This window comes from Anopheles stephensi, chromosome 2 (genome assembly GCF_013141755.1).
Source record: "Anopheles stephensi strain Indian chromosome 2, UCI_ANSTEP_V1.0, whole genome shotgun sequence".
Lineage (NCBI taxonomy): Eukaryota > Metazoa > Arthropoda > Insecta > Diptera > Culicidae > Anopheles > Anopheles stephensi.
Window position 1 is genome coordinate 79,005,635 of NC_050202.1, and position 253,481 is coordinate 79,259,115.

Here is a 253,481-nt window from a genome sequence, read left to right on the forward strand (position 1 = left end):
TTTGGAACAGATAGTTATTTTTAAGCAAACAAGATGACTTTTTGGCATCCCATTTCTTACGTGAAGTCAACGCGCGAGGTATTCTCTAGAGGGAGCAAGGAGTTTAGGGAGTTGTACATCGGGGTAGTGTGCTGTGTCCTAGTAAGATCTCAATCATTTGGTCACCCACCAGGCTAGAAGCGGTATGATGTGGCAACCAAAGGGGAATATTTAAAGTAAGTCAGAAAATGGGTTTTGAAACCACAACAAACTAGACTAGGTCTCGCAAATTATTAACAGAAAGTTCTGTTGTGTATATCATATTCTTTTAAGTTCATCCAGTCCATAAAATGGTCAAAGTATATTAAAATTCCCTACCAAGCACGCTGCCCGACCGAACTGGATAAGCCATTATTCAGTTGATTATTATAGGTTTATTTTCCAACGCGCTGTAATTTACTCCCTGTACAACCAGAAAGTACATCGAACAGAAGAGGTTTGGTCAACTTCACTCATCACCTTCTGGCCAATAATTTCTCTATTGCTCACTCCCACCATCGTATTCCAACGCGCCCAACGCAAACTCCGTGGTCAGTGTACCGACCATCGGCTACATCGTTTCCTGCCGTCTTCGCCGTCCCACATCCCGCCCGATGTTGGCGGACTCGCACGCGTGCTGTGTGAGGTCGTGTTTTGATTCATTGTTGTTAATATGTTTTATGTACTACATCGGGGAGGGTGTGCTACCCTTTGGCTGGTCTCGCGCGTATGGGCGTTTACGTACGATTCGCTTTAAATCGAATTGAAAATTAATCTCAACGGATTCTGTTTATATTGGAGCAACTGTTCATTACATCGATTATTCTGTCATTACACCATTAAGCGTTGGGGTCGTTTGCTTTTGCGCAGTACGCTTTGTTGGGATCTGTATAGCATCAGTATAATATTTCAACTGATCTTAACATACCGATAAGTACTTTTGAATACGACCGACTCCATGGTAGCCAATGTAAAACTTCGCTTCCTAATTTATTTACTTTTTATCTGATCTTTAATTAATCTTCAATGGTACAAGAACAGTTCTAAATAACGCCTATAATTCCCTTTTTCAATCTTCTGATTAGATTTCCACCACAGGGAGACCATACATCTCTGACAGTGAATTGCTAAATGTAGACGATCGATACCCGGTTTAGGCTTATCGAACTCACTATTCTTACTTATCACCAGGTCAGGATTCGTGCTATCTGCGCACCAGGTATGGTCGTAGTTCTCAAACATCTTACTTCTTTTCGTCGATCATGTTCACTTGTGATTAACGTTATGATTATTACCTTTCAAAGGAAGATCGTACGAGTATGGATTTATTTATTGTTCTGCTTCGCTTTCGTAACCGGCCACGTGCGGTTCTGGAAATCTGGGTGCGTGCCCAGATACGTGCGTGGGAGCCGAACACACCAGATGGGGGAAGTGCGTGGCATCGTATCAGGCCACTGATTCATTGCTAAGCGAAATAGGGGCGGACGGAGGCTGTGGCGCTTGTACAGCACAACCGTACGCACGGATGCTCGAGATACGAGTCCCCATTCTTCGCTGGCAGGGATTACCGGGGGCTGGGCTCAAAGCGGGTGGAATACGGATACGATCGTGAGCAGAGACCGTGTACGTGTAGCAATTCGTTGCAAGCGTTCCTCGTACGGGTTGTTGGCGATTAATGTTGCTCGATGCACTCTTGTTGACATGGTGCACATAAGGAGTCATAGGGCTGTGGTTAGCAATCATAAATGTAATTGCATAGCATAGCGGATTAACAACCGGCATGATATGTGCTGCCATCATTAATAATTGCAATAATAGGAACATTAGCTGGAGTCTAGTGGAGGATAAGCGGATGGAGTCCTCCTCGTTTTGGCTTTTTTAATTCTTCTTATTGTAAGATTTTCTGAAATTTTTCCTCACAACACCCACTTAATTATTTTTAATAAATATTTTTTTATGAAGTATTTCCCTCTGCAAGGAATAAAATAAATCTTTCAACCATTCTAATCACATTACACGATAATCTAATTTCCACCGCCCGATCAGGCACAAGTGCGTTGACAGTTTTTCTTCCATTTTTCCTTTCCCCTGTTTAAAATTTAATTTCCATGCGCCCAACGCACAGCAGAGCATCCTTCACACCAGCTGCCATCGTCAGATGCCTTCTTGGCCCTCTTTATGGCTTCCTCGCCGCACCACATCCTTCGCGCAGCGGAAAATCTGGCACTAGATTCAATTGAAAGATGCTCCTTTCGGCTGCTCTCGTGCCAACTGCATCAACAAACCCGGTGCAACGTTACACAGAGCATGGTGCATGGTGTACACAGTGCTGCTTCCCCCCCTAGCTTCGTACGCTCGCACACAAACCTGTAGCAACGGAACGGAACATCTGGAACCTCTGCGTAGACATTATACATCGCTACCATCTTGCCAACTCGCGTGATCGTTTCCATCAACTGTTCTTCCGAGCTCTTTCCGATTGCCCTTAGTTACTCGTTTCATGCACCCGCGTACACCACACCACAAACTAATCAATCTCGGCCACGGGTGGCGAGACAAGGTTTAGAATTCGGGGATATTTGGCTTGTCCTCAGGACAACTTCCCAGAATTGTCAACATAAATTTTGCACTTAACCACCGATTGAACGCGCGAACGACTGCATTCAAACTGGAAGGGGAAACCTTCCGCGTTACTTCCCCCCCTCCCGGGCAGCAATTAGCGATCGGGGAAAATCCTTTCCAGATGTTTTCGTTGTCGAACGTGCGCCTATCCGCGACCTCGATCCCAGCCAAATTAGTGTCGTTTTTCAGTGCGATCTAGGCAAAGCATTCAATACAACGACGGTGTGCTTCGAACACCGTTTGCTCTGGTGCATGTTATTAAAACATCCTTGCCCGTTTAAACAATCCATTTATTTTACGGGTTTACATCGCACGGTAGCTATAAATTAGCCACGGGGGAAACCAAAAACAAGCGGGGAACTATTGGGGTCGATCCGAATTATGTTATTTATGGAGAATTGAAGGGCGGGGTTTGATTAATGGGTTTAGTGGTTTTATGCAATATCATAACACAAGGTGCGTTGTTTGAGTTAATTTTGGAAGAACGTTGGATAGATATGTTGAAGCGCTATTATTACTCGAATTTCGAGAGTAAATAAGTCGTTGGTGATAAGTTTGGATATTTGGTTCTTCATTAAAATTATTATCTTAAAGAAGGAAAGTTCCAAGCAGAAAAAGTTTCTTTTCCAAAGCGAATCCAATACTCAGCGTTATCGCCACCTTCTCGTATTGGCAACGGCATTACCAAAACGAGATCTTAAGGTGTACTTAAAACCCATCTGCCGCTGTCACCAACGGTCAATGCATCACCTGCTAAGTCCACCGTCCAATATAGCAACCAGCCTTTAATGTGTCCCGTCAATCGTTTCGCACCAAACCGTACTAGCGGCACCGAATCAAACCCATATCGGCACCAACTAGACACACGCCGCCCACAGCGCCCGGGACACTGCTACGAATAGCGATTTGTCCCACCGTTGTCGATATTGTTTGTCGTTGGAGGCTTTTCTGTTTCCTACACCCCTTTCTTCGGGCAGAAGATATGCAGTCACACCTTCCCTAAAGCTGTGGCATTTACTTTTCTCACCTCATTTCCTCACCCAACTGCCTTTCGGGTGGATGTTTTTGGGCCATTGGTTTTGCTGCACCGAGCCTGTCCAATGCTTCCGCTGGTGACAAACGACGCAGCCTAATCAAACTTGACAGGGTCGACGGAAATGATGGAATTTAGATATTCTATTTCTATTTTGCCGCCCGACCGACGAGTTCCGTGGCACGCCGGATATGTTGGCATGGGCAAAACGTGCGTAGGAAGCGTCGGAGTGCATCGCTCAAATAGTGGCAGTTGAAAATGGGGCCATCCGTTAACTGCAGCGCCAAGGCACCTGTGCAGTCCGGTTTAATGCTTTTGTTTACATTTTCTCCATTTATGTTGTGGATGCGGAGGCACGGAATTATCCATCACGGATTAGTTGGCGAACTGTTTGAAGTTTTCTTTTTTTTCTGATTTTTTTTTGGTTGAGATGATCAACAAGATAGAGTTCCGGAAATTACCATTTGAAACTCTTTCAGTTACTAATTCTTTAAATCTATATCAATATGCATCCAATTCAATGAAGAAGAAATTTTCATCGAAAAGCAAATTTGAACTACAGTTACACACACCATAAGATTCGTATATAAGTATACATTAATTAAAACATGACACTTGCCTCTAGCTTAACTGAGTTTCCTTCTCACAGCGTTCACTTCGTTAATTCGTTGTCGTACTTCAGTAAAGTATACATCCGCCTTGCCTTTTTTCTGCCTGTTCTGAACCAAGAGACGGAAACAATAAGTGTGGGTGAAAATTCATAATTATACCTCGCTCAAACACAACACGCTAAGCCACAGGAACAGTATGTACACAGAGAACCAACAAAAAAAAAACCTTCAAACACCCTCCGAAAACTGATGCCTAGAGAAGATTTCAATTTGTGAAACGATTATCTTTCCGGTCGCTGTCGTAAGCTGATGGGGAAGGCATGTGGACGCAGCGAACGATACTCCCGCATGCGCTTAGCGACGGGCTCCGACAGGCTCGGTGGTGGTTTACCCTTGGCTAAAGTACCGTCTGTGGCTGGCAACCCCTGCGGTAGAATAGCAGTGATTTAAACCCATCGCCAACAGATGACAGGTGAAGTGGTTGTGCAGGAACGAGCTGCAGCTCGTATGATAGATGCTACGAGGGTAAGCTTCTGGGAGGTATATACCGTCAAAAACGGCTCCCATAATCGTTAACGGATCATTACGAATGCGACACAATGGAGCGGTCGTGTGGGAGTGGTGTTTGGGTAATATTTTATCTCTTGACTATAGCAAAACACACACTCATGGGGAACTTGTGCGCAGACAGAAGGGTTTGTTCTAATTTCAAAACGATCGTTTAAATGATCGTTCAGGTGTCGCTAGTATTTTTCTAAATATTGTTAATAAGTAAACTAACCTTAAAAATGTCTCATGTTTTGCCACCACGAATTACAACGAACCCGACCCAAGGCAATTACTTTTGAAATAAAAACGTTTATAACAATCAGGGTTTTTAGATTATGATTGTTGGTTTCGATGAGGAAACATTCTCTCAAGACACGATTCCATACAGCCCAATGGAGTCCGGAGAAAGAAGTAAACATTTCAATGATTTGATAACCTTACAACAAATAGTTTGATTATTTATTCAAGGTCAAGAACTTCTCTTGGCGTAGAAGAGTTTGCTTTAGTTTATTACGGGCGATCACCTCGAGACCAGGAAATTGCATCCGTAACATGATTTTTTGATAATCCAAACCACACTTTGGTAGCTTTTCAAGGTAGATTATGTAGGAGTTAGCGTAAAAAAAAAAATTACCCGAAAGTTACCACTATTCCTTTTGGAATGTTCTGAGAATTCGTGAAAAAATACCGCCCTTAAGATTTACCGCACCCGGTAAAGAACGCGAAACAGCTGTAAAAGACCAGGCCCCCAAAGACGGTTTCCGATGAAAGTAGATACGGCCGCCTGTGTCGGCCCCATCCCGCGTGCCGGCAGAGGCTAGCTTTGATCCATCCACAGTTCCGCGTTAGTGCCGTATTGAAATTCCTAGTAAAAATCTACTCCCAGTGCGCCTGAAATATGATCACTTAAATAATTTTATTTCCTTTCCGGAGCACCGAGTTCCCATCCATCAAACTTCCGATTTGTGGCGCACCGTAAATGGTTGTCGCCTGGTTCCAGCACCAGTAAAGAGCCCGGGTAGCGGCACCAATCTGTTTACAGTGATGCGTGTGTGCTGGAGTGCCGAATTCGTCGAAATAAACAGTAGTCCCGCTGTGTTGCTGTGACGCATCATCATCCTCAACCAACGAGATCGTTGTAAACATTGCGGTCCGGCATCGACTCTCTCGGTAGGTTTCGCTGCCAAACGGAGCAGAATACCTTTGAAGTCACCAAGAGCCTTAGGTGGTTCAGTCTTTCCTGGGATGTCTTTTGGCTCTCGTCAACCGCCAACCCACGACAACATTCAGCTCGGAGCTTGTACACCGGGTTGAATGTTGGAAAATAATTTACCTTCCATAATGTCAAACATTTTAGGAAGTTTTGGTTGGAAATTTGCTGCGCGCTAGATTCTTGCTATCTGCACCCACTCGTGGTTCGCGTGTGTCCAGAGCGGTAAATTCACTCGGTAACCGGGAGTGATCTCATAGGATGGGAGGGAAGGCCTTTGGGCAAAACACCAGTATAATGACGCTTTAACCTATTTTATGAGCACCACATTTTGACAAGCACACTCCATTGCGGACAATGAAGACCGCATCGGGGACGGCATGGATGGCTAAACGGATCGTGCACCCACCTGGACGTTATTGCTATCTCACCAGCAGTCAACGCTCTATTGCGCCATCTTACACAAACTAGGGTACCTCTCCGGAGCAAATTGGTGTCATGCATACCACACCTCCACACACCGAGAGAAACTTGCAAACCCGAGCCGGGGAATTAATGTGTGCAGTACTACCCCCCGTTTGAGGGTCAACAAATTATATCCGCATCTTACACTTGCTCAGGAAACAACCTGCAGGAACAGCTTGACAAATGATTCGTGCGTTGTACGCTAACGACGTCTCTGGACGTAACTTTGCCCGCAGTTTGACTAATAGCGGTCAGGTTCTGCAACCATCTGGAAGCATGCCTAAATGGTGTCTCTTTAAAATAAGTTTTATTACATCGTTTATAGTTTTGGTTTGCTTTTGGGTGGCGTCAAAAAACTGTCCAAGGTTGTACAGGATACACGGCTGCCACGTTCGAACGTGGACACTCTTCCGAAAAGGAATCACGTACCACGAACCACACCATGGTCCCCCCCCAAACAAGCATTAACATTTCACGGATGTACTTCCTTTCCATTTCGTTGGTAGCTTAGAGATTGTTTAATAATTCATGTTTAAGATGATTATTCGTACTTCGAAAAAACCAACTATGCACTCCGGCTGCTTGCGGCCTGTCTTCACCTGACACACACGAGCTGCGTTCTTCTTTTTCGTGTTTGTTACGAAATCTTTTCCGAAAAGAATTTTATATTTTTCGATAGGTCCTGCCTTGCTTTGCATACTAATGTGCAGCGACAAAAGTTTTGGTTATCCCTTTTAAAGCAAGATTCCGGTGTGGTTTGGTTGCTCCTCCAAGGCAAAGGAAATGCACTTGTATGCCGCCGTTCTACCAAATCAACCGCAGATTAGATGTACCTTCACGTATTTCGGAGAATAAAAACGTTCCACCGGCTGGACAAACCCTTGTCTCACAAAACTCACATAGAATGTAAAACGTTCGTCTGCGTGAAGCTATCTGCTATCACATAAATGGACATGAAGTTCTTTGGAAATTAGCACAGAATATCATACGCAGAAATCGTTACCGAAGTCATACCAACGGGGCGATTCGCGATGTCCAGTCTGGACTGAAAATGGGCCGCGCACACGCTCGCCGACTACTTGTCCGCAACATGAAAGGATGCGTATTGTTGACGGACTCGCGCACGCTCGAGTTCGTATATTTATTAAAAACTTATGCTGATGCCTCGCTCTCCGGTGTGTGTGTGTTTTCTTCTTCAGTGTCGCGGGAGGCCCGGTTCCGGGTCGGCTCAATCGGCACGCGTACACGAGATGAAGATGAAACGAATGGTTGTTGTTTTCTTATGCATGCATATACACAACCATCAACGGTCGTCAGCGTTGATCGCGATGGCGGCTGTTTGGGCGGAGCGTGATTGTGGGCACGGCAGAATGATGAGCCCACCAAGGTATTAAGAGATCAAAGGCTGGCGAGTTTTGCAGCGAACGTTACGCATCAACCTGCCCGCTAATGTTTCGATTCAAAGTTACTCTCTCGCGAGCTCAACTGATCGCCCTAGAGGAAAGGCTTTTTTATTTTTAATTTCCCCATGTACCGGAAGCTGCTTTTGCGAATGAAGTTTTGGACGAGAACAGACACAGCTTTAAATATTTCATGGTAAATAAACATTTTTTTCTGAACATTGGCAATAATTATCTTTCTGAAGGACAAATAAGAGCCGTCATCGAGAAGACGTCTTTAAGGATCACTTTGAATATACTATTCACTGAATGCTTTGCTTCATTCGTTGTTGATTCGTTAACTAGAGTAGAGTAATCTAGACTTCCAAATGATGAGACCCAAAAACTTCAGTCCTCAGGTTCTTCCTCAAATCATCAAGGTTTATCAAGGTCTTTAGGCAGGATCTCGCACTACTCCAACGTTCTAAAACGTTGTCCTTTTTTGCTCTAGTACATCATTAAACAGGCTAAAAAGTAGCCAAACAATTCATCAACAAACTGTACATATTGCAGTAGCCTTGAACGAGGCCAGACAAACATCATCGCGCTCAGACCACATTTCCGGGCTAGTTTGGCTGGCAACTATATCCAATACTTCCAACACATCCTCTCTGCGTACGCTGTGCGCATGTTTGTTTGCATAAGTGCATCTTGACGCAGGGCGCAAGCTTCGCTTACACCGCCTCACCGCTCCAGCCACATAGCTGAATGTATCGTAGGGTCGTGCTCCGGCTCTGCTTCGGCTTAAAATTGAGCTGTTTTCCCTCGTGACAAGGGCACGTGGGGAGCAAACTGTTGTTGTTGTTTTTTGTTCCTTCTCCCCAGGCTCCGGAAACCGACGCACCACTCCGGAACCACTCCAGATTGTGGCGGCACGGTACCACACAAGAGCAAGACAACCCCTCACGGCACGCGTGCTCCCAGAAACGGAGGCGAATCATTAAATTTGTCCGCACAGAATCCAGAACGAATAAATCCACCCGCCATCGGGATGATCGAATATCAATGTACCGATCACGTAACGTTATCCGTGTGCCTATCGCGCAACCATAAATCCTTAAATGTGACGGATTTTACGAGCTTCATGCGTGCGGGTTAGATTGTTCGTTTCTTTGCCTACGAATGAGCAGCACATCACGCGGTGGCATCGCGCGGCAGGCTGTGGTGCAACATGGTCAGCGAGGATAGCGTAGCAGATCAAGACGCTTCTTCACGGTGGAATATTTCGAGCTCGCGTGAGAGATCCTTCTTAAGTTACGCTATAAATAAATCGTTTATTGCATTGTCAGAATGTTTTGATTATGGACTGTTTTACGATCGATTCCGATGTTTGACAGTAAAATATACATCTTTATAGTGGCTACCGGTCGGCCGGGTACCAGCGCTGAACCTTACAGGCCGTAACGTACATTGTTTGACAATCGGATTACACAACCACAACACATTGCTCCTTCCCTAACCCAGATGGTGGATGGAAGATCTGGGGGCTTCTTGGGCCCAAACAATGCGCCTAGTGTTGTTTCTGGGAAAAGCAGGCTTTCTTTATCACACACGCAGCTGCCCTTTGGCCCGCTGCACTGGTAAGCAGGTTGTTGCAGCATAAATAAACGCACACCGATCTTACGACATGGTCGATACTGTTATGCTCGCCCAACAGCATCTTACACTGACCATTTGCCACCCGCCACCCGCCAGCGATCTGTCGCGTCCGAGTGGGGCAATTTTCCAGTTGAATCGAATTTCTTTTGAAAACCTTCCTGGCCATTCAAATCAATTGGCTTCAATTGTCTCCCGGCCGCATGGAATCGGTGTAGATTTATTTTAATGCTATTACATTAGAAGATGTTCCTCTACACTACATAAAACTAATACGCGCGGCAAAATCCGTGTTCTCGTGAGCACGGTGCCGTGTCTCGGGTGGCGGAACCGTTCGCATTGCTGATGTTATGCTGTTTGCAATTGACTTTGATTGAGCTGACCCGATGGTGTCTAGAAAGCGGCTTGAACAGCTACGAAGGCGACGTACGCGCTCACTTAGAAGTGCACCAGTTTGTAGAAACTGTCGAAATATTGCTGTTGAGATAAAGCGACCGCTGTTCTTTCGAATCAATCCTTCAGACAAAATACCAGCGCTTGATGCACAAACAACTTGTCGATAAAGCCCCTTTAAGGTATGCAACAAACAAACGTTTGAAGGACCATTCGTTTAAATGTGCACTCTTCCCAATGTCGGGCTTCCAGTGCAATTGAGTATAGTCAAGAGCACTTTGGGCAGCTCGTGCCACGGTACAAAGATCATCAGATCTCTGCAGCTGCTTCCATCGTGTAAGGTAGCACGGAAGGCCCTCACCCAAAACAACCGGTGATAAAATCTCGATAAAAGGTACCCTTCAGACCGTTCGTTCCTTAGGAGGATTAAGCTTTCTTCCTTTCTTCTTTTTACACCCTTCAATCGTGGGTCGAGAAATTCTCCTCCACGAGAGGTTGATCTCTCAGGTAAGGTAAGGTTGCTTAATTTATTTCCAGCAATAAATTAACGCTCGCCGGTAATCGGAAGCCTTTCGTTCTGACGACACCCGGGGTAAGCAAGTTGCTGCCGGAATGGTTTACGTTCCTTCTAATCATGCAGGTCTGATGGTGGCTACCGGCACAACGCTTCTTCTTGGGAGGTGAATGAGCAGCATCAACTAACTACGGGTGCTGCGGACAGGATCAGATTAGTGAGGACCTTAAGCTGGTTCCGTGTTAATGAGCAGCTATTTTTCAGTTAACAATAGGAGAAAGTTTTTCGGTTTTAAGATACTTTGTAAATAAATTTCTCTTTTAATCCACATGTTATTGATCATTTGATATTAAGTTGCATTAGAAAAAAAACACTGGTTTTGCTTTGTTGCTAGTTAGAGTTCTGTTTATGAGACTTGAGGATTTAGCAGATTGCCTAAATTACTCAAAAAAAATCTATCATACGGATACGGATATTCGGTATCCAATCAAAACATCCGGAAGGAAGCGTATGTTTTGTGACACTATTTTTTTTCTTATAATCTTCTCTATTACATCCGGATGACTGATTGCACCCGTTGCACGCGGAAGCTCGAAGTTGCTGGAAGCCGACAAACAACACCCATGTCTCAACAATTCAATCTCATTTTTAACACCCTGTTTAAAGAGAAGAAAGGCGTTTTTTCTGCTACAAATTTTCTCGAGGTTTTCTCCTTACACTTAAAAAACGATGTAATGATACCAACCAGGTGTCACACATCAACCGGGCAACTTGAGCACTTCGGCGTCATCATCGTCACACCCACGATCATTACGAAAAGAGATCGACCGCCAACGATGAGCGCGTGTGCTCACAACAAGAAAACGAAAAAACAAAACTCCTCAAGCTCATGTTTTTCCCTTGTGCGACAAATGCATCGATTCATAAATGGATGCATTTCCGGAGGTTAACCTTCACGCCCCTTACACCCGTGACATTCGATGTAAGCAGGCGGTATTGGTGCCGATTGGAATGCCGTTGTGCGAAACGTTCACCTACTGATCGACAACTGAAATGCGATCACGTTCCCGAACGCACTGTAACACGACGAGTGCAACAGATGCGAATGCCAGAACTGGAAACACAGCCTCCGCCGGGAATGGAGTAACAAGGTTTTGTTTAGCTATGATAGCAACAGAGGCACGTGTTTTGTGGCAGTTGGAGAAAAGAATCAGGAACGCGGTAACTTCCGATGTAAAAACGCTGGAGAAATGTTTACCTCACAATCTCACGTTTAGTTTCAGCAACATGAATCACGGTACTGTTTGCTGCATCAGCTCGATTACCTTGAGCTACCACAACCATCTAAAACTGTATTTGATTGTTTCTTGTTGGGGATTTGCTTAGTGCGAGAGACGAGACATCGTAACAAGAATAAAGAAGAATGTTTAGTAGTTTGGTAGCATATAAGACTTCTTTGTATTATTTTCTCCAAGTTCTGTTCTTATAAAAATACCTACAAAAGCACGTCTAGCAACAACATAAATTATCAACCGATCGATCCCACATGATCGAATCAAGCAGTCAGCACACGAATAAACTTAATCTTCCACTCTTCTGCAAAGGATTCTACCACCGCCAGCACTCGATCCTTCCCGCATCAATCCAGCGTCAGTTGGAAAACAAAATAACGCTTTATTATTTATTCCACCCCGTTGCGTTCATCCTATCGCCTACACCCAGCGCTGGGAATCGAATAATAAATAATCGGTTAAACCTGTCACCACTTATGTTTCTTATACCTTCACGGCGGCACAGGACATCCCTATTCCCGGTGGGGTTTTTTTTATCACGTTTTGCAATCCTCATACATTCATTTGCTTTCCTACCAACCGGTGTGTCTTCTCGCATCTGATCGGTGTGCACTTTTTATCGGGTTCTCTGAGCCTCTTCACAAACTACACCTTCACACACCTCATATCTTTACGATCCCTTTTCTCACTATCGTATTTATTTATTCATACGGGGTATGTTTTCACGCCGCAACGTTTGCGCTACTCGTGTGCTTATCGGAATTGTTTGGTTTCTCTCTATGGCTCTACCGTTGCTTGCAGCTATCGATCCTTGGCATAAAGGACTGGTGGGAGATACACGATAAGCATAATGCGAACAGAGTCACAAGCGGGAGGTAGTTTGTAGCAGTGTGAAACAAAATCATGATTGCATGTCGGCGATAAACCTTGGTCGCATCTCACTGATGGACGATCAAGCGACTGAGTCGATAAGCAACCAGGACCAAATGATCAAATTAATGAAACGAAATCTAATTAAGAAAAATGATTTTAAATTGTTAACTTAGTCACTTACTTATCAGGCGCTACACATCCTCGATACCGCTCACGGTTTAGCGCCGTCGTCTGCCAATCCGTTATCCCGGCCTTGCTGGCGGACGCATCAACGCCATCACTCCATCTCAATTTGAGCGTACCACGCCTCCTCTGTCCGTGTGGCCTCGGCCTAAAAGGACTTTACGGGCTAGGTCATCCGGTGTCATTCTCATGACATGACCAGCCCACCGGAGTCTGGCGAGTCTAATGCGCTGCACTCCTTCATTGTCCTTCCACACATACGGGGCCAAAACACCTTCTGAGCATCTTCTTCTCGAACGCGGCTAAGAGGGCTTCCTCAGTTTTGCACAGAGTCCATGTCTCAGAGGCCTCGTTAATCTCCAACCCGAGGTTCTATGCCGCACGCTGGATCCTTTGATAAGCTAGATAGGAGAGCCTCAAACCAATGATGTCTATGTCATCAGCGTATGCCAGGATCTTGATTGACTTATAGAAGATGGTCCCCGAAGTTTCTACCTCCGAGTCGCGGATGGCTCTCTCTAGCGCCAGATTGAAAAGGAGACAGGCAAGCCCATCTCCCTGGCGCAAGTCCTTGATGGTAGGCAAAGGGCCCAGAGAGTTTTCCATCCACCTTCATCTGGCATGTGATGTTGGCCATTGTCATTCTTACAAGCCTGGTAAGCTTGGCCGGGATTCCAAACGAGCTCATTGCGTCGTACAGTTTTACCCTGGCAATGCTGTCATATGCGGCTTTAAAATCAATGAAGAGATGGAAGGAGTGGACCTGCTGCTCCGTGTAGTTTAAGCGTAGTAAGGATTTGCTGTCTGGTTTTGTAGTGCATCAATTGAGGGGTTTTGATCCATATCACTCAGGGGAATCTAGCAAACTAATAAGAAAATGATAAAGAATCTGCTCAGGAATTTGGGAAAATCATATTGTATAATCTTAGCAAAAACTAGGGGAGATTTGAAATGCGACAATAGAGCTTTGAAATTATCTACGAGTTATCTGCGCCATGTTTGGTCTAACCATGTCAAACTATAAAAAAACACTTTTAGCTCGTATAACTCTGTATAAAATGAAACTATTACAAAATATAAGAATATTGAAAAGACAAATACGAGTCCACACTAAACTATCGAGTTAGTTATTTAGTTAACGATTATTTATTGCCTACACTCTCCAGCTTTACAAAATATCGTAAAACTTGGTCGCTGCTCCTTTGCCTAATGATTGTGCCGTCCCTGAGAACAGGGAACTGCTCTGGCGGCGAAGATGTGGCGAGAAGGTCAAGAAATCTCTTCGCCTCATTTGCGGAAGATAATACGCAACAATTCATGCTCATTTCATACTGAATTGGGTAATTGTGATTGCGCGTCGAGATGCTGTCGATCGACGTGCGAAGATGGCGGTCGCTGTCGGCCACAGGGGTGGCTTTCTGTTGTTGTGTTTTCATCAGAATAGTAACTACTGATGCTGTTTACCAACCAGTTGATATTTTTTGTAGCGTTTAAATTATTTTTACAACACTAAATAAATAAGCATTTGTCCATGCCATAACCTCTACGCCCGATCAACTAAGACAACCAACACGAAGCTAATTTCAATATCCGCATTCCGTGCAAGTGAAACTATAAATCTGAAATTGGTTGCACATTAAACATGACGATTCAAAAAGGAAACAAATAAGACGAGTCTCGTTGTCTCTCACTCTCTAAGGGTGATCCGGTGATCGTGTATTTCTTCCTGTTTGCTCGTTAAAGTGTCAACCGGTAGACGCGTGTTTTGCCTGCAGCAGTCAGCGTTTGGCTGGGGCAAATTTATTACCACCATTGTGGAATCTGTTTCACCACCAACAGAATATTCCGAGCAGCAGAAGCAATTGGCATTGTTTCAGCGTACCAAACGTGCAGATAATTCACAAAATAGCGAAGCACTTGCTCCCTCCACAAATCGTGGGGCGCACGCCGCTCGGTAAGGATGTACTATTAATAGATGGCGAAACTATTGTTTCTGCTTTACGTAATCACCGTGCGCGACCACTGCAAGGTGCGTACTGCATTACGAAAGGACGTATGGGGGGGGGGGGGGGGGGGGGGAGAGGTTTGTCTATTGCAGGTATAATTGCATCCGAACACGCTCGTCGCATGTTAATTTAAACTTCCATTCACAAAGATCGTACGTTTTTCTTGAGGACAGTGAAATAAAGATGATATTAAAAATTAGAAGTTAAAATGCATAAAGGTATAACAAGCTAGATATAATATATTATATTATAAAATATACTAGATTTCATGCTAAACTGTCGCTTTATTTGCTCCTTAACCTTCTTCTTAATCTTCTTAGAGATTAACTAAATAAATTGCGCTTACAAAAGGTAAACAAAAAATTGCAAAAGACTTGGCAAAAATACCCCAATCCCGGAAACGAACCAGAGTCCCGTAGCCATCCGAAGGGTGCTCAGATGACCTACCACTGGACCATATACTATACTGCCGTCTTTACATACGAATGTTCGATTCACAGTATTCGGTTCACACACATTGTCCCATCTCTCTGTGTGTGATGCATCAGATGATTTCCTTATCCACATATTTTATGCCTTCATTGCACTTGGTACTGGCCTGTAAACAGGGAAGGGACTTGTAAATAAATCATTATTTAAAAATAATCATCCCCCAACTAAATCGGGGCTACCGATAACTGACATAAAATTCAATAATTCCACTAACCATCATGGTGAGTTCCCGTTCCACCAGCCGAACCTGTTACAGGTTTTGTGAATCGGCACACATGATGACACCGCACGCCACGCGTCTTCTGATGACGCGTTATCATTTTTACTTCAGTACACCGCCCAGCAAGGAAAGCGCTGCTCAGCCAAACGGGCGTCATTTGGCGAATGTTGCTTTTGAAATTGATTTAAATTAGTCTCAATCAAACAACAACGCGCAGCGCAAAACGGGCAACGGAGATATGTGGCACTCAGAAACGGGCCACCATACACGTTTAGGAACCAGTGGCCCCGTTCCTGTGCTGGTGTTAGTGCTGAAAAAACGACAGAGGATTTCGAATCAAGAACAGAACGTTCTCAGAGCGGCGACAGTGACTCTGTGCTTTTAATGGTTGCCACGGCTCGCGAAAAGGCGGACTCGCGTTACAACATACTGCTCCTAAACAGTCACCTAAACAGAAACAAATACGTCGCCGTTACGCATCGATCGCTGCAATCCTAAAAGTGTATAGGAGAAAATGTATGGTTTTGACGTGATTCAAACTGATCATTAAAATCGTATCATCACACATCCCCCCTGTGTGTCATGTCCCGCAGCATCACTTTCCCTTCCCTAGCGACGGTCGGATGGGCGAAGTGTGTTTGTTATTGTTGAATTGTTGATATTATTTCTCCCATCGCTGGCGGATCGCCCTCAGCTGTGGTCCTATCCCGGACCACACCAACACAAACCACAGCATCTCCAAGCCAGCATCTCTCCAGCGAAACCGGCTGCAGTGCCAGCAACAAAACAGTCATCTCCCTGTCAGAGAGGATCACGAGCACTCACAATTATTCCGGAGCGTATTATGATTCTGGAGAACCACTATCACATGTGTGACCGTATCGCACAGGCAAAACAGGTGCCCGTGGCCGTTAATCGGCGTCAATTGCAACGCGATAGCGAGTGAGTGCTGACACATTCGTTTTTCACGCTTGCCAGAAGTTCCCCGCATGTGTTCGGATGCTGGAGATATTATACTACCAGCTGAGTAGTGTAGCAGTACCATCAAATAGTCAGTAAAACTCACTTCGCGGAATACGTGGTGGTGCGTGTTTTCGATCTGTGCAAGGAGAATTAGCTAACGGAAGCAACGCGGAGGGAGGAAGACCGTGTGCCGTGGCCACATCGGACTCGTGTGTTCCAGTGGAGCATTTCACTGTCCAGACTTCAAATGTGCAAATGAGCAGTGTGCGATGAGGTGTCACGCTAGCAGCGGCATCAAAAGTGCAACGGAAGTAGGGCCCGATACATCACCGCTAGCCAAGCACGATAAGGGACTGTTGTCGTCGATGAGGTCGTGCATGCCGGACAGCAGTGAGGACAGCGGTGGCTGTACACTTGGCATCGACCAGCGCACGGGCCGCCTGCACTGGTGCCCAGGGTACAGGTTCGTGAAGATCCTGTTCGTAATACCGGCAGCGATGCTTCCGATCGGTTTGCTGTTTCTGCTGTTATCTCGGTTTCAGGTGGTTGGATCGGTTAGACTCAGCAGCCAGCTGGCTGACCCGATGAGCATTCTCGGTGGAAGCGGCGAGATTGGCTACTTTACCGAGGAGCAGCTGGCGGCCAACCACCTACCGGAGGAGATCGACTGGGCGGAGGAGCAGTCCGGTGACGTTGAGCGTCGCTGTCAACCCATACCCGAAAAGGGACCCGGTGAAAGCATCGATACGGAGGATCGGGGACTGTTGCGGGGTATCGTGAGGACTTCCTTCATTCCTTCCGAGCGACGTATCCTGCCCGCTGATTGCTTGGGCGAGCCGCCTTTAAATCTTAACCAACGGCAGTCCCCACCTGCCACTGGTGCCGAGCCCGAGCGACGACGCGTCCGAAAGTCTTTGGCTTGGATCAACGATGATCGAAGCAGTCCGGCGAGTGTTCGGGCCGCCCAGGTGCAGATCATGAAGCAGTACATGGATCCGCACGCTGATCCGTGTGATGATTTCTACCAGTACGCGTGCGGTAACTGGGATCGAGTGAATCCGATACCCAAAGACAAAGCCGCCCTAGACACATTCGAGCTGTTGCGCGAGAGTCTCGATTTGGTGCTGAAAAACCTGCTGCTCGAGGGTGAACCGGCGGGGCTGCACGATGTGGAAAATGCGCTGTCGACCGTACGATCGCCACAGCTTGGCAAAAGGGCTACAACCACAACAGCCTCGGTTACGGTGGCTGGAACGACCGATCTGTTGCAAGACACGATCACAGCCGCAGAAAAACTGCATCGCGTACGAAAGCGTGGCCGCGCCGATCAGAACCGTTCCCGGCGTGCTGTGCAAAATAAGCTTATCATACGCTCAGCGCAAGTAAAGCGCGTCCGCAAGCGTGAGCTACTTATCAACGATGATGCCGAAATGAAGGCGCGTCATCTGTTCGTGTCGTGTATGAACTACGCTCTAATTGAGCAACGCGGATTGGAACCGTTGCGCACACTGCTGCACAGTCTCGGTGGCTGGCCCGTGCTCGAACCGGACACCTGGGACGAGGCGAACTTCGATTGGCTCAATCTTACGGCAGCGCTGCGGCGCTACAACAATGACGTGCTGATCGTCGAATGGGTTGGCCCGGATATTAAGAACTCGGACGAGAACATCGTGCAGTTCGATCAAACTTCGCTGGGCCTGCCGACGCGTGACTACTACCTGCAGCCAGGCAATCGGAAATATCTGGAAGCGTACCGCCAGTTTATGGTGGAGGTGATCGGATTGCTCGGTGTGCCGGCCGACACAGCGCGGGCGGCAACGGATGAGATGATCGACTTTGAAACGCAGCTGGCCAACATCACCAGTACGCCGGAGGAGCGTAACAACGTGTCCACGCTGTACCGCAAGCTGATCCTGGAACAGCTGCACGAAGAGGTGCCTGAAATAGACTGGACGCGCTACCTGACGATCGTAACGGAGCGGCCAGTCAATGGGTCGGCCTTTGTCGTGATGTTTGCGATGGGCTACATGCGCGAGCTGGTGGAGCTGCTCAACCAGACGGAGCCACGCATCGTGGCCAACTATCTGCTGTGGCGCTTTGTGCGGCACCGTATCAACAATCTGGACGATCGCTTTCTCGGCGCAAAGCAGCGCTTCTCGAACGCACTGTTCGGGCGTGAACGGAACCCGCCCCGCTGGAAGAACTGTGTTACGCAGGTGAACGCCAACATGGGCATGGCGGTGGGCGCTATGTTCGTGCGGCGCTACTTTGACGAGAACAGCAAGCGAGACACGCTCACGATGACGCATGAGCTGCAGGACGCGTTCCGCGAAATTCTCGACCGCACTAGCTGGATTGATGCGCCAACACGGCGGCTAGCCGAGCAGAAGGTGAACGCCATGTCCTTACGCATCGGCTATCCGGACTTTATTCTCGATACGAGCCAGCTCAATGCGCGCTACGCCACGCTCCAGATCCACCCGGACCGATACTTCGAGAACACGCTGAACGTGCTCAGCCACATACGGCGCACCGATCAGGAGAAGCTCGGCCAGCCGGTGAATAAGACGGCCTGGCATACGGCACCGGCGGTGGTCAATGCGTACTACAGCAGAAACAAGAACCAGATCATGTTCCCGGCCGGCATTTTGCAGCCACCGTTCTACCACCGCCATCTACCGAAGGCCATCAACTACGGTGGCATAGGGGTCGTGATTGGGCACGAGCTGACGCACGGGTTCGACGACAAGGGGCGACTGTTCGATCGCGACGGCAATCTGTACCGCTGGTGGAGCGATCAGGCGATCGAGGCGTTCCACGAGCGGGCTGCCTGTCTGGTGCAGCAGTACAGTCGGTACACGATCGACGAGGTCGGTGTGCAGCTGGACGGGGAAAATACGCAGGGCGAAAACATTGCCGACAACGGCGGTATCAAGCAAGCCTTCCTTGCCTACAACAAATGGCTCGCGGCCCAAACGGACCGCCGTGTGCTGGAGGCGGAAACACTGCCCGGGCTGAACGTCACCCGGACGCAACTATTTTTTCTTAATTTCGCCCAAATTTGGTGCGGTGCGATGCGCCCGGAAGCGACCCGGAACAAGCTCAAAACAGCGGTCCACAGCCCGGGAAGGTTCCGGGTCATAGGGACACTGTCCAATTCGGAGGACTTTGCGCGCGAATATAACTGCCCGGTGGGAAGCTTCATGAATCCGGCCGACAAGTGTAGCGTTTGGTAGCGACCGGGTGGGTCACGGGTGAATGAATGCGCGCTGTAAATAAGCCCTATTTAAGAGGTGGCAATTCGAGTGAGGTTCATCAACAGTCAGGCGAGTAGCGTGCGGACGGGGTCCAACATCACTGAAATGCGAGCGCGATCCGTTTACAATATTGCGTGATTCGTTACGATCGAACGATCGAACGCGCACCGAACGCACTTGCACGTGAAGACTTGCCGCCGTGTGGAATAAAGCCTCGCGAAGCTACGCTCACTGCTTGCCATCGTCACCATAAGTCACTATTTAATTGAAATCAATTCCAAACCCGCCGGAGGATCCACTCGAACGATTGCCCGGGCGACATCTTGCTCCCCTGCTAGCCGCGACTGTTATCCAATTTATCTGCCGTAGATCAATTTCGCCCAGGGTCGAATCGTTTCGTTCCGACAGTGGTACACACGATCCGCACTTCAGAGGAAGAATGGTTCAGCAAGATCAGCGAGGTAGTTAAACGATTAGATTAAGCACACCTTACCGACCGACGCGGGGACAGAGGGTGTGAAGGGATTCGTTCATGCTATCATCATTCATCGGGTCCACATGCTCAACGGCGATCCCTTAAAGCATTTCTTCCACTCCCGAAACTAAACTGTGCATTCTAATATTTACAGTTCGTCTTAAGTACCTGAACCCCGCTAGAACCACCAGAAGAAGTGCTTTCCACATCTCAATGCATGCAATAAAACAAATGTTAAACGGACACAATCGATGCTTCAAATTTACTTCTTACATGGACACCATATTAGGCTGATTAAGATATCACTATTCCGTTCCATTGATTTGCAAGCATTGCGGTATCTTGTTCAGGAAGAAGTTTTCTTAGTCCGCTGTTCGTACCACGATGTGCTACACATTCAACCGAACCGTTTCGAGCTTGGCTCAATGCACAGTCACAGAACATGGGCGAGGGAGGAATTTATTCCACTCCATTGCAACTTGCTCCACGCGAAGTCACTTACCGATGTCCAGAAATAACCTCCAAAACCTGTGCGTACGCGTGGTGAACTGCCTTAGTGTCAACCTTAGTCATGCGTGTGTGTGTGTGTGTGTACTGAAACGCACTTGGACCGGATGCACACGACGGAATTAGCGTCCAACCAAGTGTTTCCCGTGCGTGGCTTGGATGGTTGGTGTTAGCAAATAGTTTATAACCACCACCGTCGGTCGGTTGGTTGGTCCACACACCCAACCGATGGCAACAAACCGATTACGGAAGCAACGAACCGGCAACCCGAATGCGAGCATTCCGCCAGCAGTTGCATGTTGTATGTACCGTGGTGGTGGTTGCTTGCCTAACTTTCGATCGAAATGTTGTTCTAATTTTAGACAACGGTCATCTTTTTCAGACACTAAAATAACGGAAGTGTTCTTAGCGAGCGACGTCCACCTCTAGCCCATCATGTCTAGGCCCGGTTGGAGTAAGGCGCGATCAGTCAAGCAGTCTTCACTTCCCGCGATCAGTTCCGACGACCGGTGTGTGGTAATTTGGGATAGAAATCTTCGAACCATGTGACTGTTTGGGTGATTAAATTCTTGCAGACGAAGTGATAAATGGCCGACGATGAAAAGCAACAAGTCGTTCCCGCCGTTCATGTCCAGATTGTAGCAGGATGAAAGCAGGCAATTATTTGCACACATCTCAATTTGTCTCAATCTTGCTCATTTAAATGTCGGATGCTGACGGAAATGGCGAGGGTTATTGAATTTGGAATAACAATTCTGTAATGCCAATGCATATGAGAAAAAAAAACTTATAAAACTGGATAAAGGAAGCACGATTTTTCCTCAATTATTTTCTATATTAACGAATCTCGATAACAGCTGCTAAATCGAGTTTAAATTCGCGATCTTTGAGTACTCGCTCAACTTGATGAAATTGCACCCGTATGCACAATATGAAAGGATATACGTTGCAAACACCAGGGAAGAGTTTTGAATAAGTAAAGACAAGCACTAATTATGCATCCTCTACAAGCAATTCGGATACAACAACGTCTCCACACAATACCACCAGCTACTGTACATCAAACGATGAGATAAGGGCCCCAGCATTGGCTTTACTGCAGCGGATAGTACGGGAGGAAGTACAAACAGGAAACAAACCTCGATGGTTTTGGAATTAGAATATTAAACAGTGTGCGCGGCATAAGGTGGATAGAAATTAAATAAACCCGTTCGCAAAGAACAATTCTTCGCTGAGGAAGACCTGCACGGCACCTGCCTCGAGCCCTGTGCAGTGCCGTTCGGAAATGGATACCGTCGTAATGGCGGAAGGAACCAGTAGCAGCGTGGATGTGTTTGTGTGCAGCTTCACAACAATGGATGTAACGAGCGAAACGTGTCGAGCGGTGTGTGAGGTTACGGAGGGTGAAGTCCATGTCTCCCACTTTCCTGGGGGACACCCTTTGCTCGCAGTTTCCTTATACGTTCAACCAACCCTAGATGGCATGGGTTTTCAGAGGTTGTGGCGACAGCAGCGCCTTTTGGGAGACCGCCAGTGTTCCCGTAATACGGGTAGCGAAGATACATTTACGGAACCACCTGTACACAGTTGTCGGTGACAAAACCCAGGCGGTAGTCTTAGGAGTGTTTGGGGATGTTTTATACCCCTGACATAAACGGTTTAGCGGAATGCCAAGTACATTTCCGCCCGCCCCATCAACGATACTGGTGGGCCCAGGTGATAATTTATACATTACCGAGGCACAATCACGTCCCGTTAGTTGGCAAATGTTTCGTTCTCTTGAGCTGCTTTTAATTCTTGCCTTATTTCGTCCCGGGCAGTCTTCGAACGCTTAGCCAACTCGAACAAAAGTACGCTTCGACAGGCTGGTACTCACGGTAAACTTGTGTACTCCAGAACTGCCCAAAGGACATGGAAACACAATCCCAGTAAAATGGGCATCGCGGCATTTTGGCGCGTTCTCACGATCGTTGGTTAGACCGGATTTTGCCCAACTCATAGTGCATCATAAATCTTCTTCAGCACTGCTTTGCCACCGTTTGATTGGTGTTTGTTTCGAAATGGGCTTAGATCAACGGTCCTTGGCAGGAGGAAGCGGATCTTTATTTCAGCCTGTAGTAAAACGTAAAGCTAACACCAGTGGGCATTTGCAATGATTTCAGCCATAATGTCGAACGATGGCACGGGATGTGTGCGAACAATAGAAAGATTGATGGATGTGTTTGAATTGTAAGCGTTAAAGGATAATTTGAACAATTTCAACATACTTTATGTGATTCCTCCAAAATTATGTATTAGCAATTGTTATGTGTAACAAGCGACTGACTTACGTTCGACAGGGTTTACACAGGGTTTAGATAGGGGTAAGACAGTGTTTTAGGGAAGTGAAAGTTCCGAAAAAGGAACGGAACTGAACGGAGCGGAACTGGCAGGTTGATTGAAAAGGAACATATTTATATCGTTTATTTATAAAGGCTTTGGACCTCTGTATAATGAGACTTCATTCGCCTCTTTTGGAATTCTGGAAATTGGAATGGAATCGTGAAATGAAATTAGACAGGACACCTTTTCGTTGAAACGATTTGGGTGGAAAGCGCTTTAAAAAACTGGTACTGAATAGGGATGTGCTCAACCTGATCAAAATTTCGAATCTACCTCCGATTTAGATGTATTAAGCAAATGCCTGATTCCGGAACGGGCATCCATAGTAAGATTGCAGTGGCAAACAAAAATACGGACTAGCACAACAAAAAGGAATCACGATAGCAGAACGTAGTTTCGATCTACGGACCTCTGGGTTATGGGCCCAGCACGCTTCCACTGCGCCACTCTGCTCTTGATGCCGAGAGGAATCTTAAAGCCTAATATAAAGGTCATCCGTTTGTTATCGCTGATTTACCTACTGTAGCAAACCGTTCCAAAATATACGACATAAAAATGCTTTTCCATATGAACAAATTTAAATGTGTTTAAACTGCATTACATTTTGTCCTTCGTAACAACAAGTGCCGTGAATACGACATTGCTTTAGTAATCGTCATCATCCGAACATGCCCCTCACCGCACCTTTGAATTGTTTACGAACCACCGTCCTTCTTACTGTAAAGTGTTTTAGCTATATTGAGTGTTTAATATTGGCTTTAACGAGACCCCGAGACTAATTATTCCCCCACTTGTAATTATTCATACTCGGTGTTTTCCACGCTCGGAGTAATACTGTTTTCCACACTGTACAGGCGATGATACTGTGAATAATGTTTTACAATAACGCCTTGCTATCTGAGGTGACATTCCGGAACTATTTTCTGCTACCCTGTTCTTTAAGGAAATCGAGTACAACAATGAGATGACATATTTGTTGTTACACTAGTTTTATGGCAAACTGGTGCACTAGATAGTTACGAACAATGAAGAACATGTACTTCTGACATAATAATTAATCCACATTTAATAAATCGTCTTGGTACTGTTGGCATAAATTATTAAGACAAACCTGCTCCCCTTTCAACAAGCATCGGTGGTTCAGTGGTAGAATGCTCGCCTGCCACGCGGGCGGCCCGGGTTCGATTCCCGGCCGATGCATCGAAGTTGTTTTTTGATGAATTCTTCATTGTAAAAGTTAAAACAGGGGGCAATTAATACTAATACTCCTCAATATATGGTGAATAATTATACTTTACTTATGTGTTACAAATTTCAGATTGGGGTTTATTAGTATATTTGACACAGAGTGTTGAGCTTTATAAAGCCTGCGATACAATACTTTTATATTTTATATCATCTGGATCTATGATGACGTAACCTAGAAAAATACAGGAGTTTCCTGCTTAACCTTATTGATTGGCACTGCATGTATAATCCTGTATCATATACGCGCATTGTTTTTTTTAATAAAAACGATTAGGCCAAACTCTTAGACACGATTGTGTTAATTATGGTTAAGCTACATAATCCATACAAATAATTGTAGTGATATAATTACTAGAGACACATATAGTAGAAAACATATACTTACTATTCACAAAAAAAAGATCCCTGCGCCCAACGTGGGGCTCGAACCCACGACCCTGAGATTAAGAGTCTCATGCTCTACCGACTGAGCTAGCCGGGCTGTGTGTCATGAGGGTTCCAAATATACAATATAAACATATTGTGCAGCTCAATGTGTTACATGCGATTTTCATTCTGTTTGAGCTTACTAAAAATAACAAATTAAAATTTGGCCATAAAAGATGAATGAAGATTTTATTATTGCTGATCTAATTGTGCTATGACTTCACCAACATTTTCATACATTTTTCCCCTATTAATCAATGCCGAAAATTAAGTGATCTGTCTTATATAACATAGGTTATAGTTGTTTCGTAGAATTTCTTTGTCTCATTGCCTATTGTTTTAGTTTTTTAGAAGATGAAATTTTTTGTTAAATCTATCCAGTTTAAATATTATTACGTTACAGGTTCGCTCCGTTCCTCATTAGGATCATTCGCGACTAGGTTCGAAACTTTGAACTTTCCAGGTTCATGGAAAACCAACGAATCTGTCGAAGAAAACGAGCCTGCATAAAAGGAATGAACCTGACAAAAGGAACGAACTTGTTGAAAGGAACTTTTTTTTTTCGTTTATTTATAGAGGCTTTGGGTCTTTAAGACTTCATTCGCCTCTAAATTGAAAGGAACGAACCTGACAAAAGGAACAAACCTGGAGAAAGAATTATCCTCATCCTTTATTTTCTGTACCATTCCAGGTAACCCTCCGTTACACACCTTTTTCCTTTCTTTTTTTTATCTTTTCGATCTTTTCCAGAGTATTGATTGTTGAACTCATGAATTGTATGTGAAAGCTAAACAGCTTGTATGTTGCCTATACTTGTATAGTTATTTTAGCTGCATTTTTCGACATGGCTCCATAGCTCAGCTGGTTAGAGCGTCGTGCTAATAACGCGAAGGTCGTGAGTTCGATCCTCTCTGGAGCCAACGAAGTGTTTTTTGCAAAATGGAACAAACATGTTAACTTCCGTTTTTAAGATAAACTGCTTCTTACTATGCTTTCACATAGAAATATCACTCCTATTTCCAATTTCATCGTTCATTGCCATTAGAGATATAACTTTTTCCTTTACATGACTGCATAGATTTTATTCTAAAAGTAAACGCACCAGATTGTTTAAGTTGCATTTCTTCTTCTTTTTAAAATGGCAAACACATTCGCATGCTGCCGATCCGCAACAGTCCGCGAGCTCCCCATTCCTTTTTGTGCATTTTCCGACTTTTCTCTGCCGCTGCAGCTCGGTCCCGCCCTGTTTAGATAATTCTTGGCACGCTCCACACTATCGAACGCGAAGGGCCGGAAACACTTCGTCAAAACGTTCTGGCACCAGAGCCTCATACGGAGAACGAAACAAAGTCAAGACTGTATTTCCGGTAAGCATAAAGTTTTCATCATCTTCACGTTCTTCTCCCTTGGTCGTGTTGACAAAATGTTTAATTGATTTCTTTCACGTTTGCTTTCTACCATGAGGGTGGTGCACAAACCATCCACCCCCCCCCCCTCCCCCTTATACGCTTCCTACGTATTGTATCAACCTGCGAGAGTAAGATTTCCACTGGTTAATAGACTTTCTCTCTGTCAATATGTTGTCCATTTCACGGCGCTTCATTAAAATTCTTATCACACATCCTCTCGGCCATCATGTAAACCTCTGCCTACGATCACCTTTTGTGCATAGGTTAAACGATGTAAACAACCATTCCGTTAATGTTTAAATCCTACGCTACATTTGAAGGCACAAACCCTCTAGTCGCACACCCTTTCCGTCCTTCTCTTTCGGGTCCCGCAGTCAGGAATCGAAGAAATGAACATAAAAATCATTAATTTGTTTGGGAACCAACTATAAATTTTCCTCCCGTTAGAGCTATTGCTGACAAAACAATATTGAAGGAACTCTGCAAGAGGCCCGTGTGCTCTCCGTGTACCGGAAGAGGTATTAATAAATTCTGGCTGTATAAATTACTCAACAAAGATTTGAAGAAGGGGTCAGCAACATGAATTGGAAAGGTAGAATAATTATGAACGTGTTGACAAGCTTTGATGAATTAATTTATTTCTCCACTAGGGGCAGTTATGAAGGAAGATTATGTTTAAAGCAGGAGAACAAGTGTTTGGATTTTTTTTCTAGGATCAGCAGTCGAAAGTAAATGGAACAAAACGTCTTTCAACATCGAAGTCAAAAAGGTGCCTTTTGTACATTCGGATATAATATATTCAAATGTAATCTGACAGAAAAAAATATTTTAATATACATTTCGATTTCCGACTCCGGTGTTTCATGTGCCAAAATACATAGGAAACTGACTTCAAATCTCATAATTCAAATCCAAACCCCTCTACTGTATTATCCAATAATATTTTTAAATATTTGTGTTAGTAAAATTGAAATACTTAATATGCAAACTAAAACCAACGTCACAGAAAGGAAAGTATGATTTGGCGAGCAAAGAACAGACGATGTTGTCAACAATGAACCTATTCATGCTCGATATGTTTCAGGCACACCGAGTATGCTGGAACATGCGCTCCTGGTATTTGCCAGTTTAGCAAAGAAATAGTTAACATGGCCGTTGTAAAGTGTGTATGAATTGGCATGAAGTTGGAGCAAGTGTACTGGCTCCATAGCTCAGCTGGTTAGAGCGTCGTGCTAATAACGCGAAGGTCGTGAGTTCGATCCTCTCTGGAGCCATCCATCTCTTTTTGCTGCTGTTACTACATACTATCACCTGCTAGATTATGTGGCAAGCACTATTTTTATGTATTCTCATTTGACTTGCACTATTGTACATGAAATTTGACCAGACAGGTTAATTATTTACGACTACAATTTAATGAACAATTTCTCTTACCACACATCACCATGCCTGGCTATTTCCGCGCAAGTCGGAAAGATTCACTACAGCTAGAATGCATCACTTATGCGCTTATGCGTCGAACAAATGTCAATCTTTAATAACCCTTCGCTAATTACTTAACGCATCGCCGACAGCTGGCGTGCGGTTTTGGGAGAGGGAAATTCCCCCACCGGGGATGGTTTGTCAACCAATCTTTGGAGTTTTCCGTCATGTAGCTGTGTGTACCTCGCTGTATGAATGCATTTGACTACATTGGCTTGCCATTTCCTGGCCAAACGGTGTTCAACAAACCGCAAATTATATCCAACTACTACCTGGTCTTTGCACGTGTTGCGTCTTCTTTAGACCAAAAACGATGCAACTTTATGTTTGCCGTTCTTTAACGGACCATTATTCATCTCGATAGATCGTTTAATGTGGCCCATGTTGTCCCTGTGGTTACTTATCCATGAAATTAAAGTGTCATCAGTAGTGTGCGTGTGCGTAACATCAGGTTGCTTCTTTGGTAGATAAGACCATGAGTAACTTAAATGTTCACAACACGGTGTAACATATTAGTCTAAACAAAACTTTATATGAAAAATAGAGATTGATAAAAAATAAACTTCAAATAAAATCTTGTGTCTTTGACCAACAAGAATCCTGAAAATAGTTTTGAACTTTTTAAAATGATAGTTGAGTCTCATAATCATGTTCAGAATCTACTGACGGGAATTGCAAAGAAATCGAAAACGAAATGTGCGTCTCCCCTAGGGAGGCAGCTTTCTTAAATGTAAAACCCGATAGTAGCATACCCCCTTAGCGATGGAGCTGCATGGTGAAGCTATTTTTGAATGGAATGAACTGCATCTCCCACTCCCCCATTTTGCAAGATGTTCATTCCGCTCGTTTAGATAAATTGAAGCGTGATACAAATGAATCGCAAATGCTTACGTGAACATGATTGGGGCTGTCATTCAGGCAGAACTTTGAATAAATTTAGTTAACAACAAATTTTTTTTAAAGATTTCATTTAAGTGATCTTTTGACATTAAAAAAATGCCAACTTCAATGCCATAATTTATCCAAAAGCGTATTATATTCGATAAAAAAGCGATACACTTCAGACAGGCATAAAACGCTTGCCATCCAACCCCCAGGTCAAGTGTTCATGCATACGTCAAACACAGCTGACCATTCGCAGCATTATCCCCACAGCTGGCCACCCACAGCAGCAACGTAGTTTTGTTTCTCTGCGGTTTTGTGACCAAGTTTTTTGTTTGCCTCATAAACCAACCGGGGGTTAATTAATTTCATGAACTGTTGAGCATTTGATTGACAGGAAGCCAAACAAAGTGGTGGTTTTCGGGTGCCGCTCTGCCATATCATCCACTGATAAGAGTGACGAAGTGTGGCGATCTCCTGTGTGAACTTTTCGTGCCAAAAAACTGACCACCCAAAACGACGTGCGCACGATGACAGGGGTGGCGCTAAGATTTTGTGCGAATTTGAATTTCATGTTCCTGGAGGCTGGCTCATTTCTCGACCGGTACCGTGCCGCAAAATCGGCCGGTTTCGATGGGGTTGAAGGACCGTTTCCACCGTCGGAAGTTGCGCTAGAATCGTTGGTGGCGGTACAAAAAGAAACTGGATTGAAACAAATTCTTATGAACATTGCGTTGGGTAGGTGTTTGTTTGTGATTGATATTCGAAGCGAGATGTAGACGAGCATAGACGCGCGTTTGCTAAATGTTCCACGGTTCTTTAGGCGATGTACCAGGCGGTCAGTTTGGATGTGCCGCGCTGCCTGGCTGGGAGTCGGAGTTTCTTGTAAATCTCGAACGTACCGTTGAATACGCCAAGGCTGTCGGTTGTGGGAAGTAAGTGCTCGAGCGATAGTACTGTTTGTATTTGCATTCCCGTTTGGCATTGCATCGCGAGGGTTGATAACAAGGGTGACTTTGAGATGCATTGTAACTTGGAACAGGGGTTGGTTTTAGGGGTTACGGAGCAGTAAAGTGTAGAGTGCCCTCCTCTCACGAAGCATCGGTGGTTCAGTGGTAGAATGCTCGCCTGCCACGCGGGCGGCCCGGGTTCGATTCCCGGCCGATGCAATGAAGACTTTTTTACTGCTATCGTTCCCCACTAATTCTTTTGTAACACCGTTCACGACAGAATACACATAATGGCGGGTAAGTTGGACGGCCCGGCAACGGAAGTACACGACCGGACCTACCTTGCTAATCTGCGAGTCGCAGCACCGATCCTTGAACGGAACAACATTGTCGGTGTAATCGAACCCATCAACAAATATGCCGTGCCTGGATATTACCTCGCCTGTTACGATAAGGGTAAGACACTTACTAGCTTCCTACTTCCCTTAAAAATCTATTAATTTTACCCCTTTTTCAATTACTTTTCAGCTGTACAGATGATCACCGCCGTCGGCAGTTCGAACGTGAAGCTAATGCTAGACCTCTACCACGCGCAGCACATTCGAGGCGACATCTCGAACAGCATCCGTGCGCTGGCGTCCTACATCGGTCACGTACAGCTGGCCCAGGTGCCGGGCCGAAACGAACCGGACAGTGCGGGTGAACTAAACTTCCGATACGTCCTGGAAGTATTGGCGACCGAAGGCCGGTACGCTGATGGGTGGGTTGGGTGCGAGTATCGCCCGATGGCCGGTACAGTCGAAGGACTTCGCTGGTTGCGTGACTTTGGCTACTGGCAGTGACTTTGAATGCCCCCAGGGTGGTGGGTCAAGCGATGTCAACATTATGCATAAGAAATGTGATCAAATAGACGGGACCGGGTGTACTTTGGGTAAAAGTGTTTCATTATTAAGCGATTAGCGTCCATATAAAAACCGAGCACGGATGAAGAGCAGCGAAACGATAGTCTCTATCGGGCATTTGAACAAAATCCAGAGAACGGTTTAAGAGATGGTTATCAAGGAAAGTGAGTTCGATGATTCGCTTGGGTACGCGCTGCTCCGTCGTGAAATGGGCGCCGTCTGGGACACGTCCAAGGACGAGCGCATGATCAACGGTACGATGGATCCGGAGCTGATTCAGCGGGCCAAGGAGCGAGCGATCCGCGCCCAGCTTAACTCGGCCGACGGCGATACGTGCGAAACGCACGACCAATTTTACCGCGACCACAAGCTGCTGTTGGTGCTGTTCCGTGGGCTGGCAGTCATGCCGATCACACGCTCGGTGCCGGGCCGCATCACGTTCAGCTGGCGGTCGGCTGCATCCATCTACGCGTTCTGCTTCTACATAGTGTCCACCGTGATCGTGCTGGTGGTGGGGTACGAACGCATCAAGGTGTTCCAGACGACGACCAAGTTCGACGAGTACATCTACGGCATACTGTTCGTCATCTTTCTCGTACCACACTTCTGGATACCGTTCGTCGGCTGGGGTGTGGCGGGCCAGGTCGCCATCTACAAGACGATGTGGGGTGCGTTCCAGGTGCGCTACTACCGCGTCACCGGCACATCGCTCCAGTTTCCCCACCTCAAGATGCTGATCGTGTTCTTCTCGATCGGGTGTCTCGTGTGTGCGATCGTGTTTCTGCTCTCGCTCAGCTTTCTGCTGGAGGGCTTTGCCCTGTGGCACACCTCCGCCTACTATCACATCATCACGATGCTCAACATGAACAGTGCGCTGTGGTACATCAACAGTCGCGGCATCCGTGTCGCCTCCAGCAGTCTGTCACGCTGCTTCCGGCAGGATGTGGCGATCGAGTGTACGGCCGCGATGATCTCGCGGTATCGATTCCTGTGGCTCAACCTGAGCGAACTGTTGCAGGCCCTTGGGAACGCTTACGCCCGCACCTACTCGACGTACTGTTTGTTTATGTTCGTCAACATCACGGTCGCAATCTACGGCGCACTGTCGGAGATTATTGACCATGGGTTTGGATTTTCGTTCAAGGAAATCGGTCTCATCGTGGACACGGTGTACTGCTCCACGCTGCTGTTCATCTTCTGCGACTGTTCGCACAATGCAACGCTGCAGGTGGCGCAAGGCGTGCAGGACACGCTGCTCAGCATCAACCTGCTGAAGGTGGACCAACCGACGCAGAAGGAGATCGATCTGTTCATACAGGCGATCGAGATGAATCCGGCCATCGTAAGCCTCAAAGGGTACGCGGAAGTCAATCGGGAACTGCTCACCTCGGTAAGGATGTGAAGATACGTTCTTGGTTGTTATGAAAATATTATTTACAGGATGTGTCTTTGCAGAGCATTGCTACGATCGCCATCTACTTGATCGTACTGTTGCAATTTAAGCTGTCACTCATCTCACAACAAATTCCGGCGGAGATTATCGAAAATGTAAAGCTCTTGCAAAAGCAGTAAGACAGATTAGTCGTCCAAAATCCTTATGGTGTATTGCTATGCTATATTATTCTCTCTTTTATTTTGTAATTTATCCCTTCACATGCCTTCTTTCTTCTACATAAAACCAAATAAAAGTCATTAGAAACACTTGAACACTTTCTAAACCACATTATCACACTTTGTACCACGGATCGCCACCGCTGGATCCTGTCGCCATAACCGGAAGTTGTACTCACTTTCATTGAGTCGCGAATAGATCCATACCGGCAAGCTGTTTGTCAACACCCACAGCATACCGTCGGAGTCACTCGTCAAATCGGTCGGATAGATGAGCTCCCGGTTATCCAGATGCACGACCGCGTGATTGTCCGCATCGAAGATTTGATTCGTGTTCCAGCATCCGATCGAGTTCCGGTTTACCTCGGCATAGAACAGTACCCCGGTGCGTGGATCGTAATGGTGCATGGTGGACTGCGTATTCGGTCCCCGCTCACCCAACGCCTCGAACAATCCGTCGTAGTAGCCGGACTGTGCGATCCGTTTGCTCTGCAGCACATTCGTAAACGTCCCGAACTCGGTCGTGCTGACCATTGGATGGTAGTAGACCAGCTTCGACCGGGCGACGGTGTCATTCTGTCCGATCGCTATCGAAAACACACCATCGTCCCACTCGAACCTCTGGCCGGCCACATTAAACGTGGTCCGAGTTCGATCGTACGCGAACGATGAATGGTTAAACGACCACATATCGTTGTCCCGCAGACTGTACACGTGGATAGCATTTGCCACCAGATCCGGAATGTAGGCGAACGCTCCCGCACAATCGGTTGGCTCTACGTCCACGGTGATGCTGGCCATACCGACCCCTTCCCGAACGATCGATTCCGGAACGGTGTACCGTTGCACGAGCTGATCACGCTTCAGATCGATGATCCACACCTGAGGACGTTGCAGCTGCCGTCGATTGTTCGGATACTCTAGCATGCCCGTATCGACAAACCATAACCGTTCGCAGGCATCCACCTTGGTGCGATACACCGAAACTAGCCGCCTCAAGTCCGGTGCATATTGTGGCTGAAAGAACGGAAGAAGTTGAAATCTATCGTCCACACCTAACTGGAATGTTGTGGGACACAACCTGCAGCTCATTGATCGGATAGGTAGGATAGGCTTGCAAGGGTGGGCTACGATCACCGCGCGACACTTTTGTCAGATCGATCACGTTCAGTGTGGCCGGAACGCCCGGTCTTCGACGCGGTATGGTGATGAACAAACGGTTTTTGTGATGCGTTGCACCCATCGGGATGTTACCGTACGCCTGGAACGTTTCATTCTCCGTATCTCCTTGCGCTCGAGGAAATAAAATTGGAGTGTTGGCTGGACGGGGAAAAGAATCACAACGCTGTACTAAGAACAGTCTTTCTCCCACACACACACACATTGTGTAACACCTGCCTTTACTTAGATCTGGAAGGTCACGGTAAGACATCTGCTTCCATTCGAATACTTTCTCAAACTCGGTCCCATTTCCACCAAACACGAGTAACGCACACAAGAGCGCGATCCCAAGGAACCGTACCTCATCCATTTAAGATCACTACAGTGAATGTTAGTTTTTCAAATAAAATTTATTCAACCACACACGATGAGAGCTCCGGTTAAGGAACAGTGCTGCCCGTTACCATCAATCCCAACGGTTCGATCGACACTGGGAAGTCACTATCACAACCGATCGCAAGATCGTTAATCACTGATCCGAACACCGACCGATCCAGCCCCTAACCAATACAGTGAATGATGAAGTGTTTATAGAGTGTTTTGCAAGGGCCCCATTATGCACCGGGTGCACAGATTGTTCCTGCGATTGCCTTGGCCGGTTTTTGCCGCCACACGCGGAAATTATAGTCATCAGCGTCGAGCGTTGCGTACAGCCACCTTGGCAGTCCGTTCGTCATGACCCACAGGTCACCATCGCTGTCGAGCTGTCAGGAGTACGGGAGTAGTGTTGGTTAGTTAGCTAGTTAGTTGGTAAGTACCGATGCTTAAAGCCGTTGTGCCTTACGGTCATATCGGATGGGTAGATAAAGTTCTTATTGTCCAGCTGAACGATGCCATGGTTTTCGGGCTCAAAGCTTTGGGCAGAGTTCCAGCACCCGATCGCGTTACGGTTGACCTCCGCGTAGAACAGCACACCCGTCTGCGGATCGTACTGGTGAATGGTGCATTGCGTTCTAATTCCCCGCTCACCAACGTGCTAAAAGACGTAGAAAGACGGCTTGTTGTGAGAATATGGAGGAACGATAATGGTTTAAACTGAGTGCCCTACCGTAAACAGATGATCGTACCCTCCGACGCTCGCAAGCGTTTCATTCTGCAGCACGCGCGAACTGGTCCGATACTCGGACGTGCTGGCCATCGCATGGAAGTACACCGTTCGGCCCTCCTGTTCGGATATTTGCGCGCCCATCGCTAGCGAGAAGATACCGTCGTTCCACCGAAACCGTACCCCAGCCACACTGAACCCGGTCATGCGCGGATCGAACGAGAGGAACTCGTGCTGAAACTTCCACATCCGGTTTTCCCGGAATCCGTACACGTACAGCCGATAGTGGGCCAGGTCGGGTATGTACGCGTACGCACCCTCGCAGTCGTCGCTAGAGGAGTCGATAGTTACGCTGGCCATACCGTGCCCTTCCGCCACGATCGATTCCGGTATTTCGAACTGACGTACCTTTCGATCCTGCAGCAAATCGATGATCCACAGTGCGGGGCGCTGCACCTGCTTCCTGTGGCCGGGATATTCGAGATATCCCGTATCGACGAACCACATACGATCGCAACGGTCCACACGGGTGCGATACACCGAAATGAGCTTCTTAGCGTCCGGCAGGTAAGGGCTCTACATTGAAACGAGGGTGGGAAAATAGCGAGAGACGTTTTGAAGTAGTTTGCACCGCAGGAGAGTCAATTTGGGGGCTCAGGAAAAAAAACAACAGTATTACGTTCTAAAAAAAACTTTTTCAAAAGGCGGAAACGATCATGGAACCAGTTTGTTGCGAAGTCATTAAATCATGAGCCGTGCTGCCGTGCGTAACAGCAACAACACCACAAAAAAATCCTTCTTCACTTGAGCAAGTTCCACCACACAAATGCATCCTTTTGCCACCCCTTTGGTTGTTGTCTTACCCTTAGCTGATTCGTCAGCGCCGTTGGATACGCAACCAATTTGGGCGATTTTTCACCTTCCGGCACCTGATCCAGCACGATAACGTTCAGCGTGGACGGAATGCCGGTACGACGCCTTGGCACGGTGATAAACACTCGCCCCTTATGATGCGTCACGCCCATCGGCAGGTTGTGGTAGGGTGCGAAGCTTTCATTCAGTGCCACCATCGCATCCGGTACATCATCCAGCACTTCCGGGAAGAAAACTCCATCTGCAGTTAACGTGGGTTAACGGAAAATCGAATAAAGCACCTTGTTCGGAAGGACACTGTCCCCGACGCTACTACCTTCGTGTGTGTCGGTATTGTTAAAGTCAAGCAGCTTCCAGCGAAACACTTCCTCGAACTCGTCCGCCTGAACCAACTGACCCAAAGCCACCGTTACGACCAATATGACGCACGACAGCGCGGACGTTCCTTTCTCGCACATCTTGTCTCGGATGCAGCACGGTACGTTCTGGCTCGCAGCACACTAGCCGTGGGCACGGTTTCGTTTGCACTGAACCGGTTTTCGCGGCCCCATCATTATTGATTTAACATTCTTTTCCTTCTTCTGTGGTGGTGGTTTTGTGGGGTGGATTGCAAATAGTGCAATGTATTTATGGCCACCACCACAACCGTTCCACATTAAGAGCGGTACAGGGATTTTGTAAGCGATAGTTGCGGAAAAAAACAAACCAGACGTCGTTTATTTGATGCTCTCTGATTCTGGGGACAGAGGGACCCGTGGGGCCTTAGCTAGTGGTAGTGAGACCGGCTCGAACCCGTTTCACGGTCGTCGACCGGGGCGACTCGGACCGTGCCCCCAGCCACCGTACGGACCACCGCCCGGTCCGTGCTTGTCCTTGAACTCGTAGAACGTTACGCGATCATTGTTGTACTCGTCTCCAAACCGCTGGCCGGACTGCACGTTCGGCGGGTTGGCCGGGTCGCATACGGTACCCTTGATGATCTGCTTAATGTTGGCCCGCCACACGAAGAAGTTGAACTCGTCCAGATTCAGCTGGGCGTACAGCAGCTTGATGATGGAGTTCGTCATGAACCACACGTAACCGTTTTGATCGATCTACAGGGAGAAAAAAAAAACATCAGGATTAGGAAACCCACCGGTCAGACCCCGCCAAGCCACCACCACTTACCGACAGATCGTTGGGATAAACGATGTCGCGATCGTTCTTGTACACGATCGCCATGTTTTGCGGTGCGAACGGTTTGTTCGAGTCCCAGCAGAGGATGGCGTTCTGCTGGATCAGGGCGAAGAAGATGACACCCGTTTCCCGGTCGAACGCGTGTATGCTCGACTGTGACTTGCTGCCACGGTATCCCAGCAGCTTGAAGTCGGTACCGTGCCAGGAACGCTGGGATGCCGTCTCGTTGCGCAGCACTTCCGTCGACACGGTAAACTCGGAGTTGCTCGACAGGGCGTGGAAGTAGGCGGTGCGGAACTTGGTGACCGGGTCCGGATTGCCGAGCGCGATCGAGAAGATGCCATCGTCCCAGGCAAAGTTGATGCCCTGGATGTTGTAGTCACCCTCGACCGGGTTCAGGAAGAAGTAGTTGTGCAGGAAGCGCCAGGCCCGTCGGTTCGCATAATCGTACACTACCATGCGGTACGTTTGCAGGTCGGAAATGTACACGAACACCTTCTCGCAGTCCGTCGGATCGACATCGAGCGTGATGGACGTTAGGCCGTACCCGGTTTCGACCGCTTCCTTCGGGATTTCGAAGCGATGGATCGGCTGATTGGTTGTAAGATCGATCGACCACACCGAGGGCCTTTGTACGATGGTGAAATTGCCTGCAATCGAAACGGGACAATGTGACAAGCTACTAATTTATGCACGGCAGTGAGACATCTAAGCCTGATTAATGTTCACCTGTTGCTGAAGCTTCTTTTGTAAGAATGGGCATTTACATACGATTCTGAATTGAAATAGAAATGCATTGAAAGCGTGTCGAAACGGACAGCTAGAGTAGTGATATGGCAATATCCTTGAGATTCAATTATACCATCCGGATTACTCATGCCACTGAGACAACCTCAAGGTAAGGAATTGTCACTGCCAAAATGGTAATCCTACAAGGACATCCCAAACTTTCCAGCCCGGTGACACACAGGCAGGCGCTCTAACCTTGACCAGACTTTGTTTGTTTTCCAAACCGCAGAGACCCGCCAAGACGCGAGGAATCACTCATCGTTCACACGTCTCGAACCTGTTCGATTCGAAAACCGGTCGCCCGACGTGATAAAGCGGGTAACCGGTTTCCGCACCAAACACTGCCACCTATGATCATGTTTTGCGGGAAATAACGTACGATTCGGTGGAAAAGAACGTCCAGAAAGCCAATCTTAGTGCAGCATCATCAAAACAGATGGTGGTGGCAAAAAAAAAAAGCAACCCCACTGTCTTTTTACGCCCATTTTAGGTTGGAGCGTTGTTGTCTACGGGGTGTGCGTTGATTATTGTGACCTTTCGGGAGAGCCCAGTTCAACGTTTTGAACCTAAACAACTTGATAACGAATGCCGGCGTAGTAAATTGGGGCAAATTTTCCCACCTATTGCTCCATCCATGGGTGCATGTACGCTTCCGTGCCTAGCATTTTGAAACTTACCGGGGATTTCCATCATGCCCGTGTCGACAAACCACAGCCGGTCGCAGCGATCGACACGTGGACGGTAAACCGTAACGATACGGTTCTCGTCGGGTTGCAGATCCGCCTGGAAGCAGCGAAAGAAAGAAAGTGATTTACAGGACCTTCGCACACAACAAATGCACCATCAACACCACACTTACCCGAAGCTCGTTCAGAGCAAAGTTAGGGTACGGCTTCAGGACGACGTTCGTGTTGGGGAAGGGTGGCGAAATGTCGACCACGTTTAGCGTGGACGGGATTCCCCAGCGACGGCGCGCCACGGCCACAAACACTCGGTTCTTGTGATGTACGGCACCCATCGGAATGTTTCCGATCGGTATGTAGCCATTCTCGCGTTGCAACACTTCCGCCGGCACATCGTACTCGACCTTCTGCCATTTTAGTACCTCGTCTACCTGGCCGTTGGTCAGGGCCACAATGGTGGCCAGAAGGAGTGCAAGAAACACACGAGCCATTCTTAGGTCCTTGTTGTCTGTGGATGAACAGACGACTAACACTGGTCACCACAAATCTTTCCACTTGATCCGGCAGCTACTGCTGCTGCTACTACCACCCGTGTCACTACTGGAAGCACCCAGCCGACTTTCACGCTGTGACCGATCGGTGACGATCACACTTCACAAATGATGCTGTGCGTCTTGGTAGTCGAATAAATAGAGTTCGTGTTGGAAGATTTTTTTTTTTCGCTGTGTCTTTAATCTCATGAATCTTCGCTTAAGCTGGACCGGTTCCCGGCTATTTGTTCTCCCTCTTTCATTTTTATTATCTCGAGTGCTCCTTCACTCTTTCTGCATTTCTGCCTATCTACAGTTTTGTTCAAGTGACATGGGTCGAATCTGTTGTGAGCAGTCTTTCTTCGTTTGTTTAATTTCTAAACGTTTCTTTCTTAGAGTTCTACCTGCGCCAGGTAGGGTGGATTTGGCGAGGAAGGAATAAATTGCTGGTCAACAACCTGTTGTTAAGAAGATGCTCCACGCCTCAACTGATTCTTACCAAAACTGAAGAACTCTGGAGTGCTTGATCTTTCACCTTTTACACCAGAGCATTAGCATACTGTGCTGTATTCTAACAACGAATCACCATTATTCGAATATTTCGGGCACCAGAATAAGGGATGGACATTCAGAAAATGGTACGTTGATAAGAACCCGCTTGGTACTGAAGATGCTGAGGACATGTAATGTTTAGCTTGCACGATTCAATTTTATTCTTAGAAAAAAACTAGACATGCTTGGTTGGGATTTCAACAGAGCTCATTACATCTTGTAACGGCTATGTAGTCATTTAAAAGACCTGTTTGATTTATGCAATTTGAATTGAGAGGTTTCGATTGTGGATGCTTCAATGTTCTTCAAAGATACCTAATATTGTTACTTTTTCTTATCTAGGTTATTAGAATTCAAATTTAAAAATTTGCTAAATTCAAATGCGGTATTTACTTGCTCTCGCTTTCTTTCTCTCTTTCACTCATAATTCCTTTAGCAAAGATTCGTTGAAACTTTTCATTCGTGTTGTTCGAAACGTTTCACCCTCTGCGGATGACACATTGGCTTACCTTTCATATATTGATCTTGTCATGTGCTGCCATGTTTGACAGCTCAAATCTTGTTTGTTGATACTTTATTTGCATTCTGCGGATTGTTTAGCTCTACAATGGATGTAAGTGAACGCATTGCAAGCGATTTTACGTGTTTTTATTGCTGAATCAATCACATTTTGCACTTCATTCTCTACTTATGCTCTTCAGCTTCAAAGCACCGATCGAGAGAAAGGTGAAAAGGTGAAGATAGTGAATCAGGTAAAGCATATACCGAAAGATGCTCAGGTTGTGATGTCGATCCTGAAGGAGCTTGGTGCTACTGACTACGAGCCACGGGTCATTAACCAGCTGCTGGAATTTACCTACCGTATGTACAACCGACTCGCTGTAGATTGCCTCTCTGTGTAAATAGACCAAATCATACCATGGTTCTACTTCTAGGATACGTAACGTGCATACTGGACGATGCCAAAATATACGCCAATCACGCTCGCAAAAAGGTGATTGAGCTGGATGATGTGAAACTGGCCACACAAATGATTCTGGATAAAGCATTCACAAGACCACCGCCGCGGGACGTACTGCTGGAAATAGCGCGTGTACGCAACGCTACACCGCTGCCACTGATTAAGACCCATTGTGGGTTGCGCCTTCCGCCGGATCGTTACTGCCTTTCGGCGTGTAACTACAAGCTGCGTGCTGCACAGCAACCAAAGCGCATGAATAAATCCGCTCTCGAAGGCCGATCATCGCTCAAGTCCGCTAAGGCGGCGGCCGGTGGTGCAGGTGGCGGTGACGGAGGAGGCGTTAAACGACCATCTGTTCAGTCAACGCCGAAGACACAGGTGGTTAGCATACCGAAGCCGGTGTTTAAATTTAGTACGGCACCGAAAACGACACCGACAACCGCAACGAAATCAGTCAAAACGACGGTCACATCGGTTGGGTTGGGTGGAAGCAACGGATCGGCCGCTGGAGGCACTGGTGTTGGCGGCGGTGTGGAAATAAAAATGGAAACGGACGACCAGTTCGGTGAGGCAAACAACGGCAACAAGCGCAAGCGAGAGGAGGATGACTTTGAAATAGTGGAATAGTTTAATAGACTTTAACAATAAACATTCGTGTGTGACTGAAACTATAATAACAGAACCATTCAGTGGGGGAAATAGCGAAGTGGAGCTTAATCGACTATTTTATTGGCGAACGTTCATTGGTCCTTGAGGGTTTGAATTGTGACGCATCCCAAATCCATTATCTGAATATATTCCGAGCCTCCGCCGTGCAGCCGGAAGCAACATTCCTACAATTGTAAAGCATAGAATGTAAGAATCTACTTGCGAAATATAGCACACACATACTTACGCCAAGTTTTTCGCAGATAACAGCCTTCTGCTTTTCCGTGAGCCCATCGTTGTACACTATGTACTCGGTCAGCTGTTCAAACAGCTGCCCAACGCTGTACGCATCGTAAGCAAGGTTTTGAACAAATTCTTCCAGCTTGCTGTAGTTGGAGCTTTTGCAAACCGATATAAATTCCTCCAGGTAGCGCTCCGGCACCACACCGGACATTTCCAGTATGTCCTGCCGTTCGATACGCGCCTGAGTGCCTTTCAACCGATGGCACGATTGCAGTGTGGTAATGGCTCGTCTCAAATCGCCACCGGAAATGTTGACGATGTCCTTATACACGTCTTCATCCACTCTGACGCCTTCCTGGTCGCAAATGTACCTCAAACGCTCAATAATTTTCTCTTCACCCAGTGGTTTGAAACGAAATTTGGTACAGCGGGAAGTGATCGGCTCAATTATCCGTGACACGTAGTTACAAACCAAACAGAACCGAGTGGTTTTCGTTTCCTTCTCCATAGTTCGACGCAGGGCAGCCTGGGCCGCGTGTGTCATCGCATCTGCCTCGTCCAAAATAACGATCTTGAACGGTGGACAGGGCTTGCCGTCCGTCCTGGTACCGCTGGCCGTCAGTTGTGCGAACGTTTTCACTTTGTTCCGAATCACCGCTATTCCACGATCGTCGGATGCATTCAGCTCGAGTATGCGTTCTTTGAACATATCACCAAACAGCTGTCTCGCCGCGGCAAGGATTGTACTCGTTTTGCCGGTACCGGGCGGCCCATACAACAGCAAATTCGGTAGATCCGTGGTGGAGAGACTTTCGCGAAGGACGGCAACCACCTCCGCTTGTTCCACCACATCATCAACACTCTTGGGGCGGCTGAAAGAAGGGAGAGTACGTATTTTAAACCGCAATCCATCGCCCAACTAGCCGTACTTACTATTTTTCTACCCATGGTACGCTATGTTTGGCTCGCTTGGTTGATGTTGTGCTGCTTTCACTACCTGTACCGGCGGAAACGCTTTCTCCAGTTGTGCGGCCGGTTTTCAAAAACGCCTGCATGATTTTACCGGATCTTGAGGACTGATAGAAACACTTAGTTTTACTCAAACACACATAAAAATCACGAAAATATCAAATCGGGAGTGTTGAAAGTGCCGCTTCGCCTACAATTTGCGCGGTTATTTGTTGACATGCAACGTCAGTGTGAACATTTGCAAGGTTCTTTTCCAACTGTTGTAAGGTTTTGACAGAAAAATGAGCGCACAGTGGTAATCGATTTGAAATAACAGTTGAAAACCGTTGAAAGCAAAACAAAAACCAATTTTTATAAACCAAATAAAAACTTTATTCTTCTGCGGTCACGAGTTTAAAGTATGATCGCTCCACAACAAATATGTACAATCGAATAACAATTAACTGATTTATTTGTTTCATTCAGCTTAAAATGACTAGTTTATTTAACAAATATGTAAAACGAGCATACAGTACAAGTGCAAGCCTTAATTGGTAGTGTCGGCCGTACCGTTTATCTATCGTTCCCACCACGCTGCTTCTCGCTAATCTTAACACTTCTTATCGCTTCTTTCTCCCCCTTTTCGATATCACCATAAACATTCTTTAACAATCGCGCTTTCCTCTGCTAACTATACGCTTTTAAAATGATCTGTACGCTTTATCGATTCAGTAGTTAATCACTCTGCTAGTGAAGAAGCACTATCGCTGAGTAACGTTTGGCAACAGCTATTAGCCAGATCGGTAATAAACAGGAAAAACGCAGAAAAAGGCGTTTGCTTTTGCTGTAGAAAAAAAGCACGCTTTTCACTCTACTATAATGCTGTGTATGAATACTTCCGAAAAATACAACAGTGCTTTTTTGTTATGGCAAACGCCCGATAAAAAAACGGCGGGTGAGCTTCTAGTGAAACAATCCCAGCAATGTGGCGCAACTTTTTGCACAATTTCAGCACAATCATTACTGCTACACTATTATAACCAATACTGCAACAAAAAAAAATCAACGTTTCACGTGTGCTCTCCCGGTTGGTATGGGTCAAGTGCACTTATAATTTCCCTTTACTATCAAACAACAGTCGCTCAAAGAGCCACTCGCCTTTTTTATGCGTAGGTGCTCACGTGAGTACAAATTTTACCTATCATCAAACCTCAATACCTGTAAAACGTCGTCACCCCTGATTGTGTACCATCTCGCAGCCCCATACTAAGATCAATCTACCAGATTTAGCTAACCATCCTAACGCCTAAACTATAGTATCGTGCAGATCCGTGGTCCCGCGTGCGGTTTCTTCTCGACCGCCCGTACCGCCTCGTCGAACACTTCCGCGAGGTTAAGCTTCCGTTTCGCGGAACACTCCACCATGGCGTAGGCTTTGATTTTGTGCTTCAACTTTTTGCCCTCGGCCGTGGTGACGAACTTTTCCGACCCGGGAACTCGCAGATCGCTCTTGGTGCCTACCACAACATCAACGACAACACCAGCCCGAACAGGTGCGAGAAGGTTTAGCGTGGACGCCAGCAGCAGCAGCGACGGTCACCATCGTTATCGCGGTCCAGTTTGGTCCAATTTGTATGGGCGGGAAAGGGGGGGAAACAAGAACGCAGCATGAGTATAGGGCGACCTACACACCGGTGCACCAACACGCTAAGGTGGTCACACTTACCGACAAGCACGATTGGAACGGAGGGTGCAAAATGTCTTATCTCTGGGTACCATTTGGACAGCACGTTATCGAAAGATGTGCGGTTCGATATAGAGTAGCAGATGAGAAAACAATCGGTCTGGAAATAGTTTACCAAAGGAAAGAAAGAAAAAAAGGGATGACATGACACAGGCTGGACACAGGCGAGCAGTGGGCAGGGCCCGTAACCCATCCATACTTACATTCGGATAGCTGAGCGGTCGCAATCGCTCGTAATCTTCCTGGCCCGCCGTATCCCACAGGGTAAGCGCGTAATCGGCACCGTCCACAACGATGTTGCACGCGTGGTTATCGAACACGGTCGGGACGTACTCGCTGGGGAATTCGTTCTGCGTGTAGGTGATGAGCATACAGGTCTTTCCGACCATACCGTCCCCGACGGTCGTCACTTTTAGCGGTCTCATACCGCCGCCACCACCGCCCCCATTACTGCTTCCCGTGATCGTCATCGTCGCTTTCAAACCCTAAATACACCTGGCTCGTGTCGCCACCGGGCGGCTGGAGTTCTGTCGGGGAAAGAAATGAAATAACACATTAAGCTTTTAAGCACACCTTCCAGTTTTCGACACGTGTTCGGCAGGGGCCGTTCCTAACCGGCAACGGTTCCCTTGGCGCAACTTGGCGAAGTTTATCGAGCGAGTGAGAAAGTTTTCATTTTCCTGCCAAATGCAGCACGACCGTAGGTGGCGACTGGAAACGATTGCCAGCGCTCCAGCGCTCTGCCGCTCGCCTTCAAAGTGTGATCTTGAACATCGTTTAGCGTTCAGCGTGCTAGCAACGGCGCGTAACGTGAGAGAAAATGGTATCAGAAAGCAGCGCAGCGAATTTGTTTACACAAGATGATACAAAGGTGCGAAACAATCTTCCAAGCAGAGTAGCAGAGCGGCGACGGTTTTCTACGATGGATGATGACGGTAGCGGACCAATTAATATGAAAACGGCCGGGACGGCAAACAACCCCAACCTTCACCGAGTCCACCACCAAATGAGCAAAGAGCGAAATCCGAAAGGGAAATGAGACGTATCGGTGCATCTTTTATCACAACCGCGAATTGCTTTATCTGGCCGTGGGTATGGCGTGGACGGAGAATCGGCGTTACAAATTAATAGCAACTCGCCCGAAGAAAGCGACAAATGATGGAAAAGTGCTGCTGGCTTCAATTGATTTTATCGGACGAACAGACTTTTGGGGTGTAATTTCTTATTCGTTCATTCCCATCCTGCTACAACATGACTAAAACCCCGATGAAAATAAAAAGCTTTTTGCATCAACAATTAAGGTTCAGCAAATTTCAGTAGAGCTCTGTTAATGGGTTAGGATCCGAGACTCCTTTCGGGGTTATACAGGCTCTTCTACCCAACTCCTATTCCGTCACGTCCTTGTCGTACAGAGTGGTAACTTGCCCCCCCACATATCCAACCCATCCAACCCTGTCCCAACCCCTTGGACGGATGGTGGAGCAGGGCCAGTCACCCTGCCTCAAGTAACCTATCGACTACAGACAGCAGTTACAATTATGCGATACCCGTATTTTACGATTGACGCAATGAGCTCTTTTGGAATCCCGGTCTGGTTTGGATTGTAAGAATGACAATGGCCAACATCACATGCCAGGTGAAGGTGGATGCAAAACTCTCAGGGCCCTTTGCTACCACCAAGGACCTGGGAGATGAGCCAGGGAGATGAGCTTGCCTGTCTCCTTTTCAACCTGGCGCTAGAGAGAGCCATCCGCGACTCGGAGGTGGAAACACCGGGGACCATCTTCTACAAGTCAATCCAGTCCCTGGCATACGCTGATGGCATAGACATCATTGATTTGAGGCTCTTCTATGTAACAGAAGCTTATCAAAGGATCGAGCGTTCGGCACAGAACCTCGGGTTGGAGATTGGCGAGGCGAAAACCAAAATGATGGTGGCACCACCAGCGGTCCTGCTAACAAACACTGATTTACGCAGGGATGTTGTACAGATAGGTGACCGCACCTTCGAAGTCGTCCAAAACTTCACCTATATCTGGTCTGGTAAAGAGTCAGCATCGACAACAACATTGATGTTGAGTTACGCGCAAGGGTGCCGGCTGCCAACCGGTCATACTACTGCCTGAGGAAACTTCTTCACTCTGACTGAGTGGACTCCTAAACTGACGAAGCCCTCTTAGCCGCGTTCGAGAGGAAGATGCTCTGAAGGATTTTAGGCCCCGTATGTGTGGAAGGACAATGGAGGAGCCGCTACAATGACGAGCTCTACGAGCTGTACGATGATCTCACCATCGTATTAGACTCGCCAGGCTCCGGTGGGCTGGTCACGTTATGAGAGTGACACCGGACGACCCAGCCCGTAAAGTCCTTTTAGGCCATCCACATGGACAGAGGAGGAGAGTCCGCCAGAAAGGCCGGGATAACGGATTGGCAGACGACGGCGCTAAACCGTGAGCGATATCGAGGATTGGCGCAGCAGGCCAAGACCGCAAAGCGATTGTTGCGCCTGATAAGAGTAAGAGAGAGAGAGCAAATTTCAAACTATTTAAAGACAAAATTAAATTATGCATAACTGATTCGACCTGTTGAATTCCCTCCAGTGACACATCTTTTGCAAGTCGCACAGCAAAAAACAAAGGCTAGTGCCACTGCCGCTACGATTAATCCCACAAGGATTCAACCCGGGCATTAGCTTCATTCGAGCTGCTTACTACCAGCTAGCATGAGCTATGGGAGGTTGTCAGTGGTTTTAGCTTAATTGAATTGTGTTTTGCATAGTTTGCTCCAACGCTGGCATGTGATCGGAGAAATATTTGTTTGAATATTTTGCCCCAAACACACCTCTTTGTGTCTATTTCGCTATACTGCCCGAACGCCCTCCGAACCACCTTCCGTTACTATTTTCGTTCTCCAAACCACTTGAAAAATGAACCACTCGTAGAACGAAACACTTGAAACGGTGTAAAGATAAATCTGGCATGCTGCATACCATTCTGCCGGGTTGAAAATTGCTTGGCATTTCGATCGATCCAAGTGCAAACCCTGAAGATCAGGATGCATCAGGTGGTTCGGAAAGATTAAACCTTACATCGAACAAACACTTTTAGTTTAATTGAAGGCGGTGATGAATTGAAATTGAAATGCATATCCGGCCGAGCGCCACACTCTCGTTGTCATATTACACTTTTCCGACAACATGCAGCAACTAACCGGTAAAAGCAAGGAGACGATGTCACCGCTGTGAATCGGCATGTGTTGTGCAGCAGCAGCAGCAGCCATCGTAACACCATTTCCACGAGGGTACGGCGCAAGAATTTTCATATGCATACTGGCGAGACATGTGTTTTATGTTCCACTATCTAACGCTGACAAGAATTCGCACTTGCTGCCGCTTACCCACCAACCTTGGTTCCTGGAGGAGTGTCCCAGGCATCATACGCCATGTGGCGGATGAAGTGTCATATAGGATGTCGTATAGGAGTGTTGTACTAAATTTAATAATAACCTCTCTAATCTATCGTTCTTTCCTAACAAGAAACATCCCATCAAGTGAGTTTCTTCCAGTCAGACGTCAGAGAGTATTCGATCTCAGCTTACCAGCCACCTTACACCTTACACCTTACGCCTTATTACTCAGCAGCTCAGGTGCGTGAAGTGAAGAAAAATAATGATGCCCATTACGTCCATCCCCATGTTACCTTCGCTTTATGGAGGTTTTACCGTCAGTTTTTTTTTATTATTCAACGAATACAGGGAAACCATTTTTGTCACAACAATTATTAGACACAAAACGTCCCACAAAGCCTAAGAATATCCCTGACAGGAACGTAGATTCCCCAGCTGGGGCTGCGTCATGTGTACTTGAGACTGCGCTTGATTGGGAGACACATTAAATTTGTAAGTTTAAATAGATGGAGGCCTCAGTGTTTGGATGTCGAAAGGTAGGAGCATTTATGTGCTAGCAAAGCCGTGCCAAGCAGAGCAATTACTACACCACAAATAATGCCATGAAAATACAGAATTTTCACAGCGAGTGCGAAGAAATTCGCTTGCCAAGGTTGAGTGTGTGCTTGAGCACGACTTCACACCAACCACGCGAAAGTGTCGGTGTCTTATCAGCGTATCGTCGTCACATACTGCGCACATATGATGGCCGGTATGATGGGGCTGGTGCAACGCACACACACACGATAGCCAATCTTCCAACCCATCGGGGCACATGATATTTGCACACTTCCATTCCCCCGAGTCCTCCCTATCCACGTTTAAGCAGATTGTCTCTTCAGCTTGCTTGCCGTCGCGATTCCTTTCTAAGCTTGGTTTGTTTGCGACGTTGGCTTTTGGCCTGTTTAGCGTCAGAGCAAAACAGCTTCTTCGTGTAAAGACCACCAACCATCCGTTCGCACGATGTGTCTTGCAAGAAGGTCTCTGTTTATCGTAAAGACGTTTATTTGCATCCCGTACCGACTGCCTCACTAACACGAAACAGCAAGCTTCTTCCAACCGTCGGCACACTCTACTCTCCTGCACGCGCTGGCCGTGTTGTTAATTGAGGTAAATTAATTTTATCAAACCTCACACTAACGCTCCGGCTGACTGACTGGCTTGCTGCGGAAGACAAATGCACCCGAAACGATGCTGGAACTGCCGGCTTGTAGTTCACGGGTACCGAAAATGCTGCCACCCCTCAGATAGCCACCGCATGGCATGTCTGACGGATGAGGGCAAAGATTAATGGATGTAAATTGAGACGAACTCCGGACGCGAATGACCTCGCATACTACACATATCGGACACCATCCACCAGTAGCTTCCCTTAGAGGCTTTCCTACTGAAGTGAGCGAAAGAAGCTCAATTGGGCGAACAGAATTCGCGTCGGCACGGATGAGTTTGCATGAAGGTGCGTAACGTTTAATCGGGTCAGTGTTACTTCCGATCCGGACCGGGCAAGAATATAGAATGTGAAAGCGTTTTCACAGCGATGGTGCCGTAAAACGTCGGGTGGTTTATTAAATTTGTACATACACCACACCTGGGCCAGCTTCCGTCAAGCCACGATCACATAAGAGCGCAACCGAAATTGAATCCAAAATCTCCAACGTACATAAAGGGGGCCGGGAGTTTCACGGGGTGGTGGTTCTGGCGCTTTGGGATGAATATTTTACCAGCAGGCACACAAAAACACACATCCTGGAATTGGGAAAGGTGGCAACGTAATTGAACTACACGGTGCCCGTCCGGAGGTTGTGTTGTGTGTGCCCGGTTCGTATGGTGCTGCCTGCCACGTTGCTTGCGATCCAACTAAAGGCACCAACGAAACCGTCGAGTACGCCGGGCAATAAAACTTTTTCCTTAAGGACGATGAGAACCGTTCTCAAACTGATTCTCGAATGCCGGCGTTTAGCCAATGGAAGTTTTCAAATGTTTCTAGGGCAATGGTGCGGGTTTGTTTTATTTACATATAACAGTGATTTTTGCCAAACAGTCAAAATGGTGGTGCGCTCCAACAGGTTTCAGGGTGCTCGTTGGCCAAAATCAATAATCTTTAAAATGGAATTTTAAGCCATTGATTAACAGTAACTGTCTGGTAAAACAAACAAAATGCCTTCCATTCTCTGAAACATACTTTAGCACTACTCTCGTCGAGGATTTGCTTACAGCCAGCGGTGCAGAATTGGCATCGCGGCAATACTGTGGCGTCGTACATTATCGCACAAGCTATTACTCAGCCAACCGAAACCGGGGAACCTTTCGCGATGCGTCAGAAATCAAACACATAGACGGCATCGCGGGCGATATGGAAGAGTGCAGCAAGGTGTTTGAAGGCAACGCGCTTAAGATCGGTGCGTGATGAGTCATCGGGTCGAACAAACACTGGCAGCGCAGGGGTGAAATACCAAAAGCGCAATTAGACGATCGGATGCGATACTCCTCCAGAAGCACAGAAGACAGTGCAGAGCTAGAGCGGCAGTACCGCTGGAAATCTGGAACCCCCATTCCGACAGGTCGGAATGCTCGGCAGTAACGTGGCTATAGGGTTGTGCGGTGAGTGATTTCACTTCCGCTCGTTCCGAAAGCGTCAACGGAAATGCCCGATTATCCAAACCGGATCGTGACCCTTGGAAAGTCTGCTGTGACTGTCAGCTACTTGTTTCCAGTGACAAACGAAAGCACGGTTGAGTGCTGTCAAGAACTTTAAATACCCGTTTTTGGACGGGCCTCCAAATGAGAGCACAATGACGGATCGGTTTTCTGTTGGGTGTGGAAACGGAAATCACTTTTTCTGGCGTTTCCATAAATGGGAGGGACGTATATTTATTGACACGTTTCATCTAATGTTTCTCGTGCCTGTTCCGTGTTTTAGATACACGCGAAGAAAAGCTGCTATATGCCACCGGCTTTATGTTTATTCCTACATTCTTTACACTCGCGGGATGGATTTCACGGTCGTTACTTCTTCGTTCGTTACATCGTTTAAATTCATTGTCAATTGTTCCTCGTTTCTTGAGGTGCGGGTGCACGAGGTGTGAGCAAATTATCGTTTGTATTACGCTATTTGCCTTCGTCGCATACATTTCGGTACGCTTGAATGAAAAAGAGCTCATCCTACCGTGTTTTGGGCAGAGCGTTTTGGCTTATTGGCAACATTGGCATTTTCACCTGAAACTCCCGTGTGTGTGTCGGTGCTGGTTTACGCCCGGATACGCCATTCAATAAACACTGAGAATGAATATCGTCCTAACATGAGCGTGCCATTCTTCATAAATCCTAGTACGAAAACGTAGGGAACGCAAGAAGCTAGGAGCACTGAAAGGACCTATCATTTGTTGGTGATGTGGTGGATAGCGAAACCATTCGAAAAAAAAAACTGCTCTTCGACCATCTGCTTTAACGACCCACTAAATCATCGTTATTGCTAAAACGGTAGGTCCAAAACAATTTCGAATTTCTTTGGTGAGACCGTCCCGGGGGTTTTTTTTTTATTTTCGGCAGTCCAACCACTCTCTTTTGATGACGAACAACGGCTTTCAAACGTCAATCCAGGAAAATCTATTTGGTGGAATAAATGAGTTATCCACTGTGAGCAGCGTAATTGAAAACTGGATGGAAAACGTGAGAGCTAGCTCGACAAGCTGTTTTACACCACTAATTAAAAGGTGGGATTTTTAATAGTTGATTAAATTTAAGTCATCATAATTTAGATAGAAAACATATTTTTCGAGAGTATTAGAGGATGGTAGTGGTACACCCAGAATGTCCAGGATCAGGATGATACAAAGAAGAAATCCTTTCCATACAATAGAATTCGAGGAATAATATTGGACGTATTCAATTGATTTCCACGAAAATTCGCACCCGACTCCATTAGCCAGCGTTACGTTTCACCGCACGACATCAAACACACTGATGCAGTGGAGGCTCCGTTCTTCCATGCGCCCTTTTCCAACAGGTGCGCAAAGCAACTACACGCTGACCAATCTGTTGACACCCGCAGCCGGAAACCAACCACATTCGGGCGGACATTGTGGTGTATGGGTTCGTTGTACGGGTTCGCTGTTTCCGCTTTACATCGGGATGTCCGGTAAGATAAATACAGAACCGACAGAGCCGTTAAAAGGGCGCGCCTGCTGGCTGCTGGTGACCTAGTCGGGGAAGGAAGGGAAGTCGGAGTCGTCCTTATCAATTAGGACGTCATAATGGTGTGAAGCGTGTCCTCGTTAGAGTTTAACCCTTCATGCGTGTCATCGCGTGATGTGATTAGAGTGTGTGGTTTTGGCCGGAATCGTTACTTTCATTCAGTAATTTGATATTTTTCTTTACTCACCTTACGCCCTTTGGTGGTGCTTTCTGATGTTTTTTTTTAACTCTCCCTCGTTTGTTTCGTAATGTAAAAGTATGCACCAAAGCTTGATTTTCTCCACTACACTGATCTAACGCTGCCTAAGAGAGTACGCGTTCGCAAAGCTACAGCCACTACACTGATTATAGACAAGAAAACCGAAACCACCACCCCGCTCGTATTCGCGTATCTTATCGGGCTCTCGGGCTGATGCTGGGGGGGGGAGCCACCGTGATAGCAAGGGGTTTTTTTTAATCACGCTGAAAAATGTCAATCGCCACAGGAAATGTCATCGACAAGTGTGGCTCGCTCATTACCATTGCACTGGGATCGTGTTTGGGCGATACGATGCCCACATGTCACACATACGTGTGGAACAGCGCACTGAGCCGGATACCGTAGAACTGCACTTGCACACTGAAAGTAAAAGAAGAACCCACAAATGATTCAGCACGATGCTACAGCATCCACAACACCGCACAAACAAACTGCTTCCTCACAATCGTGCCACACTGCACGATGAGTTTGAGCTCGTTTCGTGCCGAAAATGGCCTTCTTAACTCCCGCAGGAGCTTTCACTTTTCATCACGGCGGTACCACTTTCGATATTCCAACGTTTGCGGCATTCGGGGGGTGCGTTTTGGGACAAGAACCTGCAGCGATATCTTAAGGACGCCTCAGCCGAGCAGCACCGAAACACAAGACACACAGTTCAATGTGATCACCCGAAACGGGGTATCTGGTTTCCGTAGGGCAGCACAACAAACGGTGCAACACGCAACGCAAACAACTGGAGCTGGAAGTTGCGCGCTGGTGTTGCCGATAGGCACTGATAAGCACGAACCACAGTGTCCGTGTCCCGTCCGTCACGTCGATTCCGGGTTGCCGGTTTTGCCCGTTACATTATCGCACACACACAAACACACATATTCCCTACCGATCCAGCAAAAACCCTTTGCGCTACGACGTCTCCCGGGACTTACTGGCTGATTGACGGATGTTGCTTCTTTCTCGGTTCTTGGCTTGGCTTCCGCGGCCCCGTTTGCACTTGTGTACATTTAATTTACACTTGAGTCGTGAATACACCAATTCACCCCGACGACCGCACGCAACCGTGATCGGTGCGTTCACGAACGACAATACACAGGCTCGCGCGCTTCGCGGATGACGGATCCAATGATAACATGATTTTGCTGGTGAGCAGGAGAGCAGACGCGCGCGAGAGAGAGAGTGAGCAATTCCGCTTACGCTCATGTTACATCGCATTTCCGTTGCCGCTCACAAACACTCGCGGCAAGGCACACTTGCTTGCAATGTGTTGTTTGTTGTAATGTCGCCATAGTTGCCATGCCGTCGTACACACACGTTTTAAAGCTCACAAAAACCACTGCCAACCACCAGTTGAGTTGAGGCCGAGCTCAAACCAGAACGGGGATGGGTTTGAAGCGCTCAATTGCACTCGACCCACCACATAAGTCGGACCGTAAATAGAAGAATACTCACGCCTCTCGAAACGTGGCCCGCATGCACGAGAATGCACGTCACGTATCCTCAACACCACCAAACACCGTCGGAAACCGGACTCTCTCTACGATTATAAAAAGAAACCAAAGGAAATAACAGCAGCAAAATCACACCCAACTCGACCGCCAACTAACTGTTGCCGAATTGGATGGAATTCGCCATTTACCACTCCCCCCGGCCGCAGATCCGGCATTCCGCAGGCCACATTAGAACCGGTGCCGGTTGAAGTGTTATTTTAAGATTCCCTTTTTCTCGGCCAAACCATCGTCTGCGGTCGCAGGCAGCAAGCATTTACGGTCGACGGTAAAGCGCGGTCCGCGTTCGTGTGTGCATATTAGTGCCACACGAGAGATATCTCCAGATATGGTATGATACGCGAGTTCACATTCAATTTTTGCTGCCGGATGTAGATGCGCGTTGTTGTGATGAATTATCAACCTATGCCGGCCAGAGCACACGTACATTATCACGTTTGTTAATAATTTTTCGCTATTTTTGAACCAACCAGTTTTTTTTTCTCTCAATCGCTATCGACACACAACACTACGAAACTAAATGCCTCCAACACATTGTGAAGCTACAATAGAAGCGTTTGTTGATATGAGCGCATGCTTGTGTGTTTGTGTGTAGATCCCGATCATGATCACGCAACGCACAAATATCGAGCTCCACGACGAAGATACGAAGATGACAACAAACAAAACCACCACCAACAGGTTGTCGTGCACGAACACCCTCTGCCTGGCCAACCCCCTCCCGCGTTTTCTACCCCTATCCGAGGGGTGTGCTTTTTTTCCTTAAGCTGTTGCAGCTGTTGTTACTGTTGTTTTTTTGTGAACTCGTTATAAACGAAAACTGTGACACGCGTCACATAATGCGTCGTTTCACGCGACTCGAACGACATTAGCTTGCACCGGATTCGATCGATCTCTGCTGCACGGCCACAGAAAGGCATGCTTCAAATCAAGCTCATCCTGTGTCGGTGTTTTTGCTTTCACTTTGTTTTTTGTTACAAAATAACCACAAACGAAATTTTCACTTTTCTCTTATACGTTGAACTTACTGAACACCGCGAAATGGTTAAAATCGGTCAAACTATCACGACGCTTTATAGTTCTAGAGTGAATTCTTCGGTCGAGGAAATCACGAAGTGCACGATAGCGCTATCCGCATTCAACTGAAATTGTGGGCATGGGATGAAGACACGATTCGTCTGTACGTAAACATTTTTTGCACCAAGGTGTGTGTCTTAGGAACAGAAATACGATAGATGGCGCTAGTGTAATTATGTTTCGTGTACAGCTGATCGAACAATACATCGTACACCCGTAAATAGTACATTTATGTTAGATTGTTGTTATGGAAAAGAGAAGATGGCAAAAAATTAGCAGTTTAACAAAATAAAATAAAACACTATTTTACCCTATGATATTCGTGTTGGTTACCCTTTTACGTCAAGCCAATGTTTTTCGAACCAGCTGATGGGCACGCATCTTCTCTTCGTTGGAACCATCTTCTATAAATCAATCCCGATCCTGGCGTATGCTGATGACGTAGACATTAGAGGTTTGAGGCTACTCTATAGGCCTGTTACACATGGTAGTTTTGGTAAGAATAATTCCAGAATATTGCTGCTAACGCGATTCGACAGAAGTTACCGTGGATGAGAAAAATGAGTCCGGTTCGACCTATTTACTATCTGTCACTGTGGAAAAGTACAATTAAGCCAGTGCGTACAGCATGGGTTTTTCTGTCAAACAGGAACGGGAGAGGAAATTTTGATAGCGATAATATAGCCCTACTATGTAAAAGAAGCTTACCAAACGATTGTCTATCACATGCAATAAAGACGGCCCTGCAAGCACTGTCAGATAAGTTTCAGCCAGCAAAATACAGCACCGAGAGTAACATAGTAGTTGAGATACTGTCAAACAATAGCCAGAGGAAACTTCTCCTCTCAAAACACTTGTCGCAAGGAGAGCAACATTTCGCAGAAGTGACTTTGGGCCCCTATGTCTGGAACGACCAATCCATTGATACATCCACCCCGACCAGGAGGCAGACGACAGCGCTGTATCGTGAGTGATAATGAGAATTCTAGCAGCAATCATAGTTTGACATCACTTATGTATTCTAACATTTGGAGTATTTTCTGTTAGCTATTACGAGAAAAAAAAAACATAAAAATTGGAAAAGTTGTGACATTTATTACCACAACTGTAGATCTGGAGAAGCATTAGCGCCATCTAGCGATCAGTAGCAGAGTTGCTCCTTTTGGTTCTGCCATTGGTTTGAAAGTATTTTTGTATAAGTAAATAACGATATCAATAATGCTAAACTCTAATTGACTTTTCTACAAAAGTCTTCTTCATATACGAGTGTCTGGAACTGTAGCCCAAAGAGGAGCTTCATGTGGAACGACCTTGTGTTAATACGTTATCCTACCCAATCTGTCGCCCTTCGCTATGCTTTAAATTAGCATAGAAAGTGATAGCTTATCTTAATGCAATCTGCAAAACTATTCACCATCAATCTTTATCAACCGCCAATAGTCAACCGATTAACGATAACGATCGGATACTTGAGGCGGATCATAAGTTCTCTCATTGCGTAAGCTCATGAGTAGGCAGCTTTCACGAAAATAGCTTGCAAATAGCAGTAAATAACACTTACTGCATAATCAATCAATCGATGGTGATAACGTACTTACCAAATAAGCATACGATAGGTACAATCGAAGATCGATATCATAATTAAACTAATCTCGCTCCGTAATTTACCACGCGTGATAGATTTATGGCTTAACAGCCTATAACGCCTTTTTCGATAGCCTTCATGGCGTTTTGCTGCTCATGTAGTGGTGCCAGAATAGAATATTCAAGAAGAATTGAAATGTCCCTAATGTTGGAATTTACCAAAATAGTCTCAAGACATTCTGGATAGTTGCAGCCATGGAAGTATAAAAACAAAGCGTTTCGAAGTTTTATTACTCATCGGTTGATATCTACGCTGCAGGTGTCTCAGACAGCTTCCAGGGTGCTTTATTTTATTGGGAATGAGCTAAGCGTTGGTCAAAGTACGAATCCGACCCCCAAGCCGTATGGGGAAGCCTGTATGGGTTGTGTGTTGCTTAATAAACGAGGATCCAAAAAGCTGGACCCAATGTGCAGAGATACGATTATCTGCCAACCCCCGTAAGCTTAACCCCTAGTGCTTAGTGCAGCCCCGTTGATAAACCTCTCCTGATACCGATTGAACCTGTATCTGAGTTTTTCTTCCCGTATCAGCGGCTAGCGTCGCTGCATAAGCCGACAAATGTTGGGACTTGATTTCGATTATGATTGTGTGAAGTACGTTGCTACGATGCAGTTACCATTAAAGCATGATAAGTAAATGCAACCAACAGTGAGACTAGAAGTTTGTCAAATCAGTAGAAACACGATTGCAAAGATAATTAATTTCAACCTGCCGGCCGAACGGACTGATTGCAGTTACTTGTTTGTTTAGGAGTAATGTTTTGTCTTCTTATGTTTCTGAACTTATCTTATCGTGAAGGTTTAAAATAAACCCAGTTGCTTAGGATCGACGCTTCCAGGCATGCTTTTTCCCTTCGCACGAAACAGTAATTGATCTTCATTTTCACGCAAGCTTAAGGTCGCTCTAAAATGGAAAAAAAGTTAAATATAGCTAAACATTAAATGAAAACCGTAAAACATTCAATATTACACCGAAATTACACCTCACCGCAAAGTGATTTAGTCAACATAAAATTCACAAAACTGTTTTTAAAAAAAAGCCTAGTGTCTCCATGTCACCTGCCGGCTTTGCTCGGAACAACACTTTCAGTGCACCGTTTGTTATCAAGATTCGGCAGACTTTTGATTTTGATTTATGGTTCCACACCTTAGCCTGAATCAGCGATACTGGCGATGGCGGTTGATTTTATTTTTATTGTTTGCAAATAATGTTTTTTGTTCCTAGTTTCTTAGCCTTAGCAGTATTGGTAAGCTAATCGTTGTGGAAATTAAAAATTAAATAAAATATTACTCTTCTTCTTCTTTCTTGGCCCTACAACCTCGAGAGGTATCGGCCTGCCAATTTCTGGCTTTCTGTGACTTGATTTTATCCGTAGTAAAGTAGTCAGCCTTACGTATGGGGAGACGGTCTGGATGGGATCTGAACCCCGGTCCTGCCGTGTGAACCCGGCCTGCCAAACGTGGTCCTGCCGCCCCTACTACTGTTAGAAATATATATAGAAAATATGTAAAAATTTATTTCTATACATAAAATACTACTAGAATTCACCCGGGATAAGGTGCCCTTTCACGGTTTGGAGAAGGAAATGTCTCCAAACCATCGTGAACTGTATTAGTTTTTGTAATTTAGTTTTAAGCAATACGACCAGGCCGTTCTTTATGTATAAAAAAAATAATACTAGAATATATAATATAGCGTAGTTATACTAGTGTATTGTATTGTATTGTTTTGTATTGGGGACTAAGGGCCATGTGTAATAATTTTAGAAAGGGAATTTCAGCCCCAATTTTTTTCAGGGTCTGGCTTCAGCAACTTGGTCTAGACTTACAAGATTTATTTATTCCTAGAAGCAGGATAGTCAGTCCTTGCTACAGTGGGCGGGCTGGATAGGAATCGAAACACAGCGTCTGTCGTCGAAACCCGGCACCGTTGCCTTTTCGGCCACCAAACCACCCTATACAGTATGAAATACTAAACTATATAAAAGGGGCGACCCGGTGGTATAGGCGATAACGGCGCCGGTCTTCACACGGCAGGACCGGTTCAGATCCCATCCAGACCGTCTCCCCATACGTAAGGCTGACTACTTTACTACGGATAAAATCAAGTCACATAAAGCAAGAAATGGCAGGCCGAGACCTCTCGAGGTTGTAGTGCCTGGGAAGAAGAAGAAGAGAAACTATATAAAATGATATACACTTAAATTAATAATAAAACTTGATAAAAAAATAGTAGCTTAGTAGCAATTGAACTAACCGACAATTTGGAGAACACTTGTATTATAGGTGATAAATTAACCAATGTCTTAAAGTTAAGTTTTGTTTCTTGCGGGTGATGGCCTGGTTGTTTTACTAATTTAGAATTTTAATTTAATAGAAAACTAATTTCTATTTTAACTTAGAATTTTCTAATTTTTGCTCAAGTGTAAATAGAAAGCAGCAATTAGGCGTCAGACCCATTCCACCTTCTATCCGCCTTGGTCTCAGTAGACGAATCACAGACCCCGGTTACTAAATAGCCGGTCGGACACACACACACACCAAATACTTTCAAATGCACTTCCCGCAAAAGGTCGAAGATCAGCGGAGAATGTATCGTCATATTTCGCACACTGACGCACATTGACACAGCTACCCGTAGTCCCGTGTACTTCACCCACACATTGCTTGCCATGCAACACATCGCCCCGCACACCGACGATATCGACCATTGTGTAGTCTAATCTATCGAATTAAGACTTCGCTCCCCGTTTGGCTCGGATCGGTGCAGATCCTCCTCGTGGTTCCCTGGTGATAACGCACTGCCCTTCGCATACTACCACCAAACCCCTCGTCCTGTTGCACCGGGGTCGGTCTTCATATCGCAGCGTTCGTGCTTACTATCTCGGCCCTACCTACACACATCGTTCGTCCACGTTGCAACGGGTTGTGTTTAAATAGGAACGTCGTTGCACGACATGTTCATCAGTTTGGTACTGTCCACCGCTCAGTTTCAGTCAGTCGTCGGTAAGTAGAGCGTGTTCTGTGGTGGCCATTCTTTTTGTGTTTTGCCCACCCTGCAGCCGAAGTGCCAAAGTGAATAACGTCCAGATTCATTTGTGCTTTTCGTGCGCGGCACCACTCTTGTGAGCATGTGGTGATCGAAGTGTGCAGCATACCGGGTAGCTACGATCGGCTACTGATGTGTTTGGTGATGTGTGTTTCTTTACAGCTTACCGCTGCCAATAAAACCCCACCATCTTCAAAATGGCCCTGAAGTCCGATGCTGTTTTCGAGCGTATTGCCAAGCGCCTGGAGACCATTGATCCGAACAACCGCCAGGTGCAGCAGATCTACAAGTTCCGCATCCAGCAGAACGGCAAGGTGGTCAAGACCTGGGTGCTGGACCTGAAGGCCGTGAAGCTGACTGAGTCGGACGGTGCGGCGGAGGCCACCCTTACCATGGAGGATGACATCATGTTCGCCCTCGGCACCGGTGCCATGCCGGCGAAGGAGGCCCTCGCCCAGGACAAGCTCGATGTGGAGGGACAGGTTGAGCTGATCTTCCTGCTGGAGCCGTTCATTGCTTCGCTCAAGAAGTAAAGCGCCGCTACTAGCTCCTGCACACACATACACACCCCGCCCCGCCATGTATCAACTCCATGCCAAAGGACTTGGTTAATTTATTGCAACATCCACACACACACGCACTACCCCTGATAATATCTGACGCATCTTTTTCGGACGAGATGCGTGTTATCGGGTACATTTGTTTCTGTTTCGCACCTGCCCGCGTACACCATCCATCGCGCCGGGCCTAGTTATTGTAAGTTCCTATTCTACATCACTGCTGCAACATTTGCAGACATATGTTGTTTGTACAAACACACCACCCAACATGTACTACAGGATCATTAAATGATGCTTGAAAACAGAACTCACGTTGCTTTCTTGCACGTCCGAAACACTTCCGGTTAGTTAGCTTCTTCTCGGCGCCTGCTTCCTGTCGTGCCTAACGATCCGAGCGCACGCTCTTGAGTTTCATTGTCAGCAGACCTCGTAGTTGAATTAATTCAATTGTTCACGGTCTGAAAAGAGTATGCGCAAATGTAAAGAAGGGGGCGAATATGAACGGATGATACCATGAGCGGTCGATTGAGCGAAGGTTCGCCTATGGGCATTCACACGTTAAATGATGATCGCTTTAGCTTAACAGTTTGTATAAGACGATAGTATAAAAAAATAGTTTAAAAATGATTTCATCAAAAGTTTACGCTGCTTAAACAAAATGATAAATGTGATATGATGATATCACCACTGATAACACCGCACATGTGCACTTTTCCATGCTTTTTTTATTATTATGCGTTTTTGTTTTTGCGAGAATTCCGACAAACGCGGTACCATCTTTTAACACTAAGTCGTCACGTTTAGATTTGCTGCTTTTCTTACAAACACCCTACTTCTCTTCAAGCTCTCATATGCTCATTCCATACCAGAAAAACAAAATCCTAGTGTATCGGCAAATAAAAAAGCCTTTTTATGTATAGATTGTGGGAAAATTAAGCAATAAGTATATGAAATCATAAATATCGGGGAAAGCAAAAAACAGAACCACCTGTAAACAGGATTGATTTTTGAAATTATATACATACGTCCGGCAACCTCTGCATGGGGCCGCATATCGTAGCAGCGGTTTAATGATAAGGTCCACACGCATTACAACGGATAAGCCGCGCTGATATTGATAATTAAAAAAAAATCTTTTGGGGTGTGACTTTCCTTTTCACAAAAAAAAAATAAAACAAAGCTTCGTTCTTCCTACACCTTCCAGACCCCTCAGGACGCTTCATGATACACACAGTCTTTTCTTTAAAGATTTTTGCTACACACTCTTTCGACCAATTTACTTTGGCAAAGCGATCAAGCCAACTGGCTTCAGACCAGTAAACCGTGCTTCCTCTCGAGGAGCGTAGCAGCTGGCATTCATCTTCCAAAAACCGCCAAACTATACTTCAAAGATGCGCTTCTATATCAACATTACACACTTCGTACCGGCCATACCGCCAATCGTTTCAGTTTCAAATCGCATGCTGTAAACTACGTATACCGCCGTTCAACAACTCCCAAAGGCGCTAGGCTAGGCTTCACGGCTAGTCCGTTAAAAGGGCTCGGATTGTGGTTTTAAAAGACTTTTCACTGTAGCATGTTTCAAACGGTTGCTGTGCGTTCATACTGTACGTGCTTGCTTGCTGCCTCAAAGGAGTAGTGTTTGCGCTTGTTTTGCTGGAAGAAGTTAGCTGGGATGGGAATGGTTCCAACATTATTACAGAGGGGTGGGGGTTAGCGGATCAAAAGGAACATCATGAACAGGTGGCAACAGTGCGATTCATATAGGGTTCTCCCCCTCCCCAATGCAGATGCCTGGTTTTGGTGAAGTGATAGACTCTAAACTTTAGGATTGTTTTATATAAGATTAAAATAAATTATCATCCCTCTTGTGCTGATGTAACTTAATTTGTTTTTGTCTTCCTACAACAGTTCTTTTAAGGGGGTAAGTGTTGGTAAGCATATAGTATTAACAATTCTACCATTCATCTGCGAGTTGTGCATTGCAACATGTTTTTCTCCTCTCTCTCTCTTCTTCTAAGATCTAACTTATTGTTCTTTGCTAATATAGTAATGCTAAGTTTAGGAGCATTTGGTTTTGATTTCGTTTCCATTTTGGTGACTTTTTCCGCTCTCTCACTAGGACTTAAATTCAGCTTCATTACGAACGAATGCGCAATGGAACGAACTTCTCGCCCCCCTGTGTGAGCCATTGCGTGTAGTGAATATTAGTATTTGTAATTGATTTAATTATAGGCACAGCATTTTATGAGATTTTCCGTTCATTCTTTAAGCCATCCATTAGCCGCAACAGTGCTGCATCTGCAAAACGGAAGGTCTATTTCGTAGCAGCCTATCTGTGGCTCGCTCACTTGCAATGGGAATGTTTCGCTTAGCTTGCGTTTGCTCAATTTTCTTCCAAAGCGCTGGAACAAAAAGAATCATTTTCGCTTGAGACACTCCACTCGCAGCAAGCGTCAGCGGATCAGCTGCATTAGAATGTTTAACATAGTAGATACAAAATAAATTTCTTTTCAAATGGTCAGATATGATCGCATGGTGAAAGCAACAAATAACGAATGAAAAGGACATTTGTGTCTTATTCAAAACACACACGCACACGGAACAACTTTAACGATTAACCTATTGGAATGAGATGGGTGATATGGTTAAAATTATATATTGTATAACGAGCAGAGATTCTTCAGACGATCACAGACTGCACAAAATAGTGATCTGAGATGAGCAAACGTGCGCTGCTCCATAAGAATATAAAAATATTTGCGAATATGCTAATCTATACAAAAATCCGTTGACTTTAGCCCGAGGAAAGCACAACAAAGTATCAACAGAACAAACACCGGTGTAAAATCGTGCCTTCCCTTACAAAGCTAGGCTGTCACATGATTTAAAACTGCTTTAATGATAGTGCCGCGTGCGACCACTCTTTTATGCGACGTTGTAACTAGTAAAGCTATCTTCTCCGCTTGGTGCCCATGTTCCGTTTTGCCGGCGAAACAATCAAATATCTTATGCTGCGTTCGCCGTATGGACTAGAGGCACTGCAACAACACAACCCTTCCGAGGAATATTGGCGCAACGCAACGACGCACACTACTTCTTACCGATTCCGGCCGTTATTTACCATCCGTGGCCACTGGTACCGGCGATAAAGGGGACAGTTGCTGCAACTGCTTTTGAAACGATTCCAGCAGCCCTGTCAGCGTGAGACAGAAACCACGGCTAGCTGGAATGAGTGGAAATTCTGGCCGAGGAATCATACAACCGTTGGTCGCTGACAGTGCCTCATCGGTGATGACGGGAGATTGAGAAGCGCCAGAAGCGTTGGTTGCGATTGACTCTTTTTCTAAAACGAAAACAATGAACATGGTTAATGGAAGGGGCTAGTTTTCTGCAAACAGTGCCAAACAGTTACCATTTTGCTCCGTGACACTCGCCTGACGGTTGTAATCGTTCGACAGCTCCATCCATTTTCTAAGCCGATCGTGCATGCGCTGACCACAGGCATGGAAGTGGGTTAGAATTTGTTCTCGGAACACTTCCGGTGGATTGGACACCAGCTTGGTCATGGATTGAACCAGCTTCAGTAGCACCATTTCGTTGTACATGCGCGAATTCTCCTTGCCCTGCTGCGAACCTGGCGGTGTTTAACAGAAAAACAAATCCCATATATTCCAGACTGCTTTTTCTTCTTCCGGCTGGCACCTTTGCCTTCACTCACCTCGCAGCTTTTCATAGCCGGCCTCATTGAAGTATGGTTCCGCAACCAAAATTAATCCCTGTATGGAAACGATCACCTGCAGGAGCGTGCTGGACGGTCCCCAAACCTCCGTACCCTTGCCCGACCAGGTTCCGAGCAGCGAAACGCACACCTTGCCATCTTCGTACAAGTTTGGATTCAGCCGATCGGAGCAGTAGCTTATGTAGTGACACAACGGTGGTGCCCTCGGATAATCGAGCCCGAGCTGAATGTCGAACAAAAACAAACCATCCTCGTACGGTGTATTCTTCGGACCCTCGATCATCACGCTCAGCAGGTCCAGCCTATCTTCGAACGTTCTAACCCACACGCCCGGTGGCAGCGACGTGCGCAGCAGCCAGTGTTCTCGCTGCACCGCCTTGTAGAAGCTTTGTGCGTTGCTGGTTTGAAAAATCGTTAGATGATACTTGTGTGACGTCGGTGCCGATTCGATTATCTGGAAGCTTTCGGACGGAATGCCGGTGGGCGAAGCTGGCACCATGCTGTCCGTGCTTACCGCGGCTGGTGAGCTCGTCGCAATCGGGTCGGCAATGCTGGCGCCGATTTCCGGCGTTCCGGCCGGCGACGGTGTCCAGGACGGTGGCATGGAGGCAAGCGTCGGTGTCTTAAGCTCGACTACGGAAATAATCTCCTTGAATGGATCCTCCAACCCGTACCGTTCGTTTATCTCTTCCAGCACCTTGATGAGTTGACGCTTCAGCAGCGAGCAAAGCCGGGCCGAAACACACTCCTGGGCCAGTTGCTCTCCCGTTTCTTTATCCTCCTGGTCCGGTTTATCCGATTCACCTCCACCTTCGGCTAGATCGAACACCGAGCTCGTATTGTTTAGATCCGCATTCTCGCTCATCTTCATGCACAGGCTGTTCACGTAGTCTAGCTCCATGTTGGCGATACCGACAGTGTAGTTGGCGTTTTCGTTTTCCTCCAGCTTCCCGACGGGGCTGCTCACGGACGGACTGTTCGGTGCGCTTGGACTGAACAGGGCGCGCTGCGGTAATGCGGCCTTCACCGCCTCCGGTGTTTCGGCCGTTGGCGTGGACGTTTTCGAACCGGACGCACTCTGATTGAAAAGCCGATTCTTCTGATCCTGCATGCGTTCGGTCGTGGTTTGATTGTTTGACTTCCGCACCCGCTCTACCAGTCCCATGAAATGGCGCTCGTGGAAGAAGCTCGTGTTTAACAGCCGATCCAGGAATCGACACTTTTTGTACACCAGCATAAGCTTTTTCATGATTTCCTGATTCTGTAGATGCGGGTTAATGTTGAACAGTTCCTCCAGTTGCGCAATGGCAACGCGAGCACGCTCCAGGTTGACCGTTACCTGTGGTTTCACCCTTACCGAGGGAGAGCCGGCCTCAGCATCGCCAAAGTGACACGATTCCGCCTCCGTTTCCCACGAATCCGCATCCGAATCGGCGACGCTGCCCCAAAAATTGTTCTCCGAATCGTACTGTCCCACCTCGAAAATGTCTTGCGGCCAGCACATGCTGACGAATCCGTCCACCCACCACACCTTCACCATGCCGTTGGGATAGTTATCCAGTACCTGACCGGCGGTCGAGATGCCTTCTTCGCCGGTAAAGTTAGCCACCCGTATAACGATGGTTCCGGGCCGATATTGAAAGTCGGGATGATCCTTCAGATCGTACACGCTGACCTCCGACTCGCCGTTGAACGTTGGCTGCGGTTCAGACGTGCACGTGTAAGTGCTGAACCACTTGACGCGCGCCGTTCGCCCATGATGATCCACATCCTGTATGACACCGTAATCGCGGAAGGAGGGATTTTTGGCCGGATCCGTATTGCCGGCCAGCACGAAATCGCCCGGGAAAAACTCGTGGTCGTCTAGGTGATGTATGGGACGCAGCTCGGTGGACGGAATGCCCGTTTCGATGGTCCCGTCCTGCCAGACGACCGTAGCCATACTGTACACGACCAGCGCTTCCGTGATCACTTCATCGCCGGCGGTCGGAAACCGGTCGCCGCTAAACTCGGCCGCCAGCTGGCGACGCTTCAGCTTACCGATACGTTTTGCCAGCAACGGCGATCTCCGCGGACTAGGCTTCGATGTAACCGAACAGGCCGATGCCGCACCGTCGGACAGCTCACCTTCCTCGTCCGTTTCCCATCCTTCGTCACTGTCCACACTCGTGAGCTTGGATTGTGGCGAATCGTGCCTTCCATTCTCCTTTTCCGCGCTACGAACCGAAAGCTTCGAGTCACCGTTGTTGCTAGCTTTACTCTGTTTTGTGGCCTTTTCCTCTTCACCCGTTGCAGCTTTGGTGGTCTTTACCTTCGTCCTGCTTTCTGGCAACAGCTGCTCCCGGTACTTGCTGCTCATGTCCTTGCGCCAAGCCTGCTTGGAGCAGATCACATCGGATTCCTCTATTTTGAGATAGTTTTTGTCGTTTATCTGCAGCATGCACGATTCGAAGAGATTCAATTTTTTCATCCGCTTCAAATCCTCGCCAGCGATGTATTCGGGCGGCTGCTGCAAACTTCCCCCTTCGGACAGCTTCTGTTCTAGCTCTTCGCTCGACACTTTGCACTGCCAGTGCACCGAAACACCTTGCAGCTCCACCGATTGGACGGTGAATTTGCGTTCCAGCATATAGTTCTTCCGGGACAACTTCATCTCGTTCGACGTCGTGAGCCACTTGCCGTTGGCCAGCTCGCTCATCAGCCCGACCAGCTGCTGGCCCGGGTAAAACAGTGGCTCGGCAAAAAACCCTCGCCGGAAGCGCATATTGTGATCGCGCAGCATGCCCAACTCGCTGGCAGGACACACTTCCACCAGCGACCCACAGGACGATCTGAAACGTTAAAGACTTCTTGTAGTGACTTCTTGCTTCCCCAGTTTTCGGCAAAGGAAGCACACTTACTTTAGAATAAGCTTTTCCATGATTTGCTTTGTGCTGCCCACCCATGAGTCCAGACAAACTGCACTATCCTTAGGCATGGACAGTAGTGGCCGTAGCCGATCCGAGCACACGTTACGGACCACGTACTTTGTGCCGATGATGCGAAGGTCCGCTTTTACGGTGATTTCATGGCAGTAGCCTCGCTGCGTGTCTCTACCCGGGACCATTCGGCGCACCACGTCGCCCGGCATCAGTGTCCTGTCAGCCAAACCTACCTACAAGCGGGGGCACAAAGACGCAGCGTTAGTAAAGACACCAAAGAAGGTTACACGATTAGAAAGGAAAATTACATAATCCACAACAAAGTAGTGGCCGACACCCCCCCAAATTGGCCGAAAGTAAAAGCGAAGCGTGCGTGTGGAGGTGTGTGCTCAAGGCAGGCTCACCTTTCGCTGTTTGATGATTTCTTCGCGGCCATCTGGATGCCAACAGGCACGAATTTCGCCCCGCTTCGGTGCATCTTCCTCTGCGGTTTCCTCCTCGCTCTCGTCGTAGTTGTCGAGCACCAGGCCAAACTTGACGTGACCATTTTTGGGGGTGAGACAAAAAATTTCATCCTCGTAGAAGTATTGATTTTCCAGCTCATCCTCATCGCTTTGCTCCCCGCTCGCACGGTCCCGAACTTTCTCACTTTCGGCCCGATCCTGTTGGTGCTGTGCCGTCGCGGAGGTGTGGGTCTTGCGATCCGACACCGGTGGCCCGGTCGCCAACGTCTGCTGGCCACCGTGTGGGTGGTAAAGCTGTGAGGGTCGCATTCGAAGCGCCGCCGTTCCGTCGTTATTCAAACCGGGGCTACCGTTGGCGGCGGCCGCTTTCTGTTCGTTGTTTGGGCGATTTTTTATGATGGCTGCCCGTTCCACACTTTTCACCTTCTCCATTGCTGCACCGCTTGCTAGGAGGTAACGATGGTGGATGCTTCACCGCAACCTCGACGACGGGCCGTCGATGGAAAGTGGCACGAACGCTGCACCCGTGCGTAGAAAGTGGAAAATCGCTTTTTGTTTACGAATGGCACCAGCAACCCTCACCACTCGCGTACACTTGTGCTCCAATTTCGCAACGTTTGGCAGAATTTCGGCACGGGTATTTCGGTAAGCAAATTTTAATATATCCTAAAACACTATTAACTGCACTACAATTTCCACACAAAGCGGCGTAAATTTGGAGATCCTGACACACGTGTTTCACGGCATACTACCTCCGCTAGTTTCTGCAGCGATACGAACGACGAAAATATCCTCCGCACTCCAAAACGTCAAGCGCTTTTCTTTTTGTTGGAAAACTTTTGGAAGCAAAACACTGACAGCAGCGAAAAAGGATTGCTGCGTTCAGGGGTGGTCAACCGGTGCGAGCTGCGGCAGAAAGACGATTAATTTGATAAACACTTATTGTCAACAATTTAATATTGGCTCGTGTTTTAACAATTTTCAGATGCTCGACAAACTTATCGATGCTGAATATTGTTAATGGTAATAAATATTGCAGGAGGAAAATGATAGTTGAAATACACTGCACAGTACATTTCATTTGTTTGTTGTCCTTTTTGAAGGCTTGATTGATGGAAACTCCTTCGTAAGCGGCAAACTAAAGCTGTTGTTATCCTGTTAGTTCACATGAAAATTAACACAAGCGGTATGATAGAGATGAATAATCCATTTATTTTGAGTCCATGTTTAGATTCCAAAACTTAGAGAATGTATGATTACACGCTTAAAAGACTGCGTTTTCTAGGTGCTGCATCGCACAATCGTGCAAACCCGGATGAATAGTACAAATGTGTTAAATTTCTGCATCATGCTATGTGCATGCCATAAACATATTTAAATAAGATCCGCCACGTTCATAGGCATTTCATCGATCTGCGTAGAGTAGTACTGTTCAATGTCTCGCAAAATTCTGATATCGTCAGATTTCACAAAGTTAATCGCAACACCCTTACGACCGAACCGACCCGATCGACCGATACGGTGAATGTACAGCTCACGGTTGTTCGGCAAATCGTAGTTAATGACAAGGGATACCTGCTGCACGTCGATACCGCGCGCCCAAACATCGGTCGTGATCAGTACGCGGCTCTGCCCGGAACGGAACTCCTTCATGATTTCGTCACGCTCCTTCTGCGGCATGTCACCGTGCATCGAGCTGACGGTGAAGTTAGCTTCCCTCATCTTCTCCGTTAGCCAGTCCACCTTGCGTCTGGTGTTGCAGAAAATGACTGCCTGCGTGATGGTGAGCGTATCGTACAGATCGCACAGCGTATCGAACTTCCACTCCTCGCGCTCGACGGCCACGAAGAACTGCTTGATGCCCTCTAGCGTCAGTTCATCACGCTTGACCAGAATGCGGATCGGGTCGGTCATGAACTTGGAGGTCATTTCGAGAATTTCGTGCGGAAGTGTAGCAGAAATCAGCACTACCTGCGTGGCTGGCGGCAGGTATCGGTAAACGTCGTAGATCTGCTCCTTGAATCCTTTGTTAAGCATTTCGTCCGCTTCATCCAGCACCAACATCTTGATGGAACGCGTACGCAGCACGCGTCGTTTGATCATATCGAACACACGGCCCGGTGTACCACTCACTACGTGCTGGCCATAGTCCAGTTTGCGAATGTCCTCCCCCAAGTTGGTACCTCCGATGCAGGCGTGACACTGTACGTTCATAAAATCACCGAGCGCCAGAATGACTTTCTGAATCTGAACTGCCAATTCGCGCGTCGGAGACAAACAGAGAACCTGCGTTTCTCGCAGCGTAGTGTCCATCGACTGCAAAATGGATATGGAAAAGGTCGCCGTTTTGCCTGTACCGGACTGTGCCTGTGCGATGACATCGCGACCCTTTACGATCGGTTGAATACTTCTTTGCTGGATGGCGGAAGGCTTCTCGAAACCTGGTGAAGGAATAACAGGAAGCGATGTTTTAGTTTCTGATCCGTGCGGCCGATGTGATGTGAAGAACGGGCCGACGCTTTCCAATTGCAAACACTTACCATACGCATAAATACCCCGCAGTAGCTCTTCCCGGAGCCCCATTGAGTTGAACGTCGGCAGCACCTCGACATCTTCGCTTGTTTCGAACTCCACGTTCGATAGATCCTCGTTCGCCGGCACCCTTCTTCCAGCCATTGTTATATGCTGTGCACCGAAGCAATTACTTCAGGACAAGGTTCGACACACTATTCGTTTACGATTTTTAGGAAAACTTTTTCTTTTACCCCACCAAAACTGTGCGAAAGCGGAGCGTGTGTTATTTGATGTCAAGATTTTCTTTTGGCGTTTTCTCCTGGTTTGACAGCAGGCCGGCGTGCTTGATCGCTGTCAAAAAAGTCGACTTTCGGTTTCTCACAGCGTGAGTCGACTTTCCTCTGCAGTTGTTTGTTTTTGCTTACTTTGGTCAACATTCTTACCTGATTGTAAGTTGATGGCACAAGAAAAAATACTTGAGTAATAATTAAGCAAGTAGTATAATTGTCTATGCACCAATACACTCGAAAATTTTGATGTTTTCGTGATGCACTAGATGCATCCTTTTCTCACTTCTCACTAGTCATTCTCACTACTGTCATCCAAAACGCATCCCATTTTCTTTTGTTTTCATCGGAAGTTCACAAAAGATTCAGCTGTTCGTGCAACACCACGGCGTAATTATTCGTTTTATTTTGGTTCTTCCACGGTTTTAGCAATCACTGCGCTATCACAACGTTGAAAAAACAACTCATTCGATGTAGCGTCTTTGCTTTCCATTTGCTTATCAGTTGTGCTAGGTTGCGACAGACGACCGATCCACTGTGCTTTGGTGTTTTTACTTTTTTCTGATTGTCTTGCGTCCCACCGTCCTATTACTCACAGCTTCAACTACTCGTCGGACGGCGAGCGGACAGTGCGGTGTATGGTAAAAGTGATAGCAAACAGTGATTATTCGATTCCTAAACCCTTTTTGCCTTACGAATGAAAAGTATGCGAGTGTGGGTCTAATCGCATCATAACAGTGCGTCGGCTCAGCATCGGATCCGTAGGAGTAGCATGGTCAGTCTGCTACGGAACTTTACATCAAACTCAGTAAGGCTTCACACCGATTCGGACGATCGCTGGAAGCATTTGTTTCTATCTATCTTTGTTCATTTCAAGGAAGGACGCTTCTTTGATGAATCATCGAGAATGGACGACAGCAGAACGATGCTCGATCCCATTCTGGCCACGGAAGATGACGACAGCTTCCGGCCGCTCCGTACTGTCCCAGCTTTCAGGTAATGTATCTGTTGCTATTGCTGACTGTGTTGCCTTGAGGCTTATCGAAATTTTCGCAGTGTGTGTGTGTTCAAATAAGTTGGTCAATGTATATTGGGGCCTGCGTGAACGTACAATCAAGCATCGGAGGATTACAAATCAAAATACCTTAATCACAAACAGAATAAGATAAGACGACATGTTAAATTCGGTACAAGCTGAAATGGAATACTCGTGGCAGAGTAGCTGTACGAAATAAATATAAATGCAATAACGATTTAATTTAAATTTTAGCATCCACCTCCTGCTATCCAGCTGCATTTCCTTGACTGGAATAATTCTAGCGGCCACATGGGAGGACAGTCGACGGTGCGAGGCATACTTTATAATGCTTTATTTGCGCGCTGCGTTTTGGATTATCACTTATGTAAGAAGTACCGTACGATGCACCTTTAACAGTGGAAAGTTTGAATGCACTGTTTTGCACAAATTCTCTTCCAGCTGTTTGATCACATCGTAAGGGTTCATCATGAAAAGTTGCGGTTGAACGGTTATCATGATTTCCATCGTGCCACCGAACAGCACAAGGGCATCCCGCTGCAGGTTGTGTCCCTGTGGAACACGTTCCTGCTCGCAATCCAAACGTTGATTCAACACTACTACGGTGACGCCTTCGGGGAGAAGTGCGTTGCGATCGGGCTGCTGTCACCGATCATCTACATTTCCGCCTTTTCTGGCCTGGAAACGATTGTCCTGTGCATCGTGAACGGAAGCTACATCGGTATGTAAGCGAATGTTTTCGTGTGCTGACCGATCACTGATGTGTGTCCCCTGTTTCATCTGCTTTTAGCTGCTGTACGACGCTTCAATCGCACCGCTTCACCGCCAGACGCATTGCAGGATAATCGGGGCTTCAGTGGTGGTTCGCTGGGGCTTACCCAACGTGGCCTTAGTACTGCCGAGCTGCTGGAGAAACAAGCCGATCTGATCAAGTACTTGAAAGATCATAACTTGAAGCTGAATCAAAAGATAATGCAAATGAATGCGCAGGTCCGAACGGTCACGTATCCCGGATAAGGCAAAACGTGTGATTCGGTAGTAGGGAACATTAGAACAGGGTAAATGAATGGTGCGGTTTTGTTTGTGATTTCACGGTGTATTCGGCAACTCGAAACCACATTGGACTGAAGCTCGTAAAATTGTCTTACTTTTGGAAAATGTGCTCCTCTGGTTAGAATAGCGTGCTGATAGAGTGAAAGAGAGTGCAAGAGAGCACCCAGCAATTCTTTGTTTTCCAAAGTATATTCTTTGATTTTGTGTTTTCAATCAAGTGTTTCCAATGCTAGAGGAAATGCAATACATTTTCCCACATTTGTATTTAAGAATAAATTCCTCTTGGAATGAGTGATACAAAAAAAAAAGTCGTTTAATAAATACTTACGATTTATTGCAAACTGAAGCAACGCAAACTGATCATAACGACGAATTTATTTGCTCGCGTGTGTAAAGTCGTTGGAATCTGTGTAAATTACAACATTTTAAATGTACAAAAACCAAACAGCAAGACTACTACATGCAATGTAGTAGACTCTAACCGGAAAAACATGCAAAACTTCAGCTAATGTGCAATGTAGCGTCCTATCAGTAGCCTCCAACGATTGATTGTTCTGCCAGCGAATAGTTAAGGGATTGGTTCGGGACGAGTTCCACCATACTTCTTGCCTCCTGTATTCTACCGCGAAGCTGACTATTTTCCTCCTTCAGCTTACTTATCATCGCCGACTGCAGCTGGACGAACTCCTTTGGATCGGTGATGCTCTTGAAGCTATCGTTAACGCTGTAGTCATCCGTGGGGCACAGTCGCAGGCTCAGATCATTGGCGTTCTGCTGTGCATCCGGCACGGGTCTTGTACAATTGAACACTTGTACCTGAACTGTTATTTGCGCGTGATATCAGTAATCTATGTTTGTTGAAATGACGTCTGTCTTATCATCGAGACGGACTGTTTTACTTACCAATGTAGGATAGCTGCACCGGCACAATAATGATGGTCTCCAACAGGGTGAAGGACGCGACAAACACAACGGACGAAAACCCATCCACAAAGCACTGTTGCATAAAAGTTTCGCCATAGCAATGACCCATCGCCGTGTGGACGGCCAGCAGAATCGTGTTGGATACGGTCACCAGTTGAAGGCTGGATTTTTTGTGGCGGTGAACCTTCGCAGCAAAGTAATGATGACCGCAGCGATTTAGGCTTAGGTGTCGGCTTTTGGTGTACAGGTGGATCAGCTGGAAGTGGTGTTGATGGCGCATAAGGTAAGAAATTGTGCTTTTTGTCTCACTTAAATTTGCATTCTATTTTTAACACGGTTACTCACGTAAACTATTGCCCAATAGACGCCTCGCAGGTAGAGCAACATGTAGTAGTACAAGCACACCGTTGTGGTATCACATTGCTGGAGCGTGTAGATAATCGAAATGATTGTCAGCGCGAGTGTTACAAACAGCTGGATGCTGCAAATAAGCAAATGCGATGCGTGTGCCTTATTAAAAACTTCCCGCAAAAAAAAATACCGACCAAGTCAGTCTCCTACCAAGCACTGGGAACCGTCTGCAGCTTATCAAATCGAATCGAATCCTCCGGTTCGGTGTTGCTGGTGGAGTGGAACAACGATTGGTTGGGACCAGCATTTCGACCGGCGGTGGTACTAGATGATCCGATTGCGAACGATTTAAACAGAAACGACGAAAGACCACGCGTTAGAAACGATGTCGACATTTTGTTTTACTTCCGTGCCTTGTGTCGGTTGGCGATGCAGTCAACTGGCGTCGTCTGACAACGATCGGGGTCCACCTTGTCTAAAACGGCCAGCCATTTTATGGTTGTATCATCACTTCTCCATTTTTTCCTCTTTTCTTACCTCTGACTGACCGTTCTCTTCTTTACCGATCTGTGCAAGTATCCAGTCTTGCAGATTCTGTCACGCGCTGGCACGTGGTTTACCGATCAGTGCTGGTTGATCGTTCCGTTTAGTAACAAAAAAAAAACAATGTCAATACACTCTGAATCGCCGGTGCAGCCCAACTGCAATTCGAAACTGTACTCTCCACCAACTCTAGGGGAGCAAAGTGTACGCTTTCGTCCTGTTATCGCTATTTGCCTGTTTAGGTCAGTAGTGTATGCTTCCCCTAGTGCCGGTTGACATCGAACTAATTGCCCCCAGGTTGCCTCATTACAGCTTGCATTTATTGTTCGCGATCCTGATCGTTGCTGTCGGCACCGTCGCCTCCACAGTCGGCTGGCCAAACCCCGAAGCCGAGGATGCATCCTCAGTTTACTTTATTATCATTTATCTGCGCATCTGCTACTGGCTGGCGACGTACGCGATCCACGAACGGAGCAAGGGAGAATTCGTTCGTCTTGCCGAGCCGGACTTTGATCACTATCGCTCCCTGGCAGTATACCGGAAAGCTCCGCTGCAGATAGCTACCCTGTGGAACGTGATTCTCCTCACGGTGCAGAACCAGGTACGATACCTGTTTCCGTACGCGCATCAAAACGCGGGCGAACGGGCCGCGGCGGGAGACGGAGGAGCACTCAATCCAGCCATCACACCGCAGGTGTTTGTCCTTGTTGTGTGTGCTCTGGAGCTGTTGGTGTTGTTGTGTTTTTATGTGCCGCTGGTAAGGATTCTGATTGATATGCGAAAATCGGAAGGCCATGGCAAAGTGACGGACCTGCGCTATCGTCGCATGACGGACACGGAACTCGCCGAACAGCCGATGGAGTGGCAGCTGGAACGGCAAGCCATCCTGATCAAACGGTATCGCACGGAGCGCGATCGGTTACAACGGGAAGCGAAACTGCTTGGCGTCGATTACTGTTGATCAGCATCATCGGTCGGATGATACATCGTGCTTTGCTGTGTGTGGTGTAAAAAAGCCTTCTGCTGTACCAGTGATCTTAGCTGGTTTCATGTGTAATTTTGCATATGTTTATTTGTAATTGTTTACAAAAAACAATAATAGTGTACCTCTAGTGCTAAGAAAACGATGGGAAATCGCACACAACTGTTAAAGGGGCCGGAATCGCTTAAATGTACGAAATAAAGCCTGCTCACAAGAGATGATCGTTACCATCGAAACACTACCTCTGATTGTGTATTGGAATCCTTAAATCTACCCCATCGTTTTACACATCTGACAGACTCAACAGCTCGCTGTCACACGCTTTATAGCTTAGCTTGCCAGCAGAATCAAAGGAGTAGGTACTGAGCTTACTCCCGTTACCGGCATTGCGTCGCTTTTCTACCGTTCGGTGCCGATGTTCCTGGTTCGTCATCCGATCGTTACTGCCAGTGCTGGCGGTGGACGTTGTCGCAGGGGAGTCACATTTTTTGTTCCCCGGGTGCCCAGTTCCAGCATTGCCACCGGCTGTTACCTTCTGAGCAATCGTTTTGCTCACTTTATCCGGTTTGCGGAAGAGAGCTGCCTCGGATTCGCGATTTAAGCTGGAGCAACGATGAGCCACGTGGCCGAGCCGTGGACCCCACTGGGGAGGACCTTCCAGTAGTAGCGGGGCCGCCTTTACTCGCTGTCTCATGAGCTCCATGTTGATCGCATGCTCTTCCTGCCGTAGTCGCTGTTCCGCGCGTCTCGTTGCGAGACGAAGGTTGAGCTCCTCTTCATGGGTATGACTGGAGGTATTTAGAAACAATTGAGAATAAGTTACTCGATTTTTAACTGAACAAGTCCTGAACACGGACACTCACTCGAGATTTAAATTTTGGAAAGCTTGCGATTTTTTAACGCCCCATCGGAAACGCGGAGTTTTCTTCTTTTCCGTCACAGTTTCGTCGAGCTCCATGTCTCGCAGCTTCTTGCGACACCATTCCGTACGAAGTGTGGCTGCCAGGTTCGGTCGGTTGACCGGATAGATCGGTGCCGGTGTATCTCCGGATCCTCGATTGTTGTCCGTACTGTTACTGCAACTGGAGTTGCTGGTCGGATAAGGAAGCTGTAAGAGAGAGAGAGAGATTGCGATCGATCGTTAGCAGAGGCTCTAGTCTAGAGGACTCGCCCAACCTACCCTGGTCGGATCGTTTACGGATGTAAAATATTCGGCACACTTTTGCTCCACACTCTTCCTGCGCTTCAAGGATTTGCGTGGTTTACGCTTACGCTTCGACATTTTGCCACCGTTCGAGCCTGGCCGTTCCTTGCCCGTATCTTCCGTCGAGTGTCGGGCGGGGGATTTCTTGCGCTCGTTTCGCTCACGTCGGGCCATCGATGGTGGCAGTGCCGCTTGCTTCAACATTTCCTCTGCCCGCAACCGTTTGTTCAGATGCCGAAAGTATTCGTCCTCCCAGGCTTTGGTGTGAAAGTAGCTGCTGAACAATTTCTTGGGGCATGGTTTTGCTTTGAAGGTACGAGATTTGTTCCGTAAACCGTCCGCTCCCGACTCGTAGCCCGTGCTGAGCAATGCTGGTGAGGACAAGCTTCGGCTCAGGCAGCGACTGTGGCCTCGATTAAGCCGCTCGGAGAAATGGAACGGTTTGATCTGGGCTTGTAGCTCGATCTCGGAGTTTAGCTTAGCTAATCGGCTCCGATTTTCCTGATCTGCCATAATGGTATTAAAGAGCGGTATTCGGGAAGTTATTGGAACGGGGTTGGCTCGAAACTGCGTCGATTGTTTGGGTGTTGACTCTGCCAACGCTTCCTTGGAGGGAAATGCACTTTTGCTTGCCAGCAGCAGCTCTTGCAGGGTGCGCTGTTCCTCCTCCCGCTGCGTCATCTTGTAAGGCTGCGGAATGGTGACATTGGCAAGGTTACGTATCGGGCTGGCCGATTTACAGCGCAGGCTACGCTTCACGTACCGATCATAGCGCTCTACAAAGTCCGAATTGGCTGGCGTCGCACATGAAGATGATGCGTGTTTTGTGGTCGTGGTGCTTTCGTCCGGATCGGAAACGTACGGTGTGCCCGATCGATACTTTTGGCTACTCTGACCGAGCTCTTCTTGCACCCCATTTTCCTTGGTGCTTTCGATCCGTACCGATTTGGCAGACCCTTTCCGTGCTGTGTCGATGGATTTGCTGGGAACGCAATCGTGCGTTGCGTCCACCACGGTTGGCGGAGATTTACTCCAGGAGTGCAACGAATCTCCGTCCTCCGTCGCTTGATCGCTACGTTCGGTTTCTTGCACACCATCACCACCATTGGGGTGACTACTTTCGCTGGCATTCTGATAGCTGTGTTTGTTTGACTCTCGAGCTTCGTGCCGTCTAGAATAGGCGCCAGGTTCGGGCGACAGTGGACACATCGTTTTATCATGCTCACCCAGGAAACAGGTGGACTTCAGTTCCTTCTGCTTCTTCTTGAGCGTGTTTAGCCGACAGTAAAACTCTTCCCGTGGCAAGTGCAGCAGCTCGTTGTAGTCCGGAATGCTGTCGTAGAACTGTACCATCGTTTGAAAGCTGTCCGTTTCCTTGCGCAGCTGGTGTGTCAAGGAGCAACACTTGGAGCGCCGGTACTGTCCATTGCGTGCCAGCGGACACTTGATCGACGCCTTTTTGCGCGTGATCGTACTCATGGCTTGCTGTGCACGGGGATCCTGCAAGCCACGGTCTAAGCTGCACTGCGGTACAAGAAACGATGGGTTGGGACGCTTGCTGGATGGGCTGAGCGGTTTTTTGATGCAGGAATTGACAAACACTGAACGACCGTGCTGCCCGGACATGGCTGACGGGTTTGCAGCGGGGTGTGGATGACGACGCGCTCGGCACGGCAAATCTAGAACAACCCGGAGGATTCGAAGTTCGCCATTCACGAACAGAGCGGTACATTCAGTGCAAGCTTTCCATGCCGTACATCGTATCGGATGACATCGTTTTTCACGTTTGAAGGTAAAGCAGGATGACCTGAAACTATCTGGCGAACCTTTTTCCCTCGGCTCGTAGCTGTTACAGAGCAGTCTCGTGCAGAAGTATCCTTGGAAGATGCCTAGCGCTGCAATTTATTCCCGATCCGTTTCTAACTTTGGTCGGTGGTCGGCACCATGAAACATTCGTTACTAACTGATAATGGAATTTTCACAAACTCTTGCTGGCACAAAATAGCGCCGTTGTTTGTTGTGTGTTTCTGGTGCACTATGGTAACCGAAACTCTACGACCATTCTCGGTGTAGGGTGTTTCGATTGCGGTCGGACTGCCGAAGCCGAACAACGATTGGGTTGCGCAAAAAGTGTTTCCGAGTGGATTTTCCAACATTCGGCATCTTACCCTCTGGGTAGCGGGAAGCTTTCGGTCGGCTGATGTGATTTGTACGAGTTTAGCAGAAAATCAACGCAAATCAGCGACGTCATCGTTATTTTATATGTTATCACCTTCGAGACGGAAGCGTCTTTGTTAGGATACAAAATTAGCCTGTAGGAGGTTCTTTGTGCGGCACGGTGTGCAGCTGGAACTTCTCACCCACTAGTAGCAAGCGCAACATCAGGAAGCTTTACCGTATGACGGGCTGGAATGGGTCATAAATTATTGCCTCGTGTTAGAAATCTAGCCGATCGGTGCAAGTCAGCGGAGGTGTAATAACATGTGCCGCTTTGTTACGCTTAATACGATTTTTCACATACTTAATTGCTGTGTTCGCTACGTTCGCTCAAAGGGTCATCAACGCCTTGTGAGTGAACTATTATTTAAAGTGAGCTATAGTTATGGTAAAGTGAACGTTTTGCGATGCGCCTTTGTAAAAAATAGTAATGATTTTTGTGTAAAGAAGTGAAGGAATTTAAATTGATCCTAGGAAATAGTTAAACAGGGACGTATGACTAAGTCGTATCTCAGGTAGAAATGACTCAGTTTTAACTTAGCATGCAGTTCCAGTTGTTGTAAAATTGACAAAATTTTGCGTTTTTAATCAAATGACCTATACCTTTTGTGAAATATTTTTTAAGTAAATAAAATTATCAGAACAGGCTATCTGATGCAGGTTGAATGTACACAAACATTGCCGCAGGTAATTGACCACGCTTTGCTACGTTTAGCTATTTAAACACCTTAATTAATACCGTTATGGTGAGTTCGTTTTTTTTTTCTCTATGAAATCAGTTGCGTACAAAGGCAACGTCATTTTAATCGATCTACTAATACCTGCAGCAGCCATGTACGCATACATCAATAACAACTTGTATCGTTGTTGCGTAAACAAAAACAGCTGATTGGCGATACGCGACCAAACAAAGAGTGGCGTAAGAGAGTGAGAGAGAGGGAGAGAAAAATAGAGCGCACGTTTCCGCTCACGGTGAGCGAGTTGATTCCGTCTCGCACAGTGGGTGGGTTTTATGTTTAGGTTATAATTTATTAGTTCATTTCCATTTATTGGTCTTATGAGAATAATTATCCAAAAAGCATCGATTGATATACGCTAAAAGTGTGTAATCGATATGGAAAGTTTAACTTTTCTCAAAGAAGTTCGTTACAATTTTGAAAGTTTGTGTTTGGTTTTGACGCTTCAAAAATTGTTTAACAAAGTTTTAATCACTGAAAGAAAGGTAATTTCAAGAAAACAGTTTTTATTGCAATGCAGTTCAGAAACGCTAATATTTTAACCATGAATTGTTCCCATTGTGCCATTTCGCTGTTGCTCTCTCGCGTAGCGTTCGCGGGCCCAACGCGGTACTGGGAAGTAGAGAACCATTTAATTCAAGTTTACGCTTCGCCAGCAAAGCACGCGTTGACGCTTGGATGTGTCTCTCACTCACTCTATCATTAGCTAGCAATTGCGTACGGGCATCGAATCGCTGTGTGCAGTAACCTCGTCAATGTGTCGCTAATAATTGTTTTGTGGTACAGCATTTGGTGATTTGTGCGTAAATCAAGAAAAAGGAAGATTGGCACACGTTATCTGGCGCGTATTTGTGCGTATTTCACAGCAAATCTGGTTGATCCCCACCATTCTCTCAAAAGTCTACTGCAAGTGAAGATAGCGGTTGTGGTGTTGTTTACCTTGGCTCATCGGCAGTGTTTGCTGCAGAAGCGAAGAACACAAAAACAACTGGTCGCATCGACTGGTGGACTGCTCTGCCCGAAATAGTGCCCTTACCGTGGGAGACGCGTAAACGTGCAGGGCAATTTTTATCCAAGGTACGGCACACTAAACCGTTCTAAACAAGTCTAGAAAACCTGCGACACTACACAAAGAGTGCGATACAAGGCGGTGGTGGTGCGTAGTGGAATTCTGTAATAACAAAAACAAAACCATCAGTAAACCGCGTGTGCGTGTGTGTGTCGACGTAAAGGGAAAGAGCGTGCGTACCTCGTGGCCAAGTGGTGGAAAATTAGTGCCAAAGGTGGGTTTGTCCGCCCGTTGTGCCCAGTGTTGGTGGTGTGTTTTTGTGCACTAAAGCAGAGAAAGCAGTGCAAAGTTGTGTACTAGTGCCGAGTGTGCGTTCGCAAAGTGTCAAACGTGGCTGTCAAAAGCGTTCGAGCAAGTCATCTAAGTAGCCAGGGTGCTAGCTATTGCCGCGATTAAAGTGGAAAATTTTCATCTCGTGATCAATCAAGGCAAGCGAGCGAGCGAGAAAGAGAGCGCAAAAAAAGAGCGAGATAGTCCTGCGCTGTTGTTGTTAATTCTGTTGCTTGAAATAGAAATTGTATCGCGGGCAAGTAGAGTATATCGCTCGAATAAAAAAAAGAAGGTGCTGTCTTTATGTTCTGTTGGTGATATTCCCTGTTCTTCGTGTACACCGTGCTAAAGGGCGCCTCGTAATCGGAAATTGGTGTGAAAGCAAGAGCTGGTTTTGTTCGGTGCTGTACGGTGTGCACGAGTTGGCCAACGCTAGTTAGCTACCGTGACCCGTATGATTTATACAAGTGTCCTTGCCGCAGTGGTCACCGTTGCGGTAGGTCGTCGTTCCATCAACCTGCCAGGAGCAGCATACTTACTATACCCGTAGAAAGGCACGTCACATCCGGCTAGTGCACGGTACAAGTTAAATTCCTGCCGTTGATTTTCCTACGATCAGAACAAACAAGCTGACAGACACTGGTGGTTAGAGTGCGTTTGACGCGGGCCAGCAGCCAGCACGTAGGATAGCAGGAATCTGCCACATTCGTTGGTCCACCATCGAAAAGGGCGCGGGTTTTCAGTCTCTCGTAACCGTGGAAGCCGTACAGGACGGTGCGGACGGAGGGGGAGCGTCGGCTCTCACGATGAGCTTGAAGAAGGCTAGCCGTACCAAGAGTCTGTCGTTGAGTGGAGATGACTTTCCGCTGCGCCCAGTCGCCGGGACCGGAAATGTCACGGGCAAACCGAAGGCCGCCTTCAGCACGGTGAAGCGGCCAGAGGATACGCTCAAGATAATGAAGTACATCGATGATAACGTGATCGGGAAAGGTGTCGCATTTCTGGGACCGTACGGGCGTCGTAAAGGTTAGTACGAAACAAGAAATCTATTTTTTTTTAAGTAAAAATATTCACCTCAAACGGCTTTTACATCGTCAAAATTATAAAACATACTTCCAACAATCCATATTGATACACAGCAAAAAATCCCTTTGTTCCGAGTTCCTGTGTCGTTCTTTGTTTTTGTTTACATTTTTGGTTGCTCAAAGTAGACTCTGCACCAACGAATTCCAGCACGCGTATCTGGCTAGCAGCCCGAAAAAGATAGCCTATTATCCGGAAGGAGCTACATTTTCCTTTACGTTGCGTTACTGACGTCATCGCGCATGTCCTAGTTTCAAGGATGTGGAAGCGTGCGGTCTTTGACCCCTTTCCTTCCACAGCACCGGGTGCGTTTGCGAGCGTGTCACCCTCGCCCAAGGCAGCGATGATGTCCTTGGGCTGTGTTTTTGGGAGAATGTACCAGGATGTGGATGTTCCCCTGCCTTGCATCCTTGATCAGAGAGCTCACCGTGGAAATAGGGTCGCGGCCACTTTTTCGATTGTGAACGCGGAAAAATCGGCTACCTTCTCTGTCCAGGATTTCCGTGCTCCATTGACGGTGTTGTTTTCGGGTGGTTTACTCTTCTGCGTAGTTTATTTTTTAACTCCTGGCCTGTACCACTTCTTTGGACGAAAACGTGTTGCGCAACTGTTTGGCAACATGCAGGACATTTGCAAAGAACGTAAATTACGCAATAACTTTCTGCGTTCATGATGATACGGCCAGCACCACAAAGAAGGTCCTTTTGGCTATGTTTTTGTCACGTGACGTAGCGCTATGATGCTGCAAGATACTTTCCGTTCAGAAATTTACATCATCCAAGCGCGAATAACTCAGAGCAAGTAGAAAAAAGCGCGATTTGGACTGGTAGAATTATCGATTCAAAATAAATTCTCAAAGGAATACGCACCCAAAGACGCAGCAGATCATCAAAGCCAATAATTGGGAAATATTCTAATATTACCGTGCTGTTTTTAACGTCTATTTTGCCATTTTTTTATTCACTTGGGTTTGATACTTCAAAAACAACAATAACACCTTAACCTTCACTGCCAATTCCTCAACATAAACAACAAATACCAGGAACACCTTAATCACTTAAATCGCGTTTAAACTTAAACTATGGTGGTGAATGGTGAATTTGTCACCATCAAAACAAGTGCGCATCGTATGTTCTCTGAATAGTTTATGAATTCCTTTGAAATGCAAGTAGTCACATCTTCCGTCTGGGCAGTTAATACCACACAATCATCCTTATTTATGGTGAGTAAACAAAACGCGCAACCACCTCCAATTTTGAGCGCCCGCAGAAAACATCCCCTTTTCTATAGTGTCTCTGCCAAGAGGGTGCTACGTATTTGCTTCTTTTAATACAATCTACGGATGAATCTGTGGTACGTGATGATTCCCGGATGAAATGGGGAGTAGGCCAAAGGATGCAAGCTTTGTTTATCGTATCGGAGAGCGTTTCAACCCGTAACCTACTTTCTAATGATGTGTCGATACTTCATTCATAAAATAAAAGCGAGGACAGTTGGGATTAAGTTTGTTTTTCTATTTCCTCACATAACGTAATATCTTTGGTTTTTAATGTATTTAATCCATCAACAAAATCTGCTTTTGTTTGAGCGGCAAGACATAACACTCTCACGCTGTGTGTGCATCGTTTCACGCCCGTCGAAATGATTTCCTGCCTGTGAAAGCGGTCTCACCAAACACTGCACAAGAGGTTTTCATACAGGGGAATGATATTTTTAGCACTGCAAAACCACACATGGTTGCACTTCCGAGGCAGCAGAGCCGCACGCACACACCACTGACATGCATTTGCGAAGAAGACTGCAAGAGATGTGTGTTTGAGTGTGGATTTTTGGAAAGAAAATGTAATAAAACATAGTTATGCGATCGTACCGAATTTCTACCCAAGAGCTGCCTGCGAGTGCAATAAAGCCACACTTTCGCTTCTGTATTTCCAGTGCAAGATTTCGAAATGTGCACTCGGTTCACCAGCGCACCGGTCTGCAATGCCGAGGGCAACCAGCGTCTACGATGCTTTCAAGGCCAGGGTTAGCCGGTGTTCGGCCGTACGAACGGTTGTACGCGTTTGGAGCATGCGGATGCGCGACTGCATCATGCAAAAACGAACTCGCATGTGCATGGGAGTGTGTGCTCATGTGTCGTAGATGATGAAGATCTTGCGATCGTGGTAGCGAAAGTGCTTGCTGGCCAGCGGCGTCAAGCGCGTGAAGTGAAAACGAAACGCTAAAAGGCAGGTTTTGCAACATGGAATAACCGACCCATCGACCGGCAGACTGTGGCAGTGCACACGCACGCCGCGTAACCTAGTTTGCTGTTTTTTTTAACTCTTTTACTAAAGTCGCCTCACTGGCGACGTGATTCCCCATCCGGTTTAGCTGCCGGACGGTTTCAACCGGAAAAATTGTCTCGACGTACGCAATTAAGTGATGCGGTGTCTAGTCTACAGAGGATGGCTTGGGAAAATGGCTGAGGCTCTAGGCGATTCCTTGGTTCGTAGTCGCAAAGGGTCCGATGTGTGCTGGACGCATGTCCTGCAGTGTGGATAGTAGCGTTTTATCAACGATTTACAGATGCGCTCAATGCTATGTATAGCATTCGTTTATTTCCGGCTGATTGGAAAGGGAAACCACTTTTCCAAGCCGTACCCTTTGATGTCATTGGCAATACAATCGGGAAAGCTTTGGCAAGCGGTGGCAGTAAGAAATAATATGATGATAAATATGGGTCAATAGAAACATAGCGACGTTCAGCTACTAATAATGAACAGCCTGAGGTGACCTATTTCGATTAATAAATCCAATTGAAAGAATAATTTATCATACAAAACTCTTTAAAAATGTGATGAAGTCCAGCCTCTTTGTCGGTAATATTTTTTCGCATTTTAATTTTTTGAATTGTTCAACTTTTGTTTGAAAGCAATAACTAGCAATTATAATAGTTGTCTACTACTTCTCAAAGAGTAGGAAAACTTAAACCTAATACTGTTTTGACTTTAGTACATGCCGGAAGAAAGTGTCAAGTGTTCGGTTTCCCGTTCAATACCAGGGGTGAGGGTGCAGGTGCTTGCGTGCACCATTGCACCTGGCCGTTCCGTTCTGCACGCCACACACCTTGCCTTTAAAGCTAACATCTGGTTGAAACTGGATATTGTCAGCGGGCGCCAGTTTAATCGAGCGAATCCTCAAACAATCGGTGCACGCGTACATTCTTAGCACCGGAACGGACGAAAAAAAAAACCGGGGGGAAAAGCATTAGCCGAGGCAGCCGGGGCAGGTATGACGTGAATGCATAACCGATTAAGCTGTCTAGTGCATGTTTTTGTGGTTGGGTTGGGTGCAATGTTCAAACCTGCCGTTGGATGGATAGCGTATGACGTGCTACAACAACACCGGAGGTCTGTAATGATTGTGGGCTTTGTTTGTTTGGAGTGTTCAGCTACTAGATACTGATGACACCAACCTTGACCATCCTGAGCAGCTTGATGGAATTTCTGATTGACCTTCATTATGGTCTAGGTAGTAGAATATACTTTCATAGATTTTATAGTTGCACTACTTTTGATTCTCAAATCAATCTTCAACGAAAAAAAAGTCTATCCGACTTTCAGTTACCGCTAAACGTCAAACAGAGAGCTTCGGGTCGTACTAAACTCACATCAACAATGCGACAATTCCGTGAATCGTTAGCGCCACTTACCAGCGCCCACCGAGCACTGGAGTTTGGTTGCGCGTGGTTCGCATTATTTTGCTTCCGATTTACTGCGGGTGTGCCTACACGGGGTGGCGTGATTCTGCTCCTGTTTCTACCCTTCCCTCTATGGGAGGGCCTCGATTCTGAAGTTGGTTATAAATTTGCACTCGACGCTGAATTGCCGCGTAACCAGAACGCGCGTATGCATTTGCTTACATTGCCAAAGTGATCACGTACGATCGTTTGTTGTCACTGTTATGAGGTTAAACGCATTGCAGTTGGGGATGTCGTTTGCGATCGTGGTTCGATTATGTTTTGTGTTAAGACCGCAGTACACAAAGCTTGACCAGTCTAGCATCATCTAAGGGGCTAGGGGCAGTCCAGTGGTCGAGGTGATATCGGTGCCGGTCTTTCACACGGCTGAACTAGGCTTTGAATCCCACCCGGAACATCTCCCCGTAAGGAGGACTGATTATCCAGCTTATAATAATCAAGCTAAGGTTGTAGTGCGAAAGGGAGAAGAAAATCACAACTGGATATCATATGGAAACACCTTACGCAATTTAAAATTCCAACGCCTAATCCTCTAAACAGCAACAACAGCAAGAGAGAGAATAATGGGTAAACAATGCACAGGACTAAAGGGCTCAGCACTCGGTAAGAGAGCCGAGATAGTGAGTAATTGAGCCACCCAGCCCATCATCACTCGCTGGAGGCATGCACGCGAGTGGAATCTTCCCTTCGTGATGTTCTGCAGCCGGGAGCCCATGTGCACCACCGGGTCTAGCTATGTGGTCCAGTGTGAGAAAACCAGATTCTCTCAGAACACCGGCTTATCGCGCCGGTTGACAGAGTTACTGGCAAGCGATGCTCACGTTGTTTACTGCAAGCTTCTGTGGCTTTCGGTCCTTATCAGGTCGTCGTTCTCCCCGTGCCACCTTCACCACCGCCCTAGCAAGACACGCATCACTCCGTGGCAGAGTTCTTTGCAGGGTCAGTTGTAATGATTTTAAAATGGATTAATGTTAACAGATGGTAGGTATCAGCTAGTACCACGCGTTTCTTTAAGGAAGTTTCAAGTTGCATGCTACGTATTTCATAAAGCAAGAATTCGCAACCAATACTGATGAATCACTATGAAGGACTGAGTGTTTTTTTTTCCTTCTTCTAATAACAATGCCCTACCACGTGCCAAACGATTTTGCAAACACTGATGATGAAGCACTCAAAAACGCTATCACAAGCCATTCCCCCCCCCCCCCCCTTCCCGCCAACAGACACTAGGTGGTGCACAATGTGCTTCCATTCATTCCACACATGCACTTCCTCCCCGTCGGACGTATCGTAAGAATTGCCGCCTTTGCGGGTGCGATGATTATTATTGTCGATGATTGCCCGAGTAGTAGGGAACGATGGTAAATAATTGATGCGCCGGGGTGACAACCCACACCTCGCCAACCATGCCTATCCCTTCCCCCGGGGGTCTTTAGGTGGAAGTGCAAAGCATCGCAAGCACTCTCAACGCTTGAGCTGCACGTTTTCTATCGCGTGCCCTTCTGGTGCAACAGGTTGATATGCAGTTGGCCAACAAGCATCACAGCAACGTAGGAACCCCGATGAAACGAATACACATTCCACGTGGTGCTGGAATTTGTGTGTTTAAATTCCAATCCCGGGTGATATCTGAACCGGCCAAAAAAAAAAAGCAACAAGAAATCGGAACCAGAATTGGAATGTGCTAGCTTTGTTCTGGGCGGAAGTTTGTGTGTGTGTGTGGCGTGAGCTGAGCGCCGGATGAGCTTCGATCAGCAAAATATACGAGTAATGTTTATTTTGCTCGAACGATTGTCGTTGGCCAGTGTGATGATGGTTGAGCATTTGGTAGCTAAGGGGACATTCCTGAAGTATGAATTCGACCCGAGTTTATGTGACAGTTTATAGACTTTTCATAATTTTGATCACACTATTTGTAAAATAAATTTATGAACTATTTTCCCAAAAAACCTTTAACTCATTCGGATAAAACTGAACTACCGTAAATACTAGTTTCGGACACTTGTTGGATAATATCAATATAAAACATCCAGGGCTGTCCTTTTTTTAAATTCTCTCACCCATAAGTATATTGAAATAATCCTATTACTGATCAATTTATACATTTGTTTTCTTTCTTCTGAACTCCTCACTCGTAAACTCAAGATTGAAGAGACTCAGGGTTAAGCAAGGGACTCCCTGATACAATTTACAGCTGTGCGCAGCTACCTTCAACACCCACTCGAACAAGAGAGGCGTGTATCGATAACGATTCAATGTCGATGATTTGTTTTTAGTCAATTGATTGCGCCTGCTAAATCGGTTATTATTCCATCCCATAAGTCTGGCTCCCGCAGGCGGTATGTATATCGTGTGGTGCATAGTAATCTGTGATGGTTGGCACTGGAAAGCAAAACCTCCCCATTTGCACTCGCGCGCTACGAATGTAGTCGGCTGCAGTTATGGAAGCCAACTCATTTAAATGCACACAGGGCCTGTGTTTGTGTGGTGTGATCCCAACGTTCGATATACAGCACACCATCAGGGGGGGGGGGGGTTAAATCGCTGGTGTTGTTGCTATTTGAGTATTGAAACGCACATCCCCACAGAGACGTGATGTTAAGGAACGGCACGTGTCTGACACTGCTGATGCTAGCTAGCCCTTTGGCAATGGCTGGAACAAGTTTGCTGATGGGTATTGTGGGAGGGAAACCGATAGGATTTGAAGTGTTAGGGACAAATGCTTCTTTATCCATAATTGAGACAGAGAAGTAAACATGTTTAAAGAGTTTGGTTTAATAATATTTTGAAAAAGATCATCTTTGATGTCTGGTAGGAATGGTATGGTTTAAAATCCAAACCAGCCAACACAGCTGCTCAAATGAATCAGAGGTGCAAAGGCAGCTCTACGAACAGTTACGGGCGCTATAAACGGTGCTTAAACATTTGGTCACTAAACATGGGCAGGAGGTGTCAGTAAATCAACCTCAAATAAATCAACAACATTTGCTATCATTGATGGCACGTGTGTTGAAAAGCGTTCCTTTATACCGGCCGGAATTGCAAACATAGGAACTGCTTTAAAGTACGTGTACAAGTTTTTTTTTGCCCCTACGCTTCATTAGGATCTAATCAGAGGGAAAATGTTAAAACAATGAACACACCTGCCGGCAGTGGTTTTGCCCGTGCGTATGCGCCACGCGTACGCACACCAACATTTATCTGGAAGTGTTTTAAATGATTGTCTGCCGGCGGACGTCAAAGCTGAAACTGCTTCAATTTATAGATTGCGGGTTGGCATCGCGGAACCAAAGCGGCGATGCCCATCCGCGCGCATCCAACGGCCTTCAAACCACTAACGTCTGGAGGGGGGATGCATTGGAAAGCAAATAACTTAACACCTTGGCTAACGACCGACCCGGCGCTGCTTAGTTTGGAGAACGACTAGTAGCTGTCTGCACTAGCAGCTATAAGCTCAGTTTAACTGCAACGGTGCGGTTATTGCGCATCTTTGCCTGATTGGTTTGGAAAGGATTCGCTCTCCCTGCATTGCATTTGGTGGATGCCACGTGCCTTACATCTGTGATCGAATAGGGAAGTTGGATCGGCTACAGCTGCGATAGTTTTGGATATTGCGGCACGATCTCCACGTTAGAGCGCTACTCTATCGAAAGGGTGCATCACCGATTCGGTTAAGTAAGGAAGCGAGAAGAAATCTTGCAGAGCAGATCACGTAGGGCACGTACGGCGTGCAAGTGTGCAAGAATCGATAAAAAGTTTTACGCAGCCTTTGGCCCGGCTAAATCAACAAGTCCAGGGAAGGGCTCTGCATCCGCAAGCGTGATGCATTTTCCGCCTTTTTGCGTCGTGCAATTGCCGTCGCCGTTCGATGCGTTCAATTCAACAAATGATTAACGCCCCGATGTGTTTGCCCTTATCTTAGCAGCGTTTTATTTGTTCGTTTTGTGTGGCGGTTTGTATTTTTTTTTTTTGGCGATGTGTTAAGTAAATTAACAGCACGATTATCCTCACGTAATCCGTACAGGAGACGCGCTTGTTTGGCTTCCACCGGTGGAATTTCGTCTCGCCGGCCGTACGAATGACGCACATTTGGTTGGTCGTACACGCGAGTCAACGTGAACCCCGTACTCTTGGTGTAATACGGCAAGGTACGTCTGTTGACTGTTTTATGAAGTGTGACTGACCGCAGTACAGCCTGGTGGTGGGCAGACGCATTTTGCTGCATCGCGTGTGAAGCGGCAACTTAACTTCTCCTAGTGGGATTAGCAAATTTCTTTTCGCCATTGACGTTCGTGTGGGATCGAATTTCAGGTGAGGCTAGAAATAACTACTGACCCAAAAAACAAGGGGAAGCAATTCGATAATGGCTAGTGTGATGGGGAATTTTCTAAACAACAATATAACAACTACTACAATTTGAAGCTTACACGTCGCGAAGTTGCAGGATGTTCTCTCTCGTAAGAGGCTTTAACGCTTTTAATATATCATACTCAGACGAGCTATTGCTACACCATTTGCAAGAAATGATACGTTTTTCCTTACTCACATGGTATCGACATAGTGCTGTAAGTGTTATAAAGATCAATGTTTGCGTTAATCTCTAATTGCCTAACAAGTCAAGAGCAAACGTTGATTGATTATTACTTTTCGCCACGATTACACCTCCTGAATGGACTCTAATCATCACTTGTGTATGTGGCTGGTGGTACGCGTGAAATATTCATGTAATGTATGCTAACGACGTAATTGCAGGTTTGCATTGCGATGCAACGCCCGGTGCACTTCACGCAGCAATCGCGCTGACGGGATACCTTCGCCAGAATCGGCTACACTCGACACCCGTGAGAAATAATGACTCGTTCGAGAAAGTCGTTGGAACAGTTGGCTTTCGTTTTCATTTTCCACCCGTTCCTCGTTCCGTTTTGTTGGGGACGACTAGTGGACGAACGGGGCAGTTACAGGCCAATCTGTGAACGTTCTATTGCGTAGTAAGCGAACGCTTCTGAGAAATAAGAGTGCGGCAACAACAACAAAATGGAACAATGTGATAGTATAAATCTCATCTTAGCAGCAGCCCGATCGCCGACACCGATTTGTATCTGATAGCAGTATGATCAGGTGTTTGCTATAGCTTTTTTCGGCGGATTTTTTGTATGTTACGCCGGCCCGTGAATGAAACGATCACGTTTCGAAAGATCCAATCTGCCTCGAATATCTTGCGCACGCCGTTCCCCCCCCCCTATGTGTGTCCTTCGCTCGATCGTTTTTCGAGGTTATGCGTCTGATGTTTCGATAGAGCAGCGGGGTAGGTGGAAGCCGAAGAAGTGGGGCAAAAGGGAGGGTGGGTGGGAGGTGGTGCATGGGGTGTCAGCATCAGGGTGGGAGTTTATGTAAGCGCGAGCGGGGAGCCAAAGGGTGAAACGAATTTTTGCGAATCGTACGAGACCGTGCCAGACATGCTGGCGGCCGCCACGGATTTTGACGATCGTTGGCGACGACGAAGCTTCGTTTCGCTGCGACGGGAGTTGGTGTGTTAGCGCGGGTTAGTAAGTGAAGGTTGTTCCTGGGTTTCGGTTGGCCCAATGGTTTAATTTTATGCTTCTAATTAACCGAACGAATGCAATAGCAAGGCGCAAGCGATTGGCGCCCTATGATATGGGGTACGGGGGGTCGAGGATTGCGAAGGATGTGAATGACATTGTACTGCTAAAACGGCATGCTAATATCTTGATTTTAAACCAAGTTTTTTTTTTCTAATCTCAATTTTAACGTTTAAATTCTTCCTGCATTTGTTGCAAACCGCAGACTATTCAAATATTCTGTCCAGCTGAATAAAAAAAGTACTTAATGCATAAAAAATGATTTGAACATCAACTCAACCAGCCGTTATTTAGGCTTATATTTAGATTTAAATAGCCAGCACGGCTGTGCTAGTCAATTGTCACTCAAAAACGTTCATTTTGCTGTGGGTCAATCTAGCAGATACGAATCCATCATGAGCAACGGCGTGTACGGCAAGGGAGCGACATAGTATAGTTCTGTGCGTTCGTTTTGCAATGTTTATAGGTCAACCGGCGAAACCTGTAGCACCCGAGTGTTGCGTGTGTCCTTCTGCTGTGCGGATTAATGGAGTTTTAATTGAAGGCCTCGCGGCACCCATGTCATGTGGAGAAGTTTTCAGTTTTGATTGATGATGTTTGTCTGCTGTGTTTTGCGGGTGTGCAAATTTAAGTATTTATATTTCCACCAACCAATAGCGAAATGGGTTCGGAAAGCATTGTTGTTGCTGACGAGTAACCGATCGTTGACTGTGGAGAACCATTCAAGACACACTCGGGCAACCTACACGTTCACCATGAGCCCTACCCGAACGGCTTGCAGTTGACGTCAAAGTAAAATCCGGATCGGCACGGATTTAAAGGTTCCTTACATAAAGCGTTAGCGAACGGCGAGGCGCAGGGGGTCGGGAGGCATGGTTCGCGCAAGTTGCCGCCGCTTGAGAAAGTGGATCCGTTGCCGGCAAATGGGGCTGGGTGCTCCACCTTCATCACGTATGTGGGGTCTGCACGACAAAAGGTGACGACCTTCTTTACCTTGTCTGCTGATTCGCTCTTGAAGATTGGTTAAAGTGGAGGCTGAGTTGTAAAACGGATTTTTTGTTTGTTTTTTGCAGAGATTGGACTCGAAACAAGCGCTGTTCTAAGGTCATATCGCAAGAAAAAAATGTTAAATGGGACGAAATGAATATCTAATTAGAGTTTCCTTTTTCGTTCAATTGTTAAAAAAGTTGTCTTTGACTAATTGAACTCAACAAAATCTTTTGACGACAAGTAAAACAATCAGCTCAATAACATCATTTATCTGCATGCAAAGCGAGAGCTTTCCCTTCGCTCGATGCCTTGTATAAACCATAAACCACATACATCCGTCAGCGCAGAGAGCAAAATCAATAAAACAAACTCATCAGGTCAGTGTCGCGGCTGGTGGTAGAAAAAATAAAAACGCCAGAAAATCTGAAGATCTGTTGATTTTTGTTATAAATTCTCCCTTCACTGTTCCGAACCGGGCTGGCACTTCGTTGAGAAACCGCGCACCGCGATATCGAACACGCTCTCGGTCGATTCCAGCCTCCTCCGGTTCGAACTGGTACTTGCGACTGCAAACAAGCGCCCGTGGCAATGTCAATCAACGGAAAGGAAGGGTCCGCACGAAGTACACCTACCTTCATGCAAAGAGGTAATCACGTTTCACCACTTGTATAGAGTTTTCCTGTTCCCCTGCCACGAGCTGAGCCGTGAAGCAGGATTGACCTTACTGATTTGCAATGTCTCAAGATCGCAGACCCGGCAGACGACAGGGTGGCTGTGTAATGGGCGACTTTTACTCAAATACTGCCCTAATGTGCCATCCGCAAAGGCACAGTTCAAAGGTCAAGCAGGTGTGGAATGGTGGGGGGAAAGGCGTGCCGTGCCTCACCGGAGCAAACGCTCTTCAGATTCATCGCTCACCTACCGCTTGTGTAAGTGCCCTCGTTCACCGGCCGTTCCGCGACTTGGCTGACGCAGACGGTGTTAGATGAGCACCGATTGTGGGCCCATTATCGCAAAACTTTCTTTCGATAATCAAGAGCCCTTGATTGACGGGATGACGGGAAGTCTGGTTTGACCGAATGCTCGTGCTTACAGCAGCATGAAAATATGCAATAGCACCCCCTTCGGCTGATCAACCATTTCGCAAACGGCACGTGTCTGTGGGTTCGCGTAAGAAGAGGCACAACTTTGAAAAATTACGACTATACGAAATGATTGACACCCGCAGCATGAGGAAAGCTCTACATAAGCATGAGGAAACACTTACATAATGAACATCCAGGGGTGGAAGCTACCTGCCGTGAACCGTAAAGCTGCTGGGTAAAAGAACCTTCACACCCAACACACCGGAACTTGGGATCAATTTTTGGGTTGGTAGAGAAAGTAAATCAATGATCGATCGCGATCGATCAACTAAAATATCCAAATATGGAATGGCGATGGGAAGTGAGTTTTTTAATTTTACTCGACAAGGGTGAACGCCCAACTGCGGAGGTAAAGTCGCGGGTAAATGATCTTTAAAACATCGAAACGCTTTCGAAAGATGGATTACAAAGAGATCCTGTTGTTTTGTCCTGATGGTTAATACCGTTTGCTTTATAACGCTTGTAAGCTTTAGTCACACGAGTAACCACGTACAAGGTGTACACACTCGTAATGTCATAAAACGAATTGATTTATGAGCTAAGCTCATGATGTGATTATTGTTGTGTGGGACTGAGCTCGGACTGAGTTGGACGATGCATGCGCGTCACTAGTCCTCACACGATAGGACTGGGCATCGAAACCCGTCCGGAATGTCTCCTTGCAGCTATGGGTAGATTTATGTCAAGGACGTCAGAAATGGCAGGCTCGCCAAAATGGCCTCTTGAAGTTTGAGAGTCAAAGAAGACGAATGACAGTTAAATAAATTTAGAAGTAGTTTCATGGTGTTAAGTACTCTATTCAAACTTCTAGAACTAATTTACAATCCAATGTTTTTATCAGGTTTGTTATTCCGCTTTTTAATTACTGGCAAAGTTATGATTCAAAAAGAATTTGCATCCCATAACAAAAATTGTTTCGATCTCTACGTTCCTTTACACGTGCCGTTCATTAGAAGAATGATTCCTATTCAAGCAATCTTCCAAGCTGCCCGTGGAATGTGTTGCTTCCTTTAGCCGGTCGCAGCAGTTATATATACGCTTTTCAGTGTACAATCGCAGACAGTTCGCCATACTTATGCCTTATCGCGCCGGATCGCCTCTGTTTGCTAACATTGGGGAGGGTAGTATGCGCCAAAGGGACTGCAAGCCCAACCGCGCTGCACTAGTTGATAACGGCGAGCCAGTGCAAATATTGACGGAAAATAAATATTGACAACAATCCAGCCAACTCGCCAGCTAGCGAGCTGGTTCACAGTTTTATTGTTGATGTTTCATTGCTAGTCGCGTTGAAAACTCATTAGTGGTAGGCATTTATGCGTTAAGTGACCACCACAGTTGCGATGGTACGAAGGTTTTTGCTATACCTTCGAACGACGAAATTCGAATAAGATCCGCGACACTCTCCAACATAGGACATGGAGATAAATTCTAGATCACATGAAAGTGGTTAAGTACAGTACGTAGTCTCAAAGTGACGAAATGCATTTTTTGCCAAGGTTGAACAACCTTGAACCTGTACAATATTTCATTCAAACTGCATACTACTACTCTACGGGCACCCTGACAAACTGCCAAGTGCTGCATGCCAACATCTAGCGGCTGTGCCCCGGGTGACACCAATATTCGCAGTGGGAATTTCACTATTTTTCACTGGCAGCACGCAAAGCAACAAGAAGCCAATGCTAAGTGCACAAGTACAAGGTAAAGTTCAACGGTTTGAACATCTTCTGATTTCCTACCGTTGGGCAGGATCGTTTTCACAAAAAAAAGGATGATACATTTTGACACCGAAAAATGATATGTCACTTTCGCCATGTCGTTGCTGCTGTCGATTCGAGCAGAAGAACGTTTTATGGGGGTCGGTTTTAATGGTGCCTGTTATTTCCACTTTCAGTTCCATCGTGGTTAAAAAATCAATTTTAAGTGAAAATCCTCTCGGGCGTATGTGTCTTCCCACATTTTATTTTATTTTCTTTTGTATTGGCGAGGATGTTGTCTTTTTCTCCGCAATCGCAGTAAGTTAAAAGGAAAATGTCAGACAACCAAAAAGTCCCATCAGAGCAGGCGAAAGCTGTTACAAGCCTTCGCTTCTCTATATCCGAAGATGACGTCAACTTTTGCTGGTACGAATTGTATCGGGGTGTGATTTGGTTCCGCCTCGCACAACCTTAAGTCGCGACCGGCGTACCTGCTGCAGATCGTGTGTGGAACCCCCAGACCAGTTGTCTGCCACTGTCAAGGAATTGCCGGCCGGCAATGATTGCGGCAGCTACAACAACAAAAACTCCACAGGAGTCTTGCTGGGAGTTGCTCCAATACACCCGAGACTCACGGTCGCCGCTTGTACGGATGAGGGAGGGAGAACTTAACTCTCACTTTCATCCAAGCATGATGGACAGATTTTGACAGCTGAAGGATCGCGCATGATGAGTGTGGATGTGAATGTGCTAATGAATTAAAGCAAGAAAAAAAAACTCCTGCCCGGCTTCTCTTTCTGCTGGGAGTAGGGTGTTCACAGTTCGCCTGTCCGCTAAAGCCGTTGATAAGACGTACAGCTTGCGATCGTCCGACATCTCTGACCATGGGCGTTCGACGGTCAAGCCGTCTGGTGTGGGTAAGAACGCTGGGAGAATGCGCTGGGACGGCCCAAGAAGATCCTTCGAGATCTGTGTTCGTTCAGTTCAGGGGTCGGGCACAGAGGTACGATGAGGCGAGAGAGTAGAGACAAAAACCGCAGTCGAAATGGGTCATCGATCAATCAACGGGCCGAGTAAAGAGCGAAAAAAAGCATCAGTCATTGGATTTCGCGCACATGTGTCGTGCTGTGCCTGGGTATGAACATTACACAGGGCAAAAGTTGGGTGGTTTTGCAATAAGCACACGCAACAAGCTACTATCATCTGTCTTTCGGTCCGGTCGGTTGTCATGGGTTGGTGGTGAAGCCACCACCACCTTTCAATTGATTGGTGATCTTTTCCGTTTCGCATCAGTGTCCCCGATCGGTATGCGTGCAGCAACAGGTTTGGGGGCACGAGATGCGAGCGGGAATGGTGATCGCCAGATGAAACACAAGACCCAATGATGAATGCTGCTAGCAGCCAGACAGTCAGGCGTCCAATGACAGATTAATTAGAACAGTCGTTTCAAACCACCGGACGGCTATAGGCGGAAGTGCACGTTCGAGGTGACAGCTACCGGTTTGTTTTTCTTCGTCCTTGAAGCGGTTAAGGAGAAAATGTAGAATTATTATATGCAAGCTCAATCACTCTAACCAGTCATAGATATTTGAAAATATTATAAAAAGACAATTTTTGACACGGGTTATTGACTTCTTGCGGATTGATTATAGTTGTTGTACCATAGCTTAATCATACACCTCAAACAATCAGACACATACACACCCGTTTCAGCAATGCGTACGATTGCGGCTTATTTGTTTGCAAATGGAACTCGTAAATATTATGACAGAGCAAGCACTGAGCGCTAAGAACCAGAGAACGCCAGGCCCCAATCTCGTAGCTGTGAGGGAACACATGGTTGATAGCACCGAACGGTTCACATACTCGGTCAAGATGGAAGAAAATGAGCAAGACAGTAATGTTTTCGGTATCGGATCGTCCCTTGATGGTTCGGGGATGGCAGGCGAATAAAAATGTTTACACATTTCTTGAATATTCCAAAAACCTTTCCACACCAACAGATTCTTTCTTGCGCCATAGATCCATGGATTGTTCATACGTAATGTTTACATGTACAGATGGGTGTAAAGTTAATGTGTGGAATCAACACGTTAATTAAGGGATTCTGGCCGAGTTTTCGCGTTCCGACCGTATGCAGTCGACGTAGAAGAGAGAACGACGTCTTTTGGCCTCATTTCGTCACGTTCTATCGGTTTTTAATAGACGTTATAGCGATTGTTAAAGTAATTTTAAATAAGCATTTTGGAAAACCTAGAACATCACTAGCATTATTAAAAGAGATTTCCTACCCAGAGGAAGATGATCCCGGATTACGACTGCTTTATCGTGATTGCATATTTCGCCGGCGGCATTTCTGGTGTGTGATTTTTTGTTTATACCATATTTAATTGCAGAGTGCAACAAGAGGGTGATGCTATGCCGCCCAATGCGCCACACCTTTCGATTCTCCTTGAGAAACAAGTGGTCGATTGAATGGAACAACACTGGTTGCCCTCGGGTTGTACCGTACGGTACAACCAACAAACCTGCTCTCGACGCTAAGGAAATGTATTTAAATTTATTCTAAAATCTTCGAAGAACCTTTTGCCCGCCAAGTGTCTCGATCGGATAAAGTGTAAAGTTGAGGTGCAATTGATTGATACGTGTGTAGAACTAAGAATTAAAATTTTAATGGCTTGTCGAGGGTGGTCAGCGTCATTGCTATTGTAAATTGTTATAATTTGCAACCACATGAGCTCAATTTTTAACTATTTTGAACGTTGAATAGTGTTACATTTGTAAGTAGAAGAACCTTTAGTAAATAATTCACTATTTCTTTGTCTACCATTCTAAGAGCTGTTCGTGCTGGGATGACTTTAAAAGGAGCATGTGTAATTTGTAAAGCAAGTGCAGTGAAGAAATGGATGTGGGAAGTAGTTAGCCGTCGGTGACTTTCAGTCGTGCTCCGTGTCTCAACCACCTGCCCCCCCGACCACACGGTGAATCCATAACCGGGAGGGCTGTACAGATCGCGACGTGTCGCAAATTCATTTTTCACGTGACGATCACTCAAGGGCGACCTGCGAACGTAGCGCAAAATCCGGCACTACTCGTCGCGCACGCCGCCTAACCGATCACCGCTCAACGCGGGACGGTCATCATGTTTCCTTTTCGCACGTTCGCCTCTGTTTCGTTTGACATTTTTCTTTCTTTCCCTGCAAGAGAAAATTCTAACGAAAGTTTTTCCTTTCTTTTTTCCTTCTTCTCTCACAGGTATGTCCCCGCCGATCCTCTCGTTCAAGCAAACGGGTGAATCAGTAAACCCATCGTCAGCGGCTAATTGTACCGTGCAAAAAGAGAAAGGAAATTCTAACCTCATTTCAGCAAGTTTTCCACTTGTTTGACAGCTAACACAGCGGGTCCCTTGTGGTTGGAAGTTTCACCAATCTCGGTGTGCTTGGTCAGGGTTGTGATTTCTCACCGTCAGAGACACAGACGGTTTGGTTCACTGGATCGGGGTGGTTTCGTTCGAGTTTTCCCCAATCTTTGCTGGTTTGGCCGATTTTTTACCCGGCCGGGAGGCTCCCGAGTTTGCCTCCGTGGCCTAATTCTTCTTGCACCAGCTGCTCATCCTTTCTCGGCTCCTTTCCCATTGATCGGGTCACCATGGGGACGGTTTGTTTCGTTTGGTTAAATTTTTTTTTCTGCCTCCCTTCTGTATTTTCCGAGTCCTTCGAAGCAATTAGCTTCTTTTTTTGCGGGATGTCATATGTGAGTGTTTTTGTTTTACCAGCCAGTCGCGGTATATCAAGCGTGTTGGTTTTCTTTTCTTTTTTTTTGTGTGCGCGGTCCAGTGGTTAATTATTTGAACCATGGGGGTTTGGCGCGGAGGTTTGTTCCCTTGCTTGCTTGCTGCTTTGACCGTCCTCGACTTCATTCTGCCGCGTCAGATTGATGGCATTGGGTAATGCGAATCTGAGAATGTATCTTCATGGTGCGTAACATCTCGTGAACATGCTAATATCGTGAAGCTACTCAGCCGCCGATCTTTGGCGCAAACAAAACACGACCAATAAAACGGAAGCAACCAGCTGCGGTGTCCGTCATCTTCCGCAGCACACAAGCATTACGATCGTCCACAAAGGAAGCGAATCCAACGCCGCGGATGAAGTTGAATCAGAAGACATTCGTCAGTAAGTGGGTTAAAAGTTATGCGAATGGAATCGATTTATTTGCCTAACAAATTAATTGGGTCAGTGAGTTGTTATTGTTCACTAATTGACCTGCTAGGCTCACCATTTCCAATGCACATAATTACGGTTCCTAAGCTATAAGGGTTTGAGCAAATAATTGCTGAATATTGTAATTAATTATGTTTACAATTTAACAGCTCATTCGTCCGATTAAAACCAAATATTTGATATCCTGATAAAAACCTGATATAAATTGGAATACAGCAACATTTTAAAGAAACATCCAAGAATATACGTAAAGCATTAACCTTGGACATGATGACGCATTTCTGCGTTAAAACCACCAAGGTTAAGTTTATTGGGTAATGTTAGTCTTCCCTGTACGCAAGATTCTCCTGCGATTTAATTTCTCGGTCCGTTGGAAGAACACTTTAAGAAAATTCACAGGCATAAAATCGGTCGTTCTGGCCACCGAAGAAAACGTATCTTTGGCAGTGAACTTGTATGTCTGGCGGTGGTTAGTTTTGTATGGTCAGTGATGGAATGAAAAATTATCTCTTTCCAACCGGTGGTGCGCTAAAAGACGTAAGCAAGCGCGTGATCGATAGGTTTTCCCACCATGTCGCCACGGTTCGGTGAATAGTTTTTCGATTCGCCGGCTGACAAGTTAATTGACTTTCCTCCCAGCGACTGCACAGTGCCCGGTCCGAAATTGCAAACGTTTCTTCCGTTTTATTTTCCGAATTGCTTTATGTGCTTTGAATCATCTTAATGTCGATTGCAATATGTTTATGCTCGTTCATTTTTCAACGCAACGCATCAGTATAAGTCGTGAAAGCAAACACCCCGGGACGAACCAGTTGAATGTGGTTTTTTGCGCAGAAAGAACATAAAATGCGCATCGGTTTAAAGTTAGCGTGCGTAGCATAACCGGCGTTGTGACTAATACTTACCGAGCAACTGGAGACTGGTATGGTTTCAACCTGGCCGCTACGTTTGGCCTTGAGCGAAGGGCAAAACAAACATGCAGGGGTATGTGACAATGTTTTGCTTCGGACTCGTTTTTCTCAGCATCGTGTTCTGTGTCAGACGAAATTAATACGTCCCATACGTTACTGGAAATTAAACTGTGTTTTCAGTAAATTTTGATTAGAAAAGTGCATTTGTGTCGTATTTTGATGGAAAACGAAATTCATTCCCTAAAGCACCGAAATGGTTTAAGGCAGCCGCTGTTGACCGCACTGTCGTTTAGCAAATGATTTTCGAAATCCATGTTTCAAGCCAATGATATCATCGCTTTTTAAACTGCTCTACAAGCACCGTTTGCTATCGTTTGCCTCGGCAGATGAGTAAAATCGAACCAGACTGTTAGTCGCTAAGCCGACTGTCGTACTCGAACCCGTACCGGAAAAGCTTAGCGCGGAGCAGATAAAACAAACAACAACTCGTGTCTGACGTGGCGGCACACAGGCAACTCGGCTGTTTTGTGACAGAAAAAATAGAAAATATCGTACGTGGTATGGCAAGGCACGGCGAACGGTTAAAACAAATTTTCCACTCCGTTCAACAACCCTGACCATGTGTTTTGGCCGCACATGCCACATCGGTGCCACAATCCTCCGGTTGTTGGCTCCCTCGTTGCAGACCGTTGGGAAAATGTTATAAAATTAGAAAATTCGGGTCAGTTCATGACACTTGAACCACTCCGTGTTGTGCCGTGCGTTAAATTGTCTCAGGGTGCGTTCCCGCATGAATGCTTAGCTAAATGGTGGCTTAATTAAACTCATGCATTGTAGTCGGTCTGTCGTCGTGTTTTCGGGAAGTTAAACGATCAGTAAATCATGATTCCGAAAGTTAATGTCCAAATTTAAGCATCAAAGCAATGGCACATCTTTCCCATGTGCTTCAACTCGAAGACCACGCGATTAGAAGTAATCATTATGTATTTTTTCGCAATTTACTGAATCGTTTGATGGGCATTGAAAGTGTCAGTGACCATGATCCTATGCATCAGGGTGTGTAAAGCTGAGAATAGAAAATTAAATTTAGGTCATATGTCACTGGCCGACAAGGGATGTCAAATTGTATTACATCCGCACGCAATGTTGATGGGAATGGCGCGTGTCCCCCGTATCAACTTTATCTTGGCTTCCGTCATAGCGTTCCCCGGTAAGCATGTGTTTTTCTGGCACATTTCTTTGGCGGGCTTCTTTCGAGCGACTTGCATAACGTGTTTTACCATTTCACTGGCCGCCGTTACAGATAGTAAAACAACATAAGCCGTCTGTTATTACATGACACAATCAGCGACACTCCACAAACCCAACAATTAGCAACGATTGAGCCGACCGAATGTTACCTGATCGATACATCTATCCCTTTTTGAGTTGTCCTTCGTTCCAGAGTGCGTTGGATGCAAATCTTAGTTCACGTTTGTATGATTGCCTAACACCGTCACAAACATTTTAAGTTATGTTCCTGACACAAGCCCCAGAAGCCTTGTGGCCCTACGGTTAACTGGTTTGGTGTACTTCTTTCGGCGAGCGTTCAATCAACCGGCGCTATATCGAGAGTGATGCAAATGTGACTGCTCGTTTATCAATAACTTGCCGAGTCTCTGGGGACAATCTCGCTACTCAATCTCTGCTTAATGGGGGTGCAAATCGCTCGAACCGTCTTACGGCGATAGAAAGAAACCATGCAGCGGACTCACTTCCGTTGTCGTCCGTAAGTGAGAAATGTAAACCTTACGGTACTACCGTCTCTGCGCGTGGAAGAGGACGTTAATTAAAGTCCACCCGCCGGTAGGTACTGTTTGATCGTCGGCGCGGATGCCGGATGTGGGATAGATTTTACGACCGAGCAACTCACAGTGTAGCTCTCTGGCGGTACGATTTTATGATCTTTTGTCGTTAGGTGGTGCATCGACCACCAGTATCGAGCGCGGACACAGCGGAAACTACTGTAAGACGTACGATGAACTTGCTGCAAAGTTCAAGGATGTTTGTGTTTCTCCTTACAGTGTCATGGTTGCACTGCGGAAAACACAATCAGAACGCACGGCAACAGGTCGTTCCGCACGGCAGTCGGTCACGTGATGGGGTTGAAGACATTCTGCTTCTTTGCTTCTCTCTCTCTCTCTCTCTCCTATCCTCATATTGCGTTAAAGACTTCACCTAAGGTGAGTCTCCCCCACTTCGAGACGCAGGTTATAAATTATGTAGATCGAGAGTCCAGTTTTAGAACCGTTCCGGTCCCAGTAGTAATGCCCTGTGTGACTCTGTCAATGGGGTAACGCTCAGACGTTACCAAGGGTCCTTTTTGTTGCACGCTCACTTCAAGGTTCGGATCTCAGTCAAGGCCGTTCATTGATTCGTAGTACGGTGGGCTGTGTGGAGCATCCGGAGCAGCGGCAAAAGCAAAACACAACACAAACACACAATAGCTCCACATTAGACTGTTGGGCTATTCGGTGCTACAAGCGCTTTATGATGAAGCTGCTGCGTGCCATGGCGGAGATAATCATCCCCTCCGTGTAAGACCTTGGAAGCTGATGCAAAAAGTAAAGCATCATCATCAGCGAAACGGTGTTGTGCCGGCTCTTGTCAAAGCTTGGCAAATTATGATGTTATCATCATTATGATGAGGACCATGCCAGACGGACGGCAGTTTTGTTTAGCGTTGTGAAGCGCCACTTACGGTGGTTGATGTGATAGACTTTGGACTCGTTGTAAAACTGTATGATCGACCGATCGTCGGTAGTGTATTACGGAAGAATATTTGATGGAAATTCGAATTGTATGTCGATGGTTGTAGCAAATGTTTGAAGAATTCAATCGAAACCATAACGTAAATCTGTCTAATGCCGGCAGTCTAATCTCGCTGGTCGAGCCATGACTTAAGCAACACTTTTACCGGGATGATTTGGCTTTGCATTAACCCGTTGGCCTTCGAACTTGGCAAGAATGCTTCCTGCGAAACAAGGGTACCCCCCCGCCGACGTGCGTCATAATGCTAGATCTCTGCCGGCGAATTGAGACAGGTTGGTTTTTTTTTTTCTCCCCCTAACATTTCATTACATCTAACACTAACGACCAGTTTGCCGTTGCGGTACCAAACGGCGCGTAAAGCAATTTGCGGCGTGCATAACCTTCGCGAAGTAGGTTAGTGTTAAAAAGCGTTTGAATGTTTCGCAGTTTTGCCAAACTCCCCGAGATTCTTCGCCGTCTCTTCTAGGCACTCGCAGATTGCATCACAGTTTGTGCTGAAAATGTAACTCAAGCCTTCCGTCCGCCGCCACGTACTACAAGGGTCCATACATTTTGGGAATGCTGAATCGCGCTTAAAATTCGTGCTGATTCTAGCAAAGCGTAGCGCAGTCTGTATCTTAAAACCGGCACTCTTTTAAGGACAGCTAGCTTTAGCCTCGTCTAACTCGGTGGTGGTTCACTGTACAGTTTTGCCTCTTCTTGCACTCAACCAGCGTCAAGTGTGCTTCTCGCACGTTCACATTACCGTTTATGGTCTCTTGAAACGTCAGCGAGCGCAACAACAAGCCATTCATTCAGGAGGGGATGATCGATCGCGAAACACGGATCGCGCGCACTAGCCAGACAATATCGCCTATGCCAGACTTGAAGTCCTCTTCCGGCGTTGTACCGTTTCCAACCATCGTTGAATATGATCGATACAACGAATCGCGGCTGGAAAGGTTTTTGCGCCCACCCGCTCACCAATTTACCCATTCATGTCGAGTGAGCGGGTAGCGCACTAACAAGGAGACCCCGCTTAAACTCAAACGCCCCAACCACTTCACCGACCGTCCAGCCTCGAAAGGGGTGGTTGTTCTTGAAGTGTCAGCTTGTGACACCGATTCCACCGCAATAGACAACTCCAATCGTAGGTTCGGTACGGGCGATCGATTCGCTGCGAAACACACGGACTCACGATCTAACGGCTCCTGTTACTCGCTTGCAAGCGGAAGGTTGCCAGTTGTTTGAGTACTGGATTCGTTGAAGACACCGAATTGGAAAAAAAGCTATTTTGAATTCCTATCAAAACGAACCCTTGCGAAGCTGATAGCCTGATAGCTGTTTGTGAGATGAAGTTGAAGGGCGTACCGCTATCGGCGGGAAGGCTCCGTACTTTACCCACGATTTAAACGGCGCTCGGTACACGAAACGCATGTTGGCATTTGCGCGCCCACACGCACCTAACGAATCCTATTTCAGACAACTTCAAAAACTCTCATACGTGAACGAGAGGTTGTCACCGTTAATGCGCATGAGAATATGGGTCAATGTCATGCTTCTATTTTGCGGTTTATTCGCGGTAGTGATCGTTCAAATCACAGAGCTCGCACTGCAACGCAAGAAGACGCCAAACGTGGGCCACGCCGGCAAAGGGGCGCTATTTTTGCCAACCAAGAGGGGGAGGGTGCGATAACACGCTCTGAAGTCGTCGCCCGCCGTTGTTCTACTTTCTTGCTTTATCCTTCCCCAATTTCTCGCGTGAGACCTGCCTGCTGCACGGTCGTCTAATGTTGGCTAATGTTTATTTTTAACACATTGTTTGTGTATTCTTTGTTTCGCAAACTGGTGGACAACTGGGAGCAGCACCCACAAATTGGATTGGGAAGGATATGCTGTTATGTATGGGCGCACGGGGTTTTTACAGCATACTCCGAATGGCCGATTATTCGCCGGTGGTTTGCAGGAGTATGTGTTAAGGAAGCATTGCAACGTTGACCTTCCCGGGCGGTTGGACAGCCACAGTCACTGACTGGCGTAGGAAAGGTGAAGCTGTCCGTGTGAAAGAACGCAGCGGCGCGTTCCTAGACAGGCTGAAGGCTGCTAGCCGGTGTCGTACAGTCTAAAACATTGTCTGGCCTCGTCGCTCGTCTAGACCACAACAAATCTGCAGAAGAGTTAGTGTGGTTCGCAAAACACACAAGAAGAAGTTTTTTTTTCTCATCTACTGCAAGCTTCAATTCCCGTACGGACGTACGATAGGGCTGGGAGGAAATGTTAGCAAACCGTTACGGTTGAGAAATGCGAAAAGTGAAGGTTGCCCGCCGTTGACGCCGCTAGTAGACGCTCCCTAGTAGGAAACGCGGCGTTCCGTGGTGTGGCAAGGCGTCAATACTTTTTCGCCGGGGCCGATGCTGTCGGATGCAACAGGTTGTGCTAGAGCTGCATGTTTGTAGGCTCACACCCCGTTCGCTTGTCCGTTCAGGTTGATGAGGTTCTAAGAGTTAGTGCATGCTTCATGAGTCACCGTCGCCTCCGGAGGGGGGGCAGTGTCGGTTGGCTAGAATAACGAGTAGTATGACGGATGATTGCGCTAACCACGGTCTAGCGGACAGTGTAATAACAAGGCAATAAGATGGTCATGTGATTATTCAATTATATACCTTTACCCACCAGCGCAACAGGGTCGCCCCATGGGGGGTGGTGGAGAAGGGAAAGTAACCGGACTGGGGAGCACCGAAACGTTTCTAGAACAATCCCGCTCAGGACCGACCGCAGTAGCTCAGTTTTGCGGATAATGTCTTGCTGTGTGTGTGTGTGTGTGTGCGTTTGCCAGTGGAATCACGCTCGTTGGAGATTCAATATTTGCTGACCGCAATTGAATCAAATTGATAGCAATCAGAGTGTAGGTTGCGTACGAGATACGAGCGGAACCCCCCCACCCCCGTCTTTGGTTCCTACATCCAACGGTCCTTACCTCTCCGAAACATGGATATGTTTCCGGTCGTATCGCCATGTGTCTTACCGTAAGTGACGTAAATCGGACCGCTTCCCAACAGTCCGATATCCACTAGCTGGTGTCGTTTGTGCGAAATAATGACCTTTGGCTTGTGGTGTTGATAGCGATAAAGGATATTCCCAGCGCGGAGTTGTCAATGACGTGTTGCGGAAGAGCTGAAGCCGACACGGCGGTCGTACGAAGTTTGGTACCGTCGAATGAAGCTGATTGAAATTGATTGAAGATGATACCAGAAGAATGACGCCTGCTGCTTGTGCTGCCCGCCCGTTGCGTTCAGCTCATATCAGTATCAGGAACTTACATTGCCGAGTGTCTAACTAAATCCCTTCAACCCATCCATGCTCCTAATGCCTTCGTTAATCCGATCGATATGAAGGTTCCTATTCGAAGTCTTTCATTTCATTCGTGCCAAACATCGTGAGATCTTCGGAGGAGGCGTGTGCATGTTGGGAAAGGAAAATTGTTAAGGGTGTTTATCGCTTATCCGGCTGGCTGCCAGACCGGCGATTTAATTGCCGAAATGGACTAGCGTTGATTGATCCAACCACGCGCACACGGCGGCGAGTGATTAAATGCATGAGGTGCATCATGCTTTTGGTGCAGCACGGCGTTGGCTAATGGAATCGAAATGGCGAGCGTCGCTGATCGGTCGATTGAATGTAATGGATTTCGCACCGTAACCATAGCTGACGGTGGGTCGCTTCGAGATAAATAATTCAATTTTCGGAGTGGAAAATAACAGTCCACGGGGTGACTCATCGGACATAAATTAGAGTGGAGTTTATATTTGGACTTTCGATTTTATGAGTAATTTATGACATTTAGCGTTTGTTTCGAATGGCCGGTTTTGATGCTGCTTCTTTTTCGGTATCTTTCACTGTTTGGTTCGATTCGTAAATTTGAATCGTTCTCTTAGCGTCTTCGTACACAAACTATACTTCTGGAATACATTTAACTTCATGCAAATTGCGCTACCTCATGCCCCACCAACTTGGATCGGTACTAACGAGCCAAAGAATAATTAACCAGAGAGTGCCATCCGGCCATCGGTGGCGAGCCGCTCGGGAGATAAAATTCCAGCAGAGTACGCCTCTGCCAGCACCGTTGACAGTCGTCAATTTTTATGACCGTTAAATTTGCTTTCACACTCATTCCCGTCCTGGTCGGGAGATCCTTCTCCTGATTTTTTTTGTTGTTTGCTCGCCATGGCAGACGATAGCTTTATTATGGCTTTTTGCCAACAAATTTGCACCGACACTATTTATAGCAAAAGCGCAATCCTGCTCACTTGCCGAAGTGGGGCGGGAGCGCGAGAAGAGTGTCTTCCCACCCGTCGTTCTACACTTGATTGCTGGTTCGCCTTTGTGTCGCCGCCACGATGCCATTTTCTCGCAGCTCTGCACGCGTCGCTAAAATCCGAGCGCTCTTGCTCTTGCCCATTTCTCACCAAGATCGCTCCGAAGGACCGTGTGGTGTGCTTCCGGTAACCGGCGGGAAGGTTGTTTGACACACCGACCGGCGAAAGGCAGGTTTGCTTGTTTTGGCATCGATTGAGTGTGAAATTTGCAATCCACATTCTGCCCGTTTCCGCTTGCGAACAAACGATGGTGGTAACGATCGGTGGTAGTTCACGTATCGAGCGCTTGTTACTTCCGCCAAGACGACGCCAACCGACCGTTGGGCGCGTTGATGCTTGGAGGATGAAGGAAGCTGTGTGCCACTACTGGTGGTGGTGGTACGAGAGATAAAAATAATCCACCTCCTTTTGACGCTACTTTTTCGATACACAGCCACTAATCGTATGCAAATCGTCTCTAGCAGTGAGGTTTAATTGAAAGCGATTAACGATTTCTTTCACTGTTGCCAAAGCCGAGACATCCCGGCTTAGGATCGCTTGGTGCAATGAATGTTCCGCTTTTTGCATCATTGAATATTTTAATTACGCGTCCATTTCGCGAAGGATGTTTGACGCTGACATTGATCGGTTGCGTCATTCGCGCGTTGCATGTGTGTGTGTGTGTGTGTGTGCGTTGGTGTGTAAATTGTCCTAGTTTGGTAATTAGATGTTATTGACGGCGACAGTTACGGGTTGGTTAAAACATTTTAGTACATGTGACTCGTTTTCATAGAACTCAATGCGATCGCCGGTGACCAAAGCGCAAGCGGAAGGGATTCAAATCCCGTCCGAATCGTTCCCCCATAGTAAGGACTGACTATCCAACTAGTAACAATCTATAGTATGCCATTATGTGTGACCGACGTGACCACGCAGATTCATTGGGGCAAGATGAATCGCTCCAAATGGATTTAATCTAACTTTCCAACTTTATCGAAATGTGTGCTGCGAACGAACAAAAGCTGCCAAAGCTGTCTGAGCTTCCTTAAACATTACTCAAAATTATCTTCATCGCGATAAGCAGGGAATGGTCATTGATGTATTACATTCCGTGTACGGCTTACCAGTATCTCGCCTGATCGTACGGCTGTTATCAGCATCAATTTGAACCTCTTAGCCGAAAATATCTACTTCCCCGTTCTGGAGCAAGGTTCGGCAAACATCTTATCGTCCAGTGACCAGCTTTTCTTACCAACCCCCCTTCTCCAAGGGGCCAGACCATCTTATCAACGGTTCATTGCGTAAGCTGTGGTTTGTTTATGGTTGCCGAGCGCACCTCGGGCATTTTTGGGTGTGCGTACAAAACGAAGTCAAAAGAATAAGCCCGTACCCCAAAAATCTAGGTCAATTCCTAATTCGAGGGCATCAAATGCCCGTTGGCGCTAATGATGGTGCCGTTTAAAGGGGTGGAATACTCGCGCTAATCTCGCACCAAAACTAACCTCACGCGTGGCCTCCCATCTGTGTAAGGGGATGGGGCACGTGTTTTGAGAAGCCTTTTTTTCTTTTGAACCGGTTCTCGTGAATGCCCGGCATTCGGTAACCCGCCCAATGCACCTACTCTGCATTCCCCTGCCAAAAAGGCCACCCCACGCACAGAACGGAAACGGCACTTGTCCCAAAATGCCACGACACACACACACACACCAACCGGCACGAAGCGAGAGGAGTGCACGCATTTTCGCCACCGTTAAATGGTGGTCGAAAAACACGTGCGTCGCCAGGGCAGCTACTACGTCAGAGCGTTCATTTAATAGAGAGTGGAGAACGGACATTTGTTAGTACATGATCGCCGGTAGCAGTAGTAGTGGTGTAGCACCAGTGTAGCTTGATCTGTCATCGAAGTAGCCACCAGCACAACGGTACTGTGAATGTGTTTTATGGTGTGAGCTACTCGCCAACCAACCAGCCTACCCAGATGAATGGGGCAAAGAAAAACCTTTACACACACCAACCATCCATATCGTTTCCCGGCCAACATTGCAAGCATGTTGTTGATGTTGTTTGTTCACAATGACCGTCCTTCAACCGGGTGGTGTGGTGGGTATTTATGTGTTTTTTTTTTCATTTTCGTAGGTTCTGTTTCGCTTTCGTATCATGGATCGATACGCGGCGGATTCTCGAAGCATCCTCTCTAGCCCGCTGCACGGAGGGTTGGCGCGGATCGCATTCCTTCAACATTCCCCCTTAACCCGGTACCGCCAGGTTCGGTAGTGTGTCGACTGCCAAACCTTCCCCCATTTTAAAAGTGTGTGTTTTTGTTTTGAATGTTGCCAATTCCGCCAAATGGGGTTTGGTTGGCTACTGTTTTGCCCGAGATTTCTTCTCTCTTCCTCCCATACGAGACACGCGTCCGTTGTGGCAATAAATTAACTTCCTTGTTGTGTTGTGGTTTCTCACAGGGTGGTTCGTCTCGCAGGGCATCTTCATTTGGCCTTGTAAATCGCGCGCAACCCTTCTTGCTTATCTCATCCACCCTCCCAAAACTTTTCGCATTTTATCGACACCCAGTGGCCGAAGTGGAAAACATGTAATCAATCAATAATTCGAAAATTTATTTTGCACTGATAGGAGATCTGCCGAAGGACAACATTGGTCGGGCGAGACTAGACGAAGCGGATGGTCAGGCTAGGTCAGGATTGGGGTCTATATTTATCGCCATTCGTGCCGGTGGTATCGCTCGGTTTATTCTGCGCGCACTGATAAGCTAACGGACCGCGGGCATGGGGACAATGGATTTTTCGCGGTTCGCACGAGCTTTGGAGAAAAAAAATCACAATTGATATGCTGCGAACAGAGGGGGCCGTATTGGATGGACACTTTTTTGGGCACGAATCTATCCGCTTAGCATTTTCGAAAGGCCACACAGATCATGCCGAATTGTGTGTTGTGTTGTTATTTGCCAGCATGGCAGAGACCCGGTGAGCCAGCCGACCGGTTCCGATTGTCAACCGGTTTGCGCGTTATTTTTGTACAGTTCGCGGCGACACAAAGTTTCACTAGCTCTCGGTTGGTGGTGCCGGTGACGTATTTATTTTTGTTCAAGACATCTTTTCTTCCCCCCGTTGGCCGTCTCGATTCCTCAGACGGTGAACCGAGAGGTAAACCGTTGTGGAGTTGTTTTTGTTTCTCAACTTCTGTTCTAAGTTTGTCTGGTGTATCGAATCGGGTGGCTGTGGGAACGAGTTTTGTTTTTTTCGTCATTCCGTTCGTCACGTGATTTTGGGAAGCCTCGAGTTATGGAGAGATAAGCAGTCGGATCAAAAACATATGATGATGAAATTGAATCTTTCCAGCGTTGTAAAACATGATTTACATATCATTAAACCTATAGCACTAAACACAATATCTCGGTACTATGAAGGAAGCAGATATTGTAATAGTGTTTGCTTCGTTCGGTACAAAAGCATATCACTATAAACCTCTCTGGGTGGGTGTTTCACATTCACCAACAACTTCTCCATTCACCATGTGGTGCGTTTGCTTTGGGACAACGATCGCCGAAAAAAGCGACTCTGGCAAGGGTTTGGGCAAATTAAATTTCCATTCTGAGTGAGTCTATCCATAAGCAAGGCAGGCACGTCGTACGTCGTCGTCGTCTGTTTGCCAAAAAACTCAGCAGTTGCTCCAAACGGGCAATTCTCACCTCGACCATCGTTCGGCCGATGGCAAATGGTTGTCGTCGACAACTGTGCAAATAAACGGCAGGGCAGTAGCTCACAGCCGTTTTCGTCGCACGCATGTGTTAACCGGCAATATACACTCCTGTTTTTGGCAATGCCAGCGTGTGTGCTGCTTGCGTTACGATCGATGTAACGATGCTCCATTGGGATCTCTCTGGTTGTCCTTGCAATTTTCTGTCAAGTGTGAACTGATTGCTTAAATTGCTGGCACTTCACAAACGACCGAAACCTTTTTTCCCCGCTTTGCTAGCCATCTGCACTGGTAAAAATCATACTGATTTCTTCAAGTAAATTGCGATGACAAATGGGTGAGCACACCTCTGATTATCTCCCGCCAAACAGAAGTCTTCATTAGCGCTGATCAAACGATTGTGGAAAGCATGTCCCTCCGAGGCAGAGAGCTTCGAGCACGAGCTACACCGCCTGTCGAGCCTGAATGTCAAGAGTGTCGTTTAATCGTAGCGATTTGAAAGTAATCGATTTATGCCCTTCAGTAGCCGGCGTTCGGGCAATTATCGCTGCTGTGTTTGGCTGGAAGCTAACGTGTCTCGCTTGAAAGGCACGAGCAGCGTTGTTGGGGACTTGCATTAGTTAAGCAAAACCAATTCCCACCTTGTACACCACCTGTTCCCACCGTTTTAACCGTTCCGCTCGGCCACGAAGCTTGTTTTGCACGTTGCTAACACACTCATGGCGTAAAAGAAAAACACGTTGACGCACTAAACAACTAAGACAGAGTGGCTCCCAGCCGCGATAGCGGAAGTAAAACGTGGAGAAAAAAAAGATACGCTTCTGTTATTTGTGTTCATTATTGCACATTTAGCACCTGTGCTGGATGAGCTTTGGCGAACGTTTCTATTTCATTGTCAACCTGTTGGACACATAACATTGTAGGCGGTTCTCGGTGGAATATTTCTTTCTCCTGCTGGGGGTCCTGCCTGCTGGCAGGACAGGATTGCGTCTTATTTACAATTACACTTCTAGGCCGCTGTTTGCAAGTAGTTTAAAATTTGAGTCACAAATTTACACAGTTTATTTGCCAGATCATAATTTATTCTATCTTAAGCAAAGAAGAAGGCGACAAATCGTCATAATACCGGCGCATGATGATCGCGGTACATACTGCAGAGGTGTCCTTCCTTCCTCGTGTACGGTTAAAATTAGAACAGTTTCGTGAGTGGCAGTATGCAAATGCCGCGCTTTCATACGGTAGCCAAACAGCAGACCACCTTTGGATGCAAATTACGAAACGGGCACTCGAAAACGTAAACACCGTGCTTGGATTACACGATTGGGATCGTTTCGCTGGCGCCAACTGAGGCGGAGAGATAAGTGTTTCTTTTTAAGTCTTTTTTTCAAAAACACCTTCCACCGCCTTTCTTCGCACCGGATGGCGTGCCCCCGCTTTACAGCAATCCCTGCTTTTGCAGATCAAGATACACCTTCTTGCTGAGAATGTTGCCGCGCGAATCTTCAAACTCTTCCTCGTTCGCCGGTACCCACATCTTGGAAAAGGTTTGTTCCTTCACCTTGTCCCACAGTACCAGCGCATCCTCGATCTTCGTAATGTTGGCAAAGTGCGCCGTGTTCGGGATGCCCAGGCAGCGCATACCGTGCGCGTGCCGCCACTCGGAGAAGTGGTTCTGGAACGCTTTCGGACCGTTGTACTTGTAGTTGCCACAGATTTCACACTCGTACGTAAAGTGCAGCTGGTGCAGCTTGTACAGCCAGTACGGGATCGGTTTGCCGTCGTACCCGAGCGGCAGATTCTTTGGATTGTACGGAATGCCATCGTCGTCGTCCGACTCCACCTCGTCCATGCTGTCCTCGTCGCTTTCGTCCAGCGTGTAGCGGGCCTGCTTGCGCTGCAGGTTAATTTTCGTCTCGTAAATCTGATCGTCGACCAGCTCCGCCAGCTTCGCAATCTTGTACTCCAGCAGCGCAATGTCCTTCTCCTTGTTAAGGTTCATCATCCGCTTGCGTTCGTTTTCCTGATTTTTGTCGTCCTTCGAGGCGAATAAGCGCTGCGCTCGTTCCTCCAGCGTACCGCCACACTTCATACCGAGTGCCTGCAGGGCGGCCTTCAGTCGATCCAGCCCAAGGTACGTTAGATCCTCCCACTTGCCAAACTCGTTCAAGTTGATCAGCGCATCGTCATCCACATCGCGCACCTTCTCCCACCCCGGAACGATACCATTCTTCCACATATCTTCAAACTGAAGCTCGTTGCGCTTCACCGTATGCTCCAGCTCGAAGAACAGCGGCCTGCTCCGGGTGATGAACGAGAACAGATAATCGTGGAGCAGCTGCAGATAGCCTTTGTACTTCAGGTTCTTCTGTTTGCGTGGAATGTCGGCAAACTTGTTGAACTCGGACAGATACGTAATGTAATCGATCTTGTCTATGCCCTTCAGATTCACGAAGTTATCGTAACACTCGTGCAGATCCAGATACTGGCCGTAGTTTTCGACGTCGCTGAATTTCACCACCTCGGCAAGGTACGCCGGGTCGTTCAGCTGCTCCTTCAGCTTGTCGAACTCGATTGATGCCGGGACCGCCACATTATTGCCGTGGTTGGAGTGGAACTCAATCAGCCCGTTAAATTGGCTGTAAAACTCTTTAAACTCGTTTACGCTCATGTTTGTGATTTCCTGCTTCCGCTCGCCATCCTTGTCCTGGTAGAGCTCGAGCAGTGATTTCGAGCATGTTTGGTACCGCTCCAGATAGATTTTTATCCTATGGTCTGCCAGCACTTTCTCCTTCGTCTATTCAAGGGTAACACATAACAATATGAGACGTTTTACCACCATCATTCGACGATTCACACGATTCCACTTACCGTCTTTTTTGGAATCATCAACTCCTCCGACATTGCCATCACCAAGCGGTCGCACTCTTCATGCAAACGGCGCTGTATTTCAAAGATCGTTTCCATTCTGATTTGTCTTCCTGCAGCTCCGGTACCACGTTTACAGTGGAAATTGAACGAAAATCACGGAAAAAACTGCGGAAAACACACAAAAATAAGCGGCTTCACGCTTGGAGAAAATGCACTGCGGAAGAGAAAACAACACTTTCTGACATTTGCTCAAGTACTGAACACGCACATCGAATCGTATGCGCACGAAGCTACCCGAACGTTGACGTTTCATCCGAAGTTCGAAACAACATGGTGACCGCCAAGTGCGCCCTCTTGCTGTGAAGCTCGAAAGCACATCTGCGAAACATTTCAATTCGTAATTAAATTCAAAATCGCAATACCCACATTTTCAATTATCCACAAAACTATTTAACTCGTGTATTTAAATCGCTTGTTTTTTCCCCTATTTACAGTGGTATATGCCGATTACGCCTCGTCTGGACGTTCGTTGCAGTTTTTAGAAGATTACATTAATAAGGAAGTTTTGCCGGCATTTGGTGATATCAGCTGCATATCAGCCGTTACGGGCCTGCAGTCACATTTATATGAGTAAGTAAACATGCGCCTATTGTTCTGTGCGTAACGCATAGGTTTAATACGATTGCACACACACCCACACCCACACCTTCCATCCAACAGCAATGAAGCCAGAGACCTGGTGCGGGCAGCCGTCGGTGCCAATGGAGAAGATGAGATCGTTTTCTGTGATAATCCCGCCGAACGTTTGTGCTATCTGCTGTCGAATCCGAACGTGTGCGACCTCAGCACCTCCCAGTTCCACAATAATTCTCACAGTGCCATAAGCAACATTTCCTTCGGCGCTTTGCACCAACAATCGCTACAGCTAGGCACCACAATTCGGCACAATAGTTTTTCCAATACTTCCACCCTGTCGGACAGCGTGGTAGATGTTAGCCAGTCCAACCAGAGCCTGTCTGCAGCGCCTCCAATTTTGTTCGTCAGTACCTCGGAACCGGTGTCTAACCTTCGCTCATGGATCGATGCGGGTTGGCAGATCGAGCGCATAATAAAAAATCACGAAGGATTCCTGGATTTGGTCGATTTGGAGAAAAGGTTGCAGCACTACGCCGAATCGCGGCGCAAGATGGTGGGCCTGTTTTCCGGTGCGTCCCGACTGACGGGCATTCTGGCGGATGACGTTGCTACCACGATTCTGCTGCACCAGTACGACGCACTCTCGATATGGGACCACTCGATGGCCGCATCGTGTGCACCGATCTGCACCAACCCCATACTGCCCGGTGCACAGAAGGACGCCATATTTTTCCACTGCAATCGGCTGGTCGGTGGTGTGCAGGCGCCGGGCGTGCTAGTCATTAAGCGTAGGCTAATCGAACACAGTACCTCCTTCCTGACGGACTCGGTCGGGGTGGTCGGTGCCGTACGAGCGGGACTCGTGCTGCAGCTGAAGGAGTCGCTCGGTTCGCAGGCGATCATGGGCCGCATGGAGAAAACGTGCAAGCAGATGCTGGCCCACGTGCGCACCATTCCGGAGATTGCCCTGCTCGGCCCACCGTGCACAACGGCCAAGCGTCTCACCACGCTTTGCTTCATGGTGCGGCATCCGCGGGGCGCCTTCCTGCACCACCGGTTCGTGGTGGCTGTGCTGAACGATGTGTTCGGTATACAGGCCACGGCCGATAATATGGTCGGCGATTCGCTCGGAATCAATCCGCAGCTGATGGTAGAGTATGAGAAGCTGCTGAACGATGAATCGTTGCGGGCGGGCTGTCTGCATCCGGGCTACACGCGTATCACCTTTCCATTCTTCATGCCAGAAGCGGAAGTGGCCTTCATACTGGAAGCACTCAAGATGGTAGCTACCGAGGCCTGGAAGCTGCTACCTCAGTACGAAGTGGACGAACGTTCCGGCGAATGGCGGCACCATTCGAACTCGCTGGCAAAGGAACGCAAGTGGCTGGGCGCCATCCGTTACATCGATGGCAAAATGTTGTTCTCCGATCGGCGCATTTCTGGTCCGGGCTCATTCCCGCAGAACTATTCGGACTGTTTGCAGACGGCGCGGAATCTCTTCAATCGCGCGCGTAAAATGGCTCAACGGTCCACCACGGAGGAAATCGTACTGAAGCTGCCGAATGTGGCAATGGAGAAGCTCCGCTGGTACATGCTATCCGGGGAAGCGCACGAACTGTTGCTGGGCCACTCGCATAATGTAAAAAATACAGTACCCTTCGATCCTACTAGAAGTAAGTAGAACCGTATAAACTCTTGCAAGCGGAATAATCAGCAAATAAATCTCTCTCTCTCTCTCTCTGCTTTTCCCACCACACCAAACCAGTACCTGAGAACTCGTCGCTAATGTTGATACATCGCCACCACAGCCTGTCGGCGTTGGACATCAAACGGTTCAAGAGTCGCAGTTTGCCAGCCTCGCCGCTGCAGATATCGAACCGACGGCAGAACTCATCCTCCCCGTGCCAATCGCACAGTCCCACACCGACCTCGTCGCCGCCGATGGTGAGATTTTCGGTCGGCGGTGAAGTCACGACCCTGCTCAATCCTGCCCCGATGGCAACGGGTCACGTCAGTAGCTCGGCCGGCATTATTGCCGCTGGTGGTCCGATCGGACGCGACATGAACGTCAGCCGTAACAGGTAAGCAGATCGGTTGAGTAGCTGTAGGAACCGACCGTCGGGTCCACGATTGGCGACGATGTTGAGCATGTGCGTTTGCGTGACTAATCCAAGCTGTAAGCAGTGTTCCGCTGGCGAACGAGCCGGCGAATTAATCTGCTCGCTTGCTTGCGCCCGTTGTTCTGTGCACGTTACCGCAGGCGATTCAATCCGATCGAATAAGTACAGTTGTTTCCGAGGGTCCATCTATCCGAGGTAGCAACCTTGGAAGTCTCATTGTTATTTGTAGTAGTAGGGACCGAAGTCACTCTCAGGTTTTAAATTACCCCCCCCCCCCCCCCCCCCACATTCATAAATATCCGAGCTGCACCGATGGGTTATAATATAGATTAACTTTTCCGTTCCAACACGCACCCCGTACGCTGCATTTGGAACGGCACAGATGTCACAGTTGGGGAGCCGCCAGCTATCGCACCCACATCGGCCCTAGCCTTGCCGCACGGAATGTGACCAACGTACAGGAGGCTCAGGATAACAGTACGGCCGACCGGCATGACACCAGTTCGATCTCTCTGCACACACTCGGACCTCAAACGCGTGCGAGCCTGGGGCTGGTGGAAGCGCAGCCCCATCTGCCATTCGCCGCCGTACAGCAACGCGCCTACCAAACGCAACAGTCAGTGCCGGCACCGGCACAGCAACGGACACCGTTGCGCCGTCCACTGTCGGTGGCCGCTACAGCGCCGATTCCACTGCCCATGATGATGACGGCTCGGCTTCCGAAGCAGCGATCCTGCTCGTGCAGCAGCCAGACGGACGTGAGCCTGCAGCGCAACGAAAGTCCACCGCAGCCGGGCACGGCATCGCCGACACCGAGCCTCCCTAATCTACGGTCGCTTATGGGAAGGTTAGAACCGAAGTGCTGTTACACGTCCGTTGCTGGTGTTTCGCCCACATTCCGTCTGCATCCCCGCGATTTACTTGTCATGCTTCCTTGTTTTGCTCCATCGCTCCATTACGCTCGGGCTTCCCGATTAATGCATGCATCAGCTGTCTTTTTTTTTCGATTACATCCGTTACAGAATCTTATATTGATTTTTTGATTTTTTACAATTTTTGAAAGGCTTTATACGTACTCTAACGGACTTCATTTCAAAGCTTGGCTCACATGGTTTTAAATCTATTTTTTTCGCATGCGAGCATCGTACTGTGTGTGTATGCCTTCGTTTCTTCAGCATGGCTTTTTATTCCTATTCATGTCGATGTGCTTAACCATCTTTTGTCCCGACGCTTCGAAACCCGTATTCAAACTACGATATCAAAAAACCGCTCTCTTCCGTTTGTCTGTACTGACCAAAGCTTTTTTTTCCATTTCTCCATAGTAGCTGCAGTGAAAGCACGGAAGATATCCAGGCGTACGTGAAGGAGATGACGAAGGAGTTGGCCACCGAGATCAAGTCCGAGATACGGGAGGTGATCAGCAAGGTCGAGGACGTCCTCGAAAGCACCGACAGCATCGAGATGAGCAGCTTGGTGAACTTTAATTCGCTCGGACAGTTAAGGTAACGCACTTGCCTGCGCACTAAATGCGCCCGCTAAACTATGCTATGAATCATTCGAATTTTCCCATTCCCCTTTTCAGCCATCCACCGGTGGAAAACAAGCGCGATTCCATATCAACCAGCGACGTGGTCGACTATCTGCGCGAGTTCAGCAAAGAGATGACGAACGAGGTGAAGTCGGAGATACGGGACGTGGTGAACGCGGTGGATGAAATCATTTCGCCCGAAGGATTTCTCGGCACGCGCAAAAACTCACCCCCCGACATACTGCGCAACAACAGCGGGGCCAGCGGTGGAAACCATCCGCCCCACGGCAACACCGCTGCTGGAGGACACAAACTGTAATTGTCGTTCTGGGCGGAAGGGTTTTTTTTGTTTTGTTCTAGTGCTTAAGTGTATAGCGTGTGTGTGGTTTTTGTAAACGACGCGAAGGATGTCTCGTGTGTTGGGTTACTGTTGCTGGCACGGCTTTTGCCTTCCCATTAGCCCCATAAGCCCCCCAGAAAAAAACCCCCTGCCGTAGGCTAGTTTAACCACCGATCGCTAACGGGAGCCTTCCTCGTTCTCTCTTTTTGTCTCTTTTTCTCTCTCTCTCTCTCTCTCTTTCTCTTTCTCCCCGATCTGTGATCCTTTCATTCACACATTTTCTTTCGAAATGTGTGCGTGTTTGTGTGTCTGTGTTGTATTGTCCACACCGGTGGAGCTTCCACATCGCTTGCCACATAATCCATCCATCCACATCCGTACGCCACCTCATCCCATGAACGCCGCAAATCACCCCCATCGGTCCCACCTTCACGCTTTGTGCGCTAAATCTAGCTTGATCAAACAACGGTACAGCGATATAGCGCCGGACGCCAACATCCATCGGCCCCGGTCGGCCGACAACGATCACAGCAAGCACCGGTCGGAATCGTTCCCGAGACCAAGCTCGGCGGCCAGCCCGGAACGCATGGGCATGATGGGACCGCCGCTACACTACGTCAGCGCAATAGCCAAAAGCTTCGATCCACGGTCGTCCACCATGTCCTCGCAGGATTCGGGTATCAATATGAACTTTTGCGACGCAGCGGACGAGAGTCACCGTGTCCGGGTGTGCAGAACGGGGACCGCCAGCGATAGGTAAGGCAGTGTGTGGAACACCGCTAACATTCCCAACCATCCAACGTCATCTGTTCAGTTTCAGTCATGGGATTTTGTGCAACATTCATTGCTCATTTGTTTGTAATGGTTTGGTGCAAAGTTTGAGCATGTGATCGTTGAAATAACGAGCATGTTGGAATAATGTTGGCCCCCATTTTTTTCTCCCCCCACCCCACAGAATACGCACAGTGTCTGCCGATGTGGACAGTTCCAGCAAACCCACCATCCCACCACGTCGACTCATATCGGAACCGTCCGGTGGATCGATCCGGGAAACATCATCACCGTCCGGTACGGACGTGAGCACCACTACTGCTCAGCTGGAGGACGGTAACACAGCGGGCAAGAGTCCACTTACCCGCCAGCAGCACGTGCTCAACCGTACACCGTCGGGAGAGGCTGGACCGATCGTACAGTCGCCGTGTGTAACATCGGTCACCGGTGGTGGCACCGCCGTCCACACCATCCAGTGGCACCAGATGCCGAAGGAAGTCTGGAAGCAGGCAGCTGAGGTTAACGATTAACTTTGCGCGTTTTACTGCCATTTTACGCTGTGCACGCTTCTTCATTGCCGGTTTGGTTTGGGATTTTCGCCTGTGCATGCGAAGCAAAATTTGGCGGAGGATGCGCCGGGACTTTCAGGGCAGACCCACCCCACGTAGCATACAGTAACGGACGAACAGGAACATTTTAATAACCCTCATCTTCATCATCATCATCGCTGGTGTGCATGATGAGGCAGATGCTACAACTTAACACACGGTAGTTTGCTGGTATGATGGTTGGTTGGAGACCTGGTTGGCGCTTTGGTAGACACTACCTCCACATAACTGCTTGGAGCGGGGAGTCGGCAGCGGTTAAGTAGTACCAGCACCAGCAGGCCATTCTTACACAACGGCGCTAGCAAAAGCATTACTAATTCATGTAACAATTTTTAAAATCACCTACTAACACTATGTTAATCGTAAACGTTTCGAGGGGAAAAACAACCAAAAGCCAGAGAGAGAGAGAAAGAAAGATCGTTCGAAAATTCGTTCCAATTCGGGCATCGTTCGTTAGTGTGTAGTATGTTTTTTATGCCTTCATCTACTTCTTATCGTTGTGTGATAGCTTAGCTTACCACTACTAAGAGGTGTTATTATGTGCGTTCGTTTTTTTCTTTGTCATTTTATCACGTTTTCAAACCCGTTAACGTTGTTAGTTGCCTCGTTCAGCTTCATTTGTTGTGTTTTGCATTTCGTCGAGCGCGTGAGCCATGCTGCTCCTGATTGAAAAGATTGTTTTAACGTACTTCTGTTTCTTTTTGTTTTCTTATTCCCCTCCTTGGTGCGGTTTAAATCCTTTTTTCCTTTTTTTTTTTGGCTGGTTGTTGCTGTCGAACGGTGCAACAGATGTTGGTGAAGTTGGCGGAAATGTTTAAAATATAAGCTGATGGATGTGGTGAGGAAGAGGCAGAGGCTTGACCGAGGATGTAAAATATAGTTCTGCTGTGTTTATTGCTTTGTTTGCCACCACCGACTGTCACATTGACGTCGTTGCATCTGCAGCTGCTGCAGCCCTTTTCGGTGCGAATCCTTATATCTTCACGCCAAGAGCATCGGTAACATCGACTGGATTGATAAGGGTGTAGTTGTCCGGTGTATTAGCCGCCTAACCCCCAGCATCAGCGTTGCTGTATTTACTGTATTTAGTTAAGCCCCTTTGCTGCTACCTGCAAGCCGTATTTCCCCGTGTAAATGTATAACTAAAGTACGTGGTATGATTTTAACTGTGAGAGAGAGAGAGAGTTTAAAGCTTTTGATAATGTGTGTATCGTGTACCTTAAACATGTTCAGTCATTAGAAGGGCAAATTAAGGAAAGGTGAATAATAATTGTTCATTGCTAGGTAGAGAATGTTCAGCGGAAAAATGTAAATTCATATTATCGTTGCAGCGCGCCATCGTTGGCAGCAGGCTTCAAAATCACGAAACCGGTGTGATATAAGCGAAGAACGCGAATAAGTTAGAGTTCGAGACAAATATACATATACATACATATAGATATATAGATATATATTTCACTACAAGTTAATTGAAATGCTCTTTTTTTTCAAGCTTTAATAATTTCTCCACAATCTCAACCCGAAACCCGAACCGTGTGTGAAAGTTAGTCTACGATAAGAGCGAAATGGTTATGATGCATCCTACTAACAGTAAGCAAACAGGGGTAGTTGTATTATTAACAATTTTTACCTACAAAGAGTAGAATAATTCAGCAAAATTGTTCGATCATTCCTGGTTTGGGGTGCGAAAGCTCGAAACACTTTGCTACACTTTTTTATGCTCATTTTAGTTAAGGGTTGCTACTGTTGTCCTCTGAGCAGCGTTTAATGAGCGATAAAGCTTAAAGGTTTTGATAACATTTGTTTATATCGTCCTTTAAATTAACGCTGTCTGTTCTTTGGATTAGGTGTAGCGAATCTTTCTAATCTGTAAGTAGAAGCATCCTTTTTTCTGAATTTGAAAATTTAACCTAGTCTGCATTCGTGGAGCAACGGTTTTCAAATGAAGTGTGTTTGAAACTATTCACGATAGTTCTAAACATGACACATAGATGGCGCACAGGTGCCTTTGTCTTGGATAAATACGTATCATAGCTTCGATAGTTGTCCGCCTTGCTGCACCCTATTGGCGCTGTAGTCGTGGAAATTGCAGGGTTCTTAAACGTGATATTTCACCACGCGAATTGGCAGAAAATTAGTAGATTAAGCTAATATTTATCTGATTTTTAAGTTACCATTTGGAATGTATTATTTTAGACAGGTTTATGATTTATAGAGCCTACTATACTTTTTCTATTTTTAAGCCGAATTTTCTGTTTTACGGAGGAAGGCAACATTAAACTTGGTTCATTCGCCATTTTGTGTACTAAAACGCAACTAAAACGCTTAGTAGCCGCCAACCCTATTCTTACCATTCTAAGCGTAGCCAACTGGTATCCTTGAAAAACATTTCCCCCCTTAACACACACGCACGCAAAGACTGTCGGGTATGCTAATTGGATCGACACAGACGCTATAAGACCAGCTAGGACCATTCTACACCGCTCATTAACCGCACGAATAACACACACGCTAGACGGTGTTGTCTGGACATCTCGGACATCTCCGGTACGCAATTGGAGTAGGGCCGTCGTTAGTGAAATGGTTGTAATTTTAATGCCATGTTTCTGTTCTACCACGTTCCACCGCCAGGCACTAGACGAACACCAAATGCTGCAGGAAGGGGACCGTGTGCTGGTGTGTCTGTCGGGCAGCAGCTCTTCCATGTGCTTGCTCCATCTGCTGCATCAGTTTTGTCAAACGCGTCAGCTAAAGATTGAGCTGGCCGCTGTTACGGTGGGCGCTGGGGGGGACTGTGAAGTTGACCCGCGCACACTGATGCTGTACCTGAAGGAGCTCGGTGTGACGTACTTCTACGAACCGCAAGGTACCTACAACAGACATACTCCTCGGTGGCACGCGTAATAATGTGAGACGTTTCTTCCTTCCCGTAAGCAGCCACAAACGAGTCGCTAAGCGATCAGCTCATGCGTCACGCACGAACCCGGCAGTACAATGTGTTGGCTATGGCCAGCACGCTGGACAAGCTGGCTGATCGATTCCTTTCGTCCTTGTTTTACCGGGGTGAGCTTTGTGCACTGCAGGCCGTACAGCGTTCCGACGCAGCGTCCAGTTCCCTCGGGGGAGATGATGTACGGATTATCCGGCCGTTGCTGTTTCTGCGGGAAAAGACATTCGCCGAGTTTGCCGTCGCCCAGGGAATACCGAGCCGTACCGCGTGCCTCGTTTCGCGTCCTGACGGTGCGGACACTTTAAGAGAGTTGCTGCACAAACAGGAGCTGGTCAATCCGCTCGTATACCACAACATTCGGAATGCTCTAAGGCCGATCGTTTCTTTACGGTACGGGTGGTGTGGCTGAAGCGTTGTGGTATGCTTGAACATAAAGAGGAAATCATTCTACATTCTTTTCTCTTTACAGAACTGAAGCCTCCAAGTCGGCGTACGAAATGCTTCGTTCGTCGTTAAACACACGCGAGTAATTGTAGTAGATTGGTAAAGTTTCGTCAGCAGCTGCATAGCAGTAAGGGAAAACGACAGGGAACAAGTAATTTATCCAGTACCAAGTCACTATTATGCTGTAATTGTTAGAATGTAAGAAGTGTAGAGTTGAAAATAAAATAAAAGACATGAAAGTGTCTCAAAAGTTGGGCAATACACTGAACGATTCCGTTTGAAAGGGTTATGATGATTATAACTACTCAAGCGCAATCATCTCATCTCATCACAAGCAGCAGAAACGCCTTATTACAATTTTGCTCAATATCTCATTACCAGTTTCACAATACTTCATCCAAAGGAACATCTTGCCGCGAGGCAGCATAAAAACGCAGCATAAATAATGATGTGCCTGTTTTCTTCCCCCACTCTCCTGGTACCATCTTCAAACTCGGAATGAAACGCTCTCCAACTGTTAATGCACGTTAAGCAGAATGAAAAGGGTAACGTGCGCCGGCATGCCGGTATCACTGCCTGCGGCCAGCATAACACCTGTGTACGGATTTCAATTTGCAAACACATACCCGCTGCCGGCCGTTCGCGACCGTCAATAATGATATGGCGTGTCTGTTTATTGACGCAATTATCATTACACGCTTGAGTCACTGATTTCCGCAATTGTTGTACGATCATGTTTTGCGGCACGATCGTGTATGACGTGCTGATTGAACCCCGGGCGCGCAAACGGTAAACAGAGACGCAGAGAAAAAAAAATAAGAAAGAATAAAGAGAAAAATTATTAAGAATCGAGAGCGAATTGAAAGAGAAAAGAGATTTAATTGAGAAAAAATCGTGAGAGTTATGAGAGATAATGGAAAGTGAAATGAGAAAAGATCGAGAGAAAAATAAAACACAGAATCGAGAAAGAAATTACAGACAATCGAGAGAGAAATGTGAGAGAATTGAGAGAGCAATAAGTGATAACTGGAAGAACAATGAGAGAGAATCGGGAGATAAATGAAAGAGAATCGAGAGAAAAATGAGCGAGAATCGAGAGAAAAATGAGAGAGAATCAAGAAAGAGAATCAAGAAAAATGAGAGATCTCAAGAAAATTGAGAGAGAAATGCGAGTGCAATGAAAAATAATTGAGAGAAAAATTAGAGAAAAATGAAATAGAATGTAGAGAGAATTGAGAAAGAAATAAGCAATAATCCAGAGAGAAATGAGAGAGAATCGAAAGAGAGAGAGAGAGATTTTTCTATTTCTCATTTCTTTCTCGATTCTTTCTCGTTTTTCTCGTAATTTTCTCTCTCATTTCTCTCTCAATTCTCTCCCAATTCTCTCTCATTTCTCTCCCATTTTTACCTCATTTATCTCTCAATTTTCTCACATTTCTCTCTCATTCATCTCCCATTTCTTCCTCAATTTCTATCATTTCTTTCTCATTTCTCTCACCATAAATTTTTTTTCTCTTTTGTCTTTTTCGATTCTCTCTCATTTCTCTCTCATTTAATTCTCAGTTCCTTCTCATTTCTCTCCCATTTCTCTCGTGTTTCTCGCTCATTTCTCTCGATTCTTTCTATATTATCTCTCATTTCTTTCTGAATTTACGTACAATTCTCTCTTATATTTCTCTCGATTTCTCTCGTTTTTTCTGGATTTTAAAACGATTCTCTCTCATTTATCTCTCGTTTATCGTTTATTTCTCTCGGGATTCTCTCTCATTTCCTTCACGATTCTCTCTCATTTCCTTCTCGGTTCTCTCTCATCTCTCTCGATTCCGTTTCACTCCTTTCACATTCCTCTCTCGATTCTCGCTCATTTCTGTCTCAATTCTCACTCAATATGCTCTCATTTATCTCTCGATTCTTTCTCATGCCTTTCTTGACTCTCATATACATGTATAATAAGGCATATTAAACTTATTTTATTTGACCGAATCAATCTTCAATACAACATTTTAAGAATCGGGATGCAAAATTGCAGCTTTACGGCGGGAATGTGAAGCCTAGTTAAAACATTCAGACGCTTTAGGTTAATGATGACTGATTGAATGTGTCAACCTTGCACGCTGATAATCCAAACATAATTATATGAAGTACAGGATCTTGTGTGGTACATGCTTTTCTCTAAACTTCTTTGTCTTTTGACTATCATATTTTACAACAAATTTGCTTTGACTATCGTACCTTCAGCAACATTGCATTTACAACATTTTTTTTGCTATTTTTGCTCGCAAATATCAAAGGTGCGTGCAAACTAGAGCAACTCGTGCTGGGACAAAGAAAACGTGCCTCGTCGTCGCTTAAGCAAACCACAAACGATATCAATGAACAGTCACTACCGTAACGTTCATTCGATTCCACACCTCATCAACGCATTCTGCTGGCGCCTTTGTAACCTGTCAACTTTAGGTTTTAACGAGTTCCACCATTTCCTACGATTTGTACCATCGTTCCATTAAAAATGTGCGAAACAGTGCTAGCCAAACGGTGAAAGGTTACGCCACGGCACGGCTCTGACCATCAACAGTTTCGGTGCGTGACGGCACGAGACGACCTTGCCTAGCGCCGCGGTTTTCTTCGATGTCCGGAACCCAGACTGCGTTCGCACCTGACGCACCTGAAGAAGCTCCATCGAGCAGTGATCGAGTGAACCTTCCGGCGCAAATGTGTTGCCATTAGTAGTTTCGAATTGTTTCCGGTATGAATCGGTATGTTGCGCGGTATGAATCGTTCTAAAGCGGCATAGCAAACGCGATCTATTAGGGAGCAGAGCAGCACTCGGCTGGTGTGCAAATGGTGCAAATGCAAACGGCATCCTCCTGTCTTAAGAGAACCTATAAAAGGATAATTGGTGCACTGTTAACTTTCAGCCGATGTGCCGAGCTTGATGATTGGGTTTGAGCAATTCAGCTAGCAAATAATTATCTCGCGCCCGCTTCACCAGACGAAAAGCCACGATCGCGGCACGATCGCGTGTGTCGCGTTTGCTTGCTCGCGTCTGCCATTTGGGTGATAATTTTCTATTTCAATTATTACTTTAATACTCCATCGAAGCGCGATTTTCGATTTCGGTGACGTGCGGGTGCCTGTTAATCGAGGTCCGGCACGCTCCAGGGTCGGCAGACGAAACGCACGTTCTTTCTTTGGCCATTCGGAGTGAAGCAGCATTGGATTAGCACCCTTCGTTCGCTGCTTCCCTCGTTCGCTCGTCGGTCGTGTACATCAAACCTCATTTACAATCGACCGCCGCTCATGCTGCAATGCTGCCAGCCACCCGAGTGCCCTTACGGAGTGACCTATAATCAGAAAGCAACCTCCGGTCCGGTTGGGCTAGGTTGGGATTGATCGGTCGTCATCGGCAGCACTAATTAAGGTCACCCAGGTTCTGCGAATCCGTCCAGTCCGGGCCAAGCTAATCAGTCCACCCTTCCCTAGGGTTCCCCCCTTGTCACTCCGTTCGCCGGCAGATTATCCACATTTTGATTAGATTGTCACGGGGGCTGGGCTCTGGTCTCCTACGGTTGACTTTGGCAAAATAGTGCATGCGAATTCAATCACGCAGATTTTGTGTCCCAATCCCAGCTGGGGGGGGGGGGGGGGGGGGGGGTCAAAGGATCGCACTAAAAAGGCACCCAAGTCTAAATTCGCTTAGACAGAAACGACGACTTTTTAGTACATCAACCTCCATTTTTTCTATTGCTATTCCCTGTGTATTTAAGCCCGTTTTATTATTTGCACCTGTTGTTGTGTGTCTTACCAGGCACCCGTTCCGGGTCTGCAGCGATCGGTTCACGGTGTTTGGATAGAAAACAAACCTATCGTTTATTGCTCACGTAAATACAATCCTTCGGATCTCCGAATTTTTTTGCACAGAATAATTTGTTGGTAAACCGAACACAACTATTTTGTAACAAAATATTTAAACTTGAAATGTCAAGCCAAAACACATAGACGCACAATCAGTTAGGTGGTTGTGATTTAAAATTACCGATATGTAAGGAACAACATCAGAGTTACCCGTCAACCGGTTACTTCCCTACTTAGCGCAATCTCTGATGGGCGGATTCGCGTGAGCAACCGAATCAAACCACTAATCACACCTTATTATTTCTAATATATTCTAATGTGAGGTTATGTTTGCAGCTGCTTACCTCTTAACCTATTGAGTGTGTTGGAATGTTAAAAATCTCTATCTAAGTAGAACCTGCTACTAGTGGACAACAATTGCCAAGTACACTCCTTCTACTGTGTGGGAAAAGCGATAGAACACACTGAAAATCGTAATATCCTGGCATGGCCGGATAAGCTTATCCCTTCCTCGCAGTTGGTCGGTAGCTTCCACCAGCAAACGAAAAGCCTCCGTGAGCGTTCACGGCAAACGAACAGAAGCGAATCGGACGGCGTGACATGGTGGACGGCGAGAAGAGAACGTGTGATTTCGGTGCTGCCGGTGCTGGTGGTAGCCCATTGTGTGTGTGTGTGTGTGTGTGTGTGCTCGCGCGACAAGATGCCAATTATTCGTCCGTGGCATTAGCATGTGCTACCGGTAACGTCGCGCGATCGTCGGTCGATTAGTTCTACCGCGATAGCGCTAGCGTAAGGATCGTTCTGAAGCTGTGTGGACCGGTCCAGGTCGATGTTACCGGCACGCACGAAAGCCCTGAACGTGCAGAAAGATGCGGCTACCGGTGTTGCTGTTAATGTTGCCGATGCTACTCGCAGCCCATTACTATCAGCATGAACGACGGAAAGAGAGCAGGGAGGAGGATGAGGTTGCGGTTGACGAGGATCCTCCGTTTCGGTTGCAAGATGGTGATGCGTATCTGACGGTGGTAAGTGTTGTTGTGGCTGATTGGCTGTCGATGTCGGGAAGTGTAGCCGCAAATGTTTGAAGTACGAAGTCCTGCGTGTGTCGAGAGTCCCGAAAACTCCTTTCCAGGATCCGTTGGTGGTGAATGTCAAGTGGTGTGTGAATATCTCTCACTAGCAACAGTGTTAACGATGACTTCGTACTGCAAACAGAATGAAGTTAGGCGAGCTCATATAAAGAGAACCTTGGACGAATGCTCAAGAACTCGCTCGGAACAACAACAAAAAGAAGAGCAATTCATCCAATACAGTTAGCATCAAAAGAGATCCTTTAAAAGGCTTATATCAGCCCCATGAACCGTTTGTCACCTTCATTCTCCCACCCTAATCCACCAACACAAACCATTTTATCCCTTTCTCAGCCACAACTCGTGTGGAAGTACGGCTACGAGATCGAGATCCACGAGGTACAAACCGAGGATGGCTATTTGCTCGATCTGTACCGCATCCCGGGCCGCCGTGCCGCATCCGGCCAACCGGCCCAACGCCCGTACCGCAATGCGCCAATCTTTCTGATGCACTCGCTGCTGAGCAGTTGCGCCGACTGGGTGCTGATGGGTCCTGGGCGTGCCCTTGCCTACCTGCTCGCCGATGCCGGGTACGACGTGTGGATGGGCAACGCGCGTGGCACGCGCTACTCACGCAAACACACCCATCTCGATCCGGACCGGGCACGAGAGTTTTGGAACTTTTCCTGGCACGAGATTGGCCTGTACGATGTGCCGGCCCTGATCGACCACGTACTGTCCGTGACCGGCCAGCAGCAGTTGCACTACGGGGGCTTTTCCCAGGGTACGATGGTGCTGTTTGTGCTGCTGTCCGAACGACCGGAGTACAATGCGAAGCTGATCGATATGCAGGCCATCTCGCCGTCGGTGTACATGTACCGGCTCGAGGGACGCATCGTGCGTACGTTTGTGCAGCTAGCTGATCCGCTGGTGGCCGCCCTCGATGCAGCCGGTCGGCACGAGATCCTACCGAACAATCGATTCATCGCGCCGCTGGTGAAGATCGTGTGCCCGGACGCGAACGTGACCGTGTGCCGGGAGTTGCTGTACGATGTGGCGGGCAAGAATCCGCCGCAGGTGGATGATGTAAGTATGACGTTGGAGTGTGGTCGGAATAGTGTTTCTCCTCAACACCCGCCTCTCTCCTCATTTGCAGAAGATGCTGCGAATTTTCCTCGGACACTTTCCGGCCGGAGCATCCCTGCGCCAACTGCACCACTTCTCGCAGATCATCCGTACGTCGCGTTTTGCACGGTACAGTCCACTCAGAACCGCACGGAACGCTCTGCCCCTAGGACCGTCGGCCCCACTGTACAATCTCACCCGGGCCACCATCCCGGTCGTAGTGTACTACGGGCTGAACGATCACGTGGTTAACTTTCGCGATGCACTGCAGCTAGCTGACGAAGTGCCGAATCTGGCCGCCGTACATCAGATCGCTGACCGACGGTTCACGCACAGCGACTTCATACTGGCCAAAAACTCAGCCCGGCTGATGAATTCGATTTTGCTCCAGGAACTGGACCAGTACGACGGTGGTACATCATCCGCGAACTCGACACACTAGCCACACCACCGTGCTTCCGGGATGTGTTGATCTGATCTGAGCCCAAACGCCGGGTGCCTAACACCGGTAGCGCATTAATTGTTGGAGAATTCCCAACCCCGAAGCTTTTGCACTCTCTAATGAGTGGAAGGTGTGTTCGAACCATTACACAGTTACCTATTACTCAGCGCGCGCAACATGAATGCACCACGTCTAATTACTGCCATTGGTTGCAGCTAATCACTGTTGGTGAGCTCGTACCGTCGTTCGTGTGATTGCTACCGGCCACATAGTTTGTTAAGATGACACCCCCCAAACCACGGTGAATATCGGATCGCACCCAAACCCGCTTTGCGAGCTGTGATGATTGATTATGGTGGTGAACAAGATAGTTTTAATCCACCATTCAGCAGCTTAGTGCGACGAGCATATGCCTTCTGTGTGATTAATTAATTGCTTCAACGCGCAGGGTTGAGCTACTACTATCAACGCAAGCTGACACAACATAAGCGGCCTTAAACTTCATCACCAAACTTTACAAGTTGTCGGAAGCTGTCAAACATTGACGCGATACTCCGTTACATGCTGCTATCTGACCTCTGAATTGTTCATGTTGGACCGATTAGTGAGGTGAAAGACGCGGGGAGAGGATTACGCCGGGCGTATCAATAGACGATGTCCCGCGCGGTCTCTGTGATACATTTAATCATGTTTTTTCCGGAACATAGGACTAGTGCGGTGAAATCATAACCGCAGTCCTTGCTATTTGTGTGGTAACAGGTCGGTTAGCGCTAATGAGATGATTGGCGAGAGGGAATCGATACGTCGTGCATATCGTTTAAGGTCATAAGGAGAGGATTAAAATTAGAATTCCATTTCTTTTTTGTGTTGTGTTATACATTTCAGTGTTCAGTGTGTGTTCAGGGAAATGTTTTACGAAATTAAGAACAATAAAAAACAACTGTTATTATATTGTTAAATAAATGCGTTCTTCAAAACAGCTTATTGATCTCATAATTTTGCACATAATTGATTAATCAGTCCTGTGTACGGGCGAACGATTCAGATAAGATTTGAAACCGATCCTATCGTATCAAACATCCAGAGCACCGTCATAGTTACCGCTAAGAAAAATCGTTCAGAAACAAATTAAACGGAATTTAAGGGCGGCTCGGAAGTAGATGCTACAACGGCGCCGGTCTTCATATGGTAGAACCGGTGCTCAAATCCCATTCTGACCGTTCTCCCGTAGTGAGGACTGACTATCCATCTACGTTGTATCATTAGGTCTAGTAAGCCAGAAATGGCGGGCATGACCTAAGAGGCCGTTAGGCCAAGAAGAGGGGGAGAGAGAGAGAGAGAGAGAGAGAGAGAGAGAGAGAGAGAGAGAGGTCTAGCCATTTTGCTGTCAACCTAACCTTAATATTCAATTTGATTTAAAATGAACTAACTTTTGGATAGATATAGTAACGGTAGATATAGTCAAGTCTATCGCTGGGTTAAATTGAATTTGTTGCCACCTTGGTGATATCAGTAATAATAGTTATAGCTTGATTTTTTTTCTTTACATTATTGTAACCGGTAAAGCATTATATCGTCGAAATGTTTTAATCCACAATTAGGGTAAATTGCATAATGTGCACATTTATGAATAAAAGATAAACGCCAGTTAACTCGTGCGTAACAGAAAGTGTAACGGTCGAAGTGAGCCTCAATTTGAAATCGCCACACGTTTTCGAGCAGTTTGCTCGATCGATCGATCGACGAAAGCTCTACTGCATTGACTAAGCTTTGAAAGCTCTCTGGTTGCTAGGCACGAGCTCGTAACGTGTTTTATTGAACCGCTTCACCTAGTATGACATTCGTCCTTCGTCTTTAATCACAAAAGAAAAAATATCTCTGTATTTCCTCACTGGATGTAGTCATATTCGCAACGATCGTGACATTATCAAGGACATTTTGTATCATCAACACGACACGCTGACTGGTTCGGGATCGTTGCCTTAAGAAGCAAGGCTGTTTCCGATCGGTTCGCCTTCATTTTCAACGGCAATAAAAAGCACTGCAAGACGCGCCTTATTGTCACTTAGAGCATGAAAAACGCAGAATAATCGAATGTTCTAGGGACCATTACTGAATGGTATGCTACAACTCCATTCTCCTGCTCCTACATTTCCGATCAGTACATTGCACTTTAGCATCACACAGTACTTGCAAATGAGCTTTCCTACTTTCTTCTTTTTTTTTTGCTGTCCCCACAAGTTGAAGGGTGTATTGTGTCCACCCTGCTCACACCCGCAGGAACAGTATTGTAGCCCTCCGATATCGTAACACAGCTTAATGTACTCGGTGGGAACTCGGTGCGCGCGTCCGACCGATCACGGGATGATGATAGCGTGGGTATTAGATTAGAATCGTTAGACGCGCGTATCGTAAAGCTGTTCTCCTTCCGATCGTGCTAGCGTGTCAGTAGTAGAATGGCATCAGACGCGGCAGAACGTACGATTCTAAGTCGTGGCTCTAATGCCGGGCAGCTGGCGACCCTGCTGCTGTCATCGATCGTATTGCTATCGGTTGGAGCGCTGCTGCGAACCACGGAAGCTGCATCCAAACGGCAGCGTCCCGGTGATGTCAACGACGTTGGCAGCTTTTTTGCGATTGAGGCCGAGGATGGCGCCCTGCGTACGGTAAGGATGATATGAGTGAAATGTGCAATGATATATGAGAATGAAGAGTTAAGGAATGTGTATGAGAGTGGTGTGCATTGTGTGTGGTGCAAAGGTGTGAGTAAATTGTGAACATTGTGTTGTGTTCATTATAGCCGGAGCTCATCGCCAAGTATGGCTATCCCGTAGAAAGTCACGAAGCGACCGGTGCAGACGGATACATCATCTCCCTAACCCGCATTCCACCCAAGAAGCAGCGCCACCCGACACCGATGCTGCTGGTGCACGGTCTGCTCGCGAGTTCCGCTGACTTTCTGATCATTGGACCGAACAACAGTCTCGCGTACCTGCTGGCCGACAGGGACTACGATGTGTGGCTTGCGGATATGCGAGGCAATCGCTACTCGCAAGGCCACACGCGCCTTAACAGCAGCTCGCCGGAATATTGGGACTTTAGCTGGCACGAGATGGGCTACTACGATCTGCCGGCTGCGATCGATTACATCCTCCGGCAGACGGGAGCTCGTCAGCTGGACTACATCGGCCACTCGCAGGGCACGACCGTATTCTTCGTGATGGCTTCCAGCAGACCCGAGTACAACGAGAAGATCGCACACATGTATGCACTGTCGCCGGCCGTATGTCTGAAGCGCGTACGAAGCCCTCCGGTTCGGTGGTTGCTGCAGCACGTCTATACCCTCAAGGATCTGTTCGATGCGTTCGGGGTGCAACAGTTTCTGCCGCACACCGATTCCCAGTACGAGATGGCACGCATGCTATGCCCGGTGAGCGATCCGGACAACATTTGCATGCAGGTTGTGAGCATGACGGTGGGCCCGAATCCGGCAATGACCGATATGGTTGGTAGCGAATGCGTTGTTGCTGGAACCGTCTCCTATTGTTGTGATCCTTTTCAGGTGGCAATGCAAGTGCTTACCGGACACGATCCAGCCGGCGCCTCCGTCAAGCAACTGCTGCACTACGCTCAGCTCCAGCGTTCCGGTAAGTTCCGACAGTTTGACTATGGGCGACGCAACAACACCGAACGCTACAGCCACTGGAATCCTCCGGCGTACAATCTGAGTGCGGTCACTGCTCCGGTTACGATCTTTTACGCCGTCAATGATTGGTTGATTGATCCACGGGATGTCGTACGGTTTTCCCGGTTGCTGTCCAAGCGACCAACGATGCACCTGGTGGAGGATGAAAACTTTAATCATCTCGATTTTACGATGGCCAAAAATGCACGCTCAATGGTGTACGAACGTATATTTAGCGATCTGGAGAACCGGACTAATAGGAGTTTATGATCGAACGTGGCGCAGGTCACGGAGGTGTAGGTTAACACTCGCCCACCAAATATTTTAAAACCTTGTCACTCTAGATTCTAAACGCTATTCTCATCCCCAAGATTAAACTAGAAGCGAAAGCTTTCACACTAGGCATCTAGATCTTTTTAAGCTATACAGTATCTTTGCCTAATTCCACAATCAACTACCTAATCGCATCAGGAAGTACACCTTGCAAGCATGATCTAATCACACCTCTACACAAAATAAGCTGATCAATTTAGAATGGCAACAGTGCATCATCAGCCAGCAACCAGTCGTCGGACAACAGCGACCTGGAATTGAGCTGAACTTTCCACCTGCAATCATCATCTTCGTCCTAGGCTAGACACGTCCCCCCCTCCCCCTACGATCGGTTGCTACTTCCTCCAATCGGTGTGTAAGCCACCCCCACCAACCCACAATCAGTTGGCGTGATTAGATAATAAGCATCGGTAAGTTCGCAGGTTCACAATTTGATTTGCTGCTTTGCTACCTGCCGCACCGGGGCATAAGGCTCCCCACCCATGTTTATATTTGCATTCGAATTACTAGCCGAGATAACAATCGGAAAGGTATGATTTACGCTCTGTCAGCATTGGGGAGCTCGGTGTTGCTTCCCTTACCCCAGGTGGAATCTTGCTAAATTGTCGTTTGCGAGAATTGGGAGAAAATGGGATGCGTTCAGTGGAGTTGTAGCGGATGGGAATCGTCGTGGATGGTGGAATGTTGATTGCCATTCCTACGGACAGTATCGATTTATATCGACATTACGTCGGATGAAAATTGCGTATGGGAGTTGGAAAAAAAATTGTTTTACACAATATAATCAAGTTCGCTGCTGCACTGTGATAGTACAATAGGATGTATGATCAAACGATTGTTTCACTGATATGGACAGTCGTAGCAGATGTTTGTAAATATTTTTTATACTTTTAATATTACTCCAGTAGTTTTACCGTTTCGAGATTGATAGTTTGAAGAGTAATAAATAAACTTACAATTTAATAATAATCAACGCGGCCTCAAGCGAAAAATTTAAATACAGCTGACAGCAACCACAACTTCAAGCGACACTACCCGATCACCGGCTCGCCCTGCCACTTACATTCATGCGGAACAGCCGGCCGCGCAATAACTAACTACGCTTGCAGCCTCCGATCGGGTAACATCTAGCTAGAGTCAAGGCAAAGGACAACTGATCTCCCGCTCGTTTACCTTGACCATGACGTTCAGCACGTGGTACCACTGGAACTGCAACGACAGCAGCGACCAGTGCGCACCGGTTGCAGCTGAAGAAAGTGCAGCAAGCTCGTCAGTGCAGAAATGACTGCAGTTCGATGCGGAAATACAATCCACGGCTGCCCATATCGGCAGCGTGCGTTCTGTAAAGGTGCTCCTACTTCTATCGGACGATGGCTGTTGGTGATCGGTGTGGTTGTGTTCCCGGTGGTGACTGCTACACGTGTTACGTTCGGTGCGTACGAGAGTGTTTTTGCGATCGACGAAGAAGACGGAATGCTGGAAACGGTGAGAGCAAAAGGGCGCCCCCCCGGTGTTGTGATCAAAATGGCATGGTTTTTGTGACTTTGTATAGGGGAAAATGAAGAGTTGATATGTCTTTCGATTTCTTACCACTAGTCCGAACTGATCCGTAAATATGGATATCCAATAGAACAGCACGAAGTCACCACCGCCGACGGATACGTGCTAGCGTTAACGAGAATTCCTCCGAAGGATAATCCAACCAACAGTTCGCTGCCGATACTGCTGGTCCATGGATTGTTTGCCAGTTCGGCCGATTTTCTCATCGTTGGTCCGAACAACAGTCTTGCCTATTTGTTGGCGGACCGGGGCTACGATGTGTGGTTGCCGGATCTGCGTGGCAACCGGTACTCGCGCCGTCACACTAGCCTCACGTCAGACTCCCGGGCCTACTGGGACTACACCTGGCACGAGATGGGCTATTACGATCTACCGGCCACGATCGATCACATCCTAACCGTTACCCGCGCCAACCGGCTGCACTATATCGGCTATTCCCAGGGAACGACGGTATTCTTCGTGATGGCTTCCAGCCGACCGACGTACAATGAGAAAATCGCACGCATGTACGCCCTCTCACCGGCTGTTTATGTGGAGCACGTGCGCAGTCCAATCTTTCGATGGCTGGCGGTGAATAGTCCCGCCGTTAAGTGTTTCCTCGACACGATGGGACTGTGGCAGGTGCTGCCCCACAACAAGGCACAGTACGCACTGCAAAGGGCGTTCTGTCCGCCACGGCAATCGCACAGCATTTGTGTCCGACTGATAGAGCTGCTGGTCGGTCCCAATCCCAATGGAACGGATCGGGTAGGATGCTTACAGGATGTTTCCCTTAGCTCGCAATTTTCTAACAAACTTTTTGCTTCCTGCTTCAGCTAGCACAACACGTCATCGCCGGTCACAATCCTTCGGGAGCGTCGAGTAAACAGTTGCTACACTTCGCCCAGCTAAACCTTAGTGGTCGCTTTCAGCAGTTTGACTACGCACGAAAGGAACGAAATCTCGCCCACTATGGACGGGAGTATCCACCGAGCTACAATCTGACGGCTGTGACTGCACCGATCGTAATGTTTTACGGGCTGAACGATTGGATGGTAGATCCTGCCAACGTGGTACGGTTAGCGGACGAGCTGCCTAACCTGGTTTCGATGGCGGCGGTAGAGGATCCCAACTTTAACCATCTCGACTTTGTGGCGGCGAAACGGGTACGTGCGCTTGTGTACGATAAGATCCTCGATCAGCTGCGCGAATTAAGCTAAGCCATTTGAGACTGTTAATCAAATGCTAGATGTTAGAGGTGTTACAGGTTAAATAATGTTTTTGACATATCAACATAAAATAGAGGCAATGTGTAAATTATTTGCGGCAGACACAGTTACACCTCAGCTTGCTGCTTTGGTCCATTCGCAGTTCGTAACTGGCTGTGTAGAGTTGGCTTTTCGTCCATCTGTAAGCCGCGTTCCAAACTGTTTAACTACCGAAACGATTCACTTTTAATTACCACAATCCGAAATGGTTTCAATTTAATAACCGATGCATAGAACGATATGCGGCACTGACGTGTGATGTCTTCATCAACTCTGGTAGACACGTGTTGACAGAGTTTCAGTTGAATAAATGTTTTACACATTTACGGTTGAATTTTAAGCAGGCACATTTTCAATGCAACTCAACTTGAACATATTCCTTGCGGTTTGGTTTCTGACTGGTCCCACCGAAGGCAAGTTTCCGATAGACAAAATCGATGGGCAACTTACTACTGTGAGTATGAGTTTCAATGTTTCTAAGGTGGTATTTTTGGACAATCGAGCAAAACAGCAGTGTTTTCATTGTTAGATAGAGCTAATAAACAAGTACGGTTACCGTGGCCTAGCCCACACGGTAACAACGGCCGACGGTTATCAGCTCGGAGTACATCAATTAGTACGAAAGCAAGGTCCCGATCGGAAGCTGCTACCGGTACTGATTATTCACGGTTTGCTGGGCAGTTCGGCCGATTGGGTGCTGATCGGGCCGGAAGATGCACTTGCCTACCAGCTGGCCAGGGCCGGTTACGACGTGTGGCTTGGCAATACCCGGGGCAATCGTTACTCTCGTCAGCACGTGCGCATGTCACCGAACGAAGCGCAGTTTTGGAACTTTTCCTGGCACGAAAAGGGCACTTACGATGTGCCGGCCATTATCGACTTCATTCTGAACAAAACGCAACCCCCGTCCCAGCAGATCTACTTCATAGGGTACTCCGAAGGTGCTACGGCATACTTCACGATGACCAGCAGCTTACCACAGTACAACGGTAAGATCCGTTTGGCTCACGCGATGGCACCCGCCGTTCTGCTGGATAAAGTGCGCAGTCCACTGCTGCTTTCGCTCTCCGAAAGCTCGCCGCTTCTGATCCCAATTACGCAGAGCGCCCAAATGGGCGAGCTGTTCAAGTGGTCGGAACAGCAAAACGGTTTCATTCAAACAATGTGTCCACCGTTTGCAAAAAGGAATCCGTGTATCGTGTTGTTTGAAAATCTGTTCGGCCCGAACTCAGAATCGATCGATATGGTGAGTTTTAAATGGGATGCTACAAACGTAGCGTATAACTACATTTCGTAACAAAACGCTCCCTCGCTATCTTCCACAGCATGTGGTTCAGGCCATGATGGGTCACTGTCCGTCGGGAGCTTCCCTCAAGGAACCAAAGCACTACAACCAGATTATGCAGAGCGGTATCTTTCGGCCATACCAAGAGGACAACACGGAGCGTATCGTTAAGCCGTACAATCTCACACTATCCGACGTGCCGGTCCACATCTACTACGCATTAAACGATTGGATTGTTCATCCGAAAAATGTGCGACGGTTTGCAACAGTACTGCCAAACGTGCGCGAGCTTCGTGCCATTGGTGGTAAGAAATTCACACACATTGATTTTTTGATTGCTAAACGTGTCAAAGAGACGCTGTACAGCAAGATTCTATTTAATCTAAGAAATGATGCGCGCAAAATTTCGCTACAGGTAGAAAAAGGGCTCAATACCGACCCGTAAACTAGATCAACCACGCTACAATATAGCTTACTGCAGTGATGGACCATTGAAACTGCACAAATAAAAAAAAACCCAGATTTAACAAAAATGAGAATAAAAACTCACTATTTTTCATCCAAAGAGAAGTAGAAGTTCATTTCACTTGTTCATTTCATTTGTTATTGTTGAACTACATCGTTTGACGTTACGCATCAAGCTTGTCTGTTGCTTGGGTAGCGCCGAAACTGTCACAGCTTGTTTACAGCGGTACTATTTACAATTACATTTTGTTTGCGGCGGTATCCGATACAAAACATTCGATATCGTGGACAGGCAACGAAACAAACCTTTCGCTTGCCGTGTGTAATTTTCGCTATATTTAACCTATCTTTTATCTCGTCTTGTCAGTGTTCGGTGGGATTAGATGATAAGATTAGTTAGTCGTTATTGAAAGTGATAAGTGTGCGGTTTTTGATCAGACACCTCCAAGAGGTCAGGAATCTGAGTCAGTCAGCAAGTATCATTTTGCCGAACGAGTTGTATTTCTTTTTTTTACGGTGCTCGGTGTTTAGTAAGATGAGTAAAATGTTGAACGAAATCTGTGATATGCTGGACGGATATACCGGCCGAGATAAGGTGCGTATGATGCGATACTTGCGTCCCGGTGGTGGCCAACCGCTCGAAACCGGAAGACGGTGCACCGAAAGTTCCACGTCGAACAAAAGTGTTTGGTTGTGCCCCGTTAGGCAGGGCTGAAAACAACTTTCACTTTTATCCTCCCGCATCATGTAACAATGAGCGTGAGTGTTACAGTTTTTGGGCGCGCGGGGATTGTGCGCTTCATGACGATAACAGAACGAGCACGAAGGTTGCTGAAGGGAATGGTTTCGTTGGAGAGTAATATTTAAAACATGTTCCTAAGTGCTAGAAAATGATCGATTCAGTGGCACCGCACAGGCACGTGGGGCCCAAAAACAAGTGGCGCACAATTTTAAACGCCAGACCGGTTTTTTTTCCCCCCCGCGGCACAACAGAAGGTGTGTACGCACACCCCTAAGCCACTTGCCGAATGAATTCCATTCTTTTTATTGCTCATTGGTCATAACCGATCCTTGTTCTCGTCTGAAGAAAAAAGAAGGAATGAAACGTTAAATGTTTCCTCGCTTATTCACTCTCTTTACAGATCATTCGCACACTATGCTACACTACCAAGCTAGCGTCCGGCCTGTACGCCCAGTCGGATCCAACGAGGGCGAAAAAGCTCGCTATATTTAGTTCCAAGATGTCGCAAACCCGGGCCACACTACGACTTTTCGACGATTTGCCCATGCTGGCGTACAGTTTGAGTTATGGATCCGGCAGCAAGGAACCGGACCGCTGGATGGGTTTGATCGGCTTCGTCACGAACCTGATCGATCATGCCTACTATCCAGTGGACAAGATCTGTTGGCTGATCGAGCACAATCTGCTGAACGTTGAAAACCCCACCCGTTGGGACACGATCAATTCTATGCTCTGGGTCGCTTCGATTTACCTCAATCTCATGAAGTAAGTAAGAAAGTCAATGCGCTTTTAGTATCTCATTTCATTATCCTATCTCATATCTTAAGGGGTGGAGGATTTATCTATCTATGCAAACTGCTCGCATGGAGATAGAAGCCGCTGCGCCATACTGACCTGACCATTGGCTTTATCACATTCCCTTGAAATGGATTAACTCCGTATAAAGAGTGTCCCCGTCTTCGTACTAATTGTTTTATGGTTTTTCCCCCGTCCCTATCCAGGACCATTCGAAGCTTCACCGTGATGGAACAACATAAATCATGTATCGATAAACAGGAGAACGAAAGCAGGTAATTTCTACATGCTTTTGTTACCAAGAAATGATAAACCGATGATAGCAACAAGCCCATTTGATCCACCATTTATCCTTTGCAGCCAAGCATTCCGTATGCTGCTGATAAAGCAACGCATGGAGGCCATATCGATACTGCGGTTGTCGCTGGATCTGATCCATGCCGGCAGCACTCTGCCGAAGGGTATGCTTTGGGGCGGTCGTTTCCAAACTTGGCACGTAGGACTGATCGGCAGCATATCGTCACTGCTGGGCCTCTACCAGTACGTTGCTAAGAAGCGAATCGTTAAGCAGAGTTGCTAGTTGCTAACACATTTGTTTCCGCACAATTACAAACCTGCATCACCCCCGGACGGTAGCAAGGTATGCTGCTAGGCGTTATTAGTGTATTATTGGGCCAATCACAGATCGGCTACTTAACGCGGGTCTTTCATTGAAAGCTGATATTTTTGTTATGATATGCTGTAAGCTTTTCTATAGGATTATTGTAAAAAAGTAGCAAATAAAAACTAGTCAGTAATTTGACATGTAAATAAAGGATCAATCATGCACAAACGAAATGCAATAATGCGACACAACCTAAAACAATTGAATTTAAAACACCGCGGGGTAATATTCTCGATGAAATCTGTATGTTTTATTGATTTTCTTTTACATGTTCGGTTGCTGAAACGTTGGGGCTGCTTCTTGTTTGGTTGGAGTAAATAGTAGTGTTCGGTAGTTGTGTTATTGTTTACAATTATTATTGTTTTGCGTTAATACAAAGTCCATTTTGATCAGTTCTGCTGTACTCGCGCCGCCGCCTTCCCGATTCCGCTCGCCCAGTGTTAATACACGCAATAACCTGTGTTCGCGCGCCACTCAACAGTGTGCCATGACAGAGTTGATGACCGTACTTCGCTACTTTCATATCTTTTTTAAAAAATCATCCATTTTATGGTGTATTTCTCTTTTCCTTCTTTTCGTTTTGTCACATCAACTATGCCTTAATGGCTTTTGGTCTTAAGGGGGGGCTGATCGGCTGCCAACTAGTGCAAATCATACATCTTTAATATCTCGTTTACTTCGGAGTCTAGTAACTGCATACGCACACACACACATAAAACTCCCAACACTTCCATCCAATCGCTGTTGACTGCTTTGTCTGGGGGTCAGCCTTTGCGTTTGCTAATGTCCTTCTCCTAGCATTCCAATATCGAAGAGTTAGGTCAGTAATGTTCTAGGGCGCTTTCTTCCTTACCTTCAGCATTACTGTATGTGTGCATAAACTTTCCTGTATGTCTTTCATATTGTCTGTTTAACTGGCGGGTGATTTGGAGGGGGAGTGTTGTTCGGTTGTTGTAGCACGAGGATTGTGTTATTGTTTAGTTTTCGATTTAAATTTTTCATCTTTGGAAAGAAAGAAGATGTCGTTCGATTTGCTCGCAATACGAAAGTAGCGTTTGTCTATACGAATGAGCCTAGGAGCCTTGTAGTTGAATTTGTGTCATTGTGTTTGGGGGGGAACTGTCCCCAAACACAATACGATACTACTTTAGGAAAGAGATGCAAGTAATACCAGAATGATATAAAACGTGCTTGCTCTGTGTATCATATGCGCAACCCTTCTCCCTCAACACTTGCAGCCGCCTTGAACCGTAATTCGATTCGATCATTTCATCAACAAACATATCCAGGCATCCTCAATATTGTCCACCAGTTTTCTGCGCAAATTTCGAAACGTATCAATCAGGGAGCCTATTGTAAATATTTCAAAATCAATCAAAACCTTTCACTAATGATTTAAAATTATTACTTTCATGTAATTATTCTCCCTACTTCCTCTCTCCTCCTTCATATGTCTCCAACCCACACACACACATCATCATCATCAAAAGCAGTATCAGGTTTAATTTAATATTTTGATTTTGTCTTATTGTTGGCTTATTTGCTTCACCATAGTATGTGTATATAGTATAATGATTATCCAAGCATTGATGTTATGTTTCGATACCAGTAAATTGTATCGAACCAAGGAAGATACTGTCGATTGTAAGGAGCGCGCGTTAGCGGTATTATGCCTTCAGGGCAAAACGGTCATTTTATATATCTTAGTGTTGGTTTAGTATGATCAGAGAACCTGTTTAAAGCAGCAGCGGAGAGAGGTTAAGGATGATGTGTGCTAGATTTTATCCTGGGTTAATATAGAGTTTTGGTCCTACGATTTTGCGCGCCTCCGTGTCGTGTCAAGAGCTGTAACAATGTGTGTTTGTTCTTTAAATTCTTTTTTTTTAAATATGCTAATACTCTTACAGTTGTATCGCTTATATGTGTTCAAATGATTGTGTTACCGACTTTCTTTCTCCAATTAAAGGCGCATTTTTTTATTTTAATAGCTTCCCCGTGTTTCACAAGTACGATGGTGTGTGTGTGCACGAATTTAGCACGGAAGCAGGCTATATATATATATATATAAAGTCAAAGCGTATATTATATGATCGTACACAATCACACATTCCTATCATTATATTACTTATTGCTTGATTAGGTTGCCACGCCGCGTGTGTACTACACCCCTTCTTCTCCCTTACCATCCACAACAGGTAAAGATAATTCACACACACACACACACTTTCGCTTCAGTTCCGATGTTGCTCCTTTGCTTTGCGAATAACAACTAGTGTAGAGCACACACACACACATTCATCAGTCCCTCTCTGTTTCGAAATAATAATTCAAAATTTGGTTCCGATTGTGGTGCGCGGGGTGTGTGTTTGAGGGAGGCTCACTCCAAACACTAGTCAAAATTGTTTTAATTAAAATTGAGCACAAATTACTGTAGTGTCGTAAAAACTGTTTCCTCTATCTTTTTCCTCCTCGCTCTTTCGTTTCTGTGTTCGTTTTTTGTAAAACAAAACACCATTGCTTCGATTTTTTTTTCTCTTTCTGTAGCACCATGCATGAGTAACAAAAACAAAACAACACTAATACATAAAAATAGATTTAAAAAACGCATATGTTAAAACACTCGCACACATCTGGTGCGACACTCTTGTCTAGTGCAATTGATAAATTAGTAAGTAACGAGACAACAACAAAAAAAAGGAGTTGAAAATGCACCTGTGTTAAAATTATCTGCCTACAATATAAAACACACTCACACACACACACGAGACACGAGTATAGTAGTAAAATATACATAAAATGTCGATCAAACGCTGTGTTTGTTTCGTTCGTTTAAGTCTGGTTTGTTTTAAAAACATCAATCAAAAAAAGCCACACGCCCTCCTTTCGCTACTTTTACCATTTCCTTTGTTCTTTGTTGAAATTTATGGAGGAATAAAATGGTACTACTATTAAAACAAGAATAAATTTAAAAAACACTTTTTGCAATCTTCTGTGCACTGTTTTTCTCTAGGTGTGTTGTGTGAATCGAGTGCAATGATTTTTTTTTTTTGTTCCAAATTAAGGTAATTTTGTTTACACTTTTGTCTAATAAAATAAGTTCAAACACAAACGAAAAGGAGCATTACTCATGCTTGCCTCATAATGTGTTAGTCTATCAAAGGATAAGAATTTATTGCCATTTTTTAAGCGTGACTTTCAATAGCCAAAATATCATGGTGGTATCCCTACTTTCTACTAGCAAATTGCACCATATTTTTTTGTTTTACCAATCGCAAAACGAAACGTTTTAAAATGTACACAACCGCAGGGTGCATATTACAGTTAAAATGTTGCCAATAATTTGGCCATAAATAAGAACACGATTCAAAAATCAACCAGCCACCCGGCCTCTCCTCCGTTTCTTCATTGCAGGCGGTTATTTAATCGTGTCCACGTTTTATTTCTAACCGATGATTTCCATTCATCAGCGTTATCATTCCATGGAAAAGCAACATGGTGATTGTGTACAATGTTTCAGAGATAAAGTTAAAATACGCACCGCGCTCCCCCCCCCCCCCCCCCCTCCTCTTCTACAGCCAATATTCCAATGATATCTACCCTAAAAGAACATGCAACCACGTGACCGGTAAAGGCTCGAGAAGGCCCCCTGACAAAATTGTAAATGTAACAAAATGTAAAAACTGTAAGATTTACGCCTGAATGTATGCAATCCGCAGTACACGTTGCGAAAGCTTCACAGTGCACTTTGTGTGGTCAAAAATGGTTGAATAAAGTCGATTGAAATATTGCTTATTGTTTGATTAAATCCCTCTCCCCCTAACCTGACCATTTGTATTGGCTTATAGGAGCTACGTAATAATTTTTGGTCACGCAGGGAGTGATCAATCAGGCTTACAACATTCACGGTGTTCCCGGACTGTAACGGAACATTGGTTCGATGGATACTTTTTACCGGGCATAGATATTCAGAAAAGGAGGAAACATAAGAATAATTACATTTCAAATCACTTCTTACAATGTATATTATCATGCTTTACTCGCTGTCCAGTAACAGTATTAGGGAACAATGCACAATGTTTGTATGAAACGAGTTATGACCATGCAAAAATCCCACTGTGCAATAAAAATGACAGGCCACAGTGCTGCACACAGAAGATTCTAGGGGGGGCCTTCTCGAATCTTCTACCAAAAATTAAATTATGAAGAAAAAAACAACACACAATATCACTTAAAAATATTATAAATTATAAATTAAATATTTTCCATTAGTTAAAAAAAACACATGAGTTTCTTTTTTTTTTAGTGCAATTAGCATAGATAGAGACAGTATCGGCGCCTGTAGTACACTAATCGGTGCCATATTGTGTGTTACAAAAATCAGTCACTATTAACATTCATTTGTCAACTTACTCCATATCCCATTTAATGCACAAGTTCAATGAAATTTCTGCCATTACAACCCCGCTGCTTTGAATAAATTTAAAATCATTTATGTTAACCCACAAAAACTAAATAAGAGTTGTTTACTTCTAAAAACAATTCGTATCATCGTCGATCACCCTCTTTTGCAACCTTGGAAAGTTTTCCAGTCGGATAAAAAGAAAAAAAAAACAATAAATATTTAAAAAGGATTTTGAATTTTAATTTCGTTTAAAAATGTCGTAAGAAACGAACCGTTCAAATTTTCCCCGATACTTTCGCCAGAGACAGAGGTCTTCCCTGCTGTTCTGAAATAACTTATAACACCCCTCCCATATCTCATCATCGAAACACAATTTCTTATGTGTCTTTTTAAGTATTTAATCGACCTGTTTTTGTCCTTCCTTTTTCTCGTTCAATTTGCTATTTGCTGAAATCAATCACACTATGCTTCAACGCACACACACACACACTTGATGTTAATGAAATAGCTTCAAACATTGCCAGGCACATTTTGTTATTCATGTAATAAACTTGTTTCAATTTGCAGATGTGTCTTAGTACTATTCTTCCCCGCGCGCGATTAATACATTCGCTTTTTTCTACATAAACTTGGAAATGTTTAAGGTCGAAATAATGCGTTACATGTTTAAACACGATTTTATCGACACTAAAAACCAATTACGAAACAACATAAAAACACTTCCAATTTTAAAGAAGAGTGTGATGCGACACACTTTACATACGAGAGTCGTCTACAATAAGAATTCGTGTGAGTGTATGAATGTGCACCTTCCTCCGCATGGGGGCTTTTTCTAAACATGATAAAACACATTAAGCCATTCTTCACAAATAAAAACACAATATTATTATCATTATTACGGTAAAAGATGCGTAAAGTTGCGCTCTCCTGTAACAATAGTTGATTTTCATTAGTCTACGTTATTATCGTAATTGGGCTTTGTGTTGCTTCTTGCATCTTCCTGTATACCTTATACTTACTATATATATATATATATTTATATATGCATCAGGTAGGTACAATACTACCAAACAATCAACAGTGTTCCTCAAAATACGGATATTAACCATATTAACCATGCATTAAATCGTCGATTAAATAATTGAAGCTCGATATTTCACCTTATACACTCTCTGAAGTCTATGCAATGATGAGTAATCATGTAGTAATTTTTTTTCTTTACTTTACCACCGTTTGCTTCTGCTCATACAAGTTTTGCTGGTGTAATATTTACCTTAGTAGTTTATAAGTTAAGTGCATGACCAAACAAAAGACTCAAAAAATGTTAGTATCATTATTGAAATAAAAGTAAAATTGCTTTGTCCGATTCTAGCCAGCTGGACAGGTTGAACAAGTGTTTTGCAATATAAGTCCTTCAAATCAGAACATAAGGACTTCAACTTTTACGCCACTTACTGAACCTGTGTTGTGAGAGCGCGGCCTCAGCGGCCCTACGGACGCAGCCAGTTGCTCGACGTCGACATTCGTTCGTGCGACTATCGACGCACGATCGCGGGTGTGACGCACGATCGCGGGTGTGACGCACGAGCGAGAATGAGAGAGAGTAGTTGATACCGATCGCTCGCGGACTACGGCTGTTTTAACGAATGTTGTGTTCGTCAAATATTTTAACGTATCGTTTAATAAAAAGTTAAGAGCATAAAAGAACCAAAATATACTTAGATCTCCTGAACGTTGTAGAATATTTTTCGCACGTTGAATTACTCAATGCAACAGATCGAATTATGAGTATTATTGTCTCACCATAGGTAGCTCTATTTGTATATGCACACACAGCTGGGCTTGCAGCACAGCTATTGGCAACAAATTATAATATTTCATTCAACTATCGCACTATCGGTATTGGTTTGTTTGTCGCAATGTTATTGTATGTTATGTGTGGTGTTTGGAATCGTTTCCACAATTGTATTGTAAAAAAATATAGACATTTGTATATCCGACTTCTACACATATGCTTCCAAATACCAGTCAATTAGCGTATGCACTGATTTGCGCCTAAATGTATGCATTCTTATTTTGTTTTGGCATATGAACGCGTGCGGTTGGCGTTTTTACTCTTATTTTAATGTTTTACGGTCCCCTCCAATGCACCAGCGCACCATGAGCATATATACTTTTGTTCATTTGTGTAGAACACGAACGATTTATTTATTTTAAAATATGCTTCAATTTATATCCCATTACTAGCTAGGTTGTTTTGTATGGTCCTCTAGACGAGTTTTCCACCTTTTGTCTATGACATGCGTAAGTTTTTATTTTTAAGGCAAATTAAATTCACTAATGAACACACACACACACATATTGTTTGAGAATGTAAAAGCAACCCGCATTTTATGGATTTTAAATTGCAGGAGCAATACTAAAAAAATATTCTGATAAAGGGAACACTGAGATAAAAATCGATCCATTAAAACAAATACGCACGCTACTATAAATCAAACTAAAACACGGTTCTGATGATATATAAAGTATGTAAAAAACAGATGAAAATGAAAATGTTGAGCACTCTCATACGCTGGTACAACTGCTAAACAATTGTGTTTTCTTGTAGCAGTGCCTTTTGCTCAGCTCAGTGATTAATGCCATGTTTTATGCAAATATTGCTTATATGCTTAAAATGCTTTTGTATGTTTGATTTATTCTTTTAACTCTTAACAAAACGTAGAAATTGATACAGAAAGAAGCCAGCAAAGCATCAACAAAAACGGTGTAGCGAATAAAGAGCAACAACCATATTGCTGCCAACGAACGCTGCTATTTTATGTGTTACAATAAAAATATAGCCAAGACAACAACAAAAATGTACTGAACACTCAGTGTTTTATACAGTTCATTGTATCGAAAGTAAGCAGCAACACAATAATAGTGCAAAGTTAGAACGCACAGAAATGGTGTGGCATAATGGGGAATATTATACCTTGATATAAATATGAATAAATAAACATGTAAGAACGAACGCGCCAAATAAATAACGGCATAAATAGAAAATTGTTTCAAAATTCAATGCAAGCAGCAAGCCCACTTCCTGCTTCACTGGTCTCTGCACATCGCACGCTGGTATGCCATACTGCCTCTTGAGAGTAATTCATTCAACCACAATTACTACTAACCAACCTAGCAAGCCCATCGGTAAGTCAATCATGTATACCGAGCTCTAGCCCGAGATGGGTTTGGCAGAAATGCATCCCCCAAAATCTACATGACGACCAAAGCATACAACAAAACTGTGCTTTTCGATTGTGTGTTGCCCTAGGAGAAGTGTTCCCCTCCAGTTCTTCCTTCCAATTTTCCCTTCACATAAAACTGGCGCTTGTTCGTGAAAAATGCACTCCTACCATTAAAACAATAATTTAACGCATGCCTCTACACATCACCGTATCTCGCAGCGATTCTCAACAACGGATGTGTGTCTTAGGTGCCAATCGACCAGTTGGGGGGGATTCGTTACATAGGCTTTTAACAACAATAAAAACAGCAAAGACCTCTCCTCTTCTTCCCCCCCCCCCCATCGAACATTTAAACGGTGCGCGTGTAAGGAAGTTGGGGTTGGGATCAAAATTTGCTACACGATTAGGTGCTTGCCTCAAAATTATGACACTAAACTGTGTGAAGGAGTGTGCGCGTTTTAAAAACAGTGATCATAGTAACAACACATTGCGCCCCCCGCCCTTTTAAGTACGTTGAACGTATAATGGGAGGGGTGGATCTTGATCTCGCGAGCATCTGCTTCGTCTTAGTGTAAGGCTCTGTGTGTATCGTGGTAGTTGGCAGCTAGGGAGATCTGTGCAATGTGTGGTCATAACACGGTCGGTGGTGGTGGTAATCGATTTCTGGACAATAAATTAAATCATCACGATGTACCAAGGAAGGATTTGTCTGCTTTTTGAAATCATGCTTGCTTGCAGCTAAATCGCGTCGAGCACGCGGAAAGCGGAAGGAAAGGGCTCCCAAACCCCATGTCTCGATATGAATATGATTTTAATCCGTTTGCCGTGAGAACACCACGATCATAAAAAACAACAACGAAAAGGAAAAAAGGTACACCACGCATCGGGGGGTTTCTTTTCGAATGACCCGCGCGCGCGCGACTAGAGAGAGAGCTAGGGGGCGCCATTCGGCGTGGAGGAGGATCGCTTTGCCATGGTCGTCAAAAGTGTACAAAACACAGCTGTTTTTGCTCACTTTTTTTATGTGTTACGGATGATATAGATGACCCATGTGAATCTCAATCCTAATCCACCTAGTGCAACAAGCAAACTAGGAAGAGTAAAATCTGTTTTCACTGAGGTCGCATCCGCCAGTTCTGTGCGCTAACTTAAACACGGCAATAGTCTTGCAACAACAAAAGCAAATGAAAGGAAACACTAAAATACTATTGGGTAAAATTAACGATTCAAACGTTACCTGAAGCGATCCTCCACGTAAGCCATCAAAATTGTAACAACAAAAAACTCTTCTTCTGCATGTGTTTTGGGGGGGTCCAGCTTTTTGTGACTGCCAACCGAATAGAAGCATTTTCGTCTAAATGCTGTTTTGACGATTGGTAAACAGAAAATTTCAATCTAGGAAATTCGTTTCCAACACGCCTTTCTATTGATTGGCTACACATTTTCAGGTTTGAAATTTTGAATTAAAATTACAATTTCCATCCTTGGCGCGCCCATGGCGACAAAGAAGCAAGCAAGCATGGTTCAAAGCAGCAGAATAGCAAAAACACAATTACTACACTAAAATACTAACCACCCCGCCGCCGTGGGCAGAAGTGAGTAATAAAGGACACGAGAGAGAAGAAAGAGAAAAAACGCCGTTGAAATAAAAACTGGCGAATAACAAAATGAAACGCGCTCTCACGTGTGTGCCCACACAAATGACGGAAAACAAAAGAAGAAAAATTGGATCAATTATCGAAAGAGAAAATGGAATATGATATAAATAATTAGAACTTCCGGTTAAATAACTTGGGACTTTAAATGAGCAAACCACCACCACCACCACCGTTACCACCGTTGCCGCCGGCACCATAGTTAAGTTGTGGCAGGTCACCACTACTATTACCACTGCTGCTCTCTGCGTTACTTGTGTTGACGTTAAGGCTGTTGTTAGCAGTGCAACTGCTGGCATTGCTACGGGTGTTGTTTCCAATAGGGCTAGAACTGTTGCTGCTAGGGTAGCTAGTGTTGCCGCCGTTGCTGGCATTACTAGAGCTTTCGGTGAAGCTACCTAACGAAGGTGATGGAGACTTTGCCAGTGCGCGGTATTGTTGTTGCTGCAGCAGCCCTAAACGATTACTTTGCTGCTGATGATGATGACTGCTGCTGTGGTGATGATGGTACTGATTGTGCGGCGTATGGCCACCGGATCCACTACCATGATGATGACCACCCGCCTGGTGGTGGTGGTGGTGGTGATGTTGTGGCCCATTGTAGTACGAGCTGTGATCATACGACGATGGTTGATGTTGTTGGTGATGGTTACCATTGTTGCCGCAGCTGCTGGAAACATGTTGCTGCTGCTGCTGCTGCTGGGGACCAACTCCAATGATAGCAGTGAATTTTGAATTCCTTGTCAGTGGTTTGTGATTTTGCAGATACACTCCCCGGCTATGTTGTATTTGCCAGCAGGAACGGCAAAAGTATCTAAGGGGGGCAAAAGCACACCACACACACATTTTAATACGTTTTCAAACTATGCTCTCGTGTTATATGGTACCAGACAACATTTTTAATGCCGGTCGGTCACGGGAAAACACTCTCTCTGTGTTTTCGAACTTTTAACCCACATTTCGAACACAAACGAACGATGATATGTGTGTTAATTTGCTATCAACCTGCTTGTGAATCGATCAACAGATGATCTTGTTTGGAGAGCAATCGATCCTTCCATGCACAAATCACTCATATAGTTAAGCTCTATCACGAATGCAACTTACCTGAAGCACATGCTTTCGCGGCAAAAGTATGGTCCGTGTTGTACAGTGCACATGGAACAGAGCGAATCCTCCAGATACGGATCCACCTGCAGTTTCTTGGTGAATTTGGCGGTGCGAATCTCAATGAACGCAGCCGAAACAGCTTTCATGTACGACCGTGAATTGTTGAACGTGACGCGAGCCGATCCAAGCGGATACTTGTACTTATCCGTATCGATGCCCACGTACATGACACCATCGAACAGATCGTTCATGATCATCGCCAAACCCTCTGCCGTCAGCTGGCCGTGGAGTGCCCCTACGAACACCGTTTTGGTCGGGTCCAGCTTCTGCGACGACGACTTGACATAATTTGAATCGGCAATGTTCCACGGAATCACCTCAACGTCCTTCGACTTAATGCGCTTCGAGGATATCTTGAAGTTGATCTTCGCACCTAGGGGAGGGGGGGCAAGTTGGCGATTTAAATTAGCTAAAACGTCTCGAAAGCCACCACCCACCATGGTGGTGTGGCTCTTTATATATTTACCTGTGTTTATCCCACCATGAGCACTACCGTGAATACTGCCACCGTTTGGGGTAGTATTAGTGTAGGTGCATGCCTGTAACAATGCTTTTACTTGTTTGTCGGATTCGAAAATGATGTATACGTAGCCTTTCGGTTGTGTCGCTTGTTGCTCCTTGCCAGGCCATTCCACCCTAACAACAACGACGAGAAAACACATGAACGAGAGTTGAGTTTTTATCGTCTTTCCTTGACCCCGCTGTTCTCTACAAACTTACTTGATTGAGCCAAACGGTTTGAATATTTGCACCAACGATTGTTCGCTTATATCCCACGGCATGCCACCGAGGAATATTTTCGAAGAGTACGTCACCAAACGATTTGAGCGAGGTGGCAAAACACCGCTCCAAGTACAGGTGGCATCGTAATGTGCTGTTTGCGAAAATTAGTGAAGGAAGCATATACATTTAGTCACTGTACAGGTTATAGCGATTCTGGCCGGCTTACATACCCGCAGAGGATCGATAAATTTTGGCGATACGATCCAGATTTACATCGGTGTATCCGCTACCACCACCACCACCACTACCAGATCCACCGTTTAGTGAGGGAGATGAGGAACTCTGACGCTGTTGCTGCTGATGTTGTTGGGCTGAGGACCAATTTTTGCCCGGCAAGCCACTGTTGTGATTACCACTGCTGTTGCTGCTGCTGCCATTACCAACGGTACTGTTCGTAGCAATACTGCTACAACTTCCAAACACATTCCCACCATTGCCGGCTGTTGTAGCTGACAGCAGCGACTGGTTGAACTGCAGCTGTTGCAGTTGCGACTTTTGCTGGGATTGGTGCAGAAGGCGTAGCGTGTTAAATGTTTGTAGCTTTTGCAAACGTTCGTAATCACTGTTAAACACGTTGTTGTTCGCGAGACCCAAGCTAGATGACAAGCTAGCCAAGCTTCCTCCACTGAACGATCCAGTTGATTGCTGTTGCTGCTGTTGCTGCTGCTGGTAGGGCGTGATTGGAGTCGAAGTGTAAGGTGCAAATTGATTATGAGAATGTTGTTGGGTGGTGGCCTGATGTCCAGTCAAGGAATTCGTACTCTGACCTAGAGTAAACATGTTGAGCATATCCATTAGGCTAGTGCTTTCCAGGGTCGTTAGCAGGTTGCTGGTGTCCGTATGGTCTGGCGGTGAGTGCGCACGGGACATTGCCCCATTTCCGGGTTCGAACAGCGACAGTGAACTGTTGCCGGCATTGATAGAATCAAATTCGCCCATTCCAACGCCGGCAGCACTGTTGGCTGCAACACCTCCGCCGCCATTAGATCCTCCACTATTGCCGCCCGCCAGCATGTCATACTGTTGCTGTACGCTCGTTGATTGTTGCTGTTGATGATGGCTGGTGTTTTGTGGAGGCTGCGAAAAGCTACCGTTCCGATAATTTCGCCCATTACTGGAGCAAAGCAATGTAAGGGCGGGGGATGCTCCTTCGCCGGTCGAAGATATGCCGTGGGTCGGCGAGGAACAGTCGAAACTAATGTTTCGTCGTCGCTGTTTCAGTGTTTCGGTAGTCAGTCCATTAGATGCTGCTGCCGCTGCTATTCCGTCATTTCCGCAGCCAAGCATCAAATCAAACTGAAAAATGACACAACATAGAAGGAAACCCGTAATAGAATTTGATAAAAATAAATCCGACAATCCGTACAAAGGTAACCACCCCAATCAAGTCGCCACATAGAGTAGTGAGCTTCATGAAATAGAAAAATGATCAATCCGATCTGAAACCCTTCCTTTCCAAGTAATTTTTCTGGAAAATGATGGGATTTACACGTGTTACGAAAATAGTTCAATGTAGCATTTGTAGGCTTGGCACTTTGCCAAAGTTTCGCGCGAGCAGCGGAGAAAAACTTCGATTATAGCTCACCCCCCTTTGTAACCAATTTCATCCATTCTTCTGGGTTCTTCCTTCCCAGCGTAGATTGGGACAGGACACTTTTACACACGCACATACACACCCTACCCCCCAACTAAAGACGGTAGGGATCTCTCAGCCAAGGTACAACACAACTATTGCTCCAGCCATGATTGGTTCTCTCCTCCACTACAATTATCAAACTCCACTACAAATGATCGCTTAATAATAGACACGTTTCTCACCCGAAATCCATCGTACACCCCACCAGCACCACCAGCACTACCATTCGACGAAGCTGAAATTAAGGCATCGGTTGTGGTTCCTCCTGAGCTGCTACTGCTGCTTCCCGGCTGTTGTTGGTTCTGTTGCGGCAGCAAGCTCGAGTAGAACGAGTGTGTCGTGGTCGGAGATTGGCCGCTGCCACCACTTCCCATCTCTCCGCAACTGATTCCGCTACTGCTGCTGCTGCTGCTGCTGCTGCTACTGCTACTGCTGCCGGCGATACCACCTCCAATCAAACCACCGTTCAACAGCAGATCCGGTGAGTTAAGCGTTGGACTCGGAATTCGCAAACTGGTGAAGTTGAACGGATTCGACGTAACGGATCCACTCGTCGTACTGCTGCCACCGGCCGAACTAAGCATGCTGCTGGCACTGTCGTCACAAACCGTCGTCGCCGCGCCAACCATACCGTTGCTCCCTAAGGACGCACCAAGCGACGAGAATGACCCGAGCGTGGCATGATGCTGCTGCTGCTGATGATTTAGCTGGCTTTGCTGCAGATGCGGATGGTGATTGGGGTGCGCAAGGGCAAGGCTGGTTGGATGGAGGCCGGTACCTTTACCTGCCGCCATGCCGGCAGATGAGTTCGTCACCAGCGACGAAACAGATGCCGATGTTGGAGAGGATGATGTCTGCGAGCTGCCTAGAAGATCTGCCAGAGATATGTTATCTGGAAAAAAAGGGTTGGGAAAATGTGATAAAAGAACCAGTCAATACAAGATTTTGCTAGTAAACGTTACCAAACAATTAAATATGATATCAAATGTTCGACTTTTGAGGACAATTTAAAATAGAGAACGATAAAAAATAACCAAGCATTACCAATAGATTTTCCAGCAAACCTTAAGATTGTGCGCTGCTACCTGAAAATGCTTCCGGAAGGAACATACCCGGTAAGCACGGCTAGTGAGCAGTTTCTATTCGAAACTCCTTACGAGGGACATTTTACCCAGCTTATTTACTTATCAGGCGCTACAACCATTTTGCGGTCTTGGCCTGTTGCAACAATCCTCGATACCGCTCACGGTTTAGCGGTCTCGTCAGCCAATTCATTATCCCGGCCGTTCTGGTGGACGCATCAACGCCATCACTCCATCTGAATTTGGGCCTACCACGCCTCCTCTGACCGTGTGGACGGCCTAAAAGCACCTTAGGGGCTGGGTAGTCCGGTGTCATTCTCATGACGTGACCAGCCCACCGGAGCCTGACGATTCTAATGCGCTGCACGATGGTGAGATCATCGTACAGCTCTTAGAGCTCGTCATTGTAGCGGCTCCTCCATTGTCCTTCCACACACATACGGGGCCAAACATCCTTCTGAGCATCTTCCTCTCGAACGCGGCTAAGAGGGCTTCGTCAGTTTAGGAGTCCACTCAGTCAGAGTGAAGAAGTTTCCTCAGGCTGTAGTATGACCGGTTGGCAGCCAGCACCCTTGCGCGTAACTCAACATCAATGTTGTTGTCGGTGCTGATTCTTTACCAGACCAGATATGTGAAGTTTTGGACGACTTCGAAGGTGCAGTCACCTATCTGTACATCACCCCTGAGTAAATCAGTGTTTGTTATCAGGGTCGCTAGTGGTGCGCCACCATCATTTTGGTTTTCGCCTCGTTAATCTCCAACCCGAGGTTCTGTGCCGAACCCGAAGTTCGATCCTTTGATAGGCTTCTGCTACATAGGAGAGCTTCAAACCAATTATACTTAAAGAACATGGTCCCCGAAGTTTCCACCTCCGAATCACGGATGGCTCGCTCTAGCGCCAGATTGAAAAGGAGACAGGCAAGCCCATCTCCCTGGCGCCCTGGCCCTTGGTGGTAGCAAAGGGCCCTGAGAGTTTTCCATCCACCTTCACCTAGCCTGTGATGTTGGCCATTGTCATTCTTACAAGCCTCGTAAGCTTGGCTGGGATTCCAAAAGAGCTCATTGCGTTGTACAGTTTTACCCTAGCTATGCTGTCATATGCGGATTTAAAATCAATGAAGAGATGGTAGGAGTGCTCCGCCATCTTCTCCAAGATTTGCCGCATCGTGAAGATCTGGTCAGTGGTTGATTTTCCGTTTCGGAATCCTCTCTGATAGTTTCCTTCGACAAATGGGACAAGTCGATTTTGTAAGATTAGGAAGAAGATCTTGAAGGCGATATTCAACACCGTAACACCCCTGCAATTGCTGCACTCTAGCCTATCTCCCTTTTTGTATATGGGATAGATGATACCAAGATTCCAAGGCACAAGGCATCGATTCGCTATCCCATACCTCATTAATAATTTGATGAATTTCCTGTTACCCAGCTTTGGGTACGATCAAATCCAGGAAGCCAGGAAGGAAAAGGGAATACGCCCAAGAGAGCTCTAGAGGCTGGCGAGCGAAAAGAAGATACATTTTACGCAATTGACCCGCTTCGATCACTTTAGGTCAAGATCAGTTGTGGCCATTAGAATGACATTAAGTAGTATTTTTCTAAGAAGATACCAATGTTAATCGTTGACATACAATTTTTCTATTGATTTACAATAAAAAGGGCGGTCAGGCATATAACATTTAATCGTTTGTCACTCGATACACATCCCAAACGCGTACATCGGATATGGGATTCGCTGAAGGAATTGCTTACAAAAGATTGCTTGTGGTGGATAGAGAGAGTTGGCTGTGGACGAAACTCGTTTGAACTTATTTGGCACCAATTCAAGCGCAAAATAATAATGATACTATCAGAGATGACACTGTCCTCGGGAAACCATGCTCCGTATCCTCGGCTGGAGAGTTCATTAAACACAGCACAACGGGGTACACCACCAAATGCCCACAGATCCTCCTCATTATATCGAGGAATGTCCTTGCCGAATGCCGAAATGGTAAACTTTTTCTTTATAACTACCACAACATACATTTGACGGGGTGTTTTTGGGTGGTCACCCACCCCCCCGTCGGTTGACTTCTTTTGCCTGTATCACTTTGTTGTAGGATAATTGTTGCGCCAAAACGAATCCACAAATCATGAATGCGCTCTCTTTATAACCCTCATATTTGACTGTTGCCTCCGACGATTCAGTGATGTATAGGAAGGAGCTGCAAATTATAGCCACACGCTATCGGCCATCCGATGGAAAATAGACCCGCAGTACAGAAGAGACAAGCAATAAGTGTTTCTATTTTAAATATAAATTACACCATCCCAGCGCAAGACATTATTAAGAGCAACAAGAGTAAAAACAGCAGAGAGCCACAACAAAAACAATATTTGAAGAAAGGCTGCGCTTCCGCGCGGTGGTAGTTAAGACTTATGTGCGCGCGCCTCAATTTGTCTGCGTTCCAAGTAATATAATTCATAATAAATTAGAAGACCTACCCGAGTCTCTCCTCCTATGCATTGGTCGGAAAACTGGAACTACTCTGCTACTATGTGACGGCTCAAGAGTGTTTTATAATGGTCATGGTCTTATTCCAGTACTTGGGAGGGTGCTTTTGTTCGCGATATGTCTGGGGTGGGGGGAATGGTTCATTGCGCGGAGTTCAAATATTGCAGCTACGAAAAAAAAGCGCGTTGGCAATGCGTAGCTTTTATTGGAAATTAGGTACGCGATTGAAGTATGTTTCGCCGGCAAACGTCACGTAAAGATATGACTGCCGCAGACTCATACAATAGACCACCGACTTCATCAGTCACTTGCTTGCTGTAAGTTGTACCCAATTTTTCCTCCTATTATCATCTTCAAACCTCCACTGCACTTCGAACAGGAAACCTTACCCCCCCCCCCCCTCCTACTGTACGTTCTTCTCTCCTTCGCTTACCGGGTCCGCGAAGATGATGTCGTGTCCAGCGATGCGTGTATCCTAATAACGCAACCATCATAAAACCGCACAACCGTGTGTGTGTGTGTGTGTGCAAGTCGGACGCGAGCAAAGCAGGTGTGGATGGGTTGACTACGGTCAACAGCACATCTCACCCCTAGGGAAGGAACACACTCACTCCAGCAGAAAGCAATCCGACTGCCCGAAGACGTTATGAGGTTCAACGTAATTAGGTGCTGCTGGTGTCGGCGCCTTCTTCTGGGGCTCTGGTGGTATCGAATGGCGACCACGCAACCACACCTCACCTCACCACCAGGTTGCCTTTCCCCCGTACGGTGATTTACACCGACCAACGCGTGCCCCAGCCAGCTTCGCGAGCCACACAGAGACTTGAAAGGCTTGACGAAGCGCTTGACTGGACGACGCGCTGCTGTGGCTCTCTCCCCCCTGGTTGATGCGGAAATCACTTCGCGTATCCATAACGCGATCTTGGGCAGCAACGATGGATGTGGAATCCACTCTTCCTCCTCGCTTCATTGTAGAGCGTTGTGTGTGTATTTTTGTGTGTTTCAGTGAGCCTTCGGGAGAGATTTTTTAACGCCAAAACATGGCTGCAGTAGCTAACAGTCAGGCGGACCCCGGCGGGAGATAGCAGGATTTGTTGTGTTGCAATGGCAGGTAAATTGCACTTACTACACCAGAGAGCAAATCAGTTCATGCGTGACGTGCAGCAGCACCATATTTCAAAACCAATCGGGTTTGTGTGTCTTCCCTGTTCCATTAAAATCAGCGAACTACCTGAATCTTCCCTGCCAGCTAATGCGTGAGATGAGTGTAGAAAATGTGTAGAAATGAAAACATTCTGTTGCCTATTGTACAGATTGCTGCGCTAAAGCTAACTAAATAAGTGCTTCCTTTCGTACGCATTACATCGAGAAGCAGCGCATTTTGCAACACATGCCAACCACGTGCTGGAAACGAAGCGCGGAAGCATATGGGTAGCGCTCTCCCCCATCCAGTTTACACGCTTTAAGTTATCTACAATCAGGAACATTTAATGCACGATGCATCGCTCCATTACTCTAAACACATAAATGATTATTGAAGGAAAAATAAATATTATAAACGTTTATCCGGGGGTTAGGAAAACAATCGTAATGACACAGCAAGTTCTCATTATTGAGCATTTAAATTTATTATATATCTTTTATGGATCATAACCAAAGAAACTTAACCAACTCGTGTTTTACTGAAGGAAGCGCACGGGGGACAAAAGTCTATTATCGCTCCCAACTGAGCATTTAATAAAACTTTTCCTTAATTTCCATGGAATCCGTAAATATGATCAAGTTCATATAGTATTATCAATATTAAAACGATATACTACTCATCCAGATCTTGAAACTTGTGAGCTACTTAATCGGAGTTGATTAGAGCATAATATGTTCAAACTGTTGCATGCTTCAACTACATCCGTTGTCTAGTCTCTCTCCCTTCAGGACCATCCACGCACAGCGACCACCCCTAACATCCAGATCTCTCCCGTCGTAGTTAACAGACCAAACTCTATCAAATACAGTTCGCTTATTTACGGTTATAGTTGGGCGTTGATTATGTGCCATTGACCAACGGTTGTCCAACTTCCACACACGTCACCCACACGCTACATGATGATGGGTGGCTTTTACTTTATCCTATCACTTACCTTTATTTAGCTCATTCTCGACAGCCTAACGTTACGATGCCACAGCAGAGCACACGGAAACTTCCGTTTCCTACCCCGCTCTTTAGCATTCAAAACTCCTGTCCCGTGAATGTACTTGAACTTCAATTTACCAGCCCCCCCTCCCACTCTGCCTGTTTCTTCTTTTCCCGTCTTACTAGCTCCAGCCGGTTCGATATTATCGGCTGAGTTTTTTTTTCGTCTTGCTTCTTACAAAACTTTATCAGCCAAGCACTGTGACGAAAAAAAACTAGCTAGCACCACCACCAAGCATATTTCCAATCCCTTCTCTGCTTCACAACCCAACAAACACACATCCCAAACACAGCAATCGAAATGAAAAGCTTGTTCTACAATGCTTACCACCCCAACAACCCGAGACCAATCCCATCCTAATGTTGTCTGATACGGGACGGTTCATCCGGAACTCATCGAAGCAACGAGGAGGCACAACAAGCGCGCAAGCAAAACGAAGTAAACATTATCTTACCTCAACGTTCGACTAGACGGCTCAATATTGCAAGTTTCTGTGCTGTTCACCAGAACGAACACGTGCCCCAATGCAAAGTAATTCTTACATGTAAGTTGTGCCCGTGTCTATCCTACCCCGTTTTCTCCCCTGCCTGATTATATTATCCCCTTCCCCCGAGCTGGCCCCTTTTCAACGACAGCTGTAGACAGTCGAGAGAGGGCTCATTAGGGCGCACTTGGATGGATGGTATGCAACTTCTTCAATTTCTCACAAGAGCTGCTGCAACGGTGGCTCTGGGTTACCACCATTCATAAATACTACTGCACGACGGTAAATGTTCAATTCTGGCTGATTATTAACTCATCGTTAGGCGATACAGATTGCTAGCAAGTTGATGTACATAGCAAACGTTCTATCAACTATTTTAATCAGAATTATAACCCTCTGTCACTAGCTGGCCAAGGCATCACATATAGTCCGATATCTGGCCATCATTATTATTGGTTGATTAATCCCACAGCTTGGGGCGGTCCGGTGGCCGAGGGACAACGGCGCCGGTCTTCACACGGCAGGACCCCGGGGTTCAAATCCTATCCAGACAGCGTAATGCTGATTACGTTAATATGGTTAAAATTAAGTCACAGAAAGCCAGAAATGGCAGGCCGAGACCTCCCGAGGTTGTAGTGCCAAGAAAGAAGAAGAATCCCACAGCTGAACAAATCAATCCAGTACAGTCCCCGGTGAATATCCAGGAAAGGTGGGGTACGATCATGTAGATTATTTTTAAATAGACTTCGACGTGTTTTTATGTCGTATAATATAATACGGACGTTACATATTTCAATCAGACATTGGAGTTGTGTACAGTCTGCAATTTTTTGTATTGTAAACCATTAAAAACAATTAATTAAAAAAAATCTAAATTTTTGTAAAACAATTATAGTACGCTTCTGGTCTAACCATCAAAATGTATAAAGTCTGAACCAAAAATACAACGGAACCCAACCCCGAGAAAGCATAAAACGAAAATATCTCTCGAAATCGTCTTCTCTCGTTAAAAGCACGAGAAAATCTTGATCGCGGAAGATCGTGGCCCCGTGTCAAGCTTTCACAAATATTTATGAAACAACTGTAAATTTGGGCGTTAGAAAACAACAAAACCAGAAACAAGCCAAATTATATAAACCACCTCTCTTTTGGATGTCTTTTTTTTTTGTTGATAATCATCCACCAGCAACCGCATCCTCCTCTCTTACCACCTTACACCACACACTGGACACAGATCTTCCCCTTGCTTACGACGTACCCAAAAAAAAAGGAATTTTTCGTAGGTGAATTAACCTTTTACTTGGTGTGTTGATATGAATAATCAACAACGCGTGAAATCCATCACCAGGTAAGGTTTTCGTTTCAACCAACCAACGGGTGTGTACGGGGTCCAACCCCCAAAATGTTCCTCCTCGGCTTTTCCATTCGAGCTTTTTCTCTTTGCCCTTTAGCAGTGAAGCGTTATAAATCTATGAGCCCAGTACCCAGCAGTGCCGGCCGACGAGAAATTGGTGCCTAGCGGTGGTCACAGACGTTGAAACAAATTGATCTCTCAGATAAGGGGACTCTCGCTAACCTATACTAAGTTTTACAGCGGGAAAAAGCAGTTTTCATAGTTTTCATACAAATCATACAAATTTCAAATGGTGATTGTATCTCTCCCTCGCGTAGCATTTGTCTTAGACGATTTCCACCTTTCAAATCAATGCTATTTCAGCAAGACTCAATTACCGAGAGTCTATGCGACGAAGCGTAACTTATGCTGTCAGACCAATTAACGCACTTTTTATTCCCCTTTTCGAATGGGTTTATAAGCTTCCCACAAGGGGAAAAGGAAACGAACAAGCTACTTCCGTCGAAGAAAACACAGTTCCCGTTTCTCATAGAAACCCGTGTGCGAAATAGGCAACACTGTGCACCGTTCGGTTAAAAGTGTTAATATTTTTTCTTCGTTTTCGCAATACTGCTATCCAATGAGTGCTGTATTATATTACACACACACACAGTTTCACAATAGAAAGTATTCGCGGATTCCGAAACATCCAAAATGCGGCATAATGCTTAGAATCGGTTTGTTATTTGGCTTATAAGTTGAAGTAATGCTAGATTCGTAGACACGAAGTATCCACCACCGTCTGTTGTTATGCTTCACATGTAACGGTTACTCCTCATGTGCCGGTCCACTGCCGCGGATAAAGATTTTTTTGACCAGACGCTACCACCTTATGCACCACACCGCCACTAATGGAAGGGAAGATGTGTGAAGCCGTGCTTCAACATCGGAAGAAACATAGTAGCATAATTTAAGCTCAATGAACGGCAAACTTATGATTCTACACACTGCATGACTCTCGTGCGCCATGCGTGTTCTGCAGAAAGGCTGAAGCACGTGCTCGACTGTGCGTAAGTAATGTACATGCTCTTTGCCGAACGTACTACCACATACCACCGAACGGTTCCGAAGCGTTCTATATCCAACGCAATTTACGCTTTTTAAGATGATTAAAAATCAATTTAAACATAAAAAAAAGCTTCCATTGCGGTATCGCCGTACCCTGCGCGTTCCGGTTCAAGTATATTGAAAGTCGTGGTTTGAATCTCATCTTGATTCGGTTCAATGACCGACAGGAACAAATTGTAAGAATCTTATATCGTTTTCTATTTGATTTAATTATCTTTTTCGTTAGAATCATCATCATCAAATTAGCCTACTCTTTTAACTCGTCGTGGTGACATGGCCCGGTCAACAATAGATTTCCAGGATACTCGATCACTGGTTGCAGCTTCCCATCCGTGTAGGCCCCCGATCTCCGACAGGTCTCCCCCTTCACCTGATCAAGCCAACGAACTCTCGCTGTGCTCCCCGACGCCTCGTGCCGAACTGAGGGTCGCTGACGAATACCTTCTCGCCGGGGCATGAGTCCGGCATCCTCATAACATGCCCCAGCCCCATCGTATCCTGCCGGTCTTCGCCACCGTCAGAATGTCCGGTTCGCCGTATAGCTCGTGATTCATCCTTCTCCTCCACACTCCATGCTCGAACACACCGCCAAAGATGGGCAGGAGGATGCGTCGCTCGAACACGCCCCCAGAGCGTTTGCATCCTCCGCTCGGATGGTCCAAGACTCGTAGCCATATAGGACCGGGCGATAGATCTCACATTTCGTGCGGTCTCGAAGTCTTCTGGATCTTAGCAGACGGTGAAGGGGCCGTTGTTGGCACGATTCCCCAGCAAAATGCGTCTCCGGATTTCGCTGCTGACATCGTTATCCGAAGTAACGACAGTCCCAAGATAGCAGAAACTCCACTACCACCTCGGGGTTGTCGCCGTCGACTAACACACGCTGCTTCCCACTCGGGCTCTATCACGATCAGAGCCTCCGGCAAGCAGGTATTTCGTCTTCTTCGCATTGATCATGAGACTTGCCAACGATGTCTATGTCGTCCGCGAAGCCAAGAAATTGGAAAGACCGATAGAGAATCGTGCCACGGATGTCGTTGTCCAGCGCCGCGCCTCGTATGACACCTTCCAAGGCTATATATTGAACAGTAGACAGAAGAGTCCGTCACCTTGCCTCAGACCCCTGTGTGAGTTTCGAACGACTCCAACAGCATGTTTGATACTCTTACTCTGCACTGCACCCCGGTTCATGGTGGCACTTAACCATGGCCCTTTCCGCTTGAATATCAACCTTAACACACAATTCTGGGCAGCCATGCCCATTTTGAGCAGTTAAGCAAACTCGGATTGACACACCAACTATCACGGTCGGAGTGAGTAGTGAAGAAATAGCATAGCAAAATAAAAAGCCGATAATGACTCGCATTTCATTAGCCAAAATTAAACATTAAATACCCAAGCAGCTAACGCCGTATGCGGTGGTGAATGCATAAGACTACAGAAATCGTTGACAAGACATTTCACAACGTCACGCCACACACACACCAGCTGTTCGTATGTCGCGTCTGCGTGTCGACATTTCGTAATTTGGCTAATTCTTATAACAGGCATATAAAGTTTTGCACAACATCGCCACCTCATGAATGCACATGGAAAGTAAAATGTATGTTACATTAGCGAATGTTATACCTAGTCGTACCTCTGACCAGACAAATGGCGCATTGTGTTTAAATGTGTGGAATGAATCCTTGATCAATGTAAGGGACGATTTGGGTTTCGAATCAAAAGCTTAAAATTAGGTTTTAGGCTCGTCGCCATATGTCATATTCGTTTCATCCCGACCTTGACCAACACACACCATCGGCTTTCCGGAACGCCAAAAAGATCGAATTCGATTCGTCGAGAACCAAAGAATAGCCACCCTACCCTGCCTCTCTACCTTTTTGCTCTTTCTTAATATACTATTATTCCAAACACTCTTTACTCAACCGCCGTCTTGAGTATTTTCTTCGTGTACAACAAAGCTTCAAGTAAAAAACTGTAACCATCAACGCGGAGCGGAATAGAAGAATAAAGCACTGACTGAGTCACAACATACTCGGTTTGCTGCAAAATAATGCGGACGTAAAAGATGGTGTGCCGTGCATGCCCTCTCTTCCTTCCTTCATTTGTATTACGATTCTTCCACAGATGGTCTCTCTCTCTCTCTTGGTGAGTCACACATAGGGACACCATCCAGCAGCAGCAGCACACAGCAGTTTTCTAAAACATCACTCGGGCAGCTTAGAACATCGTTCGACGCTAAACGGAGATAAATGTGGTGGCACAGGCATTTTCATGAATAATAAAATCGACTCTTTCCCAGTACCGGCGTGGTGTGGAGACACAGCATGGGCAGCAGCAGGGACATTTCCACCCCGAATCCGTCTTTCTCTTTATGGGGAGAACCGCTGCGAGACACCATCAGGCAACCATACACAGCCAAGCCAAGCAAGCCTTAAAAAAGCCACCTTTTTCTTCCGACAACTCGGAGCGGTCTCCATACTTAACTCTCACATATCCTCGTTGTTTTCAAAGCTATTATTTGACTGTCAGTTTAGTTAGTTTCTCGCGGGACCAGGGGGATCTCCTTATACATTCTATAGAAACAATATCGCGTACGGCAGGGTTTTTCTCGCTGTGCTTGCCCATCACATGCACACAACAATTGTCGTTGGTGGAAAGGCACAATTGCACTCTAAAAGGCCGACCGGCCATGGGGGGGGGGGGGGCTGCTGGCTATGGGCAAAGCGCTGTGAACCTAACGATAGTGCTTTTGTTTTAATAATCGCAGTCCGACGCAGGATGCAAGCATTGTCATCACACGCTACTGCTGCCGCTACCATCCTCATTAAGAGGAAGATGAATCTGGTGTTGAGTCAGGTAAACAAAAAAGTTTTGTACCATTCAAACACCACCATTCGTTTCGCGTGGCTTTACTACAGCAACACACAATGCAACCCTAACAATTGTCCATTCTAGAAAAATCAAAACATCACACGCAAAAGCAAGTCGAACGAAAAGGAACTGGAGCGGGGGGAGGGGGGGTAGTTTGGGGGTGGTAAACACAGTTATTACGATTCTTCACGTCCTTGCGCCTATTTCTTATGCAAAGCATACACATGCTTAAATGCGTATTTTTACCTTCGATCGGTGACGGCAATCCTCGGGAGATGATCTCATTGTGCTCCAGCAGTAGCGAATTTATGGAATGCTTCTGCAGAATATCTGGCCCCGTCAGCGATCTGGCAATGTCCGGGCTGGGGAAGTCCTTGAAGGTGGTCTGCGGATGAGAAAGGTTAGAGTAAAGAAGGAGTATAAGAAATGTGCCACAAAAAATTCAATAATAAGTTTTACAAAGGCGCTTAAAGTTAATTTTAATTCGCTTGGCTTAAAGAACTATGCCTAAAGAGTGAACTATTTAAATTTGCCTTTCATTGCAGCTCTTCGGCAAATCTTGGAGAAGATGGCGGAGCAGCAGCTCCATTACTACCATCGCTTCATTAATTTTACAGCCGCATATGACAGCATAGCCAGGGTAAAACTGTACGACGCAATGAGCTCTTTTGGAATCCCGGACAAGTTTACCAGGCTTGTAAGAATGACAATGGCCAACATCACATGCCAGGTGAAGGTGGATGGAAAACCCTCAGGGCCCTTTGCCACCACCAAGGGCCAGGGCGCCAGGGAGATGGGCTTGCCTGTCTCCTTTTCAACCTGGCGCTAGAGAGAGCCATCCGCGACTCGGAGGTGGAAACATCGGGGACCATCTTCTATAAGTCAATCCAGATCATGGCATACGCTGATGACATAGACATCATTGATTTGAGGCTCTCCTATGTAGCAGAAGTTTATCAAAGGATCGAGCGTCCGGCATAGAACCTCGGGTTGGAGATTAACGAAGCGAAAACCAAACGATTTGCGCAGTGGTGATGTACAGATAGGTGACCGCACCTTCGAAGTCGTCCAAAACTTCACCTATCTGGTCTGGTCAAAAGTCAGCACCGACAACAACATTGATGTTGAGTTGCGCGCAATGGTGCTGGCTGCCAACCGGTCATAGTACAGCCTGAGGAAACTTCTTCACTCTGACTGAGTGGACTCCTAAACTGACGAAGCCCTCTTAGCCGCGTTCGAGAGGAAGATGCTCAGAAGGATTTTTGGCCCTGTATGTGTGGAAGGACAATGGAGGAGCCGCTACAATGACGAGCTCTAAGAGCTGTACGATGATCTCACCATCGTGCAGCGCATTAGACTCGTCAGGCTCCGGTGGGCTGGTCACGTCATGAGAATGACACCGGACGACCGTAAAGTCCTTTTAGGCCGTCCACACGGACAGAAGCCCAAATTGAGATGGAGTGATGGCATTGATGCGTCCGCCAGAACGGCCGGGATAACGGACTGGCAGACGACGGTGCTAAACCGTGAGCGGTATCGAGGATTGTTGCAGCAGGCCAATACCGCAAAGCGGTTGTAGCGCCTGATACGTAAGTTAATTGCAGCTCTTGAGGGTCGCCATATTTGTATTCTCATATCATAAAACACTGGAGACAAAAGCGAAATAAGGACTTCCGTTTTTGCACCTTCTGGCTGCGGCTGGCTGAAGAGTTTCGTAAATTTAACAAACGAAAATAAAACAAAGCCTATTCATCCACACTAATGATATGCTTTTATCCATTCATTATCTCACCGACCCAAACAATGTGTTCCGCGCGCCACGTAAACCACTCTCGGAGCCGAAGGCAATAGAGATAAAGCGGATCCCCTGAGTGCTGTGAAGGTGATGATAAGTGATATCACGCCTTGCATGAAACTGGGAAGAAATTAGCGATGATGTGCGCCCTTTGATACGCAACACGGAAGTGAGAAATTCTCCCAAGCTCTGCCGAGTTTTCCATCTTTCCGACCCGGAAGCATTGTCCCCCCACCCCGAGCTTGAACCGGTGGTGGGTTTGCCTTTTTTTACTTTCCATTACCGCAGAGAGCAATTACGCGCTGGGAAATACGCCCAACAGCAGCAGCTCTCGCTCAGGATCATCATCGGCACATACTGATATAATCCAGCAGTCTTTTCGGTATTTTTTCTTTACATTCTGCTAAGCCTCTGGTGGCTCTGCTATGAGTGAGAGCTCTCGAGCTATGCGGCCGGCGGAACCATGCCCTCCCACTCCCAACTCTAACGCGCGGTTTCACTCTATTTGTTATTTTAATTTCCCGAAAGGAAATACCCAAGGATGTTCCGGCGGATGTTCACACTAACGAACGTTCGTGATGTGCGCCCCCCTCCTACTAGGGAAACCAGGGGAGTGTGAAAACACAAGAAAAAAATACATTTCGTAGCAAATCATTCATTTCTAGTCCACCCGTTAAGTCACGTCACTCTCATTGACGTCAACGTCCGGCACGTAGTAGCAGCAGAGGAAAATGCAATTGGAAGCTGTACGGGCCGGATATGGGCTGAGAGTAAACGCGGACCTCAACAGGAAAGCAGAATGATTTACCCGTTTTAACTAATGAAGGGGTTCCTATAAACACAACACTTACCTTCCAAAGGTTTCAAAAACAAGGTAGAAAGGTAATCCTTTGCTAAATTGAATGGTTTTAAAAATTACCATTTAACAATAAATTATTACACAAAAGAAATGTTTTCTTTTAACGTTCATTTAAAAAAACCTTAAAACCAAAAGAAGACGTACAATGGGTATTTGCTTCCACATTTATGCACCAACTAACAATCGTTTCTGGCGTTAGCTGTAAAACCCATGGCTAACCAAACTGACCCCCCCCAAAGACAATTATCACAAGCTTCACTGACATTTTTGCAGTGCTGCTTTCTATGGAACCGCAGCAGCAAACAAAACGCGAAACTATGCGGCTGAGTTTAACACAAAAAATTAATATTAAAAAAGCGACTGCCCCAACAAATAGTCCCCCACCAACAATGCCAGTCAACCTCGCACACCGAAAGGTGCACCCGGAGAGTCGGCAACGACCTAAAGAGGATGATTTTTATGATTATCGTAGCTTAAAATTTCTGTATTTGGTATGCTTCCGAACTAGTTCCTTTGCCGTAGGAAGCATATTTTCATTGCTTCCCACTTTTGCCCACCAGCCAGCCAGTCAGCGCTATACACGCACAAGACTTTTTTTTAATACTTTTGTTTCCCTTTCCCACAAGATGAACGAGAGCATCAGTGCCGTGAAAGCACGCAAACGGAAGAAACGTAGGAGCTGTGATACGTCCAGCGAAGTCATAACTTCTGACACTGGACCAAACTGGACAAGATATCCATAACGATAGAGATAAAGTAAAAAAAAGCAAATCTCTCTCAGCAGATAGCAGGTTCGCCTTTTTTCATCGTTGCATAAAATCGGAGAATGGAGCGAATGATTTTTTTATATAAAACATTGTATCTGCAAAGAAGAAAAAACATTTCCCCTAGACAACAAGCTCACCGTACACAGCCTTAGCTTGTGCCGAAATGTCCGAAAGATTTTGTTACGGCAGTTGTTTGGAATGTCAGCTGCTTAACGTTAGTAGATGTCTATGACGTCGACCGCGAAGACGTCAAATGCCGGACCCCTCTCTTGAATAACATAAAGCTGGCAACAATAACTCCTTCAACCCCCAGAAGCAAAACATCAGCTTTCCTATTTTTCCTGCTACGAATGTAGAGACAATGGTAAGGCATTTTACAAAATTGGGCCGACTTCGTAACTGCACCACTGATTGAAGGGACGCTCCTAGGGACATCCTTTGTGGGAGCAGCTTGTTTGTAGGTATAAATTTGCCTACATGAATTGTAGTTAAATTGGAAAATTAAATTTTGATTTAGAATAAAGTTATTTATATCTAAACCATTCCCCTTTTTCGAGTGAACAAAAATATACTAAACGCCAGCTTAATTTTAAAAAGGAATCCATCGATATCCCCCCCGCTTTGATGAATATCCTCATCCGCTACATGCTTGAATGGATGAATGGACGAAATATCACACGAAAAGGTTGTGTCGTATTTAGCAGCAGCCCAATAAAAGACGCCCACACTCTTCCACCGCACTACTTTCTAGCAACCACCAACCCTTTCAAGTTCCTCTTGCCAGGCAACCACCAAAACTCGCTAGGATCTTTTGTCCACACTTGCAAGAGGTAACTTTGCAGTGAGGGAGGTGGAATTTTATCTGTTCATCCGCAGTTAATCACTCACTAACACGTAATGCTATACACGAGTAGAAATACGACAAAATGACGCAAGACACCGAACCACTTTCGTTCTCCGGACGCAGACTCTCGAACGTCACCCACAACAACATGCTCATTCAAAAAGACTCTGGGGCTAAGGGCTTTCTACGTGTCGTCACGCATTAGTCTTTTCACTGAATGGTTTTCCTCTTATCAGGATTTTCCCACGTCGTCATGAGCCAAAATTTCCCCCCAATGGTTGGAAAAGCCAGCCAGAAACACACATTAAATGCTCGACACTCAACCAGCTCACCCACGTGCAGCAACTTTAAAACTCTGGCAGGCACAGCCTTTTCAAGCCGAATATGCTTTAAATGTAAAAGGAAAAACAAACCTCGCTCTTTCCTGAACAGATACCACCACACACACACACACACACACACACACAAATACCGAAACAAATACGTTTAAAATATTGCTTTCTCTATTTTCCCATCCACGTTCCGGGCAGCGTGTGTAGAGCTGCTGCTGTAGGATAACTTCAGAACACGGCCATTGACAGCTTGTCTTGCAATGGCCAACAACCTTCCTCCATTTGGGGGGAGGGGAGGAGGGATAGGAAAAGCCCCATTTCCGTCACCACCAGGGCCAGGATATACATGCAATGCAAAACGGTCTCTCCTGTGTATCAAACACAACCGTCACTACCATTCGGAACCTGGCGGACTACCGGATATGCGAATGTGTGTGATAGCATTCTCGGCGCGGGCGCGCCTGTGTGCGTGTGTATTTGAAGGATAAAAGGATGACGCGGCGTGATTGTGGTTGTGATAGTAGCTGCTAAGTTTACTGATACCGAAGGACACGATGGAGGTAAATAATGGGGGGAGGAAGGAGCAGCCTTCCCACTCTTCCATATCCTTGGCGCAATAAAATCCTTTTCAGGATTCGCCTCATTCATGACCGGTCGGCTATCCGCCGTTCGGGATGCGCGCAACAGGTGGAAATAGAACTCGCGGGATATGTCGATCCTGACCCGAACCTTGTCCTGTTCGCTCGTAAGGATTCAAAAGCATTACTTTGGGGATGTGGTTGCATTCAGTTGGGCAACTTGTGCGATATATTGCAAACACACAGGGATGGGAGGAATGAAAAGAATTGAGAGAGAAAAAGTGAATTAAAATTATTTTTGATTGGGAAACTGTGAGTTCATATATCTATATATATGGACTGAACTAATTCAATTTTCCCAAAGCTCTTCGCTAACAAGTCTGCAAATTAAAATCCAGAAAAGCAATCTTCTTGATGGTTATACTATACGTTCGTAAAGTTAAAAATTCTATCAAACGAACAACTACAATCAGCACATATCAAACAGAAATTACTAGTAAAAAACAAAAACGGCACGGATAACTTTCAAATCGACCTTCATGAATCCTCAACCCTCTACACCCCTAACATATGATACCCCTTTTTTCATCCATGGTGGTAGTAGAACGTACGTGCAAACGATATGTGTGTGTGATGTGAATACACACTGCGGTGGTTTGCCACCGACAGAACTCTTCTTTGGTGTTAAGGTCTGTTGTAACGATATTGGCCCGCAGTGCTGGAGGCTGATTACAGGAATGATTAAAGGACCAAAGTAGAATGGAACCAACCAAAAAAAAAAAAAAACAAAGAAGACAACAACCACAAGTGCTGTAAATGCTGCAAAACCTGAATGCACCCCAGTAACGGTGGAAATGCTGGGCAAAACAAAGGGAAAAATGGCTGGGGAGAGATCCCACAGTGTGTTCTAGCGCATATGTTTGGCATCTCGCTTTTGTTAACCACCCCTGTGTGCGTGTTGTGCAATGGTCTCTCTCTGTTTAGCCACCGATCAGCATTTTTTCCCCGAACACACTCTCTTAGCCGAACAGTGGCTTAGATAGGGTAGTGGCCAGGGGCATAGCATAGAAGCCTACATTTTTCCGCACTGATGTCGACGCTGCTCCCCTTTGGGTCGTGTGTATGTAAACGTAAGTGAGCATACGCAGAGGCAGTAGTAGCAACAACAGCAAACCAACGCAGCTTCAAATGAGGCGCCACAATGTCATTCCAATGTTTTCCACATCACCCATACCATCTCTCTTCGTTCACCTTCACACTAGGCGCCGCGCGTTCATCCGGTTTTCCTATCATTGAAATGTCCTCAACAAGCACTATGCACTTCCTCTCTCTCTCGATATCCAAAACTCTCGTTAGCAATCGTTGTGTGCCCCCTTCTTCCTATGCCACGAATATTCACCATCCGAGAAAAACGCATATTTCCCGCGATGGATCACTGCCACATCGTGCGGTATAATGGGTACGTATAGTAATAAGAAATAATTTAACGACAATTAAAGATGCGTCTTTCATATTTCTGGAAGACGTTAAAGCAGGGAGATATGAATGAAACAAGCGACGAATAAAACCAGCTGTGGCAATCAAGAATACAAGATCTTGGTAATAGATTTACTTTTTGGTACAGCACTAAAATGAGATGTAATTTTGAATGCGTACACTCTAAGTAACTACACACTGCAGGGCTTTATCAGACGAGGATATTATCATGACACTCCTGATAGAGCAAAGAGAGAAAACTGTTAAAGCAGCTCGATGTATATGCTGAGACAACTTCTCATATGCTGCTGTAGAGTGCTAAACGTCGTAAAAGTTCAATCTCCTCACGATTTCTTCTGCAGCCGTCTAAGTATGGTCCTCTCCCTTCCTTTGCATAGTTCGTCTCTATTGGGTAGATATTGTCCTGTCTCACCAGGGTCATGCAGGCAGCTCTCATAGAGACAGAGGCATTTTGCTATAACAAGTGAGGTTTGCCCATGTCTCTGAACTTGGCTGCCCCTGCCTTCAACAATAATCTACTGCTGAGATAACGCAAATTTGCCAGTAACGTACAAGACTTCGAAAGGGGATGTGAAAGAAAAGCATCAAACGGTAAGTTAGAAACTGATGAACGAGGAAGTGGAACAATTACCGCCAAATCAACTTAACAAGATGCTTTTAACGGTGAAACCGGATGCTCATTAAAGTGCGCGACTGGTAGAAGGAACAAAAATTAACAACATGCAAGAACCAGCCACGATTTTTCTGTTCTGCTGAATCTTTACAAGAAACGAGCAGTTAAAAACATTTATATTGACAACTTTACTGGTTCGAACTGTCCGGACATGTGCGCAAGACCACGTTCAATGGAGGCGCCTGGTGGATCGTACAATAAGCGTGTTGAAATGCGTTATACGGTCAGCAAGACATCCAAATGAATAGTATTTAAAAATTAATAAAAACGAAGCAAAATATAATATAATAGGCAATTAAAAAATCAATGTTTGTTCAATAAATATGGAACTCATTTCGCTATGATAAACGACCACGTAAGACAGTACACGTACCTTGGCGATACTTCATATTCGAGCTTGTGTAAATTCCAAATAAGCCTTTAACTGTGATTGCTTTACTTGTAGCTAATCTACCGCTATAATGTGATTAAAATTCGAGCATCTGCCACGCCCAACAGTACCGAGAGAATTGCTACAGTACCGGCCACCGGTGACAAGGACTGACGCTTCGTCTTTATCGCGCCGCTTCGCATAATCGTCTTTCTGTCTGAACAATTCTCCCAAGTTCACCGCTGCATGAAAAGCGCACCTTAGCACTAGCATACAGGTAGTAACAGATTGTCGCACCCTCTAGCTGCGCTCGCGCGCGTTTTATTCTTCAACCCATAGGTGACCTAACTTAGCAAACGATACACCTCCATTGATAATAGAGGCAAACGGCTTTAAAAGGCGTCGTCCTCCAGTACTTACTTCTCACGGTGCTGCATTCCTAAAGCTATCTACCCCCACCACACTCGCATTACTGACAAGTGGAACGTACTGATTGTTCTCGAATCGTAAAATGCCTATCATGCCGCCTGATACATAATACCTAGAGACACATACACCCAACAAAAACCCACGCAACAGTGAGCAGAAAATACACACGAGACGCTCTTCTAACTTTGGCGCTTTGTGTCGTCTTTTCCCGAGGGAAGGCTGCAGCAGAAACAATCCCTGTCAGCAGTTGGCGATGAGGAGGAGAAAAGCACGGGGAACGCATTCGTCCGTAGATGCCCGTCCGTAATGTAGAGCGAGAGAAGTTCCCAGAGATCGACACGCTTAGACAAAGCAAAACAGAGAGCGCGATACACGGCGCACAGCATCGAAGGATGTGCAACAGGATGTTCAACAGTCGGAAGTGCTTCTTTCCCGTTTGCATCCTGTTGGATATAGAATGACGATGACGATGATGATACCACCGTCAATATACTCTTCTGCCTGGGCTTGTCCTCCTTACTGCTCCCTCTCTGGCTCCCTCGCGCCCGAGACACGCTTTCGGTACAAAAACACGGAACGAAGACTAACGATCAACAAACTCCGAGGGAATGGAGTAATGGCAGTGTGAGTCCCGCTGGTGGTGGTGTATCTGCGTGATTAAAGAGGAAAATGCATCCCCCCATGGCGGCTGTGAGGCGCACAGCCGCCCAAGCAAATAGATGCGTTTAGCGCAAAGAGAGTAGGCCAAAGCTTTAGCTTTAATGCACACACACAACAGCAGTGAAGAGACCATCAATATCACAATATGGGTTCTTCCTCTCTTTTGGGAACTTGTGCCCAGTGCAACATGAAAAGCCGTAGGTCTCATTTGAAATTAAATGCATTTATTAGATTTTTAAAGAACCATTGTTTTACTTATTTTATTCAAAATGTTCCTACCAAAACACGACATTAACAATATACACCAATGGATGGATAAATAATTAAACAAGAGCCACAAAACACACTTCCAGGCAATTTTGCCGAATACGTCATGTAACAACACAAGCACCGTAGAAAAGGTCACAGCGTAACCCCCCCACCCATCCATCTAGGGTCCATAATAATTTTCTTCTCGATCATTTTACATCCATTTTACAACACAAACCCACACACACACATACCTGAACTTCCTCCGAAGCGATAGACGCTTTGAATGGCCGGTCACTTAAAGACGCAGGAAGTGCATCCCGTTTAGCTACCCAAACCCACTTACAACACATCGTGCTACATATCATATCGTTGCAAGTGTCCTGCCACATATTGTTGGATGAATGGTATGTGGCATTTGATTCCTGTTATGCAAAGTCCCAACGATGGGAAGCATAGCCATTGCACAAAAGGCTGTCAGTAGTGGCGAACACACGGGAAATGAATGTCTACACCGCGCTGCACATCGTCCAACGTCCAAACACCGCTCGACACGCTCGGTTGACAGGTGAGAATATTTCTATTAACTTAATAAGTGTATGAGAAGAGTGCCATCCTTGCACACACCGGCATTGAGCACTATACAACGTGCTACACACCTAAGTGTGCGCATCTCCCACGCGGCATCGTGTGTGATGAGGGCCTTTTTGCTTTCTGCAATTGCAACGAGAAGGACACCAAAGGTATGGAACCGAAAGTAGAGCGTGGTGTTACTGATTCGCTGGAGTGTAATGTAGCTACCGATTTCATGACATTTACATGTTTTCTATCAAGCTGAACGAAAAAAGAAAATACTCAAGGATGGAACTGGTGTGTATGAATCAGTATAGGTATTACCGTTCATATGAGCACTAATGCTACACCTGAGAAGATGATTCTTGTTACAATCAAATTATATGATTATCATTTTAAATTCAACACTAACAAACGGCAGAAACAGTTAAATTAAACTTAGCACATATTATTTTATTACTTTTACATTTTTGAACATTACTACTTCCGCCTTCAAAGTCATTTCCGATCTCCGATACATTTAAACTTTTAGCTTGATAATTTTATTGTCTCCACCCTTACCTAACAGCTTTCTCCAGCATTTGTTTTCTTTTATTTCCCCCACGAGCTGTTTTGTGAGGCTAAAATTTGAAGAAAGTTAACCACCGTTAACCAGGTGAATGTGTGTCCCTGCTCTCCAGCGAACTTTACCGTATCTTGGTTAAATCGCACCGCTTTACTAGAGTGTGCATTTTATTAATTTATTTTGACGGGGTTTTTTTAAGGCAAACTCCTCCACCTACTTCCTCTTCACCTCCTCCATCCATTTATCGCTCATACTCCAACGGAGAGACATTTTTCGGTGCTCTGCTATTGGCACCCGTGATCAAACGGTGGAGCAGAGCACTATTAAAACCGAGGAGACGCTATAATTCACACGCTGTTGCGTCGGCCAACTTACGCATGGAGTGTGTTGGGTACACACTTTTACCTTGCCTCCCCCCTTGGTGGTTCGGACGACACGATGGTGGATAGGGATGATGTCGAAGTTGACCAACCGTACAGACACAAAAATACTGCCATGGACAACAGAAGAACCGGTACGGAACATTTTTTGGCGAAGCAAAAGTTTAACGAATAAAAGGGAAATAGTGCGCGAAGCGAGGTGAAAATGGGGAAAACTACCGTAAGTCACATTGCCCAAAATGAACAACCACCAAAAACGTCCTGCTTTCACAACTCTATTCATCGTAATTAATTCGTAAACTCATTTTTTTAACGAACTAGGCAAAGCGCATTGCACACATTTGTTTCATTATGACAGAATAAACATATAAACAATTTAATCATATTAACACCTTATAATTTGTATCTGTACATTCTTCAAATTACGATTGAAGCGCTTCATAGGGAAGTATTGGTTACAATTTGTCGAACATAGCAGAACGCAGTGATACTACAAAATAATGTTGATTAGCAGTTGCTTCATTCGTAAAGCCTCCAATATCAGCTGAACAACTACTTTGCATGGATAAAATAAACGAATTTTATGTGCTTGGGGAACGATTTAAAAAACAAAAAGCCGCTAAAATTACGATCACTTAGATCAGCGCAATATATCTCTACATAGCACTGTCTCAAAAATGCCTCATTGCACGCTGATTCGACAGATGCAGCGATCGCTAATTAGTATTATAATGTATTCGTGAAAGGTGAATTAAATTAACTAGGGCAACAAGAGGTTATTCCATTAGGAGGAGCTGAAGATCATGTTGTTTTTGGTTGAAGCATTTTATTTAAAGAAAACTCCCCAATGATTTGAAAGATAATAGCATTACATTGAAGTACTTCACCACAAAATGCACGATAAGCCACATTGAGGATTTTGCAGTGTTATTATTGCCAATTTTAATCCAACAATCCCTCAATTGCAACACATGCAATTGGCACAAAAAGAAGGCTGGAGCGTTAATCATTTCTTTGAATTGTTACGCTTGGTGATTGACACGAGTTTCGATATTTCTAACATGATGACTAAGCAACAAAAACTGAGCCAGAAAAACTTAGAAAGAGCAAACACAAGCAAATTCCTCAATGCATGAAATATGTTCAGTTTCAATATATATGTACGTACACCGAACGTCTTTTCTCGTAAAGGATTCCACGTGTCCAGGCTGAATAAAATGAACCGTCTGAAGGGCATTTACGGAAACGAATGTATAAACCGACACTCGGCGAAGTAAACGAGTAAAAACACTCACCTGTTGCAGGGAAGGCATCCCTTCGTCGGTATGTTGCGCACTCTCGGGAGAGAACTCAAATCCTCGTCGTCCTGTTTTGGGTGTCGCGGCGTGCCTTTGGCCCCTCTTCCAAGTACTTGCAAAAGCTCACACTTTTACTCACACGAGAGTAAACACGATGGAGGAGTGTTCACGGCGGCTATGACGAATTTTGCGATTCAAGCGATTCGAGCACACAAGCATACAATATTTGGTTACACTCTAGTCCGCACACAAAACCGGCGACGAAGCATCCGTTCGATTCTAATGCACAGCCGTAGTGTGGTTGGTCATGAGACGCTGCTTTACCAACACACTCGCAAGAACAGTGCGGTTAAAGGAACGACAAACGTCTATGTAGTGTTCGTTGCCAACTGTCGTTTCTTAGCCTCTGGCCGACAACTTCCAGGTACAGAGTATATCCGCTGTGTTTCGTTCCGAAGCGTTCGTCCTTAGCAGCGAAATCGGAAATGTTTTCGAAACACTCCTTCCTCTCTCTTCTGCCAGATGCTGTTGACACAGGACTCACAGTCAGATCTGCTATCTCCGAGGCGGTCGAAAAGCTCGCGCACACGTTTCGTGGAACTGGTCGGCAAAGTTCAAGATTGCCGGTATTTTCTTCCAACTCGAGTGTAGTGAACCCTTATTTCTATCTCGTAATTGTTCCCCCCGATTGCACACTTTTAGGTGCAAAACAAAACAAATAAATAAATAAATAAACGTTTACTAGGCACACGTTTAAACAAACTAATGCACGCCGTTCTGGCGCTATATTGACGACAGATGATGCTGATGTGTTGTCACCCCGTTGTACGAAACTTTCTTTCGTAGCAGACACATCAATGTTTTTATGTTTCTTTTTCGCACATCGAAACACAGCTGGCTTAATAATGCACGCCAGCATTCACGCATTCACTTATACAGAGCACACATTCACGCACAAACACACAAATGCAAAAATCCGCGATCTCACAGGAAAAGCGTATGAACGTCCTGCGCTCCTCCTCCTCTTCTCCGTTCGGTTGGGGCGCTACTCCAAAGGAAATAAGAAAAACACACTAACTAAACTGGATCCTAACAGTGCGCGCTGTTACTGGCCGTTACACATGCGGCAAGCTGGTGGGTATATATATATGCCAGGCAGGCACAAGGAATTAAGTATTCATAGTTCGTGTCCGTCTCTTTTATCGCGCCCTATCTCTTCGTTGCAGGTCCTCCTCCTCTCGCACAACCGAACTCATTCGCGATATTGCTTTCTGTAGTCAGTTTCCTTTTTTTTTCACACTTTTGTTGTACTTTTCATTCTCCCGCAGCCTCCTAAAAACTTATTCTCAATCGATGCTGGGTGAAGCAGCCTACTTTTCGCAAATATCACGTAGCACTTTCCAGCAGCGCAGCATATTCCGATGTCCGTCGTGGTGTTGGTACACCTCACCGGCAATCCACGCTCGTTAGTAGTGGATGGGCACCACCGACACAACTTTTGGCACGCACCGAGAATAGGGAAGGCTAAAACACGAAACGATAATGCATCCGCGATCCACAGGAACTAACTACACCAGCTATTAATGTTTCCCTTTGATGAACGGCATGCAAATGAAATGAAGAAAACATGAGTAATAAAAACAATTAGTATAAATGTATAAATTCAGCGAGAAAAAAAAACTTTACAATTTAGAGACATATTTCAACATTTCACCCCAAACTTCACATATTAAATCACTAAACTAAAAAATTAACTTCAAACCACAACCTTGCACACAGTTGAACGGTCAAGCAGTGTGGATGTGTGCGATGTCCTTCGATAACCTGAGCGCAGCAACCACACACAACACACACACACAGTTTTCGCCAAAGCTTCTTCACACGATCCGAAGCAGGCGGCGCACGCCACGGCAATGAGATTGCTTTTTCTCGAGGGATTCGATAAATCCTTCCGAAATTGTACCAGCGGCAGGATGTGCTTTCCCCAACCACACTCACCGAGTTTGCGTGTGCCGGACACGAAGCAGCGGCTCAAACGGGTTGTTAAAACGAGAACACACACAACACGATAGAAAGAGAGGAAGACACTCTGTGTGCGAGACACAAAATGGTTTTCTGCCGTAGTACAAACGCGTGCTAACGGTAAATTTCTTCTCCAAAACCTCGTACGAGGACTCATGTACACGCAATAGAACTTGCATTGATAGAAGCAATTTTACTTTTACAACTTCTCAAATTAAAAAGGGAAAACATTTTTGAACCAAAATTTTCCACAGATAAAAAGTATCTATTGAGACGAGGACATGAAAAGTACATTTAATTTCAATAGAAAAACACACAACCACACTATAAACATAAGTGAGCCCCTCTCGACGATGATCATACACGTGTGCACCAAACCGCTTTCGAACTGAAAACAAAATGGAGGATCACTAAAAACTTTGCAAATGCGACTCAGAAACTACAGAGCCGGTCAAAGTCTAAAAACGACAGCGGTTCGCACGCTCAGCTAATGCAAAATGTGTCGATCTTCCTTTTTCTTCTTTTTTGTCTACTATTACAAAAGAATCTTCCTACCATTCTTTTTGCTTTCTTGATAAGATTTTACCCGCAGCTCGATTGTCAAATCTTGGCGCACGGATTGATGGTCCGATCGCGACTTGATATCCGAGTAGTCTTTTTTTCTAAAAATTATCGACAATCAACTTGTAGGTTCGAACCGGGCTCCAGCAACGAAGAAAAAATACACCAACATTTTTACCTTCACTGACTACATACAACAACCAAGCGTGCTGCGGCGACGAAACGGATAGATCGACTGACAGAACATTCTGCAGAACGGTAACGGTCAACCAGTTGCCGGTGACGACGTTGGGGAATAACGGAACTGTACCGATTTTCCGATGATCACTACTACACAAACCCGATCGAACAAAAGGAGACGTAAGGCGTGTGTGCTGGTGGAACAAAAACCTCCCATACTTATTGTCAGCGAATTCCGTGTAGCAGTATGCGTCGACTGGTCGACGACTGGTTCAACGTGAAGAAGCCGTCTTCTTGGACTGGTTGGAATCGTGTGCGACAGTCAAAGTTGGATATTTATTTGCTACATCAATCCTTGCTTATTGTAGCAAGGCCATTTTTAGAAAACTGGACAATTTTGATGTGTTCTCCTCGAAAGACGGAGTGGTGATGGTGGGTGTGAAACATATTGCGATTTCAACGTGTGAGCAGGATGTATTTACATTAGAAAGCGCCGGCTCCATGGCCTATCACACAACCACTAAGGGAAATGAGTCCTTGTTATCAGTAACTTATTCTTCCACGCCATTTCAACAGGCATTCAGTGGGGGGGAAAAAACTGTCCGAAAAATCTATCCCTACCCGCAATACTTCTACCGGTGTTGAGTGAAAAAACTTAATACGGAAAATGAGACACGGGCTAATGCACCGGTAACTAGGATTCGGCCACGGAACGCAAAACACACACTGCACATGCCGGGACCGACACAACACACCGATAAACATTATCCCGATGCACCACACCCAGCGAAGAATAGGAAGAAAGCCTGGACGGGCACCAGTGTAGGCCTCTTTCACTCATCACACTATCACCTCCGGCAAGCGAATATTATTCATCAGTTTGTTCCTGTGTGTGCTTGGGGTCGAGCTTTCCAGAACAGCATCATGTCATGCAAAGGAATAGGCTGGTTTCTAGCGAAATAACACAACCACATTTTCGCGATTCTTTATCCTGGCACGCTTTGGACGATACGGTTTTTGGCTGTTCAGAAGTCTTTTTACCGAAAAATATCGCACACAATCAAGCACAAAATTACAGCACTACTACCTTCTTCACATTCACTCCAACCGGCCGTTTTCCTATCGTTAATGTGATGATGACCGCCTGTCCCCACACTCTTTCGCGAACTGCAGTGATATAAAATTCAATTTCGGAGGATCACTCATCCGGAAGTGGCTGAACAGATACCAGAGAAAAAAGGAAACAGCACAATCGCACACAGAAAGTAGGCACTTTAACCCGGAAGTCACTCGATGGCGGACGTCTCCCAAACTGCGATGTTACCTTCCGGAGCAACTGAAACAATCTGCACGACTGGTTCGCTGCGGGAGGACGAACTAACGACAAGTTCGATCAGGCTGCTGCTGCTCTACAATACAGTTACACCACATGTAGTAGCGCACTACGCCATCTTCACTACGCCACACACAACGAAAGCGCATCCAAGGCATGCTGTGATAAATCCGCATACATCACCGAACACACATTGAGAACGCGTCGGGACGGATCAACTATGGAACAACAGGCACCGCACACGGTCAAAATTCAGTTCAAAGAGTTAAGTAATTATTTTGTTTGTTCCATTTTTTTAAAACTAATATGAACAGTAAACAACGTGTCCTGTCGATGTATCAAATACTTTTTAAATCATTCAATGTTCAATGTCCGTGTGATGTTTCCGTTTCATTGAAGAATTGGTTTTTATGAATCATTTCGAATTGAAAAATACACCTTTTTTCAGAGTTTATTTACCTATTTTATCTCAAACCATGTTTTTTACCAATGTGTAAAGAAGTATGAGAGAGCGAGAGTCGCACGAAATTACTGAATTTCCAGCGCAACCATCCTTGCGAATCAAAATATGGCTATCGCATCTACTGCTTTTCTTTATTCATTTCACATACATTCACACACCGCACCGGCCCAACCGGTGAAATCAAGCTACAAAAAAGGCCGGCGCAACCACTGCCGTTGTTGGGGCGATCTTAATTGTTTGCTGTGCTGCTCGCACACACCAGCAAAATATTATCAGCCGCACTAGCACGCAATATCCCTCAGCTGACGCGATGTGTGTGCTGGTTCGCTCGCAAGCATCGCCGCTCCGATTGCTATGTTGTTCATTCTCTTCTAGTGCTCACGTGCACTAACACGACTTCACACACGCGCATGCCACCGGAGAGACTCCCGTACTGTGGCGTATACGCGTGTGAAGTCATTCGGAAAGGATACCCTTTTTCACCCCTAGCAAGTGGGAGGCCCGATAGAAAACTCTTCACAGATGTTCACTTCCAAAACTAAAGTGAAGAAAGGTGTTGGAGCTTTTTTAAATACAAGAATAAAAATATACGAGAAAACTCGCAAACGGGATATTTGTCTGTATGGGTGAATGGACGCGTGTTCGTTTAGTTTAAATGCATCAGAGCGCAAAACCACGTGGCGACGTTTTTCTCTCTTTCGAGCACGTGCTGCTTGAGAATACATATTGAGAAGTATGTTCTAGTCAGGTTCGTTCTGGTAACTAAGTGATTGTGTTTTGTTCAGTAATATTGTTAAAAAAAAATTACTTAGTAAAACATTGATTCCGTTTTTGTTTGCGTTTTGGTATTGACACAGGAATGTTTCAAGAAGTTCCCGCGATACCAGTTGATCGACCAGCACCAAGATTTGATGAAGATGTGATGTGGCGACAAATTTTGTTGATCTGGTATGCTCATTAAGAGGCACACGGTTTCGAAGGCAAATGGCCCAGTTATTTTCTTCTCACTAGTCGAGATTGTGGTGTGTAATGTGATTGAACAACATCTCTAAACTTCCTTTTTTTGTGATGTGTTTATTCGAATTTTATTGTAATAATCTGTTGGTTTTATTTTCTTATTAACCTCAGAATGTGTTGTGTGTACGAAAACAATGTGATCAAATGTTGGCATTTTAATAGATCTATCCAGCAATATATTAATAAAACTCAAATGTTTGACACTTATAAGCAGTTTTTATTTTGCTGTGGAGCCTTTTTAGTCATCATAAATTTAAAATACATTCGGGTCTTCCTCTAACTGTCATTCCAAATACAGGTGCGTTTCACAATACGCTATTTTCCTGCGGTGAATACATATAATTTAGAAGGGCATCTTCAACTTGACCACGGTACATCAACCCTTTTACTTCGAATTTGATAACAAAATTTTTATAAGTTGGCCGCATTTCTGCAGCAAAACAAAAAACATCCAAACAATTTAAATAAAATAAACTTAATCAGTGCATGATTTTGGTGCACGGCGCTTCCACTGTTCGCTAGCTGTCAAAGTGGGCTTGAGGATGTTTGTTTATTTATCGGCCAGAACTTTTGACGCAAAAACATTCTTTTCCACGTCGAAATTTTATTGTTAATTTTGTGTTCGGATTTCGGCATGTGAAAAAAATGGCCAATCACTCCTTGCCGGAGTGGTAACAAATTAACGATAACAGCAAAATCGTGCACAGTGATAGCAGCGGTCCGGTGTAAAGTGCGGTCAAAGCAGCACCGCATCTCTACCCAAATCGCGGTATTCTAATTCGTGGCATCGTACACACTCCGTGCCTTTGTGGCGGGTGATTGTGATAGGTGGTAAAATGAACAGAGATATTCGTCTACGGATTACTCGAAATCACGTTGGATTAGCCACAGATAGATAAGTGCAATTGATGATGCATTTGCTGTTACAGTGTTAGTGTTGGCATTAGCACTTCTGCCACTGATGATGAGTTTAACCGGTTAGTGACCCCAATCGATACTGCAGAGACCACGCAGGGCAAAGTGATATTTTTATTTTCATTTGGGTCGGTTTCTTGATACGTTGAAAGAAAGGACAAGTTGTACAAGAGCAGCACGTAAGTGAAGCAACATAACGTCTGAAAGAGTAATTTTCTTCAGCGATACGACACCAGAAAAGCTAGTGCCACAGTCGCCGAAAATCAATCAATAATTTGAGACCATGTTTCAGGTAAGCGAGTACACGTGCGGGGATTACATAAATATTCCACCGGTAGCGCTGTCAGACGCACCGGTTGCCAGGTTATCGATAAAGTTTTCATACGTCTTGTTCATTTTTTATTTATATACGTTCCCTTTCATGCTTATCCCATGGGCAACGCTGGGCTGTACGCCACATTAGCCGCCCGTTCAGTCCTCTAGATCGAAGCACCCAAAAGTGAAGGTGCTTGATCCGGATATAGGTGAGTTGGGTGAAGTAGGAAGCGTTTGTTCTTAAAAGGATGAAACAATAGCGTGTTTGTTTCGTAATTTGAACTAAATCCTGCTGTTTCATTATCATCCACCAGATTATTCGAAGGTGAAAAGTGTGCACAGCATATCATCATGGTGGGGAATCGGTGGAATATTTATCGTCCTCTTCGTTGGCAACATCACCAACTACACCAACTCGCACCTTCCCGATGGTCTGCGTAACGCGCACCTCACACACTTCCCGAATGCGTTCATTGCCGAGCGCGCCTGGAAGGACCTGAAGATACTGAACGATTTTGGCCCCAAACCTACGGGAACGTACACGAACGAGGTGCTAGCGGTCGACTTTCTCAATCGCGAAATCTCGTACATTGATCAGCTGAAAAACCGCAACCAGCAGCTGATCGTACAGAACCAGATCGTATCGGGCGGGTACGTCGGCGTGTACATGAACAAGTCGGCCGCGAACGTGTACCGCAATGTGCAGAACGTGGTGGTAAAGCTGGTGGGACGAAGCGAAACCTCTACCCGGCATGCGCTGCTGCTCAACTGTCACTTCGATTCGGTGGCCGGTTCACCGGGAGCAAGCGACGATTCGGGCAGCTGTGCGGTGATGTTGGAAATTTTGCGCGTCCTCTCCCGCCAGTCGGAGGTGAACCGGTACTCGATTATCTTTCTGTTTAACGGTGCAGAAGAAACGCCCCTGCAGGCATCGCACGGCTTCATCACCAAGCATCCGTGGGCTGCTGATGTGCGAGCATTCATCAATCTGGAGTCGGCCGGTTCCGGTGGCAAGGAAATGTTATTTCAAAGCGGCCCAAAGCATCCGTGGCTGATAGAAGCTTACGCAAAGGCGGTTCCCTACCCGTACGCACAGGCGGCCGCAGAAGAAATCTTCCAGTCCGGTGTTATCCCTTCCGATACCGATTTCCGCGTGTTTCGTGATGTTGGTCGCATTCCGGGGATGGACTTTGCCCACACGGCAAACGGTTACCGGTACCATACGCGGTACGATTCGATCGATTACATTCCGCTGTCGGTGCTGCAGCGTACAGGAGATAATATACTGGCGCTGACGAAAACTATTGCCAACGGAGACGAGCTGGGAAGCACGGAACGGTACGCACAAGGCTACATGGTATTTTACGATTTCCTTGGCCTGTTCTTCGTATCGTACTCGGCCGATGTAGGGCTAATGATCAATTTGTCCGTGGTACTGCTGTCGATCATTATACCGTTCCTATCGCTGGCACGATCCACCAGCGGCACGCACGGAAAGCAGATTCGTTCGGAGACGATGACCGGCTTTCTGGCAACGTTTCTCGGTGCCGGAGCAAGCGGTGTGCTTTGCTTTTTCATCGGTCTCCAGCTCGATACCGTGGGCCGGTCCATGTCGTGGTACTCATCTACGAACCTCATCCTGGGCGTTTACTGCTGTCCGGCCTTGCTGTGCCAGTGCATAGTGCATTTGCTGTGCGATCGTTTGTTCGGTAGCAAATCGGTTAGTATTCTGCTGTAGTGTTTCATACTCCAAATGGCAGGGTTCGTTATTGATTCTCACTATCTTTGCAGACACCGTTGAGCCTCGCCCTCAAAGTCCAGGCTCGACTGAATGGCGTGAACCTTTTCTGGGGCATGATTACGCTCGGCATCACTTTCACCGGCTATCGGCTGGCATACATTTTTATGGTGCTGATTCTGTGCTCCCTGTGCTCTAGTACGCTGATATCGATGCTCGGGCTGCAAAACACGGTCCACAAGTGGTTGCTCATCCATACGCTCTTCCAAATTGTCGCCCTCGCCTGGAGCACACAGTTCTACCACATCCTGATGAACATGTTCGTCCCGATTACGGGCCGCATTGGTTCGTCCATCAATCCGGACGTCATTGTCGGCACACTGGCCACCTTTGCAACGTTGTTCAGCTGCAGCTACCTGACCCCGTTACTGTTTTTGCTCAAAAAGACCGATAAGCTGATTGGCGAGCTGGTGGCCATAACGCTGATCGCACTGGTACTTGCATCGTCCACGCACGTTGGCTTCCCATACCGTGATGATGCGGTCAAAGCACCGGCCGTCCAGCGCCACTACATCACGCACACGGTGCGCAAGTTCTACGATTACAATGGAGGCGAGCGGTACACCGATTCTGGGTTTCTGCTGCAAGAGCTTGATCGGAATGCGAAAAAGACGATTGAGGGCATTGCGATGCCCGATGTGGTGACGCCTATGCGGGAGATCCCGTCCTGCGAGAAAGAGCTGTTCTGTGCCATTCCTTTCTATTCGATATGGCATCAGGTTTTATTCGAGTAAGCTCCTTTATACACCTTATCCGCTTGTTTCCCCCCCTACAGTACGCTAATTTCTCATTTGTCCACTGCTTTCAGAAACTACTGGCTGCCTGGACCTGCACCGGTTGTGCGGCAAGCGGTTACCGTTTCACTCAGGGAAAAGGAACAGCTGACCGAGCACGAGCATCGGTTGCATCTCGTGCTGAAGGGAAGCTTTCAATCGTCACTCATCATTGGCCCAAAAGCAGGCTGCAGCTTAAAACGCTGGAGTTTGCTGAGTGAAATTCCGACCCCGATCGAGTTTAACGGACAGCGAGGACATTTTGTGCTGCTCACGGCAGGCGTTGAGAGCGAACCAATGAACATCACATTGGACGTTCGTGTAAGTTTGGTTTCTGTTGCTATTAATTGATCGGTTATGTGAAACGGATTGTTGTTTTCTTCTTCTTCTCCCTTTTAGCATGAGCTGAAGAATTATGATGGTCCGTTGGTCGATCTGCTCGTTACAACGACACATTGGGAGTATCACAAGGAGCACACGCCCGTGTTCAATCGCCTTCTGGCGCGTGTACCTAGCTGGGCACACGTCGTTCCCTCCGTAGCTGCCGTCAACAGCTATACCTACTAGAATTAGTGCTTGCTCTTTTCTACCTGCACAAGGGCTTCGCCTCCCCCCCCCCCCGCCCCACGGAAGTGCGTCTTAATCTTTTACCACAAATGATATTAAGCAAAAACCTAACCGCATTCTCACTTCAAACACAAATTCGAACACAGCTTAATCTCACGTTTCATTGCCTTACGAGATACTGTTATGAATCTACCCGACGATTGAATCGGCTAGTGGAAGCAATAATTAGATATTTACGATTCTCACGCTTGTAGACAGTTGTTGCACAGCAAGTAACTCTACAATTTTCTCCTTAATAAGCAATTAAAATACTAATAACAATTGTGCGTTTATTAAAATTTTCTTCATACCAGAAGTCGTGTAGGGTATAGTAATGGTTTGGTTTATTGCTCTCTACTACTAAACTTTCAATCTCTAAAATTCCGAAAGGATAACAAATCGGAACTATCTGAAGCGGAAAAGACTTAGATTATCGTTCGACTTACTAATGGGTAGGGAAGGGTTTTTTTTGTATTACAATTACAAACAATATTTAGCCAGAACCAAAGCTTGCGCGGAAAGGTGAAGTGCAATATGCTGACACTAGATTTACGTGGTCGAATCTCTTAAATCAGACATTATTATCCCCGATAAATAGTTTAGTTTATTATGTTCCTTCTACGACCGTACGCCATATAGAACGTTCATCGCTGCAGCACAAAAATTTGAATGGTGAAAAAACAAAGCTTTAACATCGTATATGCCAGTAATGGGTTTTTGTTGGGTTCAGTTGATTAAGTGTGCATGGAGTTATACACCAAAACAATTTGATAACAAGCAATGATAACGTTAAACGAATTGTTTCTTTCGTAAAACACTAGATTCAATAAAGAAAACGCTTAAAATACGCAAGGTATTATTGGTGGAGTACATCTGAAGCTCGGTTTCCGTTACATCCATCAAACGTTCAAATTTATCGTTGTTTCTAGTGGCGCCATCTGTTAGAGACTAGCAGAGCTACGCACTCTTTTTAAATTTCTTTACAGTGAATGAAGAGTTCAAAGCGTACAGAAAGTATAAACAAATATTATTACTTGTACCTACAATGTACGGCAATTCATTAAGATTGAGATAGATCTTACAATAATCTTCAATAAAATAGCTACATGTAGCTAAAAGCCTAGAACGATAGCTTTTTTTGTATCAGTAAGAAAACCCGAATTAACCGGATCGGAATTCGAATAGTATATACTTTACTTTTTCCATTTTACCTCAACCTATCTTGAAATTCTTCGCTCTTTTCGAGTGAAAAAAAACAGCCATTTCATTCCACCCCCTAAAACTGTGGCCCTCGACCAATACTCAATTGACTCTCAAACAATCTACTCGACGTCATGCTTATCGCTGAACAGCAACGAAAGCAGTTAGGGGTGAGGGGAAAAAAAATGAAAAACCGTACGCTCAAAATTAAGACGACTTATCTCAGTGATAGGTGTTTCGTACGGTCCTTTATGAGCGCTTGTATGAAATAGCTATCCACAGCCAGAACCACCCCAGTTCAGTCTCATCTTCCGTGGGACGCGGTTCGTGGCATTTGGAAAAAAGCACCTTGTGTTCGTGTTGTGTAGTATGTTTTCGGTAGAATTCACTGATAATAGGAACTAGTAAAGGGCCGCCAGTAGTAACGTAACCACAACCATGGTCAATCAATTGTTACAACAGTCGAAAGGTAAGCCAAATATCATGCCCGTGTGTCGCGCATCATGTTGTGCGCCGTAGCGAGATAAGTTCGGGTTTCGTCTTCAGCAGCTAGAGGCACGCTTTATAGTGATCGATAATGGCATGTGACACGGTGACAGCCAATAGTGAACTCACGTTTATCAGTGCACGATACTGTAGAGATAGACAGATCAAAGTGAAAACCAAAATTGAATTCGGTATTGTGTCAGATTAACGGTCAATTTGGTGGTGTTTTGTGCCGTTGTTTGAGCACTTGTCAGCAAATGCTTAAAATGTTATCTTCCTGTCCTGTGCTTTTAGACTGGGTTTTGAGGAACAAGGTCGCCACCTTCCTTTCCGTGGCATTGTTCGCGATGGTCATCACCACGATTGCGCTTGCCGTATCGAACAACAATAATGCTAGCGATCTGGAGGCATGTGAGGCCGAAATCGGCATGTACCAGACGACTTCAACTACCGCACCGGTATCGACGACCGATGCAGACCAACAACAGTCAACGACAACGCTCGGAACGGACGATGGCAGTACGAGCACGACGGTTTCGATGGAGACTTCACCGCTACCGGAAGTGACGACTACCACCACACTGCCGACTACTACAGCAAATCCGGACGTTGTTAACTACCGTCTTCCCGACGCTAATGTCCCGCTACATTACGACTTGCAGCTGCATCCAGACCTGGAGAAGGACACCTTCAGTGGTACAGTTACCATTACGATTCATACCGTGCGTGCTAACGATCAAGTTGTGCTGCACAGCCATCTGTTGGACCTTGGCCAGATACGGTTAAAATGTTTGAACGATTCAAGCTACTCCTATATAGTAAGTGTTGAGCATTCGATTTATGATTCTCTTACTAACGCGAACGGTTTATATTCTGCCGCACAACAGAACAGCAACTACGACGATAAGTTGGACTTTCTTAAGCTCAACCTTAACAAGATGCTGCTCCAGGACTACATATCGGAGCTAACGATCAACTTCAGCGGCAAGCTGGATGCAGGCATTGTCGGCTTCTACTCCAGCTCGTACTCGGACCAAAATGGTTCCAAAGTGTAAGTAAAAGTGTTTCCCCCCCCCCCCCCATTTCGCTATTGGCTCACTTGAGGTGCACTGGACCGCTGGACCGAGATACACTAACATTATTTCTGGGACCGATCCTTTCGCTGGTCAGCTGGCGCCACTCATCTGGCGCGTTGACAACAACCCGTTTTGCACGACCGATGCGGATGTAAACGGATGCGGGCGAGCGGGAAAGCCACCGTGCTCTGAATACTTCCGAATGGCAACACGAGCGCAAGTGTAAGCAAACTCACTTTTCATCTCGCGTTCGGTTTCGTCATCATGGTAATGAAGATATAGCATGGGGAAGGCACATGCAATGCCAACATATGCTGGGGAAGGTTGAGTGGGTTTTGTGAGTGGCCGTGTTACTGAACACCTTTTGTGTGCCGGTTAAAACATTTTCAATTTGAAGGACGTGGATCACAGGTGAGCGTCATTAATCAGCTTTGAAATACTTCATTCCGAATTTCAAGTGTATTTGAACATTGTTCCCCCGTCGAACGGGTATTCTCGCGCGCGCGCGCTCACGTGTGTGTGTAGCATCCAACGATAACACTTGTGCTGGAGAGTGGAAAGCAGCAGTCGTTAAGATAAAGCTATTCGGCCTATCCACCCAACTTGTGGGTGATCTTCACAGCTATGGGACCGTTCAATTTAGCGTTGGATTGGAAAGGTAAAGCAGGAATGAATCCAACCACGGTACTATGGTTGTGTGTGTGTGACAAGACGGAAACAGTACGGCGCATAGCTAATTTTGTTTCATCAAGCTAATAAGTTGCCACTTTGAGCTTCCAGCAGCCACTGGATATGCCTTTCGAAGCGCAATCCTCTAGTCTGTAGTGTACCTAACGGCCACTTAAGCGTTCGGTGATGATCTATTGAGCGTGCGAACTGACCAAACTCAAGGTTCAGCCTGTGAACAGTTTGGGAGCTGCGGATGGATGCTGCAGTGGCTGTGTTTATGGGTCTCGCTATACCTTTCTCGCCTTTTCTTGACTGGCGCATCGCACAGATGAAAGCTACGCACTGTGCCACACTATGGGCGATATGATGAATTAAAGCAGTACGAACCAAAAAAAAGGTTGAGCGGTCCGGTGGCAGAGGCGATAACGGCGCCGGTCTTCACACGGCAGGACCCCGGGGTGCAAATCCCATCGACATCGCCTGTCCCCGTACTACTTTGCTACGGGTAAAATTAAGCCACAGAAAGGCAGAAATGGCAGGCCGAGACCTCTCGAGGTTTGTAGTGCCAAGGAAGAAGAAGAACAAAATAAAGAATTATTTTTCCGAACGCACTTTACCTTTATCAATCCTTCTTGGATATATCAAGATGAGTTGCTATATTTAATATTAATATAAATAAGAAAAAAAAAAACAAATCTAACTATATCCATGTTAGGTACGCTCAAGACTCACTGTGCGAAGTACCCCTACCAGTAGTTACCGCAACCGTTTACGGGCCCGATCGTGCACGGTGTGGACGAATGTTTGCCTGCGCCAGGTTTGCGGATTGCGTGCATAGCGTTCGTGTGCGACAGAGGTCCAAACGAGCAACGGCGATTTGTCATCGACGATCAAGCGCTATTCGATTCGCGGGTGAGATGGTGTTTTTTTTTTGGGCGAACTGATAGGTGAACTTTCCGGTGCAAAAGGGACGATAATCGAAAGCGTTTCAGCTTAACAAAGTGTAAACACTAAACTTGTGATAGTTGGTGTTAGCTAGATGGAATGCGTTCAGTGCAAGTGGATATTAGCGCTTTAAGCAGTGTGAAGTGCTTATGGTGTCCTGCTGTGGGAAGGAATGATGATACGGTCATGATGCGTAAATGTGTGCTCGAAACATATACACCGAATCGAGGATGTAAAGCAGAACACGAGATGGCTCCAGTAATGTGCCCTTAGCATCAGGGAACCGGGCGATATCGAGGAAAGGAATTTGTAGCTTTTTTGGCCAAAACAGGTTTTTGCGGTGCAGGAAGGAAAGAACTTTTATTTTAAAACAAGCATGGTGGCATTTTTGAAAAAAAACCCACAATTCAACGCAATTTTTTTTTTGGTGGATCGCCGAACCAGGACCGATTTGTCGGTAGTGGTTCGACACGGCGCATGGGCCGGTGCCTGCGGTGCCAATTTTGTTCAATTGTCTCGTGATGAAAATCGGTTAGGTATAATACTGTGCGCGTGCGTGCGTGTGTGTGTGCTTTGGGGGCTCGCACACGTTTGCCAGACATATCCGTAATTTGTCAAATCACGTACTGCTGCCCGGTGCTTGGTGGTTAGAAATCAAATTCAAATGCGCTTGTGCTAGAGGCTAGATGATCATCGAACTAGAGTTTTTTTTTGTGTAACGCGCTGCTTTTAACGCATAAAGCACCGATCGGTCTGGTTTGCTTTAATAGCGTGCACGAGCCCGCCCAAAGCTCCCGTTCAGCCTTGAAGCAAAAGGTTAATGGAGAGCTTATAAACTAAGCGGACAAAGTCGGCGGATCCACCGATATTGCGTTCGATTTTTGCAAATTCAATGTGACAAATACGTGGGCGAATGCGTGTTGTGTAAAATCTTCTTCACCAAAAAAAGGTCAATGGTAAAATGGATTCACAGTGAAAGGGCGGCTGGCGTATTTGGTGGCTTGTGCAAACTTGTGAGCACAAAACGTGCGCGTGTGGCAAGGTGCGCAACAGGAGTTGCATAATTAGATGCCATAACGTAAATGCTGCTACATGGAAATGTTACATGGAAATATGATCGATTTAGAGCACCGGTTCGATGCCGTCGAATGTGTCCCATGGCACAGTTCGATAAGCGGGAGCCCCCATGCGGTTTGCGGTGTGCTTTGTGTTTTGGAAAGTTCTCCCAAAAACTGACAAACAATTAAAAAAAGGACAAACAAACACGCGCCGGTGTACGTCTACTAATGCTAACCATACCGTGGAGACACAGTCGGTGTGGCACACTTTGGCGCGCTCGCACCCCAAATCGAAAGGGCTCGTCTTTGCTGTACGTGCAAAGCATGCGTACGAGGTTGAATCATTTTCGAGTGAGCAAATCAAGGCTGCTAGTTTTTTGTATGTGTGTTTGTGTCTTTCTGTGTGCTACTCTCGCATTGTTATGAGTGAAACAATTCCCGCACGAGTGTGGTCACTATTGTGTTCTCATTGAACATCATCAGTATGATGATGATCCACCGTAAAAGTTTCGAATCGAGTGTGTAATAGCGTTCGTTCCATTAAAAAAGTGTCCTCTTGGCTGATGCTTATCCGAGATTGAGATTGCCGCCACAGTAGTGTGTAGTATTATTTACAAGCGTGAAGTTTTCCATCGAAACAATCGCTTTCCGTTTTGTAGTCTTCGTTTCTGCACGACGACATTTGTTTTGAGTGGCTGCAGCGGCACCTTGCACTTCTAGCGATAAATGAATCTAGTCGCTGTGCGATGCTGCAATCGCGTGACTAGACGACCTTGTGCTTACTTATTTCCAGCGTTCACTGTCCCCGCGCTTCAGTGGAGTTGTGCATCGGCGCAAGTAATCGCGCTTGGGTAGAAAATTAGGCATGCTACGCGCAATACACCTCTGCATGCGTTTAGGTACGAGCAGCTGATGCGCACGACACAGTTAGTTATCGATACAGCAAAAAAAAAAACAAAAAACTGAAAGTGACACACAAAGTGGCTCATAATCGGGCCGACAATTTTGAGTGAGTTATCTAAAGAGTCAAGTGTTGGCTACAACACAAAACGCAAATCTTGACCACAGATGACGGTGAAACCAACGACGGTTGTACTCGGTGGTTCCGGGATGACCGCTCGTCCAGCGGCACATTTCGCGAACAATGCATCCGATATCGAGCAACGGCGCCGCTCGATCGTTATACTTACGCTACTGGCCACCAGTGCGTTTCTGTTTATGCTGTCACTGTGCCTACTGACAGCACTGGTGCTGGTCGGACGCAATCTGTCATCGCATGCTGGCAGCCATGCCAAGCTGACAGCAGCCGTGTCGGATGACAAGCATTTATTTAACAACAACAACAGCATCGCACCGTACGACGGAGAGGAGCAAACGGCCAGCGATAACGGTACCGGGTTGTCGCAGTACAATCGTAGCACCATCTTCCTGCCCAACTCGGTGTTTTATTCCGTGATACCCACCACAGCGGCAACGGTAGAATCCGGCTCGACCACCGGTTCAATGAATCGTGTGTTCAAGATGGGCACGCAGGTGGTGGAAACGTTGGGCTTCCGGTTGCCCCGGCACATTCGCCCGGTACACTATGAGCTGTGGTTGCAGCCCGACCTGCAGCGCGAAACCTTCACCGGTCGCGTCGGCATCGAGCTGAACGTGTCCGAATCGACGAACTATCTTGTGCTGCACAGCAAAAAGTTAAACATCAGCGAAACGGTGCTGCGTGCGCTGGCCGCCGATGAGAAACCGGAGCGGGAAATTAACATTTCCCGTGCGTACGAAATGCCGGAACACGAGTACTGGGTGATCGAAACGCAAGCCGAAATTGGGGCCGGCGCGTACCGGTTGAATGTGCAGTTTGACGGAAACCTGGCGGATCGTATCATCGGGTTCTACAGCAGCAAGTACCTCGACAAGACAACGAACCGAACGAGGTAAATTCCGGTGAAGGAGAGGCACGTTGGATGAAGCTGGGCCAAGGTGTATGTATTTAGAAGGTGGATTTTTATCGATTTGACAGGGCGACATTTTAGTCGAGTTATGTCAGAGTTTGTTTACAAAAACATATGGTATGGGGCTACCAACATGAACAAACAGCCTCGATTCTTAGTCCTTTGAGCAATTTCGCTAATTTATGGGTCATCTTCGCATATTAAGTGTTGTCCCACAGACGATTGACGATATTTGGTTGCATTTTTCGTCAAAAAATCGCAAGCGATACCACCACCGGCGCCTCCTCCGACGCTGCCGTCACTCTTCTCAATACCCTTCCCCTTGATCACCACGGAACTGTTATGTCAGGTCGAGAAATGTCAATTTGCTCTAAACAACTCTACCTTCTATATCTACATACCTTGAGCTGGGCGGCACGGGGGTAATACGACTTATGTCTCTATGGTACTTGAAGCGATTAGCCGCTTGTCACAGTGATGGATGATGGGGGGGCTGCTTTGTCTGGCAATGTTCCTTATCTTCGTTAGATACACCGCAATTGAATGCGAACTCGGGTGGCATTTCCAAACGGGGATGCACATACATTTTTTCCCATTACATTAGTTATTATTTTCGGAAGGAAATGTGGTGAGAATGTTACTAACTGCCTCTACACAATTATCGTTTTTGTTTTTCTTGTAAAAAATACACTATAGGTTTTATTTAATTCTAGCAACTGCAACTATATTCCACGATCAACGAGTTAACATTTTTCACAACATTTGCAACTTTGCTTTCCTTGCTCTTTTTGCAGAAAAATTGCAACATCCAAGTTTGAGCCGACGTTTGCCCGGCAAGCCTTCCCGTGCTTCGATGAGCCGCACCTGAAGGCCGAATATACGATCCACATGATTCACCCGTCTGGCGATGGATACGAGGCACTGTCGAACATGAACGTGTCGGCGATCGTGCCGGACGAACCTGCCGCCGGGTTGACTACGACCACGTTCGAGCGCAGCGTGAAGATGAGCACCTACCTGGTGGTGTTTATCGTGAGCGATTTCCTGCACAAGGAGGTACTGATAACGCCCGTGCATGGCAATGCGTTTCCGTTGCGCGTGTACGCCACCCCGTTCCAGCAGGACAACACAGCGTTCGCACTCGCTACCGCCCGCACCATTATTGAGTATTACGTACGATACTTTGGAATCGCGTACCCACTGCCCAAGCTCGATATGGCCGCCATTCCGGACTTTGTGTCGGGTGCGATGGAAACGTGGGGTTTGGTGACGTACCGCGAAACATCCATCCTGTACAACGCCGCCACGAGCAGCACGGCCAACAAGCAGCGGGTGGCGGGCGTGATCGCACACGAGCTTGCCCACATGTGGTTCGGCAACCTGGTCACGATGCAGTGGTGGAACGAGCTGTGGCTGAACGAGGGATTCGCGAGCTACATCGAGTACAAGGGCATGCACGAAGCGTACCCGGACTGGGGCATCGAGGAGCAGTTCATCATCGACGATCTGCATGGCGTGCTGAACCTCGACGCGACGCTCGGCTCCCATCCGATCGTCATGTCGGTCGAAAACCCGAACCAGATAACGGAAATTTTCGACACCATCACGTACTCGAAGGGCGCCTCGGTGATACGCATGCTGGAGGACTTTGTGACGCCGGCCGTCTTTCAGCAGGGCGTCACGCGCTACCTTACCAAGCTGGCCTTCTCCAACAGCGTGTCGGAGGATCTGATGCGCGAGCTGGACGAGCTCGTCACGGAGGTCAGCGTGTCGTCCGTGATGGACACGTTCACGAAGCAGAAGGGCCTACCGGTGGTGACCGTCACCGAGAACGCGCTGCAGTACGTGCTGCGGCAGCAGCGTTTCTTGGCCGATCAGGCCGCAAACGAGACGGAAGCGTCACCGTTCGGCTACCGTTGGTACATTCCGGTCACATACGTTGCCAACACTGACACGGCGGGCGATGCACCACGCCGCATTTGGTTCCCGAACGATCGGAACGAGGTGGTGATCGACAAGCCGCCGGGTAGCAACTGGATCAAGCTCAACTACCGTCAGATCGGGTACTATCGGGTCAACTATCCGGTGGCGATGTGGGAACAGTTTGGCGAAGCACTGCTGCAAAACGTGAACACGTTCACGATTGGCGATCGAACCGGGCTGCTGAACGATGCGTTTGCCCTGGCGGACGCGTCCCTGCTGGCGTACAACCATGCCCTCGATCTGACGCGCTATCTGAGTAAAGAGACTGAGTATGTTCCCTGGGCCGCGATTGCGAGCAAGCTAAAGACGATCCGCAATCTGCTGTACAACTACCAGTCGTACGATCACATTACGGTAAGATTATTCGTTGCAAGTGACGTTAAACGAGGTAACGATGTGGTTTTTCTTTGTTGTTTCCCCTCCCCCTCCCATTGCAGTCCTACACACAAACGCTGGTGAGTGAGGTGGTCCAGTCAGTTGGTTGGGATGTGCCTGTCAACGGTGACCATATGAAAAAGTAAGCCTTCCCCCGTAGCCTGCCATCACCAAGGGCCGCTTTAACTGACTTGCTCTCCCTCGTTCTACAGCCTGCTTCGTACTGCGGTCCTAGATCTGGCCTGTTCCTTCGGCCATCCGGGATGCTTGTCTGAGGCGAGTAGACGCTTCCTTGGCTGGCTGAACAATGGTGACGTGATACATCCCGACCTGCGCTCCGTTGTCTACACGTACGGCATACAGTCGGGCGTGTCCGTGGCTGACTGGGACAAGGTGCTGCAACGCTACCGCGATGAGAACGATGCGAACGAAAAGACGAAACTGATGGTGGCCCTAGCTTCGTATCCCGATCAGCGCACGATGCGTCGCTTCCTGGATCTGTCCTGGGACACGGCCCTGATCCGTACGCAGGATCAGCTAAGCTGTATCCAGTACATTGCCTCGAACCGGCACGGCGAACAGGCGGCATGGGAGCATGTGCGCGAAAACTGGCCCCGTCTGGTCGCTCGCTTCGGTATCGGCGAGCGCAATCTCGGCCGTATGATTCCATCGATCACCGGGCGCTTTACGACACGGGCCCGGCTGACCGAGCTGGAAGATTTCTTCGCCCGCTATCCGGAAGCGGGAGCCGGTGCGACCGCCCGGCGCCAAGCGCTCGAAACCATCCAGAACAACATCAGCTGGCTGGAGCGCAATGAAGCGAATGTGGCCGAATGGCTGAAGGACCCGAGAGTCTAGTCCTTCGCGCGAAAGAACCGTCCGCTGCCAATTCGATTTGTGAACGAGTCGTGCGTAGAAAGTGAGACCTAACGTATCTTCCTCGATTTGTGCTCTAAGAGATTAAATCGCAGGTACACTGTATCAAATTCATTTCCGAAGTAATTCCCTGTTCCGCGTTCGAGTTTTTTTTTTCTTTTTCGTTGTACCTTTCGTTCTTTGGATGTTTGGGCGCTTCACGCGGTCTGCGGGCTTCGCAGAGTTATTGGAGTTTGGGTTTGTACTGTGGCTTTCGGGAGGGAGGCTTGATTGAGCGCGTAACACTTGCAGAGCTAAATCCAACGCCTGCACCATGCCATCCCTGCTGCCTCTAACGTATCTCGCTGTTTACTTCGCCCATGAAGCGTGCTAGTTCGGCGCTGCTGAATTCCTCCTCATCGAACTCCTTCAGGCTTGAGTTGCTGATCGTGTTGGTGTCTACGCTGTCGCAGCTGTTCCGTTTGCGGTACGCCTTGCGCCGTTCGTCGACCACCTCAGCAGCGGTGCCGGCCGCCGACTTGCAGGGCGTACTGTTGGGGGACTTGCTGAACGCCAGCACCTTCTTCGTGCCGCGCCGAAGCTTTTCCGCAATCGTTGACAAACGCCCACCGGACGAGTCGGAGGTGTCGAGCGCGTTGCCACCGTGCCGCAGTGAACCGTTCGAACTGCGGCTTAGCTTCCCGTTGCTGCTTACGTTCGTGGCGGTCGTCGAATGGCTGCTGCTGATCGAAACGCAGTGCGAATCCGACGCACGGGTGTACGTTGGCCGCATCGCAATCGGTGGCATGGTGCTACGGTTGGACCGATCCTTTGCTAGCAGCGATAGGTTCGATTCCTGCTGGCATTGGTTTTCCGTCGTCCCGTTGCCTGGCTGCTGGCCAACCGTGATGCCGGTACCGATGCACGCCATATTGTTCGAGTTTACCTTGAACGATCCGCCACCGGTTACGCCGTACCGCGAGACGGCACTGTACGTGTGCTGCTGTCCATCCGATTTGTTGCGATTTGACCCGCCGCAGAAGCTCATCTTGAGGGTGTGCTGAAAGAATGCGAAGGAAGGGAAACAAGTTAGGCGACACTTTACAAAACTTGCAACAGCGAATGGTTCACTTGAAAGGATCCCATAAACCCGGGTCGGTAAGTTATTCCTTCAGGAAAAAGAAGAAATCCTTGGTCGTTTCTTGCTTGTTTGTATTAAACTTGGTTACAACTTTCGGTTTCCCGTCTCGTGATGGAAGGAAATCGTTTATCACAACTTTCTCCCGACAGGAGGCACTATCAATAGACGACCGAGTGGCGGTGACGTTCAATGGCAATGTGATACCGTGACAAACCGGGGTAGGGAACCCGCGGTACCCGGTACCAGTGTCAACAGCACACAATCCGAACGATTCGTTGAATTTCTAGTTCGGCCACATAATCAATTGGCCAGCCAACAGAGCCGTACAGACTATCGTAGAGGGGAAGAGCGATTTGCGTTGGGCTTACGGCCCGTGTAACCGTGTGCGCTCACACAACCCCTCAAGTGATTTATTTGTAGTTTAGCTTTGAAAACTATCCACCAAAAACCCCGGAGAAAAAGAGCAGCAAGGGTGAAACTGTTTCGAAAAATCCGATACCTATGACATCAACATCAAGGAGGCTTGGAGGCTAGCTCAGCAGGAATTCATGTAGGGAGCGGTACGGTGGGAAGGATACGGTAAGCGAAACTTCTTGGATGGCTTCAATTTATGCGAAGTGTTGTATCGACATCAGCCCGGCTCATTCCGTCCTTTCCAGATTCATCCAGATGTCCTTCTGCAAATGGATGTCGCGTCGGGTTTTGGGTGGTTCAGTTCAGAATTGAGTGCAAGATTTGATGTCCGCTCTTGCCGACCTTCCATGAAAGCAGGGTAGGCTTCTGGGAACCGAAATTGACCTCGGGATCATTACCGACTTCTACCTGAATGCCCTGTTCAATATCGACTCAGTATCGCGATTCGACTTCCTGTGAAGCTAGTAGCATTATGCTGTTTGATGCTGTTCGTATGAAGTTGCCTAAATTCCTGTAAGCCTCTATTCCGGCCGGCACAGAACGTACAAATGCTTGGCACTTACCCTGGATGCGTCCCGAAACTTGTGGCTCATGATGTTGTACAGCAGCGGGTTAATGCAGGTGGACAGGAAGTACAGTATGCCGGAAATGTAGTTTAGCACCATGTACACCTTGTAGAAGAACACACTCTCCGTCTTGGTAAACACCCCGTACACGGCCATTAGACGCTGCGCGTGGAACGGTGCCCAGCAGATGAAAAACGTGGCCACGACTGCCACTGTACTCCCGCACGTGAGGAGTATCCGTATAAGCAGACGAAAGATAGAGAGTGGAGAAAATTAATGGTTAGGTTAACAAAAAATGTTCATGAGAATGTCTTGTCCGATTAGCGTATTAACGGTAGACCGTATTAACGTATGTAGACGGTAGACCCCATGTCTCCCACGTGTTTTACCTAACATGCGTATCACCCTGCTCTGGCCACTGACAGTTCGGGGCGGTGTGGTGTAATCGGATGAGGCCCGTTTGGCGCCCTGCAGCAGTTTGCTCTTCCGGAGCTTTATTCCTATTAGCACGTACAGCACCGCTATAACCGTCATCGGGCCGACGAAGAACAAGAAGCTGGACACCTCGAACGCGTGCACAAAGTGTTCATCTTTGATCTGGAAAATGATGATGATGAAGAACTGCTAATCACCAAAGGACTGGTAAAGCTTATTTAAACATAATTTGCCCATGCATGCATCGGCAACATCCCGACTGAGCTAGCTAAACTAGGTCCCTGCTCGCCACTTACCGTACAGAGCCGGCTGCCGTCGGATTCCACGATGCCGAACTGGAGTGCCTGCGGAGTGGCCAACCCGAACGCTACCAGCCAGATGACGATCACAAACTTTATCGCTCTCGACAGCTTCGACATGGTGTGGGACCTGGCGGGAAGGATGGCAACCGAGCCGCATAATGTTTTGCACACCGGGAAACAATAAATGGACGAACGACAAGGGCTTTGCTTACCGGAACGGATGACAGATGGCGATGTACCGTTCGACGGTGAACGAGGTGATGGTGAGCACCGTCGCATTGGCGGCCGTTTCCGACAGCAGGCCCGTAATGATGCAGGCTATTTGGTTGAAGGGGTAGGCGAACGGGTTCCAGGTGCCGTACAGCTCCTGTGGCATTCCTGTGGCGGATGAGTACAAACATTGATTAAACACGATAACTGGTAAACGGTTCGAAGGAATTCTGATTAATATTTAGCATGTAGTATTAGGGTTTTCAATTGTACGAAAACCTCCCTTAAATACATACTTGAGTTTGTGATAAATGATCGATCGTCCTCGACCGATCAAACACAAACATTCCGAGCAGTATTCGCTGGAATAAAATCTGCCCCCAACGGAACGGTACGGTACGGGGCGTGTGTTATGAATTTGAATCACCGGAGACATATTCATAAATCGTTCCCTCAAGACGAGTGTTCTGCTTGGTGAAGCATTTGTGGTATTTTGCTCAACAGCATGTGCACAGCATTCTCGTCTGCCGAAGCCGGGATGGCACCGTCGTACCAGCATCAATCGAAAATCGAACGACAAGAATAGGAATGTTCGAACAGGGCGCATTGCCACCCCCGGGGGAGATGTTCCAGGGGAAAGAAGTATTGCGTATTGTCACACACACACACACACAAACATCCTTTTCATCCGATACAACTCTCGAGAAGGGCTAACTTCGACCTTTTAACATTTCCCACCCCGTAGCAGTGTACCCTTCTTTGCTGTGGGTCATTGATGATCGTAAACTGTTGCCAGCACGGTATTGCCACAGGGTAACACCGACACCGGTTACTGCCGGATGACCCGGGAAACATAAATCGGGGCGGCATGTCTTCGGATGGGCGGTGCCGGACGGATTTCGCTTTTCCGTAGCTTGGACACACCCGTGGCAACCCGTGGCCGGAAGCATCTGGCCAGTGTCTAATACGGGCAGGACGATTTTATTACATTACGTTACTACGAGCGTGAATAAACGGTTGGAGGTCACTAATGTTGACGGTGTTGTGGCGAGAGGTTTGGACAGCAGTTTCACGGCGGTGGGCGTTCCTGGACGATTCATATCCGATCCAGGTGATTTCGATTGCTTCGACTGGAACGTTTTTATGAGTTTGTTCAACTTTGGCGTAACATCTTAGTAACGCTAATTGACACTTTTTTTTTAATGTAAGACAGTAAAATCACATTCACTTAAGATCGTGTTAATGTTGTCGATTAAGGTAAATACTCGGGAAAAATGTTCTGCAAGCTAATCCATAAGATGGCAATTTACAGTTTATTGGAATGCGAAAGTCCATATGCGGTAGAGAATCGGATATTGCAGATTAGTGAATCTACAACCAGATGAGCATCGCTACCTTTACTCAAGACCTTTTTCAAGGCTTGGGCGATAAGCTGGATAATTCTTTTAGGTCCCGATATCATATCATGGGTCCGGTGGTAGAGGCGACAACGGTGTCGGTCTTCATTGGGCAGGACCAGAATTCAAATCCCATCCGGACTGTTGCCCCATGGTGTGGACTTGACTATTCAACTACGAGCTATCATTAAGTCTAGAAAGCCAGAAATGACGGTAATGGCCTTAAGAGGTCGTTAGGTCAAGAAGAGAGAGAGAGAGATCCAGATATCATAGAGACAGAGAAAGAGGGGATTGAATGTACGCAAGAAAAGGGTCAGAGCGAATGGTCATCAAGGAATGGTTTGATTCGTGTTCGGAATCTAGACAGAATCGTGTTCATATTATCCGGATATGAGTAAAACAAGTCACTATCAAATCAGCCTTAAGCCTTTTTTGTGCTCACAATTCTGATGCGTTTTAGATTACAAAAAAAAAAAAGAGGACCCATCACATTGTTTTTCCTGAAGTTGTGGAGCTCAAAAAAATCCATCATCTTTAACGCTCAATGTTTAAATTTAAATTTGACACAAAATAGCTCAGTTGTGCTCCATTTAGCTCCATGATTGTGCACATGATATTGCAATAAACTGTACAATTTTGCATCATAAAATGACAGTTGGAAATACGCTGCCACAAGCAGGATGCACAACAAATGATTCACCAAACATTTCCCAACCCAACGAAAAGAGCTGAAATTGAACTCGTACAGCAAAGACGCACATGTTGACACAAATACAAATTTTGCAAAGACAAAGACAAAGTACACTACACTGACTGTCTTGCCCTTGCCCTTAGGAACCCCCACTCCTTTGACCCCTTTGACGGTACTTATTTTGCAATGCAGTTATATTGCACGGTTCAAAAGCCCGCTTCTGATGATGGCAGGTATCGTTGCACTTTTCTGCCCTTTTGCTGGGATGTAGAAAGCATTCAGTCCTCGGGGATGATTTTTTGGGACGGTCCGGTACAAATCATACATGAGCATGAAACCCGCCCCAGCAAAGTGAATACCGTTGTACGGTACAACGCAGGGGGTTACCCCCCTTTTTCGTACCATATTGAGCGAGTGGAAAGCGTGTATCATAAAATAGGTAAAAAATGGCCAGTAACGTGTTGCACAATATTCAAATCGTGTGTTTCTGTTTTTTTTTCCGTTCGGTGGTATACCTTTACACCTTTGGCAGCTGTCGTCTGTGGCTGGGGAAATTGGAAGTAAAATTCTTACCCCACTGCTACGGGTGACCTTACGCGCGCACGGTGTGGTCAAGATGTGCAGTACGTGCCGCAGTTGATAGAATATTAAGCAAACCCTTTTAGGCCGAAGCTATCCTGGGTTTATATAGAAGGGAAAATTCTGTCCAAGACACCGTGCATATAAATTGGATTTTCATTGAAATAGTAGAAGAGATAATGTGTGTCCTCACGGTACCGTTTGACCTCAGCTTTCCATCGAACGTTTCCCCCGTGTGTCGCTTAAATAGGAAAACGTAACACGGTGCCATCTTAGGTGCTTCCGTTTTTTTATGTGAAACAAATGCTCGCAGCAAAAGCCATGAAAACGAAGCGACGGTTAAACCTCTTTAAATTTTAAATCAATCTCGAAATTGTATTGCCCAGAAAACAGAATCTCAAGAAAGGAATGTTTCGTGTCAACGTGTTTCTCATAATTTTGCATAAAATATTCACCTTTTTGCGAGTGTTTCCAATGTTTGAATAACATTCGCCACACAGCCGGAACGAATTGTGATGCGAAACAGTTACTGTGAAGGTGTCCTAGAGCTTCGAGTCAATTCATTAGGGCCATCACAGTTACGGTTTCCCGGCGATTGGAATTTCTTCGAGCATTTTCAAGCGTATGTGGGCAGTTTAAGGTTTTGTTGAAACGCACGTCCCAAACCTCTGCAGTGTTTACTTGGCCGTTTACCGATGTGTCGCAACGTTAATAGTCGCATCATTTGAAGCTAGTGCCCGTGGTCAGACCGTTCTCCGGAATACTCGTTCGGGTGTTTCGAATAATGCCGGGCAGATGTTAACTGAACGATCCCAATGTGCTTCACCGCTCAAATTATTTTTGGGTTAATGTACGGTAATTCTACTGTACTTATTTATGATTTGCATACACCTGACGAAGCTCTGCAGAAAAGAATTGCCATCAGTACAAACTGTTCATCAAAGCATTATGAGTAATCCTGATGAGTAACAAAAAAGGTATCATTTTCTTGTGATTTTAATCTATGTAACGTTTCTTTACAAAGGTTTACAAGCCTAGCCTTGCTAACGCGCCATCCGCTGTTCGTGTTGGCTTTCGAAAAGAGAATTATCTCCAGCACACAACGCACGTCGTTCACAGGATGTAATGAGTTCAGGAAAATCCCGCAACGAAGCGCCTCAAAGCTTAACCTCATTTGTAGGCAACGTCTCTTCGTAAGCATTTTTAGCCAAACCCATGGTGCCTCGCACGGTGTGGACCAGATTCCAGCTCATTAGCATCGAGCATGAAATGAGAAACCCGTCCCGAGAAACAAACGTACAACTCCCGCCCCAGCCTCCCGGGAGCAGTAAATCAGATTACCCACGAACCGACGGGTGCTACTTACCGAACAGCAGCAGCAAAAAGTCCGACACGGCCAGATTGAACAGATAGTAGTTGGTGGCGGTGTGCATCGATTTGTTCTTCGCAATCACGATGCAGATGGACAGGTTGCCAACAATGCCGGCCACAAAGATGAAGCAGTAGAAGATCGTTATCGGCAGCAGGATGCAGATCGGGTTCGTGGTGTAACCGTGCGTTTCCGTCCCGTGCCCGCCCCCGGCGCTCTCGTTCGCGTACAGATACTGGGGCTGGTACTGTTGTTGGGGCTGGTGGTGCGGCTGCTGTAGAGCGCGATGCGCGCCACCGAGGACATCGTTCGCTAATCCCTCGCCGGTGCTGTTGGTGATGATGACCGCGATTAGGCTACTGCCGGCAGACTGGGCGAGTTCCATCATGTTTGGTGCCACTTGTGCGGATTGATGCGGGACGAAGGCAGGCCACGCAGCAGCAGCAGGAAAATGCCGCACCACGCTTAAGGATGGTGTGGCATGGTTGAGCGATCAAAGAGATCGGCATGAATGTCACAGGCGCCCGGGGACCGAAATGGACGAGTGGCCGTGTGCCGTTTGAAAGTCTGCTGGAAAATGTGAGAACAAAACAAGCGGTGTTAGATTTTGAATTGTTCAGGCGAAGATAAATACTGGAGCTTTGCCTTGGAAGGATAATCTTGCAGAATTTGGACAGTAATCGGATCCACTAAATTATGTTTTATTATTAACAAATCCTCAACAAAGAGTTTCCCGAAACAATAAAGCATAGCACGGTCATTAGGACGCTTCCTGGCAACGTTTAAAGCGTACCCAGCCGTTCAGAAAAGCTCATTATCATATTAAATGAAATACAAGCACGCAATCATCGATCTTTACAACAACAAAATTATTGTCGTACGTCGGCCGCATCGTATCGAACGGATTGGAAAATCTTGTGACCTCGTACCACCGAAGGTTCGACGGCGAATCGTGCGTACGCCTTTGCCTACCGTGTGCCGAGCACGCACTGTCTTGCGTACGATGACAGTGTGTCGTCGTCGAGAGCGCGCGCCTGTCAATCAACCGCAGCGAAAATCTATAATCTACCGCGCCGTATCCAGCAGTCTGGCAACCTGCTGGTTGATATTTCCTCCGGGATGGGGGGGTTTCGGTGGATGATATGGATTAGCAGAAGAGCGTCGGAAACTTTCCGGACCAGACGAATATCGCGACGAACCAGAGTCAACAGCAGCAATTGGCAACGACAACGTCCAGCCTGATTTGGCGCGGTTAACGGGCTTGTATTTTTTTCCCGAAAACCTGTGTGCCAAAGTGTAGCTAATGCTCGAACGATGATCTTTCGCGTCCGGAGCTTTTGGCGGTCAAGCGCATTCACATCGCCGGTGGTTCCCGTGAAAATTGGTGAGACGAGTTTCGGTTCTTCGGTTACCTGTGGTGAGAGACTTCGAGTGGAACCGAAAAGCAGAAGAAAAGTCAATGGTTCATCGAAGGACGGCACGTTACCACGGAATGAAGAACGAGATGAGCAAAGCCATACGCCCGATCGCTTAAGAAGCGAATGGTAGGTAGAAAAAGAGGCGAATTTGATGTTATTAAATTTTCCATTAAGCTGACACTGGTTCTGGTTCGAATAATGGGGTTTTGCGGGATGATGACTTTGGTGCAATTCGTTAAATTGTGTTTCCCACAAAACTAAGCACAACTTTTCTACGAACCAATTTTCTAACATCTTTCGGCTGTTTGCCTTACCGAATCAAAGCGCCCGTCGGAAGAAACTTTAATGTTCGGCTTGATTCTTCGCTTCCCTTTCTTTTCCCCCCGGTCGGGCGCCGAAACTACAAGGTCCAATTCCGATCGTCGCCATCGGATTTGGCAATTTCCGGTTCCATTTGCAGGTGAGAAGTTTTTCATCATCCTATCGGTCGGGGTTTGCAATTTTTCCCATAAATCCTGCGCAAAGGTAACCACCCCCGCTTCTCTCGGCACTTCCGGTGCCGTTTATTGATCTTTTCATTTCACTTCCAAGTTTGATCCAACGGGGGATGAAGAATAAATGATTCTTCCCGGGGAAAGTTTTCTCCCGGCTTTCCATTGTCTTTGTAGCATGCTTTTTCTTGTTGTGCTGGGGTTGTGCTATAAAATTCGGACCATTATTGACGCATTGACGCAAGTGTGTCTCATTCCAGAGGAGATACGTAAAGTTGTTATTTTCTGCCTATCCTCGGCTCAAAACTGTTATCAATCAGAGGGCTTTTTTCCCGTTCGGTCACGAAGAGACAAAAATGGGTCGCCATAAATCGTTGTTTCACGAATAGCCGATTACCCCGAACTAGTTCCTGATTGATATACTATTGTGTAAATGGGAGCTTTGAATCGCTAGAACCACAATTTATTTGTCATGTGGTGTCGCCGGTGTGGCTGGGTGCGGTCGAAAGTTGCTAACAGCATAAATCATAAACCCCAAGGAACAAGTTGCAAACGCATACAACAAACCTCTGCCGGTTATATGGCCAGCACGGAGAAGCCGGGAAGTGTTTTGAAGTCGGCCTGTCCTGAGCAGTGTAGCATTGTCGGTGTGAAAAGAGACCGCTGGTTAGATTTATTGTTTGTAAGTTATTGGAAGTGTGATAACAGTGATAAGTCATGGGTAGGCTTACTTTATTTCAAACGTAGCCTGCCGTAATCGATGTTCCATATATCTTTTAAATGAGCTAAATTAACCGAACAAAATGGGACGAAGCCGTTGAACGGAGGCAGTTGGTAAAGGGAGTTTGTTGAAGCATTACTTACATACTTACATCTGGCGCAAGGGTTTATGTACTCGAGGCCCAGCTAATCCTGTTTAAGAATATTTATTATGAGACGTAGCGATTTAAACCACTCAATTAATGTGCGTAAACAGCAATGCAGAAGGGGAAGCACTCTAGCTAATTGCAAACAGTGGCACGTTACAACAATTCGTTTCGGCTTGAATTAATTGAAATAAATGTACCACTTTCCCTTGCGGAACGCACTTCCGGTCGACCACCTGTGAATAAAACGAATCATTCCCTCGCTTACCGGCCCACTCTCTGTTCAGCCGAACCTATCTGATTCCAACAGAAACAACCGACAAGCGACAGAATTCATGCAACCTATCAGTGTAAGCTAATATGGTCCTTAGTCTGTCTTTAGGTCCACCTCCAACCATGGTGTCCACCAGTTCTACCCACCCCGGGGGTTCACTTTCATTAGCCGAAATTCCTGATTTCCAGATAGGGTAATCCGTACCGGCAGCGTGTTAGAATGTCACTTCTCGAGCCCGGATAACTAGACCACGGCACGGGCTCGAGCCCTGGAACTGTGTGAATGTGATTGCTCGAAATTTGTCACTGTCACTGAGCCGTTCCCTGTTATCCCGGTTTTGTTGCACCTAATCCATCAGCTGCCCGTCATGTTCGCTGTCGAACGTGTCATTAGTCCGGCAATGCTTTGAAGCCAGCGAGCAGGGAGCCAGAGTAAACATAAATTAGCATTCAGGCACAGTTTGCGCCTAAACTCCGCTTTCCAGAGAGATTAATAGGCCGGAATAGATATTTTCTGCGTACAGTGTTTTTCTTTTTTTTTTTGAAATAATTAACAAACGTTTTCGATCAACACAAGCACACCGGTAATCTCGGCTTATCTAACACGTGGCACAGAAAAAGGCATTAGGCCCCAAAAATTGATTCACTGGTAGCGAATTCATAAGCGTAAGCAAGAGCTGGGCATCCTGGTTGCCTGTGGGTCATTCGGAGCGTTCTTTTTGCCAAGCTGCTAGGACGGACGTTGAACTGTTCGGTTGAATTATTTATGTAACGTGCTGTCGGAGAAGTCTCCGCACCACCCTGATGATCTCAGCGCGCGTACGGCAATAGCCCAAAAGATTGTTCCCCTTTGGCGATCGAACGATAACGTCAAAAGTGAAACTGGTTTGCGCTTACGAGAACCACTCACTCCACCCAGCATTCAGGAGGAGCGGGATTCTGACGTCTCAAGAAGGGTGGCCCAATTTGAATTATTCCTCACCTGTGCACGGCGGGGGCAGAGTTGTTGAACACTTTCGTGTGTGTGTTTGTGTGTATGTGTTTGCAAAAGAAAGAATTTGGGGAAGCTTAGGATAGCGATCGGATTGTATCTTTGCCACTAAATTGGACTCCTGTGGTGCGTACTGCCACACATCGCAAAAGAAATGGGTTATGGCAAAAGAAAAGAAAGCTACATCCGTCTCAGCATCCCGATAAGATCACATTAAACATTTGCCCGGCGTGCTAGAGTCACATTGCATTAGACTGACTGTCTCTCACTCATACTACGAACCGTTGCGCGATAATGAGCTTTAAGCTTTAAGAGAGCGATTAGCTTCCAAACACCTTCAATTTATACTGCCCTAGCGAAGGATCGATTTTGGATCAGGATCATACTCAATTTGTCTAGCTGTGATCTGAAAATAGCTACCCTATACCTGGAAAAAAACCGGTCCCCTAAGGTGTCGGGTACAATGTTCGTACAAAATTAGCCATTTGCAAGGCCATAGCTTAAAGCCTCAGTGCTGCGGATTAATGTGTTAAGATTAAAAGGTAAGCTGGTATGGAGTTGGAGTTTTAGTTGGAATGGTTCGGTCTTTAAGCTGATTATCGGTGAGGCTATCCTCAAGGAAGCTCAATGAATCCTAGGAATGTAGGCAACTGCTACGAGAGCTACTACGAAAGCTCATTGAGTAGATTGAAATTGGTGGGTAGGGGGGATCGTAATTAAGACGTTCCAACATCACTGTGTTTAAATATTTTGTACGACCACTTCGACATCAGTATCGCACCGGGTAGATGATCCGATCTAAAACGAAGGAAGATTGTTTGGGCTCTTCCTTTAATGAGGATTCAGCTTCGGAGCGAGAAGCCATTGAGACGGCCGATCGAAACCGAACTTATTGGCTGGCTGTCAATTAGCACGGATTAAGGAAGCTGTATGATAGCCGTAAGTGCGGAACATGCACTACGATTTCCGTCTTCTCACAGATTTCGTTTGGCTAACAAATTGATTCAAAGTCAACCATAAAAAAGGAGAGGAAATAGTGTATTATAAAGAGATTTCCTGGTAGCTGACTAATATTTCCATCACAAAGAGTTTATATATGCTTAGTGTACTCTGGCTCTTGTCGACGGAGCTTTTGTAATGCAATCACGAATTTTTGCTATCGTAGCTTCAAAGTACCAGAAATCATAACTGTTCGAATTACGAAAATGTTTATAGGGTAGAAATGAATCATGATGAATTTGTAATGAACTCTAATTAATGCATAAGAATAAAGGACAATTGAATTCACACTCGCAAAGAAACCAGACGTGTTACATCTATCGCAAGACAATCACGATATCACATCCAGTAAATTCTCTACAATAACATTATGCAAACATAACAGAAAAAAAACATAAACAGAATCATGGCAAGTGTATTTTGTTCTTCTTCCCGTTCCAATACCGGAACTTCCTTTCCGGGAATGGTTTGTGGTAGTGTTTATTCATCTTTTACCCGGGCTAAATCCTCGAAAGATGACTTATTGTCAGCAGGCTGGCAACGAAAGTAACAACATAAAAAAAATGGGAAGAAATCTTTTCTCCTAATCTTGGCACAAGATGAAATGTGCCGTTTTACTCAGATACACTGTACCAGGTTACGGGTGCTGTCAGTGTTGTTCGGGGGATTGTTGATCGGTTTTTTTTACTGGCCGGAAAAAATAGCAACACCCACATTTGGTTTTGACGCTCTTGACATTTGAATGCTGGTTTGTTACGCGTTGGAAGCGGTGAAACGGTCGACGGGCGAGTGACCCATGGCATACCTTCGAGCCAAACGGATCCTTTGGAGTCCGGTTTATTGTTATTGTTGTGCCAAACAAAAAAAAAACCAAGCCAACTTTCAAAGAAAAGGAAAAGAAAGACAAACATGAAATGTTTATATTAGATCTAGCTCTCAAAAGTAAAAGGAACCGATCTCCTTATAATAAGTCTTTGCTCTTTGCCTTTTTTTTTGTTTTCCACCCGTGATGGTCCAATATTTTGGGGCCACCAATGAACCATGAGTGGATCACCGAACGGCCAGAAAACCGGCCCATGCTGACCTCGAACTTCGTGATCGCTCGCCTGTCAGATACCGCTAAGCGCACTAAACAAACGCGCCATCACACGGTAATGGGGCCGCGCACGTTTGATGCGAACTAGTTTTTGGCGGAGGTCAGTATGCTGCTGTTGTTAACCGGGGGCGCGTTTAAAATGCCCCCAAAGTGAAATGTCATCCAAGATGATGAAGCTTGAAGCTTGAAGTGTGTTTTCTCTCGCAGTACCGGACGAGCGCCCGGGCGTACTCGGCGAACCTCATTCGTAATTACATTTTCACCAACAATAATCAGCAATTGATTGATCAGTGGAAACAGCACGCGAAGACGGGGGGGTTTACGACGATCGGACGCTAGCCACCTTTTTTTTCACCCATCTCTTCCACCAATCAGCAAAGTTTAGCGGCATGGGATACGCGTTCTGCAGCCAACGGTTGTACGGTTTCCCTCTGCTTGCCGTTGACCTAAGCCATTGCTAACTTTCGCAATTGCTATGCTTTGGTTTGTTATCGGCTTCATATGAGGGGGTTCAGACTTTACTTCGCGACGCACATCAATTCTCATCGATTCCGTGAATGGAATAGGAGTTTTGCTTGATTTGCTGGTGGGTTTGATTCTTTTTACCTATTTTCCCTGGTCCAGTGGCATCCAGGGGATGAATTAAGCAATCTCTACGGTTGCCAGTGTTGCTGTAATGATAATAAATAAGCTTTAGTATTTGTCCCGAAACACGATCGTTGCTTTGTTTGTTACGTCTAACGACATTTTTCTCAAATTTAACTCAAACTTTATCCATTATAGCTATACGCTGTACGTAACCAATGTATTATGCCGCTTATCGATTTAAAACTTTCAAACCAGCCACAAGAGCCCGTGGCGTATCATTGTAGAGAGTTTCACTGGAATCTGCTGATTATTTACCACCTGGCTTAAATTATACATCGCCAGTAGGTGAGCGAGACAACTCACCACCAAAACAAACCACAGAAAGAATTTTCTCATAAATTTGACCATCCTATTCACCGTCCATGTTCGCACCCGAATCTGCTTCTTTGTTGTCCACTTCCACCCGAACACATTCATGACCATCAAACGGTGAAAAACCACCATAAATTGTTCCCTGAAATCAGCATTCCGGTAACAGCAGACGGGAGAAAAAGGTCGCTTTAAATCGCAATGATAATTCATTCGCAATGGCACCGAATGGTACCGTGCAGCGAGCGGAAGCGGGCCCGAATTTATGATACCACCAAGTGCAGCGTGAGCATTTATTAATTACCGAGAGATAATCGTTTATCCTCACCCACCAGAGGGTTTATTCAATGCTGCCATTTTTGGAATGTAGGTTTCAAGGCTCAGGGAAGCCGTCAGAGAAGCAAATTGCACGGTCTGCATCAAGGCAATAGATATAAATGCCTATGCAATGAGATCACTTCCGAAGAAAACCTCTGCCGTAAAGATGATTCATCAACCATTTATCCCTCCCGGAAATATTATTTTCTTACACTGACAAGGATTGTTTTTGAGTTGTGGAAAACAGTTTCCAGTTAAGTTTAAAAATAAATTAAACGCCTCCCCTAAACTGTCGCTTACATTCATCTTAATGACCACACAGTGTCACGGCTTCCAAGTATTGGGGTCTTCAAAAACTCCGCAACCTAATAACAAGTCCCGGTACTACGGAGAATCGGTACAGATGAGATTTTAATGACAGCATTGGACTATCCACGATAAACAACTATTATGCTAAACTTTCTCCACACTTCAACCCACCCAAGCTGATTTCTAATCTCCAAGACACCGTCTACCGTGGTGTGGTAAACTTCTCTCCCATTCTCATTACCCGCGCCAATGAAGTTTACCACACCGCCCCACACACACGCGCGCACACTATCGGCTCTTCAGCAGTGTTGAAATTAATTCATACAAAATGCCGGGCAAAACAATGGCAGTCCCACATTTTCATTCATCACATGTCATTCGCTTGTGTGGCTTGTGCAAGACGTGCCCGTAACCTTCGGACGGACCCAGCCGGAAGTCCGCTGCTAGCTCGGCGTGTGGATAACGCCGGCAACACACACCGGTATCCTGTTGTCGTGTGTCGCAGACGTTGATTAAAAATGTTTCAACCGTCAGTACGGTTACTGTTGCAGCACACGCGTACCGATGCGAACCATCTCGCGTGCGAAGGTCCCGACGGTTTTGGTTGCTGTTCTTGTTTATGTAATGAACAGTGTTTGTCGCGTAACGAAGTAAATACGGAGCGAGTTTGATGTGATGTGCGGCAGGATGGTAATTGCTCATAAACGTCCACAGAAGGGAGGATATGTCAGAAGCTTGTCGATATGTTTGCCACATGGCATAGGCGCCTTACGTTATGGAGGTGAAAATGGCTTTAGAAGATGAATAATGAATAGCGGGTGGGGGTTTGTGGATTTTTTCCCCACCCTATATTTAGAGATGGAATTTTCCATCTTAGCCTTCACCAGAGTTGGAGCGAAAGCCCCCAACTCGGTGAGTTCAAATGAAATCGTTTTTGTCCTTGCAAATTAAAAATAAAAGAATCTGCAAAAATGTGTTTGATAATGAACAATTATTGGGAAGTGGTGGTTGGAAAGCGTTGCTCAAGTAATCCAATTTCAAAAACCCCCAACCTCTGAATTTATATCATCATACCTTCATGTTATGAGAAGTCAGCCATAATGATGATGTGGAAAAAGTATGATGCAAAACATTGTAATTTACCAAACAGTCTGCTTACTATTAAATCACACCTAAGCGGGCGGATTTCTTGTCCCAACTAATTTACCAAGCCCCAAAAACACGATAAACTTACTGGAGAGGAAACTCTATTAACCGTAACCCTATTCAGCGCATACGTGGCAGACATTCGTAGCTGCCGTTTCGGGGCAGCTTATCGGCCCCACAGCACACTATCATGTAACCGCGATAATCCACAACGACTCGGGGTGAGACTCATCGCCACCAACGCAGCATACCTATTGATCGGCACCATGATTTACTTACAATAATAACATAAAACTTTTATTTTGCCTTTTCACCCTCACCCCATGCGCGGCCAAAACTTTCCGACTCCATTATGACAGCACGGGTTCGGGATTTCTGGCCCGTTACGCATCGCTGCACGAAAGGGGAGCAAATCACCCACACACACACACATCGTCATACTGTTGCCCTTTTTTGGATGGCTTCCCAAAACAGTCCACCCACTAGTTCGGGTGGGCGCATTACCATAAAGCGGATGCTGGGTTCGATCAGTGGCCACACACACACACACACAGACAGTAGCAGGTTATCCAGAACACGCCAGCCTCCATGGTGAACCATTAATTAAGCAATTCATTTGCGTTCGGCTAATAGTTCCTTCCCGCAGGGGCGAGAAAATTGGGAGCACACACACACACCCGAGACTAGCACCATGCTAAGCGAACCAATAAAAGTCAGATGTTCCTTATGGTGTGCTGGAACCACCCGCCCCCCCCGTGATCGATAGTGCTGCCCGTGAGGGGTGAATGCGACCGAGATCTACTAGCGTGGTCATAGTACTGCCGGAACAGAAGTTAGTGCATACAAAATTATTCATACGATGGGGACTGGTGCCCAAACGGTGGGTTAGGTTCAAGGTGGAAAATTCAATTATAACTTTCCCTCCAACCATCAACAACAAAAAAGATGAAACAAACACACAAAGCACTGATTATAGTTTAGCTGCCACCTTGTCCCCACACCTACTGCTAATCCCATCGCCCAAAAACATTGAGGAACCATCAGCAAAGGAAGCTTATAAGCGGTCGGGGTTTTTTTTTTCTTCCGTTCCCATCCCACTAAAGATGATGCCGTAATTAACTTTCACAGATGATTAGAGTTTTCCTAGGTGGGGAAGACATTTTTCTTTCGGGCTTGTACTGTGCTACCATTCTATTAGGGGGCCCAAAGTCCCGAGGAGTCCCCATCATTTGCCCACGGTGTCACCTGGAACCGGTGGACCACAGCATCAAAAGCATGACTAACGAGGTCGAGAAATTGGATAAGATTGTGCGACAATTTACCATTTTCTCAACCACATCTGCACCAAGGTGTGTCTGAGTGATCTATCGTCCTTGGTGCCTCACCATGGCAGACGCAGGAAAGGTGTGCAAACCGAGCAAACAAAGGACGACGGTTGAAAGCTTCATCGCGCTAATCCGTTTCATCAATCGATTTAACCTGATTAGATCTAGCGAAGAAAAAAAGGTAGGCGAAAAGCACAGGGACGCTACTAAAGGATCTCACCCAGATTCCCTCGCCCCAAACAGTGCTCTCGGTGGTTCAATCAGTAACCATACCGATCAGAAACCGTTCCACAGACACGTTCGCATAAAGTTGGCGCCACGCCGTAGGGCACTTTTGTTTGGTGGTTGTTGTTGGGGTTTTTTTTCGGGGCTTTCGGGGCGGGCGAGATCAGTCGGTTATCTTTATTGTTTCCACTCATTAACAGCTGGCTGGCCACTGTGCTCGCGGCATGGTTCAGGCACAAAAACAAAGTTACGGGCGCAGAAATTAAGGCACATTCATCGAACATCCTTTGTTCGTTATTTGACGATAAGAGCTTTTGCTGTTGGGCCGTTGAGGGATGTGGACGAAAGAAAAAGAGCGAGACAAAAAAACCTCAAAAAGCATGATCGTTGAAATTGGCGGAGGAAAAGCGTGAATTGTTTTATGCTTAAAATAGCTTCCAGCATGCGGAAAGGAGCGTCATGCGTGTGTTGCGTTTTTCGTCCCCTCAGTGACATCGCAAACCATCGCACACGAGTGCCACGGTGAATGACGTGGAGAATATAATGAAAGAAATGTAAAATGCAAACACACCTAATCATTCATCCTCGGAATTTCTGTGAGCAAAAAGAGCTACGTAACGGTACGGTCCAAAAGCGGGGACATTTGCTTCGAGGCAACAAATGAAATGCAGAATGTATTCCTGGAAATTATGCTTCCTCGGAAAATGGTTCTGTGACGAGGCGTACGCCATGTTCCCGTGGTGCGCTCTGGTTCGCGTCAGGCCAGAACCAACCGAAATAAGCTGCCAATCAATGGTTTTGATTGAATCTTACCCGTACGCAAGATTTGACTTCGAATAGAATTACTTCCTCATCAGGTACGAATAAATGAATAAAGGCAGGAAAAAGGAAGGGAAGATCTATGAGCCGACAGAGCGGACAAAAAATATGAAGCACAATTGGAGCGCAACACTACCTCTTGAGTTGGGTAAGGTATTAAGAATCCAACCGGTCAAACTTATTCTCATCCCTCGGACCGACTTTGCACCCTCAGATCAGAAGCCGAAGAACGCAAAGATTGCTCAATTTCATTCACTACCCACCGGGAAAGAGGGGTTCTTCTGATTGGTTCGGCGTTTACCACTGTACGATCAATGGGAAAAAGGAGCTCACTTTCCATTCCGTGCGCTGGATCGATCGTTCTCACCCGACCCTTTTTATGTGAATCAATTGAGCGATGAATGTTCTCAATGGAACGGAACTGCTAAAAGCTTAGAAGTGAGATTCGACCAGAAGAAAAGATCCTCCGTCCAGACATTGTGTTGGTAAATTTTCCCAAGTGTCTCCATTAAGAGGACGCGTCGTAAGGCAAGGGAAGAAGCTCGAGTGTATATGAAAATGGCAATTATGATTTTCTTTTTGAATGTAGATGGTGCCACGGTACAGGTGTGCTTGTTGAGAGCTCACGTGTACAGTCTTTGGTCCTTTCGGTTCGGTTGCGGTGGCTTCCGCAGCATCGCATTCGATCGGAATGCTCAAGATATAATATGACCTTTATGAACAAAAATTGTACCAACGGTACGAAATTGCCGTATGCCTTGGGAGCTTGCTGGAAGTTGCTGTCAGTGGACGTGTGCATATGGCCGGTTAGGGCTCGGCGATATAGGTGGGATAAGGTACTTTTATTTTTATAGCCATTCTACTCGTAAGCGGTGTGAGTGTTTTTTAGTGCCTCGATAGCGGGCCAAATGGCGTTTGATGTTTAGAGCCGCCGTCCGGAAAGAAGCCTTCCGTGGTTGGTTCGGATGCTGGATTATGGAGCCGGGGAAACGTAAGCGTCGATGGCCCATTAACAGGCGCGAACGAGTGTCGGAGATTTATCTCGTGTGCCGAAAATGAGTTGGGAAGAAGTTTGGCAAGGGATTACATTGTCGCTCACTACATGACTGTTGCCGTACGAGTAATGGATTAGAGGAACGGGATGCATGTATCACGCGGTAGCCGAATTGCATGGAATTGGCTGGCTGGTGTGTTTGTAATGGTTTGTTGGAATGCATTTAACAAGGTTGGCTTTTCGTGTATCCATCAACTGGTAACAGTCATTTGACCTAAAATCCTCTTTGTAATTCTGTAGCCTCCACAACGATCGGCAGTTAGAAAGTTCTGTGATGTGCACCATAGTGTAACGTGCTTACCTAACCACTTGCGCTGCGAAGTAAAAGTTTAAATCCCTGGCCGAATCGGGAGCTAGAGTTTTGCACGTGGTTTTCGAGCGAAAGTTTTTGCCTTGCCGCTAAACCGCATCCTCATCCGCATGCCAGTGAACTCGCGCGAAGTAAGCAGGAAAAAACCCCTTCAAGAGTTTTTTGTATTAGTTTCTGTTTTGGTCACACGCCGACAATTTTCAAAGGAACTAGTGGTAAGGAGCTTCTGCTGTGCGAGATCGAGTTTATGTAAGTTTAGTTGAAGAGTGTTGTTTTACTGTCGGATTTTCGAGCTTTGCTAATGTTTATGCTCCCAGCACAATCAAGTATTCACCCTAAAGCGCATAATAATGCGATAGTAAATATGCTTTATTTATGTTGAACCAGTAAAGGAATTGGACGAGAAAGACGAGCTTCAGGAAGTACTTAATGTAGGGACGCTATCTAAGACCCATCATTTATTCCCGTTTCTATTAACAGCGATCAGTTCGCAGGACGAACATTATTACTTAAAGAGAGACAGAGAGAGAGAGAGAAAGACAGACATTTTCCGGGAAAATTTTCATTATCATGGGAAATAACATTAGACTAACAAAATTGCATCCACGTTATGTTGATTTTGGTTTTTTGTGTGTATCTTTCTTTCTGCTGGAAGCATGACGAAAGTGGGTTTCACAAAATGAAGACACAACTCACCCAATGGCCTAAAAATTTTCCATTTTTTTCCACCATTCCGGAAGCTTTCTCACTCAGCCATAACTTTCACTCTCTCTCTCGCTCTGTCGTTATCGTTAGCTCATGAATAAATTCATAAGAAAATGTGCAAATAATACCACGCGACTCATCGTTTCGTAGGTCAACGATTTGTTTAAGCGGCCATGAATCTGTCCAAAACTGCAGTTACAGTAAAAATGAGAGAGAGAGAGAGAGAGAGAGAGAGAGATTTTATTTATGTTGGAAAGTGAAACAATCTGCTGAACCCAAAGGAAAGACCGAATACTATGATGCTCGGTCAGCTTGATTAGATCAGCCGGTGGATCATAAAGTCGTAATAAACACTTCACTAACACGCTGTGACAAAATTAGACCATTCGGCGAGCCTGTGCGCCTGTTCGTCGGAGGAACTAGTGCCATGCAGCTGTATCTCCAATCTGTCCACCGTAGCAATGGGTGTTCGCAGCTAAATGTTTATGGTAATGAAAGTTTTATTATCGATTGGTTCGATAAGGGTGCAAGAATCGTGAAGGCCATACCGTCCTGATTGACAGTTACTAATGTTGCCGTGTGTACGCTGCGTGGCTTTAAGCAGAACCAAATCGGACCGCAATAAAAGAACGCCATAATGCAATAAACACCATGTCGCGGGTGGCGGGATTTCATAATTAAGTTCTTTCTTAATGCAACCGGACCCCGGATGACCAATTTTTTTTTGTACCCAATAAAACAAAAAAGATTCGATTGATGCGGGAACTTGACCACCCACCGCGTTATGGATCGCATTTCCTGCCGCATAATTGCCACAAAACAATGCCAATCCACTTCAAGGGTGTTTGAAGTCATTTTCGTCTAATGAACAGTGCGGTTCAATCGCTAACGGTCGCTTGTCTCGGGCTCGGGATGACATTCCTCCAGGGTAGAACAGATAAAAAAATAACTACGGGAGGTCCACGGCACGCTACGCTCGCTGAGTGATTTGACAAATGTAATGAGAATTAATATAAATTCCTAGATGATTTCTGGCACGTTTTATTCCCTGTGTTTTTTGGGTCTTTTTGACTACTAAAAAGCATGTTAAAGGCAATATCGACGAAACAAGGCCGTCCTAAAAGAAGATGGCATTAGGACTTTACAATCTGCTAGATTGGAGAAAAAAAAGAAAATAATGAATTCTATGGAATACACAAAATAAGTAGACAAAAGACATGGCCTAGGAAGGAATTCGACAAAATGAAAGGATATCCGCAGTTAGCGTTCACTTGCACTCGGGGGGGTAATATCAAAGCGAAGGCCTATCTTACGCATTCTCATGCAAACGGATGTAAGCCGTTGTTCGTTCGTTTTGTGTTGTGTTTAGGTATGTTCTTTTCTTTTCTTCCTCTAGAGTCTCATCTTAATTCATGTTCTGTTTTTTTGCGTCCACAATACAGAGCAGCACAAAAGAAAAGGAAGAAAATGTAAAAAATCTCATTAAAAGTAGGGTAATTTTTTTGTGTCGGTCAGGCTTGGCTCCGGTTGCCCATGTTTAACCCGTGGACGCAACCTTTTGCCCTCGGAAAAAGGGATAGCAAATCTGGAGGGGTTTCTGTTTTTTTCGTGATATGTTTCACCCTCGAAAACCTTACTTTAACGGACGATACCATCTTAAGCATTACGCCAATCCCACGAGCTTTGATTTCTGCCGGAGTGTGAAAATCCAATACCAATTGTGGGTTGTTATTCTGCGAAATTGTTTGCCCAAACAGTATCCGATGCAGTCAATCGTCACAAAGCTTTATCACTCTAGCACCGCGATTCTCCAGCCAATCTCCCGGGTAAAGATAAATTCAGTGGGATCTCGCTCGATGTGCTGGGAAACAGTATGGACGATGGAGGCGCCTGGTTAGCTGTACGGAGCGTGATGTTTTCACGCCCTCTTTTTCGCGATTCGCTGAATTAATGACGATAGTTCATCAATATCGCTTTATCAACTCTCGAAGCTTGTTGAACGTACGCTCGAACGGGCACCATTTGTGCAGGGGGGGAGGTGCCTTTCCCTGCCCTGGGAAGCGGGACAGATAATTAATCCTCCAACCCTTGTGCCGAGCGTGTGCCTTAAGATGGGGCGAGGGTTTTACGGATAAGCTTTGAACAAATTATGCACAAGCGTACCAGTGCTGAGCGACGATTAGGACGGAGAGATTGTATAATAATCAACCTTTCAGCTTGTCAATAACAAAGATACACAGACGCTAATACACCAAAGGGAAGATCTAAGAAGTTGAATGCAAAATTAGCTGATCTGCTGCAGGATTGATTAGCCCACTTTACAGTACAAATCGGTGCTAGCAGATAGTATGGATGGACCAGATGGGGACGAAATTTACAGCAGCACGTGTACTGCCTGTTTAGTATGTCTGACTGATTGAACATATTTGCGCCTGGGGGGTATGCAAACAGATGCACGGAGAAACGATTATAATTGTAAACTACTATACATCGCTACAACGACACATCGTGTGCTTGGCTGTACCCCCCCGAAAAAGACCAATAAAGGCAAGAAAGGTTAAAGAGCTGTAACGGACCTTGAAGAACGAATCATTTCCATCTTCCTAGACAACTCAGCTTCAGAATCGGTTTGGAGTCCTTGGCGGGTAGCGACATTCCGACACTCTGCAGTGTTCTCCAGTTGGTCTAGCTTTCCGTTGCCTTCCTTTCTTACTCTCCCTAGACTTCCCCCCTTTCCTTCCCATGTGGTACGAGATCAGTTGGCATTGCCCGACGATCCGCACCATTCCCTTCCAGTCCTGGGACGTAGCTAGTTCGGCGTGACCAACAGCTCGGACCAATCCCTCCCCCCGATAGTTGACCAGTTCGGCATAGTCCAACGGTCTCTGTTGTCCTCTTCTCGATATTAACCCACTACCACCGCCTCGGGTTTTATCATCTTCCCTTTCCTGTCCCAACCGAATTCCCGGAGTAGGCCGTACCCCTACATTTTGGTCCTTCGAACCGGATGGATCGTGGCGTTCTTCGAACAATTGCGTTCGTCCGGACCATACTTGCGCGTTCCAAGTACCGTGCGTGTTATCACCAAACGCACCGTTCCTGTCGGTATCGTACAGCGAGGGGACCCCAGTGTTCACCCTCCCGCGTTCCGGCTTACCACCACGTGCAACGTTCCTGTCGGAGTCGTACAGCAAGGCGACCCCAGTATTCACCCTCCCGCGTTCCGGCTTACCACCAAGTGCATCGTTCCTGTCGGAGTCGTACAGCGAGGGCACCCCAGTGTTCACCCTCCCGCGTTCCAGCTTACCACCAAGTTCATCGCTTCTTACCACCAAGTGAATCGTACAGCGAGGGGACCCCAGTGTTAACCATCCTGTGTGCCGTGATCATCGACCATCCAGTGCATCGTGTGTGCCAGCGTCCTGTGTTCCGGCTAACCATCCTTTAAGCAACCTCCGCGTCGTGTGCATCAGTTTCCAGTGTTCCGGCTAACCATCCTGTGAGCCGTGCTCAGTTACCATTCTGTGTGCCGTGCTCATCAACCATCCTGTGTGCTGTGCTCATCAGTCTCCTGCATACCGGCTAAGCGACGTACGCGTCTTATGCGTCGGCGTCCTTTGTTCCGACTGACCATCCAGTGAATCGTGTTCGTCAGTGTCCAGCGCGTGCCGTGCTCTTCAGTGTCCTGTGTTCCAGCTAAGCAACCTACGCGTTGCGTGCATCAGTTTCCAGTGTTCTGGCTAACTATCCTGTGTGCCGTGCTCAGTTACCATCCTGTGTGTCGTGATCATCGACCATCCAGTGCATCGTGTGTGCCAGCGTCCTGTGTTCCAGTCAACCATCCTGTGAGTCGTGCGCGTCAGTATCCAGCGCGTGCCGTGCTCATCAGTGTCCTGTGTTCCAGCTAAGCAACCTCCGCGTCGTGTGCATCAGTTTCCTGTGTTCCGGCTGACCATTTTTGTGCGTCGTGCGTGTCTGTTTCCACTGTTCCGGTTATCCAGTCCTGTTTGTTGTGCTCATCAGTTCCAGCTAATTCTGTGCGTCGTGCGCTTCTCCAACCAGCGCTCCACCGTGTGACAATGCCGCTTGCTCATACTCCTAGCAAGACAGAGGAATCTGTCGAAGTTTTCAACGACAACGCAACAATGGGTGATTCAGCTCCGTCAAGATCCCTTATACCAGTCCCACCAACCAATCCGAACGGATTAAGGGTAGCACGAATCAAGCACCAAGCTGTGCAACGCAAGTTGAATAAATTAAAATCGGAACTAGTAGACAACCCGGTGTCTGGTGCCACTCTTCGAGTCCATCTAAGAATTCTCGAAGAACTAAAGGTTTCCCAAAAGGCAATCATGGACCAAATAGTCGAATTCTTGCCAGATGACTTGAACAACGACTTCGCAGAAGATGAAGAGTTCCAGCAAACATACGCCATCATAGCATCAAGATTGGAGGCATCAAATGAACAACCAATGATCGTGATTGACACTCCTATTGTGTCTCAGCCTCAGTTATCAATCCCAACACCAAAGTTTGATGGTCAATATGAACATTGGCCGAAGTTCAAGGCTATGTTTACCGACATTATGAAACGATCAAATGTCTCAGATGCTGTGAAATTGCACCACCTTAACAACGCCTTGATAGGCAGCGCTGCAGGCATTCTTAATGCAAGCATCATCAGTAGCAACAATTTCACGAGTGCGTGGGAAATTTTAGAGAGCCGATATGAAAATCCACGCGTTATCATCGACAAGCACATCAGCGGATTACTGCATATGAAGCCTGTGTCCAGAGAATCGGCAAAAAACCTCCGCGATTTAATAGAGAAGTGCAAGTCTCACGTCGACGGTCTTAAACACATGGGCAAACCGGTGGACGGCACCAGCAACTTGATCATCAACCACATTCTGGTATCTTGTCTTGACATCGAAACAAGGAAACTATGGGAACGCACTCTGAAGGCAGGAGAATCACCAGAGCTAAATGCTACATTGGAGTTCCTACGCAAACAATGCGAAGTGTTGGAACATTGTCTTCCCGAAACCACATCAAAGAGCAGAGTTCCAGCTACCAGGGTGTATACCACCACCATTGCTCCACCGACGTACGACTGTCCGATCTGCAATGAACACCATCCAATTTTCAAATGCCCCACATTTCTCGGCTTATCCACTATGGCGAAAAGGGGAAAAATCACCCAGCTTAAACGATGTCACAACTGTTTTGGCATAGGACACATGGCAAACCAATGCTACTCCAAAGCGACCTGCCGAATGTGTCGCAAAAAACATCACACGCTGCTGCACACTGACGAAATTCCATCATCAAACCCGAGCAACACCTCGAAACCATCGACTTCTGCCGGCAAGCAATCGAGTTTACCTGCTGTGGCATTGAACGTGAACAGTGATTCGATGACTACCGTGCTATTGTCTACAGTATTGCTGCTCATCACTGATCAATATGGCAGAGAACATCAAGCTAGGGCCTTACTTGACAGTGGTGCTCAATCCAACTTCATATCTGGCAGGCTGGCCCAACTTTTACGTTTACCTAGTCAATCGGTAAATATTCCCCTGTCGGGCATTGGTGGCAGCATAGGAGCAAATGTTCGTCACAAGGTCCGAGCTACCATTCGGTCCCGCTGCTCATCATACTCAACATCAGTGGAGTTCTTGATTCTATCAAAACCATCCATTGATCTACCAAGAGAATCCTTCAACATTCATAATTGGAGCATCCCAAACCATTGCACCTTAGCGGATCCCTCGTTCAACACGGCAAGCTGTATTGACATCATCTTGGGAGCTGAGTACTTCTACAACCTTCTCGAAGCTGGACGCATATCATTGGGCGCTGGCTATCCTACGCTGCAAGCTACCAAATTTGGATGGGTAGTAAGTGGAAATGCAACCGTTTCCATAACATCATCACCAACCATCTGTGCAGTGGCCACCCATTCGTCAGGATTGGAGGACTTAATGAAACGGTTCTTCGAGATAGAAGATTTGAGCAGTTCTTCAAGCTGGAGTATCGAAGAACAGGCCTGCGAAGCGTTCTACAACCAAACCACAGCACGAGATGACGAAGGCAAATACATCGTACGACTTCCAAGAAAACCTGAGATGGCTGGCACCTTAGGAGAGTCAAAATCGATAGCATTGCGTCGATTTTTGGCCATTGAACGACGTCTGCAAAAAGAACCAGAGACAAAAAAGGCGTACATCGAATTCATGGATGAGTATCTTCGGCTGGGCCATATGAGTAAAGTAATGAATCCCGACGCACCAGAAAGCTATTATCTACCGCACCATCCAGTGTTTAAGGCGGACAGCACCACCACCAAATGTCGCGTTGTTTTTGACGCATCGAGCACCACCACATCGGGATTGTCATTAAACGATACTTTAATGACTGGGCCTACCATCCAAGAAGATGCATTTTCAATTCTGTTGCGATTCAGAACCAGAATTGTGGCACTCACCGCAGATGTTGCCAAGATGTACAGGCAGGTGTGGGTACATCCGGAAGACCGTGCCCTTCAACGAATTATCTGGCGATCATCTCCTGACAAGCCCATCGAAGAATATGAATTGAACACCGTCACCTATGGGACAGATTCCGCTCCATTTTTAGCTGTCAGATCACTGAAGCAAACTATCGATGACCATGCACAGGAGTTTCCCGTCGCTGCAAATCGTTTTAAGGACTTCTATGTTGACGATTTTGTGTCTGGCGATAGTACATCGGAAGCAGCTCAACTCTTGCAGAATCAAATGGAGCATTTGTGCAAGAAAGGTGGATTCCCTATTCGTAAATGGGCATCCAATGAACCAGCGGTCCTATCAGACATCGAGGAAAAGGATTTAGCAGCGAGTCCATTCTCAAGCACCAGCAACGAAGGAGCTTTGGCCACACTTGGACTTGTTTGGGATCCATCATCAGACACCCTACGCTTCAAAATAAACATCCCGGATGCAAGTGGGCCTATCACCAAGACGAAAGTTCTTTCATGTATCGCTCGGATATATGATCCATTGGGCATAGTCGATCCCGTAAAGGCAACAGCAAAGCAGTTCATGCAACGAATCTGGAGTCTAACCAATGAGAAATCTCAACCAATCGGATGGCACAAGAAACTTCCAGCATTGATGCAAAAGGAGTGGGAGCAGTTTCAGTCACAATTAGACCAATTGCGGAACCTTGAAATTCCTCGTGTAGCAGTTGGCAAAGCATCATCAAATCTGCAACTTCACCTGTTCTGTGATGCCTCCGAAAAGGGTTACGCCGCATGCTGTTATATTCGGAGTGAGGATATGGCTGGAACCATCACGATGCAACTCTTCGTTTCGAAATCAAAGGTGACTCCGTTGAAAAGCAGACATTCCATAGCCAGGTTGGAACTTTGCGCAGCCCATCTGTCGAGTCAGCTGTATGAACGAGTAAAGAAAGCCATAAACCTCACCGCACCCACTGTTTTCTGGACCGACTCCATGACCGTGCTCCATTGGCTACGGGCCTCTCCGACTACCTGGAAACCATTTGTTGCTAACAGGGTTGCGCAAATCCAACAAATCACCGAAGGTTGCTCGTGGCGCCACATACCCGGAGTGGATAATCCTGCAGACTTAGCATCCAGAGGATGCCTAAGTGTCGACCTATTGAATAGTTCCCTTTGGTGGCAGGGACCGAAGTGGATCTACCAACCAGAAGCATCCTGGCCTAATACATCACCGTCAGCAAATGCAGATGCTGCAAGTACAGAACAACGAACGTCCATCGCAGCATACACGACAGCAGAAGTCACCCACAACCGCATCTTCACCCTGTATTCATCATTTTCAAAACTACGACGTATGATCGCATACTGGATACAGTTTATGAATCGATGCGCCAAACGCCATTCATACCAGGGCAAAGGACTTACCACGGATGACCTCAAAGCAGCTGAAAGGGCATTGTGCAGATGGGCTCAACAAGATGTCTTCAAAGCAGAGCTGAAAATGCTACGTCGTCATAATCCAGTTCCACCCTCTTCAAATTTGAAATGGCTCAATCCGCAACTAGGAACAGACGACATAATACGAGTCGGTGGGCTGGATTATGACGACATAATAATTCATCACTTCCTGTAGACGCCAAGCACCCAATGTTGGTTCCAGGTCACCATCCGCTAGCCAGTCTAATCATGAAGCACTATCACCAGACCCTACTTCATGCAGGACCACAGTTAATGTTAAACACCAGCCGACAACGTTACTGGATTAGTGGTGGACGAAACGTTGCACGAAGAATTTACCACCAATGCCTCACCTGTTTCCGTGCAAAACCTCCGTCTGAAGAAGCAATGATGGCAGAATTACCGACTGGACGAGTCCAAGCAGCACGTCCTTTTTCGGTGACAGGAATCGACTACTGCGGTCCAGTTATGGTGAAGGGTCCACATCGCAGAGCTGTTGCAACAAAGGCATATGTTGCCATTTTCGTCTGCTTCGTTACCCGGGCAATCCACATCGAGCTGGTGTCCAATCTCACGACAGAAGCATTTCTGGCAGCATTGCGTCGATTCGTGGCTCGTCGTGGTTTACCTTCTGAATTACATTCAGATAACGCTATCAATTTTAAGGGTGCGAACAACGCGTTGAAGGAGTTGTACAAGCTTTTCCATTCCCATGATCATCAAGCATCACTTCAAACTTGGACTTTGGAGAATGGAATAACGTGGAAATTCATCCCACCTAGAGCCCCGCACTTCGGTGGATTGTGGGAGGCAGCAGTCCGGTCAACGAAGCATCACCTGCTTCGAGTGTTGGGAACGTCAACTTTATCTTTTGAAGACATGCAAACTCTTCTTACTGAAATCGAGAGTTGCCTCAATTCCCGACCAATCACCCCGTTGAGCGATGACCCAAACGACGTCGCGGCACTGACTCTGGCTCATTTTCTCATCGGATCACCGTTACACCAAGTTCCGGATATTGATGCAAGCAACCTTCCGGAGAATCGTCTTAGTCATTGGAGACATGTTCAACAACTTATGGCACGGTTTTGGGACAGATGGCATACGGAATATCTCCAACAATTACAGAGTCGGACTAAATGACTGAACCGTAGTGCAAACCAAATCACTCCTGGCACTCTCGTAATCATCAAAGAAGACAACGTTCCATCAACTAGGTGGCCATTAGCGCGCGTCACCGAATGTCATCCAGGAAAAGACGGAACCGTTAGAGTAGTAACATTGCGAACAAGTAAGGGCGTTCAAGTTATAAGACCGATTGTAAAGCTATGCGTGTTACCTAACTTAGACAGAGACGGTTAAAATTTGCCAATTTTAAGGTGGCAGTATGTTTAGTATGTCTGACTGATTGAACATATTTGCGCCTGGGGGGTATGCAAACAGATGCACGGAGAAACGATTATAATTGTAAACTACTATACATCGCTACAACGACACATCGTGTGCTTGGCTGTACCCCCCCGAAAAAGACCAATAAAGGCAAGAAAGGTTAAAGAGCTGTAACGGACCTTGAAGAACGAATCATTTCCATCTTCCTAGACAACTCAGCTTCAGAATCGGTTTGGAGTCCTTGGCGGGTAGCGACATTCCGACACTCTGCAGTGTTCTCCAGTTGGTCTAGCTTTCCGTTGCCTTCCTTTCTTACTCTCCCTAGACTTCCCCCCTTTCCTTCCCATGTGGTACGAGATCAGTTGGCATTGCCCGACGATCCGCACCATTCCCTTCCAGTCCTGGGACGTAGCTAGTTCGGCGTGACCAACAGCTCGGACCAATCCCTCCCCCCGATAGTTGACCAGTTCGGCATAGTCCAACGGTCTCTGTTGTCCTCTTCTCGATATTAACCCACTACCACCGCCTCGGGTTTTATCATCTTCCCTTTCCTGTCCCAACCGAATTCCCGGAGTAGGCCGTACCCCTACACTGCCATTCCATTAAACTCTAATAAGTCCTAGAAGCAGTGATTTTCTTGCTTACTTCAATATCAGTGTTGGGTGCAGACAAACGCCTTGTTTTTCGAGAAATATAGTTAAATTTTTCTTACAAAATTATGCTTGCACAAAAATACCATTTTATGGAAAATCACACTCCGATTCCCAACAATCAGGTTGTTCCAGCCCCGGAGGTATGCGGCGTACAATGTTGCCGCGCTACATATGAACCCTCAGAACGTACAATACCGTTTGCTTCACATTCGCAACCGAGCAGGAAAGAAATAAAACTGAATAAAACATTACAACAAAAGGTAGCCTCCAGTTCCGGGAAGTTCGCAGTCAGCGTTCTGCAGCATCGTCCAGGCAAAGACCCTTCGATCATGATGTCGTTCAATTTGTTAATGTACCCTGGCTCGACGCTACGGCAGGCATGTTTAGGTTTAGGTGGGTGGCACTTTTTTTTTGTTTGTCTCTTTAAAGAAGTACAAGCGAATGGTGCGTACGATGCTCGTGCCTAGGCAGCATGCACAAGATGGTGCAAACAAAAAATGTCCTTCGGATCGGGAATTTCAAAATACCATTCCGGCAGGACAGCGTGCTAGTGCGAATCACACCGATTTGACGAACAAAAAAAAAAGTAAAGGCCCAGGAATACCACCTGTAGATGGGTGGAGTCCGATGGGTAGAATGTACCAGCGGACAAAGGCCGACGAGCCCTATCGGGTTTTCCAGCGTAGAAAGGTGAGGCGGGTAAGTTGCAAAACGGATTATGTGGAATGGTGCGCACGAAAAGCTCCGTAATGCGTAACGCGTGACATCGTTATTTGGGATGATACCAAGAATTTATGGTTATCCTTGCTGGTTGCTTTATCTTTTTTTGCAGTGCCCACCCAAAAATAAGTATGTGTGTGTGTGAAGGAGAGGAAGAAGTATAAGGAGGAATAGAATGAACGAGCGTGAACTGCTATAGGTTAGACATGAGAATAGAATAGAACCATTGTCAAAACAAATCATATTGAACAAGGGTTGAGAGCAATAGTTATGGTACCGGCCAAAGACATATTACACTTTCTATCACGAACCACCAAAGGACGAACAAATGGTGTCACTAGAAATTTGCGTGATCATTATTAAAATCATTTACCCAAGATTTGAAGACTTTGACACTGTTATTAAGTTTGAGGTTATTTCATTGAAGCATATTGCTCAGGTTCTTTTTCTCTTTGCTATTATAAGAAATATTGCAGCAAAGATTAATAATATTTGAATAAAAAATGGGGCGGTCCGGTGGCTGAGGAGACAGCGGCGCCGGTCTTCACACAGCGGCAGGGTTGGGGTTCAAATCCCATCCAGACCGCCTCCCCGTACGCAGGGTAAAATGAAGTCACAGAAAGCCAGAAATGGCAGGCCGAGACCTCTCGAGGTTGTAGTTGTAGTTCCGAATGTTTATGACTAATACTGTGCTGTAATAAGCTGATTGATACATAAAATATTGTTTCTAAAAATTGTGAACAAAGCATAAGAACATTAAAGGCTTACAGAAATAAATTCCACTCAAAAATGGTCGATGGTGGTGGAAATGATGCACAAACGTGATTTACGAACGGATGAATGTTTCACCACCATTTCCATCCCGAATCGATCCATTGCTTTGTTATGCAAAGAGCTACAGAGTTAGGCAAATTTATGTATCGTGTTAAAATGTAGCTTTTTGTCACATTATACATTTCTTTCCTCCAAAAATAAATTGACTTCATTGTGCAACCATCATTTCACCAACTTTCGCCGTATAAGCCCAATGCTTCCGTTGAAAAACTGTGCATCTGCAGTGGAAGGTTAAGGGCGGACTGTAAAAACGGGAAACCATTTCTGCAGCACGATAGCTGCAAAACTCCACGCCAAAGAGATTACGGTAGCCACCCGTAAAGGTGGGTGTAAATTATGGTAGCCGTGCTGCAAAACTCGAAGCCCGAGCGTTAACAAAATTCCAGAGAACGACTAAAATTCGTTTCACTTAGTTAGGCACCACCGGCACCCCGTTCTCGTTCCCGTAGATTATGCAGCTGACGGGGAGGGCTCGTTATTGGGCGCGTGCCAGCCAGCAGCTTGGCTGGCCTCTGGTTGGTTGTACTTTGCCGTGAGCAAACAAAAAACCAACTAACCAAGATGAACTGCACTCTTCCAAGAGAGCAACAACAAAAAAAAAGACGGAGTGATAACAGAGAGCAACGGCTCGTAGAAAGATGGATCCTCGTACTGGCGCTGCCTCAATTAGTAACGATGGAAACTTTCGCCGCCTTTTATCCTACCATTATAGAAGACAAAGCGTACAATCGTGAGGGGATGGATGGATGGATGGGAAGCGTTGGCAAAAAGTTAAGCAAACCCGCTTCTCGCCGGATCGCATTACTTTTAGCAGTGCAGTACGAACAAAATGTCTCAAACAGTATTAATTGACCTGAAATCGTACAAACTCTCAAAATTATGCTAAATAAATAAGAACACATCGCGGATCCGCCGGTCGGATCCTTGTCGGATCCAGATACACGCACAGTAACGCAATCAGCGTAAACAACTCGCTTCCAGGGATTGTAATTTTTGCCGTTGGTTTTTGTGGTAAGCGGTAAACCCAAAACTCATTTAACCGTCTACCGTTTGTAGGATCAATTTTGAGCCACAGTTCAGGAATTTCGAACGGATTTTTGGGTGAATTATCGCAATCTTACTCCGCCCGGGTATGCTGTAGCGTTTTTCCAGCAAAGCGGTGTTAGGTGTGGTTAATATTTTGTCCCGGAAAGTTCCTCCCGATCGGGTGACGTGTGGGTGCCGTCAAGTGATTATCACCACCGTTTATGCCATGTTCGTAGCGAGTAGGTAGCGATAGACGCATAGTTTCGCTTAGCTCAGGCCAATGAGCGTCTGGCTGTCAGCGAATGTTGTGGGTGCTCTAATGAGTGCGGTTAATGCAGGTTGAGCTATTCTAGGTGGATTCGAGTCGACCACTTGTCGATCAGTGGCGGTTAGTGGAGTTGAGCATTCCGCTTCACGGTACTTACCACTGATGCCTTAAACCAAAGTGATGTTTGGCCGAACTTTGTCTGTTGGGTATTAATCTTCACTAATGTGTTTGGTGGTACAAACACGACTGCCCGATTCCAAACACATTCAAATCTATACACCACATATCCTTTTTTTCTTAAATTTCACATTGATTTGATATATCTCCGAACAGCCGAACTAACACAACCACAGGTTACAAAGTATCGACACCTAAAGTTTGCACAGCTCGTACAACATCACAGCGGTATTCACATTCCTGGTTCAATTTTTTTCGTATGCACTGGAAACTGCCGTATGCCTGCTCCGTATGATGGCCATATATTTTAACTTAACATGCATCATATGCTAGCCTCCGCCAGACACTTTATCATTCGGCGTGAAACGGATGGCGTAGTCAAAGCGGAACGACAAAACGCATTCAATATTCCATTAGTATAGACTCGTTTTAAATGATTTTTTTCACTCGCCCAGATCTGGCACGGACAAAGTGAGGAATAATTTTCCACTCGATTTCCACCAATTTTCTCCACCAGCCGGCTCTCTGGCGGGTTCTAGTAATTAATGGACACCGGGTACGATTACGTCGAGCAAACCAGCTTCCAGCAGACAGACGGTACAATATTTTAGGGAATTTTTTTTTTACCACACTCACCGAAACCACGATGCTTTCGGAAGGGAAGCAATACTAGACACTGCTAAGCTAGTAACGACACCACTCAATCACTTCCCAATTCGCCGAGCCGCATATCCGTAAGTGCTAGCGAAAGTCGAGCGATCACCTTGTACCGAGCGCAATGCCGGTCGCAGTCAGTGATAAATTCTTCCCTATCTTTACCGCTTCACTCGATCAATGAAGTGCTAGCGAGTACATTCCGAGATGAATGGTACAATTTGCCAAACAAAACTGCGTGATGCTTGAAATGGGAAGAGGCACCACCACCGGACAGACAGTCCGACACACACACACATACACTTTTCACAGCTCATCACCACCAGGCGACTCCATCGGGCAGAACGGATGGCACACCGCTTTGACAATGAATCACACCACACACTGGCCGGAAACAGTAATTGGTGCCGTAGGAACAGCGCGTAGAAAACAAGGATAAATCACCACGTGGCAACCAAATGCTAGAACAGGACACTCTGCACACTTACGGTGATGGTAGTAAAAGGGTTTGTCCCTCGCATACACACTTCACCTAAACCCCTGGTTATCGGTTATGATGTTCGTCAGCGAGATCCAGTGAGCCAACGGAGAGCAAACGGATGGTGCACGCACGTTCCGTTCTCGACGACGGTTTGTATGAAACAGTTCGCAAGACGAACGGTGCTCGAGTGGCGATACAAGCGTGTTAGTCGTGCAACATGTTACACCGAACAGTGGGATTGTTGTGGCTAAATTGTGGATAAATTAAAACGCTTTTTTTGGTACAATATTTTAATTTTGACGAGCAAATACACTGAATATTGAAATTTTTAATAGATGTAATAATAATTACAAAAAAATGTTTAACACAAATTTTTTCTTCTGTTTTTTTACTCGTCCCCTGGCCTGGGCATTTTGCTTCTCACGTTGCTTCTATTACTTTGCTAAATGAGTTTTATTTTCAATTAAATTTTTTACAGCATTTTCTTAGTCGATTAAATAAATAATTTTAAGTTGCTTGTGGTGATGCTCATGGTCGTTTAGATTTTTGACAGTGTTTTTAAATAATAAAATTAATTTATTCATCAGGCCTTTCACAAACGTAATAGGATTTGAATAATTTTTAAGATCATCTGATTGTTTTTTGTTAGAAATAATCATAACAATACTTGGATAAGAATTTATTTTTATAATTGTGTTCTTATTGATCAGACAAACTTTTTTCAGCAACTGTCCCATCGTACCTCAAGTCAGCAACTGTCACGCAACGTACTGGAGGCCGGTTGCTACAACAACGCTGCAACACTTTGACCGGCTCGTTGCCGGAGTAGATCAACGTTCGAGAAACTTATAAACAATTCTTCTAAATTCCATTTGATCCAACCACCCTCTCTAGAAAACCGCCCAAATTCCCTCCCTTCTGTGGTTGCGTTGTTGGCCAGTTTACACGATGATACCTAAACACCCGGGAGTTTCAAACTAACCGGCCCCCGTTCGCTTACCTTTCGCTGCCTAAAAATAGCTCCACTACTTTTGTAAACTATCCGGCAGGCGCGAAAGGGATGGCTGTCAAACAACTTGTCGGTCAACTGTCAAATCATGTGCTAATGTGGGCGACAAATCAATCTCCGTAACGGCCGCGACTATCCGAAGAGGCGACTACGTACCGCGGTGTCGTGCGGGTAGGACTCCGTACCTACGGTAGGGACTTCGCACAGCATGTGGCGTGTGCCATAGTGTGGGAAGTATAAACTTCTGTTCTGCTCGGGTTTTCTAGAGTGGTTTGGATTTTCTTGAGCCTCCATTTCAACTTCATCCTTGCACCATGCTATGGGCGCTTGTTTGAAGTTTGTTTGTTTTTCAAATTAAACAAAGCGTTCGCGTGCGTGAGCGTTGGCCATATAAAGCTTCTTACTTTGAGGTTTTGTTTTGGTTTGGAGAATCATTTGCAACCGTTTGGCCTGTATTATTTTTGCACAAGGCGTTTGTTTATGTTTTTATGCCACCACAATCATCAATTGCTAGAAGCATGGGAGGAGTTTTTGTTTTGTTTTGTCTCCATTTTTTTTGTTCTTCAAAAACAACAGCTCAAACAACCTTCGACGATGAGCAGCCGTGTCTGATTTTCTGCCAACTAAGGACAATTCGAATGTAACGAAGCAACGCATTACAACGGTGGGAGCATTTTATTACATTTCTTATTGCATGCTCCAGCAGCAGCAGCAGCAGCAGCAGCAGCAGTGTCTGTAAATAGAAGCACCAAAGTAATAATTTATGGGAAGGACTGAAATTGCTTCTTTGTTCCGTAACATCAAAATAACCGGTTGTGATGTTCAATATTCCCAGTTACCAACGTTCCGGCCACCGGTGCTCGGTATGCTGCTGTTCGGCACAATTTCTTCTCTCTTTTTTTATTTACGACTAAGCCTAGACAATGTTTAACACCCCTGAAGATAGGCTACGGATATCGTTCAGCGTTATTTGGCCAAGGTCGATTAAGCTTACCACACTGCCCCGCCGAAATCCGGCCGGCCTGCGCAGGCCAGTATCGATGAATGTGATATTAATTAGATAATGATATATTGTCCATGGTACCGTGAATCAGCACCTAGTTAAGCATCTTGTTCGGACGAAGGGAAGTTGGGCGGTGTATACTTAGACAGATGGCAGCCAACCCGAAAGCATCGTTTTCCCCCTAAAATCGCTCAAAGTTTCTTCCAACACGCTACTGCGACACAACGTTGGGCGCAGGAATGCGGAAGTCTGCCGCCCTACGGGTGATGTTGAATATTTATGCTGTAAAATGTCTCCCTAGCTGAAGGTTTGTTTTTTTTTGTGTGGCTTTTGTGAAATCGATGCCTATTGGACAATCGCCTCGACTGGGGTGGTAAAGTTTGCCTCATCCACTCATCATCGTTTAGTGGACCACAGTACGAGGCGACGGTTTTCGTATCGTTATTAATGTGAGCAGCTTTGAAATGAAGAATTACAACGAACTTTGACGATTGGGGAAGGTTTTCCCTGTATTCGAAAGTTCGTTCCATAACAATGATGCTTCATGCAACAATGGGCTTTCGCCTAACAGTATTTATCTAGTTTGAAGAATCCCAGACTTGACAACATCGCCTTCTACGTCAACCAACAGCGCCTATCCAAGAATAAGAACACACCCTGCACATACAAACACACGCACACAGCTTCATGCAAACTCAGCTCAATTGTCCGTGCTTGCTCCTGTCGACTAAAGTGATTACACAAAATTTGCTCACGGTGTGTTAATGCGACCCTCGCAGGCATGCCGGCTATATTTTCCTGTACCGTTCGCCGCCCACCCACGATAAGCGTCGCTGCTGGAAATGTTTTCCCATTTAATGAATGCCCTGAAATGGAAGCGATCCTATCGTCTGCCCTATCCCGGCCGATGTACAGCGCTATTCAGTGCGCCTACTCGTAGTTTTGTGCCGTCCGGTCCATTAGAGTGCCGCGTTGGACGGTTGGTTCTAATTTCCCACTGCAACAATTGACCGTTCGCCTACTTAAGATAGCCACTTACGATTCACGTCCCGATAGCGATATGCAAAAGCCATGCCGGAAGGATGATTAGAAATATTAAAGAACAAAATCGCTGGTCCCTTCACCCGATTGCAATCAGCAGTTTCTCCCGCGCTACCATTTCCACAAAGAGACAAAGTTTTCCGTCAATTGTGCCGGACCATCGGACCCGGCAGCATACAGGCGACAGACGACTTCCTGGGGCACTTCCGTCAGCGCGCAAGGGTCGTGTAAAAGATCGGTTCTGGCGTTTCTTTGTTTCTCCGGCGATGCTCCTTTGATGGGTCGCGTGTCTCACTTGCATCGGGAGAACCGATTTAACTAAAGTAAATTTCCGCTCCAGGAAGCGCAAGATTCAAAGCAAAGCCGTAAGGATTCGATTAGGTATGGGGCAAACCAGATCCGGTCGCGGTGAGTTTAATCCGGCGAGGGCCAGCCCGTAGCCCGGTGTGACAGTTGGGTGAAAAATTAACTCAAACTTCGGCGTTATTGAAACGCTCCGTAACGAGAAAGATGATTATTGGACGGCTGGGCCGTCGTGCAAGAAAAGTGGCGCGGACAGCAAAAAGCGTGTAAAATTCGTAAAAGGTGCACAGAACAATAGAAAACTCACCCTTCCAAAAGGCAACTTCCGAAAGCACTTGTTAAGAGGGTGGAAAAAGCGAAGATTTTCCACGCAGCAAGTTCAAACACACAAACACACTCACTACACCCGAGAGGAGATAAGAAGTATCGATTTCGAGCTGGCTACATCAAAAACTAAGTTTATGCCTTCTTGCGCTCTAAAACCATGCGCCAACATTCTCCTTCCGCTTTGGTAGAACCGACCACGGATGGTGGCGGAAAGCACGTGGAGAAAATTTTCATTTCATCGTCTTTATGTTTCACTCTTTTCCATTAGCCACAATTTAAAATGCAGCAAAAAGTCAAAATATTTGTGCTTTTGTTTCATTTGCATGATGTGGCGTGAAATTTGAATTTGTGTTTGCTCAACCAGATGCGATCGATGTAGTTGGGCCGGTCCGGTGGTGTTGCGTTTAGATTGAAAATGGAAAATGCTCGTCTTTTTATGGGAGGTCGTCCCGTACGCGGTACTGTGCTGTATTCTGGAGTGGAAGAATATTGATGGATGATTGAGGTAATACGGAGCTTGGTTGGAGCCGTTTTGGAGTTTACAAGGTGTCGGGGGAAAATGGGATGAAAATGAAAAATTCCACAGCATAGCTTTAAGGCTGGGGAGTAGTTTGATTGATTGATTGGTTTTAATATGTAAGGTAGCACAATCGTTTTAAGTTATCAGAATCACAATCACTTATCGTAAAACATGAGCAAAATAAATATTTTGTCAATTTAATTTAGTGAGTTTTTTAAATCAATTTATAAAAGCATAGCCAATGTTGTAACACCAGAGCAAAATCATCACATCCCAAGGCAACTTTAAATTGTTTCTACAATTCTTAAGTTGAACGAACCAGATAACAGGTTAAATGTACTCCATAATCGTCCATTTGGTCGGGTTCAATAAATGCAAAAGCCAGGCATCGTTTCGAAACCATTCGCTAGAAGAAAATACCAGCGGGACAACGATGAGTCAGCGGAGGTAGTATTAGTAGTAGTAAAGCAGATGGCAGATTTCTCCCCTTTCTGTTTCACAAGCTTCAATTCCCCACTGATGCAGCTGCAATCGATGATGGCGGGTAAATGGTATCACTAGGGGATGCACTTATTGCTCAAAGCAATTTGGTAGCGAGTGTCGTTAGGGTTAGCTAACGGATGGGCTGCTGAAGTGCCAGACAGGGCAACAACGTGCCGCTGGTCAGGGTCAGCCCATCATGACCTGTGACCACATCACACCAATATCATTCTTGACCATCGCACCGAAAGTGAGCGACCCACGGCACAAAGCAGAAAAGCGTTCGACCGACGGATACCAACGGGATCTGAAAACCCGTTCCACACGGCCTAGACTAGCCCGTGGGGAAGCAAAAGACCAAAGAAAAAAAAAAAACACATCAAAACGGCATACCATTAAAGATCGTGACTTGACAGTGGGTCCCGGTATGGTGGAGAAGATTACCGAACCCGGGAGGGTTCACTGTTCCCCACCCACCCAAAACTCAAAAATATGAAAATTTTCAATACAAACGTAATCGGCGTAAAGCCTCGCCAAAAAAAGAAAGAGCAACTCGTCCATTTCTCCGAAACCGTTGCGCTGGCAGTAAAGTTATCCCAAGAATGAGAAAGCAATTAGAGCTGACGGTGGATAGGTGGGAAGGAAGAATTTTTTTTCCGCCACCCTCCGCGTGCTGCTGTGGAGAACCGGGCTCGTGATGGAAAAGGATACGCGAGCAAAAGCTTGAGGCCGTTTATGCTTCCGACCGGGCCGGGTGTCTTAATTGATTAATGGTAAGATCGTGGATCAGTCCGGCAGTGATACACGCGCGCGATCCAGTTTCTGCGGTGCGGACGAAAATAACATCCTTCAGTAATAATGTGTTTGGGGCGGGGGAGCGGAAAATGAAACTCTAATTTCATGACTGGATGCTTCGAAATCCGCACGTGAAGCTCGGGGAGGCTCCGGTGGGGGGGGATAGGGTAGCGCGGGATGTCCGCTGTTGAACAACAATGAAAAAATCATTCTAATTGGATTTTAGCACCGAAAGTGAACCATTACGCGCTAAACGGTACCGGCGCATTCCTTCACACTTAACCGTGTGTTTTTCCGTGGGTTTTCCTTTGTGTTTTTCATTCCTCGCTTAAAATTAGTCACGGGCACCAAGGCACGGGCATGGTGGGCAACTGGGAAAGGAAAGCACTTTTCCAGTGCTTGCCGAAAGGAAAACGCCCCAATCTGGTGGGCAAACGCTTTTCTTCCCACAGGGGTATCTTACAGGCCGGACGGCGGCGTTGAATCGATTTAATGTCTAGAATTTGCAGAAGCTAGCAATTAAGCTGGGTCGCTATCTCTCATTACCAATTGGAACCGTTTGCAACCGCAATTTCCACGATTGGTCGGTGCAGATTCAGTGGCCGACAAAATGGGACATTTCTTGGGGTGATGTTCAAATATTGGAGGATGAGTTTATTATAAAAAAATGGAGATCGCTTAATTCTACCAAGCATTTGAAGCTGTTTGATTTATAATTTATTTATTTAAAAAAAAAATTTGGAGCAGGCCCGATAGGCTAGATAACAGAGGCTCAATAAGACCTCATTTCAATAAACTAAGAGATCTCATCATTGTCGTGCATTGTAAAAAGATAGCTTGCGACTCACTATGAGGCTTCGCCCCAGCTCGGTAGCTCCTTAGACATAAAACAGCTCTGCTTACAGCTTGCAGAGCTTGTCCTCTGTAGGTAACTCTACCCTCACTAAGTTGGTCTATGGTAGCTTTCTAAACCCTACGAACTCTTCGCCCTCAGCGCCCTCCTGCTCTTAAAAACGAGCTACTTGTCACAACACTAGTCATTAATGTCAATTTCTCATCTCCCAACCACTCAGAAACCTTCCCAAAAAAGGTTATACTACTTATTTGTGATAAAAAAAAACTATCAGCTTCACCAAGCTCAAGTTGCTAATCCCTGCTGCCTCTAACACGCTACATAAATATACCGTAAGAAGCGGAAAATTAAGCCACACTTCGCTATCCGGTCCGATCTTTCGCGCGTAGAACCGCGTGAGGCGTAATAATACCTCGCACACCATTAATTAATAGATCGCTAGATAGTGATCACGGGCCCACGAACACGATCGCGAACCTCGATTTCCACACCTTCATCCTGCACCCCATCTGTGGCCGTGTCAAAGGAAAAGCAAACAATCATCGTAAAGCCCTGGTGGTGTTGCTGGCGTATTAGCATTGTTGATGCTGCTACGCGCAAGGGGGGTTTTTCGGTAATTAATTTAACCATGCCCGTGCTTCAACCCGGCAGCTTAAGATAATGGAACTTCGATCGGGTGGGAGTGGCTGCACCAGTGGGTTGATCTGCCAACAGCGTGCCAAGCAGAAGAGCGCGCGCCTGACGCTTTTGCCGTGCCCGTTCTGATCGACACGCCGGCTTTCGGTTCAACGAACCCTCAACACATACGGAAGGTCATTGAATTGGTTCTTCGCTTTAGATTATTGGGTGCTCCTCTTTTTTTTTTTCTCTTGGTTCCACCCTCCGCACACATTCCACACATGACGCCGTTGGGGTTAGGGAGCAGCAGCACGGCACATATTAATGGCATCAAAATCAGTGATGATAATTATAATAACACCATTTATCTGATAATTGTGGCTTGGAATTGTGGCTTGGGCTGCCGAGCGCGGCTGTTGGCAAAATATTGCAGAATAAATTCCATTTCATTTTCCCAAATGGAAGGCGGAACTGACTATAGACGCTAGCAAGCTGCCGAGATGCCCCGGCGTTGGGTTGCGCTAGGGTTGGAAAGAGGGGGGGGGGGGGGGGGGGAGGGAGCGGTGTTAGTTTTCCAAGCTGGCGCCACCGCATCGCCGGCGAGTAAATGGCCGGCTTGGGGCGACCAGCGTCGAGTGCCAGTGCTGATGATGTTGGTTCAATCTCGCGAAAGCCTCACACGGGTGCCCACCGTCTAGAAGGCGATTCGTTCGAATTGAATACTCTTCTCATGAAATTGAATCCGACGCTCATTTCATGCTACGGAAAAGGGGGGGGGGAGGGTGAGTCGAGGAACAAGGGGGTGTGAATTATTCTGCAATTCCCGCACTGGTTACTCGTTCGTGCAGCCGTGCTTTTGGAGTGTAAAAAATGCAAAGAAAAATACACCAGCGTCTGTTCTACCGTGCCCGTGTTTTGTCTGAACTTCGACTTTCTAACATCCTCTGCTGGCTGTACTGGCTGGGTTGGTGCCTACGCACCACGAGCGCCCGTAAGTGTGGTGTGTAGGCGTCCGACGCTCAACAATTTCCACCAAAGATTGGCCACGCTCGGGCTCATCCCTTTTCCCGGCAAATGCACGCACAAACGCAGAAGGAAAGCGTGCGCGCTTGCCGCCAAATTATTCCTTCCACTTGCCGTGCCGTGAGAACATTTGGCGGTTGGCACCAACACATGCCTGGCGAAGGCCTGTTTGGCAGTGAGGGCCATTGCATCGACAGCAGGCGGGAACTGGATGCGTGTTCGGTTCGTGCCCGATGAAGATTGAATTTGGATTGAACGGGGCAACAATTTCCCGGAGGATCGACGATACGCGCAAGACCGATTGGAGTTCGTGCAGTTTTCCAAGGATGATGCCTGCAAACGGAAACGCCATCTCTGCTGTTTTTCGCTGTTGATTTGATTCTGATGAATGATTGGTATAAAATTGCAAGCACGAAAGATAATTGAAAACATTCGTAAAGATTGGGAAGGTTTTTGGTGAATTCGCTTTCCGTGAAGCGAGCTTTTGGGAAATGCACACACGCCGGAAATTGAGCACTTTTGAGTTTTGATTGTATTTTCAAAACAAAGCAAAAATAATGAAACTTGATAAAGCATGCTTGAAGATAGAGTTAAAACAATACAATTATCATTCGGAAGAAAAATTTGATTGAAAGATTAAAAAATGTTTTACGATACCACAACAAAAGAGTAATTGGACAGAAAGTTTGATAAATTTGTAGCAGAGCTAGCTCATGCCAAAGTTGTCAAAAGCGCATGGAAGAGATGCCCTTGTTTGAACTTTTGGAATCTGAATATTATCTTACTTATTTTAACATGTTTCCATCAGCATGTAAAAAAGTAATTAAAAGTCGATTTTCTGATTGATGCAATTACATCCTCATTTTTTCAAGCTTCTTCTTCTTCTTCCTTGGCACTACAACTTCGAGAGGTCTCGGCCTGCCATTTCTGGCTTTCTGTGACATGATTTTACCCCTAGCAAAGTAGTCAGCCCCAGACGAAGCTGGGACTGTACAGAACATTTATACTCCCAGTACTCATATACGCCTCCGAGACATGGACTCTGTCCATGTCTGACGAAGCCCTCTTAGCTGCGTTCGAGAGAAAGGTAGGCGTTTTGGCCCCGTATGTGTGTTGAAGGACAATGGAGGAGCTGCTACAATGACGTGTTCTACGAGCTGTACGATGATCTCACCATCGTACAGCGAATTAGACTCGCCAGGCTCCGGTGGGCTGGTCACGTCATGAGAATGACACTGGACGACCCAGCCCGTAAAGTCCTTTTAGGCCGTCCCCACGGACAGAGGAGGCGTGGTAGGCTCAAATTGAGATGCAGTGATGGCGTTGATGTGTCCGCCAGAACGGTCGGGATAACGGTCTGGCAGACGACGGCGCTAAACCGTGAGCGGTATCGAGGATTGTTGCAGCAGGTCAAGACCGCAAAGCCGTTGTAGCGCCTGACAAGTAAGTAAGTAAAGTAGTCAGAGCCCTGCGTACGGGAAGGCGGTCTGGATGGGATTTGAGCCCCGGTCCTACCGTGTGAAGACCAATGCCGCTGTCACCTCGGCCCCTTTTTTCAAGCTAGTTTAAGTAAAAAAACATTTGGCGATTCGTAGAATATTTATCCGATAATCTTACTTTTAAACATTGACAGTATTTGGTAGTCATGTTCTGTTGAATAATAATTATAATACTTGTTAATTTTGTTTCAGTAGCTAAGCTTTGTATTTGCTCTTCTTTATTTTTCTCATCTACTTACATCTCCTTTGGTCAGATAACTTTTTCTTAACCAGCAACAGTTACGTCTTTCAGTGAAAATCTATGTGCCCGGTAATGGTTGTGATTATTATCGAAAAAGTTTATCCATTGGGGTTTGGGTTGGAATAATGCGATTATATTGTTATTGTAATGTGTGTGCGTGGTGTGCTTATTTTGTTCTTTGCTCGCTCATTTTACCTGGTGGCAACGGTTGCCCATAATAATAAGTACATTTAATTACCGGCAAAAGTTGTTGAAACAACTGATCAGCAAACAGGTCGAAGAAAAAAAAAAAACGAGAAAACAAGGGAAAAACAAGCACCTATCTAATCGAGCCTTGTTGGCTTGTGTTCGTTTTGGCTGCAAACCCCCCACACACTCACACACACAGAGAAGGGCTCGTATTGTTGCGGTGGGATTAAGCTCCATTATCATTCGAGGGAGCTCCATAACATGGAGCCGCTGGTACAAAATAGCCCACTGCCCGCCCACCAGAGGATTGAGCCGAAATTGGCAAAAGATTAACTGAAGAGGCAGCAGAACACAACAGCTGATGCGGTCCGCAGTTTTACCGACTCGGTCGGGGTCGGTGCATGTGCCGAAACGAAAGCAAACCTGTAACTCATCAATCATCGCCGGCAATGAATCTATTCCCCGCTGCGAGAAAAGCATATCGTTTTACGCCCTGCCCGATAGAAGGAGGGTACGAAGAGATGGCCGTGCGGTTCGTGAAGGCAAGCGAGTGGTGGCAAAAGAATGGCCTCGATCCCACCTTAAGCCGGGAACATCTTTCATGACTTTCGGCGTTTGCTGATGATAATAAAGCAAACCACCAGCCATTTGCCTTCAGCAACGAACTGCCCGGACACGGGGTGGTTAAATTAATCAAAACGTTAATGAATGTGTTTCAGCCGGTCCGACAGTCAGGTGGGTGCTGACGAGAGGCGTTGAGAGTTGGTGGAGGTTGAAGCCGGGAAAGTGGTCCAAGACGGATCGATCGTGGACAAAACGATGCAGCCAACGGTAAGCCAAGGTCCGCGAGCGGACAGGCTGACAAAATAATAGATTGTAATTAATACCTTTATCACTATGGCTGCGAGCTACGATCTAGTCCCGGCTGCTGTGGTGTTGTCCCACGGCCATGTCGATTGAATTGTTCCGGCATCATTAGATGCTGGTACAGGCCCAAGAACAGGTCTCATGACGCCTAAGCAAGAGAATCTCTAAGAAGCGAGGAAGATCAATTAGATAAAACCGGCGGTAAGATATTCAATGACCTTACCATCTTCGTACGTCCACAATCCCCATTTTTCTTTGCAATAGTCCCGATGCGCAATGGCCACTTTTTTCCCAGAAGGTTCTCCGTTCGGGGATCACAAGACAAACTGTTGTCGCAGAGGTCGCGCGCAAACAGAAAGTGATAAGCTGGCTGGCGTAGTAAGCTCCAGAGCAGGGCAGTGGTCGGCTGGAAAATTAAACAGCGAATACACGCTTTTCCCCCGCTTTTCCGCTTGTGTCACCGTGCAGGATAAACTGGCTTTTGCGAAGGGATAGAGAAAGGGTACGATGATCACAGGACCCAGCAGTTTGTTTTGCATGTAAATTAGGACAAACTAGCGAGCGACTTATGACTTTCAGCCGGCCGGAGATGGGAGTTGTGATAATGAGAAAGTTTTTCCTTCCCATCCGTCACCACTCGCACAGCCAGTACTGTGGCGTTCGGAATATTGATGCTTTAACCGGTTCGGTTAATGTTCTGGCAGCGAAGGGTTTAATTAGATACGGTAAAGTTTGCAAAATTGTGCCTATATTTATTTTTCAGCAAATTTTCGGGATATTTATGGGCCTAGATGATGGCGGTGATGAAATTAGGGAACTTTAAATGATATTTTAAATTTAGCCTGCAGAAGCGAAGGCCCAACAAACAACGGACGTTGATCTTTCGAATCGGCCATAGGCAAGAGCTGGCTAAAGCAATCGTTTCTGGGCATACCACCAGCACGTTATGAAATCTTTATGCAAATTTATATTATTAATATTTTAGATTTCGATCACTTACTTGTTCTCTTGGGAGGAAAAACAATCGCGAACCTTTAAAACTTGAAGTTCCTAACCGTCATTAGCGAAATGCGTGCCCGGTTTGCTTGAGACACCTTCTTTAAAATGACTTCATTCAGCAGCCAAAAAACAACCCCAAATTAATTACACAAAGAGCGAGCGAGAGATGTTGCATCGAGCACTCATTATCTTGACCACCTCAAAATGGTTCCCAAAGCGTGCTTCTTGGGTGATAAGACTAGTCATTTCTGTAGCGAGAGCAAACGAAAAAAAACGCCTCTTTTAACCATCGCTCAGAGCGATTTTCTTTTCGTGCTGCTGATATAGCCTCCAAGGTTCGCGGTAACATCAAACAGCACCATCAACTTTTCCAACGGGAAGCAAAAATTTAGTCCAAAACAAGCTGAATTCGTTCAGATACTTTATACCTCTCCCCGAACGGCTTATGCCGTTGACTTCCTCCAGATGGCAGGATCTGCTGTGAGTACTTTATATTCTAGGCCGTTCTGTTCTGCGTTATCCAAACTGTCCCGGCTGTGTTGGTAGGTTAGCAGGCATCAGCGTTAACTGAGAGCTTAAGGAAGAATGGCATTTTTATGCCGCAACCATCTTAGAGACGGAATTGAATGTCCGCCCGGCAGTGAAAGTTGGGCGTGCGATAACAACCTGTCCTGAACGTGCCGCTCGAGCTGACGTAAACTCCGTTACGACAGTTCCGTGACGACGCTAAGGTGCATGAAACCATTGTCCTACATACCCTACGGGGTGTATTTGTGATGTGGTAAACCGCACATACACACAGGTCCTATCGGTCGTGTAATCCGGGAAGAATGCTGCAAATCGATCCCATGCAGTACGGTTCGGGAATTGATAGCTTATATTATTTATTTCTTTTTCCTTGAGAATTTGATACCACTTCCCACCGATAATTCCTTGCCATGGAACACACACACACAGCAACAGCAAGCGGAAGAGCTAAGGATGAGTGTCAGTCACAATCTCCGGATCGGACCAAAAAAGCAACCGGATAAAGGACTTCGGTTCGGCTGGCATACCACCATCGGTTTGGAACGCCTTTTTTGCGCCATCCTTTTAAGCCATGATAAATGCTTTTCCGTGCTTACGTCACAGTGATGCGTTTGATGCGTAGAGGGACACTTGTTGATGGTGGTTTCGATGCCACCAGCCCACACGTTGGTGTTTGACCGATCTCGCTCGCACTGACCCCTGTGGCGTTTGTGGCGTTTGTTTGACGAGACTGGACCTGGTGGTGCCTTTTCTAACGTAATCCGTTTTGGGTGCACCCGTTCACCGGGGATCGAGCAGTTTTAATTGCCCTACGTCGTCGTCATCGTCATCGTCGTCGGTTGATAAGGCTACAGAGCGTAGTGTTGATTTTGGACACTCTTGTGCACCGGTAGACGGGTTTCTGCGAAAGTTCTTAAGTTGGCACTGTCTGGGAATGTCGCAGCCGTATGCCTGTGGGCATGCCCCTTTTACGGACGTTCAGCTTACCCGTGAGCTTCAAGTGTACTCGATGCTACTTTGGTGAAATGCAAAATTTGAAGTCAAATTAAAGTGCTTTAATGCGTCCACCAAACTCGCCAACAACTATGCTTCTTTGAGGTGCATTTGAAATTCGCAATCCAAAAAACAGTTGAGCAATGATCAAGTAAGAAAACAAAGACAAGCCGGTTATTATATTAATTTTAAGCAAGTGCGACCGACAAGCGCACAACTGGTAAACAATTCCGCTTTCATGTTAAAATTAAACATTCCTTTGCCCGTTATCCTTGTTGGTTGAAAACGTAGGGGGGAAAAAAAGAAGTAAAGTTACATGATGAGCTGTTTGTGCACCGCCAGTGCTCGGTTGGTTACAAAGTTCAATGTTCCAGCGAGTGCGGGTTCGTTGAAGGAGCGAGGTCAAACAGTTCCAGGAACCACTGATGACAGGGGGTTATTATATTACAGAGATTAAATTGAGAAGGATACGAGATTTGACTAAACTGTTTATTGGATTCGTAGATCCAAACTGGAGGACACCGGACATTAAGATGGATTCCCGCTCTATAAAAAGCAGAACATTAATTGTTATTGTTTCATGCACTTTTAAGAGTGTTAATACTTAAGAGAAACCTCATAAAACCTTCATGCTTTTCGCTCATCTATCAACGAGATCCATTTGCTAATTGTCTCCCCATCCCCTTTCAAAATGGTTTACGATTTGCATCCTTCCCGCCATCTCATCGTTTACACGGGAGTCGTTAAAAATACTTCCCATGCAGAGACAGAACCATGCTTCTTATTTAATAAACAATCAATCCTTTGTCAACACACTCCCTGTGAAATGTGAAATGAAGGAGCGCATGGTAACGTTTGTGTCAATATCGTGTGGCACGGCGGAACAGACGTTAAGAATTCAAAACCTTACCTTTCGGGCACACACACACACGCGCACCCAAAACTGGTTCAAATTTAAGAGGTTTTACGCTACGCGTGGCTAGGACACATTGTAGCAAAGCGTACGTACGTTTATCTTTTTTTCCCATTTTCCCAAACAACAGGGTAACTGTTTCGGGAAAGCTGCCACTTGTGAGAGAAAATTGGGGGAAACTGTATGCGGACATACTTAGCAAAGCACTCGTGGTGGAGGCAGCAGAGAAAGTGAATTGCAATGAAAAAGTACTAAAAATTGTCTATATCCTGTAGCTTACGATAGGGAAAGTGCACTGATGGCAGAAGAGTGACAGAAAGCGTCGATTTCTTTCCCATTTTGTTCGCACCCGGTGGAAGACCGGCGAGGTGGCTTTCACCGTGGTAGAAAACGAGGTACACGGGTCGGGAAGGAACGGGAACCCAGCCCGAGGGGGACAATTTATTATGACATAAAGAGCACTGATAATCATATTTTATAGCAGGACGTACGCGTGAGCCTTCTTTTCTTGGTCTTCCCTTCGTTTTTGAGCTTTTTGAGATAGAATTTGAAACCTATGCGCCAAGACGGAAGTCCACGTGCTACACACATGATGCTCACCCACTTTCCACCCCCCGGAAGTGTAAGGTATCATGATTTAAAATTGCGGAACATAGGGGCTCGTTCCCGATGGAATGATAAAATATGGCTTTATTATGGAAGCTCTCAAGGTGGCAAAAATTTTCACCCGCTTTCCCGGTACGGTTCCAGCTTAAAGTGAGCCTCAAACGATGCGTTACACCTCCCAACATTACTCACACTAATCTATTTCAATTCAAACGCTTTCAAGGGCAGCAAGTGATCGATTTTTTTTTGCTGCTCCTGCAGTTGTTAATTATTCACAATAAGTAGTGTGCTGGCAAGAACGTTACGATTCGTTTCGTCCGCCCTCCAGTCCGCATGACCGATAATGGCAAATGGTCCAATTTTGGGGGGTTTTGGCACCAAAACTAAGATTTATGTGTCTATTAGGAGGGAAACATCAAACGACGTTAGAGGCCTCTTCGTTCCACTGCCGAGCACGAACCAGTCGTAAGGGGCGTTCGAAGCACAACCTCGAACGCAAAGAGTCTTCGGCATCGGTTCTTCCATCTGTTCTTCGTTAGTGTTTACGCTGCGGACAGCTCGGTCAATCATTCGATAAATTCAATTACTTTGGTTCAACGGGGAAAGTGCACCGACAGGCTGACCAAAAGAACTTTCGCTTCTCGTATTGATGGGTCGATTGGGTAGAGAATGGACAACAAAAAAATGCTTGTGAAATACATTATGTTAGAAATGTTTGTTTGAGCCATCGATTTATATACTAACCAGTGAACAGTGTCAAATAAACATATTGCTCATCGACTGTCCAACTGGTAACGAGTTCTTCTTCTTCTTCTTTAGCCTCTTAGATCATGTTTGCCATTTCTGGCTTACTACACATAATGATAGCCAGTCCTCACTACGAGGGAACAGCCCGATTGAGATTTAAAACCCGGTTCTGACGTATGAATCTCGGTGCGCCGTTGTCGCCTCTATCACCGGTCCGCTCCAGTCAGCAATTAGGTATAATCAATACATTCCATGCTTTCGCCTTATCGCTTTCGTTCCCTTCTAGCCAGCTTAGAAGTATTGATCCCGTTTACATATTCTTCTTCTTCTTCTTCTGTGGCACTACAACCTCGAGAGGTCTCGGCCTGCCATTTCTGGCTTTCTGTGACTTAATTTTACCCGTAGAAAAGTAGTCAGCTTTTCGTACGGGGAGGCGGTCTGAATGGGATTTGAACCCCGGCCCTGCCGTGTGAAGACCGGCGCCGCTGTCGCCTCGGCCACCGGACCGCCCCCGGCCACCGGACCGGATATTCTATACAGCCACTAATTCCTGAGCGAAGTACAACTTCACGCTATGCTAAGCGCCGAAATAAAATGCTGCTAAGCTATTCCTAAATTATAAGAGGCAGTTTCCATTGGTTCGATGCGATTTGACAGTGGGTGTCGCTTGACCTTTCTTTCCGGTCAAACGTCGAAAAAAAAAGCGCCCAAACAGGGGTTTATCGCCGGTGGAAAGATGGACAGTTGTGTTACGAAAATAGCCATGTTTTTCACAGTTCTGATGATGGTTGACACACATTTCGGAGCGTTTCGGACAAGCTCGTTATAATGGCTTTATGAGCTTTTTTGTTGCTACTTCCTTTCATACTTAAATTTGATTACAAAGCGAGCAAAAAATCATCCCATTTTATCGCACAGAAAAAAAGGGCGCGATGTATTTCTAGTGTCGAAAAGGGTTTTTAAAATAAAATGAAGTATTGAGCATCGTGTAACGGAAGGGTAGAGAACATGAGCTCAAAGGTCGAAGGAAATATGGATGCTCAACAACAAAAAAAGTGGTGGCCGTTGAAGTGGATCTGAAATTGAAACATTTAAAGAAAAGCCGTGGGAGCAAAACAAAGCGAACGAGGCCAACCGTCAGAGCAGATTTGGAAAAAACTCACACACGCAAAAAAATACAAGGGAACTAACTTTTAATGCATACACAAACGGCACGCTCATTCGCTTGGCTCGAACAATCGGCGCAATGAATTTTGCGATTTAAATAAAAGAATAATAAACGGGACGATAACTCAACGGGCCCTCCCCCCTTTTTAGCTATCTGCACCATACCGTCTTAGGAATGGCATTGTTTTACATCGTTCTGGTGCCCTCGGAGAGCAAGGATTGCCAGTTGGGATCGTTGTGGGTTTTTTACACACATGCTTGCAGTTCCACTTACACATCAGTGTTCGGTGGTTTCGACGAATGCGATCCGTTGTTCCGTTCTGTTGGTGGAATATTGCACATTCGCTGGGTTAGTACAATAATTTAGACAACATGGCGTTCGGTGGCATTCAACCAGCACACGTACTAGCGCCGTACACAACCACGCGCGCATATCACTGAGCATACAACACAGTGTTAAAAGTCTGTTTTCATGCGTGTGTTGTTCAGTCGACAGAGCTCCTTTTTTTTTGGATCGTTGGTTAGTCCCCAGGAAATTCTTCTCCACAGCACCAGCCAACACACTACCAGTTCCGTTCGGTTTCATTACGATGGGTCCGAATTCGGACGAACTTGAGGCACCGGATGTGGTGCTCAAGGTGACGAAAAGGATGTTTCTTTGCCAAAGCCAAACATGCAAAAATCCCTGACAACCGGCGCTACGATTAAGGCGTAAGTGATCCTTTTTTTGGATCCTTTTGCTCGTTGTTGCTCCTGTTAGCGACGAACCGGCATTGGGCATGGGATTGGGGGCACGCGCTGGGGACCAGAGGCTATTTGGGGCTTCGAATTATAGGCGCTCCGTGACTAAGACGACGAAAGGTGGAATGATGAACTCGTGTCGCCTCGAGGATGGTTTGGCTGGCCGGATGAAAAGTGTTGTACGGATACGGGCGACAGCGAATGGAAGTTTGGGTGGGGCTCGTAACTAGAGCGAAACGGCTGAATGAAGATTTTTTTGCTGTTGCTTCTGTTAACATCGAAAATAATGAAAGGATCAGTTACGCACGTGAACTGACGAGACGAAAGGACTTGCGAAGGTGATTATGTGCGGTGGAAGAGCGTAGATGTAACCTTCACATTAGAGATTATGAATCTGCGTAAATAAACAATTAATATGCTCACACGAACTTCCACGTGGAGCACGGTTCGTAAGTCATCTTTACCACTCCATTTGCTGTGTGATCGTTTCTATAACCTCGGTCGAGGGAGAACAAATGCCTGCTACCACGCAAAAGAAACCGCATTTACAAAGAAAACATTTCTTTTTTTTCCCAAAAAGCTTTTCTTTTCAACAGTCGGAAAGGCACGTAATTGGTGCCACACTCTTCTTTACACACCGGCGGTGTAAGGAAAGCATTTGGAAGGGGATGGCTACCACAGGCATGATGGGTGAATTTTCATTTTTTGCCGATGGAGCAATTAGCCTCAGATTTTACGGTTGGTTAAACAGTGTGAAATTAGTATCGTGATGTAGGATTAGAGAGGGGTTTGAGTGCCTGAAAGGGCACATTTTGGAGATCTAAAACAGGATTCGTGGTAGAATGTGAGACATGCTTGCTTCAGCCGTTTGTCTGGGCTGCAAACGTGGGGTTTGCTTGATTGCCTTGCATTTGGAGGATTTGAATGTATCAGTATTTTGCTCAAAAAATACATAAATTTTACAATTAGGACCGCTTCAAATAGATCAACAATACTGATAAACAAACAGAAATTTGGTAAGAAACTTCAACTTCTCAATTTCGCAAATTAATTTAATCAACAATAAAGCTACCATAAATATGGAAGCATAGGCTTTCGTTGGGCATCTAACACGAATATTCTCAAACGAGAGAGGCTACAGTATCGTTGTCTTAGACTCGCACTAGGGAGCATGAAAGTAACACACAACATGTCCCTAGAAGTGATGACCGGAGTGATGCCGCTGAAACTACGATTTGAATGAATTCAAATCAAATCCCTTGATCGAATAAAATTTTAAAGCACTTCTGGAGGTAGGTTCTAAGAGCAAAATCTTGAAGAGTTACGAAAATTTTGTTGCCCTACAAGTGCATACTAGCGATCCACAGGCATTAAACCGTGATGCCCTTTCTGAGACCTACAGTTCCCTTTTAACAACAGATTCCTCGTTGGAAATTAAGATCATACCGAATGATCTTCGCCGGATGGTAGTTCGGGGCATTTTCAGGGATAAGTATGGCCATTTAGATCAAATAAGCCAGTATTACACTGATGGATCGTCCACTAAGGAGGGCACCGGCTACGGTGTTTTAGTGAGCCCGCCGAAGCATTTTTCAAATTGCGGGAGCCGAGTAGTGTTTACATTGAAGAACTAGCCGCAATCTTGTACGCACTATTGATGATAGCAGCGAGACCTTCGGATCAGTACTTCATCTTTACAGATAGCTTTAGCGCTATTAAAGCACTAAGATCCCCGAAGGCTGTTAAGAGTCAGGATTACCTTACCAATGTTCGGCAAGGCGTTCAGGATTTCGCTAATTTGGGTTCCATCTCATTGTGGCTCATTCCCGGCAACGAGAAGGCAAACACAATGGCCAAAACAGGCGGCCAACAAGGGCGCCTTTCACGACCGTCCAAGCTCGGCCTGATGGGGCGGTCCGATGGCCGCGGCGACAGCGGCGCCGGTCTTCACACGGCAGGGTCGGGGTTCAAATCCCATCCAGACCACCTCCCCGTATGTAGGGCTGACTACTTTACTACGGGTAAAACTAAGTCACAGAAAGCCAAAAATGGCAGGTCGAGACCTCTCGAGGTTGTAGTGCCAAGGAAGAAGAAGAATCTCGGCCCGAGAGTTTCTTCGCTTGCTACAGCAACTTTTCCTGTCTCGCTGGCAGAGCATGTCCCTGCGGCCTTAGTTCGGTGGGCTCTCTGTGGACCGGGAATTCTCATACGCATGATGTCTCGACTTACGACGAATCATTTCGCGTTGAATGCTCACCTGCAGCGTATAACTCTGGCTCAGACGAAGGTGTGTGGCTGCGGTAACGGATTTCATGATGTGGATCACCGGCTTCTTGTTGGGCGCAGTCGAGAGCATCGGCAGACAAGCGGGTAGAGAAATAAGAGAAGTGTTGGCGTCTAGGGACCTCGCCTACATGAGGCTCATCTTCCGATTCGCCAGAGACGACGGGCTTATCCTCTGATTCCGCATCCCCATTATCCTTCCGATCCATATCCGCCATCCCTGTATTGTTAATCGTTGTGCTGTCTTTGTTATAAATGTGTTATGTAGTGCAACGGGTGATGCGTTGACAGAGCAATTGAATTCGAGGGCAATTTTCATACTGCCGGTAAAAAGGGGACAGGCTTTTTCGTCTGTAGCAGTGTGCTCCAAGTCAGTCCAGCTTTGATACAGCGGGTCCACCTGTGTTGGCGTTGGGTTCGGGAGTGGTCGACGGGTACAGCCTCGTAAACAGTGGAGTCACTTCTGCTTTTGCGAGGTGGGATTCGCCGATTGCTTTTGAATTCGCTGTTGACTTGGTCGATCACGGGCTGTGCTGATTGCTTAGCTACTTGGAGAGCATTGCACGCAGATATATTCATGTTTGTACTGTCCAAAAAATTTTTTTGTTCCAGTCCAGACCCACAATAGACAAACGGACCAAACCAACCCCCATCGAATCCACAGCCACAGCAATAGAACCGGAATAAAAAAAAATACATCACACACACAAACAATAGAAATGGACAGCAACCACCTATCTTCCCTGCACAACCGAGCATGCCCGGGATATGGCAAATAATAAGGAGTAAATGCTTTGTTAATTTTCTTTAATTGCTTTTTTGTGTGAATTTATGATTCGCAGCCATCACACTCGCGGTGATGACAATACGGCACCTGAACGTAATAATAAATAGATAAAATAAGTAAATAAAGCTACCGTAAATAAAACACCTGTACAGACAATTTAAAACCATAATTGAGCATGGTTTATGAGGCACATTTACCATCAAACCCCGTTTTGCCAGTAGTTGTGTATACATGTGCTGGGAATAGTTCAGTTGAACAGTTGAATCGCTGCGGTAGTTAATTAATGACAGTTTTGCAAACCGACCAACGATTGTTGAAAAGGGAAAAGATACAACCCCAAAATAAAGGACACCACCACCAACGGTAGGCCATTTATTTCGAAACTCAACAGCAGGATGTGGCTAACCGTAGTGCGGTTCACGTTTTACATCGGCACTACACAATGCTGTGAACGCCGGTGTGTATTCATCAATCAAGCTTGAACCAGTTTGACTTTGTTGGTTGAGTTTTCCCAACCGATCCATTTTAAATACATCCTGGGGTTTCCCCCCCAGTGCATGGCACGTGTGAGGTACAAGCACACGGAATAAGGAATCAATTTAAAGTGTTGGAACAAAGAATTCTGAGAGCTAAGTACTTCGTAATTGAAAACCGCACACGCACGGCACACCGTCGGGTTGATGATTTTATTTCACCAACTTTATATCGCAACCACCCGTCGAAGGGATTGGAGGGCAGGGTTCGAACCGATGTAGGGAGGCGCTTCCACTTTCCTTTCCTACCCCCCCCCCCCCTTTTGTGCAGAAATTGCGATCGATGGTGTGCCATTCGTTTCCATTACGATCATTCATTATGGAAGTAAAATTTATTGCAAGCCAGTTGTTGTGGAACCAAACCCGGTACCGGAAGTACCGCACCGATACTTGCGCGATGTAACTTGATTATGGAAAGCGGCAGGAAGTAAGAAACGGGGCGATTGAGTTTTAGCAGAAAAGGCAACAAAGGCGGCCGTGGAAAATGAAGAACCGGACCAAATGGAACAATTTTTATTGTCTTGCGCTGGGATCTTCGGAAACCAACCCTGGTACGTGAAAGGTTATTGAATAATCAATATGTGCTTCGGACGCATCTTGTGTTAGGTGACAAAGATGGGGCGAGTAAGTTTCTTCAATGAGAAAAAAAATACAGCCATCTCCATTTTCCCCTCCTTTCGGAAGTGGTAGCGACGATGGTGGATCGTTGTAGTATTTGCTAGCAAATGATCACACAGGTGGGAAATCAAGGGTGAACGATAAAAATGGTCGATTTATCGACAGCCCGTCCCGTCCGGGCGCGCTTTCTCGGCTCTGCCATCTGCCAGTTGACCTAATCAAGTGCAATATGGCGCCCAGATAACGAACGCATTGCCCGTGACCCGATGCCATGGATGCCCTTTCTCGGTGCGCTGCATCCACACCGGGTGCAGCACAGGCAAGGCGGGAAAATTGATTTCCCACACAAGGCGTGTAATTGAACTTGAACAAACTATTTCGTAGTGAATGATAAATGGTTCAGCCTTTGCATGAGCAAATGGGTAGAAGTGGCAATGAATCGATGTTATGCCATAACTTCTCCAAGCTCCAATTGAATGAAACTTATACTTTTCCTTGTCGGATGATATTAAAAAAAAAACCATATCCTAATTGCCGAAGGCGGGGTTTGCTTTGAGTAATTAGGTTCTAGAATTAAATCTACATTATTAATTGCTGTTGGGAAATACAGCTTAATTATGGGTTGGAGTTGGGGGATTGTAATTGAAAGTTTGTGGTTTTAATTCATGCATTAAATCAGTTATGGCTCCTTACTTCTTCGTTGGGATTCTCTTGGGTTTTTGAACAACGTATCAATTGATTGATTATAATAAAAAAAGTTGTGATAAATATTTCATCCATTTTTGAACACTTTTTTAGAGTGAATTGAACATTTAAAACGAGGCAATTAAACAATGAATGACTTCGATATTTTAGTCCAGAAATAGATGCTAGGAGAAAACTGGGTAGAGCATCGCTCAAAACATTGCTTGTGATCCTTAAAAAAGTCCAGCAATTGCTGAAACACTGCTAGTCAATTTCGAAAACTCTATGCATCGAACGGCTTCCTTCTCTATCACTATCGAGGGTATAAATTAAAGTGAGTTGTTCATTGCGATAACATCAAATATACTTTAATTTTTATG

General features: G+C 46.2%; 27 protein-coding genes, 1 long non-coding RNA gene and 6 other non-coding genes across 62 annotated transcripts; 20 read left to right on the forward strand and 14 right to left on the reverse strand.

Annotated features, from left to right (window-relative positions):
- Positions 1 to 15,813: 15,813 nt before the first annotated feature.
- On the forward strand, positions 15,814 to 20,459 carry LOC118505407 (neprilysin-4). The gene has a single exon (XM_036041155.1). It carries the CDS (start codon positions 16,749 to 16,751, stop codon positions 19,713 to 19,715), a length of 2,967 nt encoding a protein of 988 aa, XP_035897048.1. The 5' UTR covers positions 15,814 to 16,748; the 3' UTR covers positions 19,716 to 20,459.
- A 3,022-nt stretch (positions 20,460 to 23,481) lies between these two features.
- Positions 23,482 to 23,553, reverse strand: Trnam-cau. The gene has a single exon. It is a non-coding gene; the product is annotated as a tRNA-Met (tRNA).
- Positions 23,554 to 24,229: 676 nt separating this feature from the next.
- Positions 24,230 to 24,300, forward strand: Trnag-gcc. The gene has a single exon. It is a non-coding gene; the product is annotated as a tRNA-Gly (tRNA).
- A 456-nt stretch (positions 24,301 to 24,756) lies between these two features.
- Trnak-cuu lies at positions 24,757 to 24,829 on the reverse strand. Its single transcript has one exon. It is a non-coding gene; the product is annotated as a tRNA-Lys (tRNA).
- A 791-nt stretch (positions 24,830 to 25,620) lies between these two features.
- Positions 25,621 to 25,694, forward strand: Trnai-aau. Its single transcript has one exon. It is a non-coding gene; the product is annotated as a tRNA-Ile (tRNA).
- Positions 25,695 to 27,383: 1,689 nt separating this feature from the next.
- Trnai-aau lies at positions 27,384 to 27,457 on the forward strand. Its single transcript has one exon. It is a non-coding gene; the product is annotated as a tRNA-Ile (tRNA).
- A 1,307-nt stretch (positions 27,458 to 28,764) lies between these two features.
- LOC118505414 (putative hydroxypyruvate isomerase) lies at positions 28,765 to 30,434 on the forward strand. Its single transcript, XM_036041163.1, has 4 exons — positions 28,765 to 29,285; positions 29,371 to 29,482; positions 29,778 to 29,953; positions 30,026 to 30,434. Exons 1-4 carry the CDS (start codon positions 29,078 to 29,080, stop codon positions 30,337 to 30,339), a joined length of 810 nt encoding a protein of 269 aa, XP_035897056.1. The 5' UTR covers positions 28,765 to 29,077; the 3' UTR covers positions 30,340 to 30,434.
- Positions 29,646 to 29,716, forward strand: Trnag-gcc. The gene has a single exon. It is a non-coding gene; the product is annotated as a tRNA-Gly (tRNA).
- Positions 30,435 to 30,490: 56 nt separating the features above from the next.
- Positions 30,491 to 31,995, forward strand: LOC118505409 (gustatory and odorant receptor 22-like). The gene is made up of 2 exons (XM_036041158.1): positions 30,491 to 31,789; positions 31,855 to 31,995. The coding sequence occupies exons 1-2, from the start codon at positions 30,548 to 30,550 to the stop codon at positions 31,969 to 31,971; spliced, it is 1,359 nt and encodes a 452-aa protein (XP_035897051.1). The 5' UTR covers positions 30,491 to 30,547; the 3' UTR covers positions 31,972 to 31,995.
- On the reverse strand, positions 31,995 to 33,749 carry LOC118505411 (L-dopachrome tautomerase yellow-f-like). The gene is made up of 3 exons (XM_036041160.1): positions 33,409 to 33,749; positions 33,092 to 33,330; positions 31,995 to 33,027 (listed from the first exon to the last, which is right to left on the reverse strand). The coding sequence occupies exons 1-3, from the start codon at positions 33,539 to 33,541 to the stop codon at positions 32,113 to 32,115; spliced, it is 1,287 nt and encodes a 428-aa protein (XP_035897053.1). The 5' UTR covers positions 33,542 to 33,749; the 3' UTR covers positions 31,995 to 32,112.
- Positions 33,563 to 35,744, reverse strand: LOC118505410 (L-dopachrome tautomerase yellow-f2-like). The gene is made up of 5 exons (XM_036041159.1): positions 35,466 to 35,744; positions 35,140 to 35,390; positions 34,280 to 34,852; positions 34,016 to 34,207; positions 33,563 to 33,935 (listed from the first exon to the last, which is right to left on the reverse strand). The coding sequence occupies exons 1-5, from the start codon at positions 35,605 to 35,607 to the stop codon at positions 33,786 to 33,788; spliced, it is 1,308 nt and encodes a 435-aa protein (XP_035897052.1). The 5' UTR covers positions 35,608 to 35,744; the 3' UTR covers positions 33,563 to 33,785.
- A 93-nt stretch (positions 35,745 to 35,837) lies between these two features.
- On the reverse strand, positions 35,838 to 38,569 carry LOC118505408 (L-dopachrome tautomerase yellow-f2-like). The gene is made up of 4 exons (XM_036041157.1): positions 37,974 to 38,569; positions 37,792 to 37,897; positions 36,317 to 36,975; positions 35,838 to 36,243 (listed from the first exon to the last, which is right to left on the reverse strand). The coding sequence occupies exons 1-4, from the start codon at positions 38,286 to 38,288 to the stop codon at positions 35,947 to 35,949; spliced, it is 1,377 nt and encodes a 458-aa protein (XP_035897050.1). The 5' UTR covers positions 38,289 to 38,569; the 3' UTR covers positions 35,838 to 35,946.
- An 854-nt stretch (positions 38,570 to 39,423) lies between these two features.
- On the forward strand, positions 39,424 to 40,740 carry LOC118505413 (transcription initiation factor TFIID subunit 9). The gene is made up of 3 exons (XM_036041162.1): positions 39,424 to 39,492; positions 39,581 to 39,740; positions 39,815 to 40,740. The coding sequence occupies exons 1-3, from the start codon at positions 39,487 to 39,489 to the stop codon at positions 40,465 to 40,467; spliced, it is 819 nt and encodes a 272-aa protein (XP_035897055.1). The 5' UTR covers positions 39,424 to 39,486; the 3' UTR covers positions 40,468 to 40,740.
- Positions 40,531 to 41,927, reverse strand: LOC118505412 (replication factor C subunit 4). Its single transcript, XM_036041161.1, has 3 exons — positions 41,665 to 41,927; positions 40,736 to 41,603; positions 40,531 to 40,673 (listed from the first exon to the last, which is right to left on the reverse strand). Exons 1-3 carry the CDS (start codon positions 41,784 to 41,786, stop codon positions 40,581 to 40,583), a joined length of 1,083 nt encoding a protein of 360 aa, XP_035897054.1. The 5' UTR covers positions 41,787 to 41,927; the 3' UTR covers positions 40,531 to 40,580.
- A 196-nt stretch (positions 41,928 to 42,123) lies between these two features.
- On the reverse strand, positions 42,124 to 53,965 carry LOC118505415 (ras-like GTP-binding protein RhoL). 7 transcript variants are annotated; one of them, XM_036041167.1, is made up of 6 exons: positions 53,851 to 53,961; positions 52,767 to 52,851; positions 51,249 to 51,680; positions 43,627 to 43,950; positions 43,406 to 43,523; positions 42,124 to 43,196 (listed from the first exon to the last, which is right to left on the reverse strand). In XM_036041167.1, exons 4-6 carry the CDS (start codon positions 43,891 to 43,893, stop codon positions 42,991 to 42,993), a joined length of 591 nt encoding a protein of 196 aa, XP_035897060.1. In that variant the 5' UTR covers positions 43,894 to 43,950; positions 51,249 to 51,680; positions 52,767 to 52,851; positions 53,851 to 53,961; the 3' UTR covers positions 42,124 to 42,990. The 7 variants fall into 7 exon arrangements, with proteins under 7 accessions (XP_035897060.1, XP_035897058.1, XP_035897057.1 ...); XM_036041165.1 differs by lacking the exon at positions 52,767 to 52,851 and having other exon boundaries at positions 53,851 to 53,965; XM_036041164.1 differs by lacking the exons at positions 52,767 to 52,851; positions 53,851 to 53,961 and adding an exon at positions 52,247 to 52,429.
- Positions 53,966 to 58,210: 4,245 nt separating this feature from the next.
- On the forward strand, positions 58,211 to 59,459 carry LOC118505423. The gene is made up of 2 exons (XM_036041178.1): positions 58,211 to 58,549; positions 58,755 to 59,459. The coding sequence occupies exon 2, from the start codon at positions 58,790 to 58,792 to the stop codon at positions 59,123 to 59,125; it is 336 nt and encodes a 111-aa protein (XP_035897071.1). The 5' UTR covers positions 58,211 to 58,549; positions 58,755 to 58,789; the 3' UTR covers positions 59,126 to 59,459.
- Positions 59,460 to 59,857: 398 nt separating this feature from the next.
- On the reverse strand, positions 59,858 to 67,279 carry LOC118505417 ((E3-independent) E2 ubiquitin-conjugating enzyme UBE2O). The gene is made up of 5 exons (XM_036041171.1): positions 66,220 to 67,279; positions 65,795 to 66,048; positions 62,874 to 65,725; positions 62,568 to 62,789; positions 59,858 to 62,498 (listed from the first exon to the last, which is right to left on the reverse strand). Exons 1-5 carry the CDS (start codon positions 66,709 to 66,711, stop codon positions 62,269 to 62,271), a joined length of 4,050 nt encoding a protein of 1,349 aa, XP_035897064.1. The 5' UTR covers positions 66,712 to 67,279; the 3' UTR covers positions 59,858 to 62,268.
- A 187-nt stretch (positions 67,280 to 67,466) lies between these two features.
- On the reverse strand, positions 67,467 to 69,125 carry LOC118505419 (eukaryotic initiation factor 4A-III). The gene is made up of 2 exons (XM_036041174.1): positions 68,820 to 69,125; positions 67,467 to 68,720 (listed from the first exon to the last, which is right to left on the reverse strand). Exons 1-2 carry the CDS (start codon positions 68,953 to 68,955, stop codon positions 67,654 to 67,656), a joined length of 1,203 nt encoding a protein of 400 aa, XP_035897067.1. The 5' UTR covers positions 68,956 to 69,125; the 3' UTR covers positions 67,467 to 67,653.
- Positions 69,126 to 69,374: 249 nt separating this feature from the next.
- LOC118505421 (transmembrane protein 192-like) lies at positions 69,375 to 71,525 on the forward strand. Its single transcript, XM_036041176.1, has 6 exons — positions 69,375 to 69,470; positions 69,679 to 69,888; positions 69,958 to 70,076; positions 70,351 to 70,483; positions 70,558 to 70,837; positions 70,907 to 71,525. The coding sequence occupies exons 2-6, from the start codon at positions 69,853 to 69,855 to the stop codon at positions 71,131 to 71,133; spliced, it is 795 nt and encodes a 264-aa protein (XP_035897069.1). The 5' UTR covers positions 69,375 to 69,470; positions 69,679 to 69,852; the 3' UTR covers positions 71,134 to 71,525.
- On the reverse strand, positions 71,479 to 73,267 carry LOC118505420. Its single transcript, XM_036041175.1, has 5 exons — positions 72,982 to 73,267; positions 72,655 to 72,919; positions 72,439 to 72,574; positions 72,073 to 72,349; positions 71,479 to 71,990 (listed from the first exon to the last, which is right to left on the reverse strand). The coding sequence occupies exons 2-5, from the start codon at positions 72,837 to 72,839 to the stop codon at positions 71,698 to 71,700; spliced, it is 891 nt and encodes a 296-aa protein (XP_035897068.1). The 5' UTR covers positions 72,840 to 72,919; positions 72,982 to 73,267; the 3' UTR covers positions 71,479 to 71,697.
- Positions 72,459 to 74,210, forward strand: LOC118505422. The gene is made up of 2 exons (XM_036041177.1): positions 72,459 to 73,229; positions 73,300 to 74,210. Exons 1-2 carry the CDS (start codon positions 73,111 to 73,113, stop codon positions 73,946 to 73,948), a joined length of 768 nt encoding a protein of 255 aa, XP_035897070.1. The 5' UTR covers positions 72,459 to 73,110; the 3' UTR covers positions 73,949 to 74,210.
- LOC118505418 (protein FAM161A) lies at positions 74,040 to 77,622 on the reverse strand. The gene is made up of 3 exons (XM_036041173.1): positions 75,150 to 77,622; positions 74,833 to 75,077; positions 74,040 to 74,757 (listed from the first exon to the last, which is right to left on the reverse strand). Exons 1-3 carry the CDS (start codon positions 76,797 to 76,799, stop codon positions 74,253 to 74,255), a joined length of 2,400 nt encoding a protein of 799 aa, XP_035897066.1. The 5' UTR covers positions 76,800 to 77,622; the 3' UTR covers positions 74,040 to 74,252.
- Positions 77,623 to 78,775: 1,153 nt separating this feature from the next.
- LOC118505424 lies at positions 78,776 to 122,249 on the forward strand. Of its 7 annotated transcripts, none has more exons than XM_036041179.1 (12): positions 78,776 to 80,492; positions 113,079 to 113,214; positions 113,305 to 114,893; positions 114,986 to 115,301; positions 115,723 to 116,187; positions 116,663 to 116,842; positions 116,923 to 117,183; positions 117,662 to 117,964; positions 118,164 to 118,497; positions 121,219 to 121,453; positions 121,522 to 121,927; positions 122,007 to 122,249. In XM_036041179.1, the coding sequence occupies exons 1-12, from the start codon at positions 80,273 to 80,275 to the stop codon at positions 122,065 to 122,067; spliced, it is 4,506 nt and encodes a 1,501-aa protein (XP_035897072.1). In that variant the 5' UTR covers positions 78,776 to 80,272; the 3' UTR covers positions 122,068 to 122,249. The 7 variants fall into 7 exon arrangements, with proteins under 7 accessions (XP_035897072.1, XP_035897074.1, XP_035897075.1 ...); XM_036041181.1 differs by having other exon boundaries at positions 121,525 to 121,927; XM_036041182.1 differs by having other exon boundaries at positions 116,666 to 116,842.
- Positions 110,745 to 112,842, reverse strand: LOC118505425 (splicing factor 3A subunit 3). The gene is made up of 2 exons (XM_036041187.1): positions 112,585 to 112,842; positions 110,745 to 112,510 (listed from the first exon to the last, which is right to left on the reverse strand). Exons 1-2 carry the CDS (start codon positions 112,678 to 112,680, stop codon positions 111,152 to 111,154), a joined length of 1,455 nt encoding a protein of 484 aa, XP_035897080.1. The 5' UTR covers positions 112,681 to 112,842; the 3' UTR covers positions 110,745 to 111,151.
- Positions 122,250 to 125,674: 3,425 nt separating the features above from the next.
- Positions 125,675 to 133,460, forward strand: LOC118502467. The gene is made up of 7 exons (XM_036034698.1): positions 125,675 to 126,861; positions 127,261 to 127,992; positions 128,063 to 128,472; positions 129,494 to 129,569; positions 130,915 to 131,139; positions 131,274 to 131,978; positions 132,036 to 133,460. Exons 1-7 carry the CDS (start codon positions 126,706 to 126,708, stop codon positions 132,426 to 132,428), a joined length of 2,697 nt encoding a protein of 898 aa, XP_035890591.1. The 5' UTR covers positions 125,675 to 126,705; the 3' UTR covers positions 132,429 to 133,460.
- Positions 133,461 to 133,554: 94 nt separating this feature from the next.
- On the forward strand, positions 133,555 to 135,908 carry LOC118505426 (lipase 3-like). Its single transcript, XM_036041188.1, has 3 exons — positions 133,555 to 133,976; positions 134,088 to 134,798; positions 134,867 to 135,908. The coding sequence occupies exons 1-3, from the start codon at positions 133,773 to 133,775 to the stop codon at positions 135,248 to 135,250; spliced, it is 1,299 nt and encodes a 432-aa protein (XP_035897081.1). The 5' UTR covers positions 133,555 to 133,772; the 3' UTR covers positions 135,251 to 135,908.
- On the forward strand, positions 135,759 to 137,114 carry LOC118502468 (lipase 1-like). The gene is made up of 3 exons (XM_036034699.1): positions 135,759 to 135,782; positions 135,828 to 136,544; positions 136,624 to 137,114. The coding sequence occupies exons 1-3, from the start codon at positions 135,759 to 135,761 to the stop codon at positions 137,026 to 137,028; spliced, it is 1,146 nt and encodes a 381-aa protein (XP_035890592.1). The 3' UTR covers positions 137,029 to 137,114.
- A 180-nt stretch (positions 137,115 to 137,294) lies between these two features.
- LOC118505427 (peroxisomal membrane protein 11C-like) lies at positions 137,295 to 139,440 on the forward strand. 2 transcript variants are annotated; one of them, XM_036041191.1, is made up of 5 exons: positions 137,307 to 137,499; positions 137,580 to 137,643; positions 138,191 to 138,555; positions 138,792 to 138,860; positions 138,946 to 139,440. In XM_036041191.1, exons 2-5 carry the CDS (start codon positions 137,584 to 137,586, stop codon positions 139,163 to 139,165), a joined length of 714 nt encoding a protein of 237 aa, XP_035897084.1. In that variant the 5' UTR covers positions 137,307 to 137,499; positions 137,580 to 137,583; the 3' UTR covers positions 139,166 to 139,440. The 2 variants fall into 2 exon arrangements, with proteins under 2 accessions (XP_035897082.1, XP_035897084.1); XM_036041189.1 differs by having other exon boundaries at positions 137,295 to 137,643.
- Positions 139,441 to 146,511: 7,071 nt separating this feature from the next.
- Positions 146,512 to 179,730, reverse strand: LOC118505428. 9 transcript variants are annotated; one of them, XM_036041201.1, is made up of 9 exons: positions 179,435 to 179,665; positions 175,582 to 177,175; positions 163,962 to 164,100; positions 152,305 to 153,014; positions 150,657 to 151,782; positions 150,424 to 150,577; positions 150,170 to 150,339; positions 149,641 to 150,076; positions 146,512 to 149,347 (listed from the first exon to the last, which is right to left on the reverse strand). In XM_036041201.1, the coding sequence occupies exons 2-9, from the start codon at positions 175,597 to 175,599 to the stop codon at positions 148,678 to 148,680; spliced, it is 3,423 nt and encodes a 1,140-aa protein (XP_035897094.1). In that variant the 5' UTR covers positions 175,600 to 177,175; positions 179,435 to 179,665; the 3' UTR covers positions 146,512 to 148,677. The 9 variants fall into 9 exon arrangements, with proteins under 9 accessions (XP_035897094.1, XP_035897090.1, XP_035897089.1 ...); XM_036041197.1 differs by lacking the exon at positions 179,435 to 179,665 and adding an exon at positions 179,672 to 179,730 and having other exon boundaries at positions 149,641 to 150,339; XM_036041196.1 differs by having other exon boundaries at positions 149,641 to 150,339; positions 179,576 to 179,699.
- Positions 179,731 to 181,695: 1,965 nt separating this feature from the next.
- Positions 181,696 to 186,414, forward strand: LOC118505429 (endoplasmic reticulum metallopeptidase 1-like). 2 transcript variants are annotated; one of them, XM_036041203.1, is made up of 7 exons: positions 181,696 to 182,137; positions 182,228 to 182,367; positions 182,539 to 182,599; positions 182,705 to 184,110; positions 184,182 to 184,918; positions 184,997 to 185,282; positions 185,361 to 186,414. In XM_036041203.1, the coding sequence occupies exons 2-7, from the start codon at positions 182,359 to 182,361 to the stop codon at positions 185,526 to 185,528; spliced, it is 2,667 nt and encodes an 888-aa protein (XP_035897096.1). In that variant the 5' UTR covers positions 181,696 to 182,137; positions 182,228 to 182,358; the 3' UTR covers positions 185,529 to 186,414. The 2 variants fall into 2 exon arrangements, with proteins under 2 accessions (XP_035897096.1, XP_035897095.1); XM_036041202.1 differs by having other exon boundaries at positions 181,696 to 182,367.
- A 606-nt stretch (positions 186,415 to 187,020) lies between these two features.
- Positions 187,021 to 196,306, forward strand: LOC118505430 (glutamyl aminopeptidase). Of its 3 annotated transcripts, XM_036041206.1 has the most exons (6): positions 187,021 to 187,236; positions 187,548 to 188,071; positions 188,141 to 188,304; positions 193,745 to 195,287; positions 195,371 to 195,450; positions 195,521 to 196,306. In XM_036041206.1, exons 1-6 carry the CDS (start codon positions 187,206 to 187,208, stop codon positions 196,164 to 196,166), a joined length of 2,988 nt encoding a protein of 995 aa, XP_035897099.1. In that variant the 5' UTR covers positions 187,021 to 187,205; the 3' UTR covers positions 196,167 to 196,306. The 3 variants fall into 3 exon arrangements, with proteins under 3 accessions (XP_035897099.1, XP_035897097.1, XP_035897098.1); XM_036041204.1 differs by lacking the exons at positions 187,021 to 187,236; positions 187,548 to 188,071; positions 188,141 to 188,304 and adding exons at positions 189,755 to 189,910; positions 191,795 to 192,932; XM_036041205.1 differs by lacking the exons at positions 187,021 to 187,236; positions 187,548 to 188,071; positions 188,141 to 188,304 and adding exons at positions 189,787 to 189,910; positions 191,738 to 192,932.
- On the reverse strand, positions 196,307 to 230,883 carry LOC118505431 (pyrokinin-1 receptor-like). 5 transcript variants are annotated; one of them, XM_036041209.1, is made up of 8 exons: positions 229,580 to 230,883; positions 210,008 to 210,072; positions 203,265 to 203,834; positions 199,234 to 199,399; positions 199,016 to 199,148; positions 198,674 to 198,881; positions 198,282 to 198,496; positions 196,307 to 197,223 (listed from the first exon to the last, which is right to left on the reverse strand). In XM_036041209.1, the coding sequence occupies exons 3-8, from the start codon at positions 203,653 to 203,655 to the stop codon at positions 196,516 to 196,518; spliced, it is 1,821 nt and encodes a 606-aa protein (XP_035897102.1). In that variant the 5' UTR covers positions 203,656 to 203,834; positions 210,008 to 210,072; positions 229,580 to 230,883; the 3' UTR covers positions 196,307 to 196,515. The 5 variants fall into 5 exon arrangements, with proteins under 5 accessions (XP_035897102.1, XP_035897104.1, XP_035897103.1 ...); XM_036041211.1 differs by lacking the exon at positions 210,008 to 210,072 and having other exon boundaries at positions 203,265 to 203,837; positions 230,742 to 230,883; XM_036041210.1 differs by lacking the exon at positions 210,008 to 210,072 and having other exon boundaries at positions 230,236 to 230,883.
- Positions 197,218 to 199,159, forward strand: LOC118505433. The gene is made up of 4 exons (XR_004905422.1): positions 197,218 to 197,321; positions 197,423 to 197,883; positions 197,964 to 198,926; positions 199,023 to 199,159. It is a non-coding gene; the product is annotated as an uncharacterized LOC118505433 (long non-coding RNA).
- Positions 220,922 to 224,204, forward strand: LOC118502469. Its single transcript, XM_036034700.1, has 2 exons — positions 220,922 to 223,853; positions 224,128 to 224,204. Exons 1-2 carry the CDS (start codon positions 220,922 to 220,924, stop codon positions 224,202 to 224,204), a joined length of 3,009 nt encoding a protein of 1,002 aa, XP_035890593.1.
- Positions 230,884 to 253,481: the final 22,598 nt, after the last annotated feature.

Bases quoted from the DNA above. Each gene is read 5' to 3' on its own strand.
- LOC118505411 (XM_036041160.1), bottom strand. From the start codon at position 33,541: ATGGATGAGGTACGGTTCCTTGGGATCGCGCTCTTGTGTGCGTTACTC. The intron at 33,331-33,408 runs GCAGGTGTTACA...TTCCCCGTCCAG, and splicing joins CCTTCCAGATCTAAGTAAAG to CCAACACTCCAATTTTATTT. The intron at 33,028-33,091 runs GTTGTGTCCCAC...CCGTTCTTTCAG, and splicing joins ATCCGATCAATGAGCTGCAG to CCACAATATGCACCGGACTT.
- LOC118502469 (XM_036034700.1), top strand. From the start codon at position 220,922: ATGGACCAAATAGTCGAATTCTTGCCAGATGACTTGAACAACGACTTC. The intron at 223,854-224,127 runs GTTACGCCGCAT...TGTTGCTAACAG, and splicing joins CTGTGATGCCTCCGAAAAGG to GGTTGCGCAAATCCAACAAA.
- LOC118505430 (XM_036041204.1), top strand. From the start codon at position 192,070: ATGACGGTGAAACCAACGACGGTTGTACTCGGTGGTTCCGGGATGACC. The intron at 192,933-193,744 runs GTAAATTCCGGT...CTCTTTTTGCAG, and splicing joins AAGACAACGAACCGAACGAG to AAAAATTGCAACATCCAAGT. The intron at 195,451-195,520 runs GTAAGCCTTCCC...CTCGTTCTACAG, and splicing joins AACGGTGACCATATGAAAAA to CCTGCTTCGTACTGCGGTCC.
- LOC118505420 (XM_036041175.1), bottom strand. From the start codon at position 72,839: ATGTCGACATCGTTTCTAACGCGTGGTCTTTCGTCGTTTCTGTTTAAA. The intron at 72,575-72,654 runs GTAGGAGACTGA...GCTTATTTGCAG, and splicing joins CAGACGGTTCCCAGTGCTTG to CATCCAGCTGTTTGTAACAC. The intron at 72,350-72,438 runs GTGAGTAACCGT...CACCACTTCCAG, and splicing joins TCTATTGGGCAATAGTTTAC to CTGATCCACCTGTACACCAA.
- LOC118505421 (XM_036041176.1), top strand. From the start codon at position 69,853: ATGGTCAGTCTGCTACGGAACTTTACATCAAACTCA. The intron at 70,484-70,557 runs GTAAGAAGTACC...ATTCTCTTCCAG, and splicing joins CGTTTTGGATTATCACTTAT to CTGTTTGATCACATCGTAAG. The intron at 70,838-70,906 runs GTATGTAAGCGA...ATCTGCTTTTAG, and splicing joins CGTGAACGGAAGCTACATCG to CTGCTGTACGACGCTTCAAT.
- LOC118505414 (XM_036041163.1), top strand. From the start codon at position 29,078: ATGACAGGGGTGGCGCTAAGATTTTGTGCGAATTTGAATTTCATGTTC. The intron at 29,286-29,370 runs GTAGGTGTTTGT...ACGGTTCTTTAG, and splicing joins TCTTATGAACATTGCGTTGG to GCGATGTACCAGGCGGTCAG. The intron at 29,483-29,777 runs GTAAGTGCTCGA...CGTTCACGACAG, and splicing joins AAGGCTGTCGGTTGTGGGAA to AATACACATAATGGCGGGTA.
- LOC118505419 (XM_036041174.1), bottom strand. From the start codon at position 68,955: ATGGCTGGAAGAAGGGTGCCGGCGAACGAGGATCTATCGAACGTGGAG. The intron at 68,721-68,819 runs GTAAGTGTTTGC...TTCCTTCACCAG, and splicing joins GCGGGGTATTTATGCGTATG to GTTTCGAGAAGCCTTCCGCC.
- LOC118505410 (XM_036041159.1), bottom strand. From the start codon at position 35,607: ATGTGCGAGAAAGGAACGTCCGCGCTGTCGTGCGTCATATTGGTCGTA. The intron at 34,853-35,139 runs GTAAGACAACAA...GTTTCAATGTAG, and splicing joins CGCTGACGAATCAGCTAAGG to AGCCCTTACCTGCCGGACGC. The intron at 34,208-34,279 runs GTAGGGCACTCA...TACGTCTTTTAG, and splicing joins GGTACGATCATCTGTTTACG to CACGTTGGTGAGCGGGGAAT.
- LOC118505425 (XM_036041187.1), bottom strand. From the start codon at position 112,680: ATGGAAACGATCTTTGAAATACAGCGCCGTTTGCATGAAGAGTGCGAC. The intron at 112,511-112,584 runs GTAAGTGGAATC...ACCCTTGAATAG, and splicing joins TGATGATTCCAAAAAAGACG to ACGAAGGAGAAAGTGCTGGC.
- LOC118505413 (XM_036041162.1), top strand. The intron at 39,741-39,814 runs GTATGTACAACC...TTCTACTTCTAG, and splicing joins GCTGCTGGAATTTACCTACC to GATACGTAACGTGCATACTG.
- LOC118505428 (XM_036041197.1), bottom strand. The intron at 151,783-152,304 runs GTGAGAAACGTG...GTCATTTTTCAG, and splicing joins GGGTGTACGATGGATTTCGG to TTTGATTTGATGCTTGGCTG. The intron at 150,340-150,423 runs GTAAGTTTGTAG...CGTTGTTGTTAG, and splicing joins AAACCGTTTGGCTCAATCAA to GGTGGAATGGCCTGGCAAGG.
- LOC118505431 (XM_036041211.1), bottom strand. From the start codon at position 203,655: ATGATGGAACTCGCCCAGTCTGCCGGCAGTAGCCTAATCGCGGTCATC. The intron at 198,497-198,673 runs GTAAAACACGTG...GCGGGAGTACAG, and splicing joins CAGGGTGATACGCATGTTAG to TGGCAGTCGTGGCCACGTTT. The intron at 197,224-198,281 runs GTAAGTGCCAAG...GCATTCTTTCAG, and splicing joins AGTTTCGGGACGCATCCAGG to CACACCCTCAAGATGAGCTT.
- LOC118505427 (XM_036041189.1), top strand. From the start codon at position 137,584: ATGAGTAAAATGTTGAACGAAATCTGTGATATGCTGGACGGATATACC. The intron at 137,644-138,190 runs GTGCGTATGATG...CTCTCTTTACAG, and splicing joins GATATACCGGCCGAGATAAG to ATCATTCGCACACTATGCTA. The intron at 138,861-138,945 runs GTAATTTCTACA...TATCCTTTGCAG, and splicing joins AAACAGGAGAACGAAAGCAG to CCAAGCATTCCGTATGCTGC.
- LOC118505426 (XM_036041188.1), top strand. From the start codon at position 133,773: ATGACTGCAGTTCGATGCGGAAATACAATCCACGGCTGCCCATATCGG. The intron at 133,977-134,087 runs GTGAGAGCAAAA...TCTTACCACTAG, and splicing joins AAGACGGAATGCTGGAAACG to TCCGAACTGATCCGTAAATA. The intron at 134,799-134,866 runs GTAGGATGCTTA...TTCCTGCTTCAG, and splicing joins ATCCCAATGGAACGGATCGG to CTAGCACAACACGTCATCGC.
- LOC118505423 (XM_036041178.1), top strand. From the start codon at position 58,790: ATGGCCCTGAAGTCCGATGCTGTTTTCGAGCGTATTGCCAAGCGCCTG.
- LOC118505422 (XM_036041177.1), top strand. From the start codon at position 73,111: ATGTCAATACACTCTGAATCGCCGGTGCAGCCCAACTGCAATTCGAAA. The intron at 73,230-73,299 runs GTCAGTAGTGTA...GCCTCATTACAG, and splicing joins ATCGCTATTTGCCTGTTTAG to CTTGCATTTATTGTTCGCGA.
- LOC118505429 (XM_036041202.1), top strand. The intron at 184,111-184,181 runs GTTAGTATTCTG...CTATCTTTGCAG, and splicing joins GTTTGTTCGGTAGCAAATCG to ACACCGTTGAGCCTCGCCCT. The intron at 185,283-185,360 runs GTAAGTTTGGTT...TCTCCCTTTTAG, and splicing joins ACATCACATTGGACGTTCGT to CATGAGCTGAAGAATTATGA.
- LOC118505424 (XM_036041179.1), top strand. From the start codon at position 80,273: ATGAGCTTGAAGAAGGCTAGCCGTACCAAGAGTCTGTCGTTGAGTGGA. The intron at 114,894-114,985 runs GTAAGTAGAACC...ACACCAAACCAG, and splicing joins ACCCTTCGATCCTACTAGAA to TACCTGAGAACTCGTCGCTA. The intron at 116,843-116,922 runs GTAACGCACTTG...TCCCCTTTTCAG, and splicing joins AATTCGCTCGGACAGTTAAG to CCATCCACCGGTGGAAAACA.
- LOC118505417 (XM_036041171.1), bottom strand. From the start codon at position 66,711: ATGGAGAAGGTGAAAAGTGTGGAACGGGCAGCCATCATAAAAAATCGC. The intron at 66,049-66,219 runs GTGAGCCTGCCT...CCCCGCTTGTAG, and splicing joins AAATCATCAAACAGCGAAAG to GTAGGTTTGGCTGACAGGAC. The intron at 65,726-65,794 runs GTAAGTGTGCTT...TTAACGTTTCAG, and splicing joins ATGGAAAAGCTTATTCTAAA to ATCGTCCTGTGGGTCGCTGG.
- LOC118505409 (XM_036041158.1), top strand. From the start codon at position 30,548: ATGGTTATCAAGGAAAGTGAGTTCGATGATTCGCTTGGGTACGCGCTG. The intron at 31,790-31,854 runs GTAAGGATGTGA...GTGTCTTTGCAG, and splicing joins ATCGGGAACTGCTCACCTCG to AGCATTGCTACGATCGCCAT.
- LOC118502467 (XM_036034698.1), top strand. From the start codon at position 126,706: ATGCGGCTACCGGTGTTGCTGTTAATGTTGCCGATGCTACTCGCAGCC. The intron at 126,862-127,260 runs GTAAGTGTTGTT...TCCCTTTCTCAG, and splicing joins GTGATGCGTATCTGACGGTG to CCACAACTCGTGTGGAAGTA. The intron at 127,993-128,062 runs GTAAGTATGACG...CCTCATTTGCAG, and splicing joins ATCCGCCGCAGGTGGATGAT to AAGATGCTGCGAATTTTCCT.
- LOC118505415 (XM_036041165.1), bottom strand. From the start codon at position 43,893: ATGACGATCACGGGAAGCAGTAATGGGGGCGGTGGTGGCGGCGGTATG. The intron at 43,524-43,626 runs GTAAGTATGGAT...AACTATTTCCAG, and splicing joins GACCGCTCAGCTATCCGAAT to ACCGATTGTTTTCTCATCTG. The intron at 43,197-43,405 runs GTAAGTGTGACC...ATGTTGTGGTAG, and splicing joins CGTTCCAATCGTGCTTGTCG to GCACCAAGAGCGATCTGCGA.
- LOC118505407 (XM_036041155.1), top strand. From the start codon at position 16,749: ATGAGGTGTCACGCTAGCAGCGGCATCAAAAGTGCAACGGAAGTAGGG.
- LOC118502468 (XM_036034699.1), top strand. From the start codon at position 135,759: ATGAGTTTCAATGTTTCTAAGGTG. The intron at 135,783-135,827 runs GTATTTTTGGAC...TTTCATTGTTAG, and splicing joins GTTTCAATGTTTCTAAGGTG to ATAGAGCTAATAAACAAGTA. The intron at 136,545-136,623 runs GTGAGTTTTAAA...TATCTTCCACAG, and splicing joins ACTCAGAATCGATCGATATG to CATGTGGTTCAGGCCATGAT.
- LOC118505412 (XM_036041161.1), bottom strand. From the start codon at position 41,786: ATGCAGGCGTTTTTGAAAACCGGCCGCACAACTGGAGAAAGCGTTTCC. The intron at 41,604-41,664 runs GTAAGTACGGCT...CCCTTCTTTCAG, and splicing joins GTACCATGGGTAGAAAAATA to CCGCCCCAAGAGTGTTGATG. The intron at 40,674-40,735 runs GTAAGTATGTGT...TTACAATTGTAG, and splicing joins TTATCTGCGAAAAACTTGGC to GAATGTTGCTTCCGGCTGCA.
- LOC118505418 (XM_036041173.1), bottom strand. From the start codon at position 76,799: ATGTCCGGGCAGCACGGTCGTTCAGTGTTTGTCAATTCCTGCATCAAA. The intron at 75,078-75,149 runs GTAGGTTGGGCG...TCTCTCTTACAG, and splicing joins CCGTAAACGATCCGACCAGG to CTTCCTTATCCGACCAGCAA. The intron at 74,758-74,832 runs GTGAGTGTCCGT...AAATACCTCCAG, and splicing joins TTCCAAAATTTAAATCTCGA to TCATACCCATGAAGAGGAGC.
- LOC118505408 (XM_036041157.1), bottom strand. From the start codon at position 38,288: ATGGCTCGTGTGTTTCTTGCACTCCTTCTGGCCACCATTGTGGCCCTG. The intron at 37,898-37,973 runs GTAAGTGTGGTG...CGCTGCTTCCAG, and splicing joins TTGCTCTGAACGAGCTTCGG to GCGGATCTGCAACCCGACGA. The intron at 36,976-37,791 runs GTAAGTTTCAAA...TTTCGATTGCAG, and splicing joins GGGCATGATGGAAATCCCCG to GCAATTTCACCATCGTACAA.